At 39.7% G+C, this 288,358-nt stretch overlaps 19 protein-coding genes and 1 long non-coding RNA gene across 41 annotated transcripts in view; 6 read left to right on the top strand and 14 right to left on the bottom strand.

The window, feature by feature from the left end:
• Positions 1-11,698: 11,698 nt before the first annotated feature.
• On the bottom strand, positions 11,699-34,299 carry LOC121907371 (protein mono-ADP-ribosyltransferase PARP6-like). 3 transcript variants are annotated; one of them, XM_042428708.1, is made up of 25 exons: positions 33,113-34,299; positions 32,773-32,957; positions 31,252-31,347; positions 29,614-29,755; positions 29,056-29,133; positions 27,095-27,189; positions 26,876-26,936; positions 26,581-26,671; positions 26,342-26,408; positions 25,851-26,000; positions 24,086-24,236; positions 23,466-23,597; positions 22,697-22,792; positions 22,309-22,401; positions 21,984-22,109; positions 21,597-21,662; positions 21,146-21,213; positions 20,787-20,835; positions 20,530-20,642; positions 18,946-19,018; positions 17,241-17,310; positions 16,197-16,276; positions 15,749-15,812; positions 15,195-15,279; positions 11,699-14,458 (listed from the first exon to the last, which is right to left on the bottom strand). In XM_042428708.1, the coding sequence occupies exons 4-25, from the start codon at positions 29,614-29,616 to the stop codon at positions 14,356-14,358; spliced, it is 1,914 nt and encodes a 637-aa protein (XP_042284642.1). In that variant the 5' UTR covers positions 29,617-29,755; positions 31,252-31,347; positions 32,773-32,957; positions 33,113-34,299; the 3' UTR covers positions 11,699-14,355. The 3 variants fall into 3 exon arrangements, with proteins under 3 accessions (XP_042284642.1, XP_042283855.1, XP_042283196.1); XM_042427921.1 differs by lacking the exons at positions 11,699-14,458; positions 15,195-15,279; positions 17,241-17,310; XM_042427262.1 differs by lacking the exons at positions 11,699-14,458; positions 15,195-15,279; positions 15,749-15,812; positions 16,197-16,276 and having other exon boundaries at positions 17,225-19,018; positions 21,597-21,659.
• A 186-nt stretch (positions 34,300-34,485) lies between these two features.
• pkma (pyruvate kinase M1/2a) lies at positions 34,486-52,443 on the top strand. Of its 5 annotated transcripts, none has more exons than XM_042431334.1 (11): positions 34,486-34,574; positions 41,332-41,516; positions 42,261-42,352; positions 45,028-45,159; positions 45,289-45,475; positions 45,660-45,930; positions 46,103-46,253; positions 46,461-46,613; positions 48,496-48,662; positions 50,704-50,885; positions 51,120-52,443. In XM_042431334.1, the coding sequence occupies exons 2-11, from the start codon at positions 41,360-41,362 to the stop codon at positions 51,224-51,226; spliced, it is 1,599 nt and encodes a 532-aa protein (XP_042287268.1). In that variant the 5' UTR covers positions 34,486-34,574; positions 41,332-41,359; the 3' UTR covers positions 51,227-52,443. The 5 variants fall into 5 exon arrangements, with proteins under 5 accessions (XP_042287268.1, XP_042285749.1, XP_042286457.1 ...); XM_042429815.1 differs by having other exon boundaries at positions 34,497-34,579; XM_042430523.1 differs by lacking the exon at positions 48,496-48,662 and adding an exon at positions 49,113-49,279 and having other exon boundaries at positions 34,497-34,579.
• A 199-nt stretch (positions 52,444-52,642) lies between these two features.
• Positions 52,643-56,606, bottom strand: dhdh.2 (dihydrodiol dehydrogenase, tandem duplicate 2). Its single transcript, XM_042433959.1, has 7 exons — positions 56,482-56,606; positions 55,520-55,631; positions 55,048-55,211; positions 54,562-54,814; positions 53,628-53,752; positions 53,212-53,362; positions 52,643-53,016 (listed from the first exon to the last, which is right to left on the bottom strand). The coding sequence occupies exons 1-7, from the start codon at positions 56,602-56,604 to the stop codon at positions 52,907-52,909; spliced, it is 1,038 nt and encodes a 345-aa protein (XP_042289893.1). The 5' UTR covers positions 56,605-56,606; the 3' UTR covers positions 52,643-52,906.
• Positions 56,607-57,590: 984 nt separating this feature from the next.
• LOC121912502 (trans-1,2-dihydrobenzene-1,2-diol dehydrogenase-like) lies at positions 57,591-62,232 on the bottom strand. The gene is made up of 7 exons (XM_042435035.1): positions 61,567-62,232; positions 61,345-61,456; positions 61,081-61,244; positions 59,812-60,064; positions 59,012-59,136; positions 58,645-58,795; positions 57,591-58,231 (listed from the first exon to the last, which is right to left on the bottom strand). Exons 1-7 carry the CDS (start codon positions 61,654-61,656, stop codon positions 58,122-58,124), a joined length of 1,005 nt encoding a protein of 334 aa, XP_042290969.1. The 5' UTR covers positions 61,657-62,232; the 3' UTR covers positions 57,591-58,121.
• A 14,530-nt stretch (positions 62,233-76,762) lies between these two features.
• LOC121904023 (potassium/sodium hyperpolarization-activated cyclic nucleotide-gated channel 4-like) lies at positions 76,763-160,134 on the bottom strand. Of its 8 annotated transcripts, none has more exons than XM_042421521.1 (10): positions 159,544-160,134; positions 156,483-156,550; positions 152,099-152,770; positions 130,952-131,375; positions 116,942-117,103; positions 113,481-113,699; positions 100,035-100,181; positions 99,435-99,675; positions 87,782-87,946; positions 76,763-85,560 (listed from the first exon to the last, which is right to left on the bottom strand). In XM_042421521.1, exons 1-10 carry the CDS (start codon positions 159,571-159,573, stop codon positions 82,853-82,855), a joined length of 4,836 nt encoding a protein of 1,611 aa, XP_042277455.1. In that variant the 5' UTR covers positions 159,574-160,134; the 3' UTR covers positions 76,763-82,852. The 8 variants fall into 8 exon arrangements, with proteins under 8 accessions (XP_042277455.1, XP_042277446.1, XP_042277463.1 ...); XM_042421512.1 differs by lacking the exon at positions 159,544-160,134 and adding an exon at positions 158,777-159,148; XM_042421529.1 differs by lacking the exon at positions 159,544-160,134 and adding an exon at positions 158,598-158,686.
• Positions 158,306-167,746, top strand: rec114 (REC114 meiotic recombination protein). Its single transcript, XM_042421600.1, has 6 exons — positions 158,306-158,664; positions 160,146-160,235; positions 164,307-164,390; positions 164,778-164,951; positions 166,072-166,137; positions 166,384-167,746. The coding sequence occupies exons 1-6, from the start codon at positions 158,581-158,583 to the stop codon at positions 166,546-166,548; spliced, it is 663 nt and encodes a 220-aa protein (XP_042277534.1). The 5' UTR covers positions 158,306-158,580; the 3' UTR covers positions 166,549-167,746.
• On the bottom strand, positions 166,782-195,714 carry nptnb (neuroplastin b). 2 transcript variants are annotated; one of them, XM_042421581.1, is made up of 9 exons: positions 195,363-195,714; positions 183,418-183,765; positions 178,570-178,744; positions 177,094-177,188; positions 173,641-173,774; positions 173,182-173,455; positions 168,248-168,269; positions 168,054-168,127; positions 166,782-167,961 (listed from the first exon to the last, which is right to left on the bottom strand). In XM_042421581.1, the coding sequence occupies exons 1-8, from the start codon at positions 195,436-195,438 to the stop codon at positions 168,067-168,069; spliced, it is 1,185 nt and encodes a 394-aa protein (XP_042277515.1). In that variant the 5' UTR covers positions 195,439-195,714; the 3' UTR covers positions 166,782-167,961; positions 168,054-168,066. The 2 variants fall into 2 exon arrangements, with proteins under 2 accessions (XP_042277515.1, XP_042277520.1); XM_042421586.1 differs by lacking the exon at positions 183,418-183,765 and having other exon boundaries at positions 195,363-195,710.
• Positions 195,715-195,851: 137 nt separating this feature from the next.
• Positions 195,852-198,382, top strand: LOC121904084 (calcium homeostasis modulator protein 6). The gene is made up of 2 exons (XM_042421612.1): positions 195,852-197,725; positions 197,927-198,382. Exons 1-2 carry the CDS (start codon positions 197,261-197,263, stop codon positions 198,077-198,079), a joined length of 618 nt encoding a protein of 205 aa, XP_042277546.1. The 5' UTR covers positions 195,852-197,260; the 3' UTR covers positions 198,080-198,382.
• Positions 198,383-201,304: 2,922 nt separating this feature from the next.
• Positions 201,305-205,996, bottom strand: LOC121901260 (UDP-glucuronosyltransferase 2B17-like). The gene is made up of 2 exons (XM_042417944.1): positions 205,828-205,996; positions 201,305-204,213 (listed from the first exon to the last, which is right to left on the bottom strand). The coding sequence occupies exon 2, from the start codon at positions 204,204-204,206 to the stop codon at positions 202,629-202,631; it is 1,578 nt and encodes a 525-aa protein (XP_042273878.1). The 5' UTR covers positions 204,207-204,213; positions 205,828-205,996; the 3' UTR covers positions 201,305-202,628.
• Positions 205,997-206,367: 371 nt separating this feature from the next.
• LOC121901269 (UDP-glucuronosyltransferase 2B15-like) lies at positions 206,368-208,030 on the bottom strand. The gene has a single exon (XM_042417969.1). The coding sequence runs from the start codon at positions 208,028-208,030 to the stop codon at positions 206,456-206,458; it is 1,575 nt and encodes a 524-aa protein (XP_042273903.1). The 3' UTR covers positions 206,368-206,455.
• Positions 208,031-209,073: 1,043 nt separating this feature from the next.
• Positions 209,074-213,011, bottom strand: LOC121901276 (UDP-glucuronosyltransferase 2B17-like). The gene is made up of 2 exons (XM_042417982.1): positions 212,914-213,011; positions 209,074-211,299 (listed from the first exon to the last, which is right to left on the bottom strand). The coding sequence occupies exon 2, from the start codon at positions 211,290-211,292 to the stop codon at positions 209,718-209,720; it is 1,575 nt and encodes a 524-aa protein (XP_042273916.1). The 5' UTR covers positions 211,293-211,299; positions 212,914-213,011; the 3' UTR covers positions 209,074-209,717.
• A 451-nt stretch (positions 213,012-213,462) lies between these two features.
• LOC121901267 (UDP-glucuronosyltransferase 2B15-like) lies at positions 213,463-214,530 on the bottom strand. Its single transcript, XM_042417957.1, has 2 exons — positions 214,489-214,530; positions 213,463-214,392 (listed from the first exon to the last, which is right to left on the bottom strand). Exons 1-2 carry the CDS (start codon positions 214,513-214,515, stop codon positions 213,544-213,546), a joined length of 876 nt encoding a protein of 291 aa, XP_042273891.1. The 5' UTR covers positions 214,516-214,530; the 3' UTR covers positions 213,463-213,543.
• Positions 214,531-216,161: 1,631 nt separating this feature from the next.
• Positions 216,162-221,228, bottom strand: LOC121901197 (UDP-glucuronosyltransferase 2A2-like). 5 transcript variants are annotated; one of them, XM_042417926.1, is made up of 3 exons: positions 220,805-221,228; positions 220,487-220,558; positions 216,162-218,409 (listed from the first exon to the last, which is right to left on the bottom strand). In XM_042417926.1, the coding sequence occupies exon 3, from the start codon at positions 218,381-218,383 to the stop codon at positions 216,806-216,808; it is 1,578 nt and encodes a 525-aa protein (XP_042273860.1). In that variant the 5' UTR covers positions 218,384-218,409; positions 220,487-220,558; positions 220,805-221,228; the 3' UTR covers positions 216,162-216,805. The 5 variants fall into 5 exon arrangements, with proteins under 5 accessions (XP_042273860.1, XP_042273858.1, XP_042273859.1 ...); XM_042417924.1 differs by having other exon boundaries at positions 220,487-220,612; XM_042417925.1 differs by having other exon boundaries at positions 220,487-220,612; positions 220,741-221,228.
• Positions 221,229-221,247: 19 nt separating this feature from the next.
• LOC121901253 (UDP-glucuronosyltransferase 2C1-like) lies at positions 221,248-225,610 on the bottom strand. The gene is made up of 2 exons (XM_042417931.1): positions 225,329-225,610; positions 221,248-223,882 (listed from the first exon to the last, which is right to left on the bottom strand). Exon 2 carries the CDS (start codon positions 223,880-223,882, stop codon positions 222,305-222,307), a length of 1,578 nt encoding a protein of 525 aa, XP_042273865.1. The 5' UTR covers positions 225,329-225,610; the 3' UTR covers positions 221,248-222,304.
• A 3,376-nt stretch (positions 225,611-228,986) lies between these two features.
• Positions 228,987-236,904, top strand: chrna5 (cholinergic receptor, nicotinic, alpha 5). The gene is made up of 8 exons (XM_042417995.1): positions 228,987-229,104; positions 229,418-229,558; positions 232,670-232,821; positions 233,878-233,922; positions 234,615-234,724; positions 235,006-235,183; positions 235,269-235,961; positions 236,082-236,904. Exons 2-8 carry the CDS (start codon positions 229,468-229,470, stop codon positions 236,238-236,240), a joined length of 1,428 nt encoding a protein of 475 aa, XP_042273929.1. The 5' UTR covers positions 228,987-229,104; positions 229,418-229,467; the 3' UTR covers positions 236,241-236,904.
• Positions 236,905-238,699: 1,795 nt separating this feature from the next.
• Positions 238,700-240,184, top strand: LOC121896625 (UDP-glucuronosyltransferase 2C1-like). Its single transcript, XM_042410501.1, has one exon. The coding sequence runs from the start codon at positions 238,715-238,717 to the stop codon at positions 240,182-240,184; it is 1,470 nt and encodes a 489-aa protein (XP_042266435.1). The 5' UTR covers positions 238,700-238,714.
• Positions 240,185-241,941: 1,757 nt separating this feature from the next.
• Positions 241,942-243,720, bottom strand: LOC121896708. Its single transcript, XR_006096087.1, has 5 exons — positions 243,689-243,720; positions 243,383-243,453; positions 243,022-243,052; positions 242,657-242,727; positions 241,942-242,097 (listed from the first exon to the last, which is right to left on the bottom strand). It is a non-coding gene; the product is annotated as an uncharacterized LOC121896708 (long non-coding RNA).
• Positions 243,721-248,238: 4,518 nt separating this feature from the next.
• chrna3 (cholinergic receptor, nicotinic, alpha 3) lies at positions 248,239-254,951 on the bottom strand. Of its 2 annotated transcripts, none has more exons than XM_042410633.1 (5): positions 254,781-254,951; positions 251,717-251,761; positions 250,263-250,372; positions 248,728-249,928; positions 248,239-248,606 (listed from the first exon to the last, which is right to left on the bottom strand). In XM_042410633.1, the coding sequence occupies exons 1-5, from the start codon at positions 254,799-254,801 to the stop codon at positions 248,478-248,480; spliced, it is 1,506 nt and encodes a 501-aa protein (XP_042266567.1). In that variant the 5' UTR covers positions 254,802-254,951; the 3' UTR covers positions 248,239-248,477. The 2 variants fall into 2 exon arrangements, with proteins under 2 accessions (XP_042266567.1, XP_042266561.1); XM_042410627.1 differs by lacking the exon at positions 254,781-254,951 and adding an exon at positions 252,610-252,692.
• Positions 254,952-258,143: 3,192 nt separating this feature from the next.
• Positions 258,144-267,874, bottom strand: chrnb4 (cholinergic receptor, nicotinic, beta 4 (neuronal)). The gene is made up of 6 exons (XM_042409829.1): positions 267,235-267,874; positions 264,085-264,230; positions 263,082-263,126; positions 262,726-262,835; positions 260,477-261,530; positions 258,144-258,861 (listed from the first exon to the last, which is right to left on the bottom strand). The coding sequence occupies exons 1-6, from the start codon at positions 267,281-267,283 to the stop codon at positions 258,697-258,699; spliced, it is 1,569 nt and encodes a 522-aa protein (XP_042265763.1). The 5' UTR covers positions 267,284-267,874; the 3' UTR covers positions 258,144-258,696.
• A 19,543-nt stretch (positions 267,875-287,417) lies between these two features.
• The window catches only part of ube2q1 (ubiquitin-conjugating enzyme E2Q family member 1), a 15,391-nt gene continuing 14,450 nt past the window's right edge, over positions 287,418-288,358 (top strand). Inside the window, exons 1-2 of one of the 3 annotated variants that reach the window (XM_042409076.1) lie at positions 287,418-287,822; positions 287,955-288,138. In XM_042409076.1, coding sequence (XP_042265010.1) covers positions 287,980-288,138 — 159 coding nt within the window. In that variant the 5' untranslated portion in view covers positions 287,418-287,822; positions 287,955-287,979. Of the gene's footprint in view, positions 288,139-288,358 lie in introns of all 3 variants that reach the window. The other 2 variants (XM_042409067.1, XM_042409086.1) reach the window with 2 other exon arrangements.

Consider the following 288,358-nt stretch of genomic DNA (forward strand, 5'->3'; position numbering starts at 1 on the left):
CACATTTACAATGGAAACATCCAAATTTACAGATGCTATCAATTAATCACCTCCGCTCTAATTACAATCCAATTAACCTCTGTTTCCACGTGCCATGCTGCAGGACGGCCAGCACCCTCCCTACTCAATCACACTGCTCAGAGAGAGACAGACAGAGAGACAGAGAGGGAGGGAGAGTGGAAAGTAGAATGAGATTTAATGGAAGAAAAACTAAGTAAGAAGGGGAGAGAGACACTGCAGATAAACACTATGTGACCAAATGTATGCGGACACCACAGTCCACATACTGGAGGTGTTTTTTATGGTTAGGGCTAGCCCTGTTGTTTACATTTAAGTGAAATATTAAAGCTAAGTCATACACTGATATTTCAGACAGTAGTGTACTTTCAACTTGATGGAAACACTTTGGGGAAGCACCTGTGTCCTCTTTAAACATGACAATTGCCCCTGTGCACAAAACAAGAAGAATTGAAGATATTTTTTTGCACGTTTGGATTGGAAGAACTTGACTGGCTTGCACACTACCTGTGGTGTTGGGGTGGCCAATGTTAGATAGATAGATAGATAGATAGATAGATAGATAGATAGATAGATAGATAGATATGAGACAGGCATGGAAAAAATGAGGCTCAGCTAAGGAGCTAATGTCTCAACGGAGGATCACAGGTGTGACTTGTGCGGAGACAAAGGAAGAAGAGAAAGCTGGATGAAGGTGGAAAGAGACGGAGGGAGGGAGGGATGAAGGGCTGTTGCCGCTGTTGTGTCAGGAGGATTGAAGAAAGAGGAAGGATGTGTCCATTACAGATGAGACTGTTCTGCTGGTGCCGCGGGAGACCAGACTGTCACCGTGAAACACCTGTGTATGAGTGTGTGTGTCTGTGTCTGTGTGTGGTGTATATGCATATACGCAGAAGCACACACATTTACGACAGTGTATCCACTTCACCATGCACACACATTTTCATGCATTTGGTCACAAATTAAAACACATACCAAAACAGCAAAACAGCACAGTAAATACTGTTAATACTTTACATGTGTGGAAACAATGTGGGTAGCTCCAGGTCTGAAAAGTGAAGTCAATGCAGAAGTGCCTTAAACCTGCATTCTCTCTAATGGCCAGCATGGAGCAATTCCATTGGCCCAAAAAGAAGTCCGATTGTATGGAAGTCTATGAGAAAATGAGTCTACTTTTCACTTGATTTATTACCTCAGTAAACAGTTTCCTAATGAGTTTATGGTCTCAGTCGCTAGTTTAAAGTGTTCTTCATTACAGCATGTTGTTCATTTTGTAAATTATTCTCCCATTTAGAGTAAAATAGACGATAAAGCAGGGTATGCTGTGGGGTGTGGCTACGTTGTGATTGACAAGTGGCTTCCACGGCGACTACGTTGATTAGGTAATGTAACCATGCTGTAGATTCACAGAGTATAGGCATAGCCGTAGTTGTCACTATTTCAGTGTGTTTTCAGTTCATGAAAGTTAATTGTAACATTTTGGTCACCTAAAAACGTCTTGTTCAGCGTTTGGTTGTACTAAAAGACCCTCTGAGGAGTCGGATGTTACGTTTTTCCAGTAAGTACATTTTGTTCTAAGCCTGTTTTTCGCTAGTAAAAATTAGCATTAGAATTAGCATTGTCACAGTTAACTATAGACTGTACTGTGCTAACATTGCATTAATCATTAAGAATTAAGGTTAGCTGCACCCTCTTGTCCATATATGGTCACTTCTGGCTCCAAAAATCCAAGATGACGAAGGTCAAAATGCCAAATTCAAGGCTTCAAAATGGGAGTCCACAAACTAATGGGTGATGTCACAGTGGCCACATCCATTATATTTTTACAGTCTACAACGGAAACACATACACACATTTAGATGCACACACACGTACCATACATGCATTAACAACATGTACGTGTGCACACATACAATAGGACAGGCACACACACATGGACACACACACACTCTCATCCAGCTCTAACACAGATGGATATACACCACCACTATTAGCAGCTCTGGATTTACAGTGGCCCGTCAGCTTTCAGCTTTTAATGCCACGTGGGGCCTGTTTTACAGCTCTGCCCCAGGGCCCCAATCGGCTTTCAATTAGCAGGTGAGCTGCGGCCCTGTTTCCAATCAATAGCCCAGTACAGGCAGGCTGTAGGCACCCTGGGGCCCCCAGCTTGGAGGGAGGAGAGAGGAGGAGGGGGAGATGGGGGAGAGGGGAGCTGGCAAGAAAGGCTGAGGTGGAATCATGCCATGCTACTGGGCCAGAGGGCTGTTTGATGGGGCTGGATCTGTCACTTTTCTTTCTACACACAAACACACATGCTTACACTGCAAGTTGTGTCAAGGCACAGTTTGTGTGCAAATTTAATCTTTAAACATTGCTTTTCTTAAACAAGTTAAACCGGGCTAATAAAATTCCCACACTAAGTGAAGAGTGTTAACGCACCGTTGGCAACCTTGTAGGAGGAAGCCAGCTTTGAAAATAAAAGCTGTGTTTATGTGTGTCTGAGGGAGGGGAATTTGAATAAAGAAACTCACTATATACAAGTGAAACTCCAAAACTGGCATTACATTAATTGCACAAATAGAAGTTTTAAATTCATTAATTTAAAAAAACTTTTTTTTTTTTTTTTTTTTTAAATCCGCAGTTCAGTTTTGAGAAGTGCCAGCAGTTCAAACACCAGTTCTGCTGGCATTAATCTCTCTGTACATCTGCTATGGGGTGAGATAGTTTTACATGTTTCTAATGCAGATTTCCCCTGTAAGAGTTTCCTCAAAACAAGTGACAGTGTCTTCAAAGAAAGCGATTACTGTGCTTTTTTCAAGAAAATATCAGTTGATTCAAGACAGCACTTGAAAGTGTCTGGGCTGCATTAGACACAAGTGAATGTGTTTCACAAAAGCTAGACTGTTTTACTGTGTAAGACAACTGATTTAAAGACAGATAATAGGATGAAATAATACAAGATGGACATTTTTGGCAGTATATCTTTCATCAAGGGGTCTCGGAAAATCAGTCTCATACTTCTTTCCAGGAACATCAATAAAACCAACATGAGTCAAATCAAATTCAGCTGATAAACTGCCTGACAAGAGCACCACAATTTCTACACTTTGTGGTCAGGACATTTTAATGCTCCTGCGTTGGAAGTTAAATTATTTATGACTATAGAATGGAATACAAATTAGGTGACTTATTAAAATGGGCATTTTAGCAGTGTGCACACACACACACACACACAAATATGCATCCACATGCATGCACAGCTGTCAAATCCACACTCTCATCAAGGCTCAGCTCAGTCCAACTCCGCTGAGAGGAGGAGAGGAACCAAGCGAAACAAAATTAAGTGTTTCAATTCTCATCCACCTCTCTGAGACACCATCGCATGGCAAAATAGCCAAGTCATTTTAATTAGACTCACAGAGCACCCCATGCTTTGGTCCCTACCTCCAACACATGAAAAAGAAAAATCCTATTCCCCTTAGAGACAGCACAGAGAGGGGAATCTGCCAAAGCAGGCAGCTTGGCACAGAACCGGCATTCACTGAATAACGGAACAGAGCACCATTTTTACATCATGCTGTACTGATTGTCAGAAGAACAACCCCCATCAAGCAATTTTCTGTCTCTATTTATTTATTTATTTATCTATTTTCTCCTCTGTGTTTTGTAACCTTGTGAGAAGCTGGTAACAAAGGGAGTGTGGTGCACGGAGGAGAGGTTAGAGATGATTGGAAAGCATTGAGAGGAAGAGGAGGAGGAGGAGGAGAGGAGCTACAGGGTTACTGGAGTGACATGGGTGTCTTTGAAGGCACCACAGCAGGGGAGGGTGGCGAGGTGGAGGGGGTTGGGTAGATAGGCGAGAGGTGGGAGAGATAACCAGGTCCCCTTCAACACCCTGCTCCTCTGCCTCTTTCCCTGCGCCAGTTTTATCGGAGGGGGGCAATGAGGGTCTTTGAAGGTGTCCCAGCAGGAGGTGTATGATTGTGTGTGTGTGTGCGCGTGCATGTGTATGCATTTGTGTATGTGTGGCTGTGTTTTTCATATACATAGATCCATCTGCACAGACGTACACATGTGGGAACATTAATGTGCGCAGACGCCTGAGTAAATGAAGCTAAGTAAATGAGTTCAGGTGCGCTGTACGTATGCGCAAATCTGTTCATATATGTGCATGTGTTTGCACATGTATGATGGGAGAGCAGCCTGCTACAGTAGCCTACATCTCACTCTGAGTGGTGGAGAGGCAAAGCTCGAGCTGCTGGAAGGCGGAGAGACAGGCAGCTCTTCCCTCCACACATCTCTGTTCAAAGGCGCCATCAAAGTCTGGCAGAAATGTCAGTGCTGCAGGCAGGGGACCGGCCTCTGAATGTCAGTCCTTCTCAGGTCAACACCGAGAGCCAGCCTGCCTCGCACAGACAGAAAGAGAGGGGGGGAGAGACGGAGAGACACAGGGAGTAGACGAAGATAAAAAGGGAAAACATAGGGACAGTGATTAGGGGAACACGATGAAATGATAGAGAAAGAGAGAGTGAGATTAAGTTATGGAGGGAAGAGAGTGATAAGGAACAAGAGGGAGATTGCAGGGCATAATAATAATAAACAGAGGGGACAAGCAGGGGGGGCGCTTCCTATAGGCGTCATAGGCAGCCGCTTAGGGCGCCACCCAGAGGGGGGTGCCAAAATTGTGCCCAGAAAAAAAAAAGTGTCAGAACATGCTAGAACATTGATGGGTATGGTGGAGTGGAGTGTATGTGGAGAGCATAGAGAAAATGAAAAGGCAATAGCCATCCGGGGTGCAGTGCAAGAAAAAGAAAAATGTGCTAAGGACAAAGGTATGCAATTTTGATTGTTAACTCTGCATTTTGTCAATTTTAGCGAATGGGTCAATCATGCTAGCATCATGCAATCTTGCAGGCTGGGGTGTGATGTTAGCTAACAACATAAATGTTATTGCCATTCAGTTGAAACTGTCATCAGGCTATTTGGAGCAAAACATATAAAGCACAAGTTCAGCTATACAGTAATTTGCGTTGACACATTTTCATTGTGTCAGAAAATTTAAATTTGAGTAAACAACATTAGACTCGTTTTGGTGTAGTGTAGCAAGCTATAGCCAGTGTGTGTGGTATAAGGTTAGCATTAGCTCAGCTCAGCTGGTAATGCTACGTTACCATTACCTCACATTTGCCCTGTCAAAAGGTGCATGTGTGTGTGTTTATTCTGGGTTGGACTGTTATGAATTGAATGAATTGAATTGATGAGTTGTAATTGATGGCTTTGTAGCGAGGAAGGCCAGAAGGATTGCACTGTAAACCAGTAGCAGTAGAAGCTAATATGTGACCTTGAAGTCAAGAGTGATGATAGGAAGTGGAATGTAAATAGTTCATGAGACAAAGGGAATTTGTACTTTTTATTTATTTTGCATATTTTGATTATTTAACACATGTTGAGATCAAATTTGCACTTATTATTTTATTGTTTGTTATTTATTATTATTTTTTGTTAGCTAAGTTGTTTATTTGTGTTGATTTCTTTTTTTTGGAGGGGGCAGGGGAAGCTTGCCAAGGGTACTGAATGTGCCAGGTCTGGCCCTGGGGATAAGAGAACAAATTGTTGGGTTTGGTCGTTTGTGGCAAGAGTGAGTTTCTTTCATTCTGTCAGTGTGTTTCTGTGGGTGCAGCAAGATGTCAAGTGAGATCTAGGGAGACTTTGAGCGAGAGAAGAAATAAGAAAAGAAATAGAGAAGAAAAGCAAGGCAGACAATGCAAAAACATCCTTGCTTCTGCATACATCTGAAATGCAAGAATACATGCACAGAGAGATATAATAGCAGGCAGACACACACAGAAATAGTCAGAGAGAGAGAGAGAGGTCCACTCAAACAGCAGACATAGACACACACACACACTAGTGATTGTCCCAGTGCAGGCCATGAGGAGCCTGTCAGATTACAGGAGGGTAATTGAATGGTAAGGGAGCAGACAACACATCTAGCACAGCCGGACTCCAGAGGCGGCCGCCACCATACCAGAGCTCTGGGGAAATTCAGGGCCCACTTAATAGTGAATTGGAGATGGGGCATTGCGTGTGTGTGGGGGGTGGGGGGTGGGGGGGATATGAGTGTGTGTGAGTGCTTGGTAGGTGTGGGAGAAAGGAGTGCGCCCATGGCAAAAGCGAAAATGGTCAGTAAACATCTGAAGAAGGCTGATTTGAGAAACTACTTGACATGAGCAGGAAAAAAAACACCCTGAAAAAATAACTGAAAGGCTTCACAGCACAGAAAAAAGGCATGTCAAGAAATAAAGGTACATTAGAAAGAAAGAAGGGCTGCAGAGAAAGAAAGATTGAAAAAGACAGAAAAACACAGTGACTAGGGGAGAGAAAAATGCATACAGTGACAGAAGGAAAGGCAGAGAAACAGAGTGATGTAGATTAATAGAAAATCATAGATGGAGATGGAGAGGGGATAAAAAAATGTAGAAAAGATGTTAAGAGAAACGAAGAAGCAGAAAAACAGAGGGCAGAGGGACAGCGTCAGAAAGAGAGCCTGGGAGAGACAAAGACAGGAAAAAACTAAGAGGCAAAAGACAGAGACGAAAGAGACAAGCCTGGGTGTCCCTCTGCCAGTGAGCATCTCTCAGGCTGATCTCACAGAAATGCATGAATGTTAAAATGACAACGTGCCGGTACCACGGAAACAAAGCCAATGGAAAGTCAATTTTGTCGTGGACGGAAGAATATGACCCAGAGAAGTGATGCTGTTCAGATGACGTCTATATAAGGTGACAAATGTCCATATTTAGAGCTGGCGGTTTGGGTGGATGTCTAGAGACATAGATGGCAAAAATTGGACTAAACTGCAGGAGACTGCTGTTCACTTCCAGTTTCCAACCGTGAGTGTCATGTTTCCAATCGCAAGTCGGGTCAGTTTTTCAAAAACCGTAACTACAGTTGTCATGGTGTTTACTGTTGCCATGACGATGAAGGTTGCCTAATTTTAAGGAGCTAGTAACCCACACTATGTTTCATGTGATCACTTTAACCCAAACCATGATGTTTCCAACCATAATGTGATATTTAGTGGTGAGGTTGCCCCCCCCCCCAAGTGTGTAGGAAAACCTACGGTGGCCACAAAACCCTCTCTAGAGCCAGTGTTTGATTTGTCCGTTCTGGGCTACTGTAGAAACATGGAGGTGCAACATGGTGGGCTGTATGGAAGAGGACCAACTCTCTAGATATAAAGGGCTCATTATAAGGTATGAAAACACAACAATTCTTATTTTCAGGTGATTAACACAAATTAAAACATACTTATGAATATTATATTACATTTCTGCCAAGTCCGTTCCTCTAGATGCCACTAAATTCTACACACTGCATCTTTTTATACATGTAATTTTAACACATTACGTGCCATGACCACTAATGTGGTGTTAAGAGGTTGTGGTCATTTCACATATTTCTATGAGATCAGGTTGGCATCTCTAATGGCAGAGGAAACTGACAAGTGAGTGTGGTGAGTGTGTCAGAGAGAAGTACTTTGGAGCCTTATATGAAGAGAGGAAGACAAGCGACAAATGGATGTAGGTGCTTTTGCAGGGGCACTTTAATGGCAATGAGCGCTCAGTGTCATGTTATTCCTATATGAATAAAGGAGAAGCGAGCAGACATGACATGCACGGCACATACACAAACACTACGATATTGACTGGAGGAGGTGGGGAGGTGTGCGTGTACAAGTGCGTGAGAAAGGCAGCCGACTTCTGTTGGGTGCCTGTCTCTGCAGATGGGAGCCCAGCGGCTGGGTAGAAACTAACAAGTAACTTCACTCTGGTGGGAAAGATAGGATGGGGAGGATGTAAAGAGATGGATAGAGAGAAAAAAGAGTGAGAGTGAGAACCATAGGAACAGTGAAGAGAGAAAAAAGAGAGAATAACAGGAGGGTGGTAAGTAAGAAAGGAGGAGAGAGGAGAAGGAGAAAACATGAAGGTCTGCTGGGTGTAAAGTTTCCCCTGGATATGATATGTGGATATGGGGATGTCATCAAGCCTGTGAAGTGGAAATAATAAAGAATTAGGATTGTCTCCGAAGACAAGGGAATTAATCCAAAATGAATTATGAAGGGGGAGAGGAGGAGAGGAGGGAAAAAAATCAACATCAGCTATTTCCTTTTCCTCTGCTTCGAGGCAGATAGGGGGCGGTTTGTGCGAGTACTATGAATCCCATAAAAATTAAATTAATAACAAAGGGAAAAAACACACACACACAAACAGAAGCGGAAAAATTAGTAGTACGGGGGTGGAGAGAGATAGTTGTACAGAGAGTAAGAGTACAGATGGAAAAAAAAGAAAAAAAAAGACAAGAGAGAGATTTGAGGGAACTGAGGGTGGGCACTGTTGCTGCCAGATTGCACTGCTCTTTTGTTCCCCCTCGTCTTTCTGGAAAGGGCTGCCGGTGTTAAAGAGGAGATGCCGCAGAGGCCATTGTAATAAATGCCACTTGTAAATTGCGGAGTGGAATTATACAGCATGCAGATGGATCCATACGCCTGGGCAAAACGTGGCCAAAAAACCGGGAGCGATAATTAAGACTTAGGGGGTGAATGACAGAGCCATTTGTGACGACGGAATATGGCGTCTCCTAGCTCTCTGGGAAACAGAAGGGCTCGGAGAGGCTCGGTGTCACAAAACATTACCCACACAGCTGTTGGCTTTATGAGCAGCAATGGTGTACTCCCTTCTTCCCTCCCTCCCTCCTTCTCCCCCTCATCCTCTTCTACTCTCTATCTCTTTCTACCCGCTTTTTCTCGACCCCCCCCCACCCCCCACACCCCTCTCCTCTTGGTCACCACACAGTGGTGCTGTTCTTTCCCAGTTTGTGCCATTTTAAAACAACCACCCCCTTCCTCCCCCAAACACTGCCACCATCAGCTCTTCCATCCATCGCCACCCCCTTCGCCTTCCATGCCATCTCTGAGGGACTAGACAAGGACTTGTACTCCATCATTCATATCCAGGGAGGAGGAGGAGGAGGCACTCCGCATGCACACAAATATAGAGTAACACCCGGGCTGAAAATCCAATAAAAAGCACTGACACCGACAGTGGTTGGTACTGTTTTGAATGGGAGTTTGGGCTTACTGGGGCTCTGGGCTGACTGTAAAGTAGGAAAATCGAATTCTGTTGTTTTTCTTCTCTCTCTCTCTCTCTCTCTCTCTCTCTCTCTCTCTCTCTCTGTTTAAAGAAAAACATTTTTTGTATGCCATCCTTGCACTCACACTATGTCCACACAAGTCCTTGCATGCTACATTGCTTGTAAGGTTCAGGAATCATGTCTGTTTTGTTCATACTGTAGTTTATTTCAAGCATTTCTTACTAAAAAAAAAAAACATTAGTTACCTGTTCCATTGCTCTCTTGGGAATTCAGCACACTTGCTCAATAAGTTCAACCACACTGTCATGCACCTGAATATGTCTGCTGTTTTGTGTCACTGCATAAATTGTCGCTGTACCTCTGCCCAAACACTACCAAGAAAAACTCCTGCACATTTATCCTACTTGGCGAATAAAGTGATTCTTATTCTGATGTGTCCCCTAAACTCTGCCCTCTAGTCTTTGTCTCTCTGTTAAGTCCATCTATCTCTCTGCCTGGCTGGCCAGCCTGTCTTCTGGTCTCGTCTACCTCTTTGTCTCTGTCCCCGGGGCCTCTGCAGCGTACAGAGTAGCCTGCGAAGTCTTAACTCAAACGAGACCCCTTCGCGCCCTGTTAAACCACCGACCTTCTCTGTCACTCCTGTCGCCCGCTGCTGCCGACGACGGGGGCCTGAGCTGCAAGCTAAGAGACCCCAAGCTCAATAAAAGTGTGGGTGATTAAACAACTCCCTGTAATTGCTCCTTTTGTGCAGGAATCAAACGGTCACACTTATTACAGAGGCAGGAGAGAGGGAGGCTGGGAGCAGTCGCTTCCGCCGAGGGCCAGACACCCTCGGTGACCCTCTGCCCTCCCGTCACTACTCCTTTATCTGACCAAACAACCACTGTGTAGTGCGTGTTTACCTGTATTTGTGTGTGTGTGTGCGCTAATGCCCTGTGCATATGTGCCAGTGTGTGTGTTAAGTATGCAAAGAAAGCCGTTGAAACTTGAGTGGAGTAGTGTAACACCAGAGCTCCCCTCAGTGGTAGATGGTTGAATTACACATGAAAAAGCCCCGGTTGGCTGTAAGCGATGTGCAGTTGTGTGCCACCAGCCAGCTGGCTTTGGTAATGGGGGACAAAGCCAAACCAGGGGACCGTGTCCAACATGAGGGCCAGGTTTCAGAGATCATAGTAACACGTGAACCATACACATCATCTGCTAGTCACACACATATACAGATATCAGTACAAGGGCCCAGCCACAGGCCCTGTCAGATGGGTCAACTAACAAAGGGAGGGACCCAATTACCGTAGCCACAAATACACACATAAAGTGCCTTTCAAGGGTCCATGAGTGCTCCAGCTTCCCTATCATTACGCCCACTCTCTACACACCCAGCACTTGTAGTACACATACAGGGACTGCTGTGCCAAAACAGCCATCAGACTGGACTTTTGCTACAGAGCAGCGATGAGATGCGTTCAGCTGGTTTGACAGAGGAGAGCTCTCTGTGGTCAGAGACAGAAAGACAGACAGAATGAGCAGTTGGCTGGTCAACAACTATTGATGATCTGCGTTCTTAGAGGTGAAAGGATACCTGTCAATTTTAAATCAGGAGAGATTAGATTTGAAGAATTCAATATAAACATGTATGATTTTGTGATGCAATACATGAAATATATAGATGTAGTTTTAGAAAGATTGTGCTGCAATATGCCATTGTATTTGGGTGTTCTGCACTTACTCCAGAACTAAATCAATTGTTTTTGAAAGGAATATCTGTTTTAATGAGGAAGTTCTTAGACCTATTTGGACTGTGCTGTATTAATTTTCTTTTTTGTGTAGTATTGTATGGTGTATGTGTTTTTTTGATAAGAATGAAGTACATGTGATGCTCAAGCTCATCTGATTACATTTACCCAGTCTGACAATGTGTCATTAAAGGACAATTCTGCAGCTACATACAGTATCTATATCCAAGAAAGCAAGATAAAATATATTTTTTTAAATCAGTTTATTATTATTAGTGAGCCTATTTTCTTTCTTTCTTCCTGCTGGGGTAGCATTGTATAAGAATCAATAAAATGACATATTTTGTTATGTGAGACTAACATGCCTTGTGATACACATAAAGTAGATAATTATACTTATTTCAAGCATGTTTCAACCAGTTTTTAGGTGCAGGACATAATTGCTCTGTGAATAGAAGTGCTGAAGATAATTGATTTACGTCACCGCATGAACCTGTGAGGTAACTAACCCTCTGATTGACATGGAAAAACATAACACTTCACCTATTATTGTATAAACTTATTCAAGTAGTTATACATGTGAGAGTTACAAATACAGAAAAACATCTGGTTTGATTGTCAGACTAGACTTTAAAAAGAATAGAAGACTCAGGTGGTATGTATATGCTGGTGGAGTAATGGTGCCCCCTTCTGCCCAAGATGCTAGCACAAAGCCTCCGCCAGACACAATGGACAATTCCACATGTAATGGTCACAGTTTTCCACAGAGACATCAAAGAAAAGGAGACTGTATATAAAACTGTGCAAAATCAGGCTTTATTCTTTTTTTTTCCTCCACATCGCCACCTTTCACCATCATCATCATAATCACCATCATTGTCGTAGACATCATCTTTGAAAACATTCCTCACCAGAGACAGACAGCGAGAGAATAGATTTTCAAAGAGACTCGCAGTTCAAACCTCTTGGCGAAAACAGGCATCAGCTATTAGCACAGTCCAGCAACACAATGAGTCAGCTGTACATGTCCACCTCTTTCAGGGCAATACACAACAGGTTCTCCAATGTCCTTATTTACAGTTCGCTCCCTTTCAGTGTCTCAAAGTCTATTCAGTAGTCTGAATTTTCAGTTCCAGGAGACACTGAAAGCCCATCTTACAGACATAGTTTGGATGTTAGATATTATAGTCTAGCTGACTCAAATATTCTTTTTTGTCCTTTTCCTCCATTACCCGTCCACTGCAGGTCTGAGGACAGTCCATTTCTCCAGTTTAGGCAAACGTTGATTAAGTGCAATGTCTAGTATAATGTCAAGAAAATACAAACCCACACGTACATACATACATACATACAGTACATGACTAACTGATAAACTTGATTAGCTATACAAGGTCGTCATTCTCCGAGGTGAAACTGTAGAGTTGCACAAGAATGCATCTTTATAACATCCAGTGTCCATTAGGTGGGAGTGGGGAGGATGTGAGCTCACCTGGACTGGATGTTGTCAGTAGATATTTGGTAAAACTGTTCATGATTTTCTGTACAGTGGATTTTGTAGGTCGTGAATCCAATGGGATGTGTAGTTCATACACAAAGAGATTTATTCCAAAATGAGATATCCACCACTTAAAGAAAAAGTGATGCCTACTTTAACAAAAAGATGGCACAGAACAAGAATTGTTTTTTTTTTCTTTACATAAAACATAGGAAACTAAATATCTCTCTCAACAAACGGATATAACATGTTTACAGACTGAATCCAATCCACTGTTTTCTTTTAAGAATCAATACTAAATCTAAGGTGCATGGCAGTTTGGTAAATGATCTCTTCACTTCATGTAAGTCTTTCCTATTTGCACATTACACGCTCTCTTGTCTTCTCATTTCTATATTTTTATTTCAGAGAGAGTGAGAGGATACTCATATATGTATAATTTCATGTCTATATTGCTGTTGTTGAGGGGAAACCCCCACAGCTTCAACAGTGACCGGTTTAGTATTTGGCCTCATATATCCTCCTTTAAGCAACATTTCTCCACAGGGAAGGAGAAAAACATCAAACCAAACTCACCGCAACTGAGCCTTGATACACTGTTGTCTTATTATGTGTTTATGGCTAATGTCTTTGTCATTTTAATAACAACTAGCATTAGCATTCATGTTAGCATTTAACATAAGCACATATCAAAACGTTCAAGGGGCTATGATTTTTTTTTTTAATCCTCGTTAAAACGATGAGTTGCTCAAGATTTACTAGTACGTATAGTAGTATATACTCATTCAGGTTAAATAAATAGATTCTCTCAGTACCATGTTTCAGCAATTCAGATAAAAGGCTGGTGGAACAGAAGCTAGCCTTAGCAAACTGAAACAATGAATTAAAAGCAACTGAAAGCTGTAAAAAGCTCCAGAGTAAGGTATTAATTTTCCGTGAGACACTACCAACCCTTCTACATTACAGAGCACCATTTCCTTCAGTGCTCATAGCATAAATATAACTTATTGGAGCTTTAAAAGAATTTTATGATCGGTGTATGAAACCTTAAAATTTACACATCTGGCAGGAAAGATAAAAAAGTTTGTTTTGTTTTGTTTTTTCCCTTAATTCCTGCATATTTGACATTTTAGGGCTATGAGGTTTTGAAGGTGCTTTATCAATCAGAATGGTCTTAATTCTGTCATGAAAAATCATAATACTATTGATAATGTTATCAAAAACAAAGTGCCTATAGTGTATGTAACTTGAGTTCAAGCCACACCTCGCTTATTGGATTCTGGGAGTTTCATCAGGTGGACAAGGACAAAATGACAGAGTAAATGCTTCCCTCTCAGATAACCATATCACAGACCTTAATTCATGTCATTAGTCAAAGAATATTAAATAAAGGGATCAGAGATAATGCTTTAAACACAATAAGAGAACAAACTTCTATGTGCATGTAAATCCACCACTTATTTGCCACAAAGGGATCTACCATTTGGAATTATTTTTTAGTAGATATTCACAAAGAGAAATAATAAATAGAGATAATTAGTCCAGTAAAAGTGCAGCAAGAAAGGAAAAAAACTCAGTCAACCCAGGATTTGAAAGTAAGTGTGTGTCGAGAGCCATTCCAGTGCCTACTTCCTTTTTCCCTTCACCAGTGTGTGTTTCAGTTCTGTTGTAAATGTCACAAACTGAGAAAAGCAGACTGACTTTAGCCAAGTTAAAACTAACTGAAGGTTAAATGAACATGTAATGTGTAACCATTTGGAGAAGAGGAACAGAGGAGAAAGAGCAGAATGAGAGGAACAGAACAAAATCGACTTTTAGGTATAATGTGCTCAAGAGCTCCCTCGACCTTCAGTATCAGGCCTGAGGTCAGCTCACCCAAACATTCGCTCTATCTGTCCTGCCTGTGTGCCTCCGCCAGAGAGACGTATGGATCCAAGCGTCACTGGTGAACCACCATTAGCTGGAGTAGATCTGGGTCCCAATCACACGCATGATCTCCTTCTGCACCTTAGGCTCCTGGGTGTTAATGTTGGCATCTCCTACTTGGCCATCCTCATACCTGCATATTATATATAAATAGATGAGTTCACATATGGTTCAGTATATAGTATAATTCTATTTTCTTTTTTGTAGTTTTGTTTCATGCTGGGTATGTTTTAGGGAAGTTCAAGTGTTGAATCAACTGCTTTATTTTAATCACTCTCTTGCACAATCCCTCAGTTTTTATGTTGATGTTGTTGTGATCTTATCTATGTTGGTAAATGCAGTGGAGGAGATAAGTTGGGAGACAAGTTTTAGAAGAGCTGTTGTTAGTACTGACAACACATTTTCTTGTTTTTATTCTAACCATATTAACCGTTAGCCCAAGCTGAAAAACACAACCATACACAGAGCACAAGTTCAGAATCAAATTATATTTAGCTGTGACTTAAATTTGATTGCAGGCCATCTTAAATCTAATTTCCAACTCAGAAGACAGCAGTGAACATGATAATAGACTTTGCCATCTAGTGAATATGTCTAAAGCTTGGACTCAAAGCACTAACATCAGCAGCCAGTTTGGATGCCATATTTTATCTGCTGAGCTCCAAACGCTGCAGCTTTAACCATCATATTGAAAGGCTCTGACTTGAGAGGAACCCAGTTTATCAGAGTGGTTACACCACTCAACTATCGGTACAATTTATTCACGGGTAATTTAAAATGATGATAAAGGGAAACTGCAGCATGTACCATAATTCTCCATTAAAATATTGTCATCATATGCAGGCATTAAAAATGATGAGATTACTCACACAAAAAAGAAACGAGTACAGACGTGGTCAGACACTGGACACACCCAGATGTTGCCGTGTTTCTGCAGATCCTTAGATGTGATCACTGTTTTAAAGAAAAGAAGAGCAAAAAGTGCACGATGAGGAATGGTGGTCTGTATTTCATGCTTCTTCCTCTTTTATCATTATTATTGGTTGTAATAGTAGTGTTGCTGTTTTTGGTATTGTACAATACAACATAAGATAGACTATAGCTTCAATACCTAAAGTTATTATCTAGAGCTAAGTGATGTGCTTTATGTCTCCTCTTTATTTTTAATCATTTTCTCCTATTATGATAATCACATTATCATAATTGCTATAACTGTTATAAGTATTACTTCACATTAATACACTAATCACATTACCCATTTACATTTTAATGATCTAACCTTATGACATTTTTTCTCATTTCATTTTTCTTTCATTTGTTAAGAGACAGATTCACAGCGGAGTATATTAATTGAATAGACTAATGCCACGTATCCATTATCATCCCTGCTTTAACACATCATATACTTTCTGTTTGTGATTACCTTCACAAAGAGCGATGCAGTTCAGATTTCGACTCTGAAGAAACCTTGATTGTATCGGACGGCTCTATCGAAAAAAGAAACAAGAAAAATCATCGACCTGCTACAGGAAAGACCATGATGCAACTGAGGTAATAATGCTATCCAAACATTGCGAAGGCACAAAATGTTATCAGTCAAATAATTGGTTCAGTGGTTGTAAAAAAATATTTAAAATATTTAAACTCAACAACAAAACATTTTTTTCACCTTTTCACCTTTTGAGTAACAGCCCTCAACTCAATCAATACTATATTTCTCCAGAGGCTTCCAGTCCTTCCTTAACTTGTCTCCTCTTTCAAATTCTTTGTGTGTAAAGTGAATACTGTATATTCAAGTCTAACTTTTCTTCTGAAAAGATGTATTTTGCTTTATAAATTAAGTCAGGCTGCAGTACGTCTTGTTCCCTCACCTGTGGTATGGTGTTCATGCGGTTATAACGCTGCACCAGTTCATCTTTGGTGGGCATGCGGTGTTGTCCTTTCCCCATTCCTGCAAGAGCAGCATACAGAGAGCAAACAACCCTCAGTCAGAACGACCTTACCTCGAGTCACTCAAGCTGTGAAAAACCTTCCTCTAGTGGTCTTGAACACCTTGTACTGAGAAATCATTACCCACAGTGCTAACCTTCATATGAAGGTTATCGTTCCAAAATGCCAGGGAATATTTTTATATTTAAAAAATAAATTGTGTCATGAATTTCAACTTTCAGTATTGAAAACAAAGGGGATACAGGGTGTACAGCTTTTGTGGAGAAATAATCGCTTTAGATAGTATTATCAGATCTGAAACTACCTTTTAAAAAGTGAGTAAGTGGTTAGAGGAGTAATTATTTACTGGTTTTGATCAGGCAAGGACAGTTTTTAGCTAAAATTCAAGACTTCCGTACCCATTCTTAAAGTTGGAAAATCCTTCCTTAGGGGCATTTAAATAGTGCAGGTGGGCCCCTTTGGCAAACTGCACCAAACCATATCAGAATACAATAGTATGTGCTGAAATCCAATCTTGAAATATGTGTTTCTGAGGGAGTAGTAAGGAGAAGTAAATATGGTCTCCAGTTGGAAGATAGTGGCAGGCACTTGTTTGTTTTGTATAAATTACTCTACACTCCCATCTCACTAATGAAACCAATATAAAAAGCCAACAAAGTAACATTCACAAATCCACTGACAGCCCCATTCTATACAGCCACAACATAAAGTATGGTATGGTAGGCAGCACACAAGCTCAAAGGCCCAAGGCCCAGCTCCCAGCTCCCAGCTCCCAAAATGGACACACACAACACAGTGCAGCACAACAGGATAGCATGGAAAGCTCCCACATGTGTCAATGGAGTGTTCCAGGATGATAATCAGGCCATGTTACACACAGAGCAAACTCAGTCAACATGGTGGAAGACAGGGAAAAGGGGGGGAGCCAGAGGGTGGCTGAGTGGCGAGGAATGAGTCGTTCCTACCTGAGTATCCAAAAGATATGCTGGAGATGGGGCTCAGATAGATGCCCTTTCCATACGCTGCCCCATGCAGCTTGGGTTGAAAAGAGCAGGAAGGAAGGAAGGGTCACTGAGCAGTTGCACAGGACATCCTCACATACACACATGGATGTACTCACACATACACTACAGTACATACCAGACTTACTGTAGTTGAATCAGTGGAATAGATAAGTCAGTGTTTTATATGTTTCTATGACAGTTTACATGGCAAACCCCACGAATCTGTTGCTCTGAGTACAGTAGATCAACACAAACAGTGCTGTATTTACTGTGGCTATTTGACACAGGTCATAAAAACAAGCATAAAAACATACACACATAGGAATCCAAAGATGGTGGGTGGCAAAGAGCCAAAGAAAGAAGATATACATATGATGGCTTGAAGGTAAAGATGATATGAGGGTGACTAACAATGATGAAGAGTCTCCATATGAGAATGTACATCATGAGAAAAACAGGGACCACAGGTGCAAGTGTTGATAAGTGAAACAGTGAAACCAGAGGAGAAACGAGAGGAAGAACAAAGAGCTACTTCATAGTTTGGGAATAAAATGTGAGGGAGATGGAGGTCAGGACGTGGCACATCTGGAAGAAATCAAAAGGAACAATAGACGAGAGATTTTGTGTGATAGCTGGAGCTGGAGGCAGATTCAGTCCTCCTCCTGTGAAACACAATGACAGAGGAAGGGGGTGTCAATGCTCAAGGTGAAACGGAGAGCAAAAAGACGAGGCAGACGAGCACTGAGGCGAGATCAAACAGTGAAAGTTCATAAGTTGGAGAACAAAGAAGGCATAAATGAAACACAGCAGCACGATAGAGCAATCACGACCGACGTCAAAGTTTCAAAGATCCTTGAGACTTCTGATTTAATTGTGTTTAATCTATTTTCAGGATATGTCGTTGTATCTCCAAGAAGTCATTATCAGTCGGATTGTGCCATATCTGGTGCACACCTCTTCTTTCCTTCTATTATTTATTTTTCTTTTACAGACCTGGGTCACAAAGTCCAACACAACCTTGGCTGAACACTATAGAGATGCAAACCTGAGTAAAAAAGGAATATATATAGAAGGAAATGTGGTTTTCGGTCTCTGACCTGATACTATTTGTGTGGTCCTTATAATGTCAGTTCTATATATCTATCATCAACCAGGTTTTAATTAATGCTTTAAATGATTTGTGGCTACAGTTTGACCCAGGTCTGACTCTATAATGAGTGGTGCCAGTTACTGACCTTCGGGAAGCCCTCCTTATTCACCCCGAAGAAGCCTGTACTCACTACCATGGAGACTGTCCTTTGCATCCTTCAGCTTCAGACCTAGCCTACTCAGTGCTCTAGGTGGTTAACCCCAACAGGGCACACAGGCAGCCTCCTGACATCACAGCTGATGCCACAGCCCCCTCCCTTTGTCCCACAACAAGAAGAGATGTGACATCCGCTGCTGTCGGCGGAGGGAGGAAAAAAGCAGCCGACATTAGCCGGGAAAATCTCCCAGTGTGCCCTGCTCGCTAAAATGCCAATTGCAAAGCAGACAAAAGGGAACGTGGCATCCATTAACTGCAAAAATGAATCAGCCGGACAACAAGCCTGCTCTGTCCGAGAGCAGGTTTACTGTCCGAGAGGAGATGCATCGTAAATTCCAGCCAACTGCCAGGGTTACGTACCTGCAGTTTGGTATAAGAGGCATTGACTAGTCCATTTCTCAGAACAGAGTGCCAGTTCTCTATATGGGAACCACTAGAGCAAGTGTAGAGAGAGGGAGAGATAAGAGAGAAGAGGTAAAACAAAGGCCTGTGTGAATATAAGCAGCCTGGATCCCAGTGTGCAACCACTGTTGTGCAGTAGTTCGACCCATGCTGTTTAAGAATGTGAAAATAAATGAACACTCAGGTGCATTTTGTCCTGTGTCATTGGATTTGCTGTGCAGTGTTTCATCTGGCATCTCCTAAAATCTTCATAATATTTTAATTAAAAAAAGCTCTCACTCAAGTTTAAAACTCACGCTAACCTCTGGTGTGAAAACTAAAAAGCTTTCATGAACTAGAAAGATGAAGAATCACTCATCTCATCGGAGAGCAGCAATAGGGAACAGCAAATGAACATTTCCTCTATATTATTTTTTATTTTATTATACACTGTATATGAAAGTGCTGTGAATTATTAGTGAAGTGCAAAGAAATTAAATAAGAATCCAGCTCTCTACTGCCAACCACAAAGGAACCAGTGTATCTATTTATATCATTTGTGCAAGGATATTTGGGGACATTTTGTTACATCATCATAGTTCTCCAAATTTATATCATTTAATATTTAGAAGAAAGATGATCCCCTGACATTCAGAAGATGAAGATCAAAGCTGACAACCCATCACTGCTGTCTCTCAGTACAATGTGTGAATACATGTCCCAGTGCAGGTATCCAGACCATCTTTCTCATCGTGTTGTATTAAAATAAAAAACAACTGTCAGAGCAGAGTCATGATTGCTGTTATTTTTAACTACTTTTGAGGCAGTAAGAAGTTCTTGATCCTACTGTCTCTAATTGATACACAAAGAAAAATTCTGTCATTAAACAGACTCTGAATATGTATTTTTCTATTTATATCAATTTACAATTAGGGCAGCCAGGCAGACTTACATATTTAGAATTTTCTGGTGAGAATCATTAAATGTGTAGTATTAACCAGCATAAAGGACGACTGTTAGCACTGCTCATGAGTTAGTTGTACCCTGCTAGTACCCAGATGGGCTATGTGTATCTAAAATATTCAGCATAGCCCCATCTGCTACAGTACAAATTTCTATCTCACAGATATTGCTGGCTCCATGTGCTGGCTTAGCAAGGTGGTTTCTCTGTCCAACAGAGCATCCACTGCTCTGTGGTGTTGTTTGTTATGGTTCCATAAAATGTGCTGGAGTGGCCCCTCCATCTACAACATAATGACCAGGTGTTACGCTGGCATGTTCATGTTTGACATAGTGTACTGCTCTAATGCTAAATTATGCATGCATCCTAGTGACTATGCTTGTTTTGAGATCAATTATTTACAGGATGTGATTTCTCACATCATATTTGCAAAAGCTGAACAATATAATGACTGCAAATTATTTTATATTTTATAACAGTCTAAATGATTTTCCTTCATAAGCTTTATAAGCTATAAGCTTTAAAGTAGTCATACCATGAAAACAGAGAGTTTCAAGCGTATAAAAACTGTATTGCTAATGGGAGGAGTAAAGGGCACTCACTGGAAGGCGAAGGTGCTGCCGTATAGCTTCTTAGCAGTGCGAAAACGAGCCTCCTTGGCTGGGGGGCTACTGAGCAGCAGGAACTGGTGGGAGGTGTGCATGAATTTCAGTTGCTATCATAATACCATTATGAGGGAGAGCAAGTGACAGAGAGAGAGACAGAGAGAGAGACAAAGAGAGAGCATGAACCATCAAATTACACAAAACAGCTAATTTGGTAAAGGAGACTGGAGGGGGATGTCATTCTGGTTTCCTACCCTACTGAGAGGCAGCTTGACAATATGAGACCTGTTACTGGAAATAATCCTGCAGAAAGACAGAAAGAGGATTAAATTAATAAGGTGTAACACAATTTAAAGTGGACTCAAAAGTATTTTTATTTATGTAGCGCAAATCATAAATTGCAAATCTGCATCAACATGATAACATTTAGAACCATAATTTTCATTAGCTCATAATCATTACTGTGCTGTGTATGATAATTGACCTAATATTAAGTTTAATATGCTCTATATCGATGAGTAGTTCTGTGCATTATTTTCTCAAATGAAGTGAAAGCCTGTCAACATGCAAAGTAGAATAAACCTATTTTTTAGAACAGATCCTCTCTACTCACCACTGTAGCAGGGGATGGGCCAAAGGGTCCAGTTTGTCCATCTGTTTCTTGATCTCCAAATATGAGCCCTGGCAAAACCACACATGCATATGTTGGTTCAGATTTATTTTTCACATTTTTTTCCCAAAACCAAATGAGCAAGTGGTCAGATACAGACCTGTGATGTGATGCATATATAGTATAAATACAGTCCAGCCACACTGGGTAAACAGGCAATGGAAAACATAGTAAACTAATCAGCATCAACTTTGCTAGACAAAGACCCTACTCATGCCATCCAAACACCACAGTGGGAGCCATTGACTATACAGAACTGTGGACGGTATAAGGAATAGCTGGACACACAGTCATGATCTCATATAAACCAAAAAAATTACGATGCTATTTGGAGCAGTATACATAAAGCCTAACTGTAGTTTTCCCTTCTGCCCCTCCCATCTCCTTCTTGTACCTGGGTCATTTCCCGGATGGACATGACGCTATCCAGCGCTTTTTGCAGCCTCTCATAATTCTTCTTCTGTGTTCATCGGTTGAGCCAAACATCCATTGTATGCAATGAGAGAGGGAAGAACATACAGGCATCTAAAATCACTTGTAGAGGTAAAAGTTTTGTTTAAATATTGCTAGTTTTACTGCAATATACTAATTATCCAATGTCTTCGAAAAAAGAAATGTTATCTGATGCTCACTGCACAGTGCTTCAAAGACAGAACTAACAATATAATCCTAAGTATTACTGTTTTATTACCTCATGCATTCAGTTTGTGAATAAATACAATAACATTTCTTTGTTTTAACGCTGGCAGTGGTTTTAAATTCCAGCAATGAGGATGCTGACCTTTGGGTTGAAGGCCAGAGTCTTGGGGTCATTGGGGTCAACGACTGATGGGTAGGGCTCAAAGATGATGCTCTTACGGGGAGACTCAAGAGCAGCTCGACACATAGCCACAAGTAGGTCCACCACCTGGAGAGGGAGGGATTTTACATTTTTATGCCTTTAGTTGATTCTGTCATCAACTTATTTTGATGCTTTTATTGATTCATTGTAACATGACAGTAAAATATGCCTCAGTTCCAACAGGATGCATAAAGTTTGGAAATGAAGAATAAATTATACATAGAATCTGAATGATATCATTTTTTGTTTGTTGTGTTGTTGTCACCTCTGCTCCAGTGGCCACTTCCTCTGCAGCACCGGACATCACACCCAAAGTGTAGAAGGAGAACACACACAGCTCCCTTGTGCACACAGCTGGCTACATAAACACACACATAGATAAAGAGAGATGACAATACACCCATTTTAACGTGTTCTACATAACTACACAAAAACAAGTTCATCCATGCACACTCTTACAGATATACACTCTCTTGTTCACTCTTTTCTCTCTACCTCACACCTACTATTGTGGAAAATCCATTAACAGGATCATATAACTAATAGAGTGTGAAAATATCATTCACTAATTGTTGTCTTTTCTTCTTTTTTTTTACCAAAATGGAGCGGTTTATAAATCTGTATTGTTTGTTTCTCTTTCTTATGTCTGATACCTTGAGCATGGATCCATTCTGAAAGACGTGCTGTTCGTCACAGACCACGCAGTACTCGTTGAGCGTGGGGATCCTCTGCTCTGAGTACTTCATTATCTGTAAGGAGAAAAACACAGCGGTGTTCCCAGTTATCACTCCCACCACTAGCACTGCCTTATAAAGGAATAAAGACTAGTTTGGCAGTGGAACTGTCACAACACGAAAATTTCACACTGCAATTTTGGCTGGTTTAACCTGCACCCGAGCATAAACAGCTAATACAATAGGGCCCTCACATCAGTACAGATTTGAAGGTGGGCCTTCATTAATAGACTGTTGTGTACATCATGGATCATTAGCTAAAAGAAAGAAGACAATAACCAAATGCATTATTTTTGTGTATTTAACAGGAGCCACTGCTTGCTTCTGGGCCTAAGGTTCTTTTTTTAATTTTGATTTTAACTGCATGAGCAAATGTTCTGATTAAAACTACAACGATGCAGCAAATTTATATGCACAGCTGTGGCTTTTGCCATCTGCCACCAATCATGACTGGTATATTAAGTCTATAATTTAAGTATCAAAACCGGTTTACATAAAAGTTAACTCTACTCCCAATAAAAAACTGAAGTAACCAATTTTTATAGCTACATAACTTTTCGGCACTTTCTCATTAAAACCTAATCCTGATGAAACATAATTGATTTTAATTGTCAATCATATGTTTAAACTCTCAGACAGGGTTTATAAGTGTATCGTTACGTGAACCCATATCTCCATGATGTCTCACCTGCACTAAGAAGCCATACTCCAAGGTAGGGATGTTCTTGCAGTGGCCGCCCGCCTGGGATGAGAAAAACAATTCAATCAGCTGCCTCGTGGTAATCTGCGCAGGGGCCCTGGCCGCCGGGACAGCCACAGTCTGATGAGTCAAGTGAAGACAAAGCATTATGGGAAACGGCGCAGCAGCCATGTTACGGAAAGGGTAGGGAAAAGCTCGGGTGGGAACAGTGCAGGTGCCAGGTGACTGAGAGGGGGAAGGGGGGGTCAGAGTGGATCACAGTGGATTCAAACAGAGGAGAACATCATACAGTGACTTCAAACAGCACTCAATTCTTTTTGTGTGTATTTTCCACATTTTGCAGTATTATGGTTGATTTTGAAGTCATTATCATAGCATCTACATCTACTTAGTTACAACACACAAATCTAAGGAGCATAAAGTTAAGTCTCAGAGTTGTGACAAAAACAAAACAACCACAAAATGATGTGTGAGTGAGACACATTAAGGACAAATGAGTGGCAACAGTGGAATTTTGTTAATTTCACAAATTATACTTTAAACTGAAAGGCAACTGACTCCACATACTGTGGATGTATAGGTGCCGATTTTTCCTGGTTCACACTGACCTGGCTGTTTGGTGGATAGCTGAAGAGCTCCCCTTTAGGGTTCTTCATGGTACATGAGATAGAACGGTTCATCAGGCGGGTCACTCTCAGCTCAGGGACACTCAGCTTCCCTTTTAAAACCGTGTCTTGGATCAGAGGGAAACTTGGAGACCTAGAAAAAAGTGAGACACGAAGCATGTGCGTCACTTCAACCATACAAGGATAAGAAAACTCTAATGTCGCCATTGTCCAGGTCTTGTGTGTAAAAATTACACAGTGGAGTGTTTGGCTTCAACACCTAAATAACTGTAAACTGTGCATGCAGCTGAACTGTTAACATACAGTTTTTCCAAATATTATAAATATTACATTTGGAAACTAAAAAACACAATATACATATAAGTATGAATAACCTGTTTGTGAAGTCTATTATGTGAAAGGCTTATTTGACTGAAGAGAAATACAACTGCAAGCAATGAAATTGATGGCAAGAGGAAGAAGACCATATATCAAACAGCATCCACAACCAACCTGCCAACCTTTACAACCAAAGGATGAAAAATCAGTTTATCTTTGTAATGTTGCTACAAACACGAATCATATCATTTTCAATAATCTACTCAGCTGTATTCTTGTATCGTAAAGACTGCAGCGTGTTTACACGGTCAGTACCTGGTTTAAAAAACACTTACACACTCTATTCTAGTCATTCACACGACACTAACAGTGTTATACTTAAAATGCAAAAATGTTCACTTGCACCATTGCTCTCAGTACATTATCTATGTACCCTCTTGACATGAGACTCCTGTCAAGTCATGAGGACATCAAGACAGTCTAGTAGTTAGTAAAGCTGACCTCCATCACGTGGACCGGGATGTGTGTATGTGTGTGTGTGTGTGTCTCAAATTTTGAATTTTAGTCAGTCTACATTATGTTGTGTCAGACTGCTTCAATTGCGTCTTGTCATCTTTGCAACAGTTCACTTTTTACAGACAGACCATCACAAAGTATTTTCATCACTATCTTTACAGCTCATGCTTTGTTGAGCAGATAGATAAGATTTTACTGAAGTCCCTCAGAAATCTCCAGTCTTGACAAAATAGTTTGCTTGTTGTATGCTGTAGACATAAAAGAAATCATTCCCTGTGAAGCAGTTATTTCCTGATAAAGACATAGCTAGAACCAGATGTTAGGAACCTTTTGTGATCTGGATACAGACTGAATCACAAAAACAGACGGATGCACAATACTGCATATAAAACCTAAACCTCTATATGATGCACCCTTTAAAGCTAAAGGTGTGTGTTTTTTCAGTTGTTTAGCTATAATAGACACATTTTGGCCAAATATGAGATTTTACTAACCAATTAGAAATGCATGAAGAACATTTGTGAAGACTGCAGAAATCTGATTCACCCTTTTTAATATTTATTTAAAAATGCTTTCACATATCTACCTAATGTGGGAAAAATGCAAGAAAATAGTTGTTATGCCAACATAATGCTAGCCTACTTGTTTTCTGTACTTGAGGTAAATTAATCTGTGCTCCTCTCCGTCAGTGATTGCACACACTTGGCAACAGTGAAGAGCTTAAAAGCTAATCAGGACAAAGAATAATAAAACATTTTTGAAGACATCACAGATACACACACAAACAAACATCTAAATTATTGTATAACAGGTGAACATCATTGCTGGAAATTGCATATATGTTTATTTTACAATAAAAATAATGTGAAGATGCCTTGAAAGAGATGCAAAATGAGAAAGAGAGACAACCTACTTGGGTATGGGGGAGAAGATGCTGAGCCCGGCACGGAACTTCTTGATGGTTCCTCCGGCTTTGAACCAGCTGTGCCTCTTCTCCTGCTGGGCTTTGAGGAACTCATTACTGAGGTGCTTCCACTGCTGTGAGGTGAACGTGCTCAGGATCCTGCCATGTTACAAAAACAAGAGAGTCAAGCAGGAAGAAATGTGAATGAACATGGCAGATGGTGATCAGTTTCTTTTTGTCATTAGTGTTAATTAAGCCGTGTGTATAGATTATTGTTTTGTTTTACAAGCAACATCTTTTAAATGTTTATGTATCTATTTTGTTTATCCAATTGAAACCTTAAATTGAAAAATAAATCTCTGATTTATATTTCTGCCTTTGGTTATACAAAATGGTTCATTTTTATAGGAAACTAGTTAAATTATAAAATCTACTCTGAACAAATGCATGACAAATCCCTCAATATAAAGGTGCTAAATATAGTGTATCACATGACTTACTTTTTGAGTTGCAGGCCCAGACTGAAGCCTTCTTTATTGGAGGGCTGGAACACTTCTACTGACGGCTCTGAATGAAGATGACTAACATTATTACACAGTGCGCAGACACACACAGACTCTTTCTTTCACTCTCCCTCTTGTGTAGCACATATTGTACTCACCTCCCACGTTCAGTGAGTGGCACAAATACATAAAGTCCCTCCCAGAAAACCAACATCCACACTGACATCTTTACTCACCAGGTCCATCGAGGTACTGAGAAAGAGAAAAGCGCAGTCTCAGAATAATGGGCTCTGTTCTGATTACTTTCCAAGCTGTTGCAACCTCCTCCTGAGTCAGACACACACACACATACACACATACACATAAATATACAGAGTTAGCATCCTTATTAGGGCCATTTCCCATTGCATAAATAAATTATGAGCATGTGATGCATTATACATGATGTGTTACTTTGCAAAATGTCAACGTTAGAATAGTAATGGGCAATGACGGAGGAAGTGATGCAGAGAAAGAGAAATGCTGACTCACATCTAAGAAACCGATGTTAATATGAAGATCGATGTCTACGTCATCAATGGTTCCATACTCCCTGTCCAACAACAAAAGATACAGTTAATTGATCATAAGTAATGGGATACATTATACTCTGACCCTTTCAGCTGATTTCAGCCCTATTAAAAGGGTTATTTTGTTTGTTTGGTTAAACCTCAAATTAGTCCTAAACAGTTGTGTGTGTGTGTGCTGTACCTGACAGAGACAGCACTGTCAGTGTAGATGTCTTTTACTGCCTCAATATCTGCATCCAGCTGAGGGTGGCGGTACAGATCAGCAGCACAGCTCCCCTGCCACAAGCAGTAAATGAACACTGGTCACACATACAGTACTGGAATCCCCACAGAACAAGGCTGTGGACAAACTAGTGAAAGAAAAACATTTCTAACATATTCGTAACAGAAGCTTTCCTTTCTTTTTCTTTTCAAAAAATTGTGTGACTGTATGTCTTTATGTTAAGATCCCACTCCACGCATTTTTAAAGACATTTAATAGAATCCACATAAAAAAAACTGGCCTCTCACTATTAGCGATGTCACAAAATCATGTTCATAGATAAACACCTTAAACTCAGAGCACAGAGAAACAGTTGTGTCAAACTCTGCACATACAGTACCAGTCCGTGAAAGGTTTGGACACACCTTCCCATTCCCTTGAATGGGAAAGTGTGTCCAAACCTTTCACTTGTACTGTATATCATTCTGCACAGTGAAAGTCAAACATTCAAGTGAAGTAACAATAAGTAAACACAAGCCTGTTAACCAATATACGATAACACTCCAGACCAGGTTCTCATGGTATTTGCATATCGTGACATGAGACTCCAGATATAAAATACCAGAATTTTGCTTTAAAGGATTAGGAAGTCCAGTTCAGCATGGCTTGTAATTTATTCCATTTAGTCAGTCTTTCCTAGCTCTGTTCCAGCATCAAGCACATTTTATATTTGAAATAAAATGCAACAGTTACATAGTTTCAAATGTGGCACAAGGAAACGTGTTCAGGAGATCTTTGTAGAGCGACTACAGGAAATGACAATATCTTTAAATCGAATGAGTTTACCTAATCAGAACGTCAAAAAAGTGGTCATTTTTATGCAAGTAAAATTATATTTTTTATGTTTTTCATCCATCCATCTATGTTTTTCAGTGATCATTTTATATCCTCACATTCAATGTTTTCCGGGGTTACCCGACTGCGTTTTCTACGTTCACTGAAAAAGATTAATAATAATATTGACCCAAGTCTGTCCTACGTGTTTCTGGTGTCTAGACTTGAAGTAAGACTCTCATCTCCTCAGCTCTGTGTGTGTAGAACAGATCCCACACTTTCATCCTTATCTTCACTACTCTGCTTTCATGTTCTCTGAATGCATGGAAATGAGGTTTAAGCCCCAGATTGGATTTACATTTCAATCACAAGACTTGTAAGATAACGGTAAAAAAGGATGACTAACAGATTAAGATCTTATATAGAAGTGAAGCCTTGAACTACAGAAATGAATGACAGTGTTGCCTGTGATTGATACTTCAGGTAGCACAGGGTGACAGTACCCGAAAAGCACTGTGATACATCATTTGAGAGACAATACGACATGTTTTCTAGAACCTGTATTGTACTTTGTAGTTTTAAATGTCATATTTGCTATTGTCAATTTTCAAAAATTCACATTGAGCCAAGATCCTTGTAAAACACGGACACCTCACATTTTAACAGAATATCCTCCCTCTGATGAATTCAAATTTTTGTCCTTCTAGCGGCGAGGCATTAGAAAGGGAAATGTCACTTAGCCGGTTCATCTGCTCTACACTTACAGAGCAAAATATCTCAACAACTAACCACCACGTTCTCATGAAATTTGGTCTGGGCATTAATGATCCCCAAAAAGGATCCTTCTGAATGAATTTAGTAACCCCTGGCTTTTTGTCTGGCACGACTATCAGGACAAAATGTATCAATATCTTAAAAACTAGTAGCCAGATTTATGTGGTCCATACAGAATCAATTTTCATGTTGTTGGAGACTTTTCCTTTATGCCACCATCAGGCTAAAATATTTACCTTTACAAGAATGAAGTTTAATGAGCACACAGACAATATACTAACAACATCAGATTCAACATAGAGATTTATGAAAGGTAATAGCCTCTTCTTTACCTGAATGCCGTACAGGAACTGTTCCGACTCGTTCTCCCCATCCGACTCCTCGTCTGTCCAACACTGGCCTTTGATGTCCTGTAGGCCCACACATTGTGAAAAGGCCATTATAGTGGAGCGGAAAGAAAATGCAACCGCTTTCTATCATCCTTTCATCTCACATCCTTTCTCGCGTCTCCCTATTTAGCCTCCCGTTCAAGGGCTTCAAAACAGTGCTTTATATAGCATCTCAAAAGGGAGAGACGAGGAGGCGTGACTTATCTCCAAAAGACAGGATATTCTAAGAGCTCAACTAACAAATTAATAGGGATAGGATGATAAAATGTCTTACTACTTAAAGCCCGAACCCCAGAGGTCCAGTTGCATAAACAACTGTCTACATTCATTACTTACATAATACTAAAATTGAACAGTCTGATATAATCAAGTATCTGTGAGTAACCACAACATCCAATTTGATTAAAATTACCAGTTTAAGAATTTTAAACAAAACCATGAAAGGACAAGACTGCTTAATCATATGCAGTGATTACCATAATAAGATGCTTACTGTCTTACCATTGGGTCTATTGTTCATAGGGCTCACTCAGACAGGTTTAGGCCTTTGACTACTGCCAACCATTGCAGCTAATTTCCAGGGGGAAGGAACGAGAACAGAAAACCGGAGTTGACCAGCTCTCTTTCTTGCACACCGAACAACCTTGGTAAAATAGAAATTAAAATTCAGTAAAGCAAGCAAATATGAAACAAAGAGGCCATCTCCAGTGATGCCAGGCTTCGTAAATAGTGACCTCCTCCTCTTTTCTTTGAATCGTCTGCACTTCACCTTGCCATGTATCCTAGCAACAGCCATCTCTGCCTCCTTTCAGAGTGGCATTAATCACGGTGGAGAGAATGTGTGGGAGATATGTGCTGTACGTTCAGTACCAAGGATGTCTCCATTTCTTTGTTTTGTTTTGTTTTTTTTCTTCAGAAAAAAACATCAATTAATACCAAAGCACCAAAGGCTGGCACTCCTTTATAGACTCACAGCAAAAACAGCACATGTGCTTATGTCAGTGCATTGTTAGACTGCCATTTTTTGATTTGTCTGGTAAAAAGAGGATTGGGAATTTCTGAAATGACATATTATTTTCTGGGTTAGCATTAGGAGAATTCCCTGTGGCTACAGGGTGTTAAGTAAAAGATATTTCTCAAGCATTTAACATAATAAAATAATGGCTGCTTATAAGGGAATAGTTACAGCTCTCGTGATTTGGAAAAAAGAGATCTTGAATTTGTATTTAGATAAATTATGACCAAATAAGAAGATAAACTGAATGGGTAAACAACATCACTGATATAACACCCGCAGCTACAGTACACTCTGTATTTCATAGCAGCCCATCACATTTTGTGTCAGACATGTAAACAATCAGTGTGGTGTCATACATAAAGCTGCTGATACACAGCTGCAAATTTCATACTGCAGTATCAGAATACAAATTACAATTTACATCATTAAGCACAAAATAAACCAAAAATATAAAGAATTTGTAACATTTATTATTTCAGGGCTGGACTCTGAGATGTGTTCAAACAAAGACTGGATGTCAACATAGCTTGGCACTTATGGACAGAATGCTTTTCCAACAACATCACGCATGAAGACATCAATGCTATTGGTCAATATAATTAAATGAACACCAGTTATCCATTTTGTCTTTGTTTGCTGCCATATCTTTGGACAGCAAGCTCATCTCTACCTTAGACTGGGCCATTTTCTCCATGTCTACACAAAAAAATCATAACACTGTGTTTTCGTTGTCCTGATAACATCACATTTTTATGATGGTTTGGCTCCTTTCTTTTCTTAAACACCCCTCCAGACACAAACTGCACCCTTTTAATCACTGATCCCCTGTCATTACCGCGTCTTCCAATTCAGTTCCTCTCCTTTTCTCTATATGCCTGCTGCCCTGCCATGTCCTCAACCCTGCTAGCATCTACACTCCCCCCCCCTCCCCCCACCATCCCCACAGCCTCTGTCATCTCACATACCAATAGAGTCTCCGACAGACCGAACCCCCTCCCAACAACCCCACCATCGTCCCCATTCCTCCTTCTGATAACTATTTAACACAAACACAGATGCAGTCAGGCGGATTTTCCCCTCCCCCAATGCTCTGCACCCCCACCCCATCCATCCACACTTACCTTCACAGAGGATGGAGACTTGGATGCTGTCCTTGCCTCAGCTGCTCCCCCTCTTAAAGGGCACACCTGCCTCTTTCTCTCGGTGGCTGTTTTCCACTGAAATGATGGATGACAATAAGCCCATTAAAATAAGATGTTGGAGAAACCAGAGCTGTGATCCACCAATTTTACAGCGCTTTTCTCTCTGAGCTTGTGGTGTGTGTCTGCAAGCAAGCCAGCTGGTGTGTATGAGTCTGTGTGTTTATCTATTGCAGATCTCGGCTCCTACTGCTGTCTTATATTTTGCCTGACAACACTGAGGGGTCTGAGCATGCTCAGTGAGACCAGGCAGCCAGTCATGTGACCTACAGCTGACTGCACTGCTGCTGAGAAATAAGAGGAAAAAATGGAGGAAAAAGGCTCCACTCGTGTATATTCGTCTGGCTGTGTGTGTACATATGGTGTGTGTGTGGCTGCATTAGACAGTGCCTATTAATGTGCCACCATGCCTCGGAGGCAGCTTCAAGCCGATATTTAAATGCTTTCATATCTTGTCTAAATGTATTCCAAGAAAAGAAAGAACACAAATATGTTGCATGCAAAATTTGTGCTTTACACTTGAGTGCTTGCATCCATAGCTGCAGGTCATGCTACATAAATGCAGCTACGCATGCACTCAATATTGTCAAAACATATGACAATAGTCATATTAATATTTCAGTAATATCTTTAGAAACTAATATAACATAAAGATTTGTTTCCATGCCCACTGTATCTACAGCACTGTCTTTGTGTGCATGTGTCATTAGGCCTTTGAGATAATCAGTCCTTACCCTCATTATCTCAAGGAATCTATTTAAGAACTGACCTAAAGAATAGACAGATTAATGAACAGGTGGGGATGGAGCATCGGCCAGCTGCCTGCTCGATGTATGGCTGTAGTCAGGAGAGGAGGAGAAAATTAAGATCCTTAAACTTTTATTTGGCACACAAGGCAAACTGAAGAGCACGTACCCTGACTGCAGTAGCCTATATAAATATGGATGACACAGTTTGATGTCATGCAATAGTTAAGAGGGAGGTGAAAAATATTCTTGATGTTGACTGTCACTTGGTGATTCTCATTAATGCTAGTGCTAAACCATGCTAGTGAAAAACTAACATAAGTGGTCACTAATACTGTGATTTCTATTTTTATTAAACATCAGCTCAAACAGTCTTTATTGTTTGATCTTATTGCTTTCATAATGTAATCAGAATTGTAACATAATGTGTTATTTTAGTTCTTTTGTTTGTTTCACTTTTTTGCTTGATCGTTTAGCCCCTTTTATATCATAGGTTGCAGTGGTTGTACTAGTGCAGTATTAATATCTTCAGAAGCATTAGGGCGTCCTATCAGATCATGCCTGAGATTTATCTGAGCATATTCCCACAGTGTCTTATTGTACCTCATGGCACAGGGGCTAACAGCCATTAATACTGACTGACAGCCAGGGGCTTGGCCAGTGGATAAAGTGACTGGACGGCAGATCTGTCCCTCACCTGGACAGGTGTATCCATTGGCCTCAGGTTGTGGAGTAGTGTATATCCAGGCAGAGGTTGACAGCACCTGGTGAGACAGCAACATGGGCAGTGGAAGCAGCAGCGCTAACACCACCACAGCTGTCAACAGGTGAGAGCAAACTGGGATACAGGGAGGGGGGACCTGGACTCACTGAAAGGTATCCCTGTACAGTAAGACAGAGGGAATCCAGAAAAAAAGAAGCATCAGTGTTTCCCATATCTGCAAGGTAAATGGCACTTTGAGAAGTATCTTTGCGGGAATGCTTTGTCTAATCTCTGCTGCATAGTTTAAATGTTTAGGTTTGAATTTTAAACTCACTTTGCTTAATGGGCATTTATGTCTGTGTCAAGGATTTGGTTACTGTCTGCTGTCTCCTCGGCAGAGCTGATTATCACAACAAGGGAATGAATCATCCTGGGGAACATCTGAGACATAGCTGCCTAGTCTCTGCACTGGACTAACTAATAGCAGTGGTATTATATGAACATTATGTTTGAAGTTACTGTCAATTACCAATATCCCACAGCTGAGTAGGACAGTGATGGCACTATACCTATCATGTCGAGGATGTGTAGCAACAAAATTGTGTACTGCACCTCCAACAAAGTTTCCTTGCCTTCATTTATGCAAATCAAATTATAATTTGTGTTTTTATAAATATTATATAAGCCTAGTAACACAAGTTCTGCTAATTCCTGTTGATACATTTGTATTTTGCATATTGGTGTGAGTATATAGATATGGTTTGTGTGCTTAAAATGTGTAATTTGGGAATATTAAAGTCAAAAGTTAAAATCAATTAAATATACACTAAAAATGTACCTAATATGAATGGAAAAAAGACAAGCATGAACTTAGGCACACAATAGCCCTTGCAATAATAAGTTTGCTATATTTCCAGGTGCATGGACCTATATGTTGTTTTTTTTAAATATTTTTTTCTAATATGCAACATAGAGACAATGCATATCAGTAAAATAATTCCAAACTGTTATTGTTATTTTTAAACGCTAGATGGAGGTATTGCCTCAAACACCAGACAGTAAGGTATTAACACAGCAGAGCTTCCTCTTTTAAGTATTACTTTGGTCAAACGTGTACAGACTGGCCATGTATTTCAGGATGAACAACTCGTATATTTATTGAATAAACAGTATTGGGGTCTCATGTTATTGTATCGGCTCGTAAGATTAAATGGAGCCACAGACAACATTTTGACATCTTCAGTTACCGTTGATTTGCACATCTGCACGACAATTGAGTACAACAAAACATATTTCACATGACAGTACGAGATATTATTCGTTTGAAGCTCATGTGGACCCATTGTTTAGGGCAAAGTATCGAATTACACGGTAACCAAACCACTGCGTTTTTCAGGAAATTTACTGCACGCACGCCATCCAAAGTCACATGTCCGGCCCCATTCTCTACTGATGCATTACCCGCGCTCTGATTGGCTGAACCTTTACCTAGCACTACCATCGCATATAACCATCTGCATATCCTTCCGCATTGCGCTTGGTTTTGCACCATTTCCTGACTTTTCACGAGAGTAATTCAGAAATAAAATACACTACTGAGTAGTCTGTAACGAGTGCAGTTGATATAAAATTCATGAACACGGAGTATTCATTTCCATGTATCTGTATCCTCTCGGATGGATATGTCTCAGCATCCCTACAAAGTAGTTCCGTAGAGTGAGGGACTAGGGAGAGATCACCTTGAGCGCGAGTCAGTGTAGCGACACTTCCATCATTTGAAGCAGTTGTTCAACGAGGTAAGGTGAGTATACAGGGAGCAGGGCAGCAGCGTGGTCGTCAGTAGATAACAAGAAGTGATATATTTTAGCTTGTGAGACACTTATGCTGTCACCATAACTACCTTCTAACCCTTCTGACTTATTTCTTAGTATCTTGTGAGCTGGTAAGTCCAGGTAATATATGAGTTCACAGGAGGCTCATTATAATCTAAGCTTTGTATCAAAACCGTGTTTTAAAATGCTAATACACTTGGACGTGTGTGTTTTAACTTCTAAGCCATCTTTTAAAGTGCGGCGTTGCTGGTATCTGTAAGATTTGTACAACGTGGTCGTCTGAAAATGAAAGTAAATTGATGGATTAACAGAAGTAACCTGTCCGGGAACAGCTATTTCTGTTGTTAATTGCTAACACGCTGTAGCCTCGTTTTATTCTAAAACGTATTTGCTGCAAAAAATGTTAAAATTCAGTGTGATGTACGTTAAGCAGTCGCTTCCTGTTGCCTCCTGTGGTGGGTGTGGCCGCTGCGACTCCTCGGCCTCCCATTGGTCATCATCGTGAAGTCTCTGCTTGAGGAAAATGTGACGCAGTGATGAGAACGTGACCTCTAGCGCATCGTCTGCGGCGTATCGACTGTATTTTAATTTAGTTTGCAGTCATAAATTCACCGGAGCTTTAAAACCTCCTTGAATTATTAATAGTATTATGTTATCGTCGTATTCTTGAAGATGCCGGTAGATGAATGAATCATGTTTATGCATTCATTCATCCATCTTTTTTTGTAAATTACCCGCCCATACTCTTTAAATCAACCCTAATTTGGTTAGTTATGTCTTATGAAATAACACACGTATGATAAGTCTAGTTTGAAATGTGGACATCAGCCTTAGCAGCTTCACTGCATCGTGTTGCTGCAGTGGTGCCAAAAAAGTATAGGCCTAGTTGACACAGGATACATGCGCAGCAAAGCAGTAGTCATCCTGCCTGTGTAGGACGTATGTGGCTTTTTAGCTCCTTATCTGAAAGCTCATAGACAGTGCAGTTCTTGGTGTGTGATAACTGCGAGCTATTTGTCAGCCTGTTCCCAGACGACCATGACAAGGCTGTTTCCAAAGGTTAATTTTAAATTGTAATGTCACATCCTTTATCAAATACATTTACTGTGACGTGTAGATCATAGAAGTCATTGCAGTTAGCAGCCTGTAACATAGCCTGCATATAGTACACTTTGTTATGTTTTTGGTGAGAAATAACTGTTTTGCATACAACAAAATTTTGGAGACACTGTCATTGCTGTGCCCTTCCTGGCTGAAGGCCCTGTTGACAAAATGGAGTCTTTATCCCAGAGGACCAGTCGAGTCATACTGTCAAATAAGAAGGAGCTCTGTTAGTTTTTAGCTCAACACCCAGATGTGCTCAGTGTCTTCCTATTACTTACAGCTAGGCTGTTGGTTGAGGTTTGACTACTCTGAATGAACACTCTATGGTGCACAAATGTGTTCTCAAGTCTCATATTTAATATATGTTTAAATTGAAGCAAAAAATAATAATCTTTCATGTTATTCATTGCTCAAATGAGTCTGTATACTTAATCTATAAATCCAGACTGTGATGTGTCTTCAACCACAGATATAAACATCTGGTAAACCAAACAAAAGCATAGGCCTACTTACTGCTGTAATTTTAGCTTGACTGTTGATGTCTGTTTACTCAAAGAAGTACTTTGGCAAGAAACTAGCCATTTTCGAGGATGATTTGTCCTGTGAAATAATAAACTGTGGAGTCCACCAGTTATAGCTGTTAATGGGTGGCAGAACAGCCCTTTTCTGTTTTTGGGTGGCAATGTCCTTGACCTGCTGTTGTGGTTAGGTAGATCAGCTACAGCAGAGTTAGCGGTGAATGCTGTAGACAAGGCATTTTACAGCTGGCACTGCTCTCATGCAGTCCCTCCCCACCTTACTGTTGCTGCATACTTGCTGACTAATACTATGGAAAGCCAGGGTTTGGAACACAACCAATTATAGGTGTGTCTTTGCCACTGCAGACTAGCTGAGTTGCACTGACACAACTGTATGCACTTAGCTTGGTGTAAGATGCTTGGGCTAAAGGTTTTGCCAAATGGTTTAGCACATTTATTTGAAACGCATTAAATATACACAGCATTCTGTACCCTTCATGAACTTAAACCCATCTTGTACCCCATCTAATGTTTGTATTGGAGTTTACAGGTGTAGTTCACAGGCCTGCGTAATGTAAATACCATCGTACAGTATTAGATTTCTAAACAGACTTGCATGCTATGTGTTATTATTAGCCAAGACTGTTTTTAGGCCTGGGGTGTTGTATGACCTAGGTGCGCAGTAACATTGGTGTGACTCTACTCTGGTGTATCTTGGTGGAAGTCTCATGTACGCCCATTGTATAAGGTCATGGAGATTGCCTGGTCACAACAGGCACTCTCTATGCCCTTCATCCTCATTGAAGGGATTTACTCTTGAGCTCCTGAAAGTGTTGTTCGTATGCACGCGTCCTGCAGCAGTCAGTTCTGCTTGCACTGCTGTTGCAAGGAGTAGTTTGCTTACTGGCATTGGAGGCTCCAACACACTGGGGCTCTTGTGGAGGTCAGTGGCAGCGACGTGCCTGTTTGTCCCCAGGAGGAACAGGAAGATCTACTGGGGGTATGTAGTGCAACGTGCAAACGGTGCCGTGGCTGAGTGTGTGTGAGTGATAGAAACCATCTACTGTCTCTGTGAGCCAACTTGGATTAGTCCAGTGTTACGTCACATCCATAGTAGATGGTACTAAATGTCATGTCACCCTGACTGCAATGCTGCTATGGCTGCTAACAATTACACAGGGATATCTTATAGATAAGTGATAAGGGACTTGTTTAGGAAGACAGGGAGTAATAGTGACTAAGAGTATATTATGCCACAAAGGTGAGTGTGTTGGGAAGGGATTGGAAGGGATTATTAGCAGCCAGCTCTAAAGTTAGCCTCGCATCTGTGTCAGGGTTACTGTTGCTGCTGTTGGCCTGTGGCGGCTGCTCACTGGCTGTGCTGGGGTCAGACGTGCTATCCATAGCTGTCAGTTAGCCACTCCTCTGTGTTCGTCCGTAACAACTAGGGGTTGACAAGCTGAATCAGACAGACCGAGACACCTCTGCACTAGTCGCTATCAGATTTTCAAGAGTTAGGCCTATACCAGGACCATACCATTCCCTCTGATAGCTTCAAAAATAACACATGGCTTGTGGATACAGGCAGTATTTAAGGTTGTCTTGCCGGAGGATGACATTTCATTAAAGTGATAAAGATACAAGCTATGGCTTGTTTGCTAATGAAAATTGATCCCTACCTCATGACTAATACAAAGATATTCAGTGACGTTCTGGTGAATGCTCATCCAAATCCTGAAAAAGGTACCAAGGGGAAACAGGCTAAACATAAAACAATGCATGACACTTAGTAATCACTTAGTAAGCCTTGCTGGAAATGTGGGTAAATTATATAGGGGGGGGGGCGTTTACTAAAAATAGCTATGTTTTCTTACATGTCAAAGCTGCACCATTTTGTAGCAAAGCCGACTAGCGTACATACTTTAGTACCATAGCAAGTAAGTTATCAATTTCAACCACTACTATTTGCTATTACTGTTCATATAGACATGCAATTTGATTGTTAATACACATATTTGGTGGAGAATCACAACACCTCTTATATGGAAGTTGTCTGAAAGCTCCTCTGTTTTCACTGGAAGACAGATGTATCCCCTTTAAGTTTTGCAATTGCAACTGTCAATGTTGCAATGTCTTTATAACTGTGAAGCTGTGCATCTTTATTGGTCATACTCTATTAGCAGACCAGTAAAAAGAAAGATATCTAATTAAATGGTTGTCAAGAGCATGTCTAATCAATTCAGCTAGTTATTATATAGAGTTAAGTAATTACATTTTTTTTCAGTGAAATTGTTTAGTCTGTGCAAATATAAAAGCAAATAACAAATGGTCTTCACAAGTTAGAACATATATGCAACTGAAGGATAACATCATGTGTCCACATAGGAGCTTTAACCAGCAAATATTTGTTATTTTAATGTATAAAATACTCATATCAATGAATGGATTATCATCATCAGGTGTTTCTTTTAAATCTTGGAATAGTCCACTCCATGAACTAACTGCCGGTATTTCAGACTGTTTTCTCCCTCGTCCCCTCTGCAGTCTCTCCATGTGGTTCAGCCACTCAGATGTCTGCCTCTAGCTTTTTCATGGCTGTGTGATGCAGCACTGGGATGTGACTCTGCTCACGTACAGCACTGGTCTGGCACTGGACTGCCCCACTGACTAAAGTGTTACATAATCAGTCAGCAGCTCCTGTCGAGAGAGCCTATTGGTGTTCTGGCACTGCCTGGAATCCCCCAACATGATGCATTTGTAATTAGGATGTGATGAGTAAGGGGATGTCTGACTACAAATGCAACGGTCGAATGCAACAGATTTTCCCCTGCGAGACCTACTCTGAATGTACCTTCAGTTGCCGTTGTGCCACCCACAGTTGCAGCCATTAAAAATGTCTATTCTCTGTCTGTCTTGCTACTCTCCCTCGTGAGTACACCAACAGCCACTGCAGCCTGTAACCTAGGACTGGGTAGCCACATTGTAAAACTAAACCAGAACCATTCTTGGTACTTTCACATTCTGGTGTATTTTGCCTTTTCTCTTTCAGGTTTGTTTATTCTGGCTCAATTTTCTTATATTCTTTACTATAGAAACTTGGATTAAATGTTCACATGAATGTTGTAGATGTCCTAGTCTGGGTCTAGATGCACATCTTGTCCCTTGTTTTCAGTAGGACTGTCTAGTCATTGTCGGGTATTAAGAACAGATTTTCCTTCAGAAGGGATCAGAAAATGATGAGAGAATGTTGCCTTAAAGTGATATCAATTTGTAAACCTGTTATTCTACTAAAGACGAAACCAGTGAGAGTGTTCTCTGTTGATGAGCACATCAATATATAATTTAAATAGAGGAACCTAATCTCTCCACTGGGTGGTTTGGACTGAGGCCGGATAGACTGACAAAGAGAAGTGAGCTCCTTGTTTGTTGAAATAGTTGTTCATGCACAGCCAAAACTTACTTTGCAGGTATAATTTTTAAGGTAATTGACAAAAATTTATACTTTTTTAAAATTAGTGTCAGCTGTGAGACCCCATTGTCATACATTATATACTGTATATGTTTATTAGTTTCCTCTAAAGCTCCAACGATTAGTTGATCAATCATTTAGTTGAGTTACAGAAAATTAATCAGAAACAAGTTTGATAATGGAAATAATTGTTTAAGCAAATTTTGAAGCAACGGCAAAAAAAATTACTTTTTTTTTTTTCTTTTTTGGAAAACATGAAAGTTATGACAATTTTTTTCCATCTCATGAGGCTCAGACTCAGTGTGCCAGTGAATCACACTCATTTCTAGTTTCTATCATGTCACCAGATTGGCTGTTGAATCAAACGTTTCTGCCTCAGTCTGCTGTGCTGTCTGACGTGGGTAGTTATGTAACCACAGCAACCAGAGCCATAGCAGAGGCAGCATTCTTTGTCATTGTAGAGTAGCAATGCTACATTCTGCTGAAATACACCTACAGTGCAGCATTAACGGTTTGTTGAAACATGCCTTAATATCATGCTATAAAGAGTTTATACAGTGCCTCTCATTATTCTGTCATGGATAGCCCGAAAGACAAAAAAGACTGTATTGAGCAATTTACCAGTGCACAGGATTTGATGTATTATCTGTTTTGGGCTACAGCATTTGCAAGGGACATTTTTACAGTACGTTTGTGCATTGCTTGCTAGAGAGAAGTGATGAAAGTGTCGTTATGAAAGCTTGGCAATTCCTGACCTGCAGATGAGTTTCGTGATGGGTTATTGCTATATAACTCATGGGGAAGTGGGTGGGGGAGAACAGAATGTACAATACAACAGCAGCCCAATAAGCTTTACTATTCTACTCTCAATAAATAGTATGGAGGCAGTGATGTGCAATGGTACTAGCTGTGGCATGTTTCTTAGTATGTCAGATCAACATTCATCTGTTATCAAACACTGATCAGTTGGCAGCTACACAAGGCAGCAGGAGAGTTTTTTTTTTTTTCTTTTCTCAGTTATCATTGGCATACATTTCTTCACTGTATAAATTGTAGATTGTGCAAAACTACCTAAAAGTCAAATAGTAACACAAGAAAATATAGTCTTGTGCAAATGTTATTTACATAGAATTGCAGTAGTGAGATTTCATAAACCTTATTGTTCGTTTTTTCAGCCTTGGTGGTTGAAGGTAGTCACAAGTAGATATGTGGAGTTAAAACAGCAACCATTGCTCCTTGTTTTACTACACGTTACAACACCAGCAATCAACTTAATTAATTAGATAAGTAATTCACACTGGGAGATTCTGCTTCTCCTTGACTTCACTACTGCAAGGTCAGTTACATAGCAGGATTATGCACAGTATGTTGCTACGGACACTTGGCGAATACTTGAGGGTCATTAATCGCTGGCCAGTGTGATGTACCTCTGTTAGCTCTATGAGTTTTACATAAATACACACACAGTGCAGAATTATCTCCAGCTACCAGGCAAATGTTCTTCACAGATATAGTTTGTGGAAAAGTTTGCTACTTCAAAATGCTACCAAGGTTAAAGAGAGTTGTTGGTTGCTTTCCGTGTAGTTTTTGTCCTTATAGTTTACCTTTTTTTCCCCACTTTTTCCTGTAGGAGCTCTCCAGTTACACCAGTGATCGCCATGCCTCAGCCAAAGTCTCTAGACATGGGCTCCGCCTTCATCCAGACGCAGCAGCTCAACGCTGCCATGGCTGACACTTTCTTGGAACACATGTGCCTGCTGGACATCGACTCCGAACCAACCACTGCCCGCAACACTGGCATCATCTGCACTATTGGTTGGTGAACACTGTCATTCTGCACACCTGCAGATAGAGAGACTCAAACACATACTCACTAGTTTCATCAACATCTTGCCAATTGACCAGCTGGCACATTTGGCACATTTACAGAAATGTTGATTAGTAAATAACTAAATGAAATGAAACACAAACATAACCAGATTGCCTTTCATGATATGTGTTATGGCATTTTATGGGTTTAACATATAATGCATTCAAAGGAAGATTCATGTTGTAGAGCCTCGGCCTCATTTTGATAGATTTGGTTTAGTTTATTACTCTTGGTTGTGATAACATCTAACTTGTCAGCCTAATAGCTGTGGTTGCTAGAGATATTTGGGATATTTGTTCCATTTTTAGATCACATTTATTTATAACAGTTATTCATCCATCTTTGGGAACAAGGCAGGCTACTTGGACATTGGCATTTTGACAGTAACCTGCCTCTTCTTTCACACTGTACTGAACATATGAATACAGCTCCCTAAATATGTACTGTCTCTTTATTCACATGAAAGTAGTGTCTTTTTAAACTTAAAATAAGTAAAACTGGACTCTCCATGCAACTAAATAAAGACTTACACAGATTAAACATGTTGCTCCTGTTTTATTAATTTGAGGAGCCACATTTTTTATTTCAAGTAATACACAATTAACTGTGTAGGGACAAATAAATAACATCAACATTTAAAAAGTTTTAAAAGCCTTTTTTAATCCTTTCCTTTCAATAACTGCTTCCAGGGCCTGCCTCTCGTTCCGTGGATATGCTGAAAGAGATGATCAAGTCTGGAATGAACATTGCTCGCTTGAACTTCTCCCATGGCTCACATGAGGTAGGTCTTTGCACAACCTTTTCTAGTGTGTAAATGAACTTGGCAGGTACAGCTAGCCAAACTGTTAAGTCACGCTCAAACTGTGCTGATAACTTACATTAAACATGGTTCTGTGCTTTATCACAGAATGGTATTGAATGGTATGTTGATCTTTTTGGCAATCTTTGCTTTCTCCTATCTTGCTTTTTCTAGCTTTTCAGACAATTTTGGTGACTTTATGCATAAAGTAACAATGGTGAAAGAAGATGGTCAGCAATGCTCACAGTTAACAAGCACGTAATTCATGACGAACTGTTATCAGCTTGGCTTTAAGCAACACTGAGCCAGCCAGCTTGAATGGAGAAAAACAGTAGTGCTAACTTACTTAAGATTAGAGTTTGGGATAGCTAATCAAGCTCAAGTCAATGTGATGCAGCCTGATTAAGTCTTAAGAGCTGTGTCCCACTCTGCAAAGTGTTTGTGTTCACTTTTCAGGGAGGACTGACCAAGTTAGAGACTCATGTCCAGAGGGTCATCAAATGTATCAACAGAATTATCCAGAATCCATTTGAACTTTTCTACAGTGTGTCACTTTTATCAGATGTCTTTTGACATTTTGACATTTTTGTACAAGAGGACCTTTTAGACTGAGATTCTGCAAAATGATGACAGATTTTTTTTTTATTCTTTTCTTACCATAAAATGTAATTTCACTGCACTCACAGGCATGAAGTATAAATGGCATGCTTAACCATGCACTGCTTTTAGTATTTTACTTGTCAAGGATATAGAAATGATAAATTCTGTTTGAGGTCTTGGGATGGATTCTTTCTTTCTCTTCAGTGTAAAGTGTCTGTGGTTTGTATAGGTCTTGTTGTTTCAGCAGGATCAAAGGTTGGTCCAGGCTGAGATTCAGGGACAACAAAAGACACCTGAGCTCTGTTGGCTTGGTGTACTATAAATACGTCATCTGTAGCTTCCTGCCCTTGCTTTATCTACTCAGCAGGCAGCATGCCTAGATTCTGGAAGTGGGTGTGTACACAAACCAACGCCAAGGTCGATCCACTTTTAACCAAAGTGGGAAGTGAAACGTTCGTTATTTTGCAACTTACATTTCTTAAACCAGTGGGAAAAATCTTGAAAGAAGTGAGAACTAAATCCATGTAACTGAACATTCAACTGTGCGTTCACTTTACATTTTAAAGCAATTGAAAATTATGGACTTGAACCCATACCCATAAACTCAGTCACCTGCTCTAAATTCACTGAGCAGCATTGGTCATAAAACACAACACTGTCTACTTTGCCTCCCTCTCCTACTGAAATGCTGAAACATACTAGAGAATAACACCAGCCAAGATGTCATCCATATGTATTTCTGGCTTCACATCATGTCTCTTCAAGCTACTGGTTTGGCACTTTGCATAATTGAATTAGGTACTCTTTTCTGCAGATGGTGACACTGTTCAGGTTTTCTTTGTCATAGTGCAGTGAGTGTAGTATAGCTCAACATGTTGTCATTATGAAAGGCAGCCAATGTGATTACCTGCCACTTAAGTTATTACCTAAAACCCTTCCCCAGGGGGGCAGCATAAGCCACGTGCAGCAGACGGCTGTCTCCAAAGCCATGAACACTGTGCTACATGTTTATCAACCTGGGTAAAGATGGCCAAATTGGTAACATGACAGTACTGAATGCAACGCTCTTCTAGCATTTCTCCACAGCATTTTATAGTTGGACTACCTTAGCAAGCCTTGTTAGGTGCGTTGGTTGGTAAATTCTCCAGATGTTAATATTTCACTGTAATAAATTGTCTGGCAGCAAAATTTCAACGGCAAAAGTGTACAGTTTCTGTCATCCTTTCAAATAGAATTTTAGGATGCCACACCTTTTTGGTGGCATAAACACACCAGACCACATGAATTAATGATTTTACGGAAGTCTACTTTTTCCCCTGAGCTAGGATTCAGATTGTTCAGTGTGTGTCTATTGTTCACCACCAACTTTACTGAGGGATTTCCTACTGTGAAACACTGCACTTACTCATAACGGAAACTTGAAGCAAAATACCCTGATCTTTATTGGTGGTGTTTGATGTATCATAAGAGTAATATATGACCTGTGGTCAAGGACACATAATTGTGATGACTACTCTATGTGTCATACTATATGACACTGTTTGATTCAGTTTACTACTCCCAACAGTTGTATAGATATCTGTAACTTTTAGAGAAAGTTAAGTCTTGGATCTGATTTAATGAAACTTAATTACTGTATTTTAAACTTAAAGACTCACAGTTACTTTGCTTGATCAATCCAGATTTCTCTGTGACTCTTAACATGTCAGTCAGGGTGGTAAAATGAACTCTATTTGCCCGTAGTGGTGCTGACCTTATGGTTCATATCAATGACTGTATGAGTTGTCGGATACACCTTATCTTTTAATTGCCCTAGATAAAACCTAGATCGTACAGTAACTCATATACCTGTGACAATACCAAATTGGGGTTTCTTTTTTTTTTTTCATTTCAATGTGTGCACTAACAGCAGAGGATCAGATAAAAAGGCTGGTTAGGGGTAACAGATTTGATCAACATGTCTGTGTCTTTGAGCAGCTGCTTCTTCTGTATATCTTGCTTAGTCCTTTTACTCTGAAGATAATTTAAATGTGATGTGATCCTCTTCTTTTCTGTAGTACCACGCAGAGACCATCAAAAATGTGCGCGAGGCATGTGAGAGCTTCGAGCCTGGCAGTATCCAGTACAGGCCCATCGGTATTGCTCTGGACACCAAGGGCCCAGAGATCAGGACTGGCCTCATCCAGGGAGTGAGTTCAATACCACCTGTTTCCTACGCTTGCACCATAACCGTATTCTTTTGTTATTTCTTATTGATTGTTGTTAGAAATGTTGCATGAATATAACCCTAACACAAAGTAAAACTGATAATTTGACAGAGCGGCACAGCTGAGGTGGAGCTGAAGAAGGGCAGCATGATCAAGATTACCTTGGATGATAGTTACCAGGAAAAGTGTAGTGAAGAGGTCCTCTGGCTCGACTACAAGAACATCACCAAAGTAGTGGAAATTGGCAGCAAGATCTACATTGACGATGGACTCATATCCCTGCAGGTCAAGGAGATTGGTGAGTGGAAGAGTGGCTGAATCACCCTAGGTTAAATGATGATTTTGTAGTATGTCTATTATTTTCATTCATTCATAATTTGTGTAGTGTGTCTGTTGTGATCGATTTAGAAAGTTTGGAAAACTGTCATGTAATTATACCCAATGAAAAACTTAAGCTCTTTAATATTTTCTTGCCTCTCAAGGCTCTGATTTCCTCATGTGCGAGATTGAGAACGGTGGCACCCTGGGAAGTAAGAAGGGAGTGAACCTCCCCGGTGCTGCTGTAGACCTGCCCGCTGTTTCAGACAAGGACATCAAAGACCTGACGTTTGGCGTGGAGCATGGAGTCGACATGGTCTTTGCCTCCTTCATCCGCAAAGCGGCAGATGTACACGCTGTCAGAGCAGTGCTGGGAGATAAAGGCAAAGACATCAAGATCATCAGCAAGCTCGAGAACCACGAGGGTGTGCGCAGGTGAGTGTGTGGATCAAGTGCTCTTTCTTTTCTCTTTATGTGTTGGGTTCAGCTTTTGCCATGCGGTATATCTTGTGAAAATGCCCAAGAACAAATCCTATCAAAAAATCTCTATGATATCTGATAGTTGTACTTTGTGATGTAAATGGTTATTTTTCTGTCTGTTTTCCAGGTTTGATGAGATCATGGAGGCCAGCGATGGTATCATGGTTGCCCGTGGTGACCTGGGTATTGAGATCCCCACAGAAAAGGTCTTCCTAGCCCAGAAAATGATGATTGGTCGCTGCAACAGAGCTGGCAAGCCGATCACATGTGCCACTCAGGTCAGATAACATCAAAGGTCATACTGTATTTCTTGGGTTATATTTCTCCCAGGAGCTTACGTTAACCAAGACTGGCAGATGACTGGCTGTACTGGGAAGATTTTATGTGTATATATGTGCTGCTGTGTGAATGTGACACTCCAATTAACTTGCCCTGAAACATCTTATGTTGAGATTTGTTGATGTTACCTTCTGACCGCCACGCAGATGTTGGAGAGCATGATCAAGAAGCCCAGGCCCACCCGCGCTGAGGGAAGTGACGTAGCCAACGCCGTGTTGGACGGAGCTGACTGCATCATGCTGAGCGGAGAGACTGCCAAGGGAGAGTACCCTCTGGAGGCAGTACGCACACAGCACATGGTGAGTTAATGTATATTAAATATAACCATAATAAGCATGGAAATTATCTATAAGCAAAGAACAAATCGCTATAATTGAAAAGTAAGACTGATTGGAGAAATTATGTTCATGAGATAATCTTGCATGATTTGTCAATTTTAACTTTAAAAAATGTTTAGTCACAGAAAAAAAATCATTAGCAGCTGCTGGGAGATTAAGCTTTTGTGTTTTCTGATTTTTTGTGTTCACCTGAACACATCTATCACTTCTCAGTCAGTTGCCCATTGGCGCAGCATCTTTTTTCCACTTGGCCAAACTTCAGCTACTAAAGGTGGTGTCAGAAGGAGTGTCAGGCCAACTGGAAGCTTTGATAGACTTTCACTGCCTATTAATTATGTCAATAAACAATCAATAAATTAATCAGTAAACATTTGATCAGTCAAGGCTAAAAATATTGATAATGTGCAAAGTTGCTGTTAGGGTGTTTTCAGTTACTAGACTAATGCAAATTTTCTACACAGTTGGGATAACTGTCATACAATAAGAATGACACAGTAAAAGGTGATGATTACCTTTATAACATGTTGGTACATTTGCGTCCAACCACACTGAAGTAAATGTCTGCTGCTGCACTTCTTCATTTATCCAATCCACCGTCGTGGCTGCTCTTCTCAGTTTCTTGCTCTAGTATCCCCAAACTAACCCGCCCAATTTTATCAACAGAAATTTACAGTGCATGTCTAACCCTGAATGATACAAATGTACAGTACCAGTCACACCTTCTCATTCTCTTTGACTGGTACTGTACACTTTCAGATTTTGTAAGCTTTTAAATGATTAATCAATTATTGATCATTAATGTGGCTGACAAGGAAATTGCTTAAAATTTGCATCCTTAATGCCTACATTTGTTACGGGGGGGGTTTGCTAGTCAGGGACAGACACAAGTAAACCACCTTTTTGAAGGTTGTTAATAATTCACACTTGGTGAATGTTTTGATCAAAATCACAATTAGTATGAATTTCATAGATGGATAATCCCGCTAATGCTGTCTCGCCTGTCTTTCATTGTTCAGGCCCTTCTTGGCTAACCTCCACTGTTCTCGGCTCCACTTGTTGTTTTTTTCTTTGCACTGCTATGCAGATGCAGGAGTGACTCAGCATTCTTGTAGTTCCTGCCACTGAGCTTATTGCCCTTATGTTTAAGTTGCATGGGGTGCCTCACAGTCTGACGTAAACATGGCTTGTTTTCACCTAAAACCATACTTTTATTGTGAAAACTAGTATACCAGTGTAAAAATATACACGGATTAACACTGCTTCTAAACAACTTCTTCCAACTGACATTTTCTTTATCTCATTTACTTCAATCTTTATAATAATTGTCTTGTTCATTCTTCCTGTATTTATGCTTCTTTTCATCTTTGTGTGCAGTGTGTGGCATTTTTAATTCCTAGCTCCCCTTTTCAACTCCCAGTTGCCCTAAGTTTTACAATAGTTTTTAAGGTTGAATAGTCCTTTTTAAAAGATAGTTTCAGTAGTACAGTTACCTTAACTACAGATTAGCATGAACTCTGTTGTACTATTTTACATGTAATACATCATGTAAGTGGTTTTGGCAAAATTTTGACTCTTTGATATGTTTTAACTTTGATGTTTTCATGTTTTCCCCCACTAACTGCACACCTAAACTCTTCTATTCACTATCTCTCCTGTTCTTTACATCTGTCCCTTCTGTTCACTATTACCTTCCACTCTACTTGTGTCTCTAACATTGTCCCTTTTGTGTTTCCTGTATTCCTTTCCCTTTTCCTCTTTTCCTGTCATTTCCCTCATTTTACATCTGCGTTTGCCTGGTGTGGGAATGCCTTTGCTTGATGCATCTTGCCCTCACCTGTGCCAGATTGCTCGTGAAGCCGAGGCAGCCATGTTCCATCGGCAGGTGTTTGAGGACCTGCGTCGCTCCACGCCGCACTGCAAAGACCCTGCTGAGGCCATTGCAATCGGCGCTGTTGAGGCCTCCTTTAAGAGCTTAGCCTCTGCGATGATTGTGCTCACAGGCTCTGGAAGGTAGGCAGGATATCTAATCCTCGCAGGTCGAGGAGGACACTGGTATCGGTGCTCAAAGTGTCTGAGAGAGGGAGAGTAGGGCAAGACAGGGACTGACTGAGCAGGTAACTAGGAGAGCCTGGCAAACACCCAAGGTAGACTGCTGGTTGATTTTTGCACGTGATCACAAGTTAAAGAGTAAAATGTTAATGTAAGAAGGTACAAATTAACACATTAACCCAACAGTTTTTCTCTTAATATCACCCTTGACTGATGTTGGGCCTCTCTTAATTTGCTGCAGTGTTAAAGTAGCAATCAGCCCAACATTACCCCAACAACTGACTTTAACCAGGAGTCTAGCTAAGTGTTTTCCAGGCACTCCCAGGAGTGTGAATGACTCGGTGTGCAGTAGTAGTGGTGTGTGATTGAGAGTAACCCCCCACCCTTCCCTCATGGTCGTTTGGGGCTCAGATAGCACGGGAGGCTGAGGCGGCCACCTTCCACAGACAGCTGTTCGAGGAGCTGAGGAGACACTCTCAACTGACCAGAGACCCCTCAGAGGCTGTAGCTGTTGGAGCTGTTGAGTCCTCCTTCAAATGCTCCGCCAGTGCCATAATTGTTCTCACCAAGACTGGGAGGTAAGAAAGAAAAGGATAGAAGAAAAACACTTATAGTCTAAAAGGTAAGATGTTGCCAGCCACATCCAGCACTGCTCCTAATGTGCTCTTAAATATCCCTTCTCCTTTCGATTTTGTGTGGTGTGTGTGTGTGTTTGTGTGTGCGTGTCTGAATTGCACTGTTACATAGGGTGGGTGGAGATAGCTGATTGTAAGAGTTGCCCCTCTTATACAGAAATCCTGCAATATTGCCATAAGGAGGCCCATCATTTTCCCAGCTTTGCTTTTTTTTTTTTTACACTGAACCAAACAAAGCCAACATAATGCCATCCCTGTGTGTGAATTTTAGATAGCATGCCGGCGTTACGGAATCAAAGGCATGACGTGTAACACAACAGCGTTGGCGTCTGTGGTGTGTAGTCCCACCATGCCGGCTGTCCCTTTTTACACAAACGTCAATCCGGCAATGTGACTACCTCTGCTGCTGGCTTAATGGCTTAACAACAATGCTGCAGAGCTCTCTCTGACCAGGGAAGTGAAAAGGTTGCATTGCATATGAGATCTAATAAAACAGAGTGCCACATAGTCACAAATATATCAAATCATATCAAAACATTACTGTAAATCACTGGCTGTACACACAGTGCTTGCTGCCATGTACATATAGACTTGTTGCAGCAGTGTAGCCTTACAAAAGCTTGATTTCACAGCGGGACAGCCCTGAGCCTTCAGTGTTTGAGGGTGGACATTTGGATTTAGCCACTGATAGTGACCTAAAGCCTTTGGACACCCATGATACACCATAAATGTTGTCACTTATTTTGACTGATTAGACCTCTCAGGACTGTGTGGGCATTTACTGACTGTGCTTGGCTTCCCAGACTATCCTGTTGTTTTATTGCACCCATCAGGCTAGGACAACTCAGCAGATTTATTGTTTTTAATTAATTATTAACAAAGCATATTACTACTAAATCTTAGGAGCCTCAATCAATCAGAATACCTGAAAACATGTTTATGGGTATTCAAAGTTGGCAATCACACCGCATAGATTCCTCCAGGAATCTGTCTGCACTGAGTTAATTTACATGCACAAAGTATTCAGGTTAATGAGTTATAGTGTTTAACTTCATTTTCTGCTTATGAATGTATATCTAAATAATCTATACTCTTTATGTAACATATAGAACACATTGCTTTGGTAACTGAGCCTCTTTCTGACTCTGCAAACCAAGAGGAAACAGATTTTGTGTGCTCGGAGATACCTGAAGTACCTCCATAACTCTATCCATGACTCAATATTTTAGCATTTACCTTACTCTGCCATTTCTCTTTCTAATCATCAGAATGAACTGGCCATACTGTTCTAATCATTAGTTTAAAGAAAAATACAGAGTGAGGTAACTTAAATGCTCAACCATGTCTTTCTGTGTGTGTATTTGCAGGTCCGCCCACCTGATCTCCAGGTACAGGCCCCGTGCCCCCATCCTCGCTGTAACCCGTAACGCCCAGACAGCTCGCCAAGCGCACCTGTACCGCGGCATCTTCCCCGTCCTCTACACCAAGCCCGCCAACGATGTGTGGGCTGAGGATGTCGACATGCGCGTCAACTTTGCCATGGATATGGGTAAGGCTTTACACCTGTATCATTTCCACTATGCAATACTTGTATTTAAAAGTGTTGCAAAAGAAGTTCACATATATTCAGCAACAATCACTGTCAAAAAATAAAAAACCTTAGTGGAATCCTGGGATGAAAATACTTACTTACTGCTGTGAGCATTTGATCAAAGACACTCTGCTTGACAGAATTTAATACATTAAATAAACAATGCTTTGTTGATTTATGTTTAATTTCCAGGCAAAGCCAGAGGCTTCTTCAAGGCAGGTGATGTCGTCATCGTCTTGACTGGCTGGCGTCCAGGCTCTGGTTACACCAACACCATGCGTGTGGTTCTGGTGCCCTGAACGGCCAACAGAGCATCTCTGTTTTCTCCCTCCACCTTCATCTATCTTTCATAGCTCTCCACCCCACACTCCACTCTTGCTCACAGACCTTATCAACCAACACACAGGCTCAGAGTCAACCCCTGAACTATTTTAGGATTTAGGCAATAATACAAAAAAAAGATCAAAAATGAATAGAGTATAGCCTTCATGACCCAAGAGCCATTTTGGGTGGGAGTGGAGGCTTGTTCTGTACAATTCCACTTTATGTCCATTCCTCTCAAATCTCTCAATCAAACCAGTCTTCAGGGCCTCAGATTAATACACCCTGACCAGAAACTGCTGTATTTATTCACTCAAGCACTTGTATTCTTTAAAGTGAACCAGTATAAGAGTGAATGCATCCCGATCCGTATGCATGCGCATACTGGCTATTGTTTAGGTGGAGTTGGTGGTCAAGCGGGCTGATAATGACGGAGCAGTTTTTAGTAACGAAACAGTTCACTTATCGCACTCCTCTGCCGAATTAACGAACAAAACAGTGGCATTCTCAGTCAAGGGCTCCTTCCACAGTGCAGCCTCAGCTCCACCGCTCCACCCAAACAGATCCTTCTGTAGTGCTGTCTGTTTGAAGTGTCCTCTCTTAATGCCAGCTTTCACTGTATTTTAAGTGTATCTGTACTTGTTGCACTCCTAAACTACTCCAGACAATGTTACATTCTATATTATACTTGACTATTGTGAATGGTGAAGTTGTGTTTTGAGACATCCAAGACAACTTATATTTTGTCTAACTATAGAGAAATGTTAGTTTTGGATGTCCACTTCAGAGTTGTTCAAGGTAGTTACTGTATTTGTGTTTTTAGATGTGTCATGAAGCCTTTAAATTTATTTGCATTTGGATCATATTTACTTATGAATCATGTATGGTTCACTAAAGTCGACTGATATAAATGAGCACTTTTAGGGTTTTTTCGCAGGGGACCTGATGTAGGGATGAAGCCCTGTCCCTCTCAGCCCCGTTGGGTTATGGGTAGAACCCCTCAGCTTGTCTTTGTCTTTGTCTCTTTCTACATCAGTGACCCACTGTTGCTGTGTTCATGTGTCTAACATGCTTTTGATTGTAATGCTAGAGTATAAGAACTAACTAAATGTAAAGGGGTAATATAAAGTTTAGCTGGTGTTCTGAGCTGTCCTTAACGACTGGATTTCCATCAATAAAAGAGATGAGCACTTAACTCTGCCTTGCAAATGTTTTGTTTGACAGTGAATAATCATGGATTTATGTGTAACTTTACAGATGGTACTACATTAAATTAACTTGGACTCAGGTGAAAAATTCTGGAAAAACTAGAAATGTTGGCATTGAAAATGTATTTTATAAATGATCAAAGGTTGTACAGTGTTTCAGTGAATAGTTAGACTTAACTTAGTCAGTGACATTGTGGATAGGTTTATTATTGCAGCTTAAAAATATGTTAAGCATCTTGGATCAGAACAAATTTATCCTTTTAAAACAAAACATGATCAGCCAAATAAGACAAAGATAAACAGGTCATAGAAAATGAGCTTTCTTTATCCTCACAAAAGGTTAACATAGTCCTCACTGACAGTGTAATAATGTAAATTACAGTGAAAACAATTTATTCTCCATTATATCCTCATTCTATTCGACAAGAGACATCAGTGCATGTTTAACATTTACTGGCAGTCCTGGCTATACACGACCCCCACCTGCCTGCGAACCTCATCCTCCACCTCAGCCAGCAGAAGAGAGTCAGCATGAGACATAACTGCACTCTCCTTCAGCCCTATGTTGAAAAAAAAAACAAAAAAACATTAAGAACATATGCAGTGAATGGCTGTTGATGTTTCAGTGTTTCTGATGCCACCTTGTGTTGAAAGTGTGTATAACAAGTAACTTTGCCTGAACAGATGACAGATTACTGATTGTGCTTGTTTGAGCCATTTAGTTTATACATGAATTAAAAATTTCTCACACATACCTTTGAGCAAACACTGTCGAACCTCCTCTGCTTCGTATCGCATCCCTGTACTGTTGATGAAGTTAAGAGGCAAGTAGGGTTCTGGTACTGGGTACTGAGTCTCCTTCCCATTCACCACTAATGCCGTGGGACACCACATATGGGCAGGGATCTAAAAAAACATGCCGTCAGAAAATCTTCACAAAAATGACAGCAGATATTCAATTACTGTGTGTACAGAATATCACGCTCAGTGAAAAAACATCTTATGTTAATCTCTAATGTCCTTCCATTATTGCTTGACAGATGACCTTATTTCACTTACCAACCTTCAATTTTATATTGAACATGCAAATGTACACAGTGCAAGGGGGTGCTGTATTTCAGACAATGATTTGAATATAATTGGGTCATGCAGTCTTCATGTGATGACCTACCTGGATGGTTCCCTTTGTGCCTGCGATAATAGCATCATTGGGCAGCTGTACACCCAAAGAGCAAGTGAACACCGCCATCCTGTTCTTGGAGAACTTCAGAGTGACAACCATAGTGTCATCCACTCCTGCAATAACATATACATATTTATCATCCATGTTTAATAAAAAATGTAAACACTGTAAGCAGCAAACAAGCACAAAAACTTGCAAAGAGGCAGGAGTACATCGACAGTATGCAGTAAGTGACTTTATTCTTTGAGCTGATGTTTTGGCAACAGCCTGCCTTCTTCAGAGCCTGAATACAGCAATAATAATAATAATAATAAGTGCTACATAAATGATTATTATATGCTTTCCACTGCTGCATAAGACGTCTTCCATGCTGACTGCAAACAAAAGCTTGAGTCAGTAAATGCTATTGTGTTTTATATTGAAGAAGAATACAAGTGTGCAACGCAATAATTCGTGTCTGGACTTTCAAACCTTATCATGTGCCAGTTAACACGTAAAAAATAAAGTGACAGAGATAAGAGGTGTAGTCTTATCAAAACATGAGATCTAATAAAACAGAGCACTTCTGTTCTCATTTCACACAGGCATCATACTAGCACAGCAAAAACTGTTCAAGCTCCAACTTAAAAACTCAATGGGGTCACCCATGTGACCTGTGTGTGATTTCTTTCTCTAAAAGAGGAAGCAGTGGTGAGCAGGATGACTTGGCCATGACAACAGACTTCTTTCTTCTCTTCACATAATATGTGAGCAAAAGGGTTGTTTTGTCACAGCAAGAAAAACTCAGAATGAACCAGTAATTCTCACCACTGTTGATGAACTTACCCAGCATTAGTGTGTATTAGTATTAGTGTATTTGTAACTCAATAAAGTGATACTTTTGCTTTGGAAATCATATCTGTGACACCCTCTTTATTGTTACCTGTCTCCAGGCAGAACCCTGTGGCCTGGATGCACTCTGGCTTCTCTCCGTTATACACCATGCTTATGAACTGCAGGCAGTAGATGCCGATATCCAGCATTGCTCCTCCACCCAGCTCCTTCTCCACTGCTCTTGGTACGTGCATTATTGGCACACCAAACTCCGATCTCACCATCTTCACCTCGCCCACCTCCCCCTGGGCCAACAGCCGTCTGATCTCTACTGAGGCTGGGAAGAATCGGGTCCAGACAGCCTGGAGCAAAGAACAGAGGGATGTGATTACAGTTACATTTAGTTCAGTACTTAAACTGGTAGGTTTTACTATGCAGAGTAACTAACGCTCTTAGCCGCAGTTAAATACAGGACTGTTTGTCCACCTATGAGTCAGGCTTTATGTGGTCTATTTACTGCTCTTTTAGGAAATATGAATAATTGAGTATTACATAAAAAAACACTGCAGTCCGTTTGGTCTGCTCCAGTCTGTACCTCCATGAGAAAGACGTCATTCCTCTTGGCACAGGCCAGGATCTCCTTCACCTCCTTAGTGTTCATGGCCAGCGGCTTCTCACACAGCACGTTCTTCTTAGCGTTCATAAACAGCAAACAAGTGCTCAGATGGTAGGGATGGATAACGCCAACATACACCACATCTGCGCACACACACACACAGAAATGCACAGACCAGAGAGCATACTTTAGGAAGTGAGATTATTCTTTTTGTAAAATATGTATCTAAAAAGAAAAAATAACCTAGCAGGAATTAAAGAAACAGTTCTGGGTCAAATTGAAGTGTGAATAAATGGAGATTGAACAGTGGTTGGGGTTTGCTGTGTTGGAAAGTTTCACCTTTGATTTGAATGCTCTGGAACAGAAAACAACATTGTACAAAACAATTAAAATACCAAATGCTAAGAGCCATCAACCATTCAAATTTGACCCAGGTCTGACACACACTGACCGATGTTTGGATCTCTGGCCAGCTCCTCATAGCTGCCATATGCTTGGGGGATGCTGTGCTTTTTGGCAAACTTCTGTGCATCCTCCAACTTGCGAGCTGCCACGGCTACAACCTATGAATACAATTCAAAATTGTTACCACAACAAGGTGTTCCTCTCCTACCTTGATGGAAGGTCTGTTATAATCTAACTTGTTGCAGTCTATATGCCAAGGCTGATGTTTAGACTAAAGTCAAATATTATCTTCCCAACTACTGTATATCAATTCAGTACAGCCCTATTAGATTTTCTGCATAACCCAAATAATAATTGGATGGTATGCAAGAACAGAACTCTGCTTTTCTCAGACTCTGCTCAATGAATTGACATCAATTGTAATTTGCAAAATAACTGAACTGGCACTTTTTCACAATCTGCCCATTATATTCAGTTTAGAAACTGAGAATCAGTAGTACATGTTTTGGGGGGGTCCAATAATTAATTTATTAATTATCTTTAGTCTTCAAAACTGCACATTGTGAATTAAGACACGTGATACATTAAGTTTGTCTCTTTGGTAAAAAGTTTATTTTGCAATTTAAATACTATATTGCTGAGTTTTTCAAAAACGAAAAGCCGTATATATACCGTAATTCTTCGGTTTTGCAGTGCACGTTTAGTGCGTATTTTACGGTAAAAGTAAGTCAAAGTGTTGGAAACACTGCAGATTACAGTGTACAAATCCCATAATCTGACGTCGAGTTTCAGTGATTTATTGCTCTTTAAAGCTGCAGGTTGCACACCTGCAACATTATGTCTTAGTAATTTGATGAAAAATTGATTTGAACAGAATGAGTGAGAATCGAAAGGAACAGATCAGACGAAGTCCGCACGAAGCAATAAACCTCACGCAGTCCTGGTGAAACGTTTTAAGATTTTAATCACAGGGTGCATTTGTGTCTAAGCGTCTTCTAATACTCATACCTGATGGTCTTCCGGAGGAAGAGTTTTCAAGGCCACAGTGAAGTCATGACTGATCTTCCCCGCGCTACAGATTCCCCATCTGGTTGCCATATTGGACAAAGCAAACTGACAGGTCGAGTTCATATCAGCTGCTGCGCAGGCTTCTCGCCACAAGGTGGAGACACAGTATTAATTTTGACTGTGTGACGTAACGTTGCACAAAATAACATGATGATGTGGTGTTGTTGTTGATGATAATTATCAAAGATGTTGAATTGTCTTGACAGGTACGTGACCTCCAGTTAGTTAGTGATGATAGAGCAAATAAAAGTGTATCAAACAAGCTACATTTAACTCGTTTTTCACTATAATAATGACCTTTCATCTTACATTTTGACAATAGTGTTAATGCCACTACTAAGTACTCATGTCAAGCTATAAACTGTATTTCACAGATAAGAGCTGCAGATATCTTCACACTCCATATCATCCCTTGTGCTATAATGATTCCCAGAGGGATTCTTTTTCTTTTTTCCTTTTTTTTCCTAAGTGACCACCAAGGATGGTCAAAGGTCAGAGGTCATACAATACTAGCCCCCTCGATGCTGGTAAGAGCTGACAGACAAGGACATTGTGGCAGGGCTGATGTTCATCATCATATTACTTAAAGCTGAGTGATCCACCTGAAGCAACCTCTTTGTTAAATAAATGAAATTTAGAATTAGCGCTGTAGCACAGACACAGTGCAAACTCTAAGAAAAAAAAGACATTGGTAATGTAATTTTGTTATTTCTTCTTGAAAAAAAAATATCCGCAGCGCTTTCTCATGATCCATTTTGCATTTGTGGGCTGTATCCTGTATCAATGAGACATCCTCCAGCTTTTAGGAGTCCTGTGAGGCCAAAAGGTTGAGAACAAGTGTTAAATGAGCCATGCTCTTTGCTGACTCATAAAGGCCTTTCTCTGTCCTAACCTTGAACAGCAGACAGTGCAACCTATTTTTGTATGGAGAACATGAATCTATTTGTACATCGCTGTAAGGGTCAGACATGACAGAACACTTTGATTCAAATGTGCTACTCAGAGCCTCTTCTTTTCTCAAGAGGATGATATTTGAAATGAAACATGGCTTTTGCAATCAGTCCTTTATTGGATTCATCAATCATACACCTAACAGTGACAACAGGGTTTGTTTTTACAGGCCTGGGTCTTAATTAAACGATGGTGACATCACAACACTGTGGCCATATTTGTTTACATTGTGATTTGGCTGGTTTACACATGTTTTCAACCTGACATTTTTAATCTGTGTAATAGAAAAACTGACAGTGTTTGTCTATTGTACTGTGTACAATGTGTTTACATGGTGACTCTGGGGTAGCATTATATTTGGAACTATAAAAGGCACATGGAAAACAAACTCCCTAATAACACACCCAAGATTTACATGTTCCACTAATTTACAGATTGCATCTTTAATTCAGTGACAGCACACTCTAAGTCACAGCTTCCTCGGTGACACTGCATCTGCATCAGGCTTTGTCACACAGTGCCATGAGTGATCTGCTTATACCAAAGATCCAAAGCCTGCCTCGAGCAGCTCCCTCTGTTCCATCTGAGTAGGTTTAGGTCAGGTGAAACAGCCTGGTTTTGGAGTGATGTCACTGGCTGTCCTGGCTGAAGACGACTCCCACCTGGTTCCTGATTTCATCCATGATCTCTGTCAATAAGACAGAGTCTGCCAGAGGCATCCGTGGGCTCTCCTTAAGTCCTGCGGATGAAGAGGAGTCATATTAACCATGTGGTCACAGTTTAACAGGGAAATCAGAATGACAGAAAGACCCGTCTGTTTATAACAGAGTTTAAATCATGCACATATTCACAATCATGCATAAATTATGTAAGCAGGGATGCAAAGATTATGTAAATTAATGTAGGAAGCAAATCATAGGAGTGTAATACTGTGCAAGCTAGAGGACATTCCAAGGACTGATAACAGCAGTGATTCTGAATCAATCTGATGAGTTTATTAGTGTATGACTACTCATCTTTTTCATCTTATTTCACTGAATTGCAATGTCTTCCTTTCAAACTCACCTTACCTTTGAAACGGTAGTTTGGGCTGTTCAAACAATTTTATCTCTTTGAAGACAAATACGCACCTTTCCTTTTATCATGACTTACCTTTAAGCAGGCATTGCCTCACTTCCTCTGCCTCATAGCAAAGCCCAGTGCTGTTGGTGAAATTCAGAGGGAGGCAGGGTTCAGGCAGTGGGTACTCCGTCTCCTTGTCGTTCACCACCAGAGTTGTAGGACAGTGCATGGGGCCAAGGACCTAAAGGGCAAAAACAAAGGGCATTTTTTGCGTCAATTGAATCCTTAAACTGGTAATTCATCTAACATACTGCATGTGCAGCGTGTATAGATTTGTGGCTGAATACTTCAATTTAATCAAATGTGAAAGTAATTAGCAGTCACTTCGGTCTTTGCATGTCTCAATCATTTCTCAATTAAATCAAATGTCTTGTACAGGACTTGTTGCATAACATACTTTAATGGAGCCCTTAGTGCCACTGATGACAGCATCATTTGGAAGTCGAGCAGCAATCGAAAAGGTACAGAAGGCCATTCTCTTCCTGGAGAACTTCATCACCACAACCACTGACTCATCCACTCCTGACAAACATGTAAAAACAGTAAATCATGACAAGGGTCAATCAAGTTTTTGAGCTATAAATTAATTAAGGAATGCTAACAATACTGCTGTTTATATCAGTATTTTTCCAGTTCTATTCAGTTCAGTTCACTTCAGGTCATTTCCGGGCACACTTTACAGACACGCTTCACTTAGGTCACTTCAGTTTAATTGTATTCAGCATGACTTTTTGATGAAATAAGAGGTGTCAAATATACACCATGAAAAAAATATTTTCATGCATTCATTAAATTGACAAATATGTGACATGAAGGTAGATAAAAGAAAATTACACATATAATGTGATGGTCTTACGTTGAAGGATATCTCGCTGTGAGACACGCAGTTACATACTCCCCTGCCAGTTTTACAGCATTACTGTATTCTCAGGGGAGGATTTGGATTAGTGTGACATTTTAAAGATAAGTCTGGGATTTTCTGTGTGAAGAATTCTTCCCTAAGGTGTTTACATTTTGGACAGTTCATGAAAATGTGTTTTTTTTTTTCCTCTACGTCACACAGGGGATTCTTCTTTTCCTCTTTTTTTATGGTAAGCAGTTTCAATCACCAATTTGTGATCCCTGATTCATGCTGTGTGGGTAATGATACTAATCTACATCCCACCTCTGCTGTGTGACCTGTGTGCTGAATCATACCTGAGTCAAGCAGCACCCCTGTGGCTTGGATGGATTCTGGCCTCTCCCCATTGAACACCATCAGCACAAACTGCAGGCAGTACACTCCAATATCCAGCAGAGCGCCTCCGCCTAACTCCTTCTCCACCGAGCGGGGGATGTGTAGCTGAGGAGAACCGAAGTAGGCCTTTACCAGCTTCACCTCACCTACTGCCTCCTCAGCCAGCAGCCTGCGCACCTCAGCGTGCACAGGGAAACAGCGGGACCAGATGGCCTGAGAGGGACAGAGCAGACAGTTTATATTGGAGTTTCACCTGAGAAGCTGTTTATTACCACAGCCCTCCACTTCCTGTATGAGCACCGTGGCAGATGTGCTTGTCATACATGACATGACAACATGTTTTCCTCTACCATGAGCTATAAATATTCCCAGGACATGCAGGGTTATACTTCCTACATGAGTCCCCTGTCTGCACTCATAGCAATGTACTGCAACTATTTACCAAACTGTATGAGAATATGAATTGCAAATTGTTTCCAAAATCTAGTAGTTTTACACCTAGCAGCCACCTGCAGCAGTAGTGTCTGTGGCAGATTAAAGCAATCATTCAAAATGTTGGGAAATATACTTATTTGCTTTCTTGCTGAGAGTCAGAAGAGAACATCAGTACCACTGTCAAGGTAATGACCAGCTGCTGGTTAGCTTAGGTTAGCATAAAGACTGGAAAGAGGGGGAAACAGCTAGCCTGGCTCTGTCCAAAGGTAACAAAATCTGCCGTTCTGCACCTCTAGCTCACTTAACACATTATAAATCATTTGTTTAATATGTTTAAATTTTAAAGAAAAAACGACAGGTTGCAGCTTCACGATGGGTTACGTGCCACACTGTTTCTTGACCTGGAGCAGTAACTTCATTCCTATGCTATACATAGCTAACTGCTGATTGTAGCAGTATATTTACCAGGCATATCTAACTGAGTTATCAGTTTCACCAAACTCTCAGCAAGAAAGCTAATAAGAGTATTTTCCAAAATGTTGAAATATTCTGTTCCTTTTCTATTCTTAACGGCAACAAAAACAAAATATTTTTCTGTACATTCATTTGCATTTTCTAAAGATGAAGATAAATGTGTGTTTATATTATCTTCAAGTTTTCACAGCCAAACACTCTCTTCTTTCTTGTGTTAGCTCCATATCTGAACCTGTAATGACCCCTACTGCCAGCTAGTGGCCCCTAAGCATCATGATCTACATCGAATGCCTGAATGACTGATATCCTTTCAACCTTACCTCCATCAGGAAGACATTGTTTTTCTTGGCAATGGTAACGAGGTCTTTCACCTGCCTGGAGTTCATAGCAAAGGGTTTCTCACATAGGACATTCTTTCCAGCTTTGAGGAACAGCAGGCCAATTCGCCAGTGCTCTGTGTGCAGCACCCCCACGTATACAATGTCTGTGAGGACACAGATGTTCCAGGCTCAGCTTCAAGCAGTAACACCAACACGACATTATCTCTGCCTGTGCAGCGAGGCTGTTCATAGCTCTTAACTCACCAATGTCTGGGTCGTTGGCCAGCTCTTCATAGCTGCCATAAGCCTTAGGAATACCATGCTTCTTGGCAAACTCTTTGGCACGCTCCAAGCTCCTCGATGCAATGACTGCTATCTGTACATGAGAGAAAAACACAAACACAGCTCTGTCAGCAGCTCTGGTCAGTGCACGGGAGACATCCTGTGTGACAGTAAAGATGTAGTGAGCTTGTTTGGATAGAGTACCTGGTGATCTCCAGGAGGCAGAGTCTTCATGGCCACACTGAAATCATGGCTGATCTTCCCTGCGCCACAAAGTCCCCAACGGGTTGCCATGTTGAAATGGATGGTAAGTGACAAATGAGCTGGGTGGTGCTTTAGTAAAGCTCTGAGCTACAGGCGAGTTGTGACCTTGGGAAAGGATGCACGTTCAGGGGAAGAAACGTACTAAACTGTCATGCCTTAGAGCCAGCAGCACTTCAGCGAGAAGGCTCCTGCATTTATATTCCGGGGAGGCAGCATGTGTCACCTCCTTTCTGCTCCCACCCTGAGGTAAAGGGTGTAACACACACACACACACACACACACACACACACATACATACACACATATTAACACACACACACACACACATCCTGCTGTGTTGTTGCTGATACAGGCCTTTCAATCTGGGCTGAAGTGGTTTGCACCAGTTGTCTCTAACAATCTGTAACTGGGCTATCAATGGTGCTCTCGCCCATCATTAACACGCTCAAGGGGAATAAGTGCACAGTTTAATGTGTACAGAGCAAGGGTTCACCTTGCCCATAGATCAGCAGGTCAAGTATTGGAAGCAGGAGCTGCTTTGTTTCCCACTGAGAGAGAGGCACTGATTAGCCTGTGATGGTTTGACAACTGCACAGAGGCCAATGATTAATCTGGAGTCTCATGGATTGCTGGGATAAATAGCTGGGTTCACAGAATGTGTGTGGCCAGTATTTAACTGGCCAGTAAGCTGAGCCAGGATGACTATGGAAAAGCATCATCTCAGTTGCCCTTGAGCTAAATATTATCTGTTTAGCCAGACAAGGTGGTTGTGTAAACTTCCTGCCACATGCTGCCAGTAGAGGACACTGTGTTGTCAGCAGAGTTTACTTTCTCTCTCAAGTCTGAGGATTTGGCATGGCTCATTGCAAGGAATTATATAAAGGTTTGCAAAATCAGGTGAACCAAGAAGAAGGCAGATGCACTGCCAGAGGTCATCAAAACAGTGTTGATCAGTTTGTAAGGAAAAGAAAATATTTTCATCTCAGGATGGTTACACAGCATTCCTATAATTTCCCAAATGTTTTACACATTTTGTGTTTTTAACATCTTCTCTTCTGCAGTAAAAATATTGTAGATACATACACATTTATTTTGACCTACATTAAAATTATTATCTTGTCCAATAATTCCAGTCTGTATATGATTTTTTTCTCATTTTCTCATTTCCTGCAGGTACTGTATTATGATTGGATTTTACATGAGAACATAGTGTCAGTGTCAGCAACGTCTTCATTATGAAAGAAAATAAATTTTGTCAATGACTCTCCTCGCTGGCTGCTTTCCTTTTGTGTTTCACTTCCAAATGAATTCTGGGAGCTGTGTGCCGTTGTCATAACAACAAGGTACCAGCTGGGCAATTTGTATGCAAATGGCATTGGGCTTGGCCTGATATCCCTGCCTATACCACAGGACCTGGTTGCCATGGGAATACCCAACTCCTCCTTGAGTAATTGTTTTTTTTCTTCTTCACTTTTTTGGGGGAAAAGACAACAGCACTTATCTGGCAGGACTACACAGTGACATCACCACAAGTGCTAAGAAAGGAGCTAGTGAGTGTGAGTGAGAAGGTGTAACCTGACAAGGCAAGTGCAACTAGATTTTGAATTGGTGTGAAGTACTGAATTGATTCTGTGCTGCCTGACTTGACTGCTAGCAGACGGGCACGCAATGCAGAGGCTCAGGTGGCGAGAGAAGGGTGTTCTGGACAAGACTTGGACAGGGTCGCCTGACAGCCGTGCACTGGGACCCCACCGCTCAGCTGAGCCATGGATGCCTACTTTTCAGGACACACTAAAAGCCAGCCGCCCTCCCCTGCTTGCACTCAAGGTCATGAGGAGAACAATCTTATAGACTGATCAAATTTTCAGTTCTAATGATGAGTGGTCATCACAAGGTGGAGTTTGGGGCCCTGAGCTTCTGAGTTTGCACAGCCTGGCACAGGGATGGAGGTGGGCAGTAATGACGGCTCCAGAAAGTGAACGGGGATGAGCCAAGTCATTCAGAAACCTGGCATACAGAAGGAAGCCAGCGCCTCATTAATTCAGCATGGCCAGGATGATTGCCTTCCTCTCCTATTGCTTCTCCCTGTCTTTATTTGATTAAGAATTCATGCATTATCTATTATCTGCTTCCCCATTCCACCAGTCCATGGAAGTATGGCATGGGTCACGTGACCGGTCACAACAGTTTCCTTAGGGGTGGATCATTTTGTCTGTGAAGGTGGTTGATCACAGCAGACAGTTTTGTTTCACACATTGTCAAGTTATGTCATTTGTGTAGCTTGTTGTCAGAAAGACTCCGTCCCCCTTTGTCATTGACAATGGCAACAAACCAGTGTTACTCTAAAGCCTCTAAACTCGAATTCTGTGTGTGATCATGTCAATACTTTAAAAAAGTATTTTTTGGAAAAGCCTGAAAGAGGTTACAACCCAAACTGAGCAAATAAGAAGATTTTTTTTAAAGCTTGCTTCTTATTTGTAAAAAAATATTGGTGTTGTTTAGCTCTTATTGAATTTAACATCATTTTTGAAGACACTAATAGATACAATGCGGCTCTGCAAGACCAGTTACCATGTAACAGCTCCGTATTTCATCAGTAACTTCAAGTTAATGGGAAATAAAAAGGACCAGAGAGAGGCACCTTAATCCTATTTTGATTGATGTGGATATGCAGAGGGTTTTTTCCTCCTCCTCCAGCTGTCAGTGTAAGTGAGAGCCATCTTGCTGCTGTGTATTTTTCTTTTTTGGGGGGGTGGGGAGTTAGATGGGACTGTATTGCAGCAGTTATGGGAGCACCATCATTCCTTCATCTCTGTCTCAAGGTCACTGCAGAGGAAGGGTGACAGGCTAGACAAGCGCCAGGAAGTGCCAGCCATTTTGAGGGGAGGTTGGGAGCTTGATGAATCCAGGGAGGGAGAGGGAAGTGTGCAGCGAGGAGTAATAAGTCATTTTGTCAATGCTACAGCATGTTCTGATGTGTGGGCCGGGTTATTTTTTTTTCCATTAGAAAAAGTGTGATAGAGGGAGACTGAGAGGAGCAAGCAGAAATAGGAGCCTTTGAGCCGCCCAGCATTGTGCCGGCCCTTTGAGAGTCCTATCACTGTCTGCAGCACACACACACACACTGAGAGGCTGAGCTGTGGAGCAAGAACAGGCTGGACCAGAGCTGACTAGTTTAGCAGCCCTGCATCAAGGCGTTAGTGCTGATGGGGAGGGGAATGGGACGTAAAGTCAGTACAGCCACACATGATATTACATCAAATTACCATTCTTCATTCTGTGTTTCCAGAGGGTTTTTTCAGTCAAAACCACACTTTCCATGCTGGGGTGAGTTCTGCTGTCTCTGCCCTCTTCATATGGCTACTGCACAACACTCCAAGATGTAAACACTCACAGGAAAGACTCATTGGGCAATATGTCTGCAGGCTGGTTATCACATGGTTGATAATTTCATTCTAGCCAGTAGGGGTGTGCCCGAATATAAATACGTTATTCAGCAAAGCACAAATAGTGGGGTTTTTTTTAAGGAATACTTGCTTCATACAAATATTTCAAAAATTATTTGTTTTCGGGAAGAGAAAAGACCAAGTCAAATAACAGTGCGCAGGTAGGATGCATCGCTATCTCAGTCTCTCTCCTCTGCGCTGCCATTACGTCTATCAGCAGGTCTCAACAAGGAGAGTCACATCCACCTGCTACATGACGCACATTTCCTAATTTGGACATCATTCCCAGAATTAGGGGTGTTCCCCAGAGATAAAGCTGAGCTACTGACACAAGTGAAGTGCTCCCAAGGGACTCTCCATAACCTGTTGTTCCCCTTCTCCTTTCCACAAAGTTAGGTTGTTAAAAATAGGCAATAAATAAAGTGCAAAGCAGGAATCGTCTTTGAAGTTCCTCCCTACATGTTACATGCTGTTGTCATGTTATGGGTGTATAAATAGGTAGAGGTCTGTCTGCAATGAGGCGACGACTAAAGTCTTAGCTCAGTAGTCAGCGCAGTCGTCTATGATCTGGGAGACTCCAGTTCGAGACTCAGTGTGGGGACCTCCTTTGTAAGCATGTTTATTCAACATTTATTGCTACACTTTAATTTTCTAAAATTAAAAGCATAATAAAAACCCAAACAGGATTTTTAAGCCTCTTTCCACTTTTATTCGAATACAAATACAAATAATTTTGCTACCTCAACAAATACAGATACAAATACAAATACTTTCATGATTACAAGTGTGATAAAATATGTCTCCTTTTCTATAGTGTTTACATCTAATGGAGCCGGGGGTTTTACCAACCAACAAATGAAGCCCTTTGAGAAGAGGTTTTGCCTCTGTGGGGAATGTGTATATCTGTTTGAGTGCTGAAGAAGTTGTCCAGTTTATCAGTGTTGTTGTTTCACTGAGTAAGTACTATCTATCTCTATTAACTGCAGCCTGAATCTGGGGAACATGTGACACACTTTCTCTCAATCTCACTCTTTATTCTTCCTTCTTTCTCTCAAACACACAAAAACAAGTTGTGTCTCTATCTACCGTGGTGCTAACTTGTTTTGGCTGGCTGGGATTGTGTGAGGTGATACAGAATCCATCACAGAGCCCCTGCTGAGGTGAGAGTGGTAGACATGGCAGGAGCTGAGACATGGGGCAGATACCAACCTTTGTTGTCAAGCTGATAAAGTCCATTTGGGTTTGAGGAATGTCCATTATGGAGTGTAGATCCATCACCTCCAAGATGTTTTGCATGTCCTGAGGAGAAGCAGTATCAGGGTCATGATGTCTGCATGCACATGGAATACAGCTGAGGTGGAGGTCGCTATGACCTTAGATTAACAAGTTTTTCCTCGATGTGGAACCGTTTTATAAAGGGAAAGTTGTTGTCCAGGAACATCAGAGTATCATCAGAGCTGGTGGTAATTGAGTGGTTTGCTAAAGGGCAATTATCAGAGCAGATGCTTGCTAACTCCAATTACCTACCTTTGCAAGCTAGTACAAATGTCATAATGACTCTGGTCACTGATGGAGATAGTAGGTCCAAGAGGAGGGTAAAACAAGTGGGTGCCACTTCATAATAATGCATAATTCTTCATAAGGGGTGTGTAAGTTGTAATTAATTGCTTTATTAGTTGTTAATACATTAATTTTTAAATGTTTTTATTTATTTATGGATTTTGGTCTCGATGCTCTGCAGCTCAAAGTGATCTTCCTAATGAATTAAAAGGCAACAAAGAAGCTAAAAGGCAAAGCAAATTTGTCCTTATTAAAGACCTACTACTGATGTATAAGGTATTAGTAAATGCTTTATTAAAAACCCCATTGGTTATAACTGCCAACAATCAAGCACAATTTAAAAAAATGTGACTGAAGTTGATTGATTCATAATGAATACTCTCTTTATTGTAACCTCTAGACGTAGTCCGCCTTTTTTCAGTAGGAGTTGAGACCTCCCTGAGCACCCTTCTTCTACCACGTGACAGAAAAACTGTTCACTGAAACCAATGTCGCTGCTTCACCCACCTTTTGATTTCCCACTCCATCAGTGGTCTGTATCCCCCCTGATGGCCAGTCACACTGGCTCCTCTGCGGGGAGGCCGAAGCCATTAAGCAGCCAACACATTCCGCTGCGTCTCCCTGTTTAATTGCCTGATAGGGCTTGTGATATTTTTATCAGCCGCCCTGTGGCGGATGGCTGCTGAGAGGGGAGACGCGTGTGTGTGTGTGTGTGTGTGTGTGTATGCATGTGTGTGTCTTTACGTTTCATGCCTCGGTACACCCCTGACAAGAGAGCTGCCTGCTTGCTGCAGGAAACCCTGCGCTCCTGTGCACCTGCATATCAAACTGTGTGACCCAGCTTCTCGGCCGTGACATAGCACAGAACATCCATACCTAAATACAGCTCTGGCTTTGACACCCCATCATCATTGTGCTACAGATAATGGATCATGTCCTTATCACTTTGGAGCTTTGTTAAATATTATCACTGAGAAATATTTTTTCCATATATGCAGTAGTTTCTCCACAGTGGTCATAGAGCATGTTTTCATATGGTTGTGAGGTTTAAAGATGGCCCTAGAAAAAATGGTGGATGGATTTATCACTACAAGCTGCTATCAGTATCAGATACGACGGTCTTGCCTAGTGACTTTATATACAGCTACGCAGGTTACACTGGCCCTCTCATGCACCCGCACACACGCGTATGCACACACACACACACACACATGCACACACACTGGTAACGCTTCCTAGCACTTGCCTTCCGGCTGTTAGGTTTATTAACTGTATGCTTGTCCACAGTCAGAGTGATTTAGGGCTTTGCAGTAAGGTGAAGGGAGGAAGAAATGTCAGTGGGGGAGCCAGAGAGAGAGATAGAAAAAGAAAGAGACAGCATAGGATCCTTATTGGGGCTACAGAGCCCACTAACTAGCGGCCAGCATAGAACCAGGGAAAAACCAGTTTGCTCATTTTTCCAGCTGAGTTTTTGGCAGGGGATTAGGAAGTGGATTTCACCTCCCTGGGATCTCTTTGAGTTCAAGCTCTGTCTTATGTGGAGATTATTGAATTCGTTCAGCAACTCCCTCCATGCAGGCTAAGATATTTCACTGCAGCCACTCCACTCGCTGATTGGATACAGTCAGTTAGTCACACCATCTCACAAAGTAAGCACAATTCATCCCAAAATAGGGTAAGTGTAAAACTCTGAACCCTGGAATAAATAAATGAAAGAATCTGCTCAATATTTCATGTTCAGTCTTTCTGAGTGGACAGTAGCATAAACTATAATCTCAGTCAGTGCCGTCACAAGTAAAATGAATCAGAATCTATTGCACTTAAAAAAATTTTTTTTAATTTTCTGTTTGAAGACCGAAATGTTTAACTTATGGTACGATATGGTACGATAATGCAGGTTATTGAGATATTAGCATTATTTTCATTCTTCACTAAGAGTCACTAAACTAGCAGATTTTTGCTTTGTTGGTCTGGATCATAAAGATCAACTAAACTATTGCTTCTCACGCAAATATATATTCTTCTAATAATATAACTAATAGTGACTAATGTAATAAATAAAGGAATAATGTAAATAAAACTATCTGCTGTCTCTATGCACTCTGTGTTTGGGTGTAGAATTGTAGTAGCACATATTTTTGAATGGCCATACTACTATGAAATCATGTTACATAGCTATATACACATAATACGAATACAAATGCAAGTGTTCTGACCATTCATCATTACATGTACTGATCCTGGAGCTGTGCAGGAGAACTGATCTAATTTATGCCACTACATAAATAGAAGTTGATTTTTGACTGCTATGGAGGAACTTCTCTTGTTTGTTTCCAGGTATGGCAGTCCTTAACGCCTTACATTTTATTGTAAAGATGACGGTCACTAGCAGACTTAATCAGCTGTAGCTAGCTAGCTCCATGAATTGGTTCAAAATACCATGTCTGGCTGACTTTTAAATGTTTCCAGCTGACTCGTTTTATAAAGAGAATCTTCTTGAGGGTTCTTTAATATGCACTTGATGCTACATGATATTGTGCTAAAAGGCTAAAGCTGCATGTCTCATACAAAAACAGTGAGCATTCTCAACAGCTGATGATCCAGTAGACATGACATAGTGCGGCAACTAACGATTATTTTTTATTAATTAATCTTCCAATAATTTTCTCAATTAATCATTTTGTTTATAAAATGTCAACAACAGTAAAAAAAAAAATGCTTGTTATAATTCACCATCATCGATTATCAATATTTGCAGATTAATTTTCTGTTGATTGATTTATCAAATAATCAATCGTTGCAGCTCTAATATAACAGCATTGTTCTGTAAGATAGTGTGAAGCTAGTTAATCCGGGGTACCAACTTCTGCCCTCTACTAGGTGATTTAGAGTCCCTGAATTTAAATCCAACAGGTTGAAGAATTCTTCTACACATCAGTCTATCCTGATACTTAACCAAGATCAATGTTTTGCTAATTGAGTTCTGAATCCAGATGATATGATGTGATATGTATGATTATTATGATTGTGTTATGTATGGCTATGAAAAGTCTCATATGTGTATCTGTATGCTTAATATCTGCACACAGGAAGATTTTCAAATCTTAACTGATTTTAAAAACGTCGGAGACCACAGACATAACGACAGATTTAACCGATTTTTAATATTTTAATTGTATAAATGCACACACGAGATGAACATGCTTGGAGTTTATACTAAACGATATCAGAGCGGTGATTCCTGGTACTATCCCACACAAACTCACATGATCAAATGTGACCTCAGAAAAAAAATAAACATTGAGGCGGACTGTCGTCGTCTTAATACATCCATGGTCAGTTGGTTGCACTTGTGTGTGCTATATTTTGCACCGAAAAACAAAAATAGAGAAAAGAAACTGTGGATGAAGTCATGGCTTACCAACAAGTCCTCCAAATTAAACAACCACACAGGTGTTTTGCACCTGCATTCCAGAATGACTCATTGAAGTATGTTCAGAATGACCCATTGGAGCATAACGTGCCGCTTTCCAAAACCATTACAAATCATTGTTAAAAAATAATAATGTTTTATGATGTGACAACGCTGTGGTTAAGGTCTGGTTGGGTTAGGCACAAAACCACTTGGTTAAGATTAACGAAAGATCATTGTTTGGGTTAAAATGATCACTTGAAACGTGGTTAGTACTTCCTTAAAGTTAGGCAACCTCCATCGTCGTGTCAACAGTAAACACCAGTTGATGTTTTTTTTAAAAATGTCCTGACTTACGGTTGAAACAGGAAGCAAACAGTGGTCTCCTGCAGCTAAGTCCACTTTTTGCCATCTAACTAACTATATAGACAACCACCCAACCTGCCTCCTCCTAAGAAGGAAGTCACCTCATATTGACGTCATCTGAACTGTGTCACTTCCCCGGAACAAACATAACCATAGGTTCTTTTTAGCGACTGAATTTATGACCCATAGTGTTTTTCTTGGGAGGACAGGCTCTGGCTTATACATTTTGCAGCATGAACTGGAAGTGAGTTGGAAATAAAGTTTTGTTGTTAATCTCAAATGCTTGTCCCCCTTTCCTACCGTCCACCTAGCTCAGCAGTCCTATTTGTGCTGATGGCAGCCATGTTTCTGTTCTACACAAGTATGCAACATCCGGTTGGTGATGCTTCTCGGTCAGCTCGCACTCATTTGCTATTGCTATTCCTTTCACACTACAAGATTTCAAGTCATAAATATCAAATCATAAATAAATCATAAATATCAATGTTTGATATTTAGGATTCGAAATTGGGGAACACCGATCCAGTCCGTAACATTAAGACTATGTCTGTAACCCCCTCATACTACAGGATCATTTGGACAGACCAGCCTCCAATCGGGAACACCCTCGCAATTGTCGAGAGAGGTGAATCAAACCCAACATACCCAATTATCTTCTAGTGTGAGGCCAGCATAAGTCGCAAAATGAATTTCAGTGTAAGCTGACAATAAAGTTGTATCGTAAATGTAGAGTAGGTATTGGTCTTACTACAGCTCTACACACAACATGTGGGGAAAGCTCAGACCAAGGCTTGACAGATCTGTTGTGCCTAGTTACATTCGCTAAGCTATGATTGGAAAATCGCTGTTAGATGGAGGGGTTTAGTCTACGGTCAGTTCGGTGAGCAGGAAATAGGAGCGAGGGCAACAGTCGCCAAACAAGAAATACAACAAGCACTGCTGTCTCTTCTAATCATGGAGAAAAGAGCATGTTAATCTAAACCTCTATGCCGATGACACATAGAAATCATGAAATATTCAGAGTTGAACTGCCTCATATAATCCCAAAGGCTGTGCCACGATTAGAAATGAAGTTGAACTGGATGTTCAAAAACACCGCCTCTTTCTTTTCCTGTTTGTCTGTCTCACACTCTTCAGGAACACACACACCTACACTCACCCCAGCCACAGACACCCTCCATCGCTCACTCATCACCTCACCAGTTTTTTCCTCTTCCCTGCACAACCCTCTCACATTGTCCTCCTCCTTCCTACACTATCTCTGCTCTGGGTTTTCTCCTTCACCCCCTCCTCCATCCCTCTTATCATACACAAAACACACACATTTGTACATACTGACATACTTACAGCATTTGTGTCCTGGCACACACACTTACACACACTCATAAACACAGCCAAAGAGGCACACATGTGAGCACACACACAATACAATTTTCCTCACTCCTCCCTCTTGTTGTTTTTTTCTCTGTTTTGCTCTGGGGAAGTTGGCACCGTACTGTAACTGTCTATTGAATCCACTGCTGTGAGCTATGTGGTTACACACTAACATACACTCACACACAGTCAATTACATGCAATGTAAATCTTGATCATTTTGCAAATAAAAAAATATTCCCTGTGACACACCTAAGGAAGAAACATCAAAGGTACAATAGCTCAGAATGATCCACTTCTGCTAATGAAAGTGAGTCATCCTTTATACAAATTAGCATCAGCTTCCTTCATGCTATGCAAAGACTCTATAGCCTCTGTGAAACCCGCTTCATGAGATGGATGTTGGTACTAATACAAAGATGAGGTTTTGTAGGGAACACACATGACTCCCAACCACATCACTTCTTTTTTTTTTTTTTTTTAATGAATGAACCCTGTTTTGTATTTTCGGCCACAAGTCCGTTTTTTCATCATGTAGCTCTCTCTGTCGATGAAAGGCTGACATAATTGATACAAACCTGCATTGCTGGAGGTAGGAGGAGAGAATACCTGGATGATCTTCACATCTCCTAAAGCTGTATGTGACTTCTTTCTTTCTTAAGTCCTTTCTTGTAAAAGCACAGAAAATATTTCAAAGTGCCCTTTGCAACAGCAGCCAGAAGTGGATCAGGTCAATAAGAAATGTCAATAAATACAGAGGTATTTTATAATTTCAACCATGCAGCCATTGTGTTAAACTTAATTAATTTTGCTGGAGGACTCCCTCTGCACCCACTTCTGAGCCCACCTCTCATTCTTCTATCATCTCTGCCTTTGCCTCCTTCCCCTCCCACCGCTCTCCCCCCTCCATAGCCCTATTTTTATAAAGGATGCTGCTGATTGTTCAACAGACAGTCCTTTATGCCTTATGGTTAGATCTATTTCTGACTCTTAAGCACACTAGAGGTGGTCAGCAATAGGGAATTTTTGTGCTCGATAATGAGAAAAAAAAAATCATTCAGCGAAAGGCCTCTCTGCTTTCCATTTACTAACCTCTAACAATCACAGCTGATTCTGATTTCACTCAGCACTGGTATATGTAACAGCTCTCCTGGGCTATATGACATAACATTACAGGCCACTTGACATATAAGGACATTGACTGCAAGGTTGACTTTGACTCTCTGCCATCTGTTACCTGGTTGAAGGGAAACGTTTTGTTTAGGTATAAGATGGCTACCTCAGGAATGCCTGCTTGTTTGCTTGTTTGTTTATCAAATGATAAGAACTTAATTGGATGCTTCTCACCTCAGAGGATTAACTTAATGAGGTCTTTAAATTTGCTCCAATCACATTTGGTATGGGCCTGGAATCCACTGCATGAATGGGCTGCATCCACCCCCCACCCCCCCACCAGTGGCTAAGACATTAATTTGCAGGTGAGATGAAGCATAGAGGTCAGCAGGGCCAGCGTGACATTCACTGCATTGGCTGGCTGACTCCAAAATTGCTCCTATCCTCAGCTCCCCTCCAAGAGTGATTCTGCTCAACAGACTGGCTCTTCTGCAAAATTATAATTATGGGAGTCAGTAATGACACTTCAAACTATCTTAATTATTCTGAACAATGGCTAGTCCAGCACTGGTGTAATTAAGCCTTCCTAGATGCATATGTTTGGTGATAGTTTGATCTCCTCAGCTCTTCATGGCTGACTCCCACATTGGCATGATTTTATCACAGAATATATTGTACTGCTAATACTTATTTTGTTTTAATAGCCAAAGAGATAAAGATAAAGGAGATAAACGGCTGTGTTTTGCTTGTCTTCTCTCAAGGCTGGAAGGGGAGCCATGGCAGGAACACAAGCCTACCAAGACAGCCAATCAAGACGCTCCATTCTGAAGCCTGGCGATGGTTTAGTACAAGGCCATTTACTGTCAGAATTTAAACCCACATGATTTATGGTATGGTTGCCCCGGTCTGCTTTCTCCCCTTAGTTCAAAGGATGAGTCTGGCTGCAAAATGCTCAAGGGCATGGGCTAATATGATAAACAGGGAACAGAGGCTGCAGGCTGGGTGGGGGTTGGGGGGGGGGGACTGGTCCTTCTGCTCTCTACAGTTTACCCCCACCCTGTGAAAAGCAAGCGGTTGGTGTAATGAGGGATGCGGCATCTCGGGAGCAAAGAGGGAAGAGGGATGTGAGGAAGGGAGATCTTTTTCCCCCCATCAGCTCTCACTGGGGGAAAGGAGGAGGAGGAGCAGGAGGAAGTGGAGGAGGATGGTATTGCAGGGATCACCAGTCATGGAGGATTATAATTGCTAAAAATAAGAAAATGGTATTTCCTCTCTGTCAAATGAGTTCCTCTGGGTTCCTTTTAATATCATTATTTTTCGTGGAGAGACAGTTTTTATGAAAAATGTAGGAATCATCCACTGAACTTTATAGCATGCTAATATATTGAGATGCATTTGGTTTCTTTGCTATGTTTGTGGTGGAGAGAAAACTATATCAGCTTACTGCTCCGCATTTCATAAACCATTACTGAACATCACTCTCCTTTAAATTACAACCCCAAAATATCCCACTAGAGTATTTCACAGTCATGCAAGCAGTCAGTTAAGCAGAGAAGGGGTCATGTTTTTGAAATAGTGGATGTCACATTTTGGAATTAATCTCTGCAATTCGATCTCAAGGACCGATTCAATAAACAGTATTTAAACATTTTGAGAGCACTCAAACACAGATTTAAGCCTTCCTAGTCCGAAATATGCAGCTAAGTGTATCAACCTCTGAGGGTTTGTCTGGAGGGTGGCTTGGCTGTACTCAGAAATGGACATTTAGGATGGACTGTTAGCAGATGGCAGGGTGACAACTTGAATTGCTGGTGCTTGTGTTTACATATCACAGTGGGGTCGCAGCTCAAGGCGGCACATCAAAGTCTATTTCTCTCAGTTCTGATTAACACTCGGTGACTTGGAAATGGCCAGACAACCTTCAAAAATAGTGGATATTATATAAGATATACTTTAAATGTACATTACAGTGTGGGTCTTAGTCAAGATTTTAGCACAGTATGAGTGTAATGGCACTGAAGTACACAGGAAACACACATTGACCTTTGTGCTAATCACATTTCTTCTCCTGATGATGGGAACTATCAGTTCAGAACTCATATTATCACCTTGACAGCCTTTTCTTTTAATACTAACCCATGCATATTTCAGTCGTTTTGTCAGCACTTTCCTCTACCTCTAAGTAGGGCACGTATGGCCCAGTTTTGACCATCATGATTTTTCAACAGGGGAGGGAAGGACCGAGCAGAGGACCAGGGCTTTTTTTTTGGAAGGTGGGAGGGGGAGCCAGAGAGGGGACATCAGGTTGGCAACCTGTGGCCATCTTTCTGATGTTATCCATGCGTATGCTTTCATGAACTTAATCCCAGGAGGCACACACACATACACACTGACACAAAAAGAAAACTTTTAGCCATTCGCATCAAAAGCTGGAGCATTGCAAAGTTGGCATTTGGACAATATTTACGAACAAACTGGCAGATGTCAAAAGGCTTTGAAGGCAGGGTTTTAGAGGAAAATAAGCACTAATACGGATGTGCTGTAGTTACTGTGTGTGTTTCTGAGTGCTCTGGGCCTCGTGCTGCCAAAAAATATAGTGCCAGGCCTGCCTACTATGAGCGTGAAAAGATGTGGAAAAAGTAAAAGCATTTTCCTTAAAAACAAACAAATAAAAGTGGCTGCTGTGAACGACAAACAGAAAAAAAGAGGCCATTCACATCACATGAAAGCACTTTCTGATGATGCCTGTGACCTACTGTTGCTCTGCACAGATTTCAGTCTTTCAGGACACTCAAGTTTCATCCCTCTGGCCTTCTGAAATCCACCCAAATCCCCATGTACCTCTCAAATGCCACTATTAAAACATTTTAATTTAAAGTGGTTGTTAAAGTCATGCCGTGCTTTCCCTCTCCTCCAGCACCAGTGTTGATGGCAGGAGCTGAAAGGGCCTATCTGGAAAAAGAGAAAAAAAACTTGAGACACACGCATATACAGTGCTTTAACCCTGAGGCCTGCGGGGTAATGGTAGGATTAATTACTGTTGAGTTTGACCCAAGGAGAACTAGAGCAGATTATCCCAGATGCTGCAGAGGAAGGCATTAGTGCTGGTTGTCCCTCTATGGCAGCAGAGAGACAGCCACCTCAGCCACGAGGATGTCACCATGACCTCGCTGGCCCGTTGCACAAAACCACACTCAGACAGCATACAGGAGGCTCACGTGGCAGCAGCGGCAATGCACCATTTACACCACACTCCCGTGTGCTTTTTTCATCACCGTCAGATGCCGAGCGGGCGGTTGTAAGCCAGCTCCTCTCCTCTCAGCAGGCAGGCATCAGAGGAGGAGAATAATGTGTAATTACAATAGACAATCTAAAATAAAGCCCTTCACTTTCAATGAGTTCCTCTTGGAGAAGGGAAGGTTACCTCAAGGGGGAATTCTAATGAAGCAGATGGCTGAGTGCTCACAGGGGCAGACGCAGACTGTCTTCCTTTTTACACTCTGCCAACATTTCCAGCATTCTGAGGAGCTTCACCTGTCTCTTGACCGCTCTTTGTGTGCATCTGTGTTTGAGAGTGTGTGTGAAAGACTTATTTAAATAATAGGAAAAACCTCACAAACTCGCCATCTCCTGCACCCAGTCACACACACGTACACAGAGGAAGGCAAAAATGAATATCCCAAAAATCTGTGAGAAACAGTAATATACAGAAAAGGCAGTGTCAGAAAAGGTGTGCATATTGCACTGTGCTATGTCTAAGCGACCTTGTGAAGCGTAACTGAGAGTATGCTGCATGTGCTGCGAACAACAGAGAAAAAAAATACTCCAAGCAGGTGTTCCTTATATTTTATTCTATACCGTTTTATTTCATCCAGTATGTGTGCTTATCGACAATGCAGTTTTTGCCTCACTCCTTTTACCGCCACACAAACTACTGTGTGTGGTTGTTGTGTGGGTCAGCGCAATGTCCCGTAGGTACACATCCAGTCACACCATACCTGTACAGTTCCCTTATTGCTTTTTCCCATAGTTCCCGTGTTAAATGCAGAAAAAATAGACTGATATCCATTGATGATTAGCAAAGCGGTCAAAATACTGTCCTCCCCAAAAGGTTGTGTGTCCTTGTAAGAAGTGCTGAACCAGTCTCTGCCTTTGTGAAACAAAAAGGTTGAGCCTTCGAGTAGAAAGTCTTGGTCTGTAGCATCATGTGAAGAAAATGTCCCACTCCTGCGCTTCATTAAAAATCATGGACATGTTATGAACTGTACATACACAGTTTGGTGAACATTGCTTATCATTATCTGTTATGGTGATGACATCACTTATTAAGAGAGTCTAAAATGAATATAGAAATATAAATAGGTCCTATGGAAATATATAAATCTTTATAAGTACCTTGTTGAAATTATTTTCCCAAACATCAGATTAAGTGGAATTATAGTACATACTTCAGCAAACGAAAGACGGCTATGAGAAGCACAATGTTTTATGTAAACCCTCATCTCTCTCTCTCTCTGTTTCCCCCCCAACTCTAATCCAGTGAAGAGCAGCCTCACCTTTGGCTGCAACACAGGATTTTCTGATCAGCTGCCCCCAGCAGAGAAACATACAGACAACATATTTTCAGAACCAAATCATAGCTTCTAATTGGTTAATTTTTGAATTTACCAACCCAAGTCAAATTTCATATATTTAGCTGTCTCTACTATGAACAAACAGTGTCATTATGATAAAGGATCTCAAGGTCATACAGTCTTGGAGTGAACTTACAGGCACCCTACTGGTGCACAGTATCTCTAAACTGGGTCATATCTAGGTTACACTGCCCAACAGCCAACTTTGTGGTCAGAACAACATTACTGTTGTGTTATTCCATCTCATTGGAGCAGCAGCAAAAGAGGTCAGTTGTATTAGACGCTACGATAAACAGAACCTTCTACCACATATAGCAATCTTCATATCATATCCAATCACTCTGAGGTACATTGTCATACGAACACCTGATTCTGCTGCTTGCGTATGATAAATAAATTGAGTGTTTGTGGAAGGGTTGGGGGAATTTGCAGTTATGAATGAATAACGAGGGCCTCGGAAAAAAAACACGTGCCGTCTCTCCCCGGAGAAATTGCAGGTTCGATTCCGCTGCTGCTACATCTAATCCTCAATCACAGCAAATGATTTCATTAGTGTGCATCGCTGATTCACCAACCCATATTCATGGGCGAGCAGGGCAGCACAAAGGGAGAGGCAGGCTAAGATTAGGCAGCGAAATTGGAAGTGCACCAAACAGATTGTGGGAATGCTGCGTTACAGAAACAACCATGAATTGGAAATGGTACAGAGGTGCCAGTCTGCGTAGCTAGCCATGGCTAACAGCAAGGCCAGAGCAAAGTATGGCCTAAAACAGAGGAAAATATGAACTACTTCTGTCAGACCTAGATTAGATTTAGTTACATTCAGATAAAATAGGGCAACCAACTCAGGCAGGGCATTAAAATTAAACAGTGGTACCTTACAGGATCAAAACACAGACATGTCAGGTGCTTTTCCACTGTCGTCCTCTGAACTGATTTCAGAACAGCCTAGCTCGGGGCGTTTGGACAGAACGCTGGCAGCTGTTGGGATCCTTCAACTGCCCTTGGTTGCTATTTTCTCTGTTGCAGTGGTCTTACCATGTTTAGATGGGTGACATAGGGAAACATAATGAAAATAGTTTGCTGCATGAGCGAGTGAGTCACCCTTGTTTTTCTTTCGCTTTTTCTCAAAAGACACAAAGTTTCAAAGCCTCCTTATCTAATTCCCTGCTGATTCCTCTAAAAAACACTGTCTCCATACTACATTACGCTACAGATGCGGCTGCAGCAAATAGTCTGGGTGGATGGAAATAGCAAATCCCCTTGAAGAATAAACATTGCTGTCAGGTGAAAATCTTGTTACTCCAATTTTGGTTATTTTCATGTCTTTACACGGAATGAAGGATTACATGGTCTTCTGTGAGTTAAGAAAATTTCATGACCCAAAGGATTATGAAACCCCTTTTCATTTCCATTACATAATTTCAACACTATGTGGTCATCAATCAAAAACTTCTCTTCTAATTTCATAAAAATTGGCACTTTTCTTACATAAAAAGTCCAAGACAGGAGATTTTGCAAATATGTTGGTCTAGCTGAAACCGACAGGACATCATGCAGATTGTGGCAGCTCTCTAACTGACAGTGACAGATTCAACTGATACACTGTGTGCCCACCCACCCCTAGCCTAAACCACTTATCTGTGATAATAGACCATACTAAGTTCAGGCCAACTAATCAATCCCTGTCCAATGTCTATCTCTCTGTAAGCTCTGACCTGTGCCTCCCTGTCCCACCCTCCTCAGACAGCGCCCAGCCCCAGCCATCGACCCTGCCAGGCAGAGCGGGATACACAGTCACACACACACACACACACACTAGCTGCTAGCTACATAGCAACACTCAAAGCTTTCCCTCATATCCTTCCAATCAATACAATACTGACAAACATCCACTAGCACTCAGGAACAATCATAAAGAAGGGGTGACATGCTACAAATCCCCAAGAAACAACTACCCCGTCAACATGAGTACCTAATGGGGTGCCTGTCTACTTGTCTTCCCTGTGGCTGAGTGTCAGACTACATCATTCCCTCATTGCATCAACGCCTCTTCACATACACACCTTTGTCTCAGACCAGCTTCAAATTGTTTTCCAACTATACACCTTAATAAGGTCACATTGTGAGGAAAAAGGGGACTTTTTCCTGATGTGGGGGGCACAGCAGTCTGCTTTTGTGCAGTGCAAGACTAGCAGGTACAGGAAGACCAAGGTTTAAACACCTACACTGTGTGCAGACAATCAGTATTCCAGAGGTGAAACCATTCTTGGTGTTTACTTTCTGTCATTCTGTCTCAGTGCTCTGTCCCTTTCACCCTTTGCCCCACTGGACGGTGGTCTAAAGAGACCCAGGCTTCCTACAAGCAAGGCTTCACGTGTCACATAAACACATAGCCCGTGTAAATGTTTCAGAGCCTTTAAATAGCTGAACTGTAGATGAGGACAAAGTGTTAAACAACAGCCAGTGTGTGAAAGCTTAAAAAAAAAAAAAGCTGTTCTAGCCATTAGAAGCACCTACTCAGTCCGTGAAGAAGACCATGAAAAGGCCATGTGAATCATTGATTTCAACTATTTAATCTAATTCTGAAATGATATGCCAAATAATCATAGAGTTTTTGCTGTATTCATTTCCCCTCAATCTGCCTCGTTTAATTGAATGTCAGTAGTTGAATTTCTACATTTCACATGATGGGTGACAGGTGGATTATAAGAGATTGTTTTTATTTTATGTTGCCCCAATATCTTATGAGGCTTAATTCTTACAGAGGACTACATGCTTACTTAACAGATGAAAATTTCTGTCTAGGGTTACAGTGTGTGTATCCATGTCATCAACAACATTATACATGAAATTCCTAATCATAAAAGTGGTGAGGGCTAATGGCCTGGCTGATCTGAATAAGATGAGAAAGTGAGACTCATATATTTGCTAACGGCAAATTCAGTTGAGGATATTTTTAACAACATAAAATGTCGTGGAGAAAAAAAGGATTGTCAATTTTTTTTGTTTGTTTTTCAAAGAGCATTCAAAGAGTGTTCTTGAGGTTGTAGGCATGTCTGTAAATGTGCATTTGTGCAGCTGTGTGTCATGCCATGTGTATTGCTATACCTTATTATAGGGACTTCTGGGAACTGTAATGAGGGGAGAACATGGTCACTGTGCACCTCTGTGTGTGAGTGCATGATAGCCTGTGAGGGTCAAGGGATTACAGACATGTCTTGTTAAATTAGGCTGCTGTGGCTGAGTGCTGTGACTGAGTTAGGGACTCAGCTGTCTGAGTGGAACCTGGGTCTGTCTTGATGATGAGCTACAGACAAACATGTAGAAGCATAACACAGCTTTTCTCCTTTGGGAGTTTAGTGATACCTTGCTCTACTGTGTATTCTGTTTTCTGGCAACTGTAAGGCTCTCTGACAGTGTCACCGGATTTTGAATGAATACACAAATATAAAGGGCCTTTTCTCATCTTTGATTTTTGATGGCAAACAGCTAAATGCCACCTACATAGAGGTGCTCCAGGTATATGTACGTACTTATATATATTTTTTTATATATATATATTTTATGAATTCAAAAATACCTGCAGAAATGCAATCAAAACTGAATAGTGTGGGGTACATTTTAAAATGTCCATTCTGACACAATATTTGTCAGTGATTGCTTCCCTGCACCTTCATGGGCTCAATAATAACATTTGAAGTTCCCAAGCAATTTCTCTCGAGATACAGCAGCAGCACAGCTGTATGGCAATACGTAATGGAGCATATGCAGTAAAGAGTGCACATTTGTACACAACTTACTGAGTCATATATCCAGATTGCCTTACAACAAATGAGTGGGTAGTGGTTCTGTGTCTTGCTAAAGGACACTTTGGCAGGAGAAATATCTGCTGATGAAAACATCAGTCAAAGATATTGAACCAATGACCTGTTATGGAACAGTCTCTTAACTCCCCTTCAGTGCATCTACCATAGCTACAGTACTTACTTTTAGCAACAAAAAATGTACATACATTCAACATCTCAAACTCAGCACTGGCCATCAATGAGGAGACATGCCTATGTTGACCATATAGCAGCTACAGTAGAAGAAGTAATGCACAAATTAAATATCAAGTGGCATATTTCCATTTCCAGCACTTTTTGGATCTTTCAGCTTGTGTATTGTATATACTGTATCTGCTAAATGATTGAAAGTCTGGTTTTGGGGCAACTATATATTTGATTATTTTTGATTTTGAATGGTCCAAGTGCTACACAATGCAACACACAAGCTGGGGTTAATGGAAGTCCTAGTTTTTGTGTGAAAAAAGGCAAACTTCCTTTTGATCAGTCCAGGGAAAAGTCTTGCCTTGCATCTGACTGTCCCACTGATTCACACACTTACTCTCACTAACACTCACACATTAACAGTTGCACGCAGTCAGGAAGAAAAACAACACATGCTTTCTACACACATTAGCGGCATGAGCTTGGAAGACAAAGTGAGCTTGTTAGGACATGGTTGAGGACTCTGCAGAAAGCCAGTCGCTCACATACTGTTATGTCTCAATATTGAGATGGAGGGTAGCTCGCTGAACCCCTCTCCCCCTGCTTCAAAAACAGTATTGGTATGATAAAGTGGTACAAAATAAGGATAGAAGGGCCAAGAGGAGGTGAATTATTACCCCACAGGAAAAGTCTTTTTGGTTTCCTAAAGTCTCTTCTCCATCTCTCATCAGGTTTTGAAGAGTTTACACAGAGGATAAATAAGTACAATCTAATAGATACATTTAAGGATCAACAATATGTGATCCTGTATGAGATGGTACAAGAGTCAGCCTGTTGAAGCATTTTGTTTTAGCTAAAAATTTAGATAACTTTTTTTGAAACACACAAAAAGCCTTTATACATGCAGGTATTAGTGCATAGGTTCCTGCAGAAAAAGAGTATTATTGTGTAGTCCATTGAATTGTCTTCCCAAAAATCACCAGATGAATTTGGCATAGTTATAGAAATAAAGAAAATGACTGTCCTTTAAATGGAGATCGTTTTTCACACCCTCCTAGTCCCTTGATTAACTTATCATTTAAATATATCTCTATCTATATACAGTATGTATGAATAAAAAAGAGGACAAAGCATAAAACAAATATAGAGTATTCTCTATGCTCAGAGTTACCTGGTAAAGTGTCTTTTAAATCACAGTAAATTTAAGATCTTGGTAAAATGAGAGGCGGAACACAGTGAAGTCTGATCACAGAAAGAAAATAATGCCACACATGGATATAGTTTGTGTGTGTTTCAGTTCGGAGGAGCACAGGAGGGTGTGATCAATCCTCACAAATTGGAAGGGAGTTTAGAGCGGACAGTTTGAGGTTCTAGATCTGATGAGTAGGCAGCAGAGCCTCTCCGTAGAGGCGAGGCCGGGGAGGCCCCTGGGGATTGAGTCTGGTGAGGGTGCCCCGGAGACATCTGGATTGGAGGAGTCATGCGCCCTGGTACTGAGCTACAGGGTTTGGGCACGAGAGCGGGTGATGAGAAGGGTGAGGGGTAGTATCCAGTTTCCACAGAGGAGCGAGGTGTTTGGTGGCCTAATGCCTGGGCTACTTCCTGGGGCAGAGATGGGTGTGAGCTGGATAACAGCTTTAGGTCCTCTGAAAAGCGGCCCAGTGGAGAATCTCTCCCTGTTGTGTGTGGCTGGCTGGGAAGCTGTGGAGGGAGAGAAGACTGAGGCATGAGCAGAGAACTGTGGGATCCTGTGGCACTGGAAGGGTCATTGTAATGGAAAGTCCTGCCTGCCACTGGGCTTTGAATGGTAGGGCTGGGTGCCACTGGGGTAAGGCAGGGAGAGGCGTTTGCTGAGCCATACTGGGCCAGAGAGGCCAGGGCAGACCTCTCCAGGGACATCTGGTGAGGCAGGAAGCCAGACTGGAGGCCTGCCAGGCTAAAATGGCTGAGGGATGACGGGGAGTCCTCAGCAGGCTGTTGGCTATGATGTCCTCTACTAGAGGATGGGGAGCCTTGTGGAGGGGAGTGGAAGAGGTTTAAGCCACTGCTAGTCCTGCCTCCTCCAGCAAACTGCTGCAAAGGAGCCAAGTGAGGAGGCTTAGAGGGTGGCTGGAGAATTTGACCAGGCAAAGGGCTGGACGAGCCGGTAGAAATGGGACTCTGACAACGGGAGGAACCAATAAGTCCAGCTGTAATTCCACCAGAAGCCCCTCCTACAGGACAAGCTGTAGACCCCCCTAAATGACTCCCTACCGCACCCCCTGCTGCTCTGCTACTATGGCCTCCAATCATCCCTCCCCCTGGCCCACTCAAACTTCCTCCTATATGGCTACATATTGATCCTTCAGAAGCCCTTCCCAACGATCCTCCAGGATTTCCTACCATATAATCACCAGAAACCCCTCCAAGGGGTCCCCCAGAGGCCCCTCCCACTGATCCCCCAGAAGATCTCAGTAATTCTCCAGAAGTCCCTCCTACTGATTCATCAGAAGCCCTCCCCAATGATCCTCCAGTGGTCGTCGCTATCAGTAATTCTCCAGAAGTCCCTCCTACTGATACGCCAGAAGCCCTCCTCAATGATCCTCCAGTGGTTGTCGCGATCAGTAATTCTCCAGAAGTCCCTCCTACTGATTCGCCAGAAGCCCTCCCCAATGATCCTCCAGTGGTTGTCGCTATCAGTAATTCTCCAGAAGTCCCTCCTACTGATGTGCCAGAAGCCCTCCCCAATGATCCTCCAGTGGTTGTTGCGATCAGTAATTCTCCAGCAGTCCCTCCCACTGGTCCACCAGAAGCCCTGTGCAATGATCCTCCAGTGGTCGTCACTACCAACAATTCTCCAGAAGTCCCTCCCACTGATCCCCCAGAAGCCCTCCCCAATGATCCTCCAGTGGTCGTTGCAACCAGTAACTCTCCAGAGGCCCCTCCCACTGATCCCCTGGAGGCTCTTCCGATTGATCCTCTTGAAACCCCTCCCATTGATCTCCTGGCTGAATCTCTCACTGACCCACAGGTAATGCCCCCCACTGATCCACCTGAGGCCCCACCCGCTGACCTGCCACAAGCACCACCCACTGATCCTTCAGATATCCCTCCCATTGATTCCCCTGAGATCCCTCTTACTAATCCACTAATAGCTCCTCCCAACCCAAAGTGCCCCTCAGGAGTTGCTTCTGTCACTGCAGTTGTAAAGTCCTCTCTAGCCCAGGTAGTCTCTCCTCCACTGGCCCCTTCCACAGAACCTCCAACTGCTCCACTTGAAGACCAACCTGTTGCACCACCACAGGCTCCAACTGCACCTCCACTTATTCCTGACCCTGTGCTTCCACCTGCAGATCCTTGGTGGAAGAGGTTTGACAGTGGTGGGGTGCTGGAGCGAAAGGGCTGTTGCTGCTGTGGTTGTGGGTGTAGCTGGGCCATACTAGATGAGGGTGAACCAGAGGATGAGTATGGTCCGAAGGGGAAGGCAGAGGCCCCACTTCCACCTCCACTGAACCCAGACCCTGTCCCACAAGGCCCACGTTGGCCTCCGCTACTTGAGGCCTGCTGGCTAGAACCAGTTGCCCCAGAACCTGACGTCATGTGCTGGGCCCGAAAAGAGGCCAGCAATGGCATGTCCACCCCAGTGCGCAGTTTAGAGGGTGTGCTAGAGGGAGAGTCCCCAGCAGATCCAGGAGTTGTGGATGGAGGGACAAACGTGTGAAACTTCTTAAGCCGGCTAGGAGGGTCCTTTAGGGACCCCAGAACAGAAAGTGGAGGCCTGAAGAGCGTTGGTGGGAGGTGGGGATGGTGTGTCAGGGCAATGGCTACTGAGGTGGTGGCAGCTGCTGCCTGGAGAGGTGCCTGGATGAGTGGGGCCCAGATGACAGGGGTAGGTGAGGGAGGTGTCTGGGGTGGGGCGTTCTGCATGAGGTGGGCGCAGTGGGCCATGTCCCTGTCATGCTGTACAATCTGCTGGATGATCTCATTCTCCTGGTAGTTGAGTACACCAGAGCTGAGGTCGTGCTGTACCTTGTGCTGCAGGATGGAGTTTTTCTTGCCTGTAAAAACACATGCACACATGAAAACAGACACACAGAAAAACAGACACACGCAGAGAGTTACAGGTAAGAAAGAAAAGGAAAAAAGGAGCATGAGCATAAATCTTGTAAGCAGATAGAGCCCAGTTGACATTGTGGATGAACTCTAGTAACAACCTTATTTTCCAACAACGCTCTCTAACAGAAGCTAGCACACAAACAGTTAAAAAGAGGGGAAAAAGAAAAAAGGTGCAACTGAAAATCACAGGGAAAAGGGAGGAAAAGAGATTCAAGAAAGAGATGTAGCAGAAGATGACAATGTATGAAAGAGTACAGAATAAGAGAAACAACAAAAGATAGGTGGGAGATAACTACCCAGAGACAGAAGCTCAGAAAACATGACAGCCTAAGGTGTAGGCAGTGTATGTTTGTCTAGCTCTTACTGTGATTCCCTAGGTAACAGGGACAAAACATAAAGCAAACATTGTACCAGAAGGTGTAGATTGAGCCTCTGATAGAGTGTGAGCTATGCTGAGGTATGGGTCAAGTCTACAATTATCTTTTTGGTATTTATTCATATTTTCTCTCTTATTATTGTCTGTTAATATCAAAAGGAAAGCATCTTAAAAATCAGAGATCAACCTGAAACCTTTATTGTTCTAAACTGCTACAATTTCTGCGGAGTAAGCAATCTCATGACACAGAAAAAAATGAAAAACAAAATTTGAGATTCAATATAAGTATGGACTTTTTCCACAATTTAATTTTTTCCACAAATCTTGCTCCAGATCATTTGTACTCTTTCATTTTCCAGTCTCGGAATATGTGCTCTGAAACTAAAGTAACTGTGAGCTGTGCACAAGGTCAAAGAGACAAGTTGGAGTTGCGTCACTGTGACAGGCATACTATCTGCTGACCCTACCTACTAGAGAAAAGTGTGAAACTCTGACCTCAAAGTCCATTAGTCATTGTTGAATGGTCGCATTAGCAGTGACAGGGTTAATTCACATGACTGCCATTTTCAATTTGATGCTAACAAAAGGCTGTGAAATCCAGAAATATTGTAAATGCAATTAGGCCCAGATCAATCTCTCCATTTTCTGTTATGACTGGTAGCAGATTAGTAGAGGTGTTGCTGTGAGGTATCCGGCTTGACCCTGGCACCACCTGACCCTTTATCACTTGCACACCACCAATCAGATTGTGCAAAGTCCATCAAGACAGTAATTAATTTGTGGATCAGTGCCGTGTGAGTGACTTTATTAGGGAAGAAGGGTGTACATGAGCATCAAGCCCGGGAGAAAGGACATACGCAAGAGACCATCTCACAGAAACATCACTATCAGCCCACCACATCTTTTCAAAGCAGCCATTTTCTACAAAGAGACCCCCTGAAGCAATTTCTCTATCTTCCATTCTAAACATAGCAGAGGATAAAACAGAGCATGCAGCGATGGCTGAGTGATGATACAGGCGTGCCTTTCATTGTGAATTTTTCATCTGCCCAGGCTGAGCCTGGGAAGAGTGATGGATATGGAGAGAATATCAATTGTATGCATAAGAGAAGTCACGCAGGGATTTCAAAACCAGAGCTCCATCTGCATGTTTATATGCAGATGACTTTGAAAGTAATTTAAGTCATTGAGTATCAATGTGAAGATTGTTACAATCCTAAAGTTTTGTCTGTGAGCTCTGGCTTGAAAGACTTTGGTTTTCTTCATTGTCAGTGTGTCTTGCTGAACACACATACTCATGAGTAGCATAAAGTGAAATATATCTAGGAGAGTGATCCTTTCATAGCACAGGGGTGAAATCTACTCAATGATGTGCTGACTGGGTTAGATACAATTAATCGAAGCTTTATTTTCAAATATTACAAATGTACATTGAGGAGTTGTCAAGTTGATGTTGAACAAAAAAAGTACACAAATCTTATGTTTTCCATTATAACAATTTCAGACTCTATACATGACCGTCAAGCAGCATAAATGTCACTGAATTGATGTTTCATGTCATGTACTATTTGAGAATTTTGTGTTGGTTTGCAGAAATAATTTGAAAGTTATAGTTTGAAGAGAGAACACACAGAAGCAGCATTTTTACAAACTGAATAATGAGTACTGTATGCCTTAACTGTCCCCACTAGTTCTCAATGACTTTCAGTGAAAAAAGTTGCAAAATGCAGTTGGTGGCATATTATTTACAGTGATGTAAATGATCATTTTAAAGATTATTTTCTTACCAATACGGTCCAGTCTGTCCAGAGCAACAGTCTCAAAGGCTCTTCTCATCATAGGATACTCCTCCAGCACCTCATTGAAGTTGTCCACAGACAATGAGTATAGACGACAATACGTGTCTGCCCGGACACTGGCTGTCCTTCTGCCTCGTGTCAGCAAACAAATCTCTGCAACAAAACACAGCAGAAAAGAGAAAGTACAATAAGAAAAGAGAAAGTACAATAACATGATTGAGTTAAACTCAGACATCTATTTGTTTTATTTGAGTAAATGAAATCCTATACCAGTGTTACTGCCACTCCTGATCTATCATAAACAGTCACATCATTCATAGTCACAAAAATGCAAACAGGTAACATTTTCTGCTAAAGGCTTCCCCAGTTTAGCTGGAAGAGACCCAGATTTGAGTGGATCATCCATAATCACTACAAACCTCTAAAAGGTATAAATGTATCCTGGTTTAAACTGCCCCTGCACATAAAACACTTTCAACAGCATTGACTTTTATCATTTTTCAAACACAACCCAGCCTACATATCAAAAACAAACTACCAAAAAAACAACAACATAAAAAAACCAAAAACAAAACTAACCAGATTTCCACAATGGCCACACTTTTTTATATACAGAATACATTTCACTGAGGACAAATTCGTTTTTGCATATCATGCTAGGAAAAGTACCCCCAGTTCTCCCACCAATGAATATGGAGTCAAAGGCACTGCTACTGGGAATCTACCCCGGGTCTTTGTGGTGGTAGACAAGAATTTTACTTGTGGTGCATTCAACTACAACAGAGAGTGAAACATATTAAGACCTACCATTTCTCCACAGACTATAAGACCCTGTAATTTACCTTCACCTCTTTCAACATGACCTAAAGCTTAGAATTATAGCTTTTTTTCTCTGTAGATAAAGTATGCTAAGTGAACACAATAAAAACTAAGCAAAATGTGAACTCCAGTGTTATTTTGTTTTATTTTTTTAGCATTAAAATCTACAAGTTTTCTATAATCCATCGGTGTAGCACTTAATGCCATTTTCAGAGCTTAGAGGTCTGCCAGCCCTCATCTGCCATGCCCGCTCAGGAAAATAATGCTCCATTTAACAAGCTGCACTGCTGTAGAGCTCTGGCACAGAGGCTGTGTGTGTGGGTGCAAATGTGTCTGTACTGTATGCAGATGTCGCATGTGGATGCATGCACTATCCAATTGCAATGTGTCTGTGTGAGAGCCTGCACAGAATGTGTGTGCGTGCATGCATGTGTGCATAAACAAACATATGTGAATGTAGTATATGTGTGTGTATGTGCATGCAAGTGTTTTATTCATGAAAGCAAGGCAGTATAAGAGAGTAAGGTATGCTGAAACTATAGGCTTCTGTATACTTCATCTATATATGGATATGGATAAACATATATGAGGATAACGTATACATGCAGTAAATACTATACATTGAATGTATATGAGTATTTATATGGACAGGGTTATATTGTTTTGGTGTACGTGTTATTTGCCAGTGCGTCATGTGTTTGAACACATCATCTAATGTCTTTTCTCTTTAGCTTTCATCTCATCTTCCGCCCGCCCTTCCTGTGTTTCCTATCATACTCTCTCTTTCTCAAAAACCCATTTCCAGCTCATCCACACAGACACATGCTCTCAATTCTCCCATGGCATGCACTTTCCTACTTTTCCCCCCTTAGCCTACATCAAATCAAATTTTTAAAGAATCCTTCATCCAACTTATTGCTGTGTATCTTACATGTAGTTTCACTCTCCACCCTAACTGTCCTTCTCTCCATCGTTCTTTGCTTCAAATTTACCCTCCGATATTGCATATCTCTAAAACGATCATGTTTGTGCAAACCTGCAGCCACACACACACCAAGAGCCTCCTTGTACTGTATGAGGCAATGTCCACTTAAATCAACAACATGTGTAGCATTGGCTTTTGTGGATGTTTTTGTATGTAGGTATGATGACAGTGAGCTGCGTGTGGGTGTGTGATAAAAATGTGGTCAATGAGTCTGGGTGTGTTAGGGGCTGTTAACGATCACGGCAAATCACAACTGCTCTTCTCATCCCCTCTAAAAGAAGTTCTGTCCTCACCGTGATGTGCATTTGGCAGGAAGGTCTGGAAGAGCTTCTCTTCAGACTAAGCAAATTTTCTCATCTGCAAATGACCATGATTCCCATGATACCTGTTTCTCCTAAGAATTATGTTCATAGCTAAACACATTTTAGAGAAATGCTGCCGAGATTAAATTCTTTTATCAGCCTATAAACGAAATATGCATATTAAACATATCTGCACAATGTTCTCTGCCAAAGCCTTTTGAAGATACATTATTGGTTAAAAACTCAACCCTAACTTGAGCAAATCATAGTCTTGTTGATTTTCACAGCTTCACTAGCAAACTGTGTGGAACACCATTGTATGATCGTTTGATACCCAAAAGAGTGTAGAAGTTTATGTGGTTAATTTGTAACAGCCTGGTGCTATTTGGGCAAGATTCAAAGTAGCCACAGTGGATCTGATGTGCCTAATTGTAATTTGACAATGGACGCCACTCACATTAGGCACTGCAGATGAAAAAAACCCTCAGAAAAGGAAAGCTGTAACAGACAGCTGCATGGGGAGTTAATCAACTGAAAGGGAAAGCCTTCTTACAGCATGCTTTTCTTTATGTGTATAGGTTGAAAAATGTATGATGAATGAATGAAAAAGATGAAAAAGGTAATCTTGGAGAGGTCTTTCAGGGTGCGCCATGTGTAGTGCATAGCTCACCTACTCTGAGCAGGCGGACGGCAAAAAATGCTGTCAATGTTGACTCCATAATTGCAGGGTGCTGCTCGATTACCAGTGACACTTCCCAACTGTACTTCTCCTCCCACTGGCAAGGTACCAAAATGTGCTCAGTGGCAAGGAAAAAAACCCACCGTACCATGGAAATACAGCCTCAACACTCACACATAGACCATAACTGCCAGTATGGGTTTGAGTTAAACTGGAGCTGATTATGAGTATGTAAATGCTACTTTTATTTTTTTGTCGTGACTCATCTGGCAACAAGCATACGTTACAGCATCTGTGCATCTGGATGAGTGAAATCTTATAATATATCCTCTGTAGACAGAAAACACCTGTACTGTGTAATAAAACAACAACCCTGCAGTAAATATTCCCTTTGCGACAATTGTACTGTTTAATTTTTGAGAGGGTCAAGAAGGTTTAGGGTAATTTCTGAGAAGTGTTTCCACTGTCTACCCTATTTACACATATGTTGGGACAGTAGAAACACCTCTCAATATAATAAAACCCATTAAAAACATCACTAAATATGGCTTCAGAAACTGACGAGCTGAGTGAACAGCAAAATGTCAACATTATAAGTACATCACATTCACTACAGGGTGACTGGATTGCATTAGACTGTAGAAAGACTTAATATTTTTTCTGGTCACTGAGTGTAAAGTAGTTATGATTGTGTGTGATGGTTTGAAAAATGAGATGGGGGAACAGTTAAAGGGAGAGTGCATGATTTGACATGACAGTGAGCGAGGAATATGTGTTGTAAATGAAGCATATGAACAATCTCATGTTGTGTGTTGCTCTTACTGTTGTGTTGTGTGTACTGGTGGGTGCTTGTGTGTGAGAGAGAGCATGGATGAATAGACGATGGCCAAGTTAGCAGGAGAGCTGTGAATGTGAAAGATAGAGTAAAAATACCACGCTTGTACCATATATGTGTGTACATGTGTGTGTTTGCACGTGTTTGTGTGCGTGTACTGTAAGTGTGTGCTAGCGGGCCAGCCCTGGCTGTAGCTGTGCTGGGGGGTCCATTTCCCGCAGCAATGCTCCAGTAATCCCCTCTGGAGAGGAGCATCGCAGCTCTTTATTAAATCCTCTTGTCCTGTGGCTTTCTGGATGAAGCCAACACTGCCAAGATGAGGCGGTGAGCTGCAGTGAGCCCTGTGGCCCCATCTAACTGTCTTTGCAGAAAGCAAGTGAAGCCCAGACACTTAGTGGTGCCATCTGAACTACAAGTGTGGGGAAAAAAATCCATGGCAGGGTTTGGGTCTGGTGCAACCCGCTCCGAGCTAAACAATAAGAGATTAGCGGACAGTGCTGAGGGGCTAAATGCAGATGGCTGCCCTGAAGCTCAACACTGTCCTGAATATCAAGAACTGTAAAACAGGAGCAAAGTTAGATGTGCAATATGATGTGTTTCATTAAAAAAAAGATAAATATATTTTTAAAAACTCAATTTAAAATGTAATATAAAACAACAAATCTTCAAAGGGGATGTATCATGCACTTTTCCAGGTCTATGTTTTTAATCTGGGGCTCTGCTGGAATATCTTTGCATGATTTACAGTTTAAAAAACTCCTCATTTATACTTGTCCTTTATGCAGCCCCTTAGTTCAGCCACTGTCTGAAACAGGCCGTTTCAGCTCCTGTCTCTTTAAGGCCCCCAATGAGCCCGCTCCATTCTGATTGGCCAGCCTCCAGAAGCTACGTCTCCGCCAGCTTCCCGGGAAGCTCAGGAGGCTACTACAAACCATGACACAATGAGTAGTAGTAGGATTTCACTTGTTTTTTACTTGAAATGGAAACTTGAAACTTCTGATCTGAAATATGTGAGTGGACAACACGAACAACCCATGGAACAACTTAAGCAACAAAGACTATGGAACAGACGGCCATTTGTGGGCATGTGTGAACAATCTGATGTCATCACAAGGAGGAAGTAGAGGTAACATTGGAAAAGAAGCATTCAGAGCAGGTTGAAGCCTGGGCTTTTGACTTGCCGGGAGAATTTTTACAAACGTTCACCTAAAGTTTTAGACCTTTGACTATGTTGAACATAGACATCCAACATCTTAACAGTATAAAAATAACAGAAAATCACAAAAAGCATGCTATGTTTGTATGTAAACGATAGAAATAATACTAGATTAAGATTATTAGGTTTACTGCTCCTAAAAAGATTTATAGTAATACCTGGTAAAACAAATGACTTCCCATCAGCCTCAGCTGTACTTTGTGTTTAGTGCTAATTAGCAAGTGTTAGCATGCTATCTTTCTAAACTAGGATGGTGAACATAGCAAACATCATACCAGGTCTGCCAAGTCTCACACATTGACCGTGAGACTCACACAATTGACACTTTTCACATGCTCTCATGCCACATATCTATTTTCTTACGCAGTGAAAAACGAATTCATAACTGATAACGTCATAGCGCGTAAAGAGGACACTGACAGCGCTTGGACAGACAAGACAGAGCAGCACAGCGCAACAGCAGCACCGTGCAGCAGCGTGCAGCAGCGAGTTATTCAGACATCAGGACGAAAGCCAGAAATATACACAAATCTATGTTATTGTAATTTATTCCCATGCATGCTGCTCAGAGTAATCTCAGTCAGCGGCTCTTCTGGCAACAGCACAGCGTTTCTCCCTCTCCTCTCGCACTGTGTGCACGCAGGCAGGAGTTAGAATGAGTTACTATAGTTACAGGACACTCTGTGTCTCTGTCTCTGGTTATTTCATTCATCCAAATTGTTTGTACTTTGTTGCAATTGTTGACCTTGAAGATGGCCTTGTGAGTACTGAGAATAGCAACCCTCAGGTTTAACAATGTTTAACCAGGTTTACATTTCTGTTAAACAATGTCAATATTTCATTTATATAAACAGTGTTTCCTTGTTTGACCTTGAAGAAGGCCTAGTAGCCTGAAACCTACAACCATTTTAGGCTACATAATGTTTTTTATAAATATAATTTCAAATATGAAATAGCCATTCTTTCAATAATCTTTTCGTGTCCTGATTCACCCAATTATATACCGTTCTTGATGCATTCTTGGTTTTCATATCACCATCAATCTAACTAATCTAGACTAGTGCAGGTGGCTGTTTCTTGACTTAATCCAAGAGGTTAGGTGGTGTAGAAATGCAGGAAAATTGTTTAAAATTGCAATTTTTTTTTCTGGAGGAGGACACCCAGCCCCCCCTCTACCACTTATACATCTTTCCAAGTTTGCGCCCCCATTTTAAAACATAACCAGATGCACATGGTTAAGAGCAGATCTTTCTTATCCTATGTTTTGCAGAAAAATATGTGTAATCAAAAATGCCAGCCAATAAACACGTATTGGCAAAAAGAAAAAGACTTATGAAAAGGTGTTGGTTCATAAGGCCAGAGAGAGGTTGAGTGACCACGAATAATACTCATTTTATCATGAACAAAAATAAGTACTAAAATAAGTAAGACAGTAGCCCCCCCCCCATCACAGAGTCACTACTCTTTGTTGCTTTCATGTTAGCAACAATTTGGTGAGTAGATAGTATAGTAACAGTGAAAATCGTAACACACTGCTGGATGACAAGTTAACTTGTGCAATGCACTGTTCAACTCTAGATGGCTTTTGTTGATGGATTGTGAGTTACATTTATTTTATTTATGAATGCTCTACTCTCACTGCTTACTCACATCTGCTGTGAGTCATCGCAACGCTCCCCAAATCCTGCATGAAATCATAGAACGCTCTGCCTCTGTATTCTGTAAGGGGCGTGTTTTTTCTTCTCAAACTGACTGCTGCCTCAACAATTACCCTTTTTGTGTGGTCCTTACGAGCAATGAGATGATTCATAATCAGCTCAAAATTGTGGGCTTTGTTAGCTCAAATTAACAAAGCTATAATATCTGTCATGATACAAGATAAGTGATTGGCTGTGAATTAAATATCTCATTATACTCAAAATATTTGATTCTAAAAACAAAAAAAGTGAAAACAACAAAATAGCTCTAAAGATGAAACTCTGAGAATAACTCTACTACTTGATAAATCTCCCTATCCCGTCCCCCTGCTGTCCTGCTCTCCTTTGAGTTTATCTGGCCCAGCAGTGATATTTGTTCCCAAAACTATTTGTCAGGATGCCATTGTTTCCTAAAGGAAAACTGCTTCTGTGCACTAGAAGATGTTACTTTTCTGTTGCCATTATGTGTTTCTTTTTCAGGAGGACTAAGATGTCATGTTCTGTGACCTTGGTAAGAAAACACTGGTCTTTCTGTTGGATGATGCAGCACACGTGTCTTGGGCTCTTATGGGGAAAATGCTTCCCTTGTGTCCCTGCACCAGCTCTCAAAGTGGAGAGCAGACTGCATGCCATGCAAGATGTCAGTGTGTGTGTATGTGTGGGGAGAAAGCAGTGCAATAGATAAGGAACTGAAAATAGAATTAAAGGACTGAATAATCACAATCAATTTTTGAATTCAGATTCAACTAACATAATGTTTCTCACCATTTATAGAAGTGCAATAGCCACTCTCCTTCACCTTCTCGTTGGGTTCATTCCAATGGGCAAACTGAATCTCATGAGACTTCCTGATTAAATAAAGGTTAAATAAAATAAAATTAATACAATTGTTTAGGTCTTTAAAGGCATGATATATCTCCATTTTCCTATACATGATGCTCACAGTATAATGTCCACATGTCCTACATAGAAAGAGAGGGTCACTAACTATGCTCTCTGTAAGGTTTTACTGACTTTCTCTTGGCTACATCCACACTGGGAACAGGTAGCTGTGCAAAATACAGTTAACAAAACCCGCAGTCTACGCAAGCTGAATGTTTTGTTGTACATACAAAAATACTGCAGTATGGAGATATACAGTACAAATAAAATTAATTTTTTAAATTAAATTTTTTAAATTAAATATCCCAAGTGATTCCAAGTCATTCTGTAAAAAATATAAATAAAAAATTCCTTTTATGATATAATATTAAGGTAAAGTAAGTAGAAACCAGAAAAAACGCACGATAACATGCAAATATGTTTTCAGTGATTACATGGCAAAATAAAATTTAGAGATGAACAAAACATTACGCTGCTCATAACTTGGCAACTCTAAACTCTTTTCTCTTCACTGAGCTTCTTGACAAGGCTATATTAATTAAAGAATTTGAATTACTTTAAGGTAATTAATGTAGTGAGACTAGATTACAACCCCCATAAGCTCTATGACATCATACTGTGTGATAAAAATCACAGACACAAACCACACTTACAGAGATCTACTGCACAGGTGCAACTGTTTTTGTAAATGAAACAGATTTCTGCAGTGAATATTCTTCTTAAGTCTGTGTTTCAAGATTATAATATATGTATGTGTGTGTGTGTGTGTGTGTGTGTGTGTGTGAGTGCCTGCAAACCACTATGCATGATTCTGAGTGAATGCAAATACTGGCCTTTGAATGTGCTTTTACATAAGTCTGTGTGTCCATGTATCTGCATGTGATTGTATGTGTGTACCTGCCTTCTTCTTCTGCTCACAAGTGTGCATGGATGTGAATTAATGAGTATGAGCAGGGCTGCTTGGTCTGTGATGAAGTATCTGTGTCCTGCAGCCTGGTCTGGCAAAGCTCACCTGGACTCTGAGTCCTGCTGTCAGCTCCCATCTCCCTCCCCGACAATGCCCCCAGCCCATGCAGCGGACACTCTCTAACCTTTGAAACATCCGCAGTGGGCTGCCTGATTCCCCGTGACATGCCATGCTCACTCCCTCACTGCATTAGCATAGCTGCGCAAACACCTTCCGTTTGGCTAGCATGCACAGACTGGTAGGGGATATCTGGTGTTTTTTCAGCTGATGCTGGTGTCCCGTCACATCCCATTGTCTCCTTTTCACCCCTGAACAGAAGCTGGATGATGTTTATGTTGGTGAGTGACAAAGGACAAAATAAAACAACATTCAAAGACCAGAAGATGTTTGTGTGAAGGAGAGTATAATATTTCATCCATGACTCAATGACAATGTCTCTCTGTGAAACTAGAATTATGTGAGCAATGTCTTGATTTGTATTTTTTTTAAAACAGATTCACAATGTCTGTTGCAAGGACAGACATTGTGAATCTGCACTGGAGGTTTGGCAACAAAAATATATCTTATATCATCTATATTTGTCATCATATCCCCCGTTCTGTCAACTGCTGCATTCCTCAATCTTTAGGTGATGCTGCTGCAGAACGAGAGGTGCAGGGATGTTAACTGGGTTAAGGACCGGGAGGATTACCTGGATCTTTGCTGTTGCCAGCCCCTCTCACTGACTCACTCAGTCAAGATGGCCATTTGGCAGCTCTATAGCACAGCCAGTCTAAGCTCAGAGAAAGAAAAAAATAAAGGCCAAATAAGTAAAGATAGAGAGAACGGAGATAGGAGGAGTATTAGTTCCCTAACCCAGAACTTCAAGAGACTACGGATTAAAAGAGCACCATTCACAGAGAACCAGTCAGACTGAGTAAAGCCAAAAAGATGACACATGAGATTGCAAACTGTGCAGTCAACTTACTCCCCACCTCAACCCCCCTCCTTCCCTCTGACTCTGTCTCACTTTCTTTTTTTCCCCCTACTCACAGAGCTGCTGCAAGCCACTCACTCAGAGGCAAAGTGAGCCATCTTAGAGGTGCAATCAAAGGCAACTTTTGATAAGCACCTCTGACTGGCATTCAGGGCCACCACAAGGTCATGGAGCTCTCCTCCTAACAAGAGAGAGACGCAGTCTGCACTGGCAACACATCAATTACTGCAGGCAACAAAGGATGAACTATAACAACACAATAACCTGCTCAGTCTGGGCACTGAGAGGGCAGCGGAGATGCTGTTCGGATAAGTGTTTCAATACTGAACTATAAGGAGAGAAAGAGGGAAGTGGAGTGGGGGTGGGAGGGTGTGCATGTTTTCTTTCTGAGCCCAGAGCAGCGTCCAGAGAGCAGGCTTGGCAGCAATCCATGTGTCCCTTGGCGTTAGTACTGCAGTCACATTACATTTCCCCTCTCCAGTGGATCGCTGTGTGCCCAGCCGACGCTCCTATCCAGGACATGTCGTGTCCACTTTAGACTTTAGGCTCTCTGACTCGAGCTAATCCAACAGCTAACAAACTGGAGCAGACTGCTGAGTATATAATTGTGTAAATAATTCAGGTTGTCTATGAATGAATGAATTATAGTACATGAGTTTGCTGAGATGCTGATGAGCATATACGCCTGCCATTTGCTGTACTGTAAACTGCAGCCTGCTGACAAGGAGCCTGTTTGACAAAAAACAAAGCTGTTCAACAACTGGACAGCTTCTGCTCCTCCTTCACATGCTCACACATTCACACTGTACACGATACACAGACAAAACATTGCAATCCGTGTCGAGCAGGTGTCCGTGTCCCTGCACATAACATAAAAAAAAACAACAACAACAACTGCTCATTGCTTTAGACTTCCTTCTTGCTGATACTGACAGCCACACTGAGATCCACATGTGCCACATACTCCCTGTGCTGATCCTGCACCAATTAATTTCATGAATGACTAACTCGTGTTTGGTAACAAACTCCCACTGGCTCTAGGCTTACCTCACTAGCCCCAACCCTTACACCCCCAGAGAAATGGCACTTCCAGGAATAGTCACAAGATAATGGAGTCAAAAGCCTTGTCCCTATAATGCGCAAGAGGGGAAAATAATTACAGATCCAAGGCTTAAGATTACAGCAAGCAAGCTAGTTTCTTTTCCAAAACCAGTGCATTTGCACTTTTGTGGGTTTCACTACTCACATTTAAGTTCACTCAAGGAAAAAAAAAAAGTCAAATGTCTTTAGAAGATAATGATCTTTGAATGACAGAATGTCCAAGCTGTCGCACAAACCGTGACATTACCAGGACGTGTGTGCTGGAAACAAGCTTATAAGCACACTAAACCTCTCCCTGAATCTGAATTACGCCTTGCTGAGGAGGGACTGAAGGAGGGAACATTTTGGACAACATTTGAGACAACATGGCTCTAGAGAGAGCCAGGGCCATGTTGTCTAAAATGTTGATTAGTTTTGGCATATGTAGAGATAGATTGCCTGCCATCTTTTCATTATTTCTCTGGAACCCCCGGAGAGAGGGCATGGAGATGGACTTGAGCAGGCAAAGCGTAATTAAACTTCCACAGGCAGGTCATGTGCTGTTAAACGCTTTGCCACCATTTCTCATTACTTAACAGTGTAGTCTAAATGATACGCTGTCACTGGGCAAATTAATTGGTATTTGGTGAGGGCAGTATGGCAGCATTGTCTCCTACATGTGTCATAGGCTCTCTGGGACCATGAGAGAGCTACGCATTATCTGACCCTGATTAAGAACATAACACGAGTTAAGTACATAACAACTCTGGGTTATCGCTTAAGTCTCAAGCATTCATATAATATGTAATTTCACAGCTTTCTGACCTCTGTGACCTTCAAATGCATATTTCTTAATATTCACCACAGTGAGTACTGTTTTCTTAATTTGCCCTACATTTAAGAGACAGCTCGTGATGTGAATTAAGGGAAAAATCCTGCATAAACCATGAAGCAGAATTTTAGGTGAGGTGACAAGCAATGCACAATATATTACTGAAAGCTCACAAGGAGCTAATATCTGAGCCTGAATAGCATTATCCAAATGCTGTTGCCTCACAAATCAAAATTCAAGCCTAGGCCTATGTCTTAAAGGACACCATTATTAATATTAAAAGAGGACAGATTTAGGTTCCACATAAAGATGTGCGTGAGTGCATGTGACCTTTGAGTTTGTGTTTCTGGTGCAGCACCAACTCGTCTTACCCCCGAAGTAGGAGCCGTCTGAAAGCTTGGTCTCTTTATTGCCTTTGGTCAGTACACTGACAACCCCATGTTGTATGAAGTACATTTTCTTGCCAATGGTGCCCTCCCTGATGATGTAATCCCCAGGCTGGAACACCTCGAACTTCAGCTTGGTGAGCATGGAAGTGACAAAGTTGGGGTCGGCGTTGGCAAACAGAGGCATTGAGGCCACCAGTTTTCGACAGTTAAAGTTGATGATTTCCTGTGTGAGCACACAGAATAAAAATTGAAAGCAGCAGTTAGTAAGGACAGCAGAAAAGAGCTAGAACTGGTGTTTTACAAAATGCATTGACCTGTCACAGTTTCAGACAAGAGTAACAATGGGAAAAATGTCAGCTGTGCAGACATTTGTTTTTCTTTTGTGAGATCCTCTCAGTTTTACTCATTTGGATTTGGCCTCAGGAGAAAAAAACCTTTTTCCCACTGTGCACTTGTGTAAGGGTAAAATGTCAGTGAATGTGAACTGAACTGAGGGGAATGTCAAGCAGAACACAGGCGTTTGAATGTATCACTGCCACATTTGCTGCAGATTTAAACCCCAGACAGAAACACTCATCCCACCTCTCGGAGCGGCTCGTTCAGCTCTCCCAGGATGCTTTCCTCGTCAAACATCTTGCCCTGGTAACGGTGCTCATAGTAGTCATGGATTCTCTGCCTCATATCTGCTGGCAGCTTGTGGAACGACATGTACTGCTCCACCTGTTTGTACTGCAGGGACACAGAGACACACAACAATCAGGTTACTCAAAGGCCATAGTGCTGCATCACAGATACACAGCCACAGGGAACAGCTGGCACTGAGGTCAGACACACAAGGAAATGGAGACGGATACATACAGGGCATATGGGCGCTTGCAGGTAATGCCCAACAAGATAGCATTTTCCCAGTCTGTGATCATACAGTCTCTCTGACTCCCTCAAAAGACGGAAGGCAGTCTGACATAATGTACTAACTCCATATCTGTTTTAAATATTTTTAAAAGTATAGTATCAGCTCTCTAGATATCGAGAAGTGTGTGATCATTGTCAAGAAGTGTCTAGTCATGCTGGCAATTCACTGTGAGCTTGTAAAAGATTGCACCATTGTGGCTAACCTGGATAGCCACTCATAGTAAAGTAAATGTATAACTCCAATATCCAGTTGGAGTTGTCATTTTCAACTAACTTCTTTGGTCATTCTACAGTTATCATTCAATTTCAAAGCTCAAGCCAGAGTTACATCTCATACATTTCAAGTATTTAACAGTGAAATAATGTATTTTTGCATTTGCCTTTGCATTGGGTAAGAGCTGTTCCAACCTAAAGTATGGACATAGTGGGGACAGAAATGTCATTGTCAAGTCAGTCAGGACACTGAAAAAAATGTGGTTAATTGTCATATTAACTTGAGACATATACTGTATATGTGTGTGTGTTTCTTTGTTACATTTGGAGGATATGGTACAATCAAGAATGTGTGAGAGTGTTCTTAGAAAGATGTGATGTGATTACTAATTCAAATCATGCCTTTAAATCAGTGGCAGGAGAAAAAAGAACAGTAGGAAAAAAAGCAAGGCAACCACAGATAAAAGAAAAAAAAAGTTAGTCCAAGATACTAGAGACACTAATGGTTTGTGTGCCCATTTATGCTTGTGTTTTCCTATGTGCGTGTCTATGTGTGAGTGCATGTACTTATGTAGGCTGGTGTAAGTACATGTTTCTGTGTGTGTTTAAGGGGTGTGTGTATGTGTAATATACTATAATATCATAAATTATAACTAAATAATACTTTAACTAAAATACAATCTAAAAGATGTTTTCAATTTTTGTTTCACTTTTGTTTTTGCCTAAATAATACAAATTCATTTCCAGTAGGTACTTACTACCTACCTACTACCAATAACGCCTTATGTATTTATGTATGTGAGTGCAAGGTTGTAATTAGTACAGGGCCTTGTGGCTCCTCAATCACCATGCACACCAAAACACTTATCAGTGTTTCTGTTATACACTGAAAAGGTGTGTGTGTGTGTGCATGTGTGTGTGTGTTTGAATCCTCTCGTCTTTATGTAAATAAATGTATTAAAATGTGTGTGAAATGGCCTTGCATTGATTCTACAGTGCAGGAAGCAAAGATGCAGATCAAAGCCCACCAAGAGCACCTCGGGAATAAGAACAGGTAGAATCCTTGACCCTCAGTGAAAGAAAAAAGAAGAAATTAACCATTCATAGGGCGACGCTGGAAGTACTCTTTGATCACCATTTCTACACTGCCAACACTCTTACCACTCAATGACATGGCCGACCTCAGTTGTCTCCCTCTTTGTTATCTGGCTCTACTCCCCTAGTCACCACTAATCTTAGAGGGGATCATCAAAAGGACAATCTTGTGGAAATATAGCACAGTAAATAAGGACAGCTGTCTCATGCAAGTCAGATTGTTTCTGTGAGAGCAGGAAAGCTGTCAGGGTTCCTGAAAATCAAGAGATGCAAGGGGAGTTTGAGAGAAACACATACTAGGATTAAAAACCTGTTCTATAAAACATGCAGGCAGACTAAACTAAAACCATCCTAGAATGAGTTTGATCAGGGGGCAACAAGGTTTCCAGGTAACAAACACCCTGCTGTATTTGTAATCCTCCTTTAAGCAGCCCTATTTTCCTCTTCTACAATGTTCAGTTGTACAATGCTCTCTTTTTTTGTCCTGCACCCGTCTTTGCCAAATTTAGATGGGTTTTAGTTCATCTGTTTGACCAGAGCCTGTTGAGTCCCTCACAGACGAAGAAGAAAAACAAATGTGACTGCTAAGCTATACAAACAGTTGCATGTCCCTGCTTGTAATAATGACTTTCTACTGTGTTGTCTTTACATTGTTAGTTGCACAAAGACAATCATAAACACTGCAATTTATACATATATTTGCCAGTGCAAGGATACATGTACGCATACAAAGACACATGTGCAGACAGACATATCAGCTAAAATATAATATTCTATGTCCAACCTAGCAAAATTGCTCATATGATACCTGGTAAAAATCCCATCACCTCTTAGAATTGTACATTTGTCAATGCTATGTAAGTGACCTGGAAAATTAAATACTTGCACAAGGAAAAATAAGAAGGGGGAAAGAAGCTTTTAGATATCCAGTTTCTGTGCATGTGGGGAGATGAATGAGTTCTGTCATGGGGTAAGGGTTTGAGTCTTTATCCCTGCAATCCCTTTGGCATAAAATTGAGCATTTACTGATCTGATGATGAAACAGAATCCTTCCACAGAGAGAAACTTCTGTTCCTATCCTCCAAGAGACGGAAAGCTCTAGAAAACAATCACAGACATCTAGCTGCAGTCCCATTGGTTGCTGAGTATTGCAGAGACGATGGCTTGTCTGCGTGTGATTCAAGGGTGAAGATGACAGGTTTAACCCATGTTCTGCATCTAATGTCTTTATGTCTCCTGCATTAGACTTGCCACAGCACGGCACTCTGTTTCACAGGCATGGATTATCATCTTCTTCAGTATGTCTCTCAACCTTTTTTTTTTTTTTAAACTTTCATAGAAAAAGAAAAGAAAATACTGTCAACGTTTAATACATCCATTTATCCTCAGCTTTGCATGTAACAATTTGATTCTCCCGACATGAAAGAACATTAGTCAAGTGAACAAACGCAAGATAATGGTAAATGGACTGTACTTGTATAGTGCCTTTCTAGTCTTCCGACCACTCAAAGCGCTTTTACACTACAAATCACATTCACCCATTCATATGCTGAATGGGTACAGGGGCTACAATGCAAGGTCCCAACCTGCCCATCAGAGGAAACTAACCATTCACACACTGATGGCACAGCTATCAGGAGCAATTTGGGGTTAAGTATCTTGCCCAAGGACACATCGGCACTGGAGGAGCCGGGAATTGGACCGCCGATCTTCCGATTAGTGGATGACCCGTTCTACCTCCTGAGCCACAGCCGCCCCTATTGTGTTTATATTGTTATGAGTACTACTGTACATACAGTTGCTTGGTGTCTCACTCAAAGGCATTTCATATTTATTAATCACTGCTGAGTCTCCCAAGAGTAGCCGATAGGGTTTTAAAGACACTAACCATAGGGGGACGGCGGTCTCCTGATGCTATGATGGGCTGATAATACCCCCTGTGACAGGAAATTATCTTATTGCTGCACAACCACCATCACACTGCCACCAGGAAGATCCCTGCTCTCCTGCTCTTCTTGGCTAAATCCAATCATAGTCAGCATTAAGGAGTTAATCATTCCATCATCAGCTGTCCTCACCGCTCTCTGAAAACCAGGGGGTTCAGGCTGCAGGGGGCTGTTCCCAATTTAAAAGTGGCCGATAAGAACAATTGGATTCCCCCCCTTTCTTTCTCTCTAAAATGTTAAAAATGGCCTCAAAACAAGTTGCTAAAACAACACACTGGCAAAGTTAAAGGAATAGTTTGACATTTTGGTATGCTAATTTGCTTTCTTGTCAAGATATGAGAAGATTGATACCACACTGAAGCTATAGCCAGCAGCTGGTTAGCTTAGCTTAGGACAAAAACTGAAAACAGGGGAAAGTTACTGTGCCCAGCCAAAAAAACAGTCCAGATCATAACCCCTTGTAAAACCACAACGAGTTGCTTTGGTGTGGATTAAACAAAGAAGATAAAACGTGTTAATAAGTGAGCTTTAGAGGTGCCGGTTGGTGGACTTTCTTAGCTTTAGAAAGAGTCAGGCTAGCTGTTCCCTCTGTTTACAGTCTTTGTGCTAAGCTAAGCTAAATAGCTAGTGGTGGCAGCTTCATATTGCAACATTTGGCTGTGACCATCTGAAGATGTTGAATTCTTATGCTATTTAAATTTACACAAAGTGCTAGCCTTGCATGTACTAACTGGTACTAAGATTCTTTACTGTAAGAATCTTACTGTACCTTGAAGTATGTTACAGTAGAGAGGACCTTTTTTGTCTATTTGGGTGAGCCTATTACCCTTCAGTCGGCATTACTGGTAGCATACTCTGCCCTCTGAACTACAGAGAACAGCATTCTCATGCTATTTCATTTCACAAATCCTTTCCCTCACTTCTCAGTTTTGATCTTTCTCCATACCGCCATTCTTTGATCTGTTTCCCATTTGTATTTTTTCTTTTTGTCCCTCTTCTCTTTTATCATGCTTTTCTTTTTTTTCCCCAATTCCCTTCTCTCTCATGCAGCTCTCCAAGCAGATGCATATTTTTACCAAATAAAATATGAATAATTCATTTCCCAAAAGACATGTCAGCCACTTAATTACACTTTCTAAACATTTATTTTTCTCCACTTTTCTCTGTCTCCTTCTCTCTAACCTTGCTTTGCATGGTCAAAAGGTATAGGTCATGTAACAAGGATTACTTATGTCTTAAATACAGTATTTGAATCCACTAACGTCAAGTTGCAAAAATGGGCAACAAAGAATTTACCAAACCACATTATTAGAGAATACTCCATCCTCTTTGATTTTGATTTCTGTATGTGTTAGAGGACAGCTCAATGCCAAATGGTTGTAACACCATTGATTTAGGGACTGGCAGTAGCTATCATTGGTAGCAGTCTGTATACTATAGTGAGAATTATGCCACAGAGAGACAGGTGGTCTCATAAAATGACTGCTACATATCTTATATCCAATTATTCCACCAGTTTAATGGGAAATTACGGTTTATTTGAACCCGATGTATTTCCCATAAATGTGGCAGTTGTGACTCTATATGTCCTGCAAACTTTGATCTCTGCAGGTCTTTTATTGAGATTCCGGAGATTCAGACTGAGATTCGGGTGAACAAGGCCTTGCAAGGCCCTCTGTCAGCCTCCTACTACTTCTGAAAGAAACATGATTTTTACATGATTTTTAAATGATTTTTACATGATTTTTACATGAATCACTTCAACTTTTTTTTTCTGTCTGTCACATGAGTCTGAAGGAAAGTAAACACAGGAACTAGCCACCCGTAGCAGCATTATGGTTAAATGCATAGAGAACTACATGTTGCTACTGAATATCTATCTGTCATTACTGGAATGACAATCTCAGTATGAAGACTGAAAATGTGTCGGGGGGTTTACATTTGCCATGACCTATTAAAGGGTTTTTTTGGGGAGTTTTTCCCTATCCGAATCGCAGGTCTAAAGATAGAGGATATTGTATTGCTGTAAAGATTGTAAAGCCCCCTGAGGCAAATTTGTGATCTGTGATATTACGCTATACAAATAAAATTGACTTGAGTGAAATATACAGTATATTGACATTGGTTGCTGTTTTCACTTGCTTTTCGTTGTGCATTTAATAATCTGGGATTTAATGTAGTACCTCTGGGGCATGTCAACAGGCCTGACTCAGCAGTAAAAGTTATGTGGCAGACAGAGAGGAAAAGGGAATCTAACAGGGTTTAGATTAATGCCAACAGTCAGGTCCCGACTAATGAGAACAGCTTTTACTGTAAGGCAGAATCAGCCTTAAGCTCCTCAACTTGTTGACAGCTGTGTCCTTGGGTTGATTGTGGTATTGGTATTTGGGTATTGAGTATGGTATTGGTATATTGGTACAGCATTTATATTTTCTCCCTTCCTTGGAAAGAATGGGTGATCTCTATCAAGTGCAAACATAGTCTCCCTCTGATGACTATTTACTGCATTTCCAAAGGGACTGAAGTGGGGGAACAAAAGATCTCTAGAGCCTCTTCACCCACAAATAACCAGCTTTGGGCCTCTTATTAAGTATTCCCCAAAGAGCCATGTTTAATTGCCAAGTGTTAATTAGAGATTTAAAGGGGAGGGGTGCAGCATCCCATTGCTATTTCCTTCTAAAGCCATTTGGGACTGGCATGCCACAACATGCCATTCATATACAAGTCGATTTCATCACCGATTACCAACAACAAACAGAACAACTCACTTATCCTGCACTGAATAATATGAATAAAATACTGTTAAAAACCTGAGAGGAGAAATGCTGCGGATCACAGAGCTTCCATATGCTGGTAAGTAAGACAACATGGATCACAAGTCACCCACAAATGAGTGAGATTATCTTTTTTGTTTTGTGTCCCCATTCCCATCTCTGTGTGCTGTGTACATTTGCACTGTAGAGGGCCATAGTTAAAGATAAGCAGCGGCTTACTGAGAGCTGGAGTGGCAGGCATACCCTGTATGCACAGTCACATGTGCAGCCATCTTGTGCCCCCAATCTGGAGAGATGTAATTCTCTTTGTGTGATAATGGTTCTCTACATGCCTGAGACAAGAGGGAGCAATCCTCAGGGGAATTTGGCAGATGCTTAACCTGTTCCAGCTCACAATGTTTTATACTGTGGTGTAGCAGAGCTGCTTGCTGGGTAATACAAGGGTTCAGTGTGGAGATGAGAGACCCCAGCAGATTAGTGTATAATACTACTAATGGGGTATTACAATATTACAGTACTGTAGTATTCTACACTACAGTGTAATTCTACAGGGTAGAGCTGAGATAACTAGTCGATTAATCAACCGACAGAATATTAATCAGCAACTATTTTGACTATCGCTTAATTTTTTAAGTCATTAATCTCACAAAAATGCCAACATCCTTTCTTTCCAGCTTCTTAATTGTAAATACTTGCTGCTTTTCTTTCTCATATATAGAAGTAAAATGAATATCTTTGGGTTTTAGACTGCTTGTCAGACAAAACAAGTAATTTGAAGACATCACCTTGGGCTTACGGAAATTGCGATGGACATTTCTTCTCTATTTTCTGACATTTCATGGACCAAATTATTATTTGAGAAAATAATTGGATTTATCAGATCAAACAGACTTATTAATAATGAATTGTTAGTTGCAAGGTCTGTGTATCCTCCATCTAAAGCTGTGTTCAACTTGTTTGATAACACGATAAACAAATATACAATGCATTGTTTTGTTTTTCTGTTTTTCGTGTAAATTAAAAAAAAAAAAACGGAAATCCATGTGCATTTCCCGTTTTTGTCTTCAAATTGGCAATTGGAATAGAAATTCAGCCAAAACCAGAAAACAATTTCTTTTTTATTGTTATATTAACTGCCCCTACTGCATCTCTACAAAAACATTATCATTGGCTATGCTTGCCACAGCATAGATAGATAGATAGATAGATAGATAGATAGATAGATAGATAGACGTGACCATGACCATGATTTCAGTTGGGGGTACAGGGGTGCTGACTATTGTCTGAAAAACATTATTTCAGAAGCTAAAAGTTTAATTCTGTGTCCCCTGGAGAGTTTCTTCTGTCCTGTCAAGTTTATAACTACAGTTTTAAGATTTGCTGCTTGAGGTTTTTATTCGTGCTGCAGCACCTTCACTCCAAGGTGCAGCATCCCCACCTCCAGGTGGCTGGCAACCCATAGGCCCATTTGTGGTATTGCAATAATTTATTTTTTTTGTGTGTATGTTGTGTGTGAGCTGGTCTAGCAAAAATAGACCTTGCATATAAAGATAGGGGAGTGGGGACAAGAACCAGGCATGCCCGACCGAGCCACTTACAGTGGATATTTCACTCCACCTCTACTGGTCCCTGTAGGCGATATTGCTTTTTAAATTATGTCGAGCAGCGCCAGCTTTCCAGATGATTTCTTTATTGTGTTGTATTGATGTATGAGTGTTTTCTTTAACGATTTACTTTAAAGATTAGAGAGGCTGCTTTCAGTAATTGTAAATGTTTCAATGCGCACAGTAATGTCACTGAAGCAAATATCGTGGGACACTTAAGCAGCATAACTAAAAACTGTAGTTATAAACTTGACAGGACAGAGGAAACTCTCCAGGGGAAACAGAATTAAACTTTTAGCTTCTGAAATAAATTTTTTAGACAGCTTTGATGGAGCTCAGGATTTATCAGGAAGACGGCTGCTTTACTCCAAACAATTTCACTGTATGAACCTGGACTGTGTTTGTGACTTTTTGGATGTATAGAAGAACATAGAACATTAATTAGATCCTGACCGATCCTGTCAGCGTGTCAGGAGATTTAAATAATCAATGAAGTTATGCTGCTGTGCCTCGTGTTTAAATGTGTACAACGTGTCTCTGTGTGGGCGATCGCTGCAGGAATTTAATAAAGTCAGAAACTCTTTTGGGGGCAAGGGGGGGTTTAATAGTCAGCACCCCCCTGCCCTCAACTGAAATCATGTTCCCGCAGCTATGCTATCCATCCATAACATAGATTTTTTTTTTTTAATTCACATGAAAAACGTGTGAATTATCAAAAAAGTTGAACACACGGAGGACGGAGGGTACACGGACCAGTATAGTCCTGCTACAGGGTTAACAATGTACTCCTTTAGGGACATTTACAGTATACCAAATTAAGGTTGGTACAAAAAATTACTGAAAAAAAAAGAAAAAAGTACATTTTTCTAACACTTTACAAATTATTTATCAAGCAACAAATTCAATTTCCCCAGATGGATTCTGATTTTGAGTATTTGCTGCTAAAAAATAAAAATGATCCATGTCAGAGCACCACTTGGTTAAATTAAACTCATCTTATCTAGAAAGGAGTACTGAGTTCAAATGAAGCCACCACAGAATGTATCACTACTTGACAATTTAACTAAAATCCCATGACTAGAGCACTCAGTAACTAGCACTCTGCACCTCTAGCAGATGGGAGTCACTGAAAAGGTGTCACTAAGAAAAAGCTTACAACATGTGCAGCTCCAGTCGGTCTCTATTGCATTAAGATGTGATAGGGACCCAACCTAATCCATGCAGCAAACTGAGTTAAAAACAGGTAGAAAATTCTCGCTCCTTTAGTATTCTGTTTCCTCGGGCTCTGTTGACACACATCAAAAGACTGGCAACAGGCATATATTTTTTAGCAGCGTGAAAATGAATCTAATAAAGCTGTTTTTCATCTCAGCGGGGGCAACACTTCAACCCTTAGTATCTAGTGTGATTGCTGGGCTCTCCACTTTGTATAACAGTTAACAGCCTGCCTGATTCCTATTTAAGAGCTCATTTAAGTCTGCTTGCTAGCTTCTGACAGCCCAGGCATTTATCACATGGTGCCACATTGTAATAGAATTCTATTCAGGAAAGATTATACCCCAGCTTTCTGATGATAATTTTCACCATCTTTGAGAGCAGAGATTTTTTTTCACATGCTTTTGCTCTTTCTCGTCTGTACACTTCTGAGATTCCTTCATAGACTGATTCTCTTCATCATCATCCCCCAGAGGGATTTCACTGATTTGTTTCCCGTCTAAATTTAACTGTTACCTGGACATCACCTCTGCATGCCAACTGAACAGATGGCCTCTCATCATGGCCATACAGCCGTGTGTATGAGGGCTCCATGCTCTACTTTTTACAGCTCATTTACAGTGGATGAATGTAGAGCCTGCGTCACTTCAAAAGCAGAATGAGTTAGTTAAATGTGACATTGTTGGTGCTTGGCTCAGCATTGATCAGCATTTTGCATTAACTTTGCACTTCCTTCACTGACTAAACAGAGACCTGAGGTCAGTATCTAGCCTCCGTCCCTCTGCGACAGTTCTGTGAGTAAGTTTGTGTCATCAGGCATCAGGTGCTTACCAACTGGCAGGCTCAGGTCAAACATCAAACACAACTCAACCACACACAGACAGCACAATGCATTAGCTTACTCTAGCCTGCATCCAGCTCCACGGATTACAAATATTAATTTCCATATTACTATATGTATCTAATATACACAGTATTTGTGAATATTGTGTAATAAGCATGATTGTTAAAAAAAGATGTCAGTGATTTATAGGGCTGCAGAGAGTCTACACTCACAATTCCTGCTACTTCACAGACTGGTGGTGTATGCAAATGATGCAGTTTTGTAGTCTTGCTGACAGCATCTTTGGAATATCAACATGAACATTTTTGGCTTCTGAACACAAAAACTCCAAACTGCAAACTGCAGAGAATCATTACAGTCTGCCAACATCCAACAGAGAAAAATACTGGTGGCATTTCCGGCATTTACTAATGAGGCTAAATGTCTAGTTCTTCATATTTCACGATCTGTAATCTGCAACATCAGCTATGCATGTGTTGAGTCAGCATGCTAAATTAAGTATTAGAAGAGTGTCTAAACAACTGTGATGTTGTTTAGAAACCAACAACAAGAGTTGCAACCAAGATGAAGAGCTACATCTTGTGTCAGAGCTGTGGGTAAACATATTCATGAGAGTTGAAAGACAAACAGATTTTTCCAGTAAGACCCACCGTCAAACATACTGAAATATTTGATGAATCAATAAACACTTTGTGAATCAAAAACAGCAGTCTGTGATCCAAATGTAGAAGAAAAATCAAGACACAAGATCACAAAATGCTTTTCCTTTGAAACTGATCAAAAGATCTTTAAATAGAAGGATTAACATAAGAAAAACACTTGAACAACTTAATGAATGAATGAATAACTGAACTACAATAAAAATAAGTTTAGTTATTACGATGAATTAATATTAATATTAATAATAATTATTATAACTTATTCATGTTGTTTGATACTGTAAGATGTTTGTTATGTACATAGATCACATTTTTTTCAATTTTCCATCCAATATTCAAACTCTTCAAATATATACAGTAATAGACTTCATATTTAGGTAGCCACAATTTTGAATCTTTAATATGGGTAATACTGTAGGTCTACAACAGTGAATAGTCAAATCAAATATCAAATTTGGAAATATTTCATTTTTTCATTACAGTACATACAAACGTACTATATCTATGTATTACATACTCATTTATTTTAACATCTGCACATTTTATGGCATCTATAAATATCAGATACGTCACAACTTCACATGATACTAAGTATATGGTTTTGCTTGTTTAGGCCACTTAAATTAAGCACTCATACCCATGTGAGAAAAAATCTATTGCAGTCTTTCTTATGGATTTTGTTGCATATTTACCTCTGAATTTCCTCTTAAATTTCGCTACACACTAAATACACAGACAACCACTCTCTGTAATCCTATAATAATCATATAATGTGTTACAAATGCACTCTACTTTTGATGAGTACTGTTGTCAAGAATTAAAGCTCCTCAGTGTCCTTGTACTTTGCGTAAGTACCCACCCTGAGAGTGAGTTTGTGAGTTCATTAACACTCATGAAAGTGCTCTGACGGGACAGATTAATACAAGTACATATACTATTATTTAAAGTATCCTCCACATAATATGCAAATATCCAAAGAGGGAAAGCATATATGATTAAAAATGTTTTTTTTCGTTGAACACTATTTGTATTTGATATTTCAAAGTGCTGGGTTGTTGGTGTGCTTAATGTTTTTATGCAGAATTCCTTGCACAAACCACACTCACTAGTGGGTGATACAAAGGTGTGAATGATGAGTTAACACCTGTTATTTAATGATGCCTTCCTTTATTGCCACATTCGTCACTGGATTAGAGAACAAATATTTGTATAAATGTTGGTAATCATCAAAGAAAATCTTAGGATCATTATATGAAAGATATAAATATCTTTCATATTATGATCCTAAGATTTTTTTTTTCAAAGATGTAACAAAGAACCACCACAGCATGTTTTAACTAATGACTGCCACTAACTAGAATCATCTCACACAGTTGTGTATAATAACTTTGTGTATGATGGCAGGTTGGCCATTGCTTGCCGCGTTGGTGGTGGTTCACTGAGCAGATTTCTCTCTAGGCTGGGTCCCTGCTGACAAGAACAGCTGGCTCCGTCATGGTGGCCCAATGGCCATCTGAAAACAGCCACCTGTCTTCTTCAAAACTCTAGGGATTGACCAGCGGATTGTCCACTTCTTGTGTGTGTGGATTAAGGCATTAGTCAAACATGGAAAAGCAGAGTGAAATCTCCTGGAGGCAGATCCCGCTGTCACACAATGGAGGCAAGGGCCAATGACAAAAAGGGTTTATGTCTTTGAAGGAACTAGCCCTGATAAGCAGGGAGGAGTGGGTATAGTACAGTGTAGTAGAAATGACTACTGTCTGGCTCCCACAGCCAGATGAGCACGCAGTGACAGTGCACCCAGAGAGTGCCTTATCACTGAGGCATGTGGGAAGATAAATGAGAGAATTCACACTCTTAAAAATTAATTGCAGTCTCCAGTAATAACCTCTCTGTAGGCAGGCACCGTGGGAAGCTTTGGGGAGCACAGGGGAGCTTTTTTAACTAGCTGGGGGATTCTTAAGGCGCCTTAGGGTGTGATCCCACAAACGGCAGCAAATAGCTTTGGTAGCACATGCTGACGGGTGCTGAGACAGGCCAGCTGTTCAGTCTACTTGGCAACGATGCATCTCTAAAGCAGAGCAGCAGATGAGTGGAGAGTGCTGTGCCGGGAGTCAGTTTGCTCCCCTCTCATTAAACAGCTACTGAGATCAGCAGCATTAGTGATGTACCAAGTTGCATGTTACTTTTTGGATTTTTCTTCTTTCTTTTGGGAACCTGGTGAACAACTAGTCTCTTTGTTACTCACCCCCAGAGGTCTGTGAGGTGTTTCATTTATCCGTTGCTCTTTTTGAAGTCGAAGCACCTCAGAGTCACACATACACCCATTACGTCATCTAATGTGTACCTCTGCCTGTCTGCCTAGTTCTTTTTCTCTATGCCCTCTTTCACTCCCACTCTTCCCTCTTTCATACGGATGCGGTCTCTCGAGCCTCTTCCTCCATTCCCTGGAGGTCATTCTCTCCAGTCTCCTCTTCGTTACAGACGGTGAGCAATGTGGCAGCCTAGCAGCCCAGCTCATTATCGCCCACGCTGGGCCCACAGAGGGCATGGCACTGTGGAGCACAACTCTGCCTTCATGGCCAGCTGTCAGGGCTTTCCTTTCCCTGAACTGGGAAGGCTGGGATTCCTGCCTCTCTACATATGGTTCAAAAGCATGACTAAAGACAGAAATTCTGTTCGGAGGAGCTGAGAAGACATTGACACCTATCACAACATGCCCTAATTTTTAGTAACACAAGACAGCCACACATCATCTTGACTCACCTTCTCCTGGTACTGCCGTCGAGACGAGTCTAGGGATTGGATTAGCGCGGTGGCATGGCCCACAAACATGGCGTAGCAGGTAGCGCCCACAATCATGCTGAGGATGGTCAGCCACACGTCTGTCATGCCCACCGGGGGGTACATGCCATACCCAATACACAGCATGTGGCTCATAGCTTTGAAAAGTGCGTAGGAGTACTGCTGTCCCCATGTGTCATTCTGGATGAAACAGAAGAGATGGGGTGAGTTAGGGTGAGTACATCAGGACTCTTTCGCTCTCTCTCAAAGGTCAACAAGCACCCTTGCAGCTCACACACATACACGCTCACATCCAATTACTTAAGACAAAACTAATGGCATCTGTCCACTTCAAACTGTCTTGGTTCAACACGGAGCAGCTGGCAGGGTAAAATGTACTTTTCAATATGCAAACATTTGGAGCAAGCAGACATTTGGGCAGGAGCCCAAAACACAGCCCTGAGAATAGGCGGATGGAGTGTGAGACACTAGAGGCTTGCATGACAGAAAGTAGGTCAGCTATTTAGAAAAATGTGATTTTTCTGTGAGTTTTCTCATTTGTAGATAAATTGCCCTTTTTCCTTTAGATCCTGGTGGTAGTTCATGGCAAATCAATATCAACTCTCTCCTGGGGGTGACATGTCCAAATTGCTTTCAAACTCATTTCCACAGCGGAAAAGCCTGAGAGATAGCAATTTTATTAGTGCCCTCCTGAAAAGGTAAGGAGCGATGACCCAGCAAGATAATGGGACAGCTACTGTAAAAGAAGACAAAAAATGTCTTCTAATGATTCTAATCAGGACCAAACCAACCGTGAATGAGCCTATCAATACTAACAACCTCTTTGTCTACCAGGTAATGTGGGCAAAACATGAGGAGCTTTCCATCAGAGTGGTGCCTGCCCCCGAGGCTTGAATTAATTCAGAAAGATATATTTGTTATTCTGTCACATTGAGAATCATTCTTCTACGTAATGCAATTAATTAGACAGTGTCTACTGTGTGAAACAAAACAAACTCCATTTGGATGTTAATGAGAGGCTACATCCTCTCACATGGGATTTTAAACTAAGTACATTATGTGAGTTCTTCCTCACATCTCAGGGCCTCTGCACCCTTGGATGCAAGGGGCTGTTTTTGGGTGCAGCAGTTTGAGGAAGCAGCCGGCGCAGCCTCTGTGGAAGTTATGGAAAGACGACTCTGAGCTGTAACAATATGAGAAGTAGAAATACCTAAGTATAATCTAGTCAGAACTGCATGAAATCATTTTATGACAAGGAATTTGGTGTGTGAGCCCATATTCCACAGTCGCTGAGGTTGCGGTATTAAAATGTCTTAGAAATGGAAGACTGGATTTTTAGGTTTTAAGGGTAGAAGTGAAGGTAAAAGTTGGCAATACGAACAGAGACAATTTATCTCCAAAAATGTAAACATATAACAGAAAAGAGTGATTTAAATATATTTTTGTTTACAAATATACAGTATGGTACATGTCTCATTATGCTCTGCAGAGGTACAGGAGTATTTAAATCTGCCTTTCTATGATTGTTTCTGCATCTGCATCTACACAATGTTCAAATATGTTTTTCAGAATAAAACAAAGAGATTAGGAGAGCAATCATATACATGTTTTCACCGCTGCAGAATAAGACAGAAGAAATCCGATCTTAATCTGTTCATTCTGTACTGTACTTTACTGATGAGCCACAGTTTACATTATGCTGCTTGACAACTCAGCCTTATGTAATTTAAGATAATCCCCTTGCAACTTGACTCCATGCATATTGAGCTGGTGGTAGAATGCATCTTTCATGATGGCAAGGGGAACAGAAATAGAAAAGTGGAACATAGAAGATTGTTCTATTTTATCTTTATCTTTTGTTTTAATCCAAATTAATGTAGATATATAACATACATAGCTTGGTAAAATTGGGAGGCTGTATAAGGAGGCTATCTAGTTGAAAGGTTGCTCATCTGATTCCCATTACTGACTCTGCTCTCGCCAGCTGAGTCCCAGAGCAGGACCACCTCACCTGAGTCTGCATCTCTGCACAGACAGGTATAGAAAGCTTAAATGAGCTAAACTGTGAAACATCTCAAGGGACAGCGGTTTGCAACATCTGTCGCTTCATATGATTAAACAGAAGAGAGGCATATTCTGTGAAACAACTGAGAGCTGAGCATGTCAGAGAGGCAGTGAGGCATGAAGAACCAAATACATCATACCTTCAGCGATGTAACTACTCATGTGACATCTGTTCTGGCATGGAGAGCTGAACATACACCTGACTTGAAGATGGTTTATGTATAACGTAAAATTGGCTTCCTTGAATGTGTTGTTTTGCTGTCACAGTTTAAAAATATGTCTATTTGTGGCATCTAATCGGTCATCTTTCTGTTAATAACAGCAGAATTCACTCAGTGAAGTGAATCGTTAAATGACTTCAAAATAGCAATTTTAGTCTGTATTGTTCGTATTAAATTCGAATGAAAACAACATTGTGTATTTTTCTACAAAGAGAATCGTGACACAGTGGCTGTCAACATTATTTGTATACCAGAAAGCTGAATGCAATTAGTTGAGGAAAACCTGGACATCGCCAATAAACCTATTCAATCCAGGAAGCTTTTATTCTACCACATGGACATCTTTCAATTTTTCACCGTGATGACTTACCAACCACACAAACACCCAGGCATTGCCCTATTGACACTAACTTCGACATGTATATTGATGAGCCATGAGTTAGGGAGCAACTCTCTTTAACTGCATTCTTTAAAGGTTATATATATATGTTGATTTATTGGTATGTTACACTGAGGAGAGGAGCATTCACTGATGTCAGATCAATCCCTATTGAGGGCAGCAAGCTTTGAAAGCTCCAACATGAAACCTGACAATAAATTAGATTCCTCTGGAGCCGTGCTCTTTTGTAACATGCTAAGTTAACATGAGGCCATCAGCTGCGGGTGATTCAGAGTCGCACATCAGGTGTGACACAGTCCGCTTCCGTAAGCAAATGAAAGAGAAGTCAGAGAGTCAGGCTTTAACAGAGACTCTACTCCAGCAGCTGTTTGAACAATACAGCAAAATTAAAGCACAGCACGAGTGCTCACTGGAAACTGTATCCAACCAATATTGGACAAGGGCCATCTGTCCTCCTCCAAAAAAAATCAATGGTTCATGCACAGCCTCAGTGTCTCTCTCATTTCATAATATGGACAGAGGTAGAACGCTCAAAATAAATAAAAATAATCAGCAAATTAAATAAATGTGGGTAAATATATTTGATTTAAGGCCTAAAATGACAGATATGCTTGGCAATCTTCCCCAGGATACTAAAGGGTTTTAGTACAGTAATTACTGAAACTGATGGATGAGATAAGACAGGACATAATCTGATTCCAACAGGCAGGAGGACTCAGTGCAGGAGAAGCACTTACCACCATCTTATTTTTGGACACCCAGCAATCGGCGGGGAAGTCCTGCAGCATGGGAACCAGGAACTGCAGGCAGCCGTCCCAGTGACACAGGAGCAGCATCATGCCAATCAGGTTGACTATCCTCACCATGGCGCTGGCTAGGTCATAGGTCATGTGAAAGATCTGAGGAGATGGGAGAGGAAGGAAGCAGGAAAAAAGGTTAGGGTTGGATGACTCAATACACTGATGGTCAAATCCCTGAAATCTCTCTAGATTGCAAAGCACACACACACACACACATCCTCAAGGGAGATTTCCCTCTTCTACATCCAGTTCAATAACTTCTGGGTCTATCCTTTGATCACGTCATGCAGAGGCTTCTTGGTATAGGAATTAGACGGCAATGTGCTTAAACTCCTTTAGGAGCCTTGCCTGTAGAAACCATAGCTTTTTACATTGCTCATAGATGAGCTGGTGGATGCAGATGTTGCTGCTCTGAGAACAGTCCACCGGGGATGGTTAGCAGACTGGGACCAGAGCTTTGCCTCCCCTGCTGCTGAATCGCTCTTATCATCAGCCACTCAGCCAAATACAATAATGGTACAAGGGTAGAGGTGGCTGCGCTCCTGGGGTGAGAGCGTTCACAGGCTGGGTTTGTTAATCCTAATGATAAATATACTCATAAGGCGCTCCAGGACTTCTGGGCTGGTGTAGATTTTAATGGCCTCAACCATTCAAAGCCTCTTAATCCCATTGAAGACCACGGTGTGCACTGCTAACCGCTCCACTCCTTATTAAAATCCACTCAGTGCCTTTTAAGAGCTTGTGACTGAGAGGGGATATTCCATCTTCACTTTGTTGTTCTGCAGTAGGTGATGATGAGGAGGAAGATGAAGAGGGATCCAAAGACATCAACATCTTTGTCACCCAGAGTTTAATTTTTAGTCTCCATTCCTAAAGCACTGGGCTTGTTTATTTCTCTACTTGCTGTTTTCATCCGACTGCATACACACGTGAGTGTGTATCTGTGTGCGTGTTAAGAATGAGGCTGGCAGGGATCAGTGTCGTGTTTGTCTGGGACTGTGTGGGTGCTGCTGCACCATCAAATCACATCAATTTAGCTCCGTCAACGGGCTAGCATGAAGCCTGAGGTATGGCCAGGAAAATGTGCCCGGCTGAGGAGTGGAGCCAGGCTCTCTCTCCTACGCCAGATCTCTGTCTGTCCACACAAACATACAAACACTGAAACTCAACGTGTTGCCCTCCCACTCTGTCCCTTTCCTTCTTTCTTTGGGCTTTTGTTCAAAATGTTTAGCTTTCGGCACTTTTACATCCCCTAAGTAGAATCATTCGCCCAGCTGCACCTTTCCTGCTCATTTTCAACACTTCTGTTCACAGCTGCACGCCAAATGTGAACTTATTGTTTTTTTTTAGGAGCCTGCCTTTCTTTAAACACAGCAATACATGTTGTGTTATCTAATGCAATATCGTGTGATGTTAAATTTCCTGCTGGAGCCATAATGGTATTTCATAACATTTAAGTGTTAAATTCACTCTATGGCGAATGAATAAATCATGAGGTGCCCCTTTCCATCTCCCATATTGAGCCTGATATATTTTTCATTTGTGAAACTGTATTTCCAGACAGGGAAAGGGAAGCTTTATAAAATGGGGACTGCTTTTAAATCTGTAAAAAAACTTGCTAAGTAATATGCAAATTCAAATACAGCAATTCCTAGGACATTAAGAACTGACAAAGATAGTGCATACAAGCACACAATGTGTTGTTTACATTGTGAATTATCATTTTTAAATGAGCTATTTGAAATTCTGACATAATTTCCATTCCAATAGTACATTTATCCCCAGGCTATCTGCAGGAAGAAGCTGCATATGCTGTCAAAGTAAAACAATAAAACAGTGTAGCTTTACTATTTCTACATAATTCTACAGGAGAGAAAAGCATTTCATTGTAAGGTCTGGTAGATATGAGATGTTGAATGTATTAATAATTTATTTTTCAAATAGTTTTATGTGTTTATTCTGATAAAGGACCAAAAATGACCAACCATATGTAAAAGTATAGTTATTACATTTTGCACTGGCTCATTTTGGGAGTTAACTCTTATGGAATATGAAATGGTCTACTGTCTTTAGTCAATCATATACTGTCCCATTTCATTGTGTTGGTTGTCCTTGAATGTGTCACTGTGCTGAATAATACTGAACTCTCTGCAGTGTCAGTGTATTTCTGTAGCAGGATAAATTCCTTTCAATATCTTGAGGCACAGCCTGAATGACTCATTACTATTCAACAATAACTCCTGCTACATTCCTACTGTAGATGTGCCCTCAGAAGACCTCTGGCACTTAACCACTGTGTGGAGGATAAAGCCAATGAGAACTGTCACGGGTAATGCCATGCAAATCTCCAGTTTGTAACCCAAACTGTAGTTTCACTGGAGGAAGGTGATTCTCCTATCTCCCTTCACAGCTGTAATCAATTCAAATACACCCGTGCCAAGCAGGAACAGACTTTGCAGTTAGGAAAAATTGTTCCCAAGATTGGTTCTGTTAGAGGGTTGTTAAAGGATCATTATTCTGACGCAAAGGCGCGAGGTTTCCATATCTCTTATCCCTCTCTTTTCATTCCTGTTGCCTCTATGTAAATTTGAAAATTGCCAAATACAGCGGGACGTCTACGCTGTGTGTAATTTAACAAAGAAACATGTACTGTAAACATGCACACACATTGCATTTGACATAAACACACAAAAACAGTGTGTGTATGCACTTACTTACATGCTGCTTGCACACACAGCATTCCACAATGTTGTGTATTACATGGAGGATGATGGATTGCTGACCACTTTCTTTTAATTGATAGGGACACAGAGTGAACCTGGCTGTATTAGCATCAGCATAAACAAGAGAGCTTTGATTGATGAGGGCACAGGGACACAACACAACAGTTTCTTATGGGGGGCTTGCTGTTACTCACACTACCCTCATTAGGGCTCTCCATATGATAGGCCATGTTAATGTACATTTGCCTTTTTCTAATCAAAAACATGGGTCAGATCACGCAAACCTATAGTCAGTCAAAGTCAGTGCAGTGGTTTTGTAACCAGTGTTGGGCAGACGCATTAGACACAGCATAATATTATTACTTTCCCCAGTATTATCCCCAGTAGTGTAAGAGAAAACAAAACAGTAATTATATTACAGTTACTAATCCAAGTAACGCTGCATTACTGCGTTGCCAGAAAACGATATGTTTTTTGTCCTAGGTAGGCTATTTTATGATGATGTGTACACGCGACAGGTCAGGGCAGGTCATGTTGGCTACTGGCCAAAAAGCTAAATGAAGGATGGAGGATGAGGGAGAGGGAGAGAGGCATACTTTCAACAGCTGGAAATATTGTCATTATTTTGAGTTTGTCTCAGTTAAAGATGTTAAGAACGTTGTCATCCATTGTGAACTTTGTGCAAGCAGTAAAATGCTTTCAACCATGAAAAATACAAAATCTAATTTATTGAAGTATCTGATACGTCAGCACAGCAATGTGCAACTTGTCGAACAAAACAGTGGCGCTGACAGGGAGGCATCTACTGCCAGTGATGCATGCACTCTGGCTAAACAACAAAAACTGGATTTCAGAGCAGGACACAGTGGTGGAGAGATGTTAAGTGGACAAGATCTGGAGAAGCTCATCACTGGGTATATCATAGACGAGATGTTATCTATTTCCACAGTTGACTCACCCTCATTTCGACGCATTATAGAGAAAATACCCACAAACAGCAATGTCAAGCTGCCGCAGAGAGAGAATATGCGGTGATGGAATCTAATTTTAGGGCCACACTCAGAGAAGTAGACTTTGTTTCCACCATAGCTGACATCTGGACAGCTAACAACAAAAGCTTTCTGGGTGTAACAGTTCACTGGATCAACGCAACAAGGTCGCCATAGCATGTAAAAGAATCGGATGCAGGTACACATTTGATGTTATTGGCACAGAGATAGAACAAATTCACTCACCATATGGACTGCTTGGCAAAGTTGTAGCCACTGTGACAGACAATGCATCAAATTTTGCCAAGGTGTTTAAAATATATCGGCCTGTCAATTCGGAGTCTGATTCTGATTACATACAATTAACCCAGTTTCCAACGGTGATGTTGAGAAATACTCAACTTCCAGTGCAGTCACCAAGGCGGTGTCCAGGAGTAATATCGTGAAAATGCACAGCTCTTTAGACCAAGGCAAGCCGATCTACAGTTGCATCAGAACATCTGGAGGGAGTCAGCTGTAGCAAGCTACTGATGCCATCATCAACAAGGTGGAACTCCTTCTATGAGTCTGTTTCCAGAATCACTGAAATTCCCATGAATGAGCTGAATAGCCTGTGTGTCAAACTGGGAATTAAGTGCATCAACAACAAGGAGTACCAATTCCTGCGCTGTCATGAAGCCACTTACAGCAGCATTGGACATCTTACAAGGGGATAACTGTTGTTATGGAACTTTATTACCAACTCTTGAAATCCTGATGTCAAGGACACTTGCCTTGAAAGACACCCTCTCAAAGATGACAGCTGGCCTTCCAGATGTTAATGTTGTTGCATTCCACCATTCATGAACGGAGGGAACAGATCTTACTGCAATATTTGTTTTTAAAGCAGTCTGTTTTTAAATCTATGATATTGAGCCCACATGGCAGGAAGGATGGTTTAGGTCTTACAATGAATAACCAGTATAAAAAATGATTCAAATGACAAATTAAATAATAATTATACAACTATAATAAATAGATCAAATTGTATTATTCAGGCCATCCAGACTCGTTTTGCTGGTGTACTGGATGGCAAAGATGCACTTCTTGCAGTTGCCAGTTGTCTGAAGTTCAAACTGTGATGACTGAGAGATGAGGGTAGGAGAGAGCTTGTGAGGGAGCTTTTGTCTTTTTGTTGCACAACTGCTCCTGCAGAGGACCCTGCCTCTGTGTCCACAACGTCAGCTAGCCATGATGAAATGGACTTTTTTTGCATTTGAGACAGAGCCCGAGGACAGCTACTCAGCAGAAAAAGAAGTAATGGACTATTTGAAGGTCAGGGGGGTATGAGGTTGAGACTCTGAACCAGTTCTCAAACGTCAAAAACATTTACATGAAGTAGAGCACTCTGATCCCATCTAGCACACCTGTTGAGCGGCTTTTTAGTTTAGGAGGTTTGGTGCTCACCCCTAGAAGGAACTGACTGTCTGATAAGAGGTTTGAGAAACTTCTGCTAAAAAGATACAATCATTGTTTCATTTCTGAATATTAGGACCTTGCCTAACATGTCAGGACAGAGATAACAAAACAAGAAGCAGGACACGATATCAGCCTAAATGTGGTGTTATGCAACGTTTTATGTTTCGTAAAACCATTAAATACTCCTTGTTACTCTTATGACTGAATATGCAGAAAAACATTAGTTAAAAAGTTAAAAAAAATTTTGATATATGTATAAATATATACATTTACTATATCCTGGGAGGGTACTAATATAGTACAACGGGTAACGTGACTGATTACTTTTGATACCAAGTGATAAGTAAAGTAACATTATTACTTTTTAAAGGAGTAATAAGTAAAAAATAACTTATTACACTTCCTGAGGAACTTGCCCAACCCTGTTCATAACTGCAAATAATGAAATGGCAATTGCAACATGGTTGTAAGAACTTTGAGACGGAGGCTGTATTCTATAAACAGTTATCATGTAGGAAAAGCCACTTTAACAACATTTAATCTTGCATGGCAAAAGATGGAAGAAAAAATGAAACACTGACAATAAAACTCCTGCTATTACTAAATTATTACTAGAAATACTATTACTACTATTTATAATCCTGCTGACTACCACTAAACTATACTGTTACTACACTACTGCTATTATTATTTCTATACTACTCCAACCAACAGCAGACATAGACCAAAGAAAGAAAGACACACACACACACACACACACACACACACACACACACACACACAGACACCAGCACTATTGAACTATAGCACTAGCACACTACATGCATTTGAATTTGTATGTAAGTTAGGTATGTATTTTATGTATCATGGCTGCACACAATGATTAACTAATCATGGCCATGACTGTTCTGTTTGTCTGTGATTGTTGTATTTGTCTTATTTATTTGTCCACTGCACAAATGAAGTTCCTCACAGAAAATAAAGTAATTTGAATTGAACTGAATTGAATTCTAGACACAAATAAAACTAGTAACAAGTAAAAACCAATAAATAAGACAGGGGTCAAAAACAAGGTTACGTGCTAAAGTCATAAACTAATCTGTATCCTTGTGAGGCAACAATCAGGTCCAGACAGGCAGAGAGCTGATGTAGGCAGCTGCCGAGTCATCTCAAACAGATGAAGTGAGTAGAGTGAGATCCAGGTGAGACGATAGATGCATATGTCCCATGATGCTGATGGTAGATGCCCAGACACAGCTGATGTAGCACTATACTGAGGCATCTGGTGTTTGCTGCTCGCGCCACTAATGATGATGAATGTTTGGCGTGATGGCGTCGTGACACATAAGAGAAAACTAAATTCTTCAGTTATTGTCTTCCTGATGCCATTTTGATGATTTAACCTCGACACGCATCCTGTAGTTTGACTGACTTTAATGGGTTTTTCATAATTTATGTGATGATAAAGTTTAATTGTACAGTAAATACAGCTAAATTTCTATTCTAGTTACTTAATAATTAGCCACACCGTAGACATTTCATTTTATCATAATGTTATAGTGCAGTGCAAAAATCATTAAAAAGACAGACTCCAATTAAATTATTTAATGTATAAGTAAAGCGTTTGAATTTAGTGATTCTTGGTTTTGATTTTTGCAACAATACATAGTTGAGTTGAGCATGTTGATTCACCATCATTTTTTCATACTGCAATAACATGTTATTAAGTAAATTTAAAAGCATGAACTGAATCTTACTGATCAGTTAAAAACACATGCAACATAAAATGACATATTGCTGCAGAATTTTAGCTGCAAATGCAGTCAACTTATCATTTTATAAATGCACAAAGAAGAAAAGATTTTTGAGAGATGTATTGGATATTTTAATGTAACTTTTCTCTGGAAATGATGCAAATTTGGAGATAACTATATGTATTATATTCGGTACATTAACTGTGTCAATTACCACATACTGCATCTTTCCCTGTGATGACTAATGAAGTTTATCAACCAAATCAATCCATGCATGCCTCAGTGTTATTTTTAATCATCCCACTTGATGGCAGATTCTGGGAGCAGGCTGTGGGCAGGGGTTAGATTTTTCTCTATAAATGCCTCCACCAAAATGTCATGCTCATGCATGCTGTCATGGTGGATGAAGCACATGTGGAGAATGAGAAGTAGGCCTGGGAGTGGACCACAGGGAACACCCTTCCATCATCTGTCTAAACAGGCCTGCAGGGCTCGGATCACAAAAACCACTCACACTCTGCTTCCTACCAAGATGCGCCATTGAGTTTGTGCCAGATTACACATTTTTGTGTAATAGTTTTTTAAGCAAATCCACTGTGGGTATTCCTATCACACAAAGCTCATTCAGAATGTTGAGGACCTGTCACTGTTGCTGGCAAGCCTCATTGTGCACTCAATAATAGCCCATTAAATCTATTCTTCTGGCTTTTCTTATCTCTGAAAGACCAGTCCTTGGCCAAGGTAATGGGTCAGTGAGTGGTGGGCTGATTAGTTGATTTACCTTATTTAAATATTTTTGTATAGATTTACTGGGTGGAAATGAAAGGCCCCTCACTCATTCTCTGGGCCCACGGGGTAGCCACATGGTTGACTTCTATCAAAGCAACTGAGCGTTTTACTGACATATCATTTTATTTCTCTGTAACTGCAGCACACAGTCACTTGGGCGGGCAGAGCCATAAATCTTAACAAGCTAAGATGCCAATATTAATAGAGAAAGACGTTCTGCCATCTTGTAATAAATAAACACAGGTGGTGTGGCATGGCTCCTTAAAACCTTAAGTCATTTGACTACACAACATACTGTAAATTATCCTTTTTACTCCCTGCCCCCCTCAGTAAAGACCTCCACTCTTGTCTCAAAAACACATCTCCATCTGCGCTTAAAGCAACGTTTACTGGGTCGGCCAGTCGAGACGGTTATGTTGAAGGCATCAGGCATGATGAGAGGAAGCCCTCAGAGCTTAGTCATTAGTGCACTGCCTTGAATCTGATTTAACAGGATGACTAATCTCATCCAAGTCACTGGTTCGTCAACAAGAGACAACTCCAATGAGGAGAATATACGGTCACAGTCTTATTTTTATCCCGATGAAAAGTGACAAGAGGAAGCTGACAAGAGGGAGACAGGGGAGACGCCATGTCGTGCCATGTCAGACGCTCTGTGTCTCTGTGTGTATGTGTGTGTGTGCATGTGTACGTGTGTGTGTGATGGATATCTGCACACCATGTTGAACGTCATTATGCATGACAGTGTTATCACTGGCATATAGTCACATCCGCCAAAAAGCTCCTTGTTTGTAAACAACATTCTGTCAACATGGCGATGGTAGAAACACCCTTAAATCTGGAGTGTTTTTGGAGGAAACGGAAGCAATCAGAGCTAATTTATGACAGCTGTGATAAAAAAAGGACATGCAAAAAGGAGATTTAAGAGCTGGTGGGGGATCAGGGCATTGCTTTAGTTATGCAAAGGGAGGCTGATGGTCTTAGTGGTGTTAGGATTAGAGTCTTTGAGGAGGTGAAGATGATATTGCAGTTACAGACGTCACTTTCCTTGCTGAGACGCTCTGGGAGCATTACATGCTTTGTACTTTTTTAATTTTTATTTTTTCCCTCCACAGTTGTGAGCATGCTTAACAGATGTCGATGTCTTGAACAACACATACAACAGATTTGACATCATTTCTTGAACAAGGCTCATGCTTGTTAAAACAATGTAAAAGCTACACCACAGACTTCAGAGTGAGTCAGGAAGAGTTTTTTTGAAATACATCTTTTCCTGTCTGAATTTATTGTTAATTGCACATCTATTTATTTCTGTTATCAGTATACAAAAGAGGTCAATGGCAAATCATTTTGCCACCAGATATGGTTGTGAGGATATTAATCTTATTCTAATACACCTAAATAAATTTCATTAGGTTCCAATCATTTTAATTTTTTCAGTGCTGCTTCAGTTTTTTTCACCCTGAAAAAGAGGGGGAAAACTGACTGTTCATTTAATGCATTATTTATCACTTTAACGGTCTGATTAAAATTATTCATCTCTATTAATAATGATCTCATCAAAATACTACTGAGCTGTAGAATGCGTGATGACAACTCATGAATCGGCTTTGACCCACAGTCCCCTCTGTTGTCTTCTGGGCAGCCTGACTGGAGCAGTTTGGGGGTCAAGCATCATGCACAAGGACACTTCAACAGTTATGTGGTTATGTGCCAACATGTGTGAGCTTCAGGCTACGAGCACAGTATGCTCTGCTAAGGACATGCAATTATAACCCATGTAAACAGAGCCAACCAAAGCGTGCCTGCACTCACATGCAGGAAAACGTACCGTAACTTACACGCAGTACATCAATAGACATGTACAGTATATTGACTGCAGTTTATGAGACGATTATGTATTTGCCATGCATGCACGTGTGTGCATGTCAGATTATGATCTACTTTCTTTACCTAAGCTGGACTTTCATAAAAGCGAAGCTAAGGGAACTCAGCCACGTGGGTGGGCTGCACTGTTAATCTTAACAATCCAAGATGCCAATATTAATGAGAACGACGTTCTGCCATCTTGTAATGAATAAACACAGGTAGTGTGGCATGGCTCCTCACACCTCTTGGCAAAGGCTTCAGCTCTTGGATTCATCTCAATCTCAATCCACGCTAAAAGCAACATTTACTGGCTCGCTAAGGACAACATTCCTTTTTAGCCTCTGAGGAGGCATCAGTAGATTCACCACCTTTATATGTCTCAGAAATGTTGTTATTTCACTTGTAAAAAACTGATGCGATGACCAAAGACCATACTACATGAGGGAGTTAGCTGACTGTCCCCAAAGGAATGTGAAACAGATTTATTGCGTGTTGGATGGGCCTGTTGCTGTGAGAGTACGTGTTGCACTGGTGTCATTTTTTTAAGTGAGGATGTGAAGCAGGAAATAATTAGCTTAATCACCTTTTGACAAAAGAAGTTCAGAATTAAGCCAGAAATGATCTGTAAAGTATGTTATTGTTTTTTTTTCTTTTGGACAAACTGTAATTTTTAATGCCTCCAGGCTTTGGTGGGGCCCAAAACCCACTTTGGGAACCACTAACGAAAAATCAGGGGATTCTCTGGTTTGCTGACAATGTCTTCAATGGTCACAGAGATAAAGATCTAGTTTCTACTCAAGAAGATGGCAGGTCATATAACTTTTGCTTTAGGAGGCACTTCACCTATATTAGCTCTATTTTCTCCCTGGTTTTGGTATGAAGTGCACCTCTTGTTGGCACATTAGATACGGTACTGTATATATTCCTTTTTCTTGTCTAGAATTCCTAAAAAGCTTGTGCTGCAGTGAGTACAAGAAAAAAGATTTTGATTTTAAAATTTATCACCAACAGTGTCACTCCACAAGGCATTAAACCATGCTGCACAGTTCACTGAGCTGTAGTCAACACTTGGCGGAAGAAGTGTCCTCTGCATGACTCCTTACTGAGGAGAAAATGAAACTCAGACAATAACAAACCAAATGAATGTGTGCTGGATTATTTATAGATTGCAGATACTTGTGAAATATGAGTAAAATAAATCCGCTTTGCCTTTTGGAGGACATTTGGACATCACGGGTCTAAAGCTTCTGCCATGTCGAAGAAGTGCACCTCACTGCGGTGCCATATTTAGAGTGGCAAACAATGCAACAACATGTTGGGTATAAGAGAAAGACTTTCAAATGGTGTGACCACAGAATTACCATATAGCTTCACATGAAAAGCTCGCTATAAAGCAACACACTGGAGTATAAGAGCAGTGTGAGGTGTTACCAAAATATTCAAATGGCGATGAGATACATACGTGTAGTCTGAAGTGTAGCTGTCAATAGGAAAAGTCAAAGAGTCAGTCAGGTGGTAAGATCTAGGCGACAAGTTATTCCGCAGTGACAGATGACATTTCTGTGAGGTTGCATCTGGAGTACTCTGGCACTGAGGCAAAGCTGGCCTTTCACACACCTCGAACACACACACACACACACACACACACACACACACACACACACACACACACACACACACACACACACACACACACACACACACACACACAAAACATGTAAATGGCAGCTGGCTCCATGAATGTAATGTCCCTTCTCTTCGTGGTATTGTTTCGCTGGTTTTTAGATGCTGTAGTCATCACGGTCTCACAATGTCCGTGCAAATTTTTTAAGGACATGAATATGAATTATTGCTCTTTGTTTCCTTCTCATCCTACTGTCTTCCTTTTCTTCTAAACATAGTACCAGTCTGGTGGTGGTGATGGTGGATTACACCAAAACAGCCCGTGGCTATAAGCAAGTTAAGCATACTGCTCTTTCTTTCTTTCTCTTGTTTCCTTCTTTTTCTCTCCTTCCTTTGTTGCCTTACTGCACAGGCTGAACATGTGACAGATTACTGTCAGTGTGTCCACCATATTCAAATGAAGGTTGGCCTGAACTGCATGTATCTTTGCCTTGATTTTGCGCTCAGGGATTCTCCCCAAGTGGTTCATTTGAACTTTTCCTCTCTTTGAAATGGCATCACAGAGGCCCTGCATGATTAATGTCACCACACTTATATACACTGTTCTACCCAGAGTGCCAGCTGAATCTTTGAAAACCAAGAACTTTTCAGAATGCCCTGTGGGCAGGTCTGGGGTAACTGCATTTGGTTGGCAATCAGCGAGCTATTCAACCTTTCCGATTGTCCATGTAATGTCAAGCACTCAGGTGAACACACCCACCACCTGACTGAGTGCGTCGGCATTTTGACAACATTGTGGAAACAAGCAAATTGATGGACAACAATACTGTGTCGTTAGTGTATATTCTCATGCCTTTGATGTCAATCTGATGTCAGATTAGTGGAAAATTACCGTCTTCTGTTCTTGTGACCTTGAGCAATACACCAAGCATTTTCTTAAATAGTCTCATTTAGAGCGCAACATAGCTGGACCAAAGACCTAATTTCTGAAAATGTGTTTGATTTTTTTTAAAATTTCATCACATGATTATTTAAACGTTTGCTTGCATTTGTTCAAAATAACCAAAATAATGTGTTGTTGTGTGTGTTTTATAAATACTAGCACAGGAATCAGTGATCAAGAGAGACATACAACCAATCCTCACAGTGACATTCTTGTTCTGTTGGCTGTGGTTGTTTTGTTGAAGATAAATATTATTTTGCTTCAGTAATATCAAAGCAAAATGGAGCTCTTAATTGATTAATGAATTAATACATTTTCCTATTTGTTGTCCTAGAGAAGGTCTACTCTAATTTACTTCAGTAGTTTGGGGAATTACATTTTTATGTAAATTAAAACAAAATTTTGGAAAATCTTGAATCTGTACTTTCTCATTGACTGCAAAAACGATGCAAAACTAAGATTAAGGTTGAAAAAACAAGTCAATTGATCATTAGAAATGTAACCTGAAAAAAAAAATCTATAATAAGCAGGATGTCATGGAACTATCAAGCATCTGGACTTAAATCACTTCTATAGACTTGTCTTTCTTTGTGTCTGGGTTAAAAAATAAATCCAGACATACAAGTCATGAGTCTGGAGACACACAAGGTGGTTAATAACTGAAACTGTTGTTTGATCCCTGACATCAACAACAGTGTGTACTGCAGTGATGCAGGGCTGCTGCTATAACATTTATATTAAGACCATGTGCACAGATACTGTCAAAGTACTCTTCATTGAGACACTAAACCCTGAACTAAAGCCTCAACCCTGAACTGATATTGCCGTAAAGAAATACAAGCATGTGGGGGGGCTTTGGTTATCTTTAGGGAGAATACAGTATGTGGAATGACAAACAGCACTTTACTATGTAGAGCTGTGTCTTGAAGGCACTCTCCCTCTCGTGAGCTGCATGAAAATACTCTTATTAGTAATTGAATACAATTATCCAGTGATTTGTCTTATTTTGTGACTGGCCAACAAACATGATTTTGCTTTTATTTGACCAAATCACACATTTGTCCATACTGAGCCCAAATAAATTACCTTGCATAACCTCACAACCAAACCAGTGCAGACCTCACTGTTCCATATCATCCTCCAATGGAGTGTCTTCTTGTTGACTCCAAACGGAGACTCTGATGCTTCACTTGGCACCTTTTACCTCTGAGACTAAACAACAAGACCCATCCAGTGAGGGAGCAGTGGGAAATTTTTCCAATTAATGCCGCAATTATAATCACGCTTGTATTGCAGAAATGGGCTCTGTGGTCCCACTGCTAACTGGATGGGCACACAGAGAGAAATGCTAATCAACATCCCGGCTTCATCAATTTATTGGTGACTGGGGTACGACAAAAGAGCCTCTTCACTCCTTCAAGGGTGGATGTAATCAGAAGCAGCATCTATCCATATTTCCTTCCCAGGGTAAAGGGGAAGGTACAGAGCTCTGCAAACATACTCGCAGTAGCTCCCTAGGATGGGAATACCATTTGGATTATAATTGGATTGAGGAAGTGAAGTCCTGTTTGTTTGACTAGCTTCATCAAATAGTATGCTTGTATGATTGTCAATCTATTTTTTTCTCTCCATGTGAATCCACTTGTTAAAATCAAGGGGAATCTGGGTTTCCTCATAATAGCACTCGCCATACACATCATGTGGGTAACATTTAAAGCAACTGTAAGTTATCAGCTTTAACACATTACTGTATTCCCTCTCTTATGTGCACACAACTATGCTGAGGTGCACTTTCCTACCTCTTCCCATTGGTGAATGTAGCGAATGAGTCTTGAGAGGCGCAGCAGTCGTAGCAAGCTGAGGATCTTGGTGAAACGGACAATCCGCAAAGCGCGTGCCGTCTTATAGAAATCTGAGTCAATGCGCGTCTCCACGATGAGGAAGATGTAGTCCACTGGGATGGAGGAGATGAAGTCCACCACAAACCAGCTCCGTAAATACTTTATCTTGATCTGTTGTGGGTCCAGGATGATCTCTGTGTTGTCCTCCTTCACGATACCCGTCCTGAAGTTGAGAACCAGGTCCATGAGGAAGAAGGTGTCGGAGACCACGTTGAACACGATCCAGGGCGGCGTGTGCTCGTCCTTGAAGAATGTGATGCCCACAGGGATGATGATGAGGTTGCCCACCATCAGCAGCAACATGGTCAAGTCCCAGTAAAATCTTGGAGAGAGAAATGGAGAAATACAGAAATGGGATGGTGAAAGAGTGAATGCTAAAGTCACAACATAGTCAGTTTTTCTAGATTTCTAACTATTAGTAACATTCTGCAGATTTTGTTCGATGCAGTTAAAAAACTCATTCCAGATGTACTGCATGATGGATGATGTACACACTGTATGTACATCTCTTCTCACATATAGTATACACTGTATAACAAACACATGCCCAAACAATTAGGCTTTACAAATAAGGTGGGCCAAACAAATGTGCAATTTACTGTGTCTAAAGCATCTTCATAGATAGAAAAGTTATCCAAAAATGTAACTTTATAGAAATAGAATCTATTCTATTAGAATTCATCATAAAAATACAGAAAAATAAAGTTAAAATGGAGGCAGAATTCCTGTGTGGACATCAACAAAGTAATGTCTTATTATTCTAATGTTCTAATGTATAAGAATTTGTGTGTAGTTTTAGATATGATGAAGTTGCTCATATGTTCATTTATCACGTTTTTCTGTCATTGTTCTAAAATTCTAAAATTACTTTTCATGCAGCTGGTTGTGTTGTACTCAGACACCATTAATTCATACAGTATATGGTATACACGGTACTGATTGATTATTGTTAACTATAGTTTATATCATGTTTTGCATATATTGTAATGGAGAGCATACTTGAGACCAGCATGGATTAAATTAACTCAAATTACCCAGATTTATATTCAACTTGCTGCTTTATTGTTATATTAGTCTTTATGTGACTTAACATTAAAATTTCCCTCATGAGGAACAGAGAGGATTAATCCTATCTCATCTTTTGCAAGTGACTTCTTTGAAAAACACACCCACTCAATCACTTACTCACACACACTCAGACACACAAAGTGCAACTGCTTAGCAAACATTGGAAAAGTATGGACATTGATTATCCATCTAACCACAGACTCATGGACTGGTATGCTGTTTTTCCTTGTGAACAACCAGTATTGGAACCCACTTGTGTCTCATCACTTAACCTTAGGTACATTTGGGTGTTGTGCATGTGTGCGGGAAGCAAGCTTATACACACACAGTGTAATGATGGCGTAATAACCTATACATATCTAACCTCCTCACAAGCTATTTGTGTTTGGACAGTAAATCACAACTCAAAGGTCAATGAGGGTTAACTGTTAATTACAAATTGTACTGTGACCTCGTCCATCTTCCAAGTCAGAGAGTTTGGATATAAATTGCGCTCTCTGCTGGCTTGGTAATTGAATCCAGATTGGCTCTTTTGTTTTAAGGGTGATATATCCTGGATAATTCATAGATTGCACCATGAGAGGATTCTGTATTGTGCACTGGGCCAGTGAGCTTGAATGATTTACCAACCCACCTTTAACTGGGCCATAAAGATCTGTCTCTGTGCAAAAGCAATTTCAAGAACAGGAGCATACGAAATAAGAAAAAAAAGGATACTACATACATAACCAGGGTAGGGGATGCACTTCTACTGCAAGCTAGCTAGACTACAGCAAGTAATTACTGCTCTTTCACTTCCTTGTTGCAGCTGATGTGTATTGATTTTATGGTTGATTCACGGTGTGTTAAACTAAATAACTCATGGGTTTACAATGAACTGCTGCTCTAACGGGACCAGTACACACACCTGATCCAAAAAGACCTCTGATCTATGCCAAGACAAGTTGAGTAAATTTTGGTTATGAAATTACTTTTTACAAACACATTGGGACATATTTGAGGCCTCGCAGAACATAAACACAAAGATGAAAATAACTTTTCACTTCCAGGGTGTCTTCTAGTTTTGTCCTCATGAGATTTTCTGTGTCTTGTGTTTTTTCTTTGTTGGATGATGTAAAGTTTATTCTTTCATTGATAATTAGGCAGATCTAAAAGGAACTCTTCAAAGTCCTTTGAGACATGCTTGTGATGAAGCACTACATAAATGAATAAGCTTAACCTTGTAAAGTATGATAATCCCATTGACGCTACCACATCATTTAAATGGTTTAGACTTGGTCACAGCTAATAATTTGAGATTTTATTTTAGCTAGCGATGTTCCATTTTCTTTAGCTGTGAGAGGCATGAGAGGAAAAACAAGGGCCATCAATGATGGCTAGCATTGTATTTTCCATGTCACAATTTGTCATGGTTTCCTCCAGAGACGAGAGGTCTCACTGCCTCTAACATCTATGGACGCATTTTACATCACTTTGAATAAAAAATGTTATTGCAAAACCACACAAGCTGCTATCCAGCAGATATTTGAGTAATGTGCGAGAGCAACTCACACTTAAACATGCAAACATAAATATACAGTATACATGGACACACATCTCAGTTTCATGTCTATCGCACACACAGACACACACACACACACACAAACACACTGAGGAAACAGTGACAGTAATTGGAATTCTTCAAAGTAAAAGGGTATCTACAGTTCCAGCTTGTTGTCAAGTGGAGTTATATTTAGACAGACCTTGCCACCACTGTGTTTGCTCATGTTAAGACTGAAAGCTCCAGAGAACAAAAAATACTTCAAAGGAAGAAATGCAAACATAGGTAATAACATATGTTCTTCATATTTCCATGTTCCTTAATATTACGAATGCTAGATAGACTGTGCATATATATAAGCTGCACAGCTTACTAATAGGATGTAAGTGTGCTCCCTGCACTTGACAGGGTCTACCAGCAACAAACTACAATGATCAGTTTATTTCAGTGTCTGTAAGAGCTGCAAATCATGTCCTTTGTTATGCTATTTGTATCAACTGCGATGACTCAACCACATATAATACTTATTTTCCGTGTTATTGTTTTTGCATCTCTGCAGCTTTTTTACTACAAACCAGAAAATACAATCAAAAGTGACAGTGCTTTTTCAAAGCATACCATCATGTTTAAATAGTTTATGTGTTTTTCCAGGCAGCCATTGGTTTTCATTTGTTTCACTATGATCAAGGTAACCCATGTCAGTGAACATCAACTCTGCTTTTACTGTTGTTAAGGTCACATTATCATTGTGTGGCAATACAGTTGTAAGTGAAGACTGATTTAAAATGTCTGCACTTTATAACCACATAATAATAATGCGAGTTTGATGAATAAAAGCAGATGTTACTTTTTATTTGCTTACTTTTTTATCTTAATTTTAAGCTCAAGTTTTAAGTCTCTACAAGTATAGTACATTTTTATACAGCACAGAAATGAGTGGCTACCAAGATGGCAGGAAATTGCATAAAAATTAAAAGTGTTATGGAATACCTTGAGAATATTGATGACCCTTAGTAAATGGACTAAATCATTAAGAGAACACTGGAATGGTCCTTTAAGATAACTCTATTAAGCACCAACAAACAACTAAGAAAATGTTGTGGCACTTGAACTTTATGGGAAAAAATGTTACAGTGACATGAACATACATGTACTCAAATAGAGTAGGTCAGTGTCCCTAATCTAAACCTAACCCTACCTAGCAAAGGTAGTTCAGCACCAGAAAAAAACAAGACAAGCCAGAGAGGTGGAGGCCTGACAAAGATGTCTGGCTTTGAAAAAAAAAAATCCAACCTTACAGAAAAAGCCCCACCAGCAGTTTGAACAACAGAGTGAGGAAACAAACTGAAAGAAATGAAAATAAAATAGTGCCAGAGGAGAGCGCCTCATCATCTTTTAAGAAAGAATAACAAGACAGTATGCTGTGTAAGACCTCTGGACGTCTCTCTGGAAGAATACAGCTACTGATGCCACCTGTTTGAGCAAGCCTCATTTGTTATAGGAGTGTGGGGGATTGGTAAGATCAACAGTGGCTGCTGTATGCTCATTGTGCAAATGCATCTTTTCAAATATAAGAAAACACAGGGCACATGTTCCAACACAGAAAAAATAAAGAATAATAATCTTATCACACTGTCAAGATAAAATTAAGCCTGGATGTTGACACTATTGTGATCTTAATTAGCTGACTTGTCATTTTTATGGTGCTTTTGAAAATTTAACATTATTTTGATTAACACTACAATATGTTGGGACCACTGACTGTATACAAATATGGACATCATGACAGCTCCCCAAAAGTGAAGCCAAAACATTTCAATTGCCCCCTGGTGGCTTGCTGCAGTATAGGTCATAAGTCCCGCCCCCTCCATGTTAGCGGATGGGACATGAGCCAAACTAAAAAAATTGAAGTACACGTCAAATACATTTTTCCCAAAGATGGTTTCTGTTATTTTAGGCAGGTGGTCACATTGATGTTTGTCCAAGTGCTCATTTTTCTGATAAGTTTGTTTTTAATTAGTTATTTGACGATATAAAAAGGGGGTGTAACGTCATGATTGACAGCTGTAACAGTTGCTCTCAAACCTCTGTCAGGTGGCGGGATGGCTGAGGGGGTGAGTCCCATGGGCTGTCATCTTACCGCCCAACTCTACTGAGCAAACTCTGGCTCCAAACGACATCACACAAGCAAGATGGCAGACTCCTCGAAAGGAGATATTTTGGCTTCGTTTTTGCATAGTGGTAGGAAGTGGAGATGAGTCGTCCATATTCATATACAGTCAGTGGTTGGGACAAGAAAAGAATTATGTACATTTATGTGCATTTTTAGTCTGTTTCATATGTATGTGTCAACTGTGGTTTTGCATGCACTTGTTCATGTGTGTCTGTGTGTGTGCATGCGTGCATGCATGTGTAGGGTAAATGCTCATGATTTCTCCTTTTCACTCTTGCAGTTGCCTCCTAATGGAGGTCAGGCCACCTAAACATAGCAGGGATCCATTTACTGTGTTTTATTATGCACTGGGACCCTGACATAGAAGAACATTGTTCTATAAATACAGTTGGGCAAAGTGCGGGATGTGAGGCAGACATTTCAAAAGCATTAAACAGTCCCATATCTCTGTGTGCATCCCAAATCACAGACTCATGCTGTGTAGTGGTATACCACCTGTTTTGAAATAAAATGAACGGGGAATGCAGTGACCTAGCAATGGTGATATAAAAGTGGTGTTCCTCAATGTAGCAGCAAGAGAGGAAAAATAAGGTTTTATCCTTTTTATGATTCTAGTTTTAGTTTTACTGTGTTTTATCTTACTGCATAATAGTCAGACATCCCTAGTGATACTCGGGCTATTCTGGCCACAACTCAAGTACATAAAAAATGTTAAACTGGCAACATCTTTAAACTCTGTGTAAATGATGCGTAGTGAAAAAGATATTTTATGTTTGCCAGACAATTCGAAAAAATATGGAAACTGCAGATGCCATGACTTTTTGACACTTTTTTCTACATGAATCAAGCTTTTGGCTTGGTGGTTTGGTTGTAAACAGGAAGCATAAAATAAAAATGTCCCAAAGAGCTTCACAGGAAACAAAAGATACCAGGCAGATAAAAATAGTGATAGCAAAAAATACATCAAAAAACATGGCCAGAGCTTCAGTGTGAGTTTGTGAAATTACAGCATGTGATCACTGGGGAACATCAAATATCAAATTGAGCTTATGAACAGAAAGGAAAGGATGACAGAGCGGTTGAATAATGGCATGTGTGTGGCAGAAACTTTTAAAAATGAGGAGTGGAGAAACAGTGAACTACTGGAAACACTGAAAGCGAAGTAGCAGAATAGCTCACACCTAACTTGTTATGGTACTGAGAGTTCACTGTACTGATGAAGGGAGCCCTGACATTTTGCTGTCTGGAGGGACAGAGCGACAGCCCACTCTGCTCTCCAGCGGGGTGACCAGGGACAGCAGGAACATGTTGTCACCCTTAGAGTGCATCTGACTACACGATAAGCCTCTCTCATTCTCCTCACCCTGCCAGCCAAGCTACCTGAAAGGGACTGTGAGAGCCACCACAAACAGCCCGAGATGGACATACACTTACCATTCAGGGTAGCCTATATTTAAATTGAGGAGGCTTTGGGGTATATATAGTCCTGCATATACAGGGAATATATATGTTTGTTTTTGTGCATGCGTGTGTACACTTGTTTACACTTCTCAAGTAGAGATGTCTATCTGTTGGCTAACATGCTGGGAGAGTGATGGCATAGCAATGCAAGCAGATCATCTGTCATGTCAGGTACAAGTGGCAGACAGCATTTAACAGTGTCTCCCTTTATTCTGCACCACACTGACTGAATGGGAACAGCAAAAGAACAGTCAGTGCCACACTTCCATGAGGGCACCAGCCAACATCATGTGCACTGTAAATGAGATAGAAAGTTATCTGTTTTTGCATAAAAAAGCAGTTTACTTTTTGAATAATTCATTTGCTTGTTGTATGTGTGTGTATGTGTGTTTGCTCCCATTTTCTCTCTAAAGATTTGTTTGTCTTCAGAAGTACTAATTCAATATATCCCTGAGAATTCTGGCTCATGTTATGTTAAATATCAACAGCACAAATCCCCCAATTCATTTGGTTGTGACCACCACATGCCTATATACACTTTACAGTTGTTCTCCCCCAAAGCCGATTCTGATACTCTGATTCTTGAGGTTTTGCCGAAAACCGATGTGACAATCAAATACTGGTGCACTTTTTTCTTTTTCAGTTTGAAGTTTGTATACAGTAGCTTACTGAGTGGTAACATGAGTGTGTAACACACATCACCTGTTCAGTATATGTAGGCATTTTAATTTTAGGCTTGTGCAAATTTTATTACTTAATTTTTATACTGTTATATTTTAATACTGTTAGAGAATGTTAAAAGTGTACTGTTGCAAGTAAATAAACAGTGTTCAACACCTTAGAAATCTTGTTTTCCCTGACCTCCAGTGGTTTAACTTCTCATCTTGCTGCACTTATGTACAGGTGTACTCCAGGATGCCATGACATTACTCCTGTCAGTTGGGTGTGGTCAGAGGTGAAACAGGCAGTGAAACACTGCCTTTCAGTCTGATGTTAAGTTACTCTTTCAAAAACAGTATTTAAGGTCAATCACGTGGCTTGCTCACATTTAATACTCAATCTGTTTAGTCCTGCGTGTCAGATTGGTGCATTGAGGCTTTTTCTACTACTAGACAGTGATTTTTTTGCATAACTGAATGTGGCCCTTTGCAGGAAAATGTATACACTGATCCACAGAAGTTAGCACAACTGCTTTTTGACTTATTTCATAGAAACTGCTTCACTGCCATGAGATGTTTCTGTATCTGATGCTTAAGTTAAGGAACACAGTATTTAACTGAAATTTAAGGGTACACGCTACATCTCTGTTTAAGAAGTGTCTATTGTTTATGTACTTTTAATATAATAAAGCATTAATATATTTTGCCATGCATCATGTTTAATAGGCTACTCTAAGTAGGCTAAATGTAAACATAATGCAATATTCTGTGATTTCATTTAAAATGAATTCATTTAAAATAACATCTGCCTTATTACTTTTTAAAGCCAGAGTAAGAGAAACTGACTACTTTTTTTTTACTTAACTGCTCATGCTATTAAAGAATATTTTTCAAAGGAGCAAAACAATACATTTTCAAAATAATAGGCTACATTTTCAGACTTTATATTTCGCTGGGAGAAATGACAGCACAGCTTATTATTAGAGGATGTTTGTTGTTCCTTTGACACTCCTGCATTGATCTAACTTCCTCTGTAGCTGCATTTTAGCTGTAAATAGCTGTTATAATAGTTTAATTGTACCAGTTAAAGGTTATATAATAACAGAGAGCAACAGCTCAATTAAGACCGTTTCTTTTTTTGAAAGAATGAATTACAAGAATGAATGAAAATTAAGCAGGGAAGGTACATTTTACGCAAACTACACTTATAGGCATGTGGGGAGGAAATCTATGATAAAGCCTGTCACACTCAATGCCGGGATCTGACTACAAGATATATTTGCCTGGACCGCAACAGCAGGGCCAGCCCTACACATGTGGTTGTCCATGAGTGAGTGACTGACTAAGTGAATGAGTGAGTGATGAAGTGACAGCATTGGTCGGCAGGCCATGTGTTGGAGTTTCCCCATTGGCCATTGCTCTTTCAAAATGAATCAGCGCAAACAGTTTTGTACTTCCAATTTTGTCCTTCCAATTTTACTTAAATTCACTGACATTATGCAAACTTTTGCTAGTCAAACTCTTGTCTCCAAATTACCTAAATACATAACTGATGAAAACAGAGACCAATGCAACGCAGAGCAACTGTGTTTCCTTTTCCAAGCTTTCAGCTGCGGTGTTAAATGCAGAGAGGTTGGCTAAACTCCTGTTTAAACAGACGTACCTACCGTCTACCGTCTCCTCCTCTACAGTCCAGTGTGATCGACTCTCCAGCAGTGCTAGCAGCAGCCGGCAGTAGAGATCCATGGTGAACTAAATACCAGGATGCAAAGTTTTGATTTCTTTTGATGTTTTCACATCACAAACGATGAACAACAGCATTAAATTACGAGTCTTGCAAGTAAAACATGGGACTCATGTTGCTATTATATCAGTTTAGTGTAGGTGCGCTTGGTTGGTTGGTAATTTCCACCGCAGCCTCCAGATGACTATACAATATCCAGGAATTCACATTATAGATACTACCACTGACTATCCCTGTAACAAATTGGCCACAATTTTGGACACTCATACACGGTCCAGCCATATACTAGGTTTTGAGACTGGCAACAAGTATGACCCCTACCAATCATCGTTCAGGACCTTGCATGAGTTCATAGGTCATTGGGGAGGAGGGTCAAGAAATTCTCAAGCATGGTTACAGAAGCGCTACTGTATGAGTGATGCTGGTGGTCTTGTGTTCAAAAAAGAAGAAGAAGAAAACGATTGTGGACCCATTCCTGAGTGTCATAAAGAGGACAGTACAGTATGGGCTGTCTATCCTTCAAAGAGAACTTGAGGTAACGAATGTGTTAACTTGTCAAGAACACATCGTTGTTCTTTGTTTATGTCACTCTACAAGGCCCATTCATCATTCCTGGCATTCATAATCAGGCCCAACGCTGGACAAAATTGTGTCAAAATCGGGCTGAATTTGTGTAGTCTGATCCCGGGATAACAGGAGAACAACATCTGTGGCATCAAAAAAATGACTGTGTATTTCCCATAAAAGAGCATCACATTGGTTTTAAACAAGCCAGTTGGTAAACACAGCAAGATTTAAGTGTCTGGGAGAAAATAAAAAACAGGTTAAAAGGGTTAATCCTATTTTTGTTGTCACCCGCTCCAATGAACTGTCATAATGGCGCTGTCTTTGCTAAGCACAGCCAGCAGGTACACTGCAAGCACATCACTGACACTGGGGCTGTGCAGTCGCAGGCGGTTATATTTAGGTGAGGCACGCTGTTTTATCAAACCTAGGCTAAGAAGATTTCATCAGAGGTAGAGGCAAATCTCCCCAACCTTAGGCTAAGAGAAAACAGAGGGATTTACTAAATACCTACGGAGGGAGAGGAGAAGCAAAATCAACTTAAACGAGTCAACCTTACCTAACACTGCTAAAAGAACTCATAAATAAGATTACAAGTAGTTCTGTGGTAAGGCATCAAGGTAAGGGTGCAGGGTATGATTTTTTATTCACCTCTAAAGCTCTGTCTAGGACTGTTATTCAACACAGCCGAGAGAAACACAACGCTAAAGACAATGTCACATCCACTGCAGTAGAAAACAGCCTCTAACAGATAGAACCCCTTATAGGTAAGCACTGACAAATGTAAACACAGGAATATATAGCCATGTTACTGTTACAGGTGCTCTCAGCTGATCAGAAGGAGCATTTACAAAAACAAAGCATATTCCTTTAATCGTGATTCTCTATTAACGGTTTAAAGGGAGTTTAAACTATTCAGTAGTGTGTTAATCAGATGGAATTTCTATTTTCTTTCCACTTCATCTTCATTCAAAATCTGAGGGAAAATCTCTTCATGCTGTAGTGTGTCATTCAAAAATATGCCCCAGATCCAGTTATTGAAATAAGTCCAGCCTAAACTTGCTCTGATGTTTGAATAGTTCAGAAGTGTGCACTCAAGAGCTCTGACTAAATAATGAAATCACCAAAGCTACTTTGCAAACTGACCAGATGTAATCGGGAGCCCACTGAGAAGAATTCTCTGAAGTAGCCAAGCCAAGTTCCCTTTTCGTACTATTGGATTTTTTTTTTTTGGCTGTTTCTGGAGAGGCTCTGCCTGGTGCCAGTAGTGGCTACACAGTGTCCCTGTCCTTGTCTGTTAGGCCCTGCAAAGTCCTTCACAGCTTCCCAGAGCACAACCTGCTACTTATCTGCTCATAGGAACAAAAACTGTACAAGGGTAGTCTGCAGTCAGCATATAAATCTGCCCTCTGTGGGGAAAAAATAGACAGACAGTGAGTGGCAGGGCTGCAGAAGACATGGGGAGGACAGAAAGCTCTCCAGCCGGTGCCATCAGCATGCACTTATCCCACTAGCATGTGCCAGTATCTGCACTCTGGCTTTGTGTGGACTTCCATCCTGCCACTAATTGCATCTGTGTTTTATCGTGATGCCTTGTTATCTCCCGCAAGGTCTTAAGGGTCATGTCAAGGGGTCTCCTGTCAGCCAGCCACAGAGTGTGGCAGGGAAAACACTGGCCAGCGCCTCCCAACTGAACACCAATCCCCTCCCCCAACCATCCCGCTGCAATGTTGGACAGGAGAGAGTTAGAGAGAGAGAGAGAGAGATGGAGCAAGGGGGCTTTCTCTTAACATAGATGAAGTGCTAAGATAATGTATTGTCTATAATACCAGGAGCTGGTCACACTGTACACCATCACCTCATGCCCTTGCTCTGGGCTGCACCAGTACTGGGCCATTATCTTCACCACTTCAGGTGCTGCAATCAGCAAATGGAGCAGCCACAATGACAGCCTTTTCTATCCATCTCCAAAACAGTGATCTGAGGTCAAAGGGCGAGAGGAAGAGTAGGGGAACAAAAAGAAAAAAAATATGGGGAGAGAAAATATGAAAACAGTGAGAGAAAATGAAACATATTAAGTCTAAAAGGGAGGGTGAGAATGAGGAGAAAACCATGTCAGTTTAGTCTTTTGGACATAGAGGTTTTCTTTCCATATGGAACAGCATTACTATTTTTTTCTGGATTCACCATCTCTTGAAAAAAATAAATTACAGGGAAAAAAAAAAAAGTAGAGGTAAATAAAACCAAAATTAATACAGCTTAAAAGCTGATGGAAAACCCTCACTAAGAAGACACTCTGAGCATGAAATCAAATCAAATCGGTGAGGAGATGCAGTTTATCTGATTTTTACTGGTCTGCGTGAGTAAGCAAAAGCGGAGGCTTATCTGACTGTTAAACCAAACAGAGCAGGATTTATCATGTTTATTTGTTAGCTCTCTAATTTCTCAATTGTACATGCTAAACAGGGTCAGGAATTGGATTTATACACACACACACTTTTCTGACGCCTCCCTATTCAATCAAACACTGGGTAACATTTACTAGTATCATGACCAAAACCAGAGTGTGGGAAAAAAAAAGAGGACATGCTAGCAACTATGGAGATGGTGAAGATAAATCGGGAGTCATCCCCCATAGCAGAGGAGACAAACAATCTGTCTCCCACCAGTGCATGTCTCATAATCCAGCCATTTGTCTGAGTCTTCTAGACACCCAGCGTGTGGCAGGGCCAGGCCAAACACATTGATCCAGGGAAGTATTTCCTGTGAATCACGCAAGCCACACACAGAGTTCTTTATTCAGTGCACTGGACTTTGGCCCTCTGTCTGAGTGGAAACCCTACTGTTTCCAAAGGGCTTTAGCCTTCTATTCAGTCTTACATAGTGAACAGTGGAGAAGTGTTGATGCCATCCTCCTGCCATGTCTGTCCTGCACAGAAGGCTGCTGAGAATGATTTTAACAACAGAATAATCACAGGTGAACTGCCAGCAGCTTGTGTGAAGGATCATTATGTGAACTGGCATAAAGTGAACTGGCATAAAATGTAGAACTCTACTTTATATACAAGATTATTTCCTTGGCTCCATTGCAAATTGATATTTTTGCGTAATTATATTTTTGCCCTTTTCCACCACCTGTTATACTTTACAAATTAAATAGTTTTGAGCAAATAAAGTCTGATAACTAATCAGATATGGAAGTCATGCACAGTCAAATCAATATCACAATTTTCATGCAGTATTTTTCCATTATCAATATATGATGCAATATGGCCAGTGTTTGAAAAATGGTATATAGAAGAGTCATAATGATTTTAGCATAAACATTCATTCTTGACCTCAGCAACAGTAGTTTGACAAAAAAATCTTATCTTAAGGTCCACTTACAAGCTTTTTTCTGCTTTCAACAGTATGTCATGGTCTTCATCAGCGTTTGCTCAGTTGTCATGGTTAACTGTACTACTAGTGACTGAAACTAATGTTCACCAAATGATTAAGAGACAACTGAACCAACTCCACGACAGTTGAGCAAACTCCACTTGATGATGAAGACTGTGAAGGGAGTTGAAAGCTTAGAAAAAGCTGGCGAGCGGACCTTGAGTTATTTGTCAAACCAAAATGATGTCCAACGCGATTAACTTTTTTTTTTTTAAACTACAACACAATATGATTGTCAGTTCCACTGAAAGTTGATAAATGTTAGTATGGATTTATTTCCCATGTAGCCATGCAAGAAAGATGAAAGATAATGGAGATGTAGAGGGATCAAATGCAACAACAGTCTTGGCACAATGAAACTGTTACATGACCAATGGCTGCCCACCTGAGTGACCTACAGGTGGAGCTGATTAGCATTACTAGCACATACCACTAATTGGCTCTGAACTCAATAGAACTTGCCTGTGAAGCTGACTTTGTAACGGTGAGTGTATTACATTAAATTTAAAGTGCTTTTTAATACGGTGTTTCTCATGTGTCCACCCCCTGAAGCAACATATCGGTGCCAGTTTCACATCTTGGCCATTTCCTATCTAGGCTGATAGGAAAAAAGCAATCAAATTTCAGAGAGACAAGGGGTGTGAGAATCCACCTGGGACACAGGCAGGTCTGAAAAGGTCATCCTGTATGTACTAGAATCTATGTGAGGAGGAATGAGCAGGCTGGGGCTGCAGCGTGCACGCAGAGGTCAACGCAAGGGAAGATGTGATTCGGTTACTGTACTATACAATACAAACTATGCATTAAAACATCTAGGTTTGTATTATGGAGAATTGCACGCTACACTAAGCAGTCTCTTGGTTATGCATTGCATACTTATCACCAACTGAAGGACAAATCTAGGTCAAAATATAGTTTGCAATTAATATTACATGATTATTTTAACCTGCATGGGGTGTAAAAAGGTATCAAATATCAGACCAATTTGTGTCTTAGGTGAAAAACAGTACTGCGCTGCCTTATAATGTGATTGTTTGTGTTTTGGACCTTCATTGCTTTGTTAAAGTGAGCAAATCTCAGCCATCTGGCTCCTATCTAGGCAAGAACAAACCAAGAAAAGTAGTTGCGAACAGTATTTCACCCATTTGTGTGAATACCGAGCCTGATGGAAGACATCAGAGAGAAGTGATAGCATGCAGGAGGTATTTTAACCCAAGCAATCTTAATTATTCATTCCAACCATGCTGACAATTCCCATAAAAAACAGTATGCTGTGCTTTCTTGATTGCTGGCAACCAGGTCAGTTCTTTCAGAAGTTTTACTTTTTTATGTGCAATAAATTAAAGAAACTTCTTCAGTCATTACACGTGGCTTAGTAAAAGCAATAATATCAGAGAGAATATATTTTTTACTGTGTTTGTCAATTAGGTGATGTTGCACAAGGCTGAATCACTGTAATACGCCTAAGCATAGTAAATAATGCCCTCTTGGGTACCATTGGAAGATTACACCTATATAGAATCTGTGTTGATGTTGATTGCTTTTCAACCGGCACTGATTACATGTCAGACGTCAGACTAAAATTAAAACTAAATGTTTAAAATTAGATTTATAACCAGAGCCACTGTTTGGATGGAAAAAAAATCTCACTGTGCCACAGGGCAGCGTACAGCATGCAGTAAGCCATCACTGTCAAATTCAGTGTTTATCTCCACAGAGTTACAATCACTTCCCTAACAGTGAGTTGCAAGCCCCTTTTGCACAATTCATATGTTAAGTGTCACAAGGCTCACAAATCCTGCTGTAACCTGTTTTTTCTCCTTTTCAACTGCTCTCTTGCATGAGCAGAGTGGACAGGTGAAGTCAACAAGGGATCAGTGTCTGTCCACCGTATGGAATACAGTAGAGCGAGCATTCTTTTTTTTTTTTTTTTGCACTCCTCTCTTTTCTAAAAATGATATTCTAGCATAGCCACAAGCAGGATGTGTCAACAGGAATACAGAAAGGTCCATGGAGGTCTTGGTCACTCTCATGCCACATACAAGACACCTCACACATAACTTGACTATGGCGTGATAAATTGTTAAATAAAGAAATAAATACGTTTTCTCCATCAACCCCCCTAAATGTTGAGATAAGTGAAACTGACATATTTACCTCTGGTCAGTGGGACAATAATCACATCTGTCTAGTGGCAAGGAAAATAAATGTGACACTGAAATGTGTTAAAAGACGGAAAAAAAAAACTTGAGAATAGGTTTTAGGTGACTAGTGTTGTGTATCCACCTGGAGAGATTATAAATTGATGTTGCAGTGCAGAGGATGGTGTAGCAGGAAGGACACACAACATTACATTTGTCAGGTGACCAAAATACATCAAGCATGACATGTGGCACTTAACAGAAAATGCTTCCAGCAGGCTTTCCCATTTTCAAAATGTATATGATGTCCAATCAATCAATATAATCTCACCTCCAGATTACCATCACTTTGCCAAGGTTAAACTCAGCTCTCTGCCTAATACATAAAGCTGAATTAAATGACATATCAGGAGAGGAAAAAAAATCCCTGACATGCAAAAAAAACAAAAACAAAAGGCCATTCTTGTACAGCTGTGATCACGTCTCCTGATTTCACACTCCCACACAAGTGTGCCTGGTGAGGTCACGCGGTACCGTTCAATCATTCTGCCACTATGACAGGCAACCTTCTACCCACCAGCTACACACATCCTCCCTGGGCTCCCTCCATTAAATAAATTGTGCTGTAATAATCTCTTGGCTCCTAATATTCGTGGATGAGCACAGCAGCCTATTTTGATTACCCCACTTTCAGGCCCAGCCAGAACCATCTGTAATCCCCATGTTTTACCCTCACTAAATTAAAGGAGGAATTATTTAATGGGGACCGAAAGGAATAGTGTCATTCATCCCATGTACTGTAGTGTCAAATCTCCTTTTCTTCCACCTTCCCATGCAGAGTAACACTATAAGACAAAAGGGCATGGTCCATTAGGGCACAAGCTAACACTTGTCTGGACTCCATTCATGCATCTTTTATTTGATCTTGCACAGATCTTGCAATGATCATCATTAAGATGTGCCGCACAAAAAACAAAGTAAATGGTGCTCAAATATCTAGGCTTTACATTCATCTCCTGCAGCTTGCCAGCACCTCACCTTGACCTTTGTGTAACTCTCACCCAGACTATGACTCCTGCCACCGCCACAAGAAGGGGAATCACCATTGCTGCACTCGTGTATGTGCCTCCATCTCATTTTTCAATAAATCCACCGATGGCAAGCCAGAGGCCCCACGAGACCCAAACAAATCAATAGCAAAACATACTCTCAAATCAACAGTAATCAACCTGACTGAAATAGAGAATGCTGTTATTTAATCTGATCCCATACGCTTACAAACATAATACACAGAGATACACATGTGCACACTCTGGTGCAACAACTGTAACTGTTCTCCTCAACAAAAAGCATGTAGCTGTTAGTACAGAAGGTGCTAATGTTTGATAAGGACTGTACAATATTTAAAATACCTTAAAATAATCAAGTCAGTTTTATTTATATAGCGCCAAATCACAACAGAAGTTATCTCAGGGCACAGGTCTAGACCATACTCTTTAATTTACAGAGACCCAACATTCCCCCATTCCCCTCCTGAGCAAGCACTTGGCGACAGCTGCAAAGAAAAACTACCCTTTAACTGAAAGAAACCTCAAGCAGAACTGGGCTCTGGATGGGCGGCCATCTGCCTTGACCGGTTGATAATGGCCATGGGAATTATTTCCGCCACGTTTCCTACTAAATAAAAGTACAGTCTATGTATATGTAGCACAGCTATCATTTTATTTTTATACTAATTACAGTACACTTAGCTTTCCTATGCCATGTGTGTCTTCTGATGATGGATCTATCTGAGTCAACATAGCTATGCTAATATTGTGAGAAGCTGTACTTTTTTTTTTTTATTTAGGCTAATGAAGGAAATTTAAAATATTATGACACATTTTAGCAAGAGAATACAAACATCAAATCAGAAACTGGTTATATTAATAGGTATGTTACCTATTAATTATTAATATAATGTCATATTAATGTATTCATGAGCATAGTGCACATTTTCATTTAGTCTACATTTTGTTACTTCTCTTAAACTATATCAAAGCCTCAAAGTGCACGTCAGTGACTAGATCTGCTCTACTTTTCTTTAATGTATTCTCTGCAAAAAAAATAACAGAAACAAAATTGTAAGATGTCTTTTCACAGGATTTATTTTTGCCACTGTCTAGGTAAGTGTCTTCTGGGAAACAGCGCTGGATGTGCAGGAGGAATAAAAGGCTGTTGAAAAAGTGGACTTTGCAGAAGGATTCGCCTGACTGTTGCAAAGGGATTTAACTGATTGACAGAAACTGCAGGACAGCTGACCCCCCCTCTCTGATAGTGTTAGCAACATGGCACTAAAGAAAAAAAAAGGAGGGGAGGGGGCGCTTAATAGAGCCTTCAGTGCAAAAAAGTTCTAATGTGAGACATCTTCTTTTCTATCTCTCCAGGGAAATGTGGAAGACTTCCCAACAGATGTGTCCTCTGGGCTCTGAATCACAAGATAATTAAAAGGCACTTGACGATCAGAGGGCTGCATTCTAATATTGCGCCGCATCAATTGTCTAGAATTCCGCACAATACTGTTGCACTGATAGAATCCACTCAAAAGCCTCTATGCAAAGAGCTAAGCAAAAAAAATAAATAAATAAAAATAAATATATATATATATATCACCTGGTTTTTATCATGAAAAGATAGGGGATCCGTTCTGTGAAAGGGGTAACATTTTGTCAATCAAGCACTGAAATATTCTATATATCTTTAAAGGGGTAATAAGCATTTTGTGACTTATCAATCTCAGCACAGTTTATGGTACAGCGGTCACATTTTCTTTACAGAGGCATGTAAGCTAACAGAGCAGAGCAGATATCCAACAGAAGCATCCAGTGAGAGCAGGGCAGAGGGGACAGTAATCTCTGCCCCCATCATGTGTATTGTTCAACAATCCTATCAAACCCCCACAGATATTTTATGGTCCTCGTGTGCTTAAGGACAGTAAAAAATCTTCATTTAAAAGACTCCATACAACTCAGTCATTTTGTAGCAACGCTTGTCTCCTGTTTTTTTGATTTGTTTTATTTTGTTTGGGTGCTGGATGTCACCATGCAGCTAGCTCACTGACCACATCTCCTGACTGGAAAATGCTCGTTCAGAATCGAAGGAGGCTGTTCAGCTTTGGATCTGGAAATGAGGCTGTAGATTGGATTATGATGCCATTTTTAATCCGTCTTTTTCCCTTGCAAGATATTGCTCCTCCCCTGCTTCTTAGCGTTATACAATACTTGACAAGAGAAGATTTTGCTGAATTCTGGCGCAGTGATGACTCTGTGATTCCTTGTGACACTCTAATTTGAGCTTATAGTGCCAAAGCTTTGATGCAGACATGGGAATAAAACTTTTAGTCACAGCGACCCCTCTTCTTCTCCAGGCCCATTAAAAGATCCCTCTCATACTCCTTGTGTACTTTAATTACAGTCATCTTGTCCTGTCTCTGATCCTGATTTTGGAGGAAGTGGGCGTCCAAGTATCATGTTTCTCCTTCAGCTCATTAAAAATAAAATATGAGCTGTAACTCGTCTCAACATGCTGACATGACGTGCTATTTCTCTCCATCTAACATTAATAAGTGTGTTTCAAAAAAAAAAATGCTTGAAACATTTTAATACTGATTAGGTGTTGTACTTGTTGGCTTCCTGAGAGAAGTGGTTCAATAGTGGGTCATCATATTTAAATTTACTTGTCAATTGCTGCATTTATGTTTGCTTTTCTTTTCCTTGTCAGTCACGGAGAAACATAAATTAATCTTTTCATACAGTGATAGCCAAGACTACATTTTTCACTCTCCTGACTGAGTACCACGTCTGTGGTTTTAATTGTAGAGTTGAGTGATTACGTAATCATAGTATTGAGTGCTTGAACCACAAGCAAACCACTCTCAGACTGCCAAAATGGTTTAATTATGGTAATATACAGTATCCTCCCTCAGACCCCGAACAAGTGGGTGGCTAACCTCATTTTTTAGAGCACTTCTCTCTCAGTGCAATTTAATCTATCTATTTATTTATTATTTCCACCTCACTGAGAGAGTCACACGTGCGTCTCCTTGTAGCGAGCGCAGTGTGGAACAGAGCCCCGATTTCTTGCTCAAAGACACTTCAAAAAAATCTCTGCCCTTTCAGTATGAGAACAGTCTCCCCAAGCCCCAAATCACCCTCTCTCATGACATTTAACACAGTGAGTAAGAGAGCAGAGGGGGTCAGAGGAAACACAACCAGCTGGGAGGAGCATAACAAAAATGGCAATCTGTCTAAAACTTTGTCTCACCTCCTCATGATGACCTGCACAACCTGTGTGTGGATTTGGAGATAGTATGAGTGAATAGTTCTGTAACAGCAGTAAGTCTGATATCCACCTGCATAAGACTGTCTGACATGTGGTGTTACAAGAAAGCATTTTTCTTTTGTCTGCAAAAAACTCCTATTTGTGTTGCACAGATATTCCTCTTCTCTCTTGCTATCTGTCTACAAACAAATAGTACAATTAACAAGTTGCTTTACATTCATGACAGCTTAAGTCAACTAACAGACATGAGAGTCAATCTTAAATATAAATTCAACAGAAAACATCCAGTGTTGCCAGCAGTCACAGTACATTTCTCCCACTGGATAAACAGTCAGATAAATTTGTCTGCTCTCTATTCTAGAAAGTCATATTTAGTCTTTTTCACTGACACCCCGGGCCTGCGAGCAACTTGCACTACAACTCACATGTCTCTCAAAGTCAGACATCTTGTTCTTGGGGTAGAAATGACACACTTTTGTGGTAGGTGATAGTTTCTGTATCGTATGTCATTAGACAATCAAACACTAGGCAGGCTAGACAGGATTCAATGTCACAGACAAGGAGAAAATGTTACAGTATGTGTAACAATGACAATCCTGCTCTGTATCCTTTTACAGCAACACGGATGTCTCCATGTGACTTAAATGATAAGATGCATTGGTGAACTAAATGCCAAGGCTGACACAGCCTGTAATTAAATAGTTTTGACTGAATTATTGAACTACATGAAAACGTGGTAATTTAAAGAAAAAAGACAAGGCTCATTACCTACCACAATAAACAGCCATGATATACAATTACTAAAATTTTGAGAGAATTAGAAGCTACATATGGAGCAGTCAATATAGATTTTTTTTTTTCCAAATTTGATTTCACAGGATATATTTTATGTTGTTCAAGCCACAGCAGTACTGTTTTAAATAAACAGCTCAGTGACACCTCCTATGAAGTGGTTGTCTGAGATGCAAGTAAAGATGCATACATGCATTTAAGTTCATTAAGTCCAAAATCATAAAAGCAAGAATGAAGGACTTTAACTCCAATCTCTCTTAGCCGTTAAGAGCCTACATGTGGCCATGAATCAGATGCATATGGCCAATAACAAACTCAAGGGCACTAATGGAGAGAAGTGTGCAGGACAAGAAAGAAGAGCGATCATAGACTCTATGAGTCAGTTTTGCTGCTGTAGTTTGCCACAATGTTAAATGCAGATGTAAAATGTGTTGATCATTTCAAAATGGCTTTACAACTTTAACGACTAATCAAATTAAATTCCAATAAAAATGACTTATCCCTGTTCATTTTCAAAATACTATGTACAAAAGAAGAGAAGAAAGAAAGAAACTCAATGATGTGATGTGAAGGCCTCATCACTAACCCTAATCAATGGATAAATCATGTCCCCTAGCTGAGCATGTTTTCTCAAATAAAGGAGCAGAAACCCCTGAGGGGATTCAATTTTGTATTCATTTGAATAGCATCTGCACAAGATAGGTAAATTGGCCTTATTAGTAAAGGATGTGTTATCTGTGGGTTGTTCCATAACACAACAGTGTGTCTACAGGCCTCTTGTGTATCCTGAAACTAGTGAATCTTATTCTTCTGCTGCACCAAGAACTCCCTTATTAATCTATCAAAATTGGTACATTTTGATGATTTTTCATAAAGCAGTAAAGTCAATTTATTACAATCATGGCCTTGGTAAAATGTGGCCTAATATTTCAACGTGTAGGAGTAGGATGTGTAGGATAAGTGATGAGGGTGCTATAAAGCTGAATAAAACGATGAATGGGCTGCACCAGAGATGATGAATGTACTGGTAAATGATAAACACACAGAGAAAAACATCTGAGCCTGTGCCAAGGCATTGATAGTAACGTGACGCTTTATTCTAAGCCTTTTGTTGTTCATGTGTAAGGTGTCTACATTTAGCCTACCTGAAATCACTGTAGGGGTGAATAATCCAAAATCCGGCGGATTTAACCCGCTCTTGTTCCCGTTCAACCGCTTTCTCACTTCCAAACATCCTCAGGGAGAACTTGTTGACCCCTGGCTGAAGCATTGCCCCAAACTGTCTGTGCATGAACCCAGCTTGATATAATCTCTCGTCGTCCGGCAGAATTTGATCGATGCCATCCAACTTTATAAACCCTGACTGCTGGTCTTGGGAATCATTTTGGGTACCTCCGCCACCGGTGGCCCCTTGCGCGCCTTGATCCGGCGGCCCATCACCGATGGCTCCGGGGGGGCTCTCCTCGCTCGGGGTGACATCCCCCTCGGTGATGAGGCGTCTCTCCTCCGCCGAGTCCGAGTCGTGCACATGCCGACTTGTGATGGACGAGAGGCTGCCTCGAAATCTCCGGCAATCTCCATTTGAGCTGGTCTTCATCGGTCTCCCTATGTCCGTCTCCATGATCACAGACTCCCCACTTTTGGTCTCCCCGATGCCTTTGCAGCTTCCCCCAGAGGTCGGCGACGGCAGAGGCTTCATCCTGATACTCTTCCTCCGGGTGTCCTTGTCTGCGTCTTCTCCTTCACCCATTATAGATGCTTTCTGTCCAATGTGTTGTGGCAAACTGTAGAGCCTTTTACGCATGGAGGAGTGCAACCTGTCCATTATGACATTGAGACACAGTGGAGAAAATTAAATAAATCCAAATTGTTAGGCTGTACTGTAACGATTATTGCCACCAGCCCAGCGCTCCCTATCTGTTTGTGAGAGCGATCAGTCTGGAGCTAATCTGAATCCCTGAAAGCCTGCTACACATGACATGGACCGCCGTGGCTCTGCTGAAACAGATGAGAGACACTCTTTTTCATAATTAGACTACCTGACAGTTTGCATATGTCCTCACGCACAGCCTGGGCGGTCCGCTTGGCCACTGCGTCCCCGATGTACATCTTTGTGTCGTTCCGACATTGTGCGCAAAAGTGGAAAAAACTGCTTGAAAGTCACCTTAGCTTGACATGTGAGGGACGTGCCGACGGACGGTGATATGGAGACGAGGGAAAGGTCATGCACAACGAAGGATGCTCTTCTCACCAGATATTTTGCCAGCTGCCATCAAACAACGCGACACAATCGTGCAAAAATACAGTAGAGCATTCCAGGGACCGCTGACATCACTGATCCATAGTCAGGGTGCGTTTTGGTGAATTGTGAATATTCATGATGCTGATCTATTGGGTTGCCATAGGAGCGAGAACTGCAAATAAGCTCAGCCCACCTTGTTTAAAGGGGAATGCTCTTCCCATTCTTAAAACGCTCTCCTGTTCTCTTAAGTTAAGGCTACAGGTAGGCAATGCAAGCTCATTGTTCAACAATACATGACTGTTGGCTCCACGTAGCCTGTTTGCCATTCCCACGATCAGACTGATCCACTGCGTAATTTGCGCACATTAAATGGTTCAAACTAGAATAGGATGGTCAATTTGACAAAGAGTGTTTTATCAAACAGGCTTTCATTAGTTGGTTGAATTGCAGCTACAACACAGACCTGTAATGCTTGAAAAATATTAATATTTTTGAAATCTAAAATATGATTTTCTTCCCGTTTAGGGGAATACAATTTAGGCCACTTCAACGATTAGAAGATAATGCAATTGAGACTTACAGACTTATGTTTCGTTTTCCCCATCCAAATCTGTTGTTTGGCATGTTTCCTTTTTTATTTCTGTCTATCTAATGTGGTTCAAATATAGACACACGATTCTGTAAAATTATGTGTAATAGCAGGGTCATTAATTTCCTCATCATTTCCACAAAAACAATCAGACATTTAAGTGAAAAAGGAAGGTCCTGAGTTAGGGGGCATGACAGTTTCAGTATTTGCAGATTTTGTTTTTCTGTAATAAATTTCAATAAGGTTGTGACAAAAACATCCCCACTTCCCAAGGAGGTCCACATGATGAGTTTACATGACAATTAGTCAAAGCTCACTTTATCAATGATTTTCATAGCAAAATGCTTGGCAAGGAAACATGGGAATAAGTGCAAACAATACAGGATTTGTTTAGTGTAAAATCAACCAAAATTCGATTCAATTCAATTTTCACTATTAATTTACTGTACTGTATCTTTGTCTTTAACTTATTAAAGTGATGAGAAAAAAATACTCACAAGCATACAGTAAGTGACATATATACTAGAATGTTAACAAATAAAATTAGTTCAATAGATGAAATATTCTCACCGACAGATCCTCACAGGTCAGAATTTTAAATGAGTATTTATAATTGTTGAGCAGACAGACTTAGATTCTTCTACAGTGGACAATGTTGCAAGTAAGTAACATAATTCTCTGTCTAATGTGCTGATGTCAAATATAATCCAGAAAGCATTTCACTAATGAAAAATAGTTGGAAATAAATCTAATTTAAGAGTTATTGTTTACTGTGCTAATTTTGCAAAATGTCACAAGATTTGATTCCCCATTTTGTAAGATGCCCCTTTCCAAAGTTTAATTAATGAACCCACTTATTGGCTAGATACAATGTCAGTATGGCATTGGAGGGCAAAGGGAGAGGTAAATAAAAAGTACATCTTGTCGCCCTCATCTTAAAGAGGGGCTCTGTCTCAAAATCTATTTGTAAGACTTTAATTATATTGTACTCACTTGTTGTAACATGCACACAGAAAACCTGGGGCAAGGTAGTACTATTCCATCATAGGAGTACTATAAGGCTGCATCCAACAATTACTTTCATTATCAACAGGTCTAACAATTATTTTCTTTATCGATTGATTGTTCAGTGTATAAAATGTCCGAAAATTGTGAAAAATGCTTATCATTATTTCTTGAAGCCCAAGTTAACATGTTAACATATAACACATTACTTGTTTTGTCTAAATAAAAATCAAAAAATGTTGAGTTTGCCATACTGGAAAACTGGAAAAGGGATTTCACTTCCCATTTTAGAAGCTGGTACCAGTGAATTTTTGGTATTTTTGCTTTAAAAAATGACCCAAACAATTTGTCACTTATCACAATTGTTGCCAGTTAATTTTATATCAATCAACTCATTATTTAATCAACAAATCATTTCAGCTCTAGTGTACCATTTATAGGGGGGATCAATCGGGGCCCAACAACAAACTTCTGCCCTGGGGCCCCCTAGGAGCTAAATCCGGCCATGTGTTTGAAGTAATTTAAAAACAGTGAAGCCATTAAATAGTTTGTCCACCAGAGAGCCCTGAAGAGCAGGTTTATTTTTCAGCTGTTAAAGGACCAGTGTGTAGGATTTAGTGGCATCTAGCGGTGAGGTTGCAGATTGCCACCAACTGAATACACCTCCCCTCACCCTCCCCTTCCAAGCGTGTAGGAGAACCTACAATGGCCGCGAAACTCACAAAAAATGTGACAGGCCCTCTCTAGAGCCAGCTTGGTTTGTCCATTTTAGGCTACTGTAGAAAACATGGCAGTGAAACATGGCGGCCTCTGTGGAAGAGGACCCGCTCCCTATGTCGATATAAAAGGCTCATTCTAAGGTAACGAAAACACAACGATTCTCATTTTCAGGTGATTATGCACTAATGAAAACATACTTATGAATATTATATTCCATTTCTGCCAAGTCCGTTCCGCTAGATGTACATTCTACACACTGCACCTTTAAATGTCCCTCTTCCCCTGCCTTGGTCACAGTTATAAAGAAAAGAATTAAAGAGATCATTTAAAAAACTGTTTATATCATGCCTTTGTGTAAAAAATGTATGGCAATATATTATTATTGGATTTTATAAACCCTCTGATATTAGTGTTGGCCTCACAATTCCAGTATCAGTACAGTTATAAAATCAAGTGTCAAAGTGCTGAAGTCCTGAATGGTTACAGATATGGCTTTTGATTGACACTTATTCAAGACAAGAGTGCTTAATTAAATCAGTCATTCTGATTTGGATGTAAGGTAAAATTTTGAGTGATTTCAGTTCAGTTATGTAGGCCTTCATTTTAATTAAAGACAAACCTTTGTGACTATATGAAACACACATGTCACAGAAATACACACTCAATATGTAAAGTTAGTATTATCCCATACTGCACATGACTTTGGTCACAGTGCTAAACCGCCCCATATTTAAGAAATGTCCTCACTGCATACACCAAATAGAGCAAACATTAAAACTTGGAGAATATATGTGGCCATACACTTTAGCACATTTATTTATTGTGTGATATGTTTTAGCCATGCTGACACTGTGCACTGAGCGTTTTTTCCTGTACTGACAACAAGTGATCATAAATTCAATTTATCCTGTTTGGTATGAAAGTCTTACTGAGCCATCAACATTTTCTTTCTCCCTTCTTTCTCATGTCCTACCTGTCCTGTGCTGTGCCTGTGACTAATATTGTTCCTCTCTTGTTAGTCAAGTTGGCTCCTGGCTGGATCTGAGAAGCAAAATAAAACATTAGGGAAATCATCAGACAGGATGTTGGATGCTGTGAGCCAAACATGGTACTATCTAGTCAGTCCAAGTTTGTGCTTCTCATAGTATCATAATTTTTGCATTTGAGACTTTTAATTGATGACTACATCTGAGCCTCTAAGATGATATAAACCCTTTAAAAACATGTTATTTGACAACACTAAACCACTGTTTGGAGACATTTCCTGATTCCTCAGTCTTCTATCTGTTTGGAAAGATAATATTCCATCTGCTGCTGCTGTGGCAAAAAAATGAGTTGAAATTTGGGAAACAGGAAAATCTCCTTTCCTAATTCTTTGAGAGAAAGCAATCCGAAGGCTCTGAAGTAGAAAGGCCATGGGATATTCCATGCAAAAAGTACAGATCTGTGAAGGACTTTTGGTTAAAAAATAAATCACTTGCAGAAAGAGGAAAGGGAGAAGAAGGAACTATTATTACTACTATTGGCTGTTGAAACCTTCACGTTTCTGGGATTTACAACCTTCCAGGACCTGGTGTGTAGACATCAACATAGACTCCAACATAAAGATGACCCAGCAGGATGTATTTCCTCTTTCTGCACTGGCAAAGGAAGTACACCCTTCCACAGGAGCTGCAGATCTAGTCCCACACAGCAATTATTAAAATCATTAGTGCAAACCTGCCCACCTTCCGGGACTCCTCCTGAGTCAGAATTCTTCAGTTTTATTACAGTAAAAAAACTTCACTTGTAACTCTAACCTCCTCTTACAATATGAAAGATCAAAGACCCTCATACAAAGAGCAGAGCACAAACACAGAGAGCTCTAGCAAAAAAGTCCACACTCTGGGTGGATTACTTTGTAACGTGAACAGAGTAATTCTACCGTTTACAATAGTTTATAAAATAGCTGCCACTGTGATAACTTTACCAGAGTTGTAAAATCCTGTCTCAGCTGTAGTGACCATTGCATTGGTAAAAGTGAATGGACCCTGGACTAGTGACTGAATAAACACCGGAAACAGACATTAATTGTCTGTGAACATTAGAACAAAACCAGTGACTGTGGAAAAGGGTCAAACCAGGAGTTAGGCATCCACATCAATGTCAATGACCATCAACAGATACAGTGGTTACAATCTGCCCCCCCCCCCCCCCCCCTCCCATTTATATCCACCTGTTATCATTTGACTGAGGTTCCACTATGAGGTCACATGAGCCAGCTCCATTTGCTGAAGAATGCTAGTAAATGGAGCTTTGATTTGGTTACACAGTTTTGTGCCAAAGCAATATCACATTTTCGTACAGAGTATATACATTATAATGCAATATAACCATGGTGTAATATGTACAAAATATTCTGTTGCTGTCAATTAAACAGGCTCTATGCTACTGTACGCATCTATAACACATAAAACTACTAAACTACTTCTGTAAATAAAGTTATTAGGCTACTTTATTAATTTATCCATACAATATGCATTCCAGCATCCCTTGCACTGCCATGCAAACTTACACAATATATATATAGCCTAATAATAATAATATCAGAGCTGCAACTAACGATTATTTTCATTATCGATTAATTTGTCAATTAGTTTCTCGATAACTCAATTTGGTCCAGAAAAAAATGTCAGAAAATGGTTGAAAATGATGATCACTGTTTCCAAATATATTCAGTTTACTGTCATAGAGGAATAGAGAAACCGGGAAATATTCACATTCAAGGAGCTGGAATAAAAATTTGGACATTTTTTTCTTAAAAAATGACTCAAAACGATCAATTGATTTTCAAAACAGTTGGCGATAAATTTAATAGCTGGCAACTAATCGACTAATCGTTGCAGCTCTGAATACTATTATCTATCTATCCGTCTAAGGCTGGCTAATGCATATTTTGTTATGTGTCTGAGTTAAACAGGAACGTGCTGATTCCGCGCGCCAGTAGCACACAGGCTCGGCTAACAGTTACACACTCGGTGGTTAAATTAGCAGATTAGTTTACCAGAAAAAATATCGATACATAATTGGAAATGGCCAGCAGTCTTACATGGAGGTTAAAGCGCTATGGGCGTTTCATTCCAGGCTCCACAAAGACAGCAGGCAGACCTTGGAAGGTAACTCACGTTCACTTTACAGTTTTTGAGCAGCATTATGCTAACTGGCTAAAATTAGTTTTCTCTGTTTAGCTAGCATAGCGTTAGCATATGACATTATAGGTACTCTTACATTCCAATGAGCCATAATTTGACAGCTAATAGCTGCCATCATTGCAGGTGTATTGATTATACTATTACTGTGTGCACACATGAAATAAAGCTGTCTTCAGAAGTTCTTAAAACACTTTCACTTTGGACCTAACTAACCGCTGGCTGGTAACTTCCCTCTAATGAAATGATTGTAGTTGAATGTTTCACTCCAGTCACAGAGCTAAGCACAAGTTATGGGTTTGTTTGTTTTTTCATAAAAAATAACTTCCTGATGATATCTCTAGAAGTATCAGTACAGTAGAAGCAAAAAGGCCAATATTAGGTACAATTGAGCCTGTAAGAAAAGTAGGCTAAATGTGGTCTCTCTGCATGGAAGTGAGGGGATTCATTCATATTAGAAGCTAAATGGAATTTAGTCCTTGTTAATTTAATTATTTTATTTAATTTGATTTATTTAATTGTTATTTATACGTAGGCTTTTCCTGCTGTGACATGTTAAAATGTCTATGATGAAAAGTGCTTATTCTAAATGACATACTTATAATAAATAGATAATTTGATCAGTTTTTGGTAAGTGCAATAGGTAAGTTGCATGTTTCAAATATTTTACATGAACACAAATAAAAATGAATACATTATAAATTTATGATCATAATCCCAAGTGGCAAGTAAACTTTGTTTCAACAGTTTAAGTACTACTATGTGGAAGACTCCTGTAAAATGCCCACAAATGTCACACATTATCAGGTGTTGTGCATTTCATAGTCACCAAATGTTTTTCCTCACCCTGTCATTCAGCTCCAACTTGCTATCCATCTGTGTTGAGTGTCAAAATAATTTGGGGATTTAGTGATATGTAACAAAATCAGGGAGTGTAGCTGCAAGGATTGTAACTTTGTCCTCCATTAAATGCATCAGACTCTAGATGGCAAGCTAGAGCTGCATGTTCACAGAGAAGACTGTGATGAAAGGATGTAAAACATATATTTCAAACTGTTCATTTAAACCTAGTTTAGGGCCTTTTACGCTTCACCCGTAGGACTCCACCACATTGCAATATACAGTCCTAGGGCATTTGTTGACATGGAATTTCATGGTTTTAATTAAAGAAGATTATTCCAAACACACATGATCTACATCCAAAAGTGCAACTTTAACCAACTAAAAAATGTTAAATATACTGTGCTTAATTAGATGGGCTGTTAAACCATGTGCTCAAAATGACATAGAACATATAGAAATGTCTAATTCAGTACTCTTGAACTGCTCATTTACACACATCAGTTTTAACCAAACACCCTTTAAAATGTATACAAAGATCCATCATGAGTTGATCAGGAAAACTCACTATAACTTTGCACTGACTCATTTTCTCTTTTCTTCATCAGGTATTTGAGGCAAATGGCAATGAACCCGAAATTGTCATCACAATTGTGGAATATGGATACTTGTTGGTATTGCAGGGACAGGAAAGCTTGGTAAGAAGACTGTGTAGCAAGATTGATCGTCTTAGTGTTTAATTTCCATGGATAGTCCTTTACAATGAGCATGCAGCACCTTAAAGCCCCCCTCCACTCAAAAATGTGTTTTTCTTCTTGTTCCTTGATGAATCTTCGAGCTTCACTGTGCGGAATGATGTGTGTGCAGAGTTTGACACTAGAACGTTGTTTTCACATTCATCTGTGCTCACCTTGAATCTGAGTTTAATGCGTGTACCTATGAGCATGTGTGATGTGGAAAGCTTGAAGTCTCCAGTGTACATACACTGAAAGTGGACTTTACCATGAAGACGGGATTATCTTATAGCCAACAGTTAAACGTTTGAAATGAAAAATATTTGCAATGTGGTAACTGTACTTTTTTTTGAGGAAAAATATCAGACACACATTATTATTCTAAGCAGATATTTTGATATTTGTTAAAACATATCTGGAGGGGATCTTTAAGACTTAGCCTTACTTTCCAGACGATGGTACACTGTTTGTGTTGATTATGGTGTATTGGGATGTATGTAAGTGGTGGGAAGGCCTAGTTTATTAACTAACTTCTTTCTTTCCAAAGAAGGCATGCAGCAAGAACCTATTTTGAGAAGGGTACCATATGAAGGGTTTGTTTGTTTGGTTTGTATAATTTTTTTGAGAATGGTGCAGAGTAACAATTACTGTCCCATCAACACAGTGACTAGGGATGCAGCTTCAACAAAGATACATGTTAAATCCCTGTGTGAAACACATGACTGTGATCCTCCCAAAGCCAATAGTGGGAGTTAGCAGTGACAAGGACTGTACTTTTCATTTCGGTTGGAAAGGGGGGGGGGGGGGGGGGCGGGGGGGGGGGGGGGTAAAAAAGACTCTATTATAGATTAACATATGACATGTTTTATTTAAGATTAGTATTATAGATTAAAATAGGGTTGTCATCAAATGTGGGTCTGTCTTCAGTCACATGAATATATAGAAATCATCAGTTTATAATTGGTTTAGTGGTTCTGCAGAGTATCGTATTGTGTTTATTTATTGGGACAGTGTACAGTTTTTTACATAAATGATGCACTGCACCAGAGTTAGCTCAAAGCTAATTTACATCTGTAGTCCCCCACAATCAAAACATACAACAGCACAGCAACAAACAATACAAAGCAAAAAAACACACGGAACACATTATACAAGATGCAAAATTCAAAGCTATACACAATAACACATCACATACACTCACAGTCTCAACCAGAAGTCAACAATACAAGCGTGTCAAACCAAAAGCAAGATTATTTGAGAAGACCATGAGATCAAATCCAGACTCCATGGTCACAGAGCTGAGCAGCCTTCAGCAGATTCTTCAGCCTGGTTCTGAATGCACTGATTGAACTGCAGGTACATCTGCAGGGTACATCAATTCATGTTGATATTCACATGCACACTTCCAGCTCATAAGACCTCATCATTTTGACACTAGACTGTAGTAGATGTTAGTCCATGAAACACTGTGTTGCATAGGTATTGCATTGCACCTTAACTTGAAGTTCTGTAATTTGAAAAATAAATTGTGGCTATAGGGGAATTGCTTGAAATCATTTAAGGCTGCAGCTGCAAATGTCATGCTCTGGCACTGGCAATTTATAGAACATCACAGTTGTTATAATTGGTTGTCCTCCCCCTTATGGAAGAGACACTGAATATTATGAATCATATTAATTATTACATTAGTAATGCTGGTTTCAAAACGACATTCCCAGGTGGGACATCTATGATCTGCCACTCTCTTTGAAGTTTGTACCTGAACAATAATCTATATGTTAATTGGAATATAATGTGTTTACACAGTATGTAGTGGCCTTTTTTTCACCATTCATATGATGGCTAAAGAAAAAATGCACCTTTCTATCTGTAGGATGTAAAACAGTAACAAAATCTGCTTTCTAGATAAAAGACTTCCATGAAGGCCATATGAAATATTCTGCTGAAGAGCTTGACATTTCTACTCAAATCTAATGGGACTTGACTGGATTGTTTTGGTTAGGTCAAGCCAAATGCCCCTCAGAACGTTTAGGGTACAGGTTTAAAATCATTTCATTTTTAAAAATGTGAAAAGCCAAGTACAGGCTCAGAAAATCTAAAACCAACTTCAGGCTTGGTTCAGATTTTGATAGAAACATTAAGGTGGAGTCAGGTTGAGCATGAATTTACAAGCCTTGGTTCAATTCATATTTTATATGCCTCATGGAGTTGACAGTAGTTTCCTATTCCTGTATTGGTTTGTTGCCAAGATTGGCACAGTAGACATGTACATCTCAACTCCACAAATAGGCCAAGACCAGTTGCAGACATCAGACATCAGGAAATCACTAAAGTCACCACCACAAATAATAGTAATTTAGGAGGTAACTATTATGTATAGGTTTGTTTAACTGTAGAAGTCTGGTTAAGCAGGTACAATAGTAAAGGTAAAGTTATTGTGGTCTTTGGACATAAAAAGTTAGCTTGCTGCCCTGCAGACAACAGAAATTTGAGGGACTACTCAATGTCTCGTTAATGGAGTTCTGGCAGGAGACACTGCTATCTTGCTGTGCCAGGGTGCCGAGCCAGACAGATATTCAGGTCAGACTGCAGAGAGCTTTCACCAAGGATGATAGACTGGTCTATTATAGATTGGCGCAGTGAATGCTCAGGAACTTTCAATACAAAGAGCTTAGGCCTATAGGCTACATGATAAGGTCTGGAGGAAAAACATTTGAAACAAATTGTCTTTGAACACAAGTGAAATCTGCTGTAGTAAAGAGAATCAAGGGTTTACTGAGGATCTCCAGTGCTCTCCTCAAAATACCTCAAAAACAATCCTGACTTCATCACCAAATCAATCATCTTTAAATGCATATACTGTATATCTTGCATGCAACAGATGGGTGGAAAAAAAAAAACTATATAAAGTGTCTTAGTAAAGTGTTGGCTCACACTAGCTGCCAGAGCAGCCTCAATGCTTCTTGGCTCGGGAGCTCTTCCAAAAGATACTCTGTCATTCAGTGTTTTGATGATGTTGGTGGGGAGCACTGTCACACACGTCGATCCAAAATCTCCCATGTGTCTAAGTGCTGGTAACTGTGAGACCACAGCATGTGATTCACATCATTTTTATACTTTAACAAACAGAGCCATTCAGACTGTTTAGTGACCTCTAGTGCCCTGTATGGAAACATGTACATTTGTTAGGCCTCTCCACACATCTATTCAGGTTTTTTCTTTAATTTGTCATCTAGCTATATATTTTGTGTTATAACAAACAGTACAGTTAAGTTTGCATTTTAATAAAATAAATTCATACCCAAGACTGTGTTTCCCTAATTGGTAATAAACCATTTGACTGTCCCACAGAAAGTAAAGCTTATCCATAAAAGTTAGGAAACCTAATATATTTACTTTTATGTTTATTTCCACCATTATGGTAACTTGCTCTCCAGCAATAGATTTTTTTGTACTGCAATCAGAGACAGCTGAGATGATTCTCCCAAAAATTCCTAAGTATGATGCTGCTATGAATACAAAAGTGTGTTTTATTAACATTTTTAAACATTTATCTTTTGGAACAGTGCTGTTTTTTCCAATGAAAATCCTGTTTATATATCTACATTGAAAGTGTCAAAACAGTCAAAACAAATGTACTTATTAAGCACATTTAACAAAATAGGCTGATCACAATATTAGGCTATTGTTTGAAGCCTTTTTACATCTACTGGTTAGTTGCATGTGTGGAAATGCTTATAATCCTCAAAGCTGAGACTCTAAGGTTACTGAGTAAATAGAGACCCCTGCAGACAGTTTTAGGTAACTATTTTTGTCCAATCAGCTTGGTAAAAGTAAAGCACTCTCTTCTGTCTAGACATGTCATGAGTGGAAATAAAGGTTATATTTGGCTCAGCAGGATGGAGGATGACTTTATATTTTTAAAAAATACCTGAAATGTTTTTTTTATTTGTTATCCATCAGTTAATCTTGCCTATGGGTAAAACAGATTCCTTTTGTGCCTGCTAAAAGATTTATTCTCTTTGTCTTTTTCAGGATACAATTCCTCTGCTCCATGGCTCGGATTTTATCAAAGTACACCAAAAGACTGATAACCTGATGTTTCGATTTACTGTGAGGGTGAGTTGTGAGATGTATTGCAATCCCAACACGGTAATATTTTCTCAAGCTTCTGTCTTAATTCAAGGTTAAAACTAGAACTTATTTAAAATGAAAACCAACAAAACTAATAATACTGTAGGTTGGATTATTAGGTTTTTTATAGTTTATTCAGGTGCTGTGATGAACAGCCTTCTCATACTGAAATTATCACCCTGATAATTTGCTGTTAAGTTTAATGCTCAGGCTTGAGTTGCCTGATTAGTCTCCTTGTATATCAAACCCTTGGTTTAAATCTAAATGAGATGCTGGTTTCACAAAAGCAACATACAAATCATAGAGTGTGTTTTTAATTGGGACAGTTGGGATTGACAGACACAGATTGAATGTATTTGTGGATTTCTGCAGGGAGAGAGCCGTATGATAAGGATGCAGTTTGATGGAAGTAGCAGGGCAGAGGCCATAAAGGAGTGTTCAAGTGCTGTGGAAAAACTGATGGAGTACCTGCCTGTCACCACTCAGGATGATGCCCCACCGCCCCTTAATCAGCCCCCCACTGAGGTCTCTGCACCGTTGATACAGGTTGCCCATTTTACAATTCAGTAAATACAATTTCTATATTTGTAATCAGCACCAACACACAGATCAGATGCTTGTCCTTTTAAAATGTGTTGCCCATAGAAATCCCCAAAACAGGCCTATGACATAGGTGGTAACTTGAGAGCCTAGTTTGTGGATGTATCAAAGACCTACTGCATTTTTCTTCCAGAGACACTGATCATACAATGTAATTATTAATTTGAATGTATTTTGTAAATTGTACATTTAAAAATGTTAATATGACAGACTGTAAAATTACATATTTAACACTATTAGTCATTGTTCATTGCTTAATTAACAGTATTGTCACAATATTGTGGTCAGCTTCATCAACATTCCCCTCACTAGATGGTGCTATTTACAATACTGTCATATTCTTAGAGGTGACATTACAGCTACAGTAGGTGGAGTGAGATAGACTATGTACTGTACATGAATCATTAGCCAATCACAATAAAATATATGGTGTAGTACAGTAAGCCCCACCCCAAACACACACACACACACAGACAGGAATGTAGAACAATAAAAATGAATTTATAAATACAACCATCAGAATGGCATGTCCCTTAAGCCACTGAAGAAATTAGTTTGTCATATTGCCTTGAACAGTCAAATTGTTGATTATGAACACAAACATTTTTGTCCTAAAGCTAAAAACCAACAGCAATTATGCAATCAAAGCATTTAACCAGCTGAAATTTTTACTCTACAAATGACACAAGGATGCTCGACGCTGGTTTGGACATTATTATTCAATTCTGCTTTAAGTCAGTAGGTCTCTTTTTTTTACTTTGGAACTTCAAAACACTCAAGCTTAATGGTTGATTAGAAATTGGATTCTGATCTTCGATCACGCTCTTCTGGGCTTCACAACATCTAACATGAAGGGTTGAGAAAGAAATGGACTCTGCCATGGGGTTGAATGTGACCTTTAGCGTACAGACACACTGAAGGAGTTCACAGTGAAGATGAAAGGGCTTTGAGGGGTGGATATCTTTCAATTAGTAATGAAGCCATTGATTGGCCTCTTAACCCTGTGGTGTCATGTCGTGTTTGTCAAATCTTTTTTCTCCTTTTGTGTGTAACCCTGCGTCATCAGGGAAAGGCTGTGGGAGTTGAGCCTGAGGTTGTCCAAGGATCATTGTCAATCAAGCGTCTTACCCAGGTATTGATTGTTAAGTGAACGTCAGTAAACAGTGGGTCATCTTGAGCTAAAACTAACAAAATTAAACATCTAATGTACAACATTAATTGTCATTTTGTTTAAAGTTTAACCAAAAAGCATAATGTTTTTATTGATTCTTATTGAGGCATAGGTACTTTTCTTAAATGATGAATACTAGCATAAGACTACTCAATTAACAGTTTTTTCTTTTAAATGTCAATGAAGTATTTTTTTGTTCTTCCACAGCACTTCTTGGGAGAGAATGCTGTGACTTTGCCTAAAGTATACCAACATGGTTCTTTGGCACAAGGTGATTTGGAGCCCATCCTGCGTGTTTGTCTGCTGGATCCCAGCTTTCATGCATTTGTGGAGAAGGTGGAGGGGGAGCTGAGGAAATTGCTTCAAGAGTGAAGAATTGGAACAACAGCTGAAGGCAGAGAGGTCAAGTGAAATGTTTTTTTTTTTATATATATTTATATATATATACAGTATGTGTAGGAAGTGCCTGGTGGTGGTGGAGGTTTTGCTTGCTGTATTGCCGATGTTGTTTGAAATGTTCTTTCACACTAGTAGTCATGATATATTGCCTGAAGAGGATGCATCCAATGGTACTGAATATACCAAAAAAAAAAAAAAAATCTGGGTTCATTTTTAAACCTTTTATTCAGAAAAAAATATTGGTCTCACTATGTTTGATCGTGGCTATATACTCTGGTCCCTCTGTTCCCACCTTAATGCAGGTCCATTTCCACCGCAACACACACTGATACATTGTATTGAAAGAGGAGTCATGCAGCTACAGCAGTGAATTTTGCTATGCCAGCTTCCAAGTGATCCCACAATATTAAAGCTTCACTGAGTAAAACAAACTGCCCTCCATATATCTATTTAAGAATACATATTGCATAGGATTATAGCCATGCTATACAGTTAAAGAGAAAAAATAGAAAATAAAAATCAATTAATGAAATTGGGAAATATAAAAAAAATAGTTCTTTCACAGATTTCCTATCATTTGAACACTCATACTGCAACATATACGAGACACCTAAGTTACTCTCAAAAGAAAATAAAAATAATACACATATTTTTGTTTTGATAGTTAAACACACAGTAGTCATTTTCTGTAATCACTCTCAATTAAATGTAAATACTGCCAGTCATTGAAGCCCTTGCTTCACAATAAAAGTTCTGTTAAAAGTGGACTTCTTGTCACAAAATCAAACATAGTTAAATTACAATGATATGCTGTACAAATTTTCAAGAAGAAAACTATATATACGTATATATATATAATATATAACCAGTCAAAAGTTTGGACACACTTTCCCATTCACTTGAATGAGAAAGTGTGTCCAAACTTTTGACTGGTGCTGTATATATATATATATATATGATAAGGATGACTCCATAAAAAAGGTAATTTTGGATGCAAAAAAAGCCACACGAGGGATAACAACAGAAGATGTCTATTCTGAGTATCCTATTGCGTAATTATCTTGCATGCATTGTACATGATATGTAATACAAAAGGGATCACCTCATCTGAGGACCATGATAAAATGAATAAAGGAGACATCAACAGCACATTAAAAATGTGTACACCTTTGTGGTGGTTTTTCGTCATTATTCGTCATCCCGAAATCTCCATGTAAGACTGAATAAGGCATGCTTAAGACAGCCATTATGTTCTTTTTGTTGCCAGTGTTATGCTGATATTGTTTCTCATAAAATGAGACAAGATATGCTTTTTTCAAAACTGCCTGGAGCTCTATCCACCTCTGATGCCTTCATGTAGCCAAAAATGCAGTTTAGCCATCTCATCTGTGAAGGAAAAATCAAGAGAAGGCGTGACTATGGATAATCCTTGCAGTGAGTTCTATATTTAGCCCCCATCCCTTACAACAGACTCTTACTTGAGTAAATTGCTTATTTTGTATTCCTCTGGCGAATGTTTTTGTCCTTGTGGTTGTTTGTAGAATTTGTTTTCCTAGGAAAGAAGCAGTTATGGTTTAGTGACCTAAAGGTAATAGTAATTCAAATCACAGTACAGAGTATTTCACTATGAATTATACAGTATGTGTAGCTGTAAGAACATTTATTTACTTACATTGGTCCAACTGGTTCATCATCTTTGACGCGAGGAGAGAACAGAGGGAAAAAAGCAGAAAACAGAAGTCAAATATGAGATAAAGGTAAAAGGAAAATACCTGTGCTGCATGTTTCAGCACATTTACTGCAATAGGTATGTACTTTGCTTTGCTGACTATTTTCACACTTTTCCAGAAACAAGAAATTTGCTAGAAATGGGTTACCATATCCTTCAAACGTTAATGTTCCATGTTAATGCAGCTGAGAGAACAGATTGCTCTGAATAGTGGTGTGGCACAGTCGTGTGCACTGGTGGGAAGCTCTGACATCATGTGAGTCAGCTGCTGAACAGCATTTTATGCACAAGCTCTGCGTCTAATAAACAGACTCAGAAGGAAAACATTAAGCAAACACAGGAGGGGAAAGGGTACTGTTAGTTTTGTAGCTTATTGCATTAAAAAATGTTTTTGGGTACTAAAGGCTGCTTGGGAGGTGGTAAAAATCCATTCAGAAAAATATCATCAACTGCAAGAATGAGAAAATGGTCAGCAGTGACATATTTGTAGTAGAAGGACTGAAAAACTGGTATGGTCCTTTAAACAACCACAGCTTTTTTGCCAAGCATTCTAAACTTAACCTCACATGCCATCTGAATCTCATGAGGTTTCTGTTCATTTCAGGCTGAGCATATGTGTAGGAGGGTTACAGATGGCTCACTTTAAACCATCTCTTAATTACACTCAGCAATTTCATAGTGAATTTGAAAGGGCCTAGCACATGGGTGTGATATTGTGACTGGTTTGGCATAAAAACATGGATCTTTCTCTCAGCATCTAGTGGTTTTATCAATTCCCTGCAACAACTTTCAACACTAATTTCAATTAAGATTAGCAACATGAAGTTAATGAAAACACACATTTTTGAATAATAATTTCCTCACATAAATTGTCATAGTTTTTCACAAGACAGCAGTGCAGTAAACAACGTACATTATCTAACATAACGAAACACTGCAGGAAGAGGAACTGGTGAATAATAGTGAATATTGTTGCACTGAGTGACAAGTTAGTTTGAAAACCCCGCAGCCTTGGGGTTGACAAGGTGGTTGGTGTTTGGCATACAGATGAAAATGTGTCAACAGGTAAGTAACCAGACACAGTGAGATATTTTTCATGCAGTTACATGTCTGAGATAAGCAGCATTAGCAGCATTCCATGGCATTAATATGGAGCAAGTCATGGCAGTTATAATGTTAAGACAAAAAAACATGGTTCTGTGATCACTTGGAGGAGGAACATCTGTCGACATGTCCCACTGTTTTCACACATCCTATGTATACAACACAAAAGCTATGTTTATCATAATGGCTTTGCAAGCATATAACAAATAACAGATTTTTACTGTGTGAGACTAGTACTTGAACATTGATAATCTAATTAGTAATTAAATTCAACTGCATTGGTTGTAGTCGTACGTAACATCAAACTGTAAGTGGGTACAAAATTCCCAGCTTAAATTTTCTGTGGTATTTTGCAAATTATCACACAGCAAAATCTGGAATTTTAGCAACTGGTTTTGAAACAGCATAGAAATGTCAGCCTCTGCCTCAGAGCTCTTGGTTGTGGAGTATAAAAGTGTTCAAACACAGCTAAGCCATCAAGAGAACAGAATTCATAATGCGCGCAGACAGGGGCCAAAACCTCCGGGAATACGGGATGCTAAAAGGAGATTTAGAGAGACTGTGCATCGTGAGCTGGGAGTCCTCATTGCTGATTTGAATGGCATAAACATGGCAAAAATAATCCACCTTAATCGCTTCATTTTTCCGGTAGATGAAACCAAACTAGAGGCCATGCACAGAGCTTACTTGAGCTGTGTGTGAGTATGTATTTTAAACAAATATTGTAGGAAAGCATTTTTTTCTCTGTATGTTTGTTTTTTGTATTGATTATCGATTAATTAACAATTTTAACAAACCAATAAAGTGATATGATTAACTAATGTAACTTGAATAAAATACATACAATTTATATATTCAATTATAGATATTAACAGATCATAATAGATGTGGTTAACCACCATAGTGTCTTATTATATTTAGTAAAGAAATACATTTGAACTTAAATAATGGTTAGAAATTAATGACTTTTTCAAAATTTAAAAAATGGGTTCTGGTAGCTATCATAAACCGATATCTACAGTACTTAATACTTAATAATTTGAAACATCTGTTAATTTTGGAGCCCATTAAATTATGAATACATTTAAGTCTGTCAGCTTAAACCTTCCTGTGTGATTGTCTGGAGCACAGGCAGTGTGTGTATCGGGTGTGAAGAAGAAGGAGTGATGGGGAGAAACAGCATGTGACCAGTTTAAGACATTGAAGTCTAAAACAAGTTTATCTACTTAATATTCTTTACACATTTTACTACGTAAATAATATTTGTTTAGACTAAGTGAATGAAAAGCAGGATGTACCCTGAAGCTTTCTTTGGTCTGTATTAGAGTGTACTGTAGCGTACAACTGTTTCCTAGCTGAAGTGATTCACATTAGCGGGAAGACTATTGTGGTTTTATATAATAGTATAGTGTGTTAATGTTTGATTCCAAAATAAAAAGAAGACAAAGCCACATGAGTAAAGGTCAGACAGAACCTTTGGTGACTGGAGATGCCTTTGGGCTTTCTAGACATTTTCATCTTGTCACATTGTTATCACGTGATTTTGTCTGCCTCCTGAAGCATGGGCCATTTCTTTTGTTAAGCGGAAAGGCTGATCTCACATATGGGCTACTATATTTGACAATCTCAAAACAAAAAAGAAATGCATGAACTGATAAAAGTATGACAGAATGAACAAAGGAATTGGACATTCTGCAGAAATTATGTATTTAATTATCTGTCCCATATTAATTAATGGGTATTTTTTCTTTTATTTATTTTTGTGAGCCTTTTAGTATAAGAGAGTGAATTATGGGCTGTTTACAACCTTGATGTTGTCGGGCAAACTAGTGTCTACCTGCTTGTCTACAGTGCGTCTTTCAGACCAAAGCCCAGTGTGTATAAAGTAGGAATGCTTGAAAATTATTTTGCTACTTGCATATGCCAAGAGAGTCATAAAAATGAATAATTCTAAGCACCGCTTTATCTTTTTTGTTCAAAAGAGTCTCCTGGCTCTGCAAGCAGCACAATAAACTATTTGCACTGTGCAGTGGCATGTTGAAGCTACACACACGAGTGATCATAGTGAGAACATTCTTGTTCATAATCACATACTGTATAGTACCATTATAGTTTAGGTAAAAAAGCAGTTCCAATGAATGCATCTAGCAGCAAACAGAGGTTACACCTGTAGTCTGGTGTTGATAACTATGCATAAATATCAGACTCACCCCTCCTCAGTAGAAAAAGAAATACATTAAAAGGTAAACATACTAAGAGGAAGAATACATTTAGAAATAACTTGTATTACATCTGCAAAGAAAGATGTTGTTTCTTCATTATTTCTTCATGTTTATCCATAGACATGTATTTATTTTTATATGTTATTTTAACATTTCAATTTAATTCTAAACACATAATTTGAGGCTGTTGAAGATGTACTGTATGTCAGTGTACATAAAAGAAATAGAACTGGGTGTTTTCAGTTATCCAAATAATTGTACAATACAGTAACTAAATCAATGTATTTTGGGGGTTTGGATTTGAATATGTTAAAGTACGACTGAATATTGGTGAATGTCCATCACTTGTCTACATTTGCTAACTTTTTTTGCTAAAACTTTTTTCACTCTAGTGATTAGTTTGAGCTGTGGCATTAGGACTGCTAACATACTGACACAGGCCTGCATTTTCAATGACGGTCAGTTGAGAAATACACAACATGTTTATTTTATATATAATTCAAACTTCACTTATTTATGTAGATATAGCTTTTAATATGGTTTAAGATTCTGGCTCTTCAGAAATCAACAAAATTGAATCCATGTCTGAAGCTATCAAGTGAAAAGAAGTCACCTGAACCTGATGGAAGTGAAAATGGATGGAGATAAGTTTTCATTTCACCATAATTGGTATAAAAGTTAACTTAATTCACAATGTTAATATCTCATAAGACAATGCAAAGTGTTTGGATGGACTGTAGGCTCGTAAAAACATAGAAATTGACAGAAAAAAAAATCTCTGGAACCATGCAGAATCTCTCACTTACCACCCATTTAGATTATGTTGCCATTTGGAAAGAAGGGGGGAAAAGAATAGTAACCAATTAAGTTATAGATTGGGACTAATATGCGAGTTTACCAGCAAGTAGCTCTACATGCTGGTAAACCCGCATGTTTATGAGCACTCTTATTCTTCTATCAGTATGGAAACAAATGTGCTGTTGCTATTGCAATTAGTACACAACACTAAAATAGCCAACTCTTGGAAAGGTTGGCTGCGGTTAGGTTGTTTACCTAATGTGAATATGTAAAGGTCATTGCATGCATCTAATATGTGCAATATGTGGCTTATATGTGACAATGTCCTTCCTTTCTCCTTTCGCCACACCAGTCAAGATGCAAGGAGGCAAGTCCTTTGATAGTCAGTTGGCCACTACAGATCTGGCAAGCTCCTCTCATGATGACATTTGACCTTACTTTAGATCTAAAGTCCTTTTGGAAAAGGGAGTTACTGGACACACTTTGTAGTAACTGAAATTTCTGATCTGACACTAGCAAACCTACCATAATTATTATTTAACTTTACTTCTTAGTATCAGACCAAGTATCAGTGCAGTTTGTATACTACATGTATTTTAAAAATAGTGCAATACTTTTATAGCAAAGATCAGACTCCAGACAAAGAACACTGAATATCTTCATACTTTGGAATTGCTGTGCTGTAATTTTAACATAATGACTTTTATAGTTTATTAGTGCCTACTGCTAATAACAGAGTGAAAGTTTTCTTACCATCGATAATGTCATCTGGCCTCTTGCGTTTCTCGTACACAACGATGATGACTACAAGGATTATAATTTCTGCTAGCACACCCAGGAATGGCCAAAGCGGTGCAAGATGACTTCGCACCCGTAGGATAGTGATCTCAGCAGTGTTCCCAATCACGTTAGTGGCATTGCATTCGTATTTTCCAGGATCTGTGTTTATATCCAGGTTGATTATGTTGAGCTCTGTGTAGTTGTCTCTATTAGTGATGAAGAAGCGTCCAGTGGAGTTGTCAATGTCCTGGAACACAATGGTCATTTTTAAACGTTAATTACATTGAAAAAAATGCTTAAAAATGCTTAATTTGGAATAAACACAGTACATATGCCATCTGTCTTGTCAATCTATTTAACATCTATATCTGTCTGTCTGCTTCTCTCTCTGTCTCTCAATTTTATACTTATATATACAGTATGTACATTTACCGTGTAGGATGTTCCATCCATTTTACGCCATGTCCAGGTGGGATGTGGGTAACCGACAGACTTGCAGTAAAGCATTGCATTTTCCCCCTCGTTTTTATTTTCACTTCGCTTGTGGCCAGTGATGTCAGGTTTTGCTGGAAAGGTAAAATAAATAAATAAAATTGATCATTAGCTAAGTTGGCAGAAGTGAGACATTCAAAGGAACGTTTTAACTCCTACCAGATGGCATGAGTAAGGAAAGCATGATTAGCTGTTCTGGGTAAGGTAATAATTTGTATTATTCAGCTGTCTGTGTAAGAGAAAGGAGTGCAATTACGATTCTCTATAGCTGGGCTGATTCACTGAAGCAGCTTTGTTTCTTTTGAAATGTGTATAGTTATTGCAGCTGAGAAGAAGCATGGTTAGTGAATTAATTTAAGATATTTTCAAAAATCATACAGTATCATTTAGTTTGTGAAGTCATGTCATTATGTCGTTCAGTATCTCACACAGAGGTTACTGAATTTGTGTTGTATCATGTTTCTGGACTATTTTCTTTTTTACTTATAAGATTTTTTGAAATCATTCTTTCTAAAATAGCTAAAATATGATATGTGTGCGATTCATCTTGTATTCTAGGTCAAATTGGCATATATTAGTGTAATTGGTAATACAGTTTTAACAACTAATCATTTTAACACATAGCACTAATTATGTTAGCTTTCAACAACTACAGCTCCCATCAGTCTAGGACATACACATGCTGTCAAAAGCTCATGGGGGCTGTAGTTGTTGAATGCTAACAAAATAATTTTACCAAAATAAACTGGTATTCTGTTTGTATTTTGTTTTGTAGTAGAAGTAGTAGTAGTAGTAGATATTACTATTTTTAAGTAGTAGATATAAGTTTAGCTTAAAATATAGACATAATCACCCATGATGACTTCTCATTTTATCAAAAAGATGGATTTAATAAATACTTGCAAAACTGAATTGTGTAACAGAGTCCAATAGAACAGAGATTTGCACAGAAGTAGGGATGGTCAAAGGCTCTTGATAAAAAGTGCAGTTTTGGATGTGTAGTCATTTTGTGAGCACAGATACCCCCTCCACCCAACCCCCGCAATGGGGAATATCACTCTGGAAGACAAAAAAGCATTTCAACAAAATTCATAATGAGGTCATGGAAGAGGGGGATCAGTATGATATGAGAGCCTCCAGATGTTCTCATTCATAATAATTCCAAAGTGAATTCCATAAAAGAGACATTGAGCCAGAGGAAAACTGTGTAAATTGGCTCTGATTAATGAATGAACTGATGACGAAAATGCAGCACAAAGGTTATGAATTTAATAAATTTAGGCATATGGGATAAAGCACTGCAACAGATGCCAAGTCAAACTGATCCATCAATAAAACAGAGGTGAGAGACTCTCAATTTAACTCTGTACAGCATCAGGAAGATCACTGTTCCTGCTTTTCCTCTAATCCTCAAAATTACAATAATTCCTTCCATGCAATTAAGCGGGATAAGGGAGAGGCCTGGAGTGAGCATTTTTCAGCTGCGCATGGATAACGGAGCAGGAGAGGTCTGAGCTCTTTGGTGACATCACTCCACTCTAATTATGGCTCACACGTGCTCCCTGAGCAGGGGAGTGGCCAAGCTCATTTGTGCCTTATCCTGACTGTATTATGTCAGTGACTGACAGCGCAGAGACAACCCTCAGAGTGGCGCTAAAACAGGCAGAAACCTCCATTTCACACTCCTGCGATTATTAATCTGTTTGTGCTAGACAGAGGTATCGTGACGTTGTATGAATGTGAGCAGTGTGTGAGGAGGATCAAGGTCAAAGCTGTCAGAAAGAATAGAAAAAAGCTGATTAAGGTGACATCAGATGGTAAAGAGCTGCTAAATCAAATCCTTTATTAGTCGCCTTCCACATTTTATCTAGGTGTTGAGGTGGCTTCATTTTATAATTGTGAGGATTATTTTTAAATTATACAGACTTGGACAGTCAGATTTTTTCTTAAGGATAATGTTATATTATCAATATGCAAGCTGAAACATTTCATAGCTTAATCTCAAGCTTCATCTGCTTAACATTTACTGCAATTTGAGAAATATAAGGTACCAAATATGTATCTGTGGTAAGCTTAGTATCACAGACAATAAACTCCCCTCCTGCCACAGAGATGGCTGGGACCGGATTCAGAGCCTTAATCCTACAACATCACAGAACCCTCCATCTGTTGCCTCTGAGCTGAGTCCTGCAAGAATGAGTGTGCCAAGGACACTGTAGGCGAGGGATCTCAGTGAACTGCTGCCAGAAGCGCAGTGCAAAGCTGGCTAGCATAACAGTGGGCTTGCTACCTGGGTCATAAAAGATCTCAAACACCTCTAGAATATCACAAGAGCATTTAAGAACCGAAAAAAAAGAAGCTTTGTTTAGATCCTGCAATGGTACCTACTCTCAAAGTCAAAACATCCTGTTATTTTAATATATCTTTTTTGAATGTCGTCCAATTTAAAGGGCAAAATCATGCATCATCAGTTTAGTTAAAAGACTAACTTTTTCTCCAGAGGACAGATAGCAAGCCTCAGCAGTCACAGGCCTGCAGTCTGGTGATGGCTAGGACACTTCAGTTTGAATGGCGATGACTCCCGTCATCTCACAATCCAGTGAAAGCAGAACACACACGGTCATCACCCATGTTACGCAATCAGGCAGCGCTTTAAGACAGCCGCGGAATAGGAGGCACGGCATGCTCAGTATGCACCATAGCCATGCCACAGCAAATTGGCTTATGCACTACACACAGGCAAGCTTCTCTTGAACAGGGTTTCACTTGCCCTTTGTCAGGGAAGATTCCTTATTCAAGTTGATGGCTTCGCTGTCAGCTTGCATAAAACCAACACAGTAGGTCTTTGGTTAGCTTTATATCCATTACAGAGACTGTTCTAGTTCACTTTCACTACATAAATTATTAATTACAGTCTGAGTTCTACACTATGGAATCATTAAGTAATCTACAAACACGAAACCATAAGTTGAACTCAATTTTTAAAAGTGTATGTGCTCTTAAGGATGCCTCATAGGAGACCTTGTGTTTGCATGTTTTGTGAACATGTACAACGCCCGTCCATTTTTGCTAGACTGTCGTCTCAGTGAAAGAGTGACAACAGCCTCAGGAATGCTCTTTGTCATCACCACTGCACTGGATGAATTCAAACAACTTTGTCAACAAGGACTTTCTGCACACAGCTTTAGGTGATTAACTTTTCTAGGACACCTTTAGCTCTCCATCTCTCAGCAGAAAACTACAGATTACATGGTAAACACTAAAATTAAAGCCAGGGCTTTTTCAGAATCTAATGGGTTCAGTTGTTGGACATTGACATTTTTTGATAAAAAGACATTTGTGTTATTAATGTTACAAAAGTTCAGTTGTTATTATATCACAGAGGAATCTTACCTTTTACTTCAATTGTAGCATTTGCATTTGGTGCCATTTGAAATGTGTAAACACACATGTATTCCCCAGAATCATCCGCCCGTGGTTTAATGATTCTGCAACAAAATACAAAACACCAACTTATTCCATAACTTTAACTTACTAGTCACTTACATTATAAGTAGTTAAGTAAATTAAGTCCACTAATATCAGCTTAACTCTAATAATTAGTTGGGACTATGGCAGTGAGGGCCTAGAGGACCTCTGAGCCCATGGGAGACAAAATGTTGGCATTATGCTGTTATATTACAGAACAGCAGTTCTGCATTCTGCAGGGAAGGGCACCACAGGCATTTTAGCTGTAATCTTCAGCGTATCGCTGATGTAATGTGACAAGGAAGTGACCAATTGGTCTTATCTTGTGGCTAGGGAGAGTCTGTGGTATGTCTACAGGGGCGACAGTAGCTTTGTGCTCCAATGGTTATAGTGTGTGACAGCAGGAACTAACAACTAGTTGGTACTTTAGGCTATCATTTAGTTTTTCATTTCTTATTAGATGCATAGGTATTGGTTTAAGGCATATTATGATATGCTGCATAAGTTTTTGAAAAATGGACGAGAATGTCAGAAGTTACCTCAGCATTGATCTCATACTGTGGCGGTCTTGAGCTATTTAAAATGAATAGGGTACCAAATTCAGCAGTGCTCCTAATAAGCTCTGAATCACATGTGCTTGTTCCAGTGTATCACACATGACTTAAAGCAAAAAAACAACATATGAACCATGCATTTGTACTTATGAGATACAGTGCACTGATATTTGTAGTAGCTTGCTAGTAAATCTAGCAGCATAATGTAATAAGATGTGTTATATACATAAAGTTGTACCATGAAATACATAGAGCCATAGATAGCACTTTGTCAGCTACAAGAACAAAATTTTATAGGTTTGGTATGCTACTTGAAATAAAGAGATGTGTTTTCATGATAAAGAAAATAACCTTCCATCAAAATTTAGAAAAATGTATGTTCAATAATTACAATCTTACTTTGTTGACTTATGGAAAATAACTTAAGTCATCTCTGAAGCGTGCACTGATGATGCACATTGACCACTGAAAATGTTTGCAACACTGTGGTCTATGGTCTGACCCACTTTCAGTATCTATAGTTAGTTAGCCAAGCAGAGAAACAAACCTGAGTTACCATTTCTGGAAATGTGAACAAGACTCTCATTTCAAAGTGATAGCCAATCAGTATACTGCCTTTGTCCTGACAATGTCCCCTTCACCATTATTTTCTGACAAGAATTATGCTAGACGCCCACTGTTGAGTCAGATATGTGACTATGCAAGATTGCCTCAGCTGTGTTTTTTGCTTGCGTAGCCACTTCTGTTTTACATGAAGCATTGAGATAAATTGTAGACCCATATTTCACTTTCCATCGCTGGGAGCACTTATTGTCTGCATTATCCTCTCTCTTAAGCTGTTTGTCACCTGTATACTGTGTTCCTCTGCTCTGTCCGTGTATTGGGGATCTCCTGTCCATTCTTCATCCAGAAGCTTTCCTCGTGGGGAGTGTGAGCAGTGGTGAGGTTACACTGCAGGGTAATGGGTATGCCAGAGCTGTCCGCTGGCAGGACGGTCTGATCAGAGGCACTGATCTTTGGTTCTGGAAGACAGAGACAGTCAAACCTTATCACAGAAGTGGGGCTCAATGCTGTTTTAAAGCTTCTTCCCATGCTGTAGTAGCTGTAGGCTGTATGCTGTTTTTATATGATCTATGTAGGCGGGTGTCTATGAAGTGAAGACAAAAGTGCACACAACAAACAAACAAAAGACATAAGTACATCAAACAGCTGGAATACCTTGTGTCAACTGATTGTCTTTTGTCTAGTGTAATAACAGAATAATAGCCTCTGACAGAGTAAAATCTTTGGACAAAGCTGAGAATGGAAATGCTTAAAGTGACTGATTAATTAAAACATATTAATGCGTCATCAATATTAAGAGTATAAGAGCAACCACTACCAAAATCTCTCTATTTTAGACAAACATAGACAATTAATCAAAAATAATCAAATGTTGATGTGATATTATTATATTCCTTGGTTATAGCACTGCATTTATAAAAAAAATCTGAAAACTCTTGATGTGCTGTCACACAGTCTGCAGAAGAACATTTGTCAGATAGAAAATGATATAGCTGATAACTAAAGTAATTTAAATGTCTCATTGTAACAGAGGCCTGTATGTAAATGTCATCAGAATATTGAGGTAAGATGAGCCATATACTTGGGAGATCTGGGCCTTTGACATTTTACATTACTGCTGTATGATTACCTAAATTGCTTCACCCTCTAAATCACTACGCAATACCAGTGCTCATTTCTCAAGGACGTTCAGGGAAGCAGTGTCATCTGAGGGCGAGCTTTGCTCTGCCTTGAGTAGTAGTAAGCAGGAAGCCTCTTCTGCCCTGCCCCTCCTCCTCCTTCTCCTCCTCCTCCAGGGCGGGCCAACCATGGCAACGATGGAGCCCCCGAGGGGAGGAGCAGAGAGGAGAAGCATCATAATCCTACTACTGGCTGCTGCTGCAAGGCCACTAGCAAGGTAAAAGGGAGGAGAGGGGAAGAAGGGTCACTTAGACTACTAGCGAGTGACTTCTATTAGCAGTCATGGCACCTTCTTCCTGCAGTTCTGTATACTTACTTGCTAAGGGGATATCTCTCCCCTCCCCCCGTACATCTCTCTCTCCCCCACCAAGCAGAAGCACATGTACTATTAATAGTATCTTCGAGACATGCGTACACACACAACATGAGGTACATAAATTAACATTTAGCAAACACGGCACAGTGGTCCACAGGCAATTTAACCAGAAGGTTGTTTGTAGGACACCTTGTCACAACTTAAAATGTGGTGACTGCTGGATAATGTATCTCCGTATCAGAATGTGACTAAATATAAAATGTTGCTCTTAAAGATGTAGGGAAACCGGATTTCCCCCTTTCCTCTTGCTGATACTCTGATACAGGGCTGCATTTAGATCGACATTGTATCCCAATAACTGATACATTACATAATGAGGGATGTTACTTTTTAAATTATTTCCTCATCAATACAAATATTTTGTTTTGCTTTACATTGGCTTGTAGTTTATGACATTACTAGTTTTGTTTTAATGTCAAGTAGAGCTGCTTTTTGTTACATGTTGCCATGTGGTATGAAATCAATTAAACTAAATAGCTTAGATTTAGTAGCCAACTTGGCGAGGCCTACAGCATTATTGTAAAAGGCAAGGCAGGCCTCAAATCATGACATTGTTTCACATTACAATACAATAAGAAAATGGTGCCACTGAGAGAATAGTGGGCCTCCTGAGCACGTGGTTGAGCTAAATGGTTTGAACCACTTATACTTTATAAGGATATGCAATTTTGTACATTCTTATGTCTAATTTAGGATAACACATATATTTGTATTACTTTGCAATGCAAAAAGTAGAGGGTCGCATACTAGTAACACTGTATTAAAAAGCAAAGTCACACAAACATGCGCTTATCTCTTTACTCTTAAAATCCACAGAGATCACTTATCAGTTAAAGTGACACTCCACACAAAATGTGTGTATGCATTTTAGTATGAAATACTCACCTCTTGTAGGTTTGAAAAGTGGCTGAAAATTATATGTGGTTTACTATTTTACAGAGAAGGCTGTCATGGTCATCTTAAAGTTGCGTGGGTCACAATGGATTCCATAGGTGGCAAGTTTTCATAGTGAAAAAAATATCACATTTCACCAAAACTTCTCAATCCACTCCTGCATCATAATCCACTTTGCATCATTTGTATGCTCAGTTACATTCCAAACAGTCATCTCACCAAAATACAGCTAAATAGACTACATCCATGGGAACTTCAGAGTTTACACAAGTATTGTATTTAGCCATATTTTGGTGTAACAATGACAACAATGACAGTTTGTTCTATACTGACTGTACAGATGGACAGTGGAAAAGTGGATTATGTTGCAGGAGTGGTTTGGTAAATTTTAATGGACATTTTGACATTTTTGACTTTTTTCTGACATGAACGCTAGTCACTATTGGAATCAGTTGTATCTGACATGAATTGAAGCTGACCACAGCACCCACCCTTTATTTAAGGAATAGTTTTTATATATATATATATATATGTGTGTGTGTGTGTATATATGTATGTATGTATGTATGTATGTATGTATGTATACACACACATATATACATATATATACATGTATATATACATATTTATGCTAAGCTAACTCCTTCATACTTGCTTCATATATATATGCACTCTCATTTATGTACATCACTGTAAATATGAAGTTAGCATGAAGACTGAAAATATGAGAAAACAGCTAGCCTGGCTTTGGGAACAGCTCTTGGCCAAGAAATAGTCAGAAATACCCCCGTAAAAATCATAATGTTGCATTTGTTTTTGTACAAATCAAACAAACAAGATATACTGTGGTAATTAGGGAGCTTTAGGTGCTGGTTGGCATTTTTTTAACCTTCGAACAGAGCCATGCTAGCTGTTCCCCCATGTTTCCAGTCTTAATGCTAAGCTAACTCCTTCATACTTGCTTCATATTTACTGTACAAACATGAGAGTGGTATTGATCTTCTCATCTAACTCTTTGAAAGAAAGCAAATAAGCCTATTTTCCAAAATATAGAACTATTAATTTATTAAGAAAACTATAAACATTTTGATGGTTTCATACTCAATGGAAAGATTTTGGTTAGAGTATCACTTTAAGCACATGTAGGAAGCACATGTTAAAAAGATGCATCTCCAGTAGATTTTATCCATGCATGCATGTTTTTTGGAGAATTCAACATTAAAACTGCAATTACTTGAAAATACAAATGCCAAAAAGAGTAATAATTAAACCTTTATAATGGAAATGAATTACTACATAAATATACTGATTTAGGGTATATTGATTTGGAGTGATTCACAATCTAAATTAAGCAAAACTACAAGGCCAACAAGACATTCAGACTTCAGCATGTTCCCCCAGCTACAAACTATACATTCACATAAATGGGCTATTATGTATAGCCTGTTATATACATGTAATAACTTGGATATTACATGTATATGCAAAGAACATTTACTGCTCAGTAATGACAGAATATATTGAGTAAGGATTTGAATTGCATGTTTATAAAAAGTAAGAAAGTAGTAAACAAGTAAATAAGACAAGTGAAAAGCTGCTGTCCATTGCACTTTTTATAAGTTTAAATTGCATCAGCCCTACACCTATTCAAATTGTGTTCACACAGAAATCAAAATTTGTCAGTCCAATCAGAAGAGCCAGCAAGGATCAGACTCCTCTAAGCTTCTCAGAGAGCTTCACTATGACTAACAACATTCCACATCTCCCTGTGCTCCAGTGGGCAGAGCACTGAAGCATGCACAGATTAGAAGGGTCCAGTTAAAATTCAGTTTGTTTGAATGTTTGAGTGCACAGAGCAAAGGGTTAAAGGATATAATGTCATTACTGATTCACAGTCACACGCTTAGTGGCTGAGAAGGCACAAGGTTACACAATGCACAGGAGAGTCCAGAGAGACTATTTTGTAGAAGAGAAATGTCTGTCTCATCTGAAAGAGAAATGAGACACTCAAGGCCCTCACGTGGTCTTATCCTTTATTGGATTACCACACACAAATTTGAAAGTAGAAAATGATTGCTTTTATCACGAAAGAGTTGACAGCAGGAATCACTCTTTTACACCTTATCGGATCCCTCCTTGTGTCTTCTTACAGTCCCATTTACACTTTGCCCAGAGTGAGAAAGCCAAATCAAAAGCACCATTACTTCAAAGCACCACTAGGTTTCTGCTGCATTTAGCAGGCAGGGCTTTGAAGTAAATAAAACAATCCACGCAACGCAAGAGACACAACATAATTTTAAGGGAATAACTATCACAAATAAATCCAGGAATAGGGAATGGGTGAAACTAGGATACAGAGAAAAAGATAATGATCAGAATATTGTAAAAGGACACAAGAGACAGTAAGAACAAAGGTTTGGTGTGGGAGGAAAGAGGGAAACGTAGATAGACACTAGATAGACGCAACACTGGCATAAGGGACTTAGACAGAATATTTTCATATAAAACAACTTTTTAAAAAATTAAAATGAATAACGTGGTTGGCGTTTGTTTTATTTTTGTCTGGCCAGTGACCGCTGTGGTGAGGGTGGGCTCTTGAGAGTTTTTACGGGTTGGAGTGGTTGGGACAGGGGATTGTTAGTTCGTTCACGATCTAGGTACTACAGGACATAGACCACTCACTCTGTAGCACCAAAATGGTGGCCTGAGCGCGGATCCAGGTGATGGCAGGGTTTTGTCGGAGGTCATTGCGCTTGGGGTCGTTGCTGGCCCGGCACTCATAGGTCCCAGAGTCCTCCAGTGTGAGGCGAGTGATGCCAAGCACACTAACCCCATTGGCACCGTAGGCCGTGTTGATAGATACCCGACGCTTGCGGGCTCCATCCCACAGCTGCTTGAAGGAGTCGGCCCGGTTGATCTCGGCATACCACCACTGGATCTCTGGAGTGGGGTTACCAACCACGTCGCAGTACAGCTCAAAGGTGTCCCCCGTAAGCTTAGTCTCAGACATTGGCGACTTCACAAACCCAGCTGGAGAGGAAAAGTGTATCGGGATGGCAGGGAAAGAAACGGCAGAAGAGGGATGGAGAAGCAAATTAAGTGGGATCAGAGTACATACAAACAAAAGAGAGGATGATTTAAGGGAAATGAAAAAGAAGCAAGCCTCAAATCAGTGATAGGTGGAAAAAGAAAAGGTCAATGATTGTCTAAATCCAGTCCGTTCAACGTCAAGGTTCCCTGGCCCACTAAGGCCATTGACCTGTCAGACAAAGTCATAGTCAACCAGTCCCATGTTCATGCCAGCAAATAGGGTTAGTATCTTGTGTATTTTCTGTCTTTTTCTCTCTCATATTTAACCTTTCATGTGCCTATGCTTGAAACAAACAGTGTAAACATTTGTTACAATACACTGAACGAAGGACATGTAATTTCACAAAATATTCAGTAAATATGTGATGAAGGGGAGAACGATTAAGCATTCTACCTGAGTTTAATCAGCCTCTGCCGGTTTCTTATAGGTTTGTTTATCAGAACCTTGTCAAGTAGGTGAACAATCACCCAACCCTTTTCTAAATGTACTCTGTTGCAACAGTCAGTGGCACCACTCCTACTTGAGCTCATTGAAATGAAAACTTCTCACAAGTGTGCCTTGTATTTGTCAGTGCTGAATAAGAACCGGCTTGGGAATTTATTTGTTTCATCTAAATCAGTGGCTAAGAAATGTTCTCCATGAGCTTAAGTCTCACAGACACCTCTATCAGAGGAATAAATGTCAAATTAAAAAGGTACAATGATGTGCGTTCTTAAGCTGAAATTATACCTTAGCGTCTGCGACTATGTGAGGGTCCACTAGGGTCCCCGTGATGTAAATTTCGTCATCAGAGGGTGTATGCGTGGGCTCTGTGCAGAAATCCGCATAACTGCAATTTGTTGTGACCATGTGGACTTGTCTGCGCCAGTCCGCGCGGTCACAAGGCTGTCTTCCTGTAGACACCAATCTACTGCGCATGTGGTGTCCGCAGCTGTCTGTGTACGCGTCTGCTTGGGACTATATCTGTGGCTTTCAGTCTAGTGAGCATCTTACAACTATAAGGTTATTCCCTCAACCACGGATGTTAGTAAGTTAGTTTGTTAGTTAGAAGGATGGCTCAGAATATTCTTAGGATTAGTAATGAAATTTTGAAAGTTGCACCATGGGCGAATGAAAAAGCAATTCATTTTTGGTTTGCCGTGCCTTTATACGTCCAGTTATAAAGCAATTTAGCTCTTAACCCCCTTTTTATTTTATCTATTTTTATTTTATTTATTGCGTTTTTGACTCAATCGTCATCACAGTTGCTTAATAATATTATACAAGATTGTATATGTATGAGTTTTTCATACATTTTTTGATATGGTACACCAGTCTCCTGTTTCCATCAGTAGTGCAGGGTGCTGGATTCCCATCACACGCTGGGTGAGAGGCAGGGTCCACCCTGGACACAATGCCAGTCTGTCACAGGGCTAACATACAAATTCACACTTACATTCACACCTACAGGCAATCTAGAGTCACCTGTTGGCCTAACACAGATTCGAACCCAGGGTCTTCTTGTGCCACTGTTTTCTCATAATTGGTTGTCAAATTCTTGATGATAAATGATTGATGATATTGTAGCATGTTAAATAATCCTGATTATTAAAAGATTCTGAATTATTTTTCACATATGACTTTTAAAAGTCTGAGTTCTAAATTGCCATTATACAAATGCATTTATTTTACTTCAACAATAATCAGCACATTTAAATACAGATGCCACTTCTCATAGTTTTTTTACCTAAAATTTTCAGGGAAATTGTCACAAATAGATGTAAGTGTATGTATGTCTGTATAAACCTAATCTATCTTAATCCATATCAGCTCTCAGCTCCAAAAATTAGGTCAACCAGCTTTCATTTTGGATAAGCAGGACTTTAAGAGCAGTTTCTCAAAATTCATTTATGGTTACAGTAGAAAAGGATCGTTCAACCAGCTTCTCCTTTCACTAAAGGACTGAGATGACATTTTGAAATCACAAACAGTTGAATTGTCTTTTTAAAACATGTAAACCTGAATATGCACATAATGTGAATCCCCAATACATGCCACTGGCTCTTAGACCACTGTTTCTCAGACAAACAACCCTGATTTTCATCAGTGGACTACCTTACTGCAGTGTGGAATAGGAAACACATTTCATTTCTGAAATGCAGTGGAATTCATAATAAAATGGGATCCATATGCATTATTACCACAACTCTAAATGTACCACTCTCTGTTTGTGCCTGATTCATGCTCCTGTTCCACATCAGTAGTTAGCCCAACAATACACTGCCAGCCCTAATGAACCTCATCTAATGACAAATCACCTGGACCACAGACACTGTTCTCTGCCTCCCCTGCAGCCTGTCAGCTGTAAACCACATGTGCTTAAATAAATCAGAAAAAAACACTGCTTCAACTCTGGCCTGAATTTTTGTACAGGAAATGGGAACAGAGAGCCTATGGTCTCTTGTGTCTAAATACAACAGCTTACAGGCCCTCCCAGATCTGTCTGCCCAGCTCAAAGTAATGTATCATAAGTACATGAACAGATAAGAATGTAGAAGCCAGTGGAAGAAGTGTAAAAAACTGCGGTATTCATCTCACCCCCACAATGAAGGCAATTACATTTAAATAATTTTATTGGAAGTTTAAGTTTTAGCTTTCCATGGTTTATATAGTCCTTTTCCATAATTCTATAATGCAGTGTTTGCAAAGCTTGAGGCCAGTGTGATCTATACAATGGACTCTAACAGGCCACCAAAGTACAGCCAAAATATTTCACACACTTGACAATACATGGATTTTAGTTGGCACCATGGTAACAAGTCTGTTGCCCAACACCAGTTCATGACTCACAGCCACGTGGAAATAAATTGGATGATAGGAAGAATAGTGAAGAGATTTTAGCAAAAAGAAAAAAAATTGCAGTCTTCCTGCTAGAAGATGAGTCTGAGGATATTAGGTGCTTACGACTTGCGTTTCTATGCACGATGCCTAGAGATATGCAGAGTAATTAGCATTTGTTTCTTTTCTCTGGAAACATCTGGGCCCATCAAGCTCACCACATAATCCCAGAGGGTGAATCCAAGCCTATCCGCCTACACTGTTAAAGCAATATTTCAATTTGACAGAACATTTACTATGGCATCCTTTACTATGACTATGGGTATGGCAGTAAACTGGCTTGGCACATGGCACAGATAGCTATTGCCAGCCATGCGTAAGTGCTCATAATCACAGTGAAGTATCTGCTTAAAAAAAAGTAAAGAATGTCCTCCAAGGTGATGGCAAATTAAATCAGGAAAAGGAAGAGCCTGATTTAAATTCAGGCTCCGAGAGGCTCTGTGGAGGAATATGCACAGAACTAGAGACAACACTCAACCAATGAGCAGACCAATTTGTGTGTTGTTTAAACAAGGTTCTTACACTGCCAGTGAAAACAAAATACAAAGCAGCCGGTACTCATTCATTTCAAAGCTGTGCTGGGAAATAAGTGACTAAGAATGGAGCCATGGATGGTGGACAGATCTCAGCAACTTTGAGACAGAAGAAAGATGAACAGCGTTCAGAACTCTGTCTGCAAATGAGCAGGACTGCTGTCAGCATATCTACCAACTGAAGGGCAGATGTGTTGACTTCAGTTCCAATCAGTGTGTTCTTCACAAATGCAAAACAAGAAAAAAAAGATGATGGTAACATCTTTACTTAGTTATCTTTAGTAGGCACATCTGGCTGCCTTTTTTTTTTACGTGGACATCAGTAGAAGGAAAAAGGAAAGGAAAATTATGTAGGCTTTTAGGGCTGCAACAAACATGAATAATTGAATTACTTATTTATTGTTGATCTATTTTTCAATTAATTGTGTATTGTCTGGTCTAAAATCAGTAAAATGTAAAAAAAAACAACAAAAAACAAAAACTCCAGAATGACACATGGGAGCTTTTTCTAATCTGGCGCAGTACTTGGCAGGACATCATTTGTCTGTGCTTTCCAAAACTGTAACAAATCACTGTTAAATAATGTTTTATGACATGATGACACTATGAAATGAACAGTGGTTTCCTGTGGCAAAGACCACTGTTGTGTTATACCGTCCCACCTGACCCACCACATCCAAAATGAAGAAATTTGTCAACTTGTATAGACGACATCTCAACTGCGCCACTGCTCCGGTTCATAATAACTATGACCACTAGATGGCATCTGTCACTCAAACATAATTATATGTCGTTTTTGCGCGACTGACCTATTGTGTTATTTTTCTTAGGAGAGTCTCCAATTTCACAGCACCTAAGATGATGTCTTCAAATTGATTGTTTTGTCAGAAAGTCCAAATGCAAAAATAGTCAATTTATAACGATATAAAAGCAGCAATCTCTCACCTTTTTGCTTGGTATATAACTTTAACTATAAATCTATGATTAAAATTGTTAATGTTTACGTAAATTTTATGTTTCTAAAACTAAACTTGATTCAACTAATCGATGAATTGACTAATCACATGGTAAAAACCTATATATAAAATTAACATAATCTAAATTAGTGTTTCTATGCATTTTACTACAATTTAACATTTCTACCATGTTACTACTACTGTGGTTTGTATAATGCCTTAAAATTCACATAATGGACAGCAGTGCCTACAAGCTACAGCTGCAACATTGGCTGCAAGAGACTTGGTGACTTGGCCACACGTGAAGTCACTGGCAGTGTTAGCACACAGTTACACACGTACACATTAAAACAAGATCTAACAAGCCATAAGCTGACATAGGAAATAATAAAACATAAAACAGTCCACCACAAAGTGGATCTTTGCAATATTTACAGCTGGGATAAATCCTGAATGCTGGTGGTGACCATGTTCTAAACTACCTGACCTACTAAAGACACGTAGACTGGAAGGTTTGCTTTAAATTATAGTAAATGAAAATATCACTTTAAATAATGAATACAAACTATAATATTAACCACATGAACAGTGATTTGGTGGTGGGTTGTCAGCTGATCACATAGTAAGTGAGGGGTGTTGCATCTCAAAATGCAGGATTTGCAAAAGAAGATTATAAGAGCTACAATTTAATGCGTGCAGAGGTGTAGTTGCTGTGGTGGTTTGTATGGAATCTAACCAAGGAGGGCAAACATTTATGAGTAGATGTTTTAACAGAAATGATTCAACACAAAATAATGAAGTCCTTCACGGTCCAATATCTGACTAACACGCTTCAGCTCATTTTACTCCCATCTGACATGTACACAACAGTATTGCAAAATAACCTGTGGTTTTCTGTGACAAGCTCTGTCTGAGGCTGTATAGAAGTCATAGTCATTACAACCTACATACTCGGCTGATGTAGGTAGAGAAGAGAGAGCTCCCCCGAGGACTGACGGCAAACCACACACAACCACCATGCATCCTGAGAGTGAGTCAGCAGCCTGCCTACAACCTGGATCCCCGTCCACAGTCCCACAACACAGACAGAGAAAGCAGCGAGTAGGAAACCCCCTAGGGCCACTGAACTGGTTATGTGCTAGGCAGTGTGTGTGTATTTGAGTTAGTGGGTGTGGGTGCATCTGTGTTGTACCTGTATGGTACAATGGTAGTTATTTGCAGGTCATTTGTATGACATAATAGTTTATAGTTGTGACCATTGTTTAGATATATATATATATATATATATATATTTTTTTTTTTAGATGAGGAAATTGGTTGTTTTTCTTCGTCACCTGCAGGTAGAGGCCAACCGTAGCCAAACAGGCGTTTTCGGGTTTTCTGGTTGATTTAGAGTTCATTTTGGGTGAAAGTTTGGCAGAGCTACCCTGGGAGTGAGTCATGGTCACCAATCTCTAATGACTCCAAATCATAAAGGTGTAACTTGTCCTGCTCTAACAGGAACCACAAAACAAATAGGGTGAGTCAGGGAGTGTCAGTCATCCACAGTCTGCAGGCATCTACGCAGTCCTGAGAGAAGGTCGAAATAGGCACAACTGAGAACACCTGTGTGAGTGTGAGAGATCAATATTCTGATAATTTGTCACAATATGGGGACCTCTTTATGGACATGTTTTGTTTGTTTTCTTTTTTCTTCACCCTCTCTCTACTTTTTTTTTTTTTATCTATATGAGGGTAGTAACTTTTTCACACTGCCTAAAGTTAAATACACACCTTGATACCCTCCCTGCTCTGTCAAAAAGTTAAACAACTCTAAAGGGCCATATTTGTGGTTTTCATGTAATAGCACATTAACTACAAATCACACGTGCTTTAAATTACTGCCAACCATTTCTTTAGATTCCGTTCCGTTTTTTTTAAAAATTAGTTTTTTAAAAATTAGTTTTAAGATGAGTTTCCTACCTTCCAAACATCCAGTGCCTTCTATTATTTTTCAGTAAAGTTTAAAAATCATCCTTTGGACACTAGTAACGTGTTTGATATAGGACACAATCAAAACTGTACTGTCTAATCCATGTGGGAAGAGACTGGTTTTACAGTTTTTCTTGTTCTTGTGCACACACAAAACAGGTTTAATGGTTAGCTGTTGAAAAAAACACGGCATTCACAAGCTTTGTTGTTGAAAAATCTAACCAAGAAGTAATTTGCAACAGAATAACCAATACCCATTTCCAAAGTAATTAATAAATGAATAAATTGGCCTAAATGTTTGCTATAATGGATTACATGTATCAACCAAGATGCAAGTTGATATTCAGCCATGCTAAAATGAGCATAACATCATAGATACATGGAAGGTATAGATAAATGGTATGTAGTAAGTAACGTCAGCAGTAAAAAGAAGTGGATGTGAGCAACACAAACGGTTTTCTATCCCTACAGGCAAGTAGTTATATCAGTGTTGAAATATTATACAAGGAGAATGCTATTCAATGTGTAGAGGCCATGTGATATTACTCAATTTGGTTTAATACCAAATTGCTCTGATAATACTACTTTACTAAATACTGCTAAAACAGCTCACGTGGTAGGAAATTACTGTCTTTAAGTCACAATCATCAAGTATTTGAATTCATATAAGAATTTGCACACTTGGAATACACTTTGTAGGTGGGATACAGTATGTAGTGAGCAGCTGACAGTTTGACCTGTCAAAGAGGCTGCAATTGTGTACACAAGGCCCTGACAGAGTGGTTGTAGTTTTCCTCACTCACAGTATCACATCACTGATAAACCTAATTTAATGTCACTGTGATAAAATATTGCTGTTATTTGTAAGGCTGAATTTCCAGAAAAGCAGGCGTTGGGGGCGACCATTTCCATTTCAGTGATAATACTTGAGTCTGTCATTCAGATCACAGAAGAGAGGCAACAGTTTAATGAGATTTAAATCCCAATAACCCCTGTGCTGGGTAGAAATGCTCTAATCCCATCCTCTAATCACAACCAGCGAACACTTCCTACTTCCCTTTCAGAGGTCAAAACAAGGGAATTCAAATGATTTGATGTAAAAACCGAAGCAGCACTTAGGTAGATATGTCACGGGACACTGATTCCCATCATCGTAATAACACAATAATTCTTAAATTGTGTCTGCAATGTCACTATTTAAAATTCCCAGGCTGATGGGAGAAATGTGGCCAGGTATACATGAAAATAACATCTTTGAGTATTCTGTCTCTGAGCTGCCCTTGTGTACCATGCTTAACCTGAGTTGTTCCTGCAGAAGAGCCAGTAGTACAGGGTTATGGCTAAATTGGGGAGCTTCCAGCTGTGAATATGTGTAAATGTATGAATGTGAAGCAGGGTGGTGCTGAAAAAACAGCATGCATGCTGAACAAAAGCCTTTCTTGAGCATATCACTATTAAAAAAAAAAAACATTCCTCCCCTTACAGTTGTGTATCAGTATATGACTGCAGTGTGCTTTATACTGTGTGATGCCGCTCCTAATCAGTGCAGTCCATATCAGATTTCACAGTAGGCAAGCATGACTCACTGTAAGAGCTGGCTTGAGTCCGACAGCATATTTTCCAGACTCACAAATGTACCTTTGTCCAGAGCATGGACAGAAACATGATAATGGACAAGTTGCCGCATCATAAACAGTGCGTCTATTGATTGAGTGGTATGCTTATCTCAAAATGGGGAGTTGGCCTCTGTTGATAACATTTCTTGGCACAAGTGGCATACAGAAGAACTAGAGGGCCAAGTATTGACAAAAAACTGTATATTGTAATTTCCATACACATTGCAGTGCATGTGGGCATAGCCCTTTCTACATGATGTCTTTGTACTTTAATGTACTGTGAACCTATGTGCTCTAATCAGTTACATCAATATGAACAAATATAAATAGTTAATTTTTAACATGCAAGTAATTGTATCAGGTCATTACACTACAGCAGATTTTCAACAAGTCATCCAAAATCATAGGCAACCCACTTCCCTCATTTGAATCTCTACATAGTCACCGAACTGTGTGAGCAAAGAAGATCATCTCTGACCCCTCACATCCTGCTCATAACCTCTTCCAGTCCTTCCCTCAGGGAGGCGCTACAGGTCACTGCCCACTAAGACTAAACGCTTCACAAACAGCTTTTTCCCCTTAGCCATTAGGACTCTGAACTCCTCCATCGAACCCCCTCCTCCCATACTACTGACATGCATTACCATGCACCAACTGTATATGCTTGTGTGTACTATGTTTCTGTGATGATATGTTGACTGCATCCCTGTATTGTGTCATGATAATATTAATTGTTAGCTGTTGTCCATTTATGCATTTGTGCTGCAGAGTTTAATATACTGTACTGAAAAAAAAAATTCCACCAGCCTCGGTCGTGTGGCTAATAAACTATCTATCTATCTGTCTATTATTCACACAGGCAGTGATAATATAACGACAGTGTCGGCAGTCAGAGTGGGCTACATGGTTCGTGGGGGGAAATTATGTAAGACAGAAAAGCACTTCCTTCAGGTCAGCCCCAGCCACCTTCTCAACAGTCTTTATTTTCTTTGCATAAAGATCACATCATCTCACATCAGCTTAAATAGTTCACAACCACCTAGCAAGTCTTTAGGAGGTTGTGCAGCTGTGCACAAGGAGGCCGTCCATTAAGAGTTAATGGATTCACTTTCACAAAAGGACCTTAAAGCCACAGTTCTCAGTGCTGTGTCTCAGTGATAAAAATAGAAACAAGGCAGAATGGACGGATGCTATTTACAGTCCTCCAAATATCTGTCGCAGAAGCCGACCACCTATAGTAGGCCTACTTTTCCCTGAACATGAGAGAATAATGGCGTGAATTCCCTCTGCTTCCCAGATGCAGTGATTACATCTCATGCACTTATAATTATTATTCTCCCCACGTCACTGCCTGAACTCTGTACTATCACAGGAAAATCTAGCATTGCGTAAGAAGCCATGCACTGATTACCCTTAATCTGAACTGTGAGAGAGAAATGAAATGGCTTTTGGATGCATGCAATGTGACCAAATATAAAAACAGCACTAACTGTAGCCTATTATGATCATACCTGTAATTAATGTAGGGTCTGTTTGCTGAGCATGAGATATGTCTGGAGATTAGAATTTAGGATCTCTACATAAAACAGATGAAGCACAAACACATGTAGTGACTAGGGGGCAGCAGTCTGTCTCCAACTGACCCCTGGTTGTATGTGTGTGTGTGTGTGTGTGTGTGTGTTTCTGTGGTATGAACTGGGCCCCAGTGAGTGGGCACTAACACTGGACAAAGACCACAGGAAGTGTTTGGAATGCCTTTGCTTGAGCTTTATCAAACAATAGTGGGATTATTGGGTATTTGATTTTCCAGATAGCAAGATCAGAGAAGGCCTCGCCGTGCACTCACACACACTTCAAGCACCTCCAAGAAATTAACAAAGAAAAAAGAAAGGAATTCAAGGGATAATATTTTGTTATGTAACTGCTGTGGTAGTTTAGTGTTTTTGTCTCCTCACAAGATGAAGATGTAGCTTATCTGATCGTGTAAAATTAGCTTGTTGTTCAGACATAAGTAATTTTGAACATTTTCCATTTCAGATATTTGCAAAAATAAATCCCTCAAAGGTAGGACAGTGCTGGATTGAGTTTTTTCACAACCTTCTCATCCTATCATCAGAATACACGTCTCATTAAGTCTTGCATGGTGGGTGTCCGATTATCCCACTGGAAAGACGAGGCGGACATTAAGTATTAAAATTATAAGTATGCAAAGTAATTCTCTCCCTTATTTTTCTCTAAAGGGGGATTAGATCATGTCAGTGACATTGATTTTTCAACACAGGGGCCTTGACCTTTGGGTAGAACATGCTCTTCTAAATGATATGAGTATATGCGATGATTATATTATTAACAAAAATTGAAATATATTGATTCCAGTTGCATATTAAAGTGCCAACTTCTTTATAATCATGTCAGGGTTGCTAAGGGAACCTATTGATGTTCTTTTGCAATTTAAAAAAAATACAGATTCAAAAGATTCCACTTTCATTTCATGAGTGGCGGCTGATTTGTGTGCGCCTCTGGGTGATGTGATTCAACAGAATTTGAATTTGGGACATGCTGTATCAGAGGAGGACAGCCTGGAACACCCAATAACATGTTACCAACATTTACTTAAACCAAATCCTGTCAGTTTTATTATGATTAAAAGCGAACTTTTGAATTGTGTTATTCACAAATAAATATCATTTGCAGCTCTTAATCTTTATAAATCACATCTCTCGTTCCCTTTCATTTTTGAATACTTGGATAAAGGAAACATCTGGTGCTCCAACATGCCAAATAATCAGGTAAGGAAATAAGGGTGTTACTTGTGCATGTATTACGTTTTGAAATAGCTGAAGACTGAGCCAACTGGGCAAGAAAGAAAGGTCCCCTTAAGCCTGCATCACAGGAAATGTGGTAGGCAACAATAGTGAATTAGTTTTGTCAGTCGAAAAGATACACATGCACAGCAACTGTGATACAGGAGGGCCTGGTATTTACAGTACAACTCACCGGGCGAGTCTTTAGCCTGTATTTGGTGTTGATAATAGGTTACTTGCTCAACGTCCAAAGCAGGTTAGTCTTGCTTGACAGACACTGTCACCTAACCCCCTTTTGACTAAACAAACTGTACACTGGCAGCCATAGACTACCATACTGTATGTAGATATTCACAACTTATTACATGAAGGTACAAAGCTCAGTTTTGTTCACAGCAACAGCATTCATTGTGTAATTTAAAGGAAATGGAAAAGGAAACATATCCGACTTGTCCTCTTACACACTCACAATACTCAGTTGAAAATTAGTCACCTTGCAAAAAAAAAAAAATGTCACAATAACATCGTGAGTTGTCATGCTGTTTTCTTAGTTTAGAGTTGGTTACATTGAAGACAGATTGTATAGTCAGTGATGGAATCAGATATGTTGGTTGTCTAACTCTGGCCTTGATGTCGAGATGCGTAAAACGATAGTAGAGCTTTTAACGGAGTCATTCGCAAAATCCTCTTTAGAAACATTTCGCGTCCCCACACAAGTCAAGTCACTTTCCCTCAATGCGCTGTGTACAATAATGCCATGGACACATCTGGCATCTTACCGTTTTGAGCCACAATGAAAGGCAGCATCAAGTTCCCCAGAAGGACCACCGCCAGCATTACTGCGTTAGGATGCATCGTCGGGGCTCGATGAGAGTACCAGGGTCTCGGTCGGACGAATGTGGGAGGAGAGATCGTGTATTGATCACAAGCTCTAGAGAGATGGGCCCTGCATAGCACCTGGTTCTTTAAAAAAATTGTCAGCCGAGGTTGATTTCAAAAAATGTCTGTAGAAAAGTCGCCCGGATTCAAAGACCTTTGGACGACTGCGATGAGCGAAAGGTCCGGGACGAGGCCAGCGGCTCAGGGATGCCGATGTGTGGCCATAGGCGGTGAAGAAGCCTCGTCGGATTGCGGAGGAGGGGTCTTGGGATGTCAGGGAGATTGTCCACAGTGTAGTTCTGAAGATTCAAAGATGCGCAGAGCGATGCGCATTTGCGCACGCACGGTCACGGTTCGGTGATTAAAATGAAAGTAACGCACAAATTATTCCCGGCGGGAAGTGATGTAGCCGAAACATCAGTCTGTTATCAGCAGCGGTCTATTTTTAATACTAAAAAGAGGAACAGATGCTGGTAGGACACCGACGGCAGCAACGACAAGCTGCGCGTACCCTATGCGCTCATGACCGCGGCACAGACTCACAGAGGCTGCACATAGTACAGTGTACTGTATAACACGTATGTAATTAAATGCTGTTTGGGAACTCAGGCAGTTATTCTGTGGCTACACATGCTCCATTTCCTTGTCAGTGGATAGGCTTTCATTTTTATTAGATGACACATTATCTGGCATTTGGAGGATTTTGTTCGTGCTCATATAGTATTTAATGGAACAGTCGGCGACCACAGTAATAGCAATATGATTTCCTATACTGGCCACTCTTTTCAAGATCTCTTGCAATATTAATGTAACCATTTTCAACTATCACCAGTGGTCAAGACAGATGTGTCACCAACTACGCAGAGCAAACGACAAATAATCTTATACGCACGATTTTACATTTGAAAAATTTGATGAAATGAAAACAACCCAGCCGCTGTTTTCACCAGTCACATCTTTCCAAGCCTATTTCACAGCGCCTAAATACTTTCCCTTGTCAGGTTTTAATGTGAGGAGATTATGGTGATGCTTTTGAACTCGCTGAGGTCATTTATAAATTATGTCATCACATCAGTGACATGGGTGTCCTCAAGCTGTATGTACCACATCCCCTTGAAAGTTTAACATGGCCTCCTGTAATCCTCTCAATCCCTAATCTGTGCTGTCGCATGGGCGACCTCATGTGGTCAGTTAATGTAAACTGAGAAAGAGCCAGCATGCATCTAATTTTTGAATTGCAGATAATTGAGACAAATTAACTCAAAACATCCAAGCATTTAATAACTAGGCCTGCAGTTTTCTGAGGTAAATTAAGCGGTCTCTCTTTAGTTGAATATGTTTGTAATTGTAACATTTCATTCTTTTATTTAGTTTTAGTGTAAAATTGGGCCTATAACTTGATTTTTAAAAACAAAGGCTTGCTCTTTGACAGATGCCTACAGCTCCATGCATTTTTTTGCTTGAATATTGTAAATGGTCCTTCTGTGCTCAACTGCAGAACAAACTTCCCTCCACTTTACAGCCCTCCCTCCAGTTTGTCCATGGGAGACCACATTTAAAATGTAACCCCACCTGAAACCTTGCACAGACCAATCAGCCAGAGAAATGTCAGAGCAGACGGCACACCCTCCTTTGTTCAAAACCAATCAGAGTGGAAGTGTGGCATTTTGCCCGAGGGGAAAACTTACCCCTGGATGCGTTAATTACGCATCACTTAGCTGTGTCCAATGTGTTCACAACGGTGGACCCTCATTTGGGTTTTTTACAACGACTGTCTTCATTTTTCGGTCAATCTAGTATGGAAAGTAGACAACAATGGCTTACCAGACTGAAAAATGAACTTAGCAACAGTCCTCTGGTATCAAATGTGGCTTTTGGCTTTATCCTCATGGGACTAGAGAAGCTGGTGGAGCTGGAGTTTGAGTGTCCTTGCAACCCTACATGGAACGGAGTGTTTTCATCAGCATTCTTCACCATTCCTGCCATCATGGCCTTCACCTTGATGCTGATCATTCAAGGATGTAGATGTGATACGTGGTGCAGGAAAACTGTTTCCCTCTCCAGTTTCGTTCCTGCTATCGTGTGGCTGATTTTGTTGTTCCTCGATGGCCAATACTTTGCTTGTGCTATGACAGACTGGGAGGGTAGATTTGTACTAGTTGACAAGGCAGCTCCGCTGAAGTGGTGTGAGCCAATTAGTGAGGGAGATGTCAGCCCACAAGAACTAATGCTCCGCTCACAGCAGCTGTTTGTTTTTTCTCAGGTGAGTAGAATCATTTCTAGTTTACAGAAGATTATGTAGGATGAGTGGAGTGCTAACACCAGAGTGTGCACTGTAAAGAATCTATCCATAAATATATATAAATATAGCTTTGTTAATAGACTTTGTTAATGAAAAGTACAGTTCACATCTTTTCTGTTAATATTTACTAAAAAAGCATTGCTCTACACCTTTGCACCCCAGGTTATAGGCATAGTCCTCCTCATTTTCATCTGTGCGGGTCTCGTAGTGTATGTAATCAGAGAAAGCTGCCAACAAGAGGCGGAGATGCAGGATGCAGATGTAGCCCAGCTCACTGTGCTCAGGATGAGGTCTCTACAGTCCAGGACATCATGAGAGGATTACACCGCCCACCACACCTGCCCTGCTGGCATGGACACTTTGTAAATACCCTGAACAGACTTTACTAAGAGTATTTGTAACTATTGTCAATAAGTGCCATTTGAAAGTATTTTCCCTTCTAAAAATTGGACGTGTCTTGAATGATGCTGCCATAAATATGAATATAACTGAAAATATTGTACCTGTTTTGTTGTATTATCAGTGAATACGTACACAGTGTTGTGCCTGTATTCATCTGATATTTCAGTGCAGTGACAAATTATTTCATACCTGTCTTTAAATTGATATTTCACTTTGTCTCATTTGGTCAGTTTTTTAGAGTCATAAATTTTCAGCCAGCACCTCTGAGACACTTACTTTCAACTTTTTATACCATGCAAATATTGTTTCATTTTCCACCTGGACATTTTTTGTGCCTTTTGTATAAGCTACATTCAGACATATGGAAATACTACTGGTGATGGGATCCACCAGGCAGCTAATATTGACCTGACTAATATTAGATTACTCTTACTATCATTTGAGTTGCGCATGCCAATAATGAAAATGTTTTATCAAAGTGAAATTTCACTTTAAATACTTTCCCCCCTCCTGGGTAGCAAATATCTCCAGATTTTTGTATGGTTGGACATACATCACGTGTAAGTCTACCTAACAATGATGATCAGACTGAACTGAACCTTATGATTTATCTGTTTGACAGCTAGAGATGTAAAACCATGTACATTATGATTTGTATTATGGCTGCAACCAGCCAAAAGTAGTATATAGACACAAATTCTATAACAGTATTTGCAGTATGTTTTTTTATTGTTTTGTAATAAAATAATTTATTTATTTAAGTAAAAACCCTCAGGGATTTTGTACAGTCATGTCATACTAGCCAGTAAGTAACTTAAATCCTCACATTTGTGGATTTAAGTTTGTCTCAGTGTGATCAACTCACTTGTGAAACTAAGTTTTGTGACATCGTTCTACCAAGTAAATTTTACAGATACCTTTACTATACTGTTGCACAAAATATAATCATTTAAATGACAAATAATGCTGCTTTGACATTAACAACAGTGTATGGTAACATTTTGAATATCCTTTCTTCTTTTAGTGGAATTATATTAAAAACCAAAATACCTTAACTCAGCTGAAACACGGTTCCTTGGCTTAAAAGGTGAGCAGGAAATCAGTGTAACCCAGGCTATAAACAGCATGATATCTACAGAGGAATATAAAGGCGTCTGTGGGTTCTCAGGTGAGCAGCACCTATGTTGGATTATTGTCCAGTGGCTCTGCAGCCCACAGAGTCTGTGCAGGTCTGTCAAAACCAATGCTTACAGTTTAGTTTCGACCTGTATTTGTGGATATCTACAACATTGGCCAGATGCCAGCTAAGCCCATTAAGTGCAGAAATTGTGGCAGACCCTGCATATTCATCCCATGGGGGGCTTAGGTAGGACTTTCTGTGTGGCCTTGAGGAAGTTGTTTCCTTTATCTGCTCTGCTCCCCTCACTTTTCGACACATCAGAATGTCATGTTCATCAACAGGCAAATGTAGACCTGCAACTTGGACTCAACTGAATTTTGAACTACTTTATTTCCTTTTCAAACTGTTCTTGACCAGAGTAGTTGATCTCTCACCCTAATGACTTAAAGGTAATATGACAAATGCTGCCAAATTTATCCCACTTTTTTGTACAGGCCTTTGCTAAAGTATTGATAAACGACCTTAGGGACCAAAGGACAAGGGAACTCAAACACAAATGCAACTCTCTTAAGCCACAGATACTGTATTACAGGAAATCTGTCATTTTTAAAGACTTCAGTGCAAGAATTGCTTCGTCTGACAGTCCTGAGCCACTTCCTCTTTCTTTCATACTTAAAAGGGAAACGTGGTTCATACATAATACACTAAAGGTAACTTTGGTATGAGTTATAGTATGAGCCAATAACATACCTGCATCCCATATTGGTAGATAAGCATGCTTCATCACTGTGTTCTCTCCCTTCTTTGTATAAAGTATTTTTAATCAACAAAGTCAACCCCTCAGTGATAGCAATGATTATAATATAATAGAGAACATGCACCAGCTTCTGTTGGTCTGTCTTACTGTACACAAGACTTCATTGATTAGGACATTCATGTTCACCCAGTGGCTTCCCTCCATAGGAACAACTACAGCTCTCCCATCATGAGAGGACAATTGGAGACGTATAAGAAACATCAAAACATTTCTCAGTGTGCATACCATTGCTGAACATAGAAATTAGAGATACTGTATCAGTGAAAAGTATTCAAAATCACCTGAATATCTTTATTTTCAAAATGCTTATGTACATGTGGTAGAGGTCATTCTTAGAATGTCTCAACACATTGTTTAAGGCAGTAAATATGTATGTTGATCAAATGATTTAAATTAGTTTTACATCTAGAATGAACAATCAAAGTCAGACTATCAGACTCAAATGAGAGAGGCTTCTCCTTAACACTGAGATTAATGTAATTGTATGTGTTGTATAACAAGGAAAGACTGAGTCAATAAAATCCCACAGGTATAAAAGCTTATACAATAAAGCAAGGATTTACACATATAAGGGCCTAGTTTAGTCTTGTTACTTGTTACTCTAATCTATGTGTGTGAAATGTTTAAATCCATGCAAGCCTACACTTGTCTATGATGAGATAGGAACATATATATACACACACACACACACACACACACACACACACACACACATATATATATATATATATATATTGTGTTACAGTATAAAAGTGAATTTGGAAAATTTGAAAATCTGTTTTGCTAAGAGAGAAAAGATGCGCTGATTAAAATGTTTTTATTTTGTTCTTCCTAGAGCAGCAGTAATACTGTACTTTTTATTAAGTGTTTCACCTAATGTTATGTCTGTGTTGTCTCTGATCACAGTCTACAGATATCAGGGGGTCAACATGTTTTAATGTGTGATGTGACCATTAAATACATACATACATACATACATACATACATATGTATATGTGTGTGTGTGTGTGTGTGTGTGTGTGTGCGTGTGTGTATAAAATATATATATATATATATATATATATATATATATATATATATATATATATATATATATATATATATATATATATATTTTTTTTTTTTTTTTTTTTAAATGTACTCACCAATTTACAAAGAAAAATAATTTGCTGAAAATGAAAATTAACCATCACACACTGAGACGACTTGACTGTGACTTTATTAGGAGCAAACAACAGGTTTTGCCTGTAGCTTTTTCAGGTTTGCTCATCACAATTGCATGAGTACTCACAGGTGTGATAAATACATCTGAGTCACATGACTAATTATCACAGTCTACATTTTTTCAAAGTGAGCATTTTAAAAAAGGGCATGACAATAAAAAAACGTATTTCAAAAAACATGACATGATTAATATTACACAGAGTTACAAGAATTACACCATTTTACATAATTTAAACTTCATTAGAAAGACTATCACCCGTCAACAACTGACTGAATAGGATGAGCTAAATTTCCTTAGCAGAATAGACTATCAATCCTACAGCTGTCCCTCTAAACCACTAAATGGGAATGGTGAATACCAGGGGAACTAGTGGTTCATCTTTCCCTAAGAGTCCAAATAGCCTGTGGAGAGAGATACAAGTTAATATTTACATATCACAGATAAAAACTCAAATCCAGTGTTTCATTAAGTCCATAAGGTTCAATAGTATTCAGTTCATAAATCCAAAATGCCTCCCTTCTTAAGAGCTTGTTAATCAAATTACCACCTCTTGGACTAAGTTTGAAGGAAGTAGCCGACTGATGGTTTTTCTCCTTGTAGTGTCTCGCAATGGCATAATCCATATTTCCATTTCTAATGGCAACCTTATGCTCAGCAACTCTCAGTTTGAGATGGCACTTTGTTTGGCCTTCGTACATTAAGCCACATGGGCATTTCAAGATGTAAATGACATGTGTAGAGAGACAGTTAATGATTTCTTTTATATCATATTTCTTTCCAAAATGAGGGTGATTAAATGTCTTGGTATCAAATGTGTTTGAACAGTGTGCACATTTTCCACATTATTTTTCCACAATTAGTTTGTGCAGGTTCCTTTTACAAAGAACTGACAACAGTATCTCTGACATTTTTGACTCTTTTGAAGCAAAAACGAGGTCCAGAGGATGACAAATGATTCAAACTTGGGTCACATTCTAGGATGTCTAGGATGGATCTTGCTGTTAAGACTATTACAGTTTGTTTATCCAGAGCACTGGTTCTGTGAAATGACAATAGTGTAAGAATATAGTGAGTCAAATATAATCAGTTTTAAACATATTTGTTGTTCACTGTCAATAAAACAAGAATTATAAAGCACTCAATGAGCACTTTCTTTTTTTAGGAGAATCAAACTATGTTTTTGCAGCTCACTGGAGGTGTATTTCTGTTATCCCTATAATCACAGTTCAAATAACTATCATATGGTCGCGAATTTGTAGTTTAGATTATCTACAGTTTAACACTACTTAGATTTTTTTTGTTAATCACATTTACTTTTTGTTCTCAGACACAGCTTGGAACATAAACACTTTATAAAAGCAGCAAAAGTACCAAGAATAATCAGCACAACTCCAACTAAGAAGAGCATCACATCTACAGAGTGGTAGGAATACCAGGGCAGTTTGTAGGACTCTGTTCTCAGGTGAGCTGCTCCTTTATGTCTCATGACAAACTCTATCCAGAAGAGGGCTCTATCCAGCGGCTTCATTGGCTGATCTCTGTGCAGCCTGGAGAGTCTCTGCATGTTCATCCTGTAGGAGGGGTCATTCAGGACTTCCTGAATACCCTGGAGAAAGATGTCGTGATTCATAGTAAAAATATCAATTATCTTTCCTGCTCCTCTTATTTCAATTCTTAATAGATTATCACGTTGATCAAAAATCAATGGAAGCCCTAGTATAGGAACTCCATGGTAGATTGCTTCTTGAACGCTGTTTGTTCCTCCATGACTTACAAATAGTTTCATCTTAGGATGTCCTAAAAGGTCACTCTGTGGCATCCAGTCAACTAGTCGAGTGTTGTTGCCCAGAGTGGCTGGTCTGTCACCTTTATACCTCCAGATGACTTTCTGGGGTAACTTGGCAAAAGCTGCAGCTATCTCATCAGCTAAGTCATGGGGAAGCTCTGCAATTAAAGTCCCCAGAGACATAATGATGACTCCATGTTCCCCTGAACTCTGGACAAACTCCTCCAAGTGTTGAGGCAGAGGTTTTGCAGGTTTACACTGGAACCCTCCCATATAGATAACATTAGGCATGGTGGGACGAGGAAACTCAAACACAAAGTCCACTCTCATGAGCCACAGGTCTGCTGCCTGGAAGAGGGAGATGTAGTCTACATCTGGACCTAAATATTTTTTAACAAAGCCAACATAATGTGGCGTGATATAATGTGCAATTTGATATTTTGTGAAGCCAAATACGATCATGTTAGTAAGTCTCTCAAGAAAAGTCATTTTATCTGAAAGTTCAGTCCCTGTCAGTGGAACATAAGAGAGAGGAGAGGGCGCAATTGAAAAATGGCCTTCACCATGACTAGTCCATCTGACATTGAAAACAAGTGGTAACCTTAAGTAGTGGGCAAGTATAACACCCCCTGGTGTAATGGGGTCCGTCAGGAAAAGGTCATATTTTGCATCCTGTAGAGACCGTATCAGATCTTTGTCTTCAAAAAGCAGCTCAAGCATTTTGCATGTTTTCTCATGAATCTCAGAGGCCGCTTGTCCTGATTCCATTTCCAGTTTAAAACGTGTCCAGGCAGACTTTCCCTCCCTCTGGATTTTAAACAACTGGGTCATAAATGTAATTATAAAGTCTTCATCAAATCCAGACTCAATATCAATTGTAATTGAAGTATAGAATGGGGAGGTTTCCTTGATGTACCAGCTGTCTGACGTTCGCACAACAGAGACCTCGTGGCCCCTTGAATGTAGTTCCTCAATAATGACCTTCATGTTCACCCAGTGGCTCCCGTCCACTGGATAAACAAGCACTTTCCCACCATAAACTACACTTGTGCAGAGCAGGTAGAGCGTGATCCAGACCCAGGGCTGATGCATTTTTGTTCTAAAGTTGGGAAGAAAGCATATTATATCTCATCAAAAATATAAATGTCAATACAAGTAGCTTTTTTATAAAATAAAAAAAATATATACTTAAATATATAGGATTATGTTTATGTCAGTGGTTTGTGTACATTTTAAGCTTTTATTAATTTTGCAGTAGTATGTGAAGCCTGCTGTAGTAGTTTGCCAATGTATTTGTTTTTCAATATTTCTCCTTTGCCAGAGAGCAAAACACGTGTTAGTCCTTCCAGGTTCCAATTTGAGTAGGACTTTGGTACAACAATGTCATGTTCTTTAACGCTCAGGTGATAAGAAAGTACAAGGAAGAGATAATATAGTCCACAGTGTTTAACTCTAAGCAAACATTGGTAACCAAACTAAAAGGCTGGGAGACAAAATAACTTAGAAACTGCAGGGTTATTTTCCCGTGTTACAAGTATTTAGTTACATAAAAGCTTCAGATTGGGATAAAGTTTCAGTTTGAATTGTAAATTTTATTGCAAGTCCATTATTCTGTCTCCCAATAAAAAGCAACAACTACATGCCTTAATGGTGTAACCAACTAGGAGTTTTCTGATATGGCCTATAATGCTCAGGTGTAACTTGGCCGCTATGTTGTGTTGTCTTCGGGAAAGTGTGATTTTTTAGGTAGCTGGTATTCCTCTTTAACAGCCTAAGAAAATACTGTAAATGACCAAACAACATCACCTTCTGACTGATAAAAGTGTCAACAAACTCTCATTTAGGTCAATTTCTAAAATATGTCTATTGCAAGAAACCTGAAAGTAATGAAAGTGCATTATTTTTCTCGTCTTACACTCCACATGGTTTTAATATTTTATTGTCAGTCCTTTAAATATTTCAGGATCTTTCCTTTAACAGTTTGCTTTCAGCATAATGCAGTCTACAGTAAAACACAATACAGCAGAGTTGAAATTTCTATCTTAGCTCATTTCATTGTCATTCATCAAGTTATTCTAGTAGTCTTCTGGTAGTTTGCATTAGCTGAGATAATTCTAACTTTCATTTGGTTACATCCAAAAGCAAATGTTGACAAGTGACAAAGTAATCAAACACACTTACAACACACTTCACTCTTACAAGTTAACAGTTAAAACTGACAGTTATATTTCATTTTTTTTTACAGCAGGGGCGGTGTTTCAGCAAAAGCCAAGGTATGGCAATGTGACATGACGTCACAGAAATACTCAGTGATAATGGGATTTGAAAAATATTGATTAACCTAAAACTGTATTTAAAAGCCGAGTCAGTGTCACTGGCCCGGTATATCTAGACGTTTTGATTAATAAAGGTCAGTCTCAATTAGATGCCGAGTTTAAATGAATAGTTTTTGCGGTTACCACGGATATAGTTTCGTTTTTCTTTTATCATCATTTGCAATCATAAGCCAGTGATGAGTCAAATCACTGGCTTATGATATATTATGATTTATTGGCATTAAAGTTTCAAGAACAATGTTGCCAAAGCATCATTATATGTAATATCTGACAGTGCACAATAACAGTAATATGAACACACACTCTCTCCCCCAGCTGATTTAGCTTGATGCACAATTTTGTGGCTCAACTTCCGTATCTCTGTCGGATTTACTCACCGTTAGTAGCGACACTTGTAAAACTGAGTGAAATTTTTAATCATAACTCCATTCCTCCCAACTGCTCTCTTTCCCTCTCTCTCTCTCTCTCTCTCTCTCTCTCTCTCACTCTCTCTCAGTATTGAGGTTGGTTAGTCAGTCTTCATCCTTCATGTGTCACCGACTCAGACTGCTGTAGCTGTTCGGCTAGCAGTATCTGCAGCTGTAGGCTCGGTTATGGTTGTAGTGTTAGCCGCCTGGCTGAGCAGCTGCTCAGGAACAACAGCTGGCAACGCTGCTTCACTTCACTGCATTCCAGATGTTGTAGATACATGTTTACGTTTTGTTGAGCATAAATGATCAATTTTAAGGTAATACAAGGGATATTAGTTCTCATTTTTATTTTTTAAACTGATTCCAAGCTATGGCAACTGCCATACTTGTCATACCCCAATTATGTTTTACAGTAGATATTTTTCTCAATAGGAAACTTGCAGCTGACACAAAACACAGTCAACAAAGGTGATATCTTTAAAACATCTACTCCTTTCAATTTTTCTTTTTTTTTTTTACTGATCACAGCCAAATTGACTGTAATATAACAACATATTAACCAATATGAAAATTAACAATGAAGCATCTCTCCTGGTTAGTCAGATTTCACCTTTCTTTTCAAACACAGTCTGAAGCATGAGCACACTAACCCAGCAAAAATGAACAAAATAAGAAGAGCAACTGTTACTAAAAATAATATGACATCTACAGAGTGGTAGGAATACCAGGGCAGTTTGTAGGACTCTGTTCTCAGGTGAGCTGCTCCTTTATGTCTCATGACAAACTCTATCCAGAAGAGGGCTCTATCTAGTGGCCTCATGGGCTGATCTTTGTGCAGCCTGGAGAGTCTCTGCATGTTCATCCTGTAGGAGGGGTCATTCAGGACTTCCTGAATACCCTGGAGAAAGATGTCGTGATTCATAGTAAAAATATCAATTATCTTTCCTGCTCCTCTTATTTCAATTCTTAATAGATTATCACGTTGATCAAAAATCAATGGAAGCCCTAGTATAGGAACTCCATGGTAGATCGCTTCTTGAACACCGTTTGTTCCTCCATGAGCCACAAATAGCTTAGTTTTGGGATGTCCTAAAAGGTCACTCTGTGGCATCCAGTCAACTAGTCGAGTGTTGTTGCCCAGAGTGGCTGGTCTGTCACCTTTATACCTCCAGATGACTTTCTGGGGTAACTTGGCAAAAGCTGCAGCTATCTCATCAGCTAAGTCATGGGGAAGCTCTGCAATTAAAGTCCCCAGAGACATAATGATGACTCCATGTTCCCCTGAACTCTGGACAAACTCCTCCAAGTGTTGAGGCAGAGGTTTTGCAGGTTTACACTGGAACCCTCCCATATAGATAACATTAGGCATGGTGGGACGAGGAAACTCAAACACAAAGTCCACTCTCATGAGCCACAGGTCTGCTGCCTGGAACAGGGAGATGTAGTCTACATCTGGACCTAAATATTTTTCAATTAAGCCAACATAATGTGGTTTGATATAATGTGCAGTTTGATATTTTGTGAAGCCAAATACGATCATGTTAGTAAGTCTCTCAAGAAAGGTCATTTTTTCTGAAAGTTCAGTCCCTGTCAGTGGAACATAAGAGAGAGGAGAGGGCGCAATTGAAAAATGGCCTTCACCATGACTAGTCCATCTGACATTGAAAACAAATGGTAACCTAAAGTAGTGGGCAAGTATAATACCCCCTGGTGTAACAGGGTCCGTCAGGACAAGGTCATATTTTGCATCCTGTAGAGACTGTATCAGATCTTTGTCTTCAAAAAGCAGCTCAAGCATTTTGCATGTTTTCTCATGTATCTCAGAGGCCGCTTGTCCTGATTCCATTTCCAGTTTAAAACGTGTCCAGGCAGACTTTCCCTCCCTCTGGATTTTAAGCAACTGGGTCACAAATGTAGTTACAAAGTCTTCATTAAATCCAGACTCAATATTGAGTGTAATTGAAGTATAGAATGGGGAGGTTTCCTTGATGTACCAGCTATCTGACGTTCGCACAACAGAGACCTCGTGGCCCCTTGAATGTAGTTCCTCAATAATGACCTTCATGTTCACCCAGTGGCTCCCGTCCACTGGATAAACAAGCACTTTCCCACCATAAACTACACTTGGGCAGAGCAGGTAGAGCGTGATCCAGACCCAGGGCTGATGCATTTTTGTTCTAAAGTTGGGGAGAAAGCATATTATATCTCATCAAAAACCCAAATGTCAATACAAGTAGCCTTTTCTATAAATCAAAATAAATCACTTAAATTTAAAGGATTGTTTGATCAGTGGTTTGTGAAAAAAAAGTTTCATAATTGTGTACATTTTAAGCTTTTAATAATGTTGCAGTAGTATGTGAAGCCTGCTATACTTGTTTAACATTTACAGTATTTACTAACTAGCATGCAACCTTTACACCTGAGATTATCTAAACCACTGGAGCAACAAGAAAAAGTGTAACAGTATTGTATGTCAGTTAAATATTAGAAATATGCACAATTTCTAATTCCAAAATAGCGGTATCATTTCTATTGGTGAAAGATTTTTAAAAAATGCCAATATTACCTTCTTTGCCAATGTATTTGTTTTTCAATATTTCTCCTTTGCCAGAGAGCAAAACACGTGTTAGTCCTTCCAGGTTCCAATTTGAGTAGGACTTTGGTACAACAATGTCATGTTCTTTAACGCTCAGGTGATAAGAAAGTACAAGGAAGAGATAATATAGTCCACAGTGTTTAATTCTAAGCAAACATTGGTAACCAAACTAAACGGCTGGGAGACAAAATAACTTAGAAACTGCAGGGTTATTTTCCCGTGTTACAAGTATTTAGTTACATAAAAGCTTCAGATTGGGATAAAGTTTCAGTTTGAATTGTAAATTTTATTGCAAGTCCATTATTCTGTCTCCCAATAAAAAGCAACAACTACATGCCTTAATGGTGTAACCAACTAGGAGTTTTCTGATATGGCCTATAATGCTCAGGTGTAACTTGGCCGCTATGTTGTGTTGTCTTCGGGAAAGTGTGATTTTTTAGGTAGCTGGTATTCCTCTTTAACAGCCTAAGAAAATACTGTAAATGACCAAACAACATCACCTTCTGACTGATAAAAGTGTCAACAAACTCTCATTTAGGTCAATTTCTAAAATATGTCTATTGCAAGAAACCTGAAAGTAATGAAAGTGCATTATTTTTCTGGTCTTACACTCCACATGGTTTTAATATTTTATTGTCAGTCCTTTAAATATTTCAGGATCTTTCCTTTAACAGTTTGCTTTCAGCATAATGCAGTCTACAGTAAAACACAATACAGCAGAGTTGAAATTTCTATCTTAGCTCATTTCATTTTCATTCATCAAGTTATTCTAGTAGTCTTCTGGTAGTTTGCATTAGCTGAGATAATTCTAACTTTCATTTGGTTACATCCAAAAGCAAATGTTGACAAGTGACAAAGTAATCAAACACACTTCACTCTTACAAGTTAACAGTTAAAACTGGCAGTTATATTTCATTTTTTACAGCAGGGGCGGTGTTTCAGCAAAAGCCAAGGTATGGCAATGTGACATGACGTCACAGAAATACTCAGTGATAATGGGATTTGAAAAATATTGATTAACCTAAAACTGTATCAAACACACTTCACTCTTACAAGTTAACAGTTAAAACTGGCAGTTATATTTATTTATTTACAGTAGATATTTTTCTTGATAGGGAACTTGCAGCTGACACAAAACACAGTCAAAAAAATGTATATCTACTCATTTCTTTCAATTTTTTTTACTGATCACAGCCACATTGACTGTAATATAGCAACATATTCACCAATATGAAAATTAACCATGAAGCATCTCTACTGGTTAGTCAGATTTCACTTTTCTTTTCAAACACAGTCTGAAGCACGAGCACACTAACCCAGCAAAAATGAACAAAACAAGAAGAGCAATTGTTACTAAAAATAATATGACATCTACAGAGTGGTAGGAATACCAGGGCAGTTTGTAGGACTCTGTTCTCAGGTGAGCTGCTCCTTTATGTCTCATGACAAACTCTATCCAGAAGAGGGCTCTATCCAGTGGCTTCATTGGCTGATCTCTGTGCAGCCTGGAGAATCTCTGCATGTTCATCCTGTAGGAGGGGTCATTCAGGATTTCCTGAATGGTATTCTGAAATGTTTTTCTATCCAATTCAGAAACATCCAAAACCTTTGCCACACCCTTTGCTTTCAGTCTAGAGAGGTTGTCAGCTTGATCGAACACAAAGGGAATGCCTACAATCGGAATACCGTGATATATAGCCTCATAGATTCCGTTTGTTCCTCCATGACTCACCAACAGTTTCATCTTGGGATGTCCTAACAGGTCATTCTGTGGCATCCAGTCAGCTAGTAAAGTGTTGTTGCCCAGAGTGGCTGGTCTGTCACCTTTATACCTCCAGATGACTTTCTGAGGTAATGTGGCAAAAGCTGCAGCTATCTCATCAGCTAAGTCATGGGGAAGCTCTGCAATTAAAGTCCCCAGAGACATAATGATGACTCCATGTTCCCCTGAACTCTGGACAAACTCCTCCAAGTGTTGAGGCAGAGGTTTTGCAGGTTTACACTGGAACCCTCCCATATAGATAACATTAGGCATGGTGGGACGAGGAAACTCAAACACAAAGTCCACTCTCATGAGCCACAGGTCTGCTGCCTGGAAGAGGGAGATGTAGTCTACATCTGGACCTAAATATTTTTTAACAAAGCCAACATAATGTGGCGTGATATAATGTGCAATTTGATATTTTGTGAAGCCAAATACGATCATGTTAGTAAGTCTCTCAAGAAAAGTCATTTTATCTGAAAGTTCAGTCCCTGTCAGTGGAACATAAGAGAGAGGAGAGGGCGCAATTGAAAAATGGCCTTCACCATGACTAGTCCATCTGACATTGAAAACAAGTGGTAACCTTAAGTAGTGGGCAAGTATAACACCCCCTGGTGTAATGGGGTCCGTCAGGAAAAGGTCATATTTTGCATCCTGTAGAGACCGTATCAGATCTTTGTCTTCAAAAAGCAGCTCAAGCATTTTGCATGTTTTCTCATGAATCTCAGAGGCCGCTTGTCCTGATTCCATTTCCAGTTTAAAACGTGTCCAGGCAGACTTTCCCTCCCTCTGGATTTTAAACAACTGGGTCATAAATGTAATTATAAAGTCTTCATCAAATCCAGACTCAATATCAATTGTAATTGAAGTATAGAATGGGGAGGTTTCCTTGATGTACCAGCTGTCTGACGTTCGCACAACAGAGACCTCGTGGCCCCTTGAATGTAGTTCCTCAATAATGACCTTCATGTTCACCCAGTGGCTCCCGTCCACTGGATAAACAAGCACTTTCCCACCATAAACTACACTTGTGCAGAGCAGGTAGAGCGTGATCCAGACCCAGGGCTGATGCATTTTTGTTCTAAAGTTGGGAAGAAAGCATATTATATCTCATCAAAAATATAAATGTCAATACAAGTAGCTTTTTTATAAAATAAAAAAAATATATACTTAAATATATAGGATTATGTTTATGTCAGTGGTTTGTGTACATTTTAAGCTTTTATTAATTTTGCAGTAGTATGTGAAGCCTGCTGTAGTAGTTTGCCAATGTATTTGTTTTTCAATATTTCTCCTTTGCCAGAGAGCAAAACACGTGTTAGTCCTTCCAGGTTCCAATTTGAGTAGGACTTTGGTACAACAATGTCATGTTCTTTAACGCTCAGGTGATAAGAAAGTACAAGGAAGAGATAATATAGTCCACAGTGTTTAACTCTAAGCAAACATTGGTAACCAAACTAAAAGGCTGGGAGACAAAATAACTTAGAAACTGCAGGGTTATTTTCCCGTGTTACAAGTATTTAGTTACATAAAAGCTTCAGATTGGGATAAAGTTTCAGTTTGAATTGTAAATTTTATTGCAAGTCCATTATTCTGTCTCCCAATAAAAAGCAACAACTACATGCCTTAATGGTGTAACCAACTAGGAGTTTTCTGATATGGCCTATAATGCTCAGGTGTAACTTGGCCGCTATGTTGTGTTGTCTTCGGGAAAGTGTGATTTTTTAGGTAGCTGGTATTCCTCTTTAACAGCCTAAGAAAATACTGTAAATGACCAAACAACATCACCTTCTGACTGATAAAAGTGTCAACAAACTCTCATTTAGGTCAATTTCTAAAATATGTCTATTGCAAGAAACCTGAAAGTAATGAAAGTGCATTATTTTTCTCGTCTTACACTCCACATGGTTTTAATATTTTATTGTCAGTCCTTTAAATATTTCAGGATCTTTCCTTTAACAGTTTGCTTTCAGCATAATGCAGTCTACAGTAAAACACAATACAGCAGAGTTGAAATTTCTATCTTAGCTCATTTCATTGTCATTCATCAAGTTATTCTAGTAGTCTTCTGGTAGTTTGCATTAGCTGAGATAATTCTAACTTTCATTTGGTTACATCCAAAAGCAAATGTTGACAAGTGACAAAGTAATCAAACACACTTACAACACACTTCACTCTTACAAGTTAACAGTTAAAACTGACAGTTATATTTCATTTTTTTTTACAGCAGGGGCGGTGTTTCAGCAAAAGCCAAGGTATGGCAATGTGACATGACGTCACAGAAATACTCAGTGATAATGGGATTTGAAAAATATTGATTAACCTAAAACTGTATTTAAAAGCCGAGTCAGTGTCACTGGCCCGGTATATCTAGACGTTTTGATTAATAAAGGTCAGTCTCAATTAGATGCCGAGTTTAAATGAATAGTTTTTGCGGTTACCACGGATATAGTTTCGTTTTTCTTTTATCATCATTTGCAATCATAAGCCAGTGATGAGTCAAATCACTGGCTTATGATATATTATGATTTATTGGCATTAAAGTTTCAAGAACAATGTTGCCAAAGCATCATTATATGTAATATCTGACAGTGCACAATAACAGTAATATGAACACACACTCTCTCCCCCAGCTGATTTAGCTTGATGCACAATTTTGTGGCTCAACTTCCGTATCTCTGTCGGATTTACTCACCGTTAGTAGCGACACTTGTAAAACTGAGTGAAATTTTTAATCATAACTCCATTCCTCCCAACTGCTCTCTTTCCCTCTCTCTCTCTCTCTCTCTCTCTCTCTCTCTCTCACTCTCTCTCAGTATTGAGGTTGGTTAGTCAGTCTTCATCCTTCATGTGTCACCGACTCAGACTGCTGTAGCTGTTCGGCTAGCAGTATCTGCAGCTGTAGGCTCGGTTATGGTTGTAGTGTTAGCCGCCTGGCTGAGCAGCTGCTCAGGAACAACAGCTGGCAACGCTGCTTCACTTCACTGCATTCCAGATGTTGTAGATACATGTTTACGTTTTGTTGAGCATAAATGATCAATTTTAAGGTAATACAAGGGATATTAGTTCTCATTTTTATTTTTTAAACTGATTCCAAGCTATGGCAACTGCCATACTTGTCATACCCCAATTATGTTTTACAGTAGATATTTTTCTCAATAGGAAACTTGCAGCTGACACAAAACACAGTCAACAAAGGTGATATCTTTAAAACATCTACTCCTTTCAATTTTTCTTTTTTTTTTTTACTGATCACAGCCAAATTGACTGTAATATAACAACATATTAACCAATATGAAAATTAACAATGAAGCATCTCTCCTGGTTAGTCAGATTTCACCTTTCTTTTCAAACACAGTCTGAAGCATGAGCACACTAACCCAGCAAAAATGAACAAAATAAGAAGAGCAACTGTTACTAAAAATAATATGACATCTACAGAGTGGTAGGAATACCAGGGCAGTTTGTAGGACTCTGTTCTCAGGTGAGCTGCTCCTTTATGTCTCATGACAAACTCTATCCAGAAGAGGGCTCTATTTAGTGGCCTCATGGGCTGATCTTTGTGCAGCCTGGAGAGTCTCTGCATGTTCATCCTGTAGGAGGGGTCATTCAGGACTTCCTGAATACCCTGGAGAAAGATGTCGTGATTCATAGTAAAAATATCAATTATCTTTCCTGCTCCTCTTATTTCAATTCTTAATAGATTATCACGTTGATCAAAAATCAATGGAAGCCCTAGTATAGGAACTCCATGGTAGATCGCTTCTTGAACACCGTTTGTTCCTCCATGAGCCACAAATAGCTTAGTTTTGGGATGTCCTAAAAGGTCACTCTGTGGCATCCAGTCAACTAGTCGAGTGTTGTTGCCCAGAGTGGCTGGTCTGTCACCTTTATACCTCCAGATGACTTTCTGGGGTAACTTGGCAAAAGCTGCAGCTATCTCATCAGCTAAGTCATGGGGAAGCTCTGCAATTAAAGTCCCCAGAGACATAATGATGACTCCATGTTCCCCTGAACTCTGGACAAACTCCTCCAAGTGTTGAGGCAGAGGTTTTGCAGGTTTACACTGGAACCCTCCCATATAGATAACATTAGGCATGGTGGGACGAGGAAACTCAAACACAAAGTCCACTCTCATGAGCCACAGGTCTGCTGCCTGGAACAGGGAGATGTAGTCTACATCTGGACCTAAATATTTTTCAATTAAGCCAACATAATGTGGTTTGATATAATGTGCAGTTTGATATTTTGTGAAGCCAAATACGATCATGTTAGTAAGTCTCTCAAGAAAGGTCATTTTTTCTGAAAGTTCAGTCCCTGTCAGTGGAACATAAGAGAGAGGAGAGGGCGCAATTGAAAAATGGCCTTCACCATGACTAGTCCATCTGACATTGAAAACAAATGGTAACCTAAAGTAGTGGGCAAGTATAATACCCCCTGGTGTAACAGGGTCCGTCAGGACAAGGTCATATTTTGCATCCTGTAGAGACTGTATCAGATCTTTGTCTTCAAAAAGCAGCTCAAGCATTTTGCATGTTTTCTCATGTATCTCAGAGGCCGCTTGTCCTGATTCCATTTCCAGTTTAAAACGTGTCCAGGCAGACTTTCCCTCCCTCTGGATTTTAAGCAACTGGGTCACAAATGTAGTTACAAAGTCTTCATTAAATCCAGACTCAATATTGAGTGTAATTGAAGTATAGAATGGGGAGGTTTCCTTGATGTACCAGCTATCTGACGTTCGCACAACAGAGACCTCGTGGCCCCTTGAATGTAGTTCCTCAATAATGACCTTCATGTTCACCCAGTGGCTCCCGTCCACTGGATAAACAAGCACTTTCCCACCATAAACTACACTTGGGCAGAGCAGGTAGAGCGTGATCCAGACCCAGGGCTGATGCATTTTTGTTCTAAAGTTGGGGAGAAAGCATATTATATCTCATCAAAAACCCAAATGTCAATACAAGTAGCCTTTTCTATAAATCAAAATAAATCACTTAAATTTAAAGGATTGTTTGATCAGTGGTTTGTGAAAAAAAAGTTTCATAATTGTGTACATTTTAAGCTTTTAATAATGTTGCAGTAGTATGTGAAGCCTGCTATACTTGTTTAACATTTACAGTATTTACTAACTAGCATGCAACCTTTACACCTGAGATTATCTAAACCACTGGAGCAACAAGAAAAAGTGTAACAGTATTGTATGTCAGTTAAATATTAGAAATATGCACAATTTCTAATTCCAAAATAGCGGTATCATTTCTATTGGTGAAAGATTTTTAAAAAATGCCAATATTACCTTCTTTGCCAATGTATTTGTTTTTCAATATTTCTCCTTTGCCAGAGAGCAAAACACGTGTTAGTCCTTCCAGGTTCCAATTTGAGTAGGACTTTGGTACAACAATGTCATGTTCTTTAACGCTCAGGTGATAAGAAAGTACAAGGAAGAGATAATATAGTCCACAGTGTTTAATTCTAAGCAAACATTGGTAACCAAACTAAACGGCTGGGAGACAAAATAACTTAGAAACTGCAGGGTTATTTTCCCGTGTTACAAGTATTTAGTTACATAAAAGCTTCAGATTGGGATAAAGTTTCAGTTTGAATTGTAAATTTTATTGCAAGTCCATTATTCTGTCTCCCAATAAAAAGCAACAACTACATGCCTTAATGGTGTAACCAACTAGGAGTTTTCTGATATGGCCTATAATGCTCAGGTGTAACTTGGCCGCTATGTTGTGTTGTCTTCGGGAAAGTGTGATTTTTTAGGTAGCTGGTATTCCTCTTTAACAGCCTAAGAAAATACTGTAAATGACCAAACAACATCACCTTCTGACTGATAAAAGTGTCAACAAACTCTCATTTAGGTCAATTTCTAAAATATGTCTATTGCAAGAAACCTGAAAGTAATGAAAGTGCATTATTTTTCTGGTCTTACACTCCACATGGTTTTAATATTTTATTGTCAGTCCTTTAAATATTTCAGGATCTTTCCTTTAACAGTTTGCTTTCAGCATAATGCAGTCTACAGTAAAACACAATACAGCAGAGTTGAAATTTCTATCTTAGCTCATTTCATTTTCATTCATCAAGTTATTCTAGTAGTCTTCTGGTAGTTTGCATTAGCTGAGATAATTCTAACTTTCATTTGGTTACATCCAAAAGCAAATGTTGACAAGTGACAAAGTAATCAAACACACTTCACTCTTACAAGTTAACAGTTAAAACTGGCAGTTATATTTCATTTTTTACAGCAGGGGCGGTGTTTCAGCAAAAGCCAAGGTATGGCAATGTGACATGACGTCACAGAAATACTCAGTGATAATGGGATTTGAAAAATATTGATTAACCTAAAACTGTATCAAACACACTTCACTCTTACAAGTTAACAGTTAAAACTGGCAGTTATATTTATTTATTTACAGTAGATATTTTTCTTGATAGGGAACTTGCAGCTGACACAAAACACAGTCAAAAAAATGTATATCTACTCATTTCTTTCAATTTTTTTTACTGATCACAGCCACATTGACTGTAATATAGCAACATATTCACCAATATGAAAATTAACCATGAAGCATCTCTACTGGTTAGTCAGATTTCACTTTTCTTTTCAAACACAGTCTGAAGCACGAGCACACTAACCCAGCAAAAATGAACAAAACAAGAAGAGCAATTGTTACTAAAAATAATATGACATCTACAGAGTGGTAGGAATACCAGGGCAGTTTGTAGGACTCTGTTCTCAGGTGAGCTGCTCCTTTATGTCTCATGACAAACTCTATCCAGAAGAGGGCTCTATCCAGTGGCTTCATTGGCTGATCTCTGTGCAGCCTGGAGAATCTCTGCATGTTCATCCTGTAGGAGGGGTCATTCAGGATTTCCTGAATGGTATTCTGAAATGTTTTTCTATCCAATTCAGAAACATCCAAAACCTTTGCCACACCCTTTGCTTTCAGTCTAGAGAGGTTGTCAGCTTGATCGAACACAAAGGGAATGCCTACAATCGGAATACCGTGATATATAGCCTCATAGATTCCGTTTGTTCCTCCATGACTCACCAACAGTTTCATCTTGGGATGTCCTAACAGGTCATTCTGTGGCATCCAGTCAGCTAGTAAAGTGTTGTTGCCCAGAGTGGCTGGTCTGTCACCTTTATACCTCCAGATGACTTTCTGAGGTAATGTGGCAAAAGCTGCAGCTATCTCATCAGCTAAGTCATGGGGAAGCTCTGCAATTAAAGTCCCCAGAGACATAATGATGACTCCATGTTCCCCTGAACTCTGGACAAACTCCTCCAAGTGTTGAGGCAGAGGTTTTGCAGGTTTACACTGGAACCCTCCCATATAGATGACATTAGGCATGGTGGGACGAGGAAACTCAAACACAAAGTCCACTCTCATGAGCCACAGGTCTGCTGCCTGGAACAGGGAGAAGTAGTCTACATCTGGACCAAAGTAACGAGTGGACAATGCAGAATAATGCGGTCCAACAGTCTGTTTATACAGACGCATCCTCATGGTATAAAAAAACATGTTTTTGACCCTCTCAAGGAACGTCATTTGATCTGTTAATTCTGAAGGTGGAAGTGGGACATAAGAGAGCGGAGAAGGTGCAATTGCAAAATGTGCTTCACCATGAACAGTCCATCGAGCATTGAATACTAATGGCAATCCAAGATAGTGAGCCAGCATTACTCCTCCTCCATTAGCAGGATCTGTCAAAACCGCATCATACTTGGCGTCTTGAAAGGACTTCATTAACTCTTTATTTTCAAACATGTACATGACCACTTCAGAGACTTTCCTGTGTAATTCAAAGAACTTGTCTTTTAACTCCATATCTAAAGCAAAATGGGCCCACGCAGACCCCTTGCTTCTTTTAATTTTAATAACTTCAGAGACAAAGAGACGAAAAAAATCCTCATTTCCACCACCAGAAATATCCAGTGTGACAGTACGGTAGAATGGAGAGGTTTCACTGATGTACCAGCTGTCTGCAGCGCGAATTACTGTCACACTGTGCCCTCTTGAATGCAGCTCCTCAACAAGTACTCTCATGTTCACCCAGTGGCTGCCATCATGCGGAAATACCAGAACTTTCCCACTGTGTGCAGCTGGAATAATGACAGCCAAAAGAGAGATGATAGAGGCCAATGAAAAAAACATCTTCAAATCTTCTGAAACGGAGTTGTCTGAAATAGAAAAGAAAAAGAACAAAAGTCAGATAGCTGTCACTAATAGATTCAAGAAAACATGTGCACATAATGATGGATAGTGTTCCTGGTGGAGGCTGTCCAAAACAGAGTGCTTCAACAATGTTCTTTTTAATTGTCTCTTTATTCATGCATAAAAAAAATCCCTCTGACTGCTCTCACGTGGATAAAGCACATGGGGCCTCTCTCAGGAAATTAGAGTTCTGTTCAGTGCCAAGAGCTCTGTTTGCAATCTCCCTGAGCAATGGTGTTTTTATAACCATAACTGTGCATAACTGCATACAAGAAATATTATATATTAGAGCTTCCCTCTAAGAAAACACGTAATCCCTGTAAAACAAATCCCATGTACCGATTTTCATGTTGATTTGATGTCTAATCCTTTGACAATAGATTTGATTCAATAAAATCTCCAGGCTAATTAGTAACATTAGCTGACAAAAGCTAGAAACAAATGTTTCTCCTTCAGTACTGAACAGCTGTTTACAACTTGCACGACAGACATTACTCACTGTTTTCTCGTGGTAAAAACAAGATCTGTAAAGGTCAAGCTTACAGTGAAAACTTTCCTGGCACTAATGTCAACAAACCCTCTCCGCAGATAGTTAAGAACCAAACAAAGCAGGCCATAAAGAACTGAAGTCAAACTGTCGGGACTGTAAAACATTTCCTGGTTTCTTTTGTCCCACCCTCAGCAGAGTTGTTACATGAGCTTCTCGACACTTATAGGGGAAGCTTGGTCATCGTTGTGCGTTAAGCCAGGGAAGCAATGTCAAAAGCAAATATTTACTTTGTAAAGTGGTGTGCTGCATACGTTTTACCTTTTACACAGGCAGAAAATTCTGTCATTATTTATTTAAGATGCAAGATTTGGCCAGTGAAAAACATTAGATTTTAAATTTGCACACAAACAGTATACTTTGGATGGTGCACTAACTGATTAAGCAGTCAAAAGAAGAATAACTTTTTAACATCATTTGTAAACTGTGGAATATAAAGTGTGCCTTTTGTGTGAAAGTATACTTACAGATACCTCAATACACCACTCAGGAGAGCAGTGAGTGTTGTATGTTCAATGTACAATGAGGACTCTACATCACATAAATATACTGCATGCATTATATATCAAACTCCAAACTCACTCAGCAGTAATACAGCGAAAAGAACAAATTTCATAATTCTACAATTTTGAATTATGAGCTTTAGTTGTTGATTTGGTAAAATGACCATTTCAACTGTAAAGTTTATGTTCCAAAAGCTATTAGACAGGCTTAAGATATTTACTTTTCAATTTTTCAATATGGTGTCTTTGCACTCCATATATTAAGACTTTTACAACTGTCATTCGAAGATCACTGTCTTGTGACAGACTATTCTCAATAGCAATCTTAAAGTAAAATCTTCTGGGTGCTGCTGTCAGGACTGTGCAGAGTTTAGTGGAACTGAAAAACCACTTCCTGATTTTTTAAAACATTTTGTTGCAACATTTGCCTCACCACTGACATCACTTCTGCTAATCTTACCACCTTAAATTCTTGCCTCTTTAAGGCAGTGGTTCTCAAAGTGGGGTCCAGGGACCCCCAGGGGTCATTGAGGGTGTTCCAGGTGGTCCCCAGAAAAAATAGGAATAATTTATTTTCACTATAATTCCATCCATAAGTAGCAAAATGACAGAATGTATGACTATTTTGGTCATGGGTTTCATACACTTTTTGTAATAAAACATCTAAAAGCAAAAATCTTATCAGATGGGGTCCTTTGTTTAATTTGTGTCAGTTTAGGGGTCCTTGATATGAAAAAGTTTGAGAACCACTGCTTTAAGGGAAGTTCACTCTTTACAGTGTAATGAGGCGGAACTCCAAAGTAATCTGCAGGAAAGTTTATTTACTGTGATTATACTTATGTATGAGATTTATTATGCATTTAGCATTTAATGTAACAACAGACACACTGTATTCTTTGTAAAGCAGTAGAATTTGGACAAATAGATTTGAAAAAAATCTCAAACTACAAGACAATATTATCAAGCTGTAAAACTATAAAGAATAAAACTCACTCAGCTGCGTCTTTGGTCAGGTGCTAGATGAAAGAGCCAACAGTCAAAACGTTTAGACGACGTTATCTGAAGCTTGGGATATGTAATAAAAGGCAGGCACAGATCAAGGCTATAGAATCATAGTATCTGCAAAGAAGACAACACCCTTGAGATAGAAACTCCGCCTCTTGGGCAAAATGTTGGCATACTTAAGTGAGTCATTTTAAGGAAGTCAAACATGCTACTAAAAATACAAGTATAACACAATGTAGTACCTGTTTGCTCAGTATGTAGACAAACAAACAGTTCAGATTAATTGTACAGTTCTTTACAGCTCACCATTTGTTGTTCCAGTATTGTCAAGTGTCACCTTTTCACTTAACATAAACCAAAATGTGCTGCAAAAAGTACAAACCAGATAATTGGGCATAGGCAAAGGCTGTGACACAAAGCAGCAACACCTGAAGCTGATTGTGTTAACCACCTTAAATACATCTATATCAATTATCCAGCTAGTGTCCTGAGGAATATATATAGTAATGAAAAAGTTTTAGGCACTAAAAATAAAGTGAGGATGTCACTTCATGGAAACAATACTATGAATAGTTTTTATTTATCAATTAACTCCATACAAAGTTCAGTAAACAGAAGAAACCTAGATGAAATCAATACTTTGTGTGACCACACTCCTCGGTACACCTGCACACAGTTTTTTAAGGTACTTGGCAGGTTGGTTGTTCCTGCATCTTGGAGAATTTGCCACAGTTCTTCTGTGGATTTAGGCATCTCAGTTGCTTCTGTCTCTTCATGTAATCCCAGACTGACTCGATGATGTTGAGATCAGGGCTCTGTGCAGGTCATACCATCTCTTGTAGGACTCCTTCTATTTGTCATTGAAAATATTTTTTTATGAACAAGTGTCAAATAGATGACTGGTTGTATGTTTGGGGTCATTGCCATGATCCAGAATAAATTTGGGACCAATCAGACACATTTCTGATGGTATTGTGTGATGGATAAGAATCTAAACATCTAAAGTACCTAAAACTTTTGCACACCGTACATATAACTGAAATGTCTCCTACACACAGAATAAAAATGAACTAACATATTTAGTTTCACCGGGATGAATTGCAACTGAACCATCAAGGTGTATCAAATTTCTTTCATTTACTTTTCATAGAGGCACAGTCAAAGGTATATTTAAATACAGTTTGCTGCTGTAAGTAAGGAGAACTTAAAGACGGTGGGCCTATTTGGGCCAACTGGGGCCTTTCTGTGTTGCCATAACCTCATCCAGTCTTAAAGACAATGGGTATTAGGAGACTCTTGCCATTTCCCTTGAACAGGGGTCATATAGAGAGCATCAATTTCCCTGCCGGAACTAATAAAATATCACTCAATTTAGATACATTTCTTGTGTTTTGTTTGTACAGTGTCCTACCTGAAACAGATTGAGACAGGTCACAACATCCATTTAGTTCATCCACATATTTTACAGAAACGTGAATATCAAACAAATTAAAAGAATACACTGGAAAATATTGCCTCTACAAAAATAATTACTTACTAGTTATCTAATATTACTATAAATGGACAGCCGAACAAATATTCTTTTAATCTCAAAATTAGCAAAACGCAACCTGATATTGAACAAAATATATATTCCTTGAATGATTATTCGCGTTTCACTTTATGTTACATTTACAGTCAAAAAAATGTATATCTTTAAAACATCTACTCCTTTCTTTCAATTTTTTTACTGATCACAGCCACATTGACTGTAATATAGCAATATATTCACCAATATGAAAATTAACCATGAAGCATCTCTACTGGTTAGTCAGATTTCACTTTTCTTTTCAAACACAGTCTGAAGCATGAGCACACTAACCCAGCAAAAATGAACAAAACAAGAAGAGCAATTGTTTCGAGAAATAATATGACATCTACAGAGTGGTAGGAATACCAGGGCAGTTTGTAGGACTCTGTTCTCAGGTGAGCTGCTCCTTTATGTCTCATGACAAACTCTATCCAGAAGAGGGCTCTATCCAGCGGCTTCATTGGCTGATCTCTGTGCAGCCTGGAGAGTCTCTGCATGTTCATCCTGTAAGAGGGGTCATTCAAGACTTCTTGTATGGCCTTCAGGAAGTTGTTGTCTTTGTCCACTGTATTAACGGTTAAAATCTTAGCTGCTCCTCTCTCTTTCAGACGGAGCAGATTGTCATATTGGTCAAAAAACAGTGGTAAACCCACAACTGGCACTCCATGATAAATAGCTTCTTGGACTCCATTTGTTCCTCCATGAGCCACAAATAGTTTCATCTTTGGATGTCCTAACAGGTCATTCTGTGGCATCCAGTCAACTAGTAGAGTATTGTTGCCCAGAGTGGCTGGTCTGTCACCTTTATGCCTCCAGATGACTTTCTGTGGTAATGTGGCAAAAGCTGCAGCTATCTCGTTTGTTATATCCGCAGGAAGATCAGTCACAAAAGTCCCCAGAGACATAATGATGACTCCATGTTCCCCTGAACTCTGGACAAACTCCTCCAAGTGTTGAGGCAGAGGTTTTGCAGGTTTACACTGGAACCCCCCTATATAGATAACATTAGGCATGGTGGGACGAGGAAACTCAAACACAAAGTCCACTCTCATGAGCCACAGATCTGCCTCAACATTTAACTGATGATAGTCATTATCTGGCCCAAGATATTTGTCACAAATTTTCTGGTATATCTGCTTAACCACCATAGTATGTTGCGTATGGGTTATTAGATGCAAAACCATGTTTTTAACTCTCTGAAAAAATGTCATCTTATCAGTGTAACCAGATCCTGTTATAGGAATATATGATATAGGTGAAGGAGCAATAGCAAGATGACCTTCTCCAGCTATTAGCCAGCGAACATTATAAATTAAAGGCAGGTTCAAATATTTGGCCAAAATGACTCCACCACCCCAGCAGGGGTCAGTGATTACAAGATCGAACTTGCTGTCTTTCATGTTTCTCATCAACCCTTGATCACCTAACATTGTTGATACAAATTCACCCACGGCTGCATGAGCGTCAACAAATGTGCTAAACATTCCTACAGTCATGTGGAGAAAACTTGTCAAAGGAAGTGCCCCCCTCTCAAATAGAATGACTTCAGATACAATTTTTGTAATTAACTTTTGATCTAAGCTTCTTTCCACTTGAACTGTTAAGGTATTGTAATAAGAGGAGTTGTCCTTTATGTACCAGCTTTTGCTGGAACGCACAATAGTTATATTGTGCCCTCTTGAGTGCAAAGCTTGGATTAGAATATCCATGTTTATCCAGTGGCTGCCCTCAATAGGAAAAACCAAGATGTTGCCTCCTTGACATGCTCTGGGTATGAAGATGAGCAGCAGCAAAGCACTGCACCAACAGATCATCTGAAATGAATATGATGGAAAATCAATTAACTACTGTGAAAAATATAATTACAGAAGAAATGTATTGTGACTTCTCACTTATTTTTTTTCAACTTTGTCAACACAACATGATTGTAAAAGTTAGGATGCAGCTGAAAATTGTCTATGGTGCACACTCTTAAGAATAAGTCTCTTAATAGGATCATAGCAGAAATGCTTAGGTTCATTTTTTTTTAATATAGCCCTATAGTTTGCATCAAACTGTTAAATTTAAAGAAAAACAGCCTGAGATAACAACAAGATAACAAGAGGTGTTTGAAATATTAGACTGAGACTGCATCTCATGAAAACAGCAGTGTTGCTGTTGAGTTTAAAGTCTTACTTTCTTTTAAGGCAAACACATAATAACAATAATATATATTATTAATATAATCATCACTCTACATCCTCCATACGCTACATCTCACATTGGCGAAAGAAACAACAGAAATAACATGGGTTTCTGAAAGCCCATGGGATGTGTTTGTCAAAATAAAAGCACCTACTATTATGAGAAAACTTTAAACAAGAAAGGTATGTCATAACAATGAAATGCATTTTCTCGTTAAATATCGAGATACTTTTTTCGAGAAAGTTTTCTAATAAGAAAATATTCTCTCGTTATAACGGAAAAACAAGTATGGCATATATGGAACGCTGATTGCACCAAAATGTCTAGTTTGGCGTTCGCATTAATACGTCAAATTTATACGTCTTAAGATGACAGAAAATACCCTGTTAAAGCGTTCATTTTGAACATCTCAAGGCGTTTAAAATTGGGTGCTACCACTTCATAACTTTCTGAGGGGAAACTCTTCATATAATCATTGCAAGAGAGAAAACGATTCCCCCACTCAACCTACCTTGTATGAACTGAGGTTAAGAAACAATATTGATTGAATTGGGCCTAAGAAATGATATGAATTTACAGTGACATTATTAACCTCTGCATTTTTTGTAGGTTACTGGTTAATTATTGAGAAAAAATGTAGCTTGCATACAATATCATACTTGACATTCACTTAATGTATTGTGTTCGCCTAAGTGCCCACTAGATGGCAGTATTAGAGCATAAATGGCAACCTGTTGAATTTTGAGTAGAAAGTGGTGTTCTGCAAGCCATTGATTTCAATGTTAACCGGTTAAGATCCTTTCTGATTAATGGCGACATTTTCAGTGCAGTGTCTTCAGATGTACAAATTTGACAAATTACATAATGTGGAGGCCGAACTAGACATTTTGGCCCAATCCGCCTTCCATATATAGGCTTCACAAAGGCGCATAACGTGCCAAAGTACAAAAGCGTGCGTGATTTGAGTACCAATCTCCACTTTTCCACTGACTGAGCTACAAAGTTAGTATCTAGATTTTATTAGCATATACCATATCTATGGTGAAACATTGTTTACACATAATGTTTCTACTTACTGTGTTTGTCCACACGAGAAAATCAAGTTACGAGGTTTATCACCTGTTTCGTGCAGCATCCGTATTACCGACGAGTCCACACAACACAAGATAGGGTACATCTGTCCCTCTTCTCATTTCTCAGTTGGTACATCCTCGATTCCTTTCCTCGGGTACGTCTCAAATCTCTTATTTTATGGCTCCTCGCTCGATGCGCCATTTTGACGAGCGTCCCAAATCTCTTATTTTGCTCGGAGGAGCGAGGAGGGATCTCTGAGGAGCGAGGAGCGAGGAAACATGAGAGCCTTCACGGAAGTCTTTTACCAGCCGACGAGCCCCCTTATTGGATATCAGTTATTGATTGGACGCTGCACCTAATCTGACTGATCTGATACATCACTGCAGTTTCATACCGAAGTGGAGACAGATTATAGATTCAATTTAAATGTATCACTCCCAAGTTTTATGCTTTACTTGTTTTCTGATTCATCATATAGTTAAAATCTATTAATTGTCGACCTGATCAATAAAAGAACCATTAACAACTTTCTTCATATATTAGAAAGATTTTTCTTTTCATGATCTATTATTTCCTCCATTAAACTGTTTCTTGCTGACAGACAGACTCTTCCTGACTTTAATTTTATCCATAATAACACATTTATAGTTTACATCATTTATCGTCATTTCCATTCAGTCACATGTGAGGCTGAAAATTCCTGAGCGTCGGCAAGCACAGTGTAGTAGGTCTTGGGCTCATGGACTGTATGGACATCTCCATGCAATCTGCTATTTTGATTCATGTATGTGCAGCAGCGCAACGTGCAAATGGGATGGGTGAAGGTGAATATAGATCAGCGGGTGTGGTGATAAATAAATACTCTCTCAGTCAGTCACATAGCTGTGAAACAGTTGTGCCAATCACAGTTAAACGTGATGAGGACAGCTCAACAAACTGAAAGCTTTTCTTCTTCTTTTTCTTCTTCTGTCTGATGTGTGTAGAGGTGTGTGTGCTGAGGCAGCGTGGTGTTGTTTTCAGGTGTTTTAATGACGGTAAACACAGTGAACGGTGGTGCATAATGGCACTGTGCTCTGGTGCAGAATTTCTCTAATCAGAGGCTGCAGATTTATCAGCATGTCAGTCCTGTTGCCCTCAGATGCTGCAGGGATTTGATGAATGAAATGAGAAGCTTTTCATACAGTATAAAGCAGCTGTGGACAGCAGATACTGTAAGAATCACTTACATTCATTTATAGATCAATGTAGATTGATTTACTGTACTGACTTTCCTTCTTTAACCCCATTAAACATTATTTTCTGTGCCGGTTTTGTTTGGTGAGTGTTTAATTGAAATACGTTATTTATATTTCAAGCATCAATCTGTTATTGCAGCATGTTTGCAGCAAGTACTGTTAATAATATCACCAAAGCCGCACTGATTGACTTTGCCATATACAGATGTGGTTCTGAGACGTCTATTTTCAGTGCAACATCTATAATTCAACAAAAATACAACAACTGTGTTTGTGCTGCTTCATTTGAATGAACATCCCACCTGTCTGTGCCTCTCCTGCCACCTGTGCACCCTACACTCTGTGCTGGTCACCAAAATACCACACAGACGAGCAAAGCGAGTTTCAAGGTCAGGAAAATACCAAAGAGTCAGAGTGCTGCTCGTTGCAACCTATATAGAGGGTACACAGACCCTGCAGACTGGAGTCCTGGGTTGGGTTAAGAAGGGCTATAACTGGATGTATTTGTGTGCAGCGATAAGGAGGTTACTGATTGATAGGACCAGAACACACATGTAGAAACTTGGAGTCGCAGTTAATCATTCATATTAGCTTAGGTTTAATGACCTCAAAGTGTATGCTGTTAATAAGTGCCCATGTAGTTTTGGTCAGACTGCTGCATTCTTGAATTCATTCATTCTCACTGAGGCTATTTGTCTGTTATCTAACCAAAATCATAACTTCATTATGTCAGCCAAACACAAGGTGACAAGAGGACGATTGTGTCTGCTTATTATCATTTTGTTGCTTGGCAATGAATTACACAACAGGCAACAGAACATGAAATGTAATTTAAATTGCTAATATCTGCTCTGGCTTAGTTCCAGTGTAGTCTTTGTACTGACTGACTGCTTTAGAGCACAACCTAAATTGTCAGTGACTCTGAGCTGGAAGTATTACAGTATGTTGATCCTTCTTCTCTCAGTCTGTTTTTTTTTTAGCTTTTGTTTAGTAGCAACTACAACATGTCATCACCATTATTGACAAACAAATTAGTTATCAGAATTCCTTGTGTGGGCCAAATACTGTGTGTTAGATCATTCTCAAGGAAAAGGTACATTTATACTATATAATACATATTATTACATAATGTATATGATATTTATTTAAATAAATAGTATATAATTAATACATAGCGTAGTTACCTAATCAAAATAATCCAAACAACCTTTCTAAGTAGTGTATGGGGTTGATGGTTTGGCGGTGTAAAGTGTGGTTTAGCTTTATTGAAAATACACAAATAAGCTTACTCTGAAGTTGCACCCATTGTAAGATAATAGATAATAGCATCAAGTGATATATAAACCTAGATCTAAGTGTATTCACCCATATCCATTTTCGATAACATACAGTAGGTAAAATTGCACATTGTTTCATCCATAAAGTAATCAAAAGGGAGCTTTTCATATTGAAGCAATAAGAATGTTTTTTTTCCCACAGCAAGCATGTTTACCCACCGGACAGAAAGGTTATTTCAGGAAGAAATTGTCAGGGAACAATCTTTCATTTTCTTAATAGCAGCTTTCAGATTAAGAGATCTTTCAACACTTTTCATTATTATGATTATTATTAATTATACTGCATAGAAAATTACATTATAGCATGTCTGCATTGCCTACATTGCTCTCTCACATCATAAGATAATATACCTTTTTTCTGGAGACTGAAAAGTTATTTTGCAGAGCATGACTCAGTGTGTGTCAGTCTGTGTGTGTTTGACTAGTATCCACATTTGAGGTAAAACAAACAAAATTAAAAATAAATGATAAATAAATAAATTAACTACATGTGAAGGTCAGCTTTTCAGTTTTCACAGTGTTTTACAAACAACAAATAAAGCCAAAACATGAGATGATAATCTAAGGATAATGATGATAATCTAAGATAAATATTCAGAAATCTGACTGAATAGCAGGCTTTAAAATTTTGCAAATTGATTTTTCAACACAAGCCGGGTATTGATTTTCTCTTCACCCCATACCCTACTGCATCTCTGGTTCCCACAATATGCTGTCGCCATAAGAGCACACACATGCACACATATAGAGAGAGTGAGAGAAATAAGAGGTACAAAACATCATATGTGGCTGTGGACACCAGACACTGTAACAACCTGAAAACTTGAGGAAGTACAAAGCAGATTATCAGTTGCAGAGCTGGCCCCCCAGAGCTGAGAGGGAGTGATGTGGCTGCACAGAGGGTCTGACTATTCCTTTCTATGATTAGTGACCACAAGAATGCTAGGAGATGGGATATGGGGGATGGGGGAAAACAGGGCGGGCTTTCTGAAGGAAGAGGGGGTGGAGGAGGAGGAGGAGGAAGAGATGAGCCTGTGCACAATTGGATGCAGCAGAGAGTGAAGCAGCATCTGTACGAGGCAAGAGAAAGAACCTGCATGGAATGGAGGAGCACTAGAGCAGCACTGTCGCTGTCGTCAAGACTCCCACCACCTCCACCACCACTGCTTCTCTGGATTGTGTGGTAATGGCAGAGACTCTGAGCAGGTATGTGCAGCATTTGCATCCAGGTTAGTAAGGTGAGAGAAGAGTGCATTCTTGGCTTGTGCAGGATGTTGCTCTCTATATTAAAGGTGTGTGAGCCATTCAAATGCAGTTTGTTATTTAGCATGGATGACACAAGGATGATTTTTTTTATCTGTCTTATTCACTGAAATACGTGACTGGGATTGCACACAGCAAAGGGGAGTAAGCAGGGGTGTAGTAACCTAAGGCATGTTTAATGTCACACTCTTACTGCACCAATATTTGCCCAATGTAAACAGAAGCATAACCACAGTTTTTAACATTTATTTTCCAGCTCTGTGATGCCTGAGGGACCAGCTGTGTTGATGCGGTGCCACCTCTGATATGATGCTGAGAGCAGGAGGGGCAGCCACCTCTCTCGCACTGCTGCTGTTGCTGCCATTGCTGTGCTGTTGCCACCTGTGCCACTCACTGCGTAAGTTGGGAATGCCTCATCAAATTACCGTGGCAGAATGTAATACGCTCAGTATGACAGATGGCATAGTCAAAGATGAACTGCAGAGACAGGGAGAGAAGAAGTAGAAATTGGCAAATGGTCGTAAAGTGAAGAGTGAGGAGAGCTTGCCAATTAAGGTCAGTTGTGCAAACAAAAAGTTTTGGTGTCAGTGTGGACACTTACCCTCTTATATCAGATTGAAGATTGAAAATATTGCAGAAACAGTTAGTGGACTGTTCAGCTATTGAACAACTGCACATGTCTAATAGCAGTAAAAGACCACCTAAAATTGAAATAAACATTTATATTTTCTCCTAAAACCCAGAATTCCAATAATAATAACAACAACAACAACAACAACAACAACAACAATAATAATAATAATAATAATAATAATAATAATAATAATAATAATAATAATAATAATAATACTGAAATTCTCCTGCTACTGTACATGACAGAGAATCACAACACAATCAGTAACACAACATCTGGAAAACCAGAAAAGCATATTCAGATGACTCAGGAAAGCAAGTAGTCATCAATTCAAAATGTGATCAATATTTTTCAGTCTGTAGTGGAGTTCTGCTTCAGCAAAACAATGCAGCAGTTTGACTGTGATTCTGGCAGTAGCACTGTTATATTGAATGACACTGTTTTCTTATCGCTACACTGAGTAATATTTCTTGCTACTGTACATGATGGAGAGACACAACACAATCACTGACACAAAATCTGGAAAACCAGAAAGAATATTCAGATGGCTCAGGAAAAAAGTAGTCGTCAAAAGGTACAGGTAGGACAAACCAAGAATAAAAGTTGGACTGCCTGAGAAACAAATCAACTGTTAGCTGGCAGCTGGGTGGACTGATGACTGGGTGAGGCGATGAGCTGAGGTGGGAAGCTCAGCAGTGACAGCTGCTGGGCAGGTGAAGAGTAATAGGAAAGGTTAGTACATTATGTATAACACAGAGATTAATGGTATGAACTTAAAGGAGAGGAGGGAAGAGAGGAACTGCTGTTGCCATGACAGTGTATCTACTGTACTGTACTTGTATGCATATATACAGTATGTGCAGTGTATATATGCAGTATATTTATGCATGTTTGTGTGTGTATGAGTCTTATATTCTGTTATTATCTGCTATAGATTTTATAGATTTCTCTTATTATATTGTTAATGTTTTGCATATTTCGCTGGTAGTAGCAATGTCTCAATGTAATCATCATCATCTTTATGGTAGCAGGTATATTATCCATGTTTACTTTATTTACAGCACAGATTTGATTTTTGTCATGCTGCCCACTGCAATTGGCAGACTGCAGGCAAGCCTTGACTTGATTCTCCTTGAAAATGCAGGAATGTAACTATTAATTTTACTCAACGTTAGGTGTAAACATCATTTCATTACATCATCATTTCTTTAGCTTATAGTACTATATCTTTTTTATGAGTACATTTATGGCTTTATATGGCATGATTCTATAGCATACTTTTCAGCCAAGCAGGATGCTGGTGATATTGGGGGGAGAGACTGAAAAGAAGATGAATTAGCCAATAACACAGTCATTGATTGAGGGTGTTGCAGCCTTGTCTTTATTGATTAATACACTGAGAAAGTAACACCATGCGTTTGTGGTCATTCTCGTTGTAGATTTCTGACCACATTCTCCATCCATAAATTCAGTTTATAACCATGCTGGTGGGTGATTTAAAGAAGAGGAGGAAAGAAATTGTGTGTAATTCAAAGTGTGATTGATATTTTTCTGCTGTTTTTCTGCAGTCTGCAGTAGAGCTCTGCTTCAGAAAATGCAGCAGTTAGACTGTGGCACTGTTGTATGAAGTGATCCGTCAGTTACAGTTATCATGTACCTACATGTAATACCATGACTGCATTCTCTGTCCCCTAGTCAATGCATGTTTTTGATTAATGTAAGCTGACCAGATAGATATTATATGACACTGCTTTTACTTGGGATCTCTAGAGTTCTGTCCTGTGATGAATGCTATTGTCAAACTTTAAATGTTTAATTGTTGTTGATACTGTGTCAGACAGAAATTGGCTCAACTCAACAGTTTTTTTTATATTTACCCTTGCATATAACAAATAATAGACAAAAATCCAGTCCAATATTTTTGTGTTGGCCAAGTAGTACCAATTAGATTTGAACTGGCAATGTCAGTCCAACAAATGTATGTACACATTTTGAGATCAGTTACAATAATCCCTCTATTGCCACCATAATTCCATGGTTCAGAAAATATTTTGACTTGTTGCTGTTGACAGGATCAAAGCCACTGGTAAGCAGCAAATTTTAAATGAAAGGCATCCAAAAATCACAATAACTGACACACAAGTCACAATGCAAGACAGGTAAATAGGCTCATCTTTTATAACTATGGCAGAAGAAGAACATACAGTAAATATGAAGTGAGACAAATATCAGCAATTCTTTCTCCAATCATATTTGAAATCACTTGCATACAATTGCCTCACTAAACCTGGGAGAAATGGAATCTGCTTGGGGTGCTTTTGTTTGGTCCCCAGAACTGGGGCCTTCTTTACGTGTTTACCACTCATATACTATGCTCTATTTAACGTATTACCATCAGACTGGAAATCCTTTGAGACTCATATTGTATATTACTAGCTCAACAGAATATGCTGTAGCACTGTGAGACACAGTATTCTGTTGTAAGTTAGGTCTAGTTGACAGTCAAGGGTTAGTATCATCCTTCTTTTTGTAATGGCACCATTACAGATAAAAAGTAACTAAAAATATGAAAGGCCACCATCTCTGTTGCTGTTGCATAGCACACAAGTGTCAGATCTAGTCGTTTCAACAGATTATCAGGCTTTCATGCATAATATGTTTTAAGGATAATGACACCAGAGTTCAGACACTCTAGATATGAGCATTGTGATAAGATCAGAGTGAAGTGCTGTTAGAAACAGAGCTGAAAATCAACCATGGAGTCTATATTGGACATCTGAATAAATTAAAGAAGCTGTATTTGTTCAATTACATGCAAGTTAATAAACTGTAACATTTTTCTAGTTAACCTTCTTGTCTTTTCACACCTTTTAGGGGTTCCAAAACTCTCCTCGTATGCAAAAGCAGAGGACAAGCTGTTCAAACACCTCTTTGGAAACTATCAGAAATGGGTTCGTCCGGTGGAATACCTAAACCAGACCATCTGTGTGAAGTTTGGACTGGCCATCTCCCAGCTAGTTGATGTGGTGAGGATATAGGATATACGATTCAGATAACACTGTATTGTATTTGACACCTCAAAACACAAGGGTGATTTTTAAATGTGATGTAATTTTATTACCATATAGTGGTTAATTGTAAGTGCAATAGCAGTCCAAAGGTTAAAGACAAAAGACTTTAGACGTGTGTCAGGAAGTGAGTGGAGCAGGTGGACCCAAATGCAAATGACGGCAGGTAGGCAGGATCAGATAAAGAAATATTTATTGGATACTCGAAAGACTCAGGAGACACTGAGAACAGGAACCAGGAAAACTGACTGGATACACAGGAACACTGACCATGACCACAGACAACTCAACAAAAACTGAACTGACAACAGAATTTAAATACACAGGGTCTGATTACAAACTGAACACAGGTGAGTGAAACAAGACAGGTGAAACACATGAGGCAATCAACAGAGGCAGGAAAACACAGGAAGTAAAAGTAACAAGACACAAGGAGAAAACATTTCAAAATAAAACAGGAACTAAAGTAATCAGACAAGGAACAGGTGACACAACACAAGGGCAGACTGGGAGCTGATAGACTAGGGAAGGCACTATTAGCAGGGCAGGGCTAACAAGAGTAATGCAGGGCAGACGAGGGACACACGAACACAGGAGGAGTGAAGAAACACACAAGTCCAACACAGAGAAAACCGAATCCCAGAACTCCCAAAACGATCCAACCGAAAATGCAAGAAAGTCCCCCAAAGTCAAATGACATAAACAAGCTCAACCAAATGACCAGGCAACACAAGTGTTACACAGAAAATCCAAAAGAACAAAAACAGAAAGAGTCCAAACACAACAGAAAGTCTTGGCAGGACAACTTGCTCAAGGAAACTAGTACAACGGACTAACATCGAGCCCTCGGTGAACAAAGAAAGCGACTGCTTATATGTTTCATTTCATGAATGTGTGTCACTGAGGTTTTAACTTCATAAACATAGCACTAAAAGATGTTAAATTGTTTCTCTATAAAAATGTAATAGCCACTTTTTGAATTAAAATCTAAACTTTGTTGTTTCACCATTCTAGGATGAGAAAAACCAGCTAATGACAACCAATGTGTGGATGAAACAGGCAAGTAAAGCTAATGTAGACAACTAACCTACACAAGAGTAGCCTTGCATTTCTCTACTGTACCTGCAGTAAACACAACATGCAGGTAGATTTGTTAAAGAGGTGCTGTTGGTGTCAGCCTCCCCACACCCCCTTTGTAATCTGGTCTGGTGGCATTTCACTGACAGTTCTTATCTAAATGAGTCCTTTCGGCCCTGTGCCCACGCGCCTGCCTCCACTAGTTGCCTCCTCCCCACTGCAGCTTCTGTCAGCCTTATTCATGGTCTGGAGTGTCCTGTGTGTCATACATCTTATGAATTATCCCCACAGACCAGCCTCTGCCTTTCAGGTCAGTTGCCCCCTTTCACAGTGATGGATTACATTATGCATAAAGGGATGGCAGTGGCCACGGTGGTGATGTCTATCTATCATAGATTTCGTTTGCAAAGTGGGAGGAATGTCATATTTCATAATTGCATCTTTTCTCCTGCATCTGGCGGTCACCTTTTTTGTTGAAAAGAATACTGCGCTTAAGCTTTTTCCATACACCAGCTTACCCTCCTATTTATTACCATTACCATTTACTTACCATGTACTGCATGTACTGTACACTTGGAAAATATTATGGCACAGAAAGAATATAATCAACTTAAAGCTTCTATGAGTAGAATTCTTCTTTGTTTATACTGACTTTCCATTTTTTCTTAATGTAGGAGTGGAATGACATGAAACTCAGATGGAACCCTGATGACTATCTGGGCATCACAACTATACGAGTCCCTTCTGACAGGATCTGGCTCCCTGACGTTGTGCTGTATGATAAGTATGTAAGATGATGCACGAAAAAGAAGCTCACATAGATGTGAGACATTTTTATATTTTCCAAGTTTGTCTAATGACTTACATGATAAGAAAGAAGTGTATATTTAAAAGTCCTCAAATGATTTTAGAGGACCAACCATTACTTATTTTAGTTCAGTCAAAAACCTTAAAGAAAGAGTTAGTGGTGGTTGTTTCAGAAAAGCTAATCTAGCTAATCAGCTAAAACTGCAGCTAAATCTGTTCTTTATCTTGTAAATAAAGAAATGTTATTTCTTCCAACAGTGCAGATGGTCGTTTTGAGGGTACTGTCACCAAGGCTGTTGTTAAGTATGATGGAACAATATCATGGACACCACCAGCTAATTACAAATCGGCCTGCACCATTGACGTCACCTTCTTCCCCTTCGACCTCCAGAACTGTTCAATGAAGTTTGGCTCCTGGACCTATGATGGCTCCCAGGTTAGTGTATATTCCACAGTGTGTGCACATTTCATCAGCGTCAGTTATGAGCAATGATTGTCATGAGATTTTCTTTATTTAAAAGGTCGACATCATTCTGGAGGAATTCCACGTGGACAAGCAGGACTATTTTGACAATGGCGAGTGGGAGATAGTGAAGGCCACAGGCAGCCGCGGTCTGAGGACAGACAGCAGCTCTTCCTATCCCACCATTACCTACTTCTTCATCATCCGCAGGTTGCCTCTTTTCTACACCCTCTTCCTCATCATCCCCTGCATCGGCCTGTCCTTCCTCACCATCCTCGTCTTCTATCTGCCCTCCAACGGCGGCGAGAAGATCTCTCTCTGCACCTCAGTGCTGGTCTCGCTCACTGTCTTCCTCCTGGTCATAGAGGAGATCATCCCCTCCTCCTCCAAGGCTATCCCTCTCATCGGGGAGTACCTGGTCTTCACCATGATCTTCGTCACGCTCTCCATCATCATCACCGTTTTTGCCATCAACATCCACCACCGCTCCTCTTCTACACATCATGGCATGGCACCGTGGGTGAAGAGGATCTTCCTGCATCGACTACCCAAGCTGTTGTGCATGCGCAGCCACGTGGACCGCTACGCCACAGCTGGATTAGCTGGGACAGGGGGAGCTGTCAGACTGGGATTGAGGAAGGACTCACCTGAGTTCACTCCTCTCCTTTACACCCGACATAACCTACAAGCAGCTTTGGATTCTATCCGCTACATAACCATGCACGTAGTTAAAGAAAATGAGGTCAGAGAGGTGAGTTTATTCGATTTTGTGGTTGTTTTTTTTTTTTTTTTGGCCCCAATCTTTATTTTTTGAGTTAAAACAAAACAACAAGTGATGACAAAAATGATATATGCTTCTTTTTTGGCACAGGTGGTACAAGACTGGAAGTTTGTAGCCCAGGTTCTGGATCGAATGTTTCTGTGGGCCTTCCTGCTGGTGTCAATCCTGGGCTCCGCTCTCCTCTTCATCCCAGTTATTTACAAATGGGCCAGCATCATCGTCCCTAACCATGCTGGAAGCACCCTCTAAATACCACAATTCAACTAACAAATAGAGGCAAAGCACATTAACAGCTACAGCCCTGCTCTGGTTATCCACAGCCATGCCAGACATTGATTGCTGAGTACATCTCACAGAGAGTTTTTTAAAAAGAGATTCTGTTTCTGAGTTTAGACATAAGTGTAAAACTCATTTTATGTACTTCATACAGTATGAGAAAAATTGACTGCTTTATGAATGAAAATAATTCAACATTCAGTGATATTCGCTGCATTTTTTTGCCCACATTTCACACATGAATAAAAATCAACACATTCATTTGGCCTAGTGTATTTGCTGGCATCACAGAGTGGAGATTTATCATTGAGTCTGGTAGAGGTAGGTACAAAATGACAAGAACAAGTCCTCACAGGATCATTTAAGATGACTATCTCACCACCGGCCCTTAAAGTATGTTTATGCAGGTTACATAACAGAGTGAAATATGATAACATATCTTGATGGTTGACTGATGTTTGAAGAAAAGGCATTTCTCATGAGTTTTTTTTTCTCATGCTCATTTTTATTTGCTTTGTGAACATTTCCACTAACTATAGTGTCTGCTTTTCTATAATTCCAGTTTCACAAATCTCCATTACTTATCCTGGCATCAGCAGCAGCCTGGAAGTTATGTAAGTTTTCTGGAGAACATCCTTGTAAGTAAACATGTGAAACTTGCTAAAGAGAAAGAATAAAACTACATATTGTTTCTAATAAAAAAAAGACCTGCATCTCTTTGAGTTACTGTGCAACTTCAGAGGGCCATCAATTCCATGATCACATACGTAGAGTACACAAAGGTCAGACACTCCACATGATTTTACAGTTCGTCATTACATTCTGCTTGACTGTGTGTGGGAAGGATAGGAGGCTTTCTTGCCAGGACTTGAATTTCCCAGGCAGCACTTCCTTTCAACCAGATGACTAATCCTGCATTCTTTGTGAGGGTGTAAAATGATCTTGCATACAGATTAGCGCATAATGTCGGTCCAGGATGTTTTTTGCCATAGCACAAAGCAGGGCAAAACTGTTATCTTTACTCCATCAGAAGTAGAAAATAAATCTTACAACAACTTTAAAGCACAGGTCTTGTTTGAAATGTTAGAAATTTGTTGATACTTTGTAATAGAAGACCATAGGAAGATCCTGTTTTCCTGCAGCTGAGCAGCTCAGCCTCTTGTTGAGTTGAGCCTGCACTGCCTCTGCATGGCCATGTCTTTACATTACAGCTGAGCAATGCAACAAAGGCACATGCAAACATGGACATATTTCTGGCTGAAGTGATGAGATCTGTGACATTCCAGGTCCAGTTATACCAGATGTGGAGGCTGTCAATAAACATGATGAGTACAAAATGAAATGAGCACAGGTAAACAGTATAAGTCATATTATTTTGTCTTTTTATTAAACCAGACAGAGATGACCAAAATAGATAAAGGGAGAGAGGAGCCATGCAAATACGTTGTGCATGATGTGATTCAAAATGGTGAAAAACATCTAAAACATGCAATATCAGCCACTGAATCTGATGAATAAATCAAATAAATTAAATATATTCTGCACAACTCATTAAAGTGCAGAGTTGCACATTAGCACCACAACTGTGCTGTTTGAATTCTTTTTCTTGCCAATAGAAAGTTCATTTTATGTTGTTTGATTGGTCTTTGACTCTGAGATACAGATTGTATGGGGTAAAAAAGGACTGGAAAAAACAAACAAACAAAAAACAACTGGGTGTCAGACATATATGACCTGTGACTTCTAATATTATATAAAAACATTAAGGTTGCTGTTAAAGTTTGATATGAGATATGTAATATTATTTGGACCACCTTGGCTCTTTCCCAAATGATTTACATCTTCTTGGTGATTTTGGATGAACACACCTTTGAAAATCCTTGAGGTGTCGATTATAAATATGAACCACTTGAGGATGTGTGTAGATAGAATTTTAAAAATTAAGAATAGGATTCAAACAAAGAAGTACAAATAAATAGCTCTAATACATTTCTGCCCATGGCTCAACAAAGAGACCATGTTGTTCTCTGTTCCTGAGAGAAAAGCTCAAATAAGAGCTTATCCATAATCCACTTATGTAAGCTATCCTGGAATTTGTGGTTATGCATGCACTGGTACTTAAAGTGTTTCACACCAACATCTAAGGAGTACTTTACCCATATGCATGGCTGGAGCAACTTCATGTAAAACAGGTATGTTACAGATCCATCTATTGTTGAGTTTTCTTTTGTCAAGACATTTATGGAATTTTACGTCTAGTTTTCTTATCCAAGGTAACCTAGAATTATTTATGTATGTGTTTGTTTTTTCCTTTCAGGTTAGAGATGCCCCTGCACAGAAATTCAAAAACATTTCTTCTCTCATTATCCATCCTGTTCTTATCATGGAGAATTTGTCATGGAGGCAAGATTTTGATTTTTCCTTTAGAGGGAAGCCACTGGGTGAACATGGACATCATGATCAAAGCTCTCCACACTCAAGGACACTCTGTTGATGTGGTACGCACCAATCAAAGCTGGTACATCAAGGATGACTCTCCGCACTACAATACAATCACAGTTCCTGTCAGCGAAGCCTTTAATCACGACTTCATTAACCCCATTCTGAAAAAGATTATTGATATAGAGAGGGGGGAGAGTTCAGTTTTGAGCTTTGCAAGCTTGCAGGTTGAAATGTTTACTGCAATGTTTAACATGCATAGAATAATGTGCAAAATGGCTACTAACATGTTTAAAGATAACGACTTAATGAAAAATCTAAAGGAGAGTAAATATGACATGGTATTTACTGACCCAGCATGGGGTGCAGGAATAATGTTGTCTCACGCTCTTAAGCTACCTCTAGTCTATAATGTGCGGTGGGTAACCAGTGGGGAGGGGCATATGGCCATTGCACCCTCTCCTTTATCTTATATCCCGTTGACCGGCTCAGGACTGTCAGACAAAATGACTTTCATACAGAGAGTGAAAAATCTTATTTTCTATGTCATTTGGCAAGCTCAGGATATATTTCTAATCCGCCCTCAGTATCAAGCTGTCTGTGATGAGTTCTTTGGCCCACAAGTCAGATACAGTGACCTATTACAGGGAGCAGATCTATGGCTCATGAGAGTGGACTTTGTGTTTGAGTTCCCTCGTCCCACCATGCCTAATGTTATCTATATCGGTGGGTTTCAGTGTAAACCTGCAAAACCTCTGCCTCAACACTTGGAGGAGTTTGTCCAGAGTTCAGGAGAACATGGAGTCATCCTCATGTCTCTGGGGACTTTTGTGAGTGAACTTCCTGCAGACTTAACAAACAAGATAGCTGCAGCTTTTGCCACATTACCTCAGAAAGTCATCTGGAGGCATAAAGGTGACAGACCAGCCACTCTGGGCAACAACACTTTACTAGTTGACTGGATGCCACAGAATGACCTGTTAGGACATCCCAAGACTAAACTATTTGTGGCTCATGGGGGAACAAATGGAGTCCAAGAAGCTATTTATCATGGAGTGCCAGTTGTGGGTTTACCTGTGTTTTTTGACCAATATGACAACCTGCTCCGTCTGAAAGAGAGAGGAGCAGCTAAGATTTTAACCATTAATACAGTGGACAAAGACAACGGCTTCCTGAAGGCCATACAAGAAGTCTTGAATGACCCCTCTTACAGGATGAACATGCAGAGACTCTCCAGGCTGCACAGAGATCAGCCTATGAAGCCACTAGATAACGCCCTCTTCTGGATAGAGTTTATCATGAGACATAAAGGAGCAGCTCACCTGAGAACAGAGTCCTACAGACTGCCCTGGTATTCCTACTACTCTGTAGATGTGGTCCTGACTTTGCTGACTACTATTGTGGTGATTTTTTTTCTCCCTTTTGTGTTTCTCAGATTTGCATGTCTTGAAAACAAAAAGAAAACAAATAAAAAGTGATAAGACACTGTTCTCTGTCCTGTCCTCTACAAAAATATTACACATAATGTTTTTGTTCAAGTAACGGGAAAGGGAGGATATATAAAACACATTTTCTCTGATGATTGTTAAATTATGGATTATATTGCATTTGATTTGAATTTCTTGTTGATTAAACACTTCTGAGATTGCATGAAATACCTGCAGATATCTCTGTGTCCCCATCGAGGTGCAGAAGGGGAATTATGTTTGGGCTACATATCTGAGCCTTCACTGAATAACTGAACTGGTTCCTCTATTTTTCCATACGGGCTAAAGGTTAGTCCTGTAAGGGTTTTTCGCAGGCAGTATGTGTAACACAATGAGAATAGGCCAACCCCTACCAAGGATGGGCAGAGTGAGGCTTCTATGACGTGATCCAGAGTCAGGTTTAGCAGGCACAGCAAGAAAGGTTCACTGACTGAGAGATTTATGTACTACATGATCAAAAGTTTGCTTTCAACACAGGCTGCAGTCACTCATTGTATAAAATTTCCCTTACATTTTCAAGCTGAGAATCAAGAATTGTGGGGATAGTTTTTCCTTCAAGGTGACTTCAGCGTTATCATGTTCAGACTAGATAGTCACAGGGAAAAAAATGGATGAAACATATGAGATAAATTGCCAGCTCCTGTGAATAGAACAGCTATGTGCAGAGTTGGCTTCCATCAGTGGTAGTATCAAAAAACACACAGCAGCAGACAGCAGTACACTGCTATCCCCCATTTTTGATGACTAAGTAGTAACCTCTAGCCTTTTCCTCGGCTCCTCTGCTGTATTTCCCACGGGAGAGCAACAGTAATGAGAGAGAGGAGGAAAGGAGCAGTGACAAATACCTTGGATGCCGTTCTTGATTGGTATCTCATCAGCCGAAAACATGGCAAATCATTACAGTCAGTGCTACTGATGGAGTGATTTTCTTTTCACATAAGGTCATTGAACTCTTTTGATTGGACTCATAAGACAACTACAAAGCAAGGATGGCAATCTCATGTTATCTAATAATTAAAAAAACAGATATATGGGTTGTTAATGATACAATTACAATGTTAATATAAAACATTCACATATTTGATACATCTTTAAAATGAAAATATAGTTAAATATGCATATGTGCTTCTGTCTAGCCTACACACACTTTCACAAAGGAGAGGGAAGCTGTTGCCCTGCAGCACACTATTTGCATAACGATTGTCTCAAATTCTATTATAATCATCTCTGTCCCATCTCCTTTATTAAAATATTTCCCTCATGACCAAAGTGAAACATGTCAACATGAGAAGAAAAATGAGATCTGCTTCATCCACAGTAAATTCACTATTTGAAGAAAGTTTTGCTACAACAGAAAGGTTGTTATTACTGTAAAAACACTTTAGATGCCTTGCAATAAGGTTTTATTTCTGTTAGCACATGCTTTACATCATACGACAACAACAGAGATCAAATGTGTCTGATTAGATGTGAAAGGAGGAGTCGCTGCACTGTTTAATACCAAATAAGATCTCTTCATTGAACACAATCAAAACTTCAACACTTTAATAAGTAGAATATTTTTTCTAAAGCACTGACACCCACTCTTTTCATTAAATATTCTGATGCCTTGATCGTAACTGATTTGACCAGTAAAATGCCTACTAAATAATGGAGAGACAACAGCAGGTTCAAGAGGAACTTGGCCACCACACTTCCACAAAACCTCAAGATTATATACATTCATTCTAAACATAAACATTGCCTAACTATGAAATAGACATGAACTGTACTAAACAGGGGTCCAACATGGGCAGGTGTTCGCATTATTCTGTGCATTTAGCAGACAGGTGAGATCTTGAGTCTTTTTGCTTTGAAGGACGTGGTGTACAAAGGTGCCACTCTGGGTCTTGAAGGTTCATCATCTGTGGTCGGAAAGTTCATAGTTTAATGGCAGGCCCACAACATTCTTTAATTTTAGGCAGGCGTACAATTATTCTTGTCTGCTTGACTCTTTTTATCTGTTTACCGCTTTACATACAGAACTAGCTGAGTTAGAAGTGAAGATGTGGTTTTCCTGTAAGATGCACCCTCCTCACCAACAGAAAAAAAAACTCCTCAATGTGAAGTGGCAAGACACAGTTATACTGTGTAACGGCTTCTAAGCTGATAAGTTAAATATGTTTTTTTAATTTACTATTCACATTTTCTTTCCATATTGCTTTGTTATTGAGCAGTGTTTCTTTTGTCCTGCCTTGAATACCCACTTGTCTTGCATTCTAATTATAACTCTAAAAGTTATAGTACCTTTAGTTTCTCAGTTGGCACACATATGATCAATGTCATTGAATGCATCATCATTCTTATCTGAATGTTAGAAATGAAGGTCATCTATATGAGCCTCAAAAAGCAATAAAAATACTTCTGTAATAGCACAAAGTTGCTAAACTCATGTTACAACATGTCATTGAGGTCATCAGTTACCTGCAACATCATACACTGCCTCAAAGTTGCCATAGAAAGTTGAGTCCTCTACAGCCAGACCATTTTGAGACCTGATGAGAAAATGTTGTCAAGGAATAATAATAATAATCATCATCATCATCATCACCATCATAATAATCATAATAATCATAATAATCATAATAATCATAATCATAATAAGTGTTTGTATATTTATTAGTGTATGTGTATGTCTAAAGTCTCCTCGCACAATTGTCTTTCAACATCAAAAGTCAGGTAAATTATCCACCTTCTACATTATTTCTCACATTGTTTAAAATATTACAGCTGTATGATAGATGTCCTTAAAAACAATAATTTGGATTGTAAATAATTAATATTCTTACCCCTCTTTGTTGTCCGTGCTGGAAGATTCATCTGATGATTGAAAAAAATACATATATTGTAAAATGTATAAATGAGACAATTTATCAGTAAATAAAGAAAACATTAAGAAAACACACAACAATACAACATGTTTTAATACCCACTACTCTTGCATTCTAATTATAACTCCACATGTAACAGTACCTTTAGTTTCTCAGTTGGCACACATATGATTAATGTCATTGAACGCATCATCATTCTAATCTGAATGTTAGAAATGAAGGTCATCTATATGAGCCTCAAAAAGCAATAAAAATACTTCTGTAATAGCACAAAGTTGCTAAACTCATGTTACAACATGTCATTGAGGTCATCAGTTACCTGCAACATCATACACTGCCTCAAAGTTGCCATAGTAAATTGAGTCCTCTACAGCCAGACCATTTTGAGACCTGATGAGAAAATGTTATTAAGGAATAATAATAATAATAATAATAATAATAATAATAATAATAATAATAATAATAATAATAATAATAATAATAATAATTATTATTATTATTATTATTATTATTATTATTATTATTATTATTATTATTATTATTATTATTATTATTATTATTATCACCTGTATGATCGACAGGCTTAAAAACAATAATTTGGATTGTAAATAATTTATGTTCTTACCCCTCTTCATCATCTGTGCTGAAAGATTCTTCTGATAATTGAAAAAAATACTTATATTGTAAAATGTATAAATCAAATCAAATCAATCAAATTTATTTATAAAGCACATTTAAAAACAACAGCAGTTGAGCAAAGTGCTGTACAATCATGATAACAAAGGCCATGAACAACACAATAAAGACGCAAAGACTGGTTTAACAGACATTTCTTGGTTTTAACACACCGAGTTAAAAGCCAAGGAATAAAAATTAGTTTTAAGCTAATTAAGCTAAAGTCACTCAGCAGACCTGAGTGACTTTGATGGGATGTGTAAATGAGACAATGTATCAGCAAACTAATGGGTTTACTCCTCTACATGGTGCTTTGCTGATGACCATAAGACACATAAAGATGAAAACAATTAATAAAATATCACAAGCTGCTGCTAGTGCATAAATTCCATGAATCTGATAGACTGCATTAGTCAAGGTACAATTATTTATACATTTGATGTTTTGATTAATTTTAATGATGAAGTCAGGATGAATAAGAGGAGATGCTTGGAAAAAGCTGTTACAAAAATTTACAAAAAATGAGATCCACTTAACATTAGGAAGATGTGTGAGACGTATTTTTGTTTTTTTCATATTCTGTGAGCGATTTTATTTTTTATTGAAATTGGTCAAAACTCAACTATTATGTTTTCAGTCAGTATAGATGATTATGTCTTTAATTTAATTTTCAACATACCGTCTTCTCCGTCCAGATCACGTCCCTCTGTCTGCTCCTCCTGTTCCTCGAACACATTCTTATTGGCCTGCTGACTGTCTTCACTGTAAGCAAATGTAATTCAAGGAATATGCAAGCCCTTTAATCATCTTTTGTTTGACAGTCAGTGTTTGACATTAATGCCAGCTGCAGATTCACTTTGGTATCTAATTAACGGCAGTTAACTACAAACATTGTGCAGATTTAGCAGCCAGGAAAGGATATATAATATCAAAGGGCAGAACTGCCCATGCACAGCCAGTATATTCAGTCAAGTGCTGGTCGGTCACAGGAACATATATGGTAAAAATCTAAATTAACCACTGAACACTGAGGATATCAGGATATATAATAAACTTCAGTTTCTGAGGTGACAGCATCAACCAGAATGTATCACAACTCACCATGGATTGCACAAAGCTGAGTGGCATGCTGAAATAGAAAAAATCCCAATAATTTTAACGTCAAATGATCCATGAATACTGTGTGTTCTGCCTCATAATGTGGTTGGTGTGAGAAGCCAATATCATACAAAAACAATTTAAATACTAAGAACTTTGTTGTCAGTCAATAATATTTGAAAAGTGGAACCAAGATGGACTTTTACTACAAAATATGAACTCTGAAATTGAATTATTTGCTTTTTGATTCACCTCCAATCTACTGACCTTGTTTGTTGACCCACCAGAGACACGGAGCCAGTAATAACATCTGGATTATCACTCCACATGGGAAAATCACTTTGAGGACCAAACTCTCTGCAAAGCAGAGGAACATTATTGTATTTCTAAAATATATAAATTGACATTACTATTTGAAAAGAAAATTAATCACTGAATTTAGGGGACTGAATTGGAGATCTGACCCAAACAGAAAAACCTAAGATAAATTTTTTTTTTCCAGATGCTGTCCTTACCACTGATTTGTAGGAATACTGCATTATTTCCATGGAGTTTTTTCTCATGCTCTTGGATACACTTAGATGGCAGCACCAAACAGCTGTAATGCCCCGAATCCCTCATGACGGCAGCTCCGATGGTGAAAGTTGCCTCCATCCGTGTGACATTAAATGCTTGCACTTGGAGGACGGTCTCATTCTTCTTCAGGTAAGAGTGGATGAGTTGACATTCATTGAGTGTTTTCAGGGCGTCAGAAACAGTGCATCTGAATTCAACATTGTCTCCCTCACTGACAGTGGACGGCCCAGACACTGAAATATCTGCAGGGAGAAGATTGGCTGCATGGCAAAGGGAGAAAATAAGTAGAAAGAAATGACACTGACATAATGTTTTCATAGGAATAAAACTTCTTACCTATAACAAGAATCTGGATGATGTTGCTTCCTCTCGTGACTACTTCAGAAAGTAGGTAATTGTTTTTGGAGTAAACACAGCTGTAATTTCCACTATAATTAGTACCAACTTTTCTTATAGTGAAGGTCGAATCGTTTTGTTCTTCCCTCTGGCTCATTATCTGAATTCCATGGTCATCCTTACATAAATAAATAAAAACATTTGTGTGTTTCTTGGATCCAAATGTGCTGCAGGTTAAATAAAGGTCACTGTTCTCACTTAAAGTTTTCTGTTGGGCCAGGATCCTTGCAGGATAAATATCTGCAAAATGAATATGTTGGAGAGGCAGAAACTGTATTGATAAATAATACAATTCAAAACATATCATCATATTGAGGAATGAAAGCTCACCGTTAGTATGACTCATGACTTGATTTGCTAGAGCACCTTGAAGAAGGAAAAAAAAATCACATGTTCTTTAACTCACATGCAAAGGTTCAATTAGTTGTAAATTCAAACAGTTAAATAAAGATGTTACTCACACAGAAGAATGGTGATTATATTCATCATTATAAGCTATGTGACACCCATACAGTGTCTCCACGTATACCTTGTGAAGCCCTGTAAAGGCACCTATCAGGTTTTTACATCTACAGAAAGCTGAAAGAGTAAAACCATAAGAGAAACTGTAATAAACCACATCCTGTGTGTGATGGTGTGGCTTGTGACAGCTGAACACTTTTGTTCCCAAATTAAACATCATCAGTTAAAAAAACACAGAACAAAAAAAGTTCATGCATGCTTTCACTGAGCGATTGTTGGCAAGTGAGTGCTATTACTTTTTAGTAATATTTAATATTAGTGTCCATTAACATCTTTCTCATTTTATTTTACTATTTATAGTCAGTTTTTGCAGCACATAGCTTCTAAAAAGGACACACCAAAAAAAAAAAAAAAAAAAAATACTGACTGATACCTTTAGAAGCTCATTCATTTTGTATGTTCATCATACAGAATCTGTTTGGGAGATCTCCTGCAGGTCAGCCACATGAGTTCTGAGTGAGCTTTAATTAAATTCATTAGCCAGGGGTTTCTTATCAGATGTGACAGTGAGGCAATACAGTATCTGTCCGTGCTTCCCTGCCAGCATTCAATTAATATGGACTGGATTTCCTTGTAATCACATAGCTCGCCATCTGCTCTGATTTTTAGTTCTATAATAAGAGTCAGTGACATACTGGCAATCAGTCCCTTGAATGCTTAAAAGCCTTTCAGCACAGATACCCACAGTCACATATTGTATACTGTATACTGTATACTGTATACTGTACTGTCTCACTTTATGCATATCAGCAGCTGATGATTCATCATAACTGGAGCAAAAAAACAAAAGGCAATCAATGGCACTATATATTCATTCACGAGTACATGTTAGAATCTGACCATTTAGAAAGGTATATTTTGGCCAGGAAGAATGGTTAGATGAAGAAAAGAGAGGAAGCCAATAAGGTCCTTCATCACTTACTTTCTGTATTGATTGTGATCCAATAAGCTGAGTTAGCTCCATGGGGGCACAGAGGATGTGAAACAGAGTAATAAACAGAGCCTTGGTGGCCTCCTTGAAATTACATCTACATCCCAGAGCTTCTGTTTCCAGTTGCAGAAATACAGGCATAGTTCACAGAAACCACCATCTCACATATAATGAGCTCCATCTTATACCTTTGCACACATGTTTTGAAGATTTATTTACACAAATAGGTGAGTAAAACTGGTCTTAAATTAGTATTTACAGTTTCTCTTTGCACATCACATACTTTTGGGAAAATGCAAATGTCCTCCACATGGTCAAATAAATTGACAAAGTCTCAGTATTGCTCAGCAGGTAATGGTGTCAAAATCAAACAACAGCTCTCTTTATGCATTTGAGCCATTTAAATGAAGTCATATGTGTACTTTTTATATAATTTTACAACTGCAATATGTTACAACTGAGATTAGGACAAAATGGTCAACATGTCCCTATAAAACTATCAGAGAGCCATTTTATCATTTGTAGTAGCATAGCTTTACCACATGATGTCACTCTTTGAACATTGTCATTTTCGACATCTTTTTATGGTTCTGATGCATGGAAATCCATGCCAAACAATTTGTCTCCTTAAACACATTTTTTTACTTTGGACATGGCACTCAGTAGTACTTACTATTCTAAAGACGAAATACCCAAATACTTATCTTTCCAATGGTATGTGAATGTATGTATATACTTTTGTGAAAAGGATTAATTTCATGAATTAGAACTTTCATAAAAAATGTGTCACTGTACCAATTATTTACTCATAAAAACAATTTTTGATTTTGCAGATATTACCTGGTGTCTTTTCTGTTTTGGGCACCAGCACCCTATCTGATCTAATTATCTGGGTGTTGCCATACTGCTAAACTATTTCTTACACAGTGAAATAACTAATGACAACTGTCTTTGCCATTGTTTATTAGCCATGATCTCAGCACTGTAGAATCCTTAAATTCTGGCAAACAAACAAACAAACAAAATATCTATCTCTGAAAAAACAACAACACTGAACCCTTTGAATCAACATTTGCCAGACACCATCTTCATCTTCATCATCTTTCCTTCTTGACTTTGGATTCACTCGATATTTTCTCTCTCTGAGCCATGGTGAGAATTTGTAACGAATGTTGTGCTGATCAACAGTCTGGAATATTAGTTTTGTCAAACTGATTCATATGTCCTCCCCTAGTAATAGAGGCTGGAGGAAGAGGCCAGCTGTTCCCAGGATACACACGAGGACAAATACCCAGAGGAAGATCCTGTCGATAACCATGGCAACATACTTCCAGTCATCCTGAACCTGTGAGAGGATCAAAGTGAAAACATTTTTAATGCCATGGCAAAGACGTTTTGTCACAGGTTTAAAAGTTGTACTTTCCCCATGCCCTTAATAAAATGCTTTTACAATTGTGAGCACTCACCTCCTTTGCTTCATTCTGTAGTCTCATGTTCTCTGCAATGTATTTGACACTCTCGATAGCCTCCCTGACCTCAGGAGAGAGTGGCAACAGAGACATTATTCCTACATCCAGAGACTCAGAGCTGGAGCACTGACTTTCCCCTCCAACCCCAACAGCACTGCCTCCAGTCAAGGCCCCGAGGCTGCCCAGTCCTCCACTGCCTCCCCCAGAGTCTGCAGGCAGTTTGCTGGATCTCTGGTGCCAGCAGCAGTTGCAACGACCCTCGCGGCACAGGAACCCAGAGCCCATGCCTTTGGCTGACTCTTCACTTAAGTTATTGAGATTGGAGAGCTCTGTGTTGTTGAAAAGCCGCTGACGGTTCGTAAGGCTGGACACCATGCTGGAAGCCAAGGCCTGAGGTTTGTGCTGCTTTTGCAGAGAACCTGATGAATGAATGGCACAGGACCTCGAATGCATCATCTGAACAGTGTCAGCCACTGTCACCTTCTCGGGGTCCCGATCTGGTCTGGTCATGAACATCACCCTGGGGAGCAGCCCCAGGAACACACTCCGCACCCAGCAGGGCATCGTGTGTGTCTTTGGTGTGCGGTAGTGGACGTTCAACACAAAAACAGTGATGACGATGGAGAGGGTGACAAAGATCATGGTGAAGAGGAGGTACTCCCCAATAAGGGGGATGACTAGCGAGGTGGATGGGATGGTCTCTGTTATGACAAGGAGGAAGACAGTTAAAGACAGCAGGACAGAGATACACAGAGTGACTTTCTCCCCGCAATCAGATGGCAGGTAGAAGACGAGCACAGTAAGGAAGGAGATGAGGAGGCAAGGGATGATCATGTTGATGGTGTAGAAAAGAGGCAGACGGCGGATGTACAAAGAGTAAGTGATATCCGTGTATATCTCCTCACAGCAGTTGTATTTGATGTCGTGCTTGTAACCAGGGGCATCAATGATCATCCACTCGCCACTCTCCCAGAAGTCCTTGAGATTGATGGTTGAGCCAATCAGCACCAGATCAATCTTGGCCTTGTCATAAGTCCAGGAGCCGAACTTCATGGTGCAGTTTTGGTAGTCGAAGGGGAAGTAGGTGACGTCAATCTTGCAGGAGCTCTTGAATATGGCAGGAGGGATCCAGGTAACGTCACCATTGTAACGAAGCAGGGCCTTTGTCTTGTCATCGACCTGGAAATCTCCAACTGCACTGTAGAGGGAGAAACAGAAAGAATGAGATAATGAAAGACAGACAGGGTGCAGGTTGGTGAGAAGGACAGATGAGTCACTGAAGATTAAATTGGGGGATATATACAATCGACTGTTGTGTCATGGCAATGTCTTTTGGCTTCTCAGCAAATTATACCCTTTGATGTTTCTACATAGACTCCCTGAAGAATATGCAAAACAAATCAAATGACCCGTGCAAAATGAGCAGACCAGTAGAGACCGATATGGCTTGTCATTGTGCAGCGATCTTTTATCATAAATGCAACAATCAATGAAGTGGTTGAGCCAGGTTTTTAATTTGTTGTTACGCTCACTTGTTGTACAGCACAATGTCTGGCTTCCATATCCTGTTGGACGGTACTCGAATGAACTCAACGCCTCCAAAATCTTTTGGATTCCATCTGAGTTTGTAGTCATTCCAGATCTGAAAAACAAAACAGAATGATTCATTTACATTAAAAACACAAAAAGCCTGCACTTCTTCAGCATTTTTGACATATCTAAAGATAATGAAAACAAAATAAAAATATTTCTTAATACAACTTAGGTCAGGTTTCTTTTAAGTAGGGCTTTCTATTTAAGGCAATTTTACAGTCAGTTTGAGACTTACTGTATCATCCACCTGCATTGGATGGATGCCTCTCTTGTGCATATAATGTAAAATTGGTGTTGAATCTGTGCTCTCGTTTTGATCGAAATTTAAACTGAAAGCGGGTCACAAATCAAGTTGGTTAATCTAAATCTTTAACCAGAATTTGACAGCTCAGTGGTTAAGGTATTATTTATTCATTCATAAAATCACCCTAATCAAATGTAAATACCTACAAGATAAAATGTAATACAAAATATGTCAAGTACTTTCAAGCCAAGTGGTTTAAACAAAAGAAGTTTATTGCAAACAGTTTTATAAAGCTACAAAACAGATATAAAAGCAAGAAGGATCTTTTTGTCACATTTTTTGCCTCAGGACAGCCAGTGATCCTCATGAGACTCATAAAGCAACAATAGTAAAGCAACCTCAAAGAGCTTTAAAAATTTCATTTAATTAAGAAACAGTATCTTCATGTACTTAGAGTGTATTGTAAGATTTGGGTGGCCAGGGGGGCTCTCCTTGTTGTTTGTACAATGCTTAAAGAGACTCTATAAAAAGATGACATTAAAACAGTGCTTCAGCTCTCAGCACCGAAGAGCAATTACAAGTCAGCCCTTTGGCATGAACATGGCTCTAGCACTTGTAATATGGGACCTGGAGACCTGCCCTCCCTCATTTGATTCAAAACTGGTTCAATGCACTACGCATCATGGCAGCAGAGGAGCCACGTGGGACCAACTAAATGACAAAACCATCAATCCATACAAAAAGTATAGACACTTTATTTTTGACTTTTCTAAGTGATTCTGAAATATGAATCAGGTTTCTTTATCCAGGTTTAGTGTACTGCAAAAGATTAGAGGTTTCTGTTTCGATAGGAATATTAAGGACATTGGCAAGTATGATCAGTTTCAGACCACTGCCAGATGTTTTCAATTAAAATAAAAAAAAAAATTGATTTTCATTTAAATTGGCCATGAAATCAAAGTGCATTTGGTTTATAGGATTTTTTTCAAGAAACAAGACTACAACGATCAATGTGCTTAAAAAGCTTCCCCCCATGAATAATTCAACCTGTCAGTCTAACCCCAAAGAGTCATGTATGACAGAAGGCTAGATCCATACTTGATGTCCTTGCTCAAGGTCCATTTGCACAGTCACGCACCATAAACTTACATGTCTCAGCCACAGATTTGTCTCCATGATCTGATTGACTTCATCCTGACAACAGAGCAGAATTTATCCTTAATGAAGACATTTTAAGAAAAGAAAAAACAAATCATTCAACATTTTTTTTTTTTTTTACGTTAAAACAGTAAGAACACTGTCACAGGTGATCATCCAGTTCACCGCTGAGGATTGTTTGTGTGCTCTCTGCAGGGTCAGACCTCTGCGTATCCTGGACAAGAGGATTCAGAGAGGCACACCTGAGTCCTCCATGCCTGAAGCATAACACACATGACAGCTGGAGCCAGGAGGGGATGGCGCTTTGACAGGAGGTCGCAGCACAGCCTTAACTTTTATTCTAACAACTGAGTGAGAAAGCTGGAGCAGGGGGAGGAGGGAATGCAGGGGAGAAAAAAACTGTGAGGGTCAGGTTTGCGCGTGACTTAGACCGTGAATGAACCAATCTCATGACCCAGTGCATAACATGAACCGTTCATATGACCGTTTAATATCCAGGAGAGCTCTCAGGTTCTACACAAGTGGCAACAACCACGGCTTGAAATTGAAGCCAATGCGGAGGTCCCTTAAGTGGGCCAGCATCTAGTAACCATCGATGGTCGCTAGATGCTGGGTCGATAAAGTCCCTTGCTCCAATAGACTCAAGCCAATACATTTTTTCAAAGAGTCATTATGATTTCAATCTCTACAGGCCCCTGTTATAAGTGTGCTGGTGGTAATTTTGGAAATTATTGCACCGTTAATAAGATATAAAGACGAATAGTAGCTTTGATTTCTGCCATGTGGGCACTGATTGACAGTGTGCTTCCCGGCTCCAGGGCTCACACTGGGTCGGACTATTGTCACAATATTTCAATTAATTGAATGTTATTTGATAACAATACCTGCTGTTTTAGTTAGCTAATGTTAGCACAGGCCTATATTGCTAGGTGTTCCCGGTAAGCTAGCGTTAGCTTCAGTCTGAGGTAGCGCGGTAGCACTCCTTATTTGGAAGGTCCTGGCTCCAAGTGGAAATGGCGCTGACCATAAGCAGCAACTCTGGGCTTCAAACTGGCTCCAATGCAAAGCAATGGGTGATGTCACACCTTGCTACATCCGTGTTTATATGGTTCTGCATGGCTGGTAAGCACACTTGGACAGAAGGCCAGAGGGTGATCTGTGCTGGATTATCTGTAAGAGATTGGTAATTTCATAGTACTTTGAGAGATTTGATAAGGCAAACATTCATTATCACCAAATCAGCCAGAGTGCAGAGACAGAAAGGGAGCATGTTCTGGTTCAGATCAGATGGAGATTCATTTATAATTCCGTCTCTTTTTTTCAAAAGTGCAATTGAAGCACGGACATTTGATTTTTAGAATTATTAATTAAGTACCATTTCACAATAACAGAATCCTCTGAACAGACATACAAACATGACTGACTACTGATGTGATGATTAAATCTAAGGCTTAAAGGAATAAATTGGCATTTTGAAAAAAATATGGTTATTCACTTTCTTGCTGAGTGTTAGAGAAGACGCTTGATGCCACTCTCATGCTTGCAAAGTAAATATGAAGCTACAGCCAGCATCTAGCTTAGTTTAGCACTAAGACCTTGGGAGACAGCTAGCCTGTTATTTATTGGCCAAGAAATAATCCAGCACATAAACCTCCATAAAATCATGATGTGTTGTATATATAATGTGTTAATTAGTGAGCTTTGGAGATTTTAGTGGGCAGATTTAATTACCTTTGGACAGAACAACTTTTATTTTAAGCTAAGCTAACTGGCCTCTGGCAGGAGTTTCATATTTACCATACAGACATGAGTGGTATTAATCTTTTAATCTAACTTTCGACATGAAAGTGAATAAGCATATTTCCAAAAATGTCAAACTATTCCTTTAAAGAACAGTTTCTCTTCGTGCTGTACCACACTGCCACATGTTCTGACACCTTCAATCAGCACAAACTGCCTGTGGTACAATCCCTGATTGTGACTTGATGGCTGAGCCAGCTCGGCCAATGAGCTATTGATGGTCTAAATGAGCTCATATAGCCCTGCTGTAATTGCTATAGGCCGAGCAACACCGCGTGAGGAGCACCAGGTGTGGGCAGGGAATTATAGCCATTCATCAGCACTGGGAGCTCAGCAGCCTGATAGACCAGTTGTATTAAGGATAAGATAACAAAATAGTCCTTATCTCTTTGTCATCTCTCGACTCAGACAGCTCTTCAGTACTTATGTAGCTCTTATGAGGAAAAAATATTAAAGGTTCTTATCACAGACAAAGGAAAATTGATTGAGGTGGGCTGCGAGGTGTCAGACAACACATTATCCATTCAAACTATAACAAATCTTGTAGCCTTGCTTCTACAGCAGTGACATACTATAATGTAAATCAATTTGATTGACCTAAAGCTGTAAAATAAACATCTGATATTGATAAAATGTCTTTAGGGACTGATGAGATACATTGCAGTATATTCAAATGTGGCACAATGACCCAAGCCCTCCAATAAGCCCATTTTTGTTTAATTATTGCTATCCACTCTAGACCTGTCTGAGTCAAGCAATGGAGCCGTGTGTCTGCCCAGCCAGTCTGCACACAACAAGCTCCAGCAAAACCTGCCATTAATTCCAGGGGTGCTCATCTGAAGTGGCAGCGATTGAGTGATAGAGGCTACTTAAACTGAGAGGTACTCAGACAGCTGACATTTCCTATCTTGTCCTGGCCAGACAAACAGCCACGCTGACCCTCTTTTCACCTAGTTCCCTTGTCAGGGTTATAAACCCGGGGCAACTGTGCACTGGCAGAGAATATCCCAGGTGTCTCAGATGGTGCCACAATCCTCCCCCTCTCAAAACTTTGTTGTCCAAAGTCCACAAATTGACACACAACCTATTTTTTTATGTTGCTTCTTGCTTTTTCTCTCAGGTCATGACCGCTCAGTGGAGAGTGATACATGTTGACATGTGGGGAAGTAGCTGCCCCATAAATTACAGGTACCTTTAGATAGATACAAGCACTTGTCTCAGAAACTGCGAAAAAACCTTTGCAGGCTATACTTACCACTTTGACCAGCTGTGACATGGACACCTCGAACTGTACAATGACTGGGTCTGACACATTTTCCACCGGCCGTATGTACTGGTTGTAGTTGGAGAATATCACAGAGAAGAGCTTGTGCTCTGCATCTGAACATGTGCCTCCTGCATCAGAGCAGAGGGTCAGACATGGATCTGTCACTGCACATGGTTAATAACAGCTTGTTTTCAGGATGGATAACTGCCAGCTGATCACGTTTGTTAGCTCTCACCAATCCAGGGGAGCAATGATTTCTCTTATTTCAGTAAAACAGTGACTAGAATTATTAACTCATTTTTTGTTTTTTGTTTGTTTGTTTTGGTTTTTTTGTGTTACTTTCAAGTTCGTGCAGTTTTGTTTTAATTTATTTTGAAATTTCCCCTGAAGAGAATACGAGCAGCAATACAAATAGCCTACATTCATCCCTTCACTTGAAACATAGCCATGTTAAGTCATCCTTTTGATTTCCCACAGTGTTTGCATTATATAAAGGATTTGTCATGAACGTATTTTATTCATGCAAGGGATTATTTTTAAATAATGTTCTTTCTATTTTTTAGTTTTGTACAGGTTATGCTACAATAAAATGTTCATTTTTCTCCTTAATTGTGGTAATATTATTTAACACATTTATGTAAAGCAACAATTAACAAGATGTCCTAAAGAAAAGAAGTACCCTGTTACTCACCCTGCAGAAGAAACAGAAGGAAGGAACAGGTGTGCAAAAGAGAGCAAAAATTGGCTTTCATCCTGTTTCACCTGGCAATCGGAATATTAATCCAGGGTCAGAGGCAGCAGCGCTCCGCGCAGCAGACAGGAGGAGAAAGTGGGAAGAGTGAAAGCACGTCTGCAGCTGCCAAGAGCCCAGAGAGCAGAGCGAGGGAGGCAGAGCCACACTGAAACACACAGCCAGTCACTGGAAGGATGCTCACTGCACTGCAAAAAATGTGCAACCTATAGCGACCTAATCTGATAAAAAAAAAGGGGGGGGGGGGGCTCTTTTTTTGGATAGTTCCTTTAGGGTCTACATTGTCACCAGAGTTTTCTCTTTAAGTCTGGGATTGGACTACCTGCTATAGAAACAAGTATGGTTACACAATTGGCTAAAAAGTATGTGTTTTTGAAACTGTTTTTTTTTCTCTTCCTCCTTTTTTTTTCCTCAAGTGGGGGAATTGAGGGGGGTCAGACTCCAGCCCAAATTTGAGTCTCCTGCAAGAAGACATTTTCTCAATAATAGCCTAAATCAAATAAGATCAGTAGTTATTGTGTGTCACTGTGTTGGGGTTTGGGAGGCCCTCAGTGGTAGTTCGGGAACATAACAGAATATTTCTTTAGTAACCAGTTCTTTATTGATTCTGTCAGAATATCTTCTTGTTTCTTGTTTTGCCTTTTCAAAAATATGTCACTGCTGGTAATCCCACCTCTAATTGGGATACAGCTTTGTATTTGATTCTGGTCTTCCTTTTTACCCATGTTGACCCTTTTCAAGGCAGACACGTAAAAGCATTTGACTTGTCAAAGTAGGAAAGGCACAGGTGGAATTCATAACATTAGTGACGACTGCTTTCCATTTAGGTGAGTTCCAGGGCTCTGATATTGTGAATGCTCACTCACTGACATGGTTTACTGGGACAATTAATGGAATGGAGCCATCGTTAATGTTATTATTTACCTCTGTGCTTTTCCTGCTTTGACAAGTCAAAATGTCTGCCATTAAAAGGGTCCATTGTCAATTTGGTTTCAGTTGGCTAGCAGGGTGGCTCATTGGTTTGACAGTTCTGTCCTTCAGCTGGATGAAGATCTAAGTTGACATCCACCATGCTGAAGAGCCCTTTAATGATAAATAAATTCATAACAGCACCAGGGATGTGGTTTGGTGTCTGACCCACTCTTAACTCCCTCAAGTGGGGCAAGTGAAAAGAGAATTGCCCCATGGGGACCATTAAGGATTACATCACATAAGACTAAAAAAAAATGTTGATTTGACCTTCAAAAAGTTTTCTTTCCTCCAGACAGGTTACAATGAAAACTTAGGTTGTTTGTACACCTACACATAAAAGATTTCAGCTGAGGCTCGGGTCATTTAACATGACTTCAGTGAGCCTCGTGCTGCAAAGGTTATCCTGTGGATTTAATAAGGATTAATTTGTAAAATGTTTTGTTGTTGTTGTTGTTGTTGTTGTTATTGTTTTTAATTATGATTTTATTGTTTAATCTGACATGGAATTAAAATAGATCGGATTTTGAAATAATCCTCACATTTATGGTATATCCTTCCATTCTTCATATAGTAAATTCTTGTTGAAAACATATAAATTACTAGATTTTGAAAAGAGGACTGGTTGCATCAATGTAAAGGTAATTCTCAGAGCAAAATATCCATGCATCTCTTATTGGAGACTAATGACATAAGGCTGCTGACATAAGGTTTGTGATTAATGGGACCTTGCATTGAGTGTTGAATGAAGACTCCTCCAGATTGGAGACTAATGACATGTGGCTGCTGACATAAGGTTTGTGACTAATGAATCCTTGCATTGAGTGTTGATTAAAGACTCCTCCAGATTTGTACGATTTGAAACAGATGATCTATTATTCACGGATATACTGTGGCACTGCACTTTCTCTCCTAATGATAAGATACTAACAGGTGGATGAAAAAGCGATGAATAATCTTGAAAACTGTAAACAGAGATTAAAACAAAGTAAGCGCGGTCATTAACATAGATGCTGATAGCTATCTCTTGATTGAAATAAAGGTGTCACAAAAGAACCAACAGTCTGCAGAATCTGTAACGAGCCCACTCAGCACTGTTTATTGAGCAGTAAACGTTGTGTGTGGGTGTATGTGTGTGGAGGTGAATGTTCAGCTTGTGTTTGTGTGCTTTGTGAGGCTCGATTTATGTGTGTGGGTGCACTTGCTTGTCTCTACAAATAAAAACATAACAGAGATTAACTCGAGTGTAAACGCAAGGCACATGTGTGGTCAATTTCTGATACATATGAATTTCATTTTCTCTTCAGCTAGGATTTGAAGCCTGTGCAGCGTGCACTGGACCTCAAGACAAGATCAGCTCCACTTTCAACTGTTTTGTTGCATCAACCTATTTTTTTGTCTGGTCACACATTCCCACATTTATCTATGTGATGAAATGTTCTAACTGGCACATCTTCAGCAAATGTATTGGCTCTGAGGGCAAACTTTACCACAAGCAACATAGATTGATAGAGCTGAGCACTTTGGCAAGACCCTGACAATTTTGGGAATTTGCTGGGGATTTCATACATTTAATCAAACTGAAAGAGGACACAGGTTGACCTTTCGATACATTTATTCATTCTTTAATCACACATCACATTTCAATGACATGGTAATATAACTTAATCACAAATAAGGAGTAAAACAACATCTGACAGCAGACAAACGTCCCTCACATCTCTGTCCAATTGGGTTTGTCCCAACAACAGTTCAGCAAGTATCATGTTTGCATACTTCACTGCAGAGGAAGCTATATTCAGTCCAGTTCTGGAGCTGATTTTTGTTGATATGAAGGGAAATAACCTCAGTGTAATGAGGTCTCATTAGGTCTCTTGCAGATGTACCATTTCCTCAAAACACTGGGAGATGAAGAGGGTAGTATTGCTGTAGGATACTTGGTTGGTGCTAGGATTACTTTTTATGGTTTGGTTTAACCCACTAAGGTGCCTTATTGGTGAAATTTGGCACACGTGACATTGGTGTCAGTGCTCTTGGACCCCACCAATATGGTACTATAAGCTTTAATCAAACACCAAAAATACTTTGCAACTACTACTGGCCTTCATCTGTTGTATGATAATTACCCTAACAGTTCAATTGCTAATGAAGAGCCTTATCTTGTGCACTGTTCCTCATTGCTCATCAGATACGAGGGATCTCGGAGATGGACTGCTGGTTGGGAATAATCTGATTTTGGAAAAGAGGCTGGAGAAACAGGCCCAGGGTGCCCACCACACACACTATCACAAAGATCCACAGGAACATACGATCCACCACCATGGCCACATACTTCCAGTCCTCTATCACCTGCAAATACACAGAAATGAAGTCTAAATTATTCAGTGTGCTTGTTATACAGATGTGTCAGGACATATCGTACACAGTCATTTATCATATTAAACCAGCTGTATTGCATGGCGATGAGATGAATAATTCTGACTCAGTGTGTTTTCAGTGCTATGCCTCCATGCAGCCACTCGGGGGCAAAGAAAATAAATGAGTGAGTGAATGAGTGAATAAATGAGGATCTAAATATAATAATAAAACCCTATATGTTTTAGTCGTATGATGTTTTGGATGTCTTGTAGTCTATAGCAATTGACTGGGATTGATGAATGAATGAATGAATGAATGAATTGCAACTTTTACTGTGATTTCCATTTATGGTTTACCTTGATGTTCTCTGACTGCACTAAACCAATATTACTTAGAATACATAAGCTTATTCTGAGGGGGCAGTATAGAATGCAGACTGGGTGATAGTTGAACAGGAGCATAGTTAAGTTATATCCTTATAAGGAACTGTCTCCATAATGCTGAGATCTATACTGAAATAGCTATTGACCCTTTCGCCTCAATTTCAATGCTGGTCTTGGTAGTTTTTGAAACAAGTCATTTCTCATTTCTGGTTCCCTCCCTATTTTATTGATTTGTCACAAAAAGCAATTGATTACCCAAAGTCTGCCCTCAGTTTGCTGGGTCACAGCCACCACTTAAGGTTAGTGGTCTTCCTTGCTGCACCTCAGGGGTCACAGAACAGTAAATGCTATCATGCCAATACAAACATCTTTGATCCAGTTTATTGAGATCAGAATAGATGGGAGAAGATGGTGATGACATTGGAACCTGATTCCCCCAAAATTTGCCAATAGCTAATTGGCTTCAACTTTGATGGCAAAACTGTTCAACTCTTACATTACTCAAAGTTATTGTAGCTACCTATTGTTAACCTTAACATAAGCTAATCATGAGATGAGCACATAAAAATGTAATGCCCAATTTATGTTACTGTCATATTTACGGTTACATAATTTACGGTTGGCTAACAATGTGTCAATCTGTTCTGCTAAGTTAATATCATTAGTTACAGCCTTCCCAAAAAGCCATCAACCCTTGATTTTACAATGATTTTTGAGTATAGATTTAAGAAATAAGACACACTGTGTTCATAAGTGAGCTTAAGAGGGGCTCGTTGCCTGATTTTTACATTTTTGATGGAGCCAGGCTAGCTGTTTCCTCCTGCTTCCCATCTTTATGCTAAGCTAAGCTAACCGACTCCAGGCTCCAGCTCCATACATTAAGCACGCTATTTAGAGTGGTATAGATCTTTTCATCCAACTCTCAGGAAAAAAACAAATATGCGTATTTTCCTAAAATGTTGTCTAGTTCGTTGAAATTCAAGCCAATGTCGGTACCATTTTATGAGACAACAAAAAATGTATATCTTTCTTAAATTCTTAAATTTCAAATCTTTATGAATGATACTGTGGTACAACAAATTTTGCACTGTATAACGGGTACCTTTTAATTCTTCGATTTCAGATATTTGTGAATGATTTTGTGGCACAAGAAATTTTTTAGAAATATTTTCATAGAACCATATAGAGTGAATAAAAGTTTTGCTTTAAACATCAATACATACACTCTGATCGTCATCATCTCCCATCATGTGCTCAGCCACGAAGCGAACCCCATTCACCGCCTCCTGGACATCAGCAGCCCAATCTGAAGTGCTTCTCTGCTGGAGGTCCTGGGCAGAAGGGAAACCGCTTGGGAGGTAATCGGTGGAACGCAAGTCTCCTTTCCTGCTGGGGTTGCTGTAGTCCAGTGGAGGAGCTACATTTTTGTGTCCTGGGGTGGAGAAGGCAGAGTCGGAAGACAGCAGGGCAGAAGATGACATGGTGATACCTGTTTTGTTTGCAACTGGATAACCCAGGCCCAAAATGGCTCTTCTAGCCCGTAGGCACCGCTGTTGACGCAGCCTCTGGCGTGCAGAGTTATTGTGTGGACGTCTCATGAAGAGTAAAGCGGGCAGTTTAACAAGAAATATCAGCTTGACCCAGGAAGGCATGGTGTGAGTGCTGGGAGAGCGGTGGTGCACGTTGAGCACGCACACACTGGTGATGATGGAGAACGTCACCAGCACCATAGTGAACATCAGGTACTTGCCAATCAGGGGCACATCCAGTGATGTGGGAGGAACAATCTTTGAGATCAAAAGCAGGAACACAGTGAGGGCCAAGAGGACAGAGATGCAGAGGGTCATCTTCTCCCCACAGTCTGAAGGCAGGTAGAAGACCAGAATGGCCAGAGAGGTGATCAACACACAAGGAATGATGAGGTTGATGGTGTAAAAGAGGGGCTTCCTCTTGATGATAAAGTCATATGTGAGGTCCACATAGGTAGGATCCAGAGGGTTTACAGTCCGTCTACCAGGCAGTGCCAAGATATCCCACTCCCCACTAGGAGTAAAATCATCCATGCTGGCCACCTCTGACTTCAAGATCAGATCGATCTCAGTGTGGTCATATGTCCAAGAGCGGAACTTGAGGGTGCAGTTCTGCTGGTCGAAGGGAAAATGCTTGACCTCGATCTTACAGGCGCTTTTGTAGATGGCTGGAGGGAGCCAGTTGATGCTGCCATTGAAAAGGACAATGGCATTGGTGAAAACTGTTACCTCATAGGTTCCATCAGCACTATGAGAAGAAAGAGAAAGAGAAAGAAAACTTAGGAGAGCCTCTGAATCCGTCTCTGAGGCTTATTCTATCAATACTGCAATCATAGTGCAGATAAGGGAAAACTACTCATACTGTAAAGTCCTATTGGCTATTTTTGACAGACAAGGACAGTTCAATCAATATCAAAACCAAAATCCACAAAGCAAAGACTGAAACCTTCATCATATAGAAGCTTTGGTGAGGCTTCAGAGAATCAGTTTGGAAAGATAGTTAAAATGAACAAGACAAGGTGAAGATGGAGAGAATGCTGATTATGTCACTTTAATACTTAATGTTTTCTTTCTTGGTAATTTAGATTATATCCAAAAATATTGGTTGAACTGTTGTACATTATAGAAAGAACTAATTATTTATATGAGTAATGATCTGTTTTGATTTTTTAATCTCACTAGTTGCATGGCCCTAAGGATGGCAATGTCGGTCCACCACTTCGGTCCGGATGGACACATCTCAACTATTGAATGGATTGCTGTGAAAAGGTCAGGGTCCCCAGAGGATAAATTGTAATGACTTTGGTGACTGACTTTTCCTCTAGTACCACCAGCAGGTCAAAGTTTTAACATATTCACTGAAATAGCTTGACATCTACAAGATACAAAAGTATGGTTCATGGTTCACCAGTTGATGTATCCTAATGACTTTGGTGATCCCCTGGCTTTCTCTCTCGGGCCACCACAAGGTAAACATTTGTGGTTTTCTGTCTAAAATATCTTGACATCTATGAGATGGATTGCTGGGAAACTGGCTACAGATATTCCAGGTCCCTAGGGCATAAATTAATTAATTAGGTGAATCTTAGAATTCTCTCATCAGGTCAAAACTTCAGTGTACCCAACACTTTGGTTTATGACTATATACCTGTAAAATTAATGCTGTTCCTGTTAGCATCAGCTGTGTTTTGTGTTTGTTGCAAATAAGCAAATGTTAGAATGCTAACAGGTTAAACTAAGATGGTGAACCTGGTAAATATAACCTGCTAAACATCAGCATGTTAACATTGTCACTGTGAGGATGTTAGCATTTAGCTCAAAGCACTTCTGTGCCAAAGTACGGCCTCACAGAGATGCTAATATGCTGTAGACTCCTAGTATTATTAATACAAACATTGTCCATAAACACAGAAACAACATCATGACATTTCAGTTATGCTTACTTGTTGTACAGGACAATATCAGGGAGCCAGATGTGTCTGGAGGGAATACGCAACTTGTCAATACCTTCGTACTTTGCAGGGTCCCATGATAATCTGTAATCCACCCAGTGCTGGAGAGACACAGAGACCTGGTCATCAAGTCTGAGTCCTGACTTCCACACACTTTCTCAAGACTAACTCATATCCAATTACATGCTTCATTATCAGTGAAATATGTTTGGAGCAGAATTACAGCAGCAGTTTGTTCCACATTGAGAGAAGAAGAATGGACACGGTTTAATTCAAGTTCAGTTGGAAGGGCATTTAACTAGACATCGGCTGACTGAGAGTATATGACTGAGCTTCATCAGACTTACCTGAGTGAGCCAGACATTTGTGGTCATGATCTGTTCTCTTTCATTCTGGAAATGGACAAGTGTGGAAGATTTCACTTTAAATGCAGTTCCATGCAGAAATACAAGCACAACAATCTTCTGTTTTAATTTAGAAAAGAACAATACAGGGGTTATATTATTGTGTTTTTTGTGTTATACCTGCATGCTGGTTTGATCTACTTTGACAAACTTCAACAATGATTTAAGTCGTGAATTGATAAGGTCACAGCTGTTTCAGTTATAAATAGTCACTAAAAATGCTGTAAGATCACAAGAAGGTGAAATGTGATGAAATGTGTTGATACATACAATGAATTATCATCTTGTTTAGATCGTGTCAACATCCACACACACACACACACACAGACAGAAAATTGAGGACAGACTACTCTCTGGCATCTCGTTTGGAGAGTTTGGAGAGAGATCAAAAATAACTTCTCTCTTCTCAGATTGCTTGTTAACATGTTTGTTGATGGCACTGTCATCACACTGCCATGATATACAATTACAGTAAAGTGATACCAAATGCCAATTACTCCAAGGGCTACAATGCAAGCTCATAAAGTGAGGGCTGAAAATGAGCCTTACTGCCTTGGTCTGCAGCTGGGAAGAGCTTCCACTGTAAATCAGAGGAGAGCCTCTATCACTGTGGCTAAAACAGCTTTATGGCCCCTTTTAATCCAATGTGCTGAAGTTTCAATCTGGACATGACAGAGGCAGAGATCAGAGCTGACCAGATATATCCCCTACTTCATCCATCCATTCAGAGCTATGGCCTTTCAGCAGAGACTGGTTTGTAATTAACTGCTTTCTTAAAGCTTTGTGGATCTCGCTCTGTCTTTTCCATCATCCTCTTTCCCTGTCTTTCTTTCTCGGTCTCACTCTTTGTCTCTCCAGCACATATTCTCATGCATACTAACAGATGCACACACACAAATAAATGCACACACATCCTCCCGGTGAGCCGGAATATTTGGTGCTTTACCACACTGATGAGCTGTGCCAGAGACACTTGCAGCTTCACTGTGACTCTCTCGGTCCTGTTGACAGCTGGGCGAATGAGTGGATTATAGCGATCTTTTCCCAACAACCAGTTCATGAGACGCTCCTCGGAGTCAGCACAACTGCTACCTAGAGACACAATTTTGTTTAATGATTATTTTAACGCATAGGTAGTGTATACATATCTAAAATCACTGAGTGAGATGTGAACTGTGTATTGCAGTTTCCAAATAACCCAGATTACTTATTTTTATATTTACCACCTATGTGCCATATCACACCTGCATACCAATGCACAACATAATATATATGTGTATATATTTTAATTTGCCTCTTTTTAATCTTTCTCTTCTCTCTCATTTCATTATATACTCTAATTGTAACTAGAGCTTGAAGAAGCCAAATTCCACTGCCCTCAATGTTGACATCTGCTGTGTTGCTGTGCATGTGGCAATAAAACCTTTTGAATCTCCCTTGAATCTTGAATCTCTTCTGTTTTCCATTTTGACCATTATGGGGTTTCAGACCTGAGACACCACGTAGATGGACTTAATTAGTTCATGTGATGGAAGCAAGACTTAGAGTCTACAGCTATGCTAGCAGCTCTGTGAGGCTATACTTAGTACAGCAGTGCTTTGAGATATATGCCGTATCAGCATGCTAACATGCTCACAATTACAATGCCAATGAGTTGATCTCTAGCAGGTACAATGTTTAGATGTGCCATGTTCACCTTCTTATTTTAGCTTATTAGTACGGTAACAATTGATTAATCATCATTAAAGACAAAGTACAGCTTAAGTTATTGGTATGTCATTAGTTTTGCATGTGTTTGGCCATAAACCAAAGAATTGGACAAACTAAATTCTTGATCTGATAATGGTGCTAGATGGAAGGTCAGGGGATCAAAGTATTGTAAGAGAAAGGGTAAAGTTGTTTCATTGGTTATGTTTATCACCCTGCACAACTAACTCATTGTTAACAACATATACCCTCTTTGCTTTGAAAAGGATGTGAAGAAAACTGTTCAGGTCAATACTGCACCTCCTCTCTCTGCAGTCTGTATCAAGGCAGTGCGTCTTACAAACTGCAAATATAACTTTCCAAGGTCTCAAGGGAGACAGGAGCTCTCAATTAAGAAAGCCAAGGATGGCTGTGTTGTGGAAATCATATTAAAATGTTATGAACACCCCAAAGTCATGTCCAAAGTAATTACATTTGGGATGAGGGCTGAAATTTCCACAGCATGTTAATAATTCTGCTTTTGTATCGTTTTTGCCTTAAGCCAAACCACTGGTTTTGTCAAATGAGACTAAGCTATGAATACCAACACTTAAACTCCCCCTCCTTCCCTCCATCCCTGATAAATGAAGCCCATGTCAGGGGTGAAGACAAGCCTGATTGAAACTCTTGATTGGTGTTTCTCATCTGGAGCTGAACTGGTGCATGTTGCACCTCTTCCATTACTTTGCATGCCACTGGTTATTAATGCTTCCACTGCTAGAGTAGCTGAGTCGACTTGGTCTACTCATGGAGGTTTTACTGATGCACCCATTCAAGAAGAATCGCTACTGTGCGCAGAGTGATATTCATGGCTGCAGAACCTCAGAGATTCATCAAACGTGCCCTTTCTGGAGCTATGTGGTGACATGTTGCACAAAAAGTAGAGTACAGCTAGACTCCAAAGCTAATTTCAAAGCTTTTTAATGCTTCTCTTCTTGTTCATTATCAAACTGTGACTGTCATTATCAGGCCACAGACTCCTGGAGTTTTGCAGGGCGTGGCATACCCACAGTCTGCCCTGTGGGTCAGTGCATGCTGCAGCAACTGTGCCTTTGTCAGTCATTTGGCTGAGGTCCCATCCAAACACAGTAGGACCCCCGCAGCACTCTGTACCAGATGGTGTGTTGTCAAAGCCCTCGGAGACCAGAGTCAAACAAGCTCTGCCTTCCCCAGCGGTGAAGGCCACTGGCAAAACACCCAAAACTGCCATTTGTGTGTGTGTGTGTGTGTATGTGTGTGTGTGTGTGTAGGTTTACTGTGTAAAATGAACAGCATCTCATAAGTGTTGTGTTGACATTATGTTGATTCAGAGTGAGGTCAGGCATATTAATACAACGTTGGAGTCAGCCATTGTGGAGTTGATAAGGTCACTCTCCACAGCACACTGAAAAACATTATTCTACAAAAATGTAACACAGTTAAAGAGCCGAGAGCATAACTAAGAATGTGAATGAACCAAAATGAGGCAAAAGTTGAGTGAGGTGTCATGTTGTATGAATTCATTTTTTCTGTTATTCCACCTATGATAATCAGTTTTAAGATGTTCATCTTTTTCTATTGCTACTTTGTCTTCTTCTCCCTCTTCTTTCTTCCAGATATTTATATGAGTATAGGCCTTGTCTTTGTGACCGAATGAGTCTGTTAACATACTGTATGTTGTGTCAAATCATAATTTATTAGCGAAGCATTTCCATGGGATTGTCACTGTATTTTCCGTCATGAAATACATGTCACCATTGACTAGGAGTCCCCTTAATCTCAACAATGAACCCACTATGGTCAAGTGAAACTGTGATGCTGAGGAAGATAAGGTGGGCATGTTACACACAAAAGTTTCTGGAAATTTTTCAAGTATTTGTCCAATTTTATAAGTTTAGAAAGGTGCCACTACATTCTGCAAACGTTCAGCCATATAAGTGCTGATTTGGTGACTATACAGGCCACACTAGATAGCAGGACTTGTATTAATATATAGAATAACATCTCAGCTGAACTTGCAAATACATATTTCTATTGTTCTTTATTATGAAAATGTCTGTAATATTTTTTTTTAAATTAAAACTTTTTAAAATGTGTTTTAGTAACAAAAAATAAATAAAAATGGAAGCAGCATGGACTTGCAAATATTAATGTATCTGTATTTTCTACTGTTAGTAGACATTCAGTCACTGTAGTGAAGGTTGCACTGAAAATCAAAAGCTGCATGCAACTTTGTTACAATGACAGAAAAAGAAAAAACACAGCTCAGAGGCACTTTAACCCAAATAAATTTGGAGCTGTCACAGACAGAAGCACATGCTAGAACAGCCTACATTAATAAGACAAATAATAAAACTGAAGACACACTTACAGTGAACCAAAGAGAAAAAGTAAGCGAGGATGGAGAGAGCCCGAGTCATTTTTTCGGCACCATCTGGTCCGCTGGAGCTGTCAGTAGGAAAGCCTCAAAGCTGCGGTGTTCAGCGCTCCTCTTCTCGGACATGCCGGACTCTACGCGCTCTCGGTCTGGACACTTTACCAGCACTGTGCTGATGCCTGAAAAAGAAAGTCATTGACCGAAATGTGGTGTTACTTTACAACAATCCGCCCCGTGAAATTCACCGAGTCTCTTCAAGCAGTTTTTGCGTTCTGCCAACACGCAGCAGCCTAGCCATGCAGACGCGCTGCTCTCTCCGTCCCTTGCAGGTCCTGCAGGTCTTCACCAGGTCTCTGATCGGCTACTGCAACTTTACACCAGCTCAGCATCTGTTTTAGGTGGTAGGTTTCATATGCTGTATGTGCCACTGAAGATGCTACACTGTATTGTGCAAATGGAAAGGGAGATGAGGTTTATTCATTTCTGAACATACTTTTTGAGTGACATATTAGGGATAGGGAAGTAGGCTACTACTATTTGGGTGTATAACCCTTTTGTAAAGTCAGTGAATTTAGTATTACTCCTGTTTAATTTTCTGATCTGATCCCCACACCCTAATAAATGATTTGTAACATCTTCCTAAAACTAGAATAAATGGTTAAAACACACAATAACTGAAGCATATAACGCCCTGTGGAAATAATTGTTTTAAAAAATCATATCTGAGAACTTTTATCGTCTGAAAGTAGAGGTTTCTCTGACTTTATGTCAATGTCCTGAACCATATAGTCACATTTCAGCATACACTGTGTCCATTGTACACATGTATATTCCTCTCAGATTTTGTCAAACAAACTCTTCCCAACAAACATTAGGTGACAATTTTGGTGACTTGTGGACATTTGCTGACTTCACACTGCTTTAGTGACTGCACTCAGGAGAGGATAATATATTATTCTCTGGTCCTGGATGTGAGATTTACAGTCATGAGGCAAAGTCCAGTCAGAACAGGAGCAGTGCAATCTTAGCATAGCAGATTTACAGTCACTGTGCTGCTTAAAGCCTCATTATACTGGCCAGTAAAGGAACTGTATCAGGCATGAAGAGCAGCCCCAAGGACCCTGCCTGGGGTTATAAATTTGAACTCCAAAGACTTATATTCTGGGTTATTGAGAGCTGATCAATAGGGGCTGATTAGGTTTTGACCCTCACTTGTTTTCTATCAGGTCGAAGGGGACAGGGCCATTGACTGCACAGTTAAGTCATTTGTTTTCAAAATTGTACATGTGTCATAGGTATTGTTTATGTAGAAAACATGGTTTTCATGAAAATTACACATTCAAAGCAACATTGTATTTTTAAATCAGATACAGACAGCAACAACATTTTGATCTAGAGAGGTCTCTTGGTTAAAGGACTGTAGTGTAGTCTTTTTTACTACAAATGATATAATAAATAAACTATTTTCCATTATCAAAATATATTTTAGTGAAAATGTAGAGGAAAAGATTGTGCTCATGGTTAAATACAGAAATAAAATTGTCAATGTGAAAGCAAATGCTAATAAAGCCATCCGTAAACCCTGACCACCATGACACTATATGAAGATCAAATTACTTTCTGCATTGGCACTGAATGTTGCCTCTGAGAATAACTTGCTGATGTGGTGCTATAACTTTTGAATTTACATTTCTAAAAAATCTAAATCACTACAGCATGTCTGGAAGCAATGTAAAGTTTCTGTTGTAAATCGGCTCAAACATGGATGGCCTTATCGTTACAGGAAATTGTTGTAAATTTTGACTCCGGTTTGGCTATGACCTGACTTCGTCCCAGGAAATCTCGCATGTCCTTCTGTAGGAAAGAAAAGACACTGAAACTGCAGTTCACATCTCTCCTTCATTGTTCCCAAAAGCTTGAATGAAATGCCTAAATTTCAGCACATAGCACAATATTTTCCACGACACTCCCTTTTCATTATCACAACCCAAATTGTGACAAGTGTGCAAACTGCTTGAAAGATTCAGTCAAGCTGAGATTTGACCCTAAACAGCAGACTTGACAGTCTACTTTGAATATGCAATGAACTGCAGTACAGTCATGAGTTGTGAAACATGACTCCTCAGATATGAACCATGAGCCAGTTAATTTCCTTAATGGCTGCCCACTTCATCATATTACACAGTGATGACAATTTACAGGGACACATTCTGTGAAATACTCAATATCAACAATATAATTCCTGATTGGAGAGGGAGAAGGTTGTTTTGACTTTGGATTAAAGCCAATGATCCCATCACTAATTGGATCCCATCCCTAATGTATCAATGGATAGATGGATAAATTCATTATTTATTCCAAAAGGGGGTTTTGCAGAGGACTTGTCACAGGTCTTTGGCACCACTCTAGTTTCTTTGATCATAACTTTTTGATTAATTCAGAAAGACTGAATTTGTTTAATGGCTATTACTAACCGCTCAGTGGCTCAGATTGCAAGACGGTGAGACTGTATAAATGTCAAACAAGGAATTTCATGAGAACAGATTTACTTGGTCAAACATGCACGATAAAATTTAAAAATGTACATTTGATCATCTTGATAAGTGTGACGCTGCAAACAGATTTTCACGTTTTTATTACCCAATCCCAATCTGCTATACCTACCCTGGTAATGTCTTCTTAATGACCATAGATATTCACATACATTGCATTTTATGGTAAACAGGCACACAAACTATTTGAGAGAATCCAGTGAGATATTGGCGGCTCTCTTTTATTAACCCCATTTACGAGGCCCTTGGGAAAAATTCTCTCTGGCCTTTCTGAATCATGAAGTGCAAGCTTTCCTTTTCCATCAAGGCAGCGTAACATTTTAAAGGTTTAAGTGCCACAAAAAGAATAACTTTGTCACCCTACATTCACTGCCATAGCAATGCACTGACTTAGCGCAAAAACATATAAGATGTGAAAGCTTTTATCACATCTTTAAAAAAAAACATAAGAAATTATTTCATATATGACCTAATTTAGGCTTCTTTAAGATATTTTCTGCTTGAATCTACGATGTTCCTTGAACATATTATCTCCTTACATGCTGTGACAACAACAAAGAAAAAGTAAAGTAGACACACATGTGATTGAGTCATTGCAGCAGCAAAACATAATAGGATAGAGTCATGAAAAATAACCAATTATGTGGAGCATACCATATTTATATATTGTATATTTTTTGCTATGTATTAACTTACCAAATCAGTGGATCTCCCTGTATGCTGTTACACAATGAGCAAAGGAAATGTAAATCATGATTATGTCAAAAACAAGACAATAAGTCTACATTTTGAAAATTTTGAGACAGTCTGAGACAGTGAATTAAAATCTTGATTTATTAATATGGAAAGCAGCCAATGAGAAATTCAAGGGTGTATTGTATACATGTCTGGGCTGGTGTGCTTGCATTTTTGCAGCGACCCTGCTGTTTTAGCTTGAATGTGAAGTGCTCTAAGTTATCAACGTTGCTTATGTCCTTTAATCATTTAAATCAAATTCACTCAAGTGGGAAGCCTTTCTGGACTGTTAGTGAACACCATAAAATACAGGAAAACAGGAAATAGCTCTGAAAATGACAACATCTCAGTGTTTAACTGAACCAGAGTTCATCTGACTAGAAGTGAACTCTCAAAGCCATATTTATTCATATATTTGCCCATAATATAACACAGAAGAGAAACATTCGATACAGTAAAAACAGCAAAGAAATGGCTTATGAAAACATCTCACCCCAAAATTTACCAAAAAAAAAAAAAAAATCCAACAAATTAAACAAAAAATACAAAGTAACAAAACCAAGCTGCCTTGCTGACAAGCATGCACTGATATTTATAAATCAAAGTGGATATAAAATAGCACAGCAAACAATATTTGTCTGTCTCTGCAGCGTGAAAGGTGGTATGAGGTCTGTGAGCAGCCTGCAGAAGCCTCATGACAGGTTGACAGTGGACATGTTGATATGTCGACAGACATTTACCGTATGTGTGTGAGAGATTTTCCCGTGTGCCAGCGTGATGGAAGAGAAATGGCTAATCAAATATTTGCTGCTGTTGCAGTACCATGTTGCACCACCGCAATCCCACCCTGTGAGGGATATATATCAAGCAGACAGTTCATTACCTGGAGTGCTTGGCTCCTATACCAGAGAGTCTCAGCCTCATGTGAAGTTATCGATTACCCACCATTGCTTGCAGGGGGAATCAGCCCATCTCATTGGTTCATGCAGGATGCTATAGCATTATGATAATCTATGGATACAGCTGAGATTTTTTGGTCTCTGTGTGTGCATGCACATACTGTATGTGTATGAAATGTATGTTGAGATCTCCATATCACATGTCTTCTTTGAGCCCTCACCCCAACCAACATTCAAACATCAAACATTTAAAAAACCATTACTCTTATTGTAAAATAAGCTGCAAAATTCAGCAGCTTACCCATTATTTGCAACATTTAACATGTAGGATTCATACAGAGCTTTCTCAATTTTGCACACACAGAAGTTCAAAACAGATCGTTTCCGTTAAAGGACCAGTCTTTAAGATTTAGTGGCATCTAGTGGTGAGGTTACAGATTGCCACCAAATGAATACAGATCCCCTCACCCTTCCTTTTCAAGTGTGTAGGAGAACCTACAATCACCGCGAAACTTGCGAAAAACATGAAAGGCCCTCTCTAGTGCCAGAGTTTGGTTTGTCCATTCTTGGCTACTGTAGAAACATGGCGGTGCAACATGGCAGCCTCTATGGAAGAGGACCCACTCCCTATGTAGATATAAAGGGCTCATTCTAAGATTCAGAGGCAAGGTTCAGCAATGATGAACAAACTGCTACACAACGGATTAATGATAATGATTTGTTGACTGACAGGAAATTAAGCCGGAAATATATGGAGTCACCTTTGAAGCAAAAATGCTACACAGTCACTGGTTTGTTTTGTTTTGTGTATTTTCCAATATAAATATCATTGAGTTTTGGCTTGTTGGTTGGACAATATGAGCAATTAGAATATATCACCTTGGACTCTGGGAAATTGTGATGGGATTTTTTTTCCAATTTTTTTAGAGATTAGATTAACCGATAATGAAAATATATGAAATATCATTAGTTGCTGCCCTAGATTTTAGCTTTAACACATGCCTAAACTGAATGTAAATATATAAATATTTACATTATAAACATACTGATATCTCCACTTAAGTGATATGTATGGATGCTCAGTGGCCACTGGTAGGCATCTGATTTTGGCCAAAACCACTGATGACCTACATGCACCATATGTGTGACCACAAACATTTATTATGCACTGACCACAAAGATAAATATATTAATTTACAAAAGCAATTATATTTGTTCATTGATTCCTATTAAGCAAAACATTTTAGCATGGTAAGATTCAGAAGGCAGTGCAGTTTAAATTCAAAAAGGATTGACTTTATGTCAGGGGGGGATGAAATTATGAGGTGCAACTTTGCTTCACAATCCCTGTCCAATGTCCAAGTAGCCATTAGTCTTGCATTGGCAGACCTACCGCCAAAACATCTGCACTGATCTGATGGGGAAATATTATTGGGGAACATTTATCACATGTCTAATTGCCATTTTTTTTAAAATTAAAAACAGTTACAGAGATGGGAAGGGAGAGCAAAAAGACGTAGAATGCAATAGTCAGCTTATCACAGCGGTCCATATCTGTTGCGTCAGACTGCGTGGTCAGTAATAGATAGTCTCTGGATAAGACAGATTAGTCTGTTTATTAATGTATTCAGCTTCTCAGTCATAGACAGGAAGCTGAGACTGCTCTCAAGTGTAGTGTCCAATATGTCGTACAGCATGAGTGAAAAAGATAAATGGTCTTACGTGACACCAGCAGATAGAGCAGGACTTAATGTGACCTCCTGATTCAGAATGTACTCTGCAGTGCCATTTTTTACAGCTCAGGGTGGAGTATTAAACCACACCTGTCTTGAGGAGCAGCCCCACAAATCCTGGAAGGATCAATTGGTCTGGGCCATCCCTGATTTCCTCTTCCCCCCAGAAGCTTGATTTAGAGGTGGCCTTCTAATGACCTCAGTCAGGGAGCTTGTCTGGTCGTTTTAGCCATCAAAGCCTTCACTGAAGTGGATTGGAAGTTGAAAGGCTGGCTTACCAAATTGTATGTCACAGATTAGAAACTGAAGGGCTGAGAGACCTCGAACTGTAATAAAGAGATGTCATACTTTGCTGGGTGTTATATTGAGAGAAATTACATCTTTTTGAATGGTGCACTGGAGACAAAATAAATAAAAAATTGAGAAAAAAGAAACAGCCAAACAGTTATAGATCTCAATGTGCACCCAGAAGTCAGTGTATGTGTATATGAGTGTGTGTACATGCACAGTATGTTTGTCTGAGTGCACAAGTTTTTTTTGTTTTTTTTTGCATGTGTGTACTTTAAATGACAAACTACCTCGCTGATCCTCCTGTGTTAACAGAACTGTAAAATTGATCCCATTTGTCACTGTGAGCTCTTTTACATAAGCACTATTTACTGACAAGCATTCCCACAATCACAGCTGACTGGAATCAATTCTTTCTGCCCTAGATGAGATCTTAATGTGCTTAGAAAGGTGTGTCTAATAGCTCCTAGACAAGAGCCCCGATCGAAGCGAAGCCATGCAAACTGTTTCTATTTGTAAATCTTTTCTTTCTGCTTCTTTGGGCACAAGTTAGATGTCGGTAACAAAACAAATGCAAGGAGAGATAAATAGTCTGAAACAGTCAAAATGTAGGTAGGTAGATAGAGATAGTGCTGCTTAAAAATACCCAGGTCATCGCTGCAAAACCTCAGCTGTCTGAGGAACTGTGACTGCCTCATAAAACCCAAATGATTGAAAATCCTCGCCTTCAGTGCACTCAGACATTGTGAGTTCAAGAGGAAATCACCGCAAGAGAAAATGTCTGACACTTTGAAAGAAAAGACTTTCATGACAATGGTGTAACCACTGGTGTGCCAGGGTGTGCCTGTGCACCCCAAAGAGGCAGCTGGCACACCCAAAAATCAGATGCAGAATGACTTTTTAGGTATAGCCTTACTAAAACGTATTGTTTGAAACTTAGGCTATTATGAATGAAGTATAAAAAATGAAGTAGAGCTTGCTGTTTAACTCAGTCATGTCAGCTGGGGAAGCTGGAGTGCAAGTGCTGCTCAAAAAAATCTTTCCCTTATGCATTGTATATACATCGCCACTCGCACTGCTTGAATCTCGTGCTTTTGACAGCCTCGAAAGTGTCTCCTACTGTGGCCACTTTTTTTATTTAAATTCATTGCACAATTTCATGACTGGAGCCAACAGACACACACGATTTATACACATCCAAAAAGAGCTTCACCCTGACAGCCCCTGTCTTGAGCTTGTACTTTCCACAGATATTAGATGGAGTTCAAAATCTGAGTCTGTCAGTTGAGTTTTGACTTTATATGACGTCATATTAGAAACATTGAGTGAGTTTGCAGAAGGCTCTGGCTGGATCAAACGCTGAGTCTCTCTTGCAACAAATAAAGACCAAGAGATTCATCTTTCTGCTCATGGCATTTTCTAAGCTGTTCAGTGCCAGTGATTTTGCAACAAAAGGCCTACAGTCCCCATCTCTTTCAGTGACTGATTGCATCCATGTGATTGAGGGCCTCAAAGAACCGTTTGCTACATTTAGGAATAACTCAGATGGGGAATTTGAGAGAATCATCGTGCTTACTGATGATGTCATGAAGAAAAACAATGTGCAGAACTGGGACGTTGTGGGCGCCCGTAATGGGAAATTACTTTCCAGGTTTGCCAATTCGCATGTGACCCCTGCAGTGGGCAGGTCTGAACCCACTAGGAGTGACTCGGATTTGCATTTATTGTGGATTTCGACAGCTTATGGAACTTAAGAACTGTTTTCAGTACAACTCCTACAGAATAATGAAACTGTTGCCTCCCTGCTGCCCACAACAGACTTGTTTGACTAGATGGACAAACTACATGCTCCAAGCATTATGGACTTGGAATGGAAGGGCTTCAACTAACAGTATTTAGGCAACTGATCAAACAAAAGGTGAATGGGGGTTGTACCTGTCCCTAATTGAAGTCTTAGACTAGTGATAAAGTATTCCCCAACATAAACAGTTTATTTTGTGTTTTGATCACATTGCTTGTTACAAGCTGTTCAAGATTCAAGATTCAATAATTAGTTTATTGTCATTTTCTTGTGTATTTGCATACACAAAAAACGAAATGCTGTTCCTCCCAGACCACAGCAGTACAACAACAACAGAAAGAATAAAGATATACTGTATATCTAAAAATTCTCTTGAAAAAAAAGTTAAAATAATATATATCCCAAGAGAAAAAAAACAACACAAAAAAGGAATGAGCAGTTAGCAGCACAGTGCATTAAAGTGCATTTAGAGAGGAAAGTAGATGTCTCAGTTTGATGTAGACAGCTCTTGCATGTCAATGAGTGACCAGCACTGATGGGGGGTTGGTTATATAATCCATTTTGCTGTCCAGAGAACATTAGGCAACATGATTGTTGGAACTGCTGGTTTGTATAGGTTAGCAGTTAGCCTGGCTTACACTCCTCCACGTTTGCCCAGGTTCCATGTCCTGTCGCACCAATTTCAATATTTCCTTTCCAGCACAGCTCCAGGCAAGGCTGTGGTCTCCTTTGGGTCCACTGGACATAGCAGACCAAGTTCACTCAGCTGATTTAGCTCCCAGCCAGCATTTCTCATAGCAAAAGTCTTTGTTACAAATGTCCAAAAGAAACTGACGATCATAGCCATATGTCCCTTTCACCCCACACAATGACACAGATGTAGATGTAGAAGTAGACATGGAAAAAGACACTGCATAGTCGGAACTAGGAGAGGCTGCCGCAAACATTGGTTGCGCCGCCATCACACCAGTTGATGGAGCAAGAGAGAGAAAGCCACCAACAAGGGCCCCTTAATTTCTCTTTTTGCCTTCACAAAAATAACTCTTCTGTTAACTTCCTCAGTGCAGTTTCTCCTTTGGAATGTTGGTAACGGTGGCAGGTAGCAGTTAGCAGTTGACAGCTAGCTAGTTTTGTTTCTATGGAGTTTCTATGGAGTGCCTGCTCCCAACAGTCAGAGAACAGAGCAACCATGCTCACAGGAAGACTAAATAGCCTCTTGTTGCTAGCGTTTGAAAGGCAACTTACAGAGACTTAAGAGAATAAATTAATCATTTAAGACCAAGCCACACTGTCTTGCCCTTTAAGATGTCAACTTGCACGGATAGGCTGTGTCCCAATAAAGTTTAATGTAAATGTCATTTGGGGGAATGCTGTGTAGATAGTTTTGCTTGGTTGTTATCTATTCTATTGTAGGCCTATTTTGTTTTATTTGATAAGCCTACGAAAAGAACGGTTGCATTGTGATGTTTAAAATAACAACAAAGAATGGACTGTACAATGACTAAAGCACTTTTTATACTGTGTTATGGCTATGTTGTAGGCAAGCCTATATGGAGAGTGATGGATGGTTATATTTTTGTGGAGGTGCACATTAGTCTAGCCTACTCTGTGTTTTAGAGAAAATTAGATGTGGTAAACCCAGTTTTGTCTTTTTCCTGGCTACACTAGTGTTTCATGATTATAAAATACAGGTAAATCTGCTGCATAATTTACACATCTAACAGCTGTAGTAGAGAGTATTATTTATATACATGTGCAGTATGTAAGTCAGTGTGGTGCAATGTTCATTTTCCAGTGTTTTATGTTACCTGCCAGTAGCAGACAATCAGGGAAACAAAATGTGGGTAATAGGCTGATTGATGATGCAGATTTATAATATTGATTGTTTCTGTTTCACACACAAAACTTGAAAAAGGCATTAAAAATGTAACCCCAAATGTTAGTTTATGACTACTGGTAAATGTATCCATACCCATTACCAATTTCAGTGAGCAAAGATTAAATACTGCACTAACAAGATAAAACTTCTAACAATATTAAAACAAAAATTGGAAGTCATTACATAGCTTTTTGGCATTTATGCTTGATCATAACAATGCATTTCCCAGTTCTCCAAATGTACACACTAGTCCATCATAAACAAAATGTTTGTCATGGTGTTTACTCTGTTCATTTTGGAAATAAAAGTTCCTCTGTCTGCCATTGATTTTGCAGCATGAAAAAATCCCATTGCAACATCTAAGATATTGTTACATTCAGTATCCTAAACTCATTTGTGTTGAACAGGAAGAACAGGAGACATAAGTCCTGGCCAGACATAACTATGATGGAGTGGGACTGACAGTGCAACTCAGGTGTTATTGGACCTTGGAAGCTGAAGCCCTCTCTTGGGGCTCATAGTAGGGTCAGAGCTGTGCAGATTCAATCAATGCCTATCAATGCTGGACATGGAAATGACCTGCCTGAGCCTGCAGGAGTGTGAGATGGGTAATACACCACTATGAGGGAGGTCCCACTGGGAGGATGCATCTTTAGGAGCAGATTGAGTCCAGTGTTGGATGAGGTAGAAAACTCGTTTCCCATTCTGTCGACATAGCTGGAAAAAAGCAAATATGGTTTGAGTTTTACAAGTAGAAAGGTTTACTAGCTTTGAAAAAAAAAAGATTGGTGAATTTTAACACATGGCAAACAGCTGAAACATGCTATTGTTTGTAATTACTCTTAGTTATAGAGCTATAATTCTGTTTATCAAGATTTTGTGATGAATTTTCTTTTATTTCACTTTCAAAACTTGGACAAAGAGTTTTGGTATAAAGTCCACAAGAATCCATTAGTGTGATCATAAGAGCACTATAAAACATCATAGACATGGAAACAGATGGTTGAAGTAATACAGAGTAACTGGAAACTTCATTATAGAATGAACAGTTGTGTGATTGATGTTACTGACCTGTATTTGACTGGAGCTAACATGACGCAACTATATCCTTTTAGACATTGCTCAGTGGATATCTTGGGTTAATGACGTCTCTACATTTGGCCAGGATTATGTCTCTGTGATTCAATTCAGTGTCTGTGTTACCATCAAACCAACTCTCCAGGGAGAGGGATGGAGAGGATGAAGCCCCTCTGTCATCAGTGGTACCCAAGAGACTACAGAGGCCCTCATCATAGCAGAAATCTCATCCTGAGAGGCTGGGTTCAGATGGTGAAGTGACTGATTGCTTCATGTCTGGACTGGCTGCTAATGATGCAGGGCAGAGATAATCAACTAACCACAGGCAGTGTGGCTGGTAGTTACTCCAAAATAAGTGAAACAGATTAGATCTGAAGCTGCATTTTCCACATGGAAATCCAACCATGCATCAATTAGCTGAAAGCAAATACCCTCAGGCTGAAGAGGATACAGTAGTTTGTTACTGGAGGAGTGGCTATAAAGTGTACCCACATTGTGATTTACATCCTGTGTGTGTCTTGCATATTGCAGCAGATAGTGTGATCTTGAATAATGGGGTAATATTATTTTCGTCAACAGTATGATGGGGTGTACAGGTTGTCTGTTGGCATTCAGTAACAAGTAAATATTGGAGCATTTCATAACAAAATTAAAAATGAAAGATGAGAGCTATAACAGTCATAATTTGCTTGAATTTAATGAAAATCCAATTAACAATATCTGTCATGTTGAGCTAAAAAGAAAGAAGAGAATTTGTATATCTAAGGCCCTTGAGTGTTAATTAGACATTTGAGACATCTAATGTAATTTTTAGGTGATTTATTTATTTAATGTGACATTTTTTTGCCTTTGTTTCCTGTAGTTTTTTGTTTGAAAGAAAGCTAAATGATGAAGAAGAAGAAGAAGAAGAAGAAGAAGAAGAAGAAGAAGAAGAAGAAGAAGAAGAAGAAGAAGAAGAAGAAGAAGAAGAAGATAGAAATCTTCCTGCTATAAAATATGACTGATAACTTTTCATCCCCACCTTAGCGATCAAGTTATGTAATGATATGAAAGAGCCTTTCCTTGGCCTTAGACCAGAGAGCGAGGTTAGGGAGCTGTCCTTCACTTGATTAGTTGTATGTTATAGCATTGCATAACCTAGCCTGGACTTAAAATGAAATATGTCCCTGTTCATTTACAGCATAGCTGATGCAGAGGACATCCAAAGAAAAGTCTGTCATGGCCTCAGGATGCTAAGAACCTTACTGAACACTGCTTTCTGTAAAATAGCAGGATGTAAACACACTCTGAGACAATACGGTTTTCCGAAGAGGTCAATACAGGCTGTTATCCAGATAGTCAACAAAAGTAAATTTGCAAAGATGGCTTGCTGTTTTATTCTAAAAAAAAATCTTTTATCTGCTCTAAATTAGAGAGTAATTTGACCAGTCTGAGAAGTGTGTCTTGTCAGATCTGACTTCATCTAATCTCTGGCTGTTGCTGTGGTGAGCACTACAGAGAGGTTACTGACTGGTCCACAGGTAGAGATGGATGTGTCACAGCTCACAGGAATCCAGATGGTATGTTGCTCCCCTTGAGACCCTCTCCTTCTTGCAGTCTCCACTGTGATCAGAATCATCCGTGGAAAATGTTATCTGCCACACACAGCTTCTCAGCACAGCCACCATATGTCCCTACCTTTTCTCGTTAGATCACATCCCTCCCTGTTCTCCACGACGTCAAAACACATATCCACACAAGCAAGCAGACAGTTAGACAGGTACAGAAACTTTCCAGATTGTCTCAAGTCACAACTCTAGCATGAAAGAAAGTGAAAGGATCCAGCAGCCTGTCTCCCAAAGCAGGATTTATTGGATTAGTTAGCTAACTTAAGCTCAGTCAGAGTCACAAAATTGACCATTTATAAAAAACTGTTATACAGTTAAGATTTGTCAGAAATAGCTTTACTCTTTGAGAGAGCTCTCAAAGAATAATAACAAGCTTTCTGCTCGGAGAACTAATACTTCCCTCAACACATACATGGCATTAGATTCTAGTGAAGTCACCAATAAAGTGTAGCACATACAGTAAGGAGGAAGTCAGAGTCATAGAAGAAGCTGTGGCAGCAAACAGTGTTGACCTGAGGAGTTGTCATCAGGAAAGCAGCCATTGAGAAGTGTCAGGTTATAAAGGCCGCTGTTGTATGAATATGTTTGGACGATGCAAATGCTCCTCACTTTTCATAGGTGGCTTGTGTTCAAACCAAACCCTGGAAAATACAAGCCAAACTAGCAAGATAATAACATAAGAGAGCCAGACTAAAACTCATAAACAAGCCCAAGGTGAGCTGTTTTGAGCCTCAATTCATTGAGATGCACATTAAGGCATTAGCATGTTTCAGACAAACTAGGATGTACGATATGTATTTGAAGGAAGTGTTGCACTTGTTTTTTTCTCTCTATTGTGTGCCCTCTGACAGGCTCATATTAGATAAGATCCGTTTTCTTCACATTCAGCAACCAACCAATTGGACAAATGGCAACTTGTGGCCATGACACAAGAATGAAAAGAGAGCTTGAGAGAGAAGTTCAAACCCTGCGTACTTTCACACAATTTTGCTGTTGGAAAGAGGAATTCAGACACTGTTAGATGACTCAACAAGCACATGGTTTGAAGCATGCTGGGCCCTTAAAAGTGATCCAGATGAAAGTTTAAACTTCTGCCTTAGTTTCACAATGTCAGAAGGTTTAAATGTGGACGTACTGTACTCTCATTCTAATGTAGCAGAAATGAACAATGTTGATTGATGAAGCTAGAGATTTAATTGAAGTATGCTCTCTGATTTGACTTTTGGTGTCTGCTCAGTTCTGAGCTTGTTGATACAGTAAGTGTATGCTTAACTGTCAGCACCTCAATCATAACCCTGGCTGGGATAAAGTGCTACTCTCTGCCTGCATGTACCCTCCATTTTCAGGCCCGTTGCCCAGGGCCAGGCAGGGTATGATTTAGATGATATTTGTCCTCTTAGCTAATTGATTTAAGCCGGGCCTCCTTCCCCCATTGTCAGCCTGTCAGGGTCTCTCACTGGCCCTGTAAACTGTATTAGCATTAGGATGGATAGATTGGCAATGGTGCGCTCGTTTACGAGACCCTTCCACCAGCCCACTTTGCCTCTTGCCAGAACAGCAGTGCCCCACAAAGTAAATAGACTTTGGCTTGAATGTGATTAGGCAGCAGTTTACTTGGTTAGACCACATGAGGAACAACAGATCCAACCGAACAGTGATGCTCCACAGATAACCTTATCCAATTAGTTGGGCCCAATATAGTCCATTTATCTATTACACTGGGACTTATGAAAAATACATGACTTTACAAAATATGAGGACTGCCATCAAACAATTTCTCTTTGTGTCCTTTCATGCTGTAATATTGCTGTCTCACAATGAAGTTAGTCTTTAACCTGCATCTTCCCACACATCCACTTTATATATAACAATGTGTTTCATGGCTTTAATCTGGATGCATGCTTAGCACCTTACTATGGAAAGAGCAAGGTATGAAGATCATACTGTCCTAATCTAAATCTAAAAAACTGACATACATGTTTTGCATTATTAATGTTGATAGTGTCATAGATGCTGTTTCTCTTATGGTTCTTGTGTTTGTTGCTAAGGTTAGGGTTGTCACCATCATTGTTGTTTCCTCACATCAAAGTAATTTCATTGCCATTGTAAACTTGATAATGATCAGTTAATCTCCAACACCTAATTGGTGTGATGTATCTGTTTCCATTCTTCATTTTCATGTATTCTTTTATACACAAAGTTTACTGTAAGACTTGTACACTTCTCCTTCAAACCTGACTTCATCCACAGCTTTTAACTTTGTAACTTATGATATAAAGAGACTGCTCAGACACTTCTGGCGATACCACTGCAGTTCAAGGTGACATTTGCTCTTTATTCAGTACTATTTGAGAGTAATGGCCCTCTGTGGGCTCATTGGAGAAACACTTAAGCCGACTAAGACCCATGGAATTGACAAGTACCTTTTTAATGGAATTATGTTTTGGAAGACACTGGTGTGAGAATTATACAAAAGCAATTTGTATAATGTACCATAATACCTAATCTACAAAAATGTAATACATTTTTACATCATACTTTTACATGATGATATACATGTATTAATGTATAGTAACATAGTTGTAAAATACTAGTGACTGTGGCTGTTTTTACCTTTTCCCAGAGTGAAATATATCTGCTACCCTCCAGACTTAATTCTATTCAAATCATTAACATTTAGTAAAAGACTGCAGCAAACAGGGGTCCAGTGTAGTTCCCGTAATCTTTCGGTCTCAAAGACAGTTCTCACATTATGGTACATTGGGCTTATATTTGTCATTACCCCTTGCAGCATAAACATTTGAAAGCCAACATGATTTACGCTTATGTGAATCAATGGTTAATTTGCAGAAAGGACCTTGTATTCTAAATGAAGCCCATGACAGCTGCTGTCCAGCACTGGGTGTGAGATAAAGAGTTGGTGTAAGTGACCTACCATCTCTGTCACTTGTGTGGATGATGCAGACATACAGTATGCCGCATTCACTATGAGGGCTGTGTGTCCTGGATGTTAACCTTCCTCTCTGTCTTTGCTTGTATGGTCACTGTTCCCCAGAAGAAAATTGAATATTGCTCCACCTTGGTGGGAATGGTGCTGTCTGCTCTGACAAACTGCCCTCCCATATGTGGTGAATCAGCAGCAGAGGCGGTTGAGGAATGGCTTTAGTTATCCAAAGCTCAACATCTAAACACCTCCGAATGCTTACAAGACATTGGCTTAACACCACAGTGGTTTAGATACACCTATTTTTTCCTGCAGTGATGAACTTTGAACAGTTGTGTTGGCTAATACTGTTCATAAAGTCAGTTATAGTGGACTAATGAGCTGAAATGGCCATCACATACTCTTCTATGAAGAGCTACTGGAAAAAAAGGGCAGTGAGGTTCAGCTGATTCAGTTTCACCTCTGCTGCACATAATCCTAAAGTCCGTAGACAAGCTAGGCATTTAAATGTTTAATTGGGAAAGTAACTCCTCTTAATCACACATAACAATTTGATCAGTGTAAGAGATTATGTAAATGGGATGAAAAGTTGTGCATTTACATCTTGTAATGAGGTTTGAGGTCAAGCTAAAAAAGAAGGCATGCAGTGCCTTCGAGCTGTTGACTTCAGCTCTTGTTCATAAAGAAATAATAAAAGGTTGTAAATGGTGTGAGATGATTTGCTTGCACTGTCTGGGATGGAATGAGGAAACAAGACAGGGTTTTAATTAACTTTTTGTCTAGTGCAGATGGAGGACAGAAGAGCAGGATAAATCACTGCGGACAACAGCAATCTGCCTCTTTATTAGTGCGTACACAGGCATGCTGTGACAAACTACATGTCAGCTGCTCAATCATAAAACAAGGCTGAGAAGACAATCAGGATTCAACCAAAGACATTTGTTTTATTTGTTCTCTGACCCTTGACAAGCTTTGCACATGCCTTTGTGACATCCCTGAAGATACTCTACCAAGAATGTTTTATATGCATTCAGCCTAGAATATATGGAACATAATTCTAGCATTGAGGTCTACAATCCATTTCTCAGTTGTCCATGTCCTCCCCTTCATTTGCATGTCTTCTTCATGAGTGAAATAGATGTAATACCGTAGGTGCAATCAATAAGGAAACATATACAATATCTTTTCCCTTGCAGTAAAGCACAACATGAATTATGGTAATGGTTTCCATGAAAAAATATTCATGCAAAAACATTTCGTTAATTACTTGCCAAGATTTGGGAAAAGCACAAATGCCACTGTAATTAATCTGTCTAATAGTGTGGAGTCAACCTCTCAGCGGCTGTCAGTTGTGGGAAGATGCAACATGTTGGGCGTGGTGCGTTAATTGCTTTTGACAGGATGTTATTCAACCGCTACCATCTATAACACGACATTCTGGCCGAAGACACATGTAGAGGACAGTCCCTCCACACAGTATCCTAAATAAGCAATCAATGCAGAGTAATTACACACCAACAAGGATAGATACTATTGATTTAACCTGCTAGTGAAAGGTCAACCTGCACACAGGTCAGCAGCTTCAAAATCAACCTGGCGACCAGGTGTAAAGACTGAAAGTAATCCTTAAAACACAACAGTCTTCAACAACAAACATTTCTCTTCATACTTAATGATCAGGTCTATCAGTTATAAAATTAAACCTTATAATATGAGTCGTATACAGAGATTGCCTTGTTAAAATGAGTGAAGGGTTTTTTTTATTAGGAAGTGATTTTACTAAGCTCATTATTACTTCCAGCTCATGTGGGGCATTAATAAATTCTGCATTACATCCCATTCAAAAAGCCAATCTTCATATCTAGAGGTATTATGTGATATTAACTTGAATGGAAATAATTTCCTTGCATAATTTGTCAAACCTTTGTGACCTACTCAAATTACATAAATCATAAATTACTATGATCATAGTCTGGCCAATACCCTGACTTCTTTATGCACACACACACACACAAAGAAGAACATAGTGGCAGCTCCTGGTTCACACAATGATTACTACAGACATACATAACCAAACAGAAACACTAAATGTGGGCTCAGAAAAAGAAAGGTTAGTCACACTTTGTGATCTACCCTTGTTGATTTTATAGCACCACCTCCACTCTTGCTACCCAAAACCCCGCAAAAATGAATTACAATGTGTGCTAGACTGGAACTGTGACCTTTCCCGAGGAACCATTACATTAGCAAAGCCCCTGACCTGCACACATTCAGTGAGTTCAGGTAGATTGTCAGTTTACTGCACACAGTTGCAATATTCTGCACAATGAATCTAAAAAATTTGTCATATACAGACGTTGACATATACATGGACAGCACGGCGGCTTAGGATAGACCTGTGTTTGACCCATTCATATGAGAACGCTGTCATGGGTTAATTCCTGGTTGTCACTCTTCACTCAAGACCCTTCACATCCCCAGTGGCATGCACAGAGCAGAACAAATGTGCCAACTGCCACTTCCAGTCTTGGATGAACAGGGGCTCTTATGGTGGTAAATCAAAATGTCACAATTTTAGTTACTGGCCCAAACGTACTGAACAACTTCAGCACATTTATAAGGGCGATATTTGCATTCCTCTCCTCTTGCATTCGTCTGCTATGACAGGTCTGAGGTAGAGCATATTACTAAACACTACACACTGAACTTCTACCAGTAATGTTCAAGTGAGCTACCTGTGTCTTCCACTGTCTATCACAGAATACTAATTTGAGAGGGCAAAGTAAAAGCAAGGTTATCCCTGCTGAAAGGAAAATGTTGTGATACCATAATTAGAGTTGACAGCACAGCACTATTCTGGACCCAGTCAGCTGCTCCCAAATCTCTCCCGATAACAGCCTTACTCACAAAAGGTATGGCTTTTAAAGTTTGTGTCTGAGATTTGCTGTGCTCCCTGAAACCTACCCTATCTGTCTAATTGAATTTATGGACTAAAAGGACTGCTTCCAGAGGCTGTGTGCCATCTACCCAGTATTGAACCTGTCTGGCTCTCAACCTGAAAGTCAAAATATTTCCAAGTTTTTTTTCAGTCGATAGCAATCGCAGTACAGTTTCCCGAAAAACATTTAAATTATCTAGACACAGGTTTGCCATTTGTTCTATTTCTTAATAATTATGCCAACATTTTATAATGTCCCAAATCCACCCTGCACACCAACATTTTAGAATATTATAATTATGAACAAAATATTTATTATTGCAACGTAAAGAACAGTCACCACCAGTTACTAGAGAGCACAAATAGTGAGTTTTTATAAGCTTTGAGTGTTTATTGTTCAAAAGTTAAGGCAATACTACCCCCTATTGGGTACCAAGTACTACTACAGAGATGATTTCATTTCATGAACTAGAGCATGTTACTTTGCTACCTTCTTATGAGCTGAGTAGATTTTTGTTTTTACAACCTAGAGTGAATAAGGCAGTGGAAAAATGACTGCTGGGCTGGAGCTGCGCAGCCACATCAGGTCAGTGTTTTACTATACTATTGTACTATTATTATTGATCATTAAGATGTAACATTTTACATTTAAATCAAAGTTTATATTGCAGAAGGTTATACAAAACACTGGAAGAAATACATTTATCTGGTATATAACTATCTGTTTGAAAAATACACATACATGCACGCACAAACGCATGCACGTAGGCACACACACACGCATGACAACATGCACACACAGAAGATTCTGAATATCATGGGTAATTTGCTTTTTTCTTTTATTAATGAAGGAAGAACATGTCCTGTTTGTCATGGCCAGATAGTTTGGGGGCTCCAGGCCAAAATTTGCAGTCAGGTCCCTGTTGCCTCCAAGTTCACATCAAGCACAGCATCAAGCGCAGTGCACATAGTACACTACAGATTGCAGCTTTCTTATATTTTGCACAAACTAAGTAAGGTAATCAATCGGTTCTCCTATATTTGAACACCAAGTTTTCTGTATGCCAGTTAGTTATTTAATTAAGGTGTTCAAACTACATTTTGGCACAGAGCACCTCTACAAGATTGGGTCACAAGATTATGTCCTGATGTAGAACCCAGTTGATATTGTAATTCTGTAGTGCAAATTCCCAAAGAAATTAGTAAGAAATCAAATTACCAAGACACAACTGACACACAGTCAACCTGGGGCTCTTGAGTCCTAGCACTACTAGGGCCAACCCTGGACATGGTCCTTTTTTCCTTTCTCATGTTTAAATGTTCTACTGAACTCAGTACTCAGTACTCAGTACAGTTTTGCTGTTTGATGATGTTGATGTTAGTAGACAGCTAATACTGACTCATAATGCCCAGGACAAATCAATTCAACTCTGATTAACACTGCATCAATCATCATTTCCATGGTAACATAAATCTAAATTATTTCACCCATCTTTGGTGGCACCAGAGCAAAAATGAAGCAGCAGGACCCATCTATCTAAGTTCTGTGCTTCAGATTTGACTCTAGTCTGACTCATCTGAAGCAGGAACGGTCTTTTACCTAAATTTAAAAAAATATATCATGAAATCTATTTATCCACACATACAGATGTTTGATGAACTCAAATGATTCACTGTGATGAACTTTTTCTATCTGTTCTTCAGATACAGTGAGGACGCGCTGAATGCTGGGACTCTGCGGGAACAGGGAGATTGCAGAACGCCATCTTTAAACCCCACAAGAGGCCAGCTACAGTTGAACACCGGGATGAAAAACACTTTCCCTTCATCGGGATATAAGTTCAGATCCTGGGAATTTATATATGTTTGTTTCCCAGTTAAGTAAATAACAAGCGGCTGTCCGATGGGACTGAGCGGAGACGGCCACGGGACACAGCGAGAGCGTTAACATGTTGTTATCATAGGCGGACAACAACAATAGACGGAAAGACAACAACAGCGGCTAGCATCGCCTTGCTAACGCTGTTTAAAACGCTAACTGCAAGCTAGCTAGCTAACGTTAGCTACTTCATCAGCAAGTCTGTCTGGTTTCGCTGAAATTTTGACTGGACGCTGTTTGATAGCTGACAGTGGGTATCCAGCTCTATCCAACGAGGCACCCCGACACCACTTGGCCACTTTTAAAAACATATTTAGTTGTGAGATTTGCGTTGTGGCTTTAGCTAGCTAAAAGCTAAGTCCCGACTTCTCCCCCTCCCCAGCGGCCCGGCCGGAGATGCGTGGAAGATGTCGGTGTCGGGGCTGAAGGCCGAACTGAAGTTTTTGGAGTCCATTTTTGATCCAAACCACGAACGATTCCGGATCATTGACTGGAAGCCCGATGAGCTGAGCTGCCAGTTTAATGTAACTGGGGAAAAGCTGTTAATTATCCACTGTAACATAACGGTAAGGGGACATAAATACAAACGCCGGGATTTCTACGTGTCCCGTGTTGTTCGTTAGCGAGCTAAAGTTAGCTGGTTAACTTGCTAAGTCAGGTAGCAGGCTACCTCCACAACCGTGCGATAATCTGATGCTATGCGGGACAGGGTGTTTGCGTAGTTTCATTAGCCAGTGTGAATTGAAGCTACGCAGTACAGAATGCGGTTTTTTGTAGGTTTGACAA

Source organism: Thunnus maccoyii, chromosome 1 (assembly GCF_910596095.1).
Source record: "Thunnus maccoyii chromosome 1, fThuMac1.1, whole genome shotgun sequence".
Classification (NCBI taxonomy): Eukaryota; Metazoa; Chordata; class Actinopteri; order Scombriformes; family Scombridae; genus Thunnus; species Thunnus maccoyii.

Coding starts and splice junctions, on each gene's coding strand:
- dhdh.2 (XM_042433959.1), bottom strand. CDS start 56,604: ATGAACTCGACCTGTCAGTTTGCTTTGTCCAATATGGCAACCAGATGG. Junction 55,632..56,481: donor TTCCTCCGGAAGACCATCAG/GTATGAGTATTA, acceptor TTGTATTCATAG/GTTGTAGCCGTGGCAGCTCG. Junction 55,212..55,519: donor GGCCAGAGATCCAAACATCG/GTCAGTGTGTGT, acceptor GTGTGTGCGCAG/ATGTGGTGTATGTTGGCGTT.
- LOC121901253 (XM_042417931.1), bottom strand. CDS start 223,882: ATGATCTGTTGGTGCAGTGCTTTGCTGCTGCTCATCTTCATACCCAGA.
- LOC121901260 (XM_042417944.1), bottom strand. CDS start 204,206: ATGCATCAGCCCTGGGTCTGGATCACGCTCTACCTGCTCTGCACAAGT.
- LOC121901267 (XM_042417957.1), bottom strand. CDS start 214,515: ATGACCTTTCTTGAGAGACTTACTAAC. Junction 214,393..214,488: donor TTCTTGAGAGACTTACTAAC/ATGATCGTATTT, acceptor CCAGATGTAGAC/TACATCTCCCTGTTCCAGGC.
- chrnb4 (XM_042409829.1), bottom strand. CDS start 267,283: ATGACTCGGGCTCTCTCCATCCTCGCTTACTTTTTCTCTTTGGTTCAC. Junction 264,231..267,234: donor CTTTTTCTCTTTGGTTCACT/GTAAGTGTGTCT, acceptor TTGTGTCTCTAG/GTAGCAGTTGTGCTGACTCC. Junction 261,531..262,725: donor GATATTGTCCTGTACAACAA/GTAAGCATAACT, acceptor TTCTTCTCATAG/TGCTGATGGAACCTATGAGG.
- chrna3 (XM_042410633.1), bottom strand. CDS start 254,801: ATGTCACAGCTGGTCAAAGTG. Junction 250,373..251,716: donor CAAATCTGTGGCTGAGACAT/GTAAGTTTATGG, acceptor TTTGTTTTTCAG/ATCTGGAATGACTACAAACT. Junction 249,929..250,262: donor GACATTGTGCTGTACAACAA/GTGAGCGTAACA, acceptor CTCCCTCTACAG/TGCAGTTGGAGATTTCCAGG.
- rec114 (XM_042421600.1), top strand. CDS start 158,581: ATGGCCAGCAGTCTTACATGGAGGTTAAAGCGCTATGGGCGTTTCATT. Junction 158,665..160,145: donor CAGCAGGCAGACCTTGGAAG/GTAACTCACGTT, acceptor TTTCTTCATCAG/GTATTTGAGGCAAATGGCAA. Junction 164,391..164,777: donor TGTTTCGATTTACTGTGAGG/GTGAGTTGTGAG, acceptor GGATTTCTGCAG/GGAGAGAGCCGTATGATAAG.
- LOC121904023 (XM_042421512.1), bottom strand. CDS start 158,857: ATGTGTGCACACAGTAATAGTATAATCAATACACCTGCAATGATGGCA. Junction 99,676..100,034: donor TGAACGAGCCGCTCCGAGAG/GTGGGATGAGTG, acceptor GTGCTCACACAG/GAAATCATCAACTTTAACTG. Junction 87,947..99,434: donor AGACGGCTCCTACTTCGGGG/GTAAGACGAGTT, acceptor GTTTTGTTGCAG/AGATTTGTTTGCTGACACGA.
- nptnb (XM_042421581.1), bottom strand. CDS start 195,438: ATGCATCCTAACGCAGTAATGCTGGCGGTGGTCCTTCTGGGGAACTTG. Junction 178,745..183,417: donor CACCATTTTGGTGCTACAGA/GTGAGTGGTCTA, acceptor TCTGTCTTCCAG/AACCAAAGATCAGTGCCTCT. Junction 173,775..177,093: donor TGCTACAATTGAAGTAAAAG/GTAAGATTCCTC, acceptor TTACCTTTCCAG/CAAAACCTGACATCACTGGC.
- pkma (XM_042431334.1), top strand. CDS start 41,360: ATGCCTCAGCCAAAGTCTCTAGACATGGGCTCCGCCTTCATCCAGACG. Junction 42,353..45,027: donor TCTCCCATGGCTCACATGAG/GTAGGTCTTTGC, acceptor TCTTTTCTGTAG/TACCACGCAGAGACCATCAA. Junction 48,663..50,703: donor GTGCTCACAGGCTCTGGAAG/GTAGGCAGGATA, acceptor GTGTATTTGCAG/GTCCGCCCACCTGATCTCCA.
- LOC121896625 (XM_042410501.1), top strand. CDS start 238,715: ATGGACATCATGATCAAAGCTCTCCACACTCAAGGACACTCTGTTGAT.
- LOC121907371 (XM_042428708.1), bottom strand. Junction 21,214..21,596: donor CCATCCGGGAAATGACCCAG/GTACAAGAAGGA, acceptor TGGTTTTGCCAG/GGCTCATATTTGGAGATCAA. Junction 19,019..20,529: donor GGCAGCACCTTCGCCTTCCA/GTGAGTGCCCTT, acceptor CACTTGCTCTAG/TGGTTCCCATATAGAGAACT.
- chrna5 (XM_042417995.1), top strand. CDS start 229,468: ATGATGCTGAGAGCAGGAGGGGCAGCCACCTCTCTCGCACTGCTGCTG. Junction 229,559..232,669: donor CCACCTGTGCCACTCACTGC/GTAAGTTGGGAA, acceptor CACACCTTTTAG/GGGTTCCAAAACTCTCCTCG. Junction 234,725..235,005: donor GACGTTGTGCTGTATGATAA/GTATGTAAGATG, acceptor TTCTTCCAACAG/TGCAGATGGTCGTTTTGAGG.
- LOC121912502 (XM_042435035.1), bottom strand. CDS start 61,656: ATGGCAACCCGTTGGGGACTTTGTGGCGCAGGGAAGATCAGCCATGAT. Junction 61,457..61,566: donor TGCCTCCTGGAGATCACCAG/GTACTCTATCCA, acceptor TCTCATGTACAG/ATAGCAGTCATTGCATCGAG. Junction 58,796..59,011: donor GCACTAAGGGCTCCATTAAA/GTATGTTATGCA, acceptor TTTGCCCTTTAG/GTCCTTGGCCCCATGCACTG.
- LOC121901197 (XM_042417923.1), bottom strand. CDS start 220,895: ATGCCCAATTATCTGGTTTGTACTTTTTGCAGCACATTTTGGTTTATG. Junction 218,410..220,804: donor CAATACTGGAACAACAAATG/GTGAGCTGTAAA, acceptor TTTCTATTTCAG/ACAACTCCGTTTCAGAAGAT.
- LOC121901276 (XM_042417982.1), bottom strand. CDS start 211,292: ATGCATCAGCCCTGGGTCTGGATCACGCTCTACCTGCTCTGCACAAGT.
- LOC121901269 (XM_042417969.1), bottom strand. CDS start 208,030: ATGCATCAGCCCTGGGTCTGGATCACGCTCTACCTGCTCTGCCCAAGT.
- LOC121904084 (XM_042421612.1), top strand. CDS start 197,261: ATGGAAAGTAGACAACAATGGCTTACCAGACTGAAAAATGAACTTAGC. Junction 197,726..197,926: donor AGCTGTTTGTTTTTTCTCAG/GTGAGTAGAATC, acceptor TTTGCACCCCAG/GTTATAGGCATAGTCCTCCT.